The following is a 288,358-nucleotide window of genomic DNA, read 5'->3' as shown; positions in this document are numbered from 1 at the left end:
ACATATTAGATCAGGACAAATGGCTGTAGTATTTGCTACATAATGCAAAAATTATTTCATCTACGTAGTTTCTAAGATCCCTCTTATTTGTCCATGTTAAAATGAAACAAGTATTAATTGTTGAAGCGAGATTTAATCAGGTAATAATAATCTATACTGAATTTAATCAAATAAAGGACAAAAGAAATCTTTAGATTATAGGTCTGGTCACCAAGTGCTAAGACTTCAAAAATTTCATACTCACTGACTAGATTTTAACAATTGGCACCACTGAACAAATCCATCCTTTGTGAAGTCATTGGAGTTTTGCCAGGGACGAAGATAGTCTTCTTTATTTATTTATTTTAACCATGGCCCAGCTGTTTCACAGCATTTACAGTGGGTAAAGGCCAGAGATTGTGTTATTTAGTTTCTTTGAAAACTGAAGCTGCTGATCAGCAGTTTAAGTAATTAGAGGCAAGGAGTGGTACAACAAAGCACAATTGAACTAGCTCTTTCTTTTTAAGTGCTTAGGCAGTGCAATGTCCTAGATAGCTGGCAGAACTTCAAAAAGCTTGCAGCACAGACTGTAAGAGTACTTGTCCTTGAGATCCACTGCTAGATTAATGTGAACTATAAGTAGCTTGCATAACTGCTTGTTCCTGGTATCATCAAAACAAACACCGGATTTCAAATTTGGCACACTGATGAGATAAATAAATCATCTTTTCTTTATCCAGAAGTGACATGTTTGATAGTCTCCTTCCATAAAAAAAAATGGGGGAGGAAAAAAACCCAAAACCCTCAACCTCATCTTTTGATTGAACTGGTGGTCCTGTCCTATCCTGCATCTTCCTTAAATGTTAAGGATGGGAAAATCTATCACATAAAAGAGTGTACTAGTTATTAGCCATAATCACTGTTTATATTATATTGATCACAAGATGCTCTGGCCCAGTCCATTGTGCTATCAGTTAGGCCACACTGCCGAATACCTGCTGTTTGAGAGTAAGTGGGACATGCCCAAGAGGTTCTCTGCACATTGCAGCATCAGACCTTATTTAATGCAGTTTTTCAGGATTCATAAAAAGAGTTTTGCACACATGTAACTAAGCATTATTCCTACAAAGCAAATACACCAATACTAAATATATTTTTAAAACATTAACATTTATACATTACATGACCAATGTAAAAAAATTGTAGCAATGCAACCACCATACAACTGGTTCTAAAATAAGGCCAGAAATAAATGGGAACTATGCATTGTCAGCAGCTCTGAAAAATCAAGGAGCCTACCTGTGAGCAGCTAAGTTTGAACATTTTAGCCTAAATATATAAAAAGACATACCCCAGGAAATTTACCTGTCTTTGAGGGAGTAAATCTGAGGGCCTAAATACCAAGCCTATTCCTTTTAAGGATCAAAGTCTGTTTAAAAAAACATGCACTAAAACAAAACAAAACAAAAAAAATACCCCACAGACAAATATATATGGGATACAAAGCACTGTGGTAAAACTCTCAGACTATACTTATATGTCCCCCATCACACACATCTGTGAGCGCTATCCAAGCACTTAAAAATAAAAATAGCATTTACACAACTGTTACAGACCAGACAAACATACACACCAATGATAACACATCAGCTGAATTGCCATAGTTGGTTAGTAGGACAAACAAAATGAAAATGTTCTATTAGGTTCTTATACCACACCCATCAGTGTCATTAACTTGAATGGGCTTTGGATCAGGCCCTCACAATGCAGTGAGATTGTGCTTGGTATCAGATTTGCTAGAGGAGATGGAACATCAAAAATTAATTTGTGGAAGGAGGCTATTAAGTTAATATGCCTCTAAATGATTTTATACTGCATATAATCCTAGTTTACTGGGAGGCATATGCAAGTATAAAAGTAGATATTACAGGAATAGTATATCATGATGTATGCATTCCTCTGCAATAACAACAGAATAGAAGGGACGATTTAACCTGCATAAAACAGGTAAGCTTAATATAAACACACATTGTTGAGCTCTTGAGCACCCCAGCCCCTACATGAGTCACTGTTCATGGAATGTTGCATAGGATTTAGTTTCTTGTAAAATAGGTACGCTTTGAATCTAAAAATATTAAGTGTCCCTTAAAAATGCAGTTTATTTTTAATCATGTAATGACTGAAATGCCTTCTGACTCTTCAAATTAAAAGCAGTAGAATTTCCTACCATAAACAACCTTTATACACATTTAAAACCACACACACACACACACACACACACACACCCCCACCCACCCATTCACTATAATTGAATGCACAAATTACTATCGCATCACCACCATGTAAATGAAATGGAAGAGAAACATAAGCTTCTTCAGGGTAAAGCAAAATGCCTAAAAGGATTTAGTTACTCTCCTCCATTTATGCTGTTTCTGCAGTTTGCAAAACTGAATTTTTGGCTACTGTGTAGTGCCCTCAATCTCTTGCCACTCCTCTCCAACTTGATTCTGAGACTCTATGGATGCAGATTGTAAACCAAGATTTCAATGGACATGATTCAGGTTTTTCCACATTGTATTACTGCTGTTTAAATGCTGAGCTAAAATGGTTCCCAGCCCGTGTATTTGACCATTGTGTAGCATGAGGGATGTTTTTTTGTGGAGGTGGTTTATCATGTAAAAAATGTGCAGTGTTTTACCCCAGCAAACCTCAGGATTTTTGTTTGTTTTTAAAATCTCAACCCTGACAAAAAAAGTCTACAACAAAAGACACTCCAATTTTGCACATTCAGGAGTGAATTAAAAAGTAGAAAAACAAACTTAAGACCCGACTGGCCATTGAACTAGGGATGTCAAAATTAACCATTTAAACAGTAATCAGCTGTCTAAAGGTTTTAAACAGCTGATTACCATTTAAATTGTGGGGAGGGGAGTGGCACCTGGGCAGCTCTTGCTGGGGAGGGGAAGCAGAGAACCCAGCACCAGGAGGTGAGCCATAGCTGGCCTCAGCTCCCTACAAGGGGTGGTGGGGGAGGCTCAGAGCCCAGCCGGGGGGGGGGTAGCCACCGCTGGGCTCTGCACCTCTTGTTGGTGGGAAACGTGGAGAGGGGTAGGGATTAGCGATAGCTGGGCTCATCTCCCTCTGAGTGGGGAACCCAGCACTAGGGGCAGGGGCCAGGGCAAGGGTAATGGGGGGGTGGGAGGTGTAATTACTTGAGCTGGCTCCCTGCTAGCAAGAGCAGCTGGGCAATCAGTACAAAAAATTTTAAACACTGTCCGTAAACAAACCAAAGTGTCCATGAAACTGGGTAGAAATAAAACATGTTGTTTTTTGACATTGACTGTCATTGTTCAGAATTGTTCTTGTATCTTAAAACTACACTGACCCTGACTTTATCAATTGCCTGTTTTCTATTACTGCACACAGGAGCTGAGTGCAGCACAGCTCCTGCTACTTCCAGCATTTAACCATTTAAATGTTCTCTATTTAGAATGTTTAAACTGATTTTAATTAAACTAATTTTTACATCCCTACATTGAACAAAACCTGGTTTGAACAAAAGTTGGAGTGAGAGATGGGATGTGGCTGTTCTGTTCCCTACCCCTTTGAGGAGGGTCTGAGTTAGTCTGTAAAGTGACACACACAAAACCTCTGTGCTGTTAAACTATAGACACGCAGTAGCTCGCGCCCCTGTGGAGATGAAGCTATCTCAGAGGAGGTTAACACTCTCTCTGGAACGACTCTGCAGAGTTACTGGCAAATCTACTCCTGGAGTCCCAAAACCTGGGTCACTCATGAATTAGGAGAGAGTTGCCACTACTTCTCCCCTGGAAGCATCATTCACATACCACACTGCTCCTCCCTGCACAAAATAGGCACCAACCCCTCAGAGAACAGGGCAATGGAACCAGGCTGGGCTGGAATGGGCCTGCAAATCTGAAAATGGGAGAGAGAATAAAAAGCCAAGCTTTAATGTGACGGCTGTGGAGAAAACTGGCTAAATTACTTAGAACATGAGCAAGAAAAGTAAAGTGCTGTTTGCACCTTGCTGCAATGATTGAGGGCTGAAAACAAGCAGCATAGGCAACACTTCAAATCTGATGCAGAGAAGAGGCAGCTGGTTTCTCTGGCACTTCAAACACAGTTAAACTTTGCCAGCAAAATGCATGCAGTCTTCAAAACACAACCCCCCAGAAAATAAAGCATGCACCCCAAAATACAGCATCTACCATTAACAAGCCACTCAAAAATTATTAATGGACTCACAAATGTATGTACCAATAACCTAAAATCCTGGGAAAGGTGCCTTTTTCTTTTTGTATAAATCTAAATTAACTAATTAATCCAACCCTCAAAAATTAATGCATGCATCTTCTCAAAGGCAGATACCCAATAATAGTGCAGCTACAATCACACACACAGAAAAATAATGCATGTACCCAATCAAAATGGATGCATCCTTCAAAGCAGGTGCCCATCCACCCCCAGAAAATTACATGAATCTCAGAATAACAGATTCAAACGAAGCAAACCTTTGCTCCCTGCAAAAATTCATGCACCAATTAGGCATCATACACTAAACATTATTTACTGAGCTGCAAAACAACCCATATTATGCAATGATAATCCTTGCATTATCAAAAAATTGTGTTGTCAGGGCTGGGCATTGCCTATGGATGTTACAATACATCCCTATCCTTATCCCTTGCTCCCCTCCACTGAGCTGCTTTTTGCCTCACCTAGAAGCAGACTCCCCTCTTACCTGAAGAGTCGATGATGATAGCAACTAATTAGCTTTGCCCAGGGCAGAGATACAGCACTTATGTGCTCAACCCCCTTAGTACTGCCCTGCAGCTCCAGTTATAGTCCAGGCCACACAAAAGAGGCTGCACTTTGCTTTCCTCATTGGACCAGACTTGAAATGACATCAGCTCTCAAAGCTTCTCCCTCAGCAGCCACTTGGCTTCTGTGTGCTAAGCTGAGACTGTCAGAACAGCAAAGCTAAAACAGCTTGGTCACAGGAGTTGGATGCAGAGAGCAGCTGCTAATTACTAGCCATGCTTTGTGTCCCTTTCAAAGGCTGCACTAGAACAAGTCCCATGGATGCCCAGAGGGGACAATGGCAATATATCTTGCAAACAGGTGTGGACTATTCCTTTGAGAGTAGCAAATTGGAGAGTTCTGTGAATGTTCAGTGGAACAACTCCCAAGGGATGCTCAGAGGACTAGGAGGTTGGCATATGCCTATTGCTAACTTACACAGAGAGAGCGAGGCCTGTGGAGGCCTGGAAGTTTAGTGCTTGTGTTGCCAGAGGCTGGTGGTTTCAGGGAGCTGATCGACAGCAGGCATAGACAGGACTTCCTTGTGCTAAGGGCAGGTGTTGGGGAGGTGCCTCACAACCTGGGTACCTCTGAAGCATCATCCTTTACCTAACCTCCGTCCACCTGCTTGTCTGTCTTTAGACTCTGAGTTTCTCAGGGCCACAATTATCCCATCTTCAGTGTCTGGAAAACACTTAGGGCATCATGGATGCTACCACAGATAAATCGTAAATACACAGCAATCAATATACTGAGAGTGCCAGGGCTTCATTTTCAATGTTTTGCTCACCCCAGCATTTCCAGATAGTCATTCTCCATGATGCTTTTAAGAGTCTGAGCTGCAGGATGCTGCGCATATCCTGAAAGGTCCTAAGTACCCTCAGATCCCACTGAAGTCAGGATCCTCAGCACTTCACAGGTTTGGGCCTGAATTTTAAAGGCCATTTTTAACCTAGATTTTTATGTGACCACATACTATTTTTTCCTCAGGATCACTGCCTTATTCACTACACAGGATGAACAGTGCTCTCTAAATGGGTATTCAGTTGATATTCCTTTTTATCCTCATCATACAGTGTGTGACCCCCCCAGGCCTTATTTACTGTACACCATCCAAATCCTGCATTGAATAAAAAATTAATAATTTTGTTGCGGGCTTGTTTTTTGGAGCTCATCACGGTACTATATGAGTGCTTCACAAATGTTAATGAATGTATCTACACATTACTGTATGATTTACAGCTGGGAAGCACAGAATGATTAAGGAGAGATTGTTAAAAGCTGTTATTAATTTTAGGTGCCCACTTTGAGAGAGAGTACATGGCATTTCATATATTCAGGCACAGCTCCCATTGACTTCAGTTGTAGCTGTAAGCGCTCAGCATGTCTGCAAATAATACCCAGGAGTCTCAAGCTGGGCACTAGGAAAAATAGAAACATACTGTTAGCAATCGCCTATGAAAAATGTGGTTTAAATGACTTGCCCAGCATCACTCTGAAACTCTGTGGCAGAAGCAGGGATAGAATCCAATTCTATAGGTTGGTATTCAGTTACTTAAACCATATGATCATCCTTTCTCTGTGGTATTGGGGACTGTGCCTTTAAGGGCTGAGTTTCCCAGATGGACTCTGGGCAGGGTGCTCTGAAGCTCTTATTGTCAACCACAGCCTGCTGGAACTGGGAACTGAATAAACCAGATGTCCTGCAAGCACCTTCAGTGCTGACTGATCACTGAACAGTACATGGTACAAGGAGTAAAAGGAAATTAAGAAAATACTGAGTGGAAGAATGGAACAGTTAAAAGCTCTACTGAAGCTGAAACTCTCTGGGAATGTGGAAGACAATTGGAGGAAAAGGGCTCTAGGGAAAAAATAGTGTATGATCATGAAATTAAAGATCATGTCATAATGCATTTGCACAAAAAGGCTGGATAACAGTGGCACAAGCAACCTTCATGCTAGTATTTCCTAACTTCTGAGTGCTTTACTCTGCAATCTTAACTATTTTTAACATAGTTTGTGTGTATGTGTGTGTGTAATTTCCTAGATTTTTAAAAGAGCAAACAAAAAAAATCCATCGTGTGGAATCATAATGACCCCCAGCATAGGTTATCAGCAGGGCTCAAACCTTTACATCCACAGGACAGGCTTCTTCCACTTTAGCTAATGGAGAAACTGGTAAGAGCAGTCAGCCGTTAGACCAGCCACTGGAGCAATGTGACACATTTTGTCAGTGAGTTTCATGGCTATTTTCTGACAGTAGAGCACTGTTGAGACTCAGAAGTCCTAGGTTCTAGTCTAAACTCTGGAGGGCACTGTGGTTTAGTAATTATAAACCCTTCTTTGTCTTTCTCTTCCACCTTTCCAGTTCTGCCCGTCTTCTAGCATGTTGCCTCTGTACCCTGTCTTCCCCACCTCTCTCTGTTCCACCTCTGCTCCCCATGAAGGAAGTAATTGGTAATAGTAGAAGGCTGTTATTTTCTATGTGGCCCTGCCACCACAAGAGGATGAGAGAGGTTTTTTTTGCTAGGAGTTTTCCCAGCTAGTTACCAAATAGCCAGTTTTCCCAGCTAGTTACCAGACAGCAAGGTTAACACTAATGAGTTCTATTCCAAGTGCTGGAGAGGACTGTGCTCCTCTTCCCCTCCAGCCTCTCCCTGTCCCCTTCTGTTCCCTTCCTAGTTCCCACCACTCTCTATTTCCTTGCCCTGCTGCTACCCTTTGGCTCCTGCCCACTCTCATCCACCTGATTCCTACTCTCATCCTCTCCACACCAGCTCTTGCCCATGTTCTCCTCCTTCAACCAACTCCTTCCCCCAATTAATCAGACTGGTGTGCAACCACCCTCCATCAATGAGTGCACCAACTTTAAATTATAACATGAATAATTCCAGAGGGGTAGCGGTGTTAGTCTGTATACAGCAAAAACAACGGGAGTCCTGTAGCACTTTAAAGACTAACACATTTAATTTCTGCAGGCATAAGCTTTTGTGGGCTGCAACCCACTTCGTCAGATGCAAACATGAATAATGATTAACAATCACCCTAAAGCCAACATTTAAAAAACTTCCGGTTACACCGCATCTATAATGCAGGACATGGGAAACTGACATGCCAGGGCTGATGCAACAAATCCTGCATCTTGGCAGGGGGTTAGATGAGATGAGATGACCCATGTGGCCCCTTCTAGCCCAGTGGTTCTATGATTCTAAGGGGTGGGGACAAAGCCTGCTGAAGATTTGGTAGGTGATCTGATAATGCTGAGGCAAGCAGGGGTTGAGTCAATGAGGACGAAAAATGGGGGTGATAAATGGGGGCTGGGTGAGAGAGCAGAAGAAAGACCCTTACAATACATGGATGGAGGCAATCTAGTGTGTTAGAGCTGAGCCATCTGCAGATGGCTGTGAAGGGTAGGTCAGTCTGACAGCAGGGGAAGAGGGCAGACCTGCATGCAGCACCTATGTGACAAGGGTCTGACATACTGGTAGTGGAGCCTAAAGAGTACATGGGATGCTGTGGGGGGACAGGGTCTACAAAGCACATGGGGGCACACTATGTGCTAGAACTAGGTGGCTTGAAGTGGTTTCCATTATATGCAGGGTTTCCTGTTTGGTTCAATGGCTCTGAGCACCCCCACTATACACATCGTTCCAGCACCCCGGGGGCATGTGAGGTGCTGCAGCTGCTTGTGGACAGGCCCAGAGTCCGTAAGTGCTGAGGGTGCCTGAGAGGTGCAGATGGAGCCTGGGCCCAGCACATGGGAAAAGGGAGGCAGGCCTGGGGCTGTTGGAGCACTTGGGGGTTCTGGCCAGCTGGGACTGGGTGGCAGGGTCCTGCCAAGCAGGCGGAGCGAGGCCCTGCTAGGGCGGAAGGCACAGAGCTGGGGGAAGGGGCCTGATGAAGATAAGCTGGGCTGGGCATCGCAGCCACGCTGGGGACATGCCGTGCACTTTGCCCTTAGTCACCACAGGCAAGGTGGGGTGGAGATCCGGCCTGCTGGGGGCGAGGGGGGTGCGGCACTGGGATGGGCAAGGCTGGGGCTGGCCTGCTGGGAGCTGGTTTTCCGCGCACGTAGGAGGGGGAAGAGAGGGCCTGGCCTGTTCGATCCGAGGCAGAGCTGGGCTGGGCTCCCGCGCACGTGGGGGGAGGGTCTGACCTGGGCGCGCGGAGCCGGAGCGCGCCTGCTAGGCCCGCCTGGGCTGGGGCGGGGTTACTTACGGGGCCGGGCGGCAACGACGCGCGCGGCCGCTCTCGCAGCGCCCCCTGGCGTCCCGTTGTGGACGCACCGCGGCCTGCTGCTGGCGCTGCCGGGGAGCCGCGAGCCCGTCAGGTCTTGTGTGTAGAGGCTCAGGGAGGCGGGAAAGCGCGGGGAGCCGCCGGCGAGGTGGCCTCGCACGCTCACCTCGAGAGCGCCCCGGTCACTTTGGCCGGGCGGGCGGCCCTGGCTACCGGCCTGAGAGCCTACGGTGAGCTAGCGGCAGCGTCCTCTCCCCCCGGGCCCAGGTCGAAGGAGCAGTCGAGGGGGAGGGGGGGCCGGGCCGGGCCGGGCCGGGGGTGACCGTGAGGAGAGGCCCGGGGGTGTCCGGGGGGGAGGGCCGGGAGGCAGTGTGAGCGGTTTGGGGGTGACTGGGGAGTTGGAAGCAGCAGTGTGCTGGGGATGGGAGCCAGGGAGCCGGAACTCGGGGTGCAGGGAGTGTGCACGAGGAAGGGGCTGCCTCTGTCTCTCTCGGGGGGTTTAATTTCTCTGTTGAACTATTTCTCCCGCAGGTCATAACCTTGGAAGGAAGGTGGACGGAAAAATGTGACTCCTCCGGAAAATGAAACCAAGTACTATGAAGATTAGCAACAAAGGACAAATTACGTGTAAGTGATGTGCTTTCCCCCATGTGGTCCTAAACTCTTATGGGAAGGCGTTCAAAGTGATTGTAAATCTCATTCAGTTACTGTAAAGAATTTTTGTAACAAGTTAGTTTAGGTAAACTGCTTATTGGGAGCTGCTTTTCTCAAGCCCTTCAAGAGGGCTCCATTTAATTAGTACCTATGACCCGGGCCCCTATCTAGTATTTTGCCTCATTGTGGCTTCAGGGGTCTAGGAACTTGGCACTAGTTCTAGGATTGGAGTCTAAAACACCATTTGCTACAAATGGGTAAACACATTTAATTTTATTTGTTTGGGTAGTCCCATTGAAGTAAGATTGTTCATAAAAACTCAAATGCAAAATGGATACATAAATATCTCTGCTATCTTTGCAAACACCACATTCCAGTAATTGAAAATCCCTAAGTCAAGAAAGCTGAAATGCAGACGTTTTTTAAAACCTCTCTATTGCTGGAAGCTCAATACTGCTTTATGCTGCTACATGAGAACAAAAAGTGAAACTAGAAATAGGTGAAGCTGATGAGGGTGTTCTCCTTGTACAAGCTGTCTGAAGTGCTAAAAGTAAGCAATTAGTAGATAGGCCTAATTCACTCTTCACATTTGGTCCTGTAAACTGCTCCATACAGGGCAAGACATTCCACTTCCCCCATTGACACCATTGGGCCTGAGGGCAGGTGTAGGGGTCCATCCTTACAGAGAAGCTGGCAGGAATGTGGCCTTGTGTATTAAAAATGTATTTTTGTTGTTAGTTTTTTGGTATTAAAGTAACCTAGATGAAATAATTAATATACCTTACTTTAGTTACCTTGCATTTTCCCTTTAAAGCTCCACTCTTGTAAACTGATTCATGCAGGATAAGGTCTTTTGCAGTCAGTGGGACTCTATACAGGTGCATGGGTCTGCCTTTGCTAATGCGAGAGAACTTGTGTGAATCATCTTGGATCAGAACCTTTGTGTGGTTGCAAGATAAAGTCAATCTCCCACTTTTGAAGGAGTCTGTTTTGTTTTTTAGTTATATGCTATGCTGGAAATGTGGGGTTTCATGGTTTGAATTTTTTTGCAATTGGTGACATAGGTTAATTTATGGATATCTGTCAGACTACTCATGTGAAGAAGAAACCAATCACAGGTTTGAATTCAGTGTGTCTAATCACTTGAGTAAAGCTATTCACTTGCATATTTAAGGGCTAAATCTTGCAATTCTATTTTTCTGGGTGGATCTATTGGGCCTCACAGAGGTCCACCTGCACAGATACAGTTGAAATGCTGCAATAGTATTGTGGCTTGTTTTAGGCGTATGTTAAATTGCTTGCTCTTCAAGGGGGAAAGCTATTTTTGTTGTCTGGAAAATTTTTGTTACAACTAATACTGTGATTTAAACCTATTGTGACTAATCAAGTGCATAAAGTTAAACTTATGCGTTGATTGGGATATCACACATGAGTTTCCTGAAGGTGCTACCATAATACTATTACTGTAACTTTGTTTAATCATATTATAATAGCACCTAGAGGCCTCCACTCAGGTCGGAATCCCATTGTGCTCAGGACTGTAAGTACCTATAACAAGGGAAAAAACATGTCACAAGGATTTTACAATCTAAACAGAAATGACAGAGCAGAAAAAAATACTTTATTCTAAAAACTTATTTAGGTATTTTTAATCTAGCATGTTTGCAAAAATTTAATCTAAAGTCCTGTGGAAATAGTTCTTTCATGAATAATTGCAATATGACTCCTCTGAATTTTTTCTTCTGTGAGATATTGCCTTAAAATTCTTTTGCTGTCTAGAAAACTGGAATTATTGGTTGTTTAGATCCAAATTCTGTCCTGATTTAGGACCCTATCCAACTCTCAGTGATTTAAATGGGAGTTGGATTGGGTGGTTCTGCCTGTTTAACAAACCTGAAGTCAAGTGACAGAGCAGAAACAAGTCTTTAATCTTCTTTTTTGGTATTTTGTTTGCCTTTAAATATTTGTTTTACAGGTAGCATGCCAAAATGCAGTGTTGCTACTTCAGGAGAATAGTAAAGAGAGGTATTTTCTGTTCCCAGAGCATTTTATGTCTTGATACTAATAATTTTCTAGTGGAGCATCATTACAAACACAACATAATATTTGGCAAATTGGGCGGAGAGAAAAGAGGACATGACAGTTGATTTTCTTTTTCCAATAGCAGTATAAAGGAGGATTTTAACAGAAGAACTGTAGGGATCTGATACAATATCCACTGAATTCACTGGAAATCTTTCTATGGTCTTCAGGGGGTTTTGGATCAGGTCCTAAGAGACCAATTTGAATGAATTAGACCCCACACTTGCAACTACTTATATGCATGTTTAACTTTAAGTATGTGAGTAACCCAGCTGGAGTCATTGAGAATACTTGCATGCTTAAAGTTAAGGATATGCATAAGTGTTTGCAGGATTGGGGCCTTCATTGTTTGCTCCCCTTTAATATTAGTGTCACTATTTTTAAGTGATTTTGGATAGACATCAAAATGTCTTCTGAAAAATGAAATAATGAACAAAACTCTAATATTGTATTATATTAAAGCAAGGTGCCCTATTATTTTTAAGGGTCTATTCTTTCTAGTATGCTTTAAGGTCACAGTTCAACAAAAATATGTCCTGCTCATGCAGAAGCTTGGCTTACCCTTCCCATCCTCTCCTTACTTGAATCTGGGCTTAAAGAGGGAAATGTACATACTTTGTGTTTACCAAAATACAATATAATCCTATTCAAATTCTCTACCTTTTTTGACAGCAGGTGGTGCACAAGGAAAAACAGAAAAAAACAGAACTCTGAAAACTGTGAAAAAAGATACTGCAAAGACAGAGAAATCTAAATATAAGTCACTTACTGGGAAGGTGTTTTACCTTGATATTCCATCTAATGTGATCTCTGAAAAATTAGAAAAGGACCTTAAGGAGCTAGGAGGGGTAAGTTAAAAAACATATATGTTTACAAAGTGGGGGAAAATATTATGCAAGTTCTTGTTGTTTTCACCTACAATATGATCTGTATATGCATGGTTAAAAACGAATAATTTTAAAATACATTATCAAGTAATTTTATTTTCTTTGTTTTTCTCATTATTTATAATGAACCCTTATCTTAACACTGAAAATTATTTTCTTATTTAGTGATTTTTTTCCATTATAAATATAGGCTGTGCTACCAGTTCCAATGTTACGGTTATCTAACGCTTTAAGACCTTGTTTTCAGTTGCTTATAACGTTGTCTAACTCTAACCGTTTTGGCTGAAATTTTCTATGCTGGGTGTTTGCCTCATATTGAGAGAGTGAGATGCAAGAACTGGGCCATTGGGGGGGGTTGGATAGGAACAGAGAGGGGAGCGGGCAGGAGCCCAGGGATGGAATGGAAGAGGGGGACACAAAAATAGGATGGGGGCACAGGAGTAGAATGGCTTATGGCACCATAGTACGCTCCCATACATAACTTAAAATTGAACCCAGGAATTTTGTGTCTACTTTCAAAGCTGTCAAAGAACTGTGAAGCCCACTGGCAACGTGTGTCTGAGCCATTTTCTAGTGTCTGGTTTATATAGATGATAATAGCCTTGCTACTGTTACCAGTTATTCTGCTATTTTAAGTGGTAGTCTTTGTTTTGGATCTAAAGGTCCAGATTCTGCTGATGACCCAAGGTGTCGTCATGGTTCCACTGGACAGAATTTCTTTTTAATTTCCTGCCCCCCAAAAAACTACATTAAAAGAATATTAAGGTTGCAAAGTCAAGCTTTCAAAAGTTAGGAAATGCCAGAATTAACATTTCCCTTGCAATCTTAAATACAACCCCCTTGCACATATGCATTATTATGCAGTCTTTAATGACCCAACCATACAAACTAGGTATGTGCCTATGGCCCAAATTTGTGGAGTGGGGGCCAAAATGGGGGGTGGTTGTTTTTTTTTTGTTTTTTAAACCTTGACATGGATTTGCATGCACACTGAAAGAGCTTCACTCACTTGAGTGAGTGGCATTGCAAAGTGGCACACAAGGTTATAGCACCACTCCGGTTTATCCCAGCTGCCTCTCTGTTATGATGAGTAGCACCTTGAGCAGCAGCAGGATGAGCGACCGTTCCCGGTGGATTCACAACATGGTCAGCCTGGTTGCAGTAAATATACTGTATGGCTATGTTATTGTTGTTGTTTATATTAGAAGGTAGGGATCTGGAAATGTATATTTGCATAGGTCCCAGTGATGGGTTAATCCAGCCCATGCACTTTTTTTTTAATCACAGGATCCCACTTTATACAATTCCCAGGCTGGGACAGTGATCTGGGAATGAATCAAAGTTGTATAGTGAATGATGTTGTCTGTAGGATGCCAGAAGTTTTGTAACAAGAAGTTGAAATGTGTATAGAAGGAGGTAGGGGATTGCAGAAAGCAAAGGGATGGCTTTATTCTGAAATTGAATTCTGGAGATCTGGATTCTATCCCTGCCTCTGCCAGAGAGCTCTGTAAGATTTGAGGCAAGTCACTTTCACCAAAATTTTGAGTTGACCACTAATTGTGTGTCCCTCATTTTCTGAGTTCCCAAAATGAAACACCTGGGACCAGATTTGCAGAAATGCTGAATGTTCATAACTGAAATCAATTGGAACTATGTTTTCAGTGTAGTGTTATAAAAGTGCTAAGTACACTGAAAAATCAAGCCCTAGGTGTCTCAAATTGGGTGCTTACAGTTAGTGGACTTTTCTGACATTTTGGACCTTAATGTTTCTAATGCCACCAATCATACAAGGATGTTGTGAAGATAAATTAATTTAATATCTGTGACGTATTCAGATCCTATGGCGAGAGCACCATAGAAAAGTCAAGGAAATGAATAATTTTGTATTCGGTGCCGATTTTGGATGATGTACATTAAATAAGACCTGTGGCCACACAGTGAATGAAGAGTATAAAATAAAAATATTGAATAACTGCTCATTCAGTAATAAGGCAGGATCCCATGGAAAAGTAGAATGTGATGATGCAATTAAAGACTACTGGGAGTGGATTAAATGATCATTGAATCTCATGAATAATTACATGTACTTTACAAAAACAGACAAACTACACCAGCTACCACCAAGAGGAGTGGGGCTAGGTTTACCAGGCCTGAAAGTGTCTTAAAGTTTGACTGTCTCAGAAAATAGTGTTTTAGGGTCTAGGAATTTACTCTGAATGAGTGCCACAAAATATTTGTTTAAAATGTAGTGTAACATCTCCTAGTTAACCTTAATAAAATAGACAAAAGAATTGAATTTTAAACCAAACCATGGTGGATAAAAGTAATGTTTTTTAAATTAAAAATAAGGTTTAAAAACAAAACGTAAATAATGTACAGTATTTTATTTACATGTTGCTAATTCCTTACTTTATTCCCATTTTATAGTCTGTGATTAAGTGGCTGTTCAGTACTTGTTTCTTTAATTGGTTTTCTAATAGTAGAACTTCTGATTTTACATTAAAGAATTCTATTAAGAAGTTTCCTCCTTACAGTTTTAATTTATGTTGCAAAAGACAAGTCCAGGACCTCTTTAACATCATTGCTAAAAGAGCAAAAGAAACTCAAACATATCTGCAAACACTACTACCCTCCAATATGTTGAAAATCCACAAGTCAAGAAAACTGAAATGCTTTGACCAGGTTACATTCTTCCATGTTTGAAGTCATTGGGATTTGTACTCCTAAATCACAGATAGATATACTTTTGAAAATCCCACTCATAAGTATCTAAAGAGTGGGCTTGTTAAGTTCCTGTTTTTGAAAATTTTGTCCTGCATGTATAAAAAAAGTTCACAATCACTTTAATGGATTGAAAAACTAGGTAGTTTTTCATTTTTAACACTGAAGCAATTTAGTTTTGAAGTGAGATATTTTAACTAAGAAAAAAATTTCTAATAAAAATACAATTTTAACCTGTGATACTGGGTACACTTAGGTGCGTAGTGGAAATCAATGGGACCATTTATGTGAGTAAATTTATGAACTCACTTAAGTGACAGTTTACAGTTTAATTTAGTGACAGCTGCGGTGGCCATGGCGGCTCAGAGCTGCAGGACCCCCAAGGCACAGGGCTGAAGTGGAAGTGGAAAGTGTCACAGAGGTCTCGGAAAGTTATGGAATCCATGACAAAATCATATCATTAGTAATAGCACAGATGCAGTCTTGATAACTTTTGCAAGATTCTTTTGATTTTTGTGGGATGTGTTCTCAAATCTCCAGAAAAGGAAAAACATGGGATTCATGCAATCCCTTATCTAAAAAACCACCCCCAAAAACCCCGCTATGTTCAGCTGAATTTCTTCCAGCTCTTCTCTACATTTTTCAATATCTATCTTCTCTTCAGCTTCCTTTTCTCTCTTCATATTTTTTCCCTTTAGTCTAGCTCAGCAGTCCATGCAGAATTCTTGTTTCTTCAACTGGCTTTGTTCAATTGTAGTTGGTTCCAAATTGCTACAGGAGTAAGGCAAGATCATGCTAGCTGCAAATTCTGCAGGTTTCTACAGCTGGATGGGTCTGTATCAAGTTAGAAAGTGCACTGTGACATCCTTGCTGTCTTTTGCTGTCTCCATTCCCTCCCTCCTTCCATTGTGTCTATCTCTTCATGTCCTGTTCTTACTCCTATAAGCAATACTTCTTCCTTGCCTCCCTCTCTTGAACTCCCACAAGCATGCACCAAAATACAAAATTACTTTGTTGTTTAGGCTGCAGTCCTGCAAAGCTTTATGTGTGTGTTTAACTTTATGCACTAATAATCATTAATTTCAGAGGAACTACTTGTATGTGAAGTTAAGCATATTTGCAGGATTTGGGCCTTCCTTTAGCTCATAATTTACAATTTAAAAAAAATGGAACCATTATGATGTAATTCAGATAATCACATTAACTTCTGCTCAACACTGTTCTTCCCTGCTCTTCCTCCCACCCTCACGCTAATCCTCTTATCGTTGCTGTTCCATTCTTAACATCATATCTAAACAGTGGGGCCAAATTCTGCTCTCAGTTATTACATATGTAAGAATTTGGAGTGACTCAGTGACATCAGTGGACTGCATCAGATTTACAACGGTGTATCTGAGAGCAGAATTTGGCCCTCACATCATAAACTATTCAGATCAGGGACTGCCTTCTTTCTGTCTGTGAAGCACTGTGCACAGCTATGGCACTGTAAAAATTATTACATTTGTATCTAGTCATATGCATTTTGCCTGTTTTACTAAAACATCTGTAAAGTTACTTCTGGAAAGTCAAAGTTAGTTAGCACTTTTGGGAAATTAATATAGCAATTATTTGATCAAGCGACTGCATTGTTGTGGGATCCAGACTTCAACCTTTTGGAATTTGATCGAAATATATTGTATTTTTTGGGAAAGACATTTATTTAATTAAATATTTACAAATATTCTATTGAGTTCTCAGTTAATTATTCTACATCCTGTGAAATCCTACTAAATCTTTTTTTAATCCTCTTACATTTTTGGTGTGAAGAAACAATTTGCTCCAAGCTCAACACAGGATGTAGCTTTCACATAGAAAGCTGTCGAACTGCACGGTCCACATAAAAGTTAGATTATTTTCAGAAAGTTATATTGGCTGCACTTGTATGAACTAGTAGGAGCTTACTGGGACACCGTTAACTTTAATTGTGTTCTATTGGCTATTGCAAGCTTAAGTATTATATGAAAATATTAGGGATGAAATTTCACAGCAGTATGATTTCAACTTGGTGTCCCTTTGGATTTAACATTATAATCTTTTTCTCTTCTTTCTTGTCCTTCTTTCCAACCCAGAACTTTAGAAATTCTTTTATGGGAAGGATAAGTGCACAAGCAAGAGAAAGAAATGGGCATTATTTCTGTACTGTCATTCTTGAGAAAGTAGCATGGTTCCAAGTTTGTGAGATGCTTAGTGCTCTCAACTCCAGTTGACAGGTGTGATTCTTTGCTACTGCCTGTGGGTGTGCACTCAGTGCACAGTCCACTCTGATCCCAACTGCCAAAGAGAATGTTTGCCGCAATAGTGGAGGATCGTGTCTCTGTGTCTGCTGTTTCTGCACATTTTGCTTTTTCAACAAGAGTAACAGGAGGGTAAAAGTATTGAGTTCCATGAGCTGACCAAAAAAAAAGTTCCTACCCCAAGCAGCTTACAGACTAAGTTGATACGCAGTATAGCAAGTGATAATAAAAGATTAAAGGGGGAAATGGAAAAATAGAGCTAACGACGAATGATCGTTACAAGAATAAACATGATTATATATCTTGTACATGTAGTATCCTTGGCTTGCTATGCATGCATTTTGTTGCCTCAATTTTTTAAAGAGATTTTCATAAATTTTGTCTCTGGCTATTTAAATTCATTTTGCTATACTTGCTTGAGGAATTATAAATAATGGCAGGACTTTAAACCTTCTGGTAACTGTCCTGACACTTTTAATTATTTCCATTTGTGCTAGGATGTCTGAAAAATTTACAACTACCAGTTTTGATTGCATACACACCCCTGGGAATAATTTTTGGTTGAAATCCTCTTCGTGCAACTTCTGTTACAATTATGTATACTCATTTTCTTTAAACTTCTCAAATTGCAATTCTGTAACCTCGTTTGGTAGTAATTTGGATTCTTTTATTCAGAAAGAATTACAGGTAGGCAGTTATACATTGTACTTGGGTGGTTTTTTTTACAATTATTAAGGATAAGATTTTGTCACAGAGGTCATGAATTCCATGACTTTGAGATCACTGTGACAGTCTTCAGCTTCAGAACTGAAGTGGTGGGGGCCTGGGAGCAGTCAGTCCCCTTGCGGTGGTCAGTCCCCATTTCTCTCCCCCCCTTCCTTCCTTCTATTCCTCTCCCCCTTCCTGTTATTTTTTGTGAAAGTTGCAGGCAGGTCATGGGCTTCGATGAATTTTTGTTTATTACCCGCAACCTGTCCATAACTTTTAAAATCTTTTAAACTTAACTTTTAAAATTAATCATGACAAAATCTTAACTGTAACAATTATACACACAAACCCTACATTTAAAGAGCATTATTAAGGTTACAAAGTCAAGCACTCTAAAGTTAGAAAATGAAAGAAGTAATGTTGCCTGTGCAAACTTAATTTAGCCTGCTTGCGCATAGGCATTATGATAGTCTTTAATTATGTGATCATAATTTTTCTACTGGACCACTGCATCATTCAGTGCACAAGATGAGCGGTTCTCACTTAATGAGCAGCCACTCAGTGATTTGTTTTATCCTTATATTTCAGTGTATGGCTCCAACCCTTATTTACTGCACAGTATTCAAACCCTGCTCTAAAGACAGAATTATTAATTTCTTATGGACTTTTGAATGGTACTTATCACTCCAGTACCTGAGTGATTCATACTCATTAATTAATTCATCTTCACAACACCCCTGTGAGATGAGGGGCCATTATTACCCCTATTTCAAAGATGGGAAGTGAGGCACAAAGAGATGAAGGTCACTAAGTTTTGGTGCCCAATTGGAGACACCTAAGACCTGATTTTTCAAGGTATTTGGCATTATATAGCACTTTGTATGTTCAGACCACAACTCCAACTGACTTCATTTGCAGCTATGAATGCTCAGCACTTGAGACTCTGACCCCAGAGTCTCAAGGCAGGCATTCAAATCCCTTAACTGTAAGACCATCCTTCCTCTTTCTACATTCTGCTGTCATTCATTACACACCTTCCACTTCTGCAACAAATGAAGCAGAGGTGCTACAGTCAACAGTTTCCTTCATTGTACAATCCAGATTCATATCCAGAGCACATGCATCTTGTGCATTGAATGAGTCAGTGTTTCTGTGGAAACAGTCTTTAATCAGATATTACGTGCTATTATTATAATTCATATGTGCATTCCACCTTAATTCTGGCATTTCTTAACTTTTTAGTGCTTGACTTTGCAACCTTAATAATATTCCTTTAATGCAGGAGAGGTTGTGTGTAATTTCATAATTTTTTAGAAAAGCAGACTGATAAAATAGAAATTCCCTTTATGTGGCATGGTGTTGACACCCACATAGATCATCAGCAGGGTTGAAACTTTTAGATCTATCACACAGACCTCTGCCACTTGAGATAAAAGAGTAACAACAGTAGTTGTCATCCTCTGTGGATCAGTACTAGAGGGGGATGAGACACACAATCCTCATCCCAGTCCTCCCCCCAAAACCCTAATTCCTCATCAGATCAGTCTCTCCTTCCCCATCCCCAGTGGTTCTCCGTCTTTGTACCCAGACTCTTTTATCAATCTCAGGCCTGGTCTATACTGACACTGGAGGTCGATGTAACGTATGTCAACCCCCTAAAGTATGCATCTCCACTGGCATGTAAGTTCCATTGATTTAATGCGTGGTAAAAGTTGACCTAATGAAACCACCTCTGCAAGTGGCATAGTGCTGAATTCGAATTCCATGGGTCGAATTTGCATCAGCGTAGGCAGAGCTTAATGTAAATCAATGCCATTGGCTTCCAGGAGGTATCCCATAATGCCCCCTTGTGACCACTCTGGACATTCACGCTCTGCTGTAACGTGGCCACATAAATAGGAAATAGCTTCTCCACTCAAACCCTGGGAAATTTTGAATTTCCATTTCCAGTTTAGACTGTGTGGAGAGAGCTTTGTAGCTGGACTGCTCATGGCGACTGCACGGCCCAAACGCGCTCCAGCTTGGAGTCGACCAAAGGTCTTGGATCTCATCGGTCTGTGGAGCGAAGAGTCTGTTCTGGCTCAGCTCTGAGCCAGCAAAAGAAATTTAGATATCTACGAGAAGATATCTCGCAACTTGATGGAGAAGGAGCACAACAGGGACGCGCAGCAGTGCTGCGTTAAGATCAAAGAGCTGAGGCAGGCTTATCAGAAAACTAGGAAGGCTAACAGCTGTTCTGGCTCCTCGCCCAAAACATGCTGCTTTTATGAGCAGCTGCATGCAATTCTCGGTGGTGACCCCACCACTGTGCCACCATGCAGCATCGATACCTCCGAAGAATCCCAGTCCAGGATGAATGAGGAGGACTCTGCGGACAAGGAGGATGAGGAGAACAGGATATCCATTCTCCCTAAGAGCCAGGACCTGTTCATTACCCTAGAGCAGCGGTTCTCAACCTTTTTTTCCCCGAGTACCACTCGGGTCAGGTACAGTCAGGTCAAGTACCACTGTACCTGACCCGAGTACCGCTTGGGGAAAAAAGGCAGGGGGGACTTTCGGCGGCGGTGGGGTTACATGCGGGGAACAATGCCCTCCACCGAAACCCTGCCGCCGTTTGCCACTTTTCGGCAGCAGGGTTTCGCGGGGGTGGGAGGGACTTTCGGCAGCGGCGAGGTGCTTGCACAGTAACACTTTAAAATGTTAAGTTATCCTCCTTTCCCCTCATTAAAACGGGTCACAAATAAAACTTTGTAGCGTTAAAAAACATCTGTCTTTATTCATTCATAGCTTGAGTGGGAGAGAAGGGGAGGGGGCCGCTGGGGCGAGTGTGGAGAATCGGAAATAAAGGCACAGCACAGACATAGATTACTGCAGTTCATTGAAAAAACAGTTTTTCAATGCTTCCTGGAGGCGAAGTGCTCTGCTGTTGGCTCTGAGCATAGCGCTGGAATCAGGCTGGCTACAAATTTTGAGCAGCCAATCAGCCTCCACGGCCTAACCCTGGGGGAACTTTTCCCCCTTTATTTCACACAAATTATGGAGCACTCAGCATGCAGATATAACTAATGTGATGTTCTTTTCACTGATGTCAAGCCTAATAAGCAGACATCTCCATCTGGCTTTTAAACGCACCACCATTCTGCACTTGCTGAGCCTGTTATTGAAACGCTCCTTCTTGCTGTCCAGGTGCCTGGTATAGGGCTTAATTAGCCAAGGGAGCAAGGGGCAGGCAGGATCCACCAGGATCACTATTGGCATTTCCACATCCTCAATGTTTTGGCTTTTTTTTTGTCAAGGAAGAAAGTGCCCGCCTGCATCTTATTGAACAGACCTGAGTTCCTAAAGATGTGCGTGTCATGCACCTTTCCAGACCACCCCACGTTGATGTTGGTGAAACGTCCTGTAGTCCACAAGGGCCTGCAACACCATTGAGAAGTATCCCTTCTGGTTTATGTACTCTGTGTCAAGGTGGTCAGGTGCTGGGATATGCGTGCCATCTGTTGTCTCACCCCCGTCCCCTCCACCCCATGGTTTAGGAACTCCATTGCGGCAAATCGTCCACTATGTTCTGTACGTTTCCCAAAGTCATTACCCTTCTTAGCAGAAGCCTATTGATAGCCCTACACACTTGAATCACAACAGCTCCGAAGGTGGATTTACCGACTCCAAATTGATTCCCAACTGACCAGTAGCATCTGGGATTGCCAGCTTCCACAGAGTGATGGGCACTTGCTTCTCCATGGTCACAGCTGGTCTCAAGCGAATAGTCATGAGTTTCAGGACTGGGGATAGCACCGCGCAAAGTTCAAAGAAAGTGGCCTTTCACATACAAAAGTCCTGCAGCCACTGCTCATCATCCCACACCTTCATAATGATGCGATTCCCACCAATCTGTGCTTGTTTCCTGGGATCAGAACTGGCGCTCCACGGACTGAAGATGATGTGTGACAGCCTGCAGCAAACGAGAATTGTTCCGCTCTATGGCTTGTAGCAGGCCAGCCTCAGTAACATTGCTATTTTCCTTGCTGCAGCTCCTCTCTCACCTTTGAAAATACTGCAGAATAAGCCGTGAGGTATTTGTGATGCTCACAGTGATAGTGGAGAGTTGAGCAGGCTCCATGTCTCTCCGGCAATGACGTGCGCGCGGCATAGAAAAACCACACAAAAAAGGTTTGCAGCTTTTTTGGGACAAGAAGGGAGGGGGGAAGGGAGCACATTGCATCGTGTGAGGATGACAAGCTTCCCACAAGCCTCTGCAGCTAGTTGCACTGTGGGATAGCTACCCACAGTGCACTGCTTTGAATGTCAACCTAAGCCTGGCGAGTGGGGGGCACGAGCCTGGTGCAAGGAGCGTGGTGTGATCACGCTCCTGCGACTTCTAAAATTCAGTGGGTGCAAGTTAATTTAAAGTAAATCAACTTCAGTCTGCAGTGTAGACATACCCTCAGTCTCTTCCCCAGTTGTCTTCCCAGCCCATTTCCTTCTCTGGCTCCCATTCCCAGCTACCCCAACCAGGTTCCCAGTCTCCTTGCCCAGCTGGTCTCCATTTCCTCCAACTCAACTCCCAGTCCCAATTTCCCAATCATCTTCTCCTGCCAGCCTCCAATCACAATCTCTCCACCACCTTTCAGGCTGTTTGCCTCAATCTCCAGTTAAACACACCACCAGTCAGGTTTTTGTCCTCTCTGTATTCGAATAAGGCAACTTTTTCCTCCGTGTTGCCTGGGTGTTAATAGGGAGGACATTTAGGGTCCAGGAAAGGCAGGATCCTTCATTTCTAGGCCATAGTAGTCCAGAGCTGCAATTGCAGGGATAGTCCTATTCCAGCCCCCTGCAGCACTGGGCTCTACAGTATGCTTATTGTGGACAGAATCTTCAGGGAATTTAGCGCCAAAGTTCTGCTAAGTTTCTACTGAGTGTGTGTGAACTATGATTTTTTTCAAAGGCTTAGAATTTAGCTAATTTGGGCAGATTTTCATGGGGATGGTAAAATGCACATACCAGACACACAAGGCACCCCGGCTAAATTTCAAGTCCCTGCTCCAAAGCAAGGGGGCACTAGAAGTACTCAAAGAAAAGGTTGCATGGGCAAAACGTATTTTCGAACTTGCTGAGTAATGTTAGCTGAATTTTTCTTTAAAAGTTCAGCCTGAAACAAACAGTTTAGTAAATTTTCAACCTGAATGGTTAAAGTTTGGTAAAGTTATAAGCAACTGAAAACAGTGTTTTATAATGGGGAGGATCATCAACCTTAATTATTGACAGTGCTACCCACTCCACCTGTAATTATTGTCTTCAGTGTTTAGAAAATACCATGATTTCACTATTGTCAAAGCAGCATTTTCTAAACTGCAGTTAAGAAATGTAAGGATATTTTATTGCTGCTTGGTTGGTGTAAATAAATCAAAGAACATATGATTGTGATAATTATTCCCTTTTTTCTTTTAAATTTAGAGAGTAGAGGGATTTCTTAGCAAGGATATCAGCTATCTAATTTCTACTAAAAAGGAAGCAAAATTTGCTCAGGCTCTTGGACAGATTTCTCCAGTCCCAAGCCCAGGCTCTGCACATAACGGAGGAAATAGTTCACCTCATCCCAGTAGCAGAAAAGATCGACATGATGGAAATTCATTTAAGATGGTGGATACAGTAAGTTTCTTGGCAAAAATTTTGCAAATCAAGTACATCTTATCACACCTGCTCATGCAGTCTTCGCTTATTTTGTTTTCTAAAGGCTCTGTAAACCATGGGGCTGAAACTGAATTGGTTCACCATAATGAACATCTGAACCAGCTTAAAACTAACTTTTAGTTAAATATGGCTTAACCTGCCTAAGCTAGCATGTATGTCTCAAAAATACAGTTCAAGCACTTTTCCATTCTGAAGCCAACCACTTTTAAACCAATTTTTTGGAAACTTTTCTAGCATAGGATGGCCAAACTATGTTTAAACAGTGATATCATTAGCAACTTTAAAACAGGGTAATTTAAAATGGTTCAGGACACAATTTGATCCCTAATGTGAACAGCACCTGCAATGGCATTTGCCATTGCCAAATTCTTTAGAAACCCAGGAATTACAGGTATATATGTAGAGTCTTTTTAACCTCATTCGATGTGATTTTGCTAGTGGAAAGAATTTGTGTAATACAATCAACCCTCTTTCACTATCTTATCAATGGTAGGATACAGAAGATTTTTGTAGCTGTATTGGTATCTAGGATTAAGACATGCACAAATCAAATATTGTAAGCCTGTATTCAGTGGTCATCTGGTTTTTTTGCTACACAATGACTTTAATAGTCCCCAGGCTTTTTCCCTGAGCACCTGAATCTGCACTGATTTGTACTGATTTGACTGAGCAAGTCTTGTGTCCACATGTGACATAATTAGAAACTATGTGGGCATACCATGTCTGACCCCTGTTTAGGAATAAGTTTATGACTAGAGATGGGTGAAAAACTGAGTTTTCTGGTTACAGGCAGTTAGTTGTGAAATATGTGAAAAAGAAATTAACAAACCAAATCCTAAAAATTCCAGAAAACGTCACTGAATTGAAAAAATTGACAACAATTTTATTTCAAATTGTACAAAATGTTTTGTTTGACCCAAAATGAACCATTTTGTTTCTGGGCACATTTTCACATATAAGCAAATGAAATTAAGGTCTAGATTAACAATATGGAGGTGCCTACCTCCTAATGTTTAGTCCAGTGGTTAGTGCACTTACCTGGGATGGGAAAGACCTGGCTTCAGTTCCACCCACCTGAGGTGGAAAAGGGGTTTGAACTTGGGTCTCTCATGTTGCAGGAGAGTGCTATAACCGCAGGGCTATATGGTAGGGTGCAGTGGGTCTTTCTCATTGTCTCCTGTTGGAGTTATTCCACTTTGGATAAAGTACTTGAATGGTCATTGGGACAGTGAGAATGAATCTCTAAGCTGGTGGTTCGGGCACTTGCCTGTGTGGTGGGAGACCCAAGTTCAAATCCCTGCTCCAATGCCTTGTTTTGTTTTTGGCTGTAAGTATTTGGGAAATTCATATCAAATTCACAAATAGTTTCAGATCAACTGAAACTGCATTTTTCAATAAATAAACTATTAGTCCAGAAAAGTTCACCCGGCTCTAGTTAAGATACACAAACTAGGCTTCAGTATTTTCTAATATGGTCATTTGGTGTAGGTGGGACCACTTAATCTTGTGTGTATAAAAGATTATCCAGAATCCCTACCTTCTTAAGGCCATGTCTATACTGACGGCGGCAAATTTGCCGCCGTCAGATTGATCTTTGTGGATCGATTGAGCAGTCAGTGTAGACCCGCTCAATCGATCAGGAAATCGACGCTGGTAAACCACCCCATCAAGTAGCGTAGCGCTGCGTCGATGGGAACGGCACAACACAGTATAGACAGCGTGCAGAAGGGAAGTGGAGCAGTCGACGTGAGTTACGCAAGCTACTCTGCGTAGTTTGCATAACTCCCGTCGACTGCCGCCGAATCTCCAGGTAAGTGTAGACCAGGGCTGAGTCTCTGTTAATTACTAAGGGTATGTCTACTTTGCTGCTGTCAGATCAATCTTTCTGGATCGATCGAGTGGTCAGTGTAGACCCGCTCGATCGATCAGGAAGTCGACGCTGCTAATCCACCTCCTCAAGTGGCATAGGAGGAACACAGTTCCCGTTGGTACAGTGCAGTGAAGATGGCGCTCAGAAGGGAAGCACAGCAGTCGACGGGAGTTAACGCAAGCTACATAGTTTGCGTTAACTCCCATCGACTGCCACCGAATTTCCAGGTAAGTGTAGACCAGGGCTAAGAAATGTGGTTATACAGGAGGAGTGTAGGAGGTGGGCTTGTAATGGGAGAGCTCAGGGTAGGTGTGGGACTTGACAGCTAAGGAGGATTCTAACATGAAAAGCTCTGGAAAATAAAGCTCTGGAAAAAAAGGAGTGGCAGAGTTGGCCATTTGACAGCTGCCTGAGGGAACACTTTTTCTCTGTGTTTAGCTTTTAATAGGTATTTGAAATGTCTTATGCCCATAGCTGAATTTCAATGATTAACTATTGGAGCATACCCTTTCCTGGGCAGCCACACATTGATACACATTGTAAAATCTGTCTTTGCAGTAAGCAGTACCAGAAGTTTAGGCAAAGACTATATTAAATTTTGCTGGCTCTAATAGAGGACCTTAAAACTTGTGTAACAATGACTTAACCATATCGTTGTGTTTTCAGTATTTGTTAGTTATTTTCTTTAATCAATAGTCCCAAAATAAACACTGGAAAAATACCAGAAATCAACAACTTTTCACCATCCTAACACTAAGCAACTGTGGCCATGAAAACATTAATAAATTCAGTATTTTATAAATAATATTTGACCTTTAGAATCAGGTTAATCCTTTGCTATGTGTTCCTCCTGCTTGGAGGTGACTAAGAAAGTTTGGAAACTGAAATATATGGGCGTTCGTAAAGTGATATCAATCCTTGCCACTACAGGGCTAATATGGCACTGCCTTCTCTAGAATTTCATCCAGGCTGTTAAAATGGAACTGTACCAAAATTCTGTTCCTCAGAAACATATTGCAAGTAACACTCAAGGAAGTACTTTCAATATTGCAAACTAATAACAGTGAAAATACTGAGCTTTCAGCTACATAGATCCCTTCAGCACTCTACAAAAGGGTGCTGATTTTCAGCATCTGATTGAATGAAAATTTATGAAAATTGGTAGCATGTTAAATAATGCAGATTAACACATGATGGCTATAATATACCATATTTTGTTGGTTTAATAGAGGTATTTGACACACAACCTTTAACTTCAATTTGTACAAAAAGCAATTTTCAACATAAAAAGATAACTCACCATGTTTTTCACTGTCTGAAATGAGCTAAATGTGTTGCATATAATAAACCATGTTTCTCTTTTAATTTAGGTACGTATGAGTAGAGGAAAATCTTTAGTTGAAAAAGCTATCAAAGAACAGGTAAGCCAAGCAGTCCACAGATTTGGATTTAGTAAAGAATATTACTCTCATTATTCTGAACAGTAATGAACATCAGCAGAAGTGGAGTAGTAGTGATCTAAGGGAAAACACCCTGATGGAAAGTGCAGCCAGATGTGCTGTGCTGCTTCTCACCAGCACACCGTACCTTCGGGACTTGTTGCAAGACACGCTAGTTTTTCCATTTATTTCCTGGAAAATTGGGAAAGGAGAGAAAAGATCTGTTTTTAAAGTTTGACTAATACTTGATGTTTTATCAACGTCTGTGCATTTCCTGTAGTTAATACACCTATAGAATTTGAGATATGTATATGAAATCAAAATTAGATGTATAAATACATTCAGCAGCTTCAGGGTTCCGAGTTGATCTAATCATATAGCAATGTGAGCAACATTGTTTTTATGGAAGTCAAATATCTTCTGGATGGAAAGATGCTGAGACATGAAGATTGTGAAAAATGTTGCGGCAAGTGAAAGTCATCCTTCTATTTTGGCAGGAGGCTATGCAGGAAAAGACCATGTCTTGACCTCAGTTTTTCTTATGTCTTGTTTTACATCAAACCTTTAAATGTGTTGCTTTTATTAAATATTAATAAAGCTTACTGTTTGCAGGAATTAATCCCTTCGGGTAGTATACTATCCAATGCCTTGAGTTGGGGAGTGAAAATACTGCATGTTGATGGTAAATATATTTGTTTTATAAATTTTAAGTCAAAACTTGTACAATTCATTTTAATTAAATCGCTAACAAGATTTGTTCTTTTTCAAAAATATTAAAAACAGCAGATAACTTCAAGCATACAAAAAAAGCAGGTTGGCTAAATATAAATTATCTTCTTTTTTGAAAGATATAAAAAATTATCTTGAGCAAAAGAAAAAGGAGCTCTACCTGATCAAGAAAGCAAGCACTTCAATCAAAGATGTGGTGAGGCTTTTCTAACTTAATGAAATAATTATTAGCAATGACAAATGTAGGCAAGTTAAATATTTCCTTCCAAGATGTTGGTTGGTTTTATTTAAATAAATTCTTACTCATGAGTTTATGTATTAATTTTCTGATCACTAGTATGTCTTGTGGGCCCTCAGTAATTAAAAAAAAAAAAATCAGTTTAAAAATCAGAAGGGAAATGCTTGCTATATGTTTGGCAAGCATCATTTTTAAGATACATTTCTAATATTCTTAATCTCTTTAATAATATCCTTAGTCTTTCTAAATCTCCACTTTGAAAAGGTGAGCCAGTAGCAGTGAACTTTCTGAAAGGGCCATTCCCTCCATACCAAACGAGAGTAGACTGGGGACTGCTCTAACTTACTCTGTTTACTAAGGGCCCCATAAGCCAGAAAACCATGGTATCATCATGCCTTAAGGTTATCCCAACCATGGCCCTCTTTTTCTTGTTATTCATGTGTAAGATTCTCTACTTCTTTGCAACTGAAGGATCCCAGGATCACTTGGGTGATATTTCCAGAGCTGGTAAGTGGGCTTGAGGACCAGATATGCCAGCAATTCAGATCAAAGTGAAGACCCTTCATAGAAAATTTTGGCCTATAGAGTGTGACTTGTCTGGATCACACAGCAAAAATTTCCTGATTCTCAATCTTTTCACTGGAGTATGATGTCTTCAGGCTACTCCCAAGTGTGGTGTGGAACCAGCACGTAACTTTTTATTGGTCCCTCCAGGTCCTGGTTTATGATGTGCCTGGGCACAGCTCTATTTAGGCTACTATTGTTTGTCTGATAGCTTTATGTTTTTAATTAAGGCAGTGAATTTTTATGGATGACCAGTCCACCTGATCTGTAGTATGTAAATAGCAGACAATACTGTATATGCTGCCCTGGAATTCAATATAAATTAACTTTTTGGAGCCACTTGCAAGCCTTTCCAGAATCTCATGTGTATCAATTTTCCTTTCCAGGTCTTGTAATGGCCTGATTTTTTTCAGTAATACTGACTCAACACTACATTTTGTATCTTGCCACACTCCAGGCAGTTTTAATTAGAGCTATAACTTGAGGATGTTTGGGGTTAGGGAATGTGAGTATTTGGCTTTTAACTAATAGAGGTAAGGACTTAATATTTTGGAATTTGAAAATATTTCCTGTACTACAGACTTAATTTGCTAAAATGACATGGAATAACTACAACTCACTTTTAATCACATAAATTAAAATTAGTAACATTTTTATGCAGGGAGCCATAAATGTTATGTAACCAATAATGTTGCCTCCTACAATTTTTAACAGCATTTTTACCTGTTATCTCCATTTTATAATATAACAGTATTGCAAAAATACCATGAATATCGATCAGCCAATTTTCACACGAGTCTTTACCATCATGGTTATTAGGAAAAACAGACTGAAATTTTATTCACTTGTTTAAAAAAATTACTCTTGTTGAGCAGAATTTTGCAAAGCTGCAATATTTCTTTAGGAAATAGACAAGACAGATTTTCAGAATATTCATTTACCTAATTTTCACATCTGTTAATCATGATTTCACACAAATATGCACACTCAGCTTTAGAAATCTGCCACTAAATGCTGAGGTTAAATAGAAACAATATTCAATTTTTTTTTTTCTTTTAACTAGGGGAAACGATGTGGTAGTCAGAAATCAAAAAGTAAGTATTTTGACACCTGTAGAGGTTTCTTTGTTGTCTTGTTTTCTTGCATTATTTGTCTGAGGGAGCATCTTTGGCATACTCTTAATTTAGTTGGCTTGAGAAAAATGTACAAAAATATTTCATGGTAATGATGAGTTTGTGCACAGATTTAAAAAAAAAAATCAGCTGGATGTCTGCCTAGTCAAATGCCAGTATACATTTATTGTTGGGTGAGGAAAAATATTTTTATTTTTTATTTTTTTTCTGCTAAGCAGGTCGACTGAAAAATCCATTTGTGAAGGTGGAAGACAGAAGCTGGTAAGTGCTATTTATGGATGGGAGGACTTGTTGTTTTAATCCCTAATATGCTGAACAAACTGTATCATCTGAAAACACGTGATAGTCTTTCTGGACAACTGATTGGATTACTGCTCCTTAGACTTGCTGACTTCAGAGAAGATGCTGTTGCAATATAATCAACCTCCTGGAGAACCCAAAGTCTTTGATTGGAGACACACGTTTTATTCACTGAACTAGTGATAATGCATTACAGGCTGTATCTACACTACAAAGTTTGCTCAATATAAGTTACGTCACCTTACCTTCACCAATTTTTCTTTTTGCTCGGCTTTTTGCAAACCTGGCTGTTTGCATCGTCACCACGCATCCTCACCCCAAGTGGTTGCATCAATGGTAAATGAGGTTTACCCCTAGTAGATATCCCATTATCCTGTGCCACCATCCAGCTCAATGCCTTGTGGGGCATTTTCACTGTGCTTTTTTGAATACTAGCAATTTTGTCCAGGGATTTCTGGAAACTAAGGATCAAGTTCCCCCAATGCCACTTTTATCATCCCATAATTTTTGCGTGTTTTTAAAATGTTCAAAATCCTGCATGCCCTTTTCAGTCTTCACCATCTCTCTGGCAGAAGCCTGGACCCTGCACAGCTCAGCACAATTCTAACTTGCTAATAGAAGATGCACAATTCTTTTGTATTTGTGGAACTTCAGTGAGTATTACTATAACTGCCAGTATGTTGAGGAAGAGGAAATATTCAAGGATGATGATGGACGCAGAATAAAAATATCAAGTTGCTGCTGGCATTCATGGAGCAACTCCACCTGGTGAATGGTGCTTCTGGGCTTGAGAGATGAGCACTCAGTGGTGGGATCGCATCATAATACAGGTTTGGGATAATGAGAAATAGGTGCAGAACTTTCTGATGCAGTAGGCCATATTCCTGGATCTTTGTGCTGCACTTGCCTCATCCCTCTGGTGCAAAGACCTGTTGGCATATACCTAGTTCTCAACAAGAAAATGTGAGCTTAGTCAAGTCTGAAAACATAAATGTAATTGTGCCATAATTTATTTCTCATCTCAGTTCATTATTAGCTTTCATTTTATACTGGTCCTTGCTAACTTCAGGATCAGTGGGCAGTCACACATCTGAATTCTGAAGAATTTTTCTGAACCCTCATAATTTTATAGTGTGCATCAGAAGGTTCCCAGCATAGTTATGGTAGGGATTTGGCACTAGTGACAGGAGGTTTTTGACATGAATTAGGTATATAAACATGCCATGGATTGGCAAATAGACAAGGTTATTAGATGCAGCAGAAGAACCTGAATAGAAGAGGAAAGGAAAAGGACAAATTGGCATAGATTTGTTGTTTAGACTGCTGTTTTTGGGGCACTGACCTTACCTTTGTGTAAAGTACCTAATACGCTTCTGGGTGTTTACATAATTTACAAATAACTGCTCATAAAGAGAACGGGAGACCAAGCAGCTGAACTGGGCATGCTGCAGATAGCTGAGTGGGGGAGGGTGATGGCTTTCTTCCTTTGGCTTTTCATAAAGTAGGAAAATTGAGTTAAAGCCAAATATTAGAATTTCAGCCAGACAGCTATTTAATGCAGAACTTCAGTACTCCTTTATTTTAAACATATTTGAATGTACTTGTAGATTAGGCAACCTTTCTAGATTCATTAGCTTCATGGGTACAGATCTGTGCAGCTGTAATTCCCTTCAGTTTTTTAAAGTATTTTGCATACGTACATGTTCACTCACATTTCTCCTTCCTTGGAGTTGATTTTTTTCTAGTTAATAAAACTGCAAAAGATATAAAATTGATGGGTTTATGTTAGGAAGTGCTATCTCTGCTCTTCAGGAGCATGGACACACTACTTACCTGAGCAGTTCTTAGCTTTGCACTCTATTCTAGCCAGCTTCCAGGTTGCATGCAGAAAAGGGACAAAATCCATCAATGTGATAGTCTGCGTAATACAGCTATAGGCACTGTCAGCAAATCTTATGATTTGAAAAAAGCAGCAAGTTAGAGGGAGGGAAGGAAGAAAGAAAATGTTTTATACTCTTGTCTGATAGCAACTGCTTGATATTCATGGTAGGCAATACTAAATTATATGTATATGAGCTACAAGAAAGAATGCTTTTTTGATTCTGAATACAAATGTAGTTAATTTGATCTAAATAGATGTTTAATCTTCTGTATTTCAGGTTTGATCATTCTAATACAATTATTTTCTTGTCTATTACAGCCGTTACAGACCATTTTATCTGCAGTTATCCAGCTTTCCTGTTCTCAACTATTCTGCTCCAAAACCTTATAGTCCATTTGATGTAGATAAGAAAAATGCTAGTGGCCAAAAGCAAACTCAGTCTAAACCAAGGTTTGTTGAAAACATAGTTTTAGGGGGAAGAATGGAAATTCCTGCTTCAGTCGCTAAGAAATGGACCCTCTTAATTTTAGTTTACATGGGACACTATACCAATACCAGTGTCTCATTTGTTGAATTAACTGTACTGGTAATTTTGTCAGTCTCTCTCTCTACCTCCTTTATCCTTTCTTTATGTCCTTTTTTGGATGTACAGATGCAGGCACCATAAACATATTACTGTGGGTCAGTTCAGGCTGTGACACACTTCTTCTCTTTCCTCCTTTCCACTGCTGATACCTTACCTCTATCCTCCTCCTAGATGCCCTTCAGTAAGTACAGGAAAAAATTAATTATCTTGGCTCCAGGGCTGTTAATTTTAACTTGTTAGTAAAAAGCTAAAGATTAACTAAGTTTTTTTTTTTTTTTAAACTATCATCTAAGTCATGGTGCCTAAACTAGATGATGAAGGATGTATTTAATTTACATGTAAAATGAATTTTCTCTAAATAACAAAAAACGTTCTGTACCCTAATGTTGCTTGAACTTGTATCTTCCTTAAGGGTAATTGGTGAATGTGTACTGTATGAGTACACAGGCAGTAAGAATATGCAATTGATCAGCTTTGTTCTTACCCTGCACTTAAGTAGTCATGTGCTATATTTGGTGCTCATGGTGCACTTTGAGTACTGTTGTTCAAAGTTACGCTTTTTGGCAAATTACATGAGGGATTTTTATCTAATTAAGTGTCTAATGGGATGATTTCTGAAGTATCGGGCTCTACTTCTGACCCTGAACTTCTTCCAACCAGTCATTTAGTCCTTTGGAACTGCTTTAGGGCATTGGCTTCTAAAATTGATGTTTACAGTATTGATGTAGTGAATTCTAAAGATAGTGGGTTGAGATGGCAACTTCATTCTAAAGCTCTTTTTTCTGTTTCTCATAACTTTCTCACTTTGTCCTTTTGAGCTGAAATTTATTGAGTGCACCTGTTCCTACCTGTTGTAAAATTTAGAGCACAGTCAAAAATCACCTAAATTGACAGTTATATTTATTATTTTAATAAGTAATAGTTTCTGCACTGCCCCAGTCCTTTACAGTACTCTCAGTGGTACACTGCTAGTGGTTCTTTGTTTATGCTGCAGTGGTCAGACTCTTGCCTCCTATCTGCTTTGATTGCAGTGCATATGGCTTTGTGAATAAATGAGGCACATGCAACACAGCAGAAACTTTCAGGGCATTGTAGGGATTTCTGGTAGTGCTCCTATCAACTAAGTTAGCACTAAGAGTATAGAGGTGGTTGGAAGGCACCCTCTTTGATTTATTTATTTTGTCTGGAATTGGGATGTGCGAGGGAGGCATTCTCTGGTAGTTAAAAATCTCAGGAATTATGCTCTTCTACCTAATTGTGACTTGGTCTACACTTGGAACTTACATCTGTATAGCTACATCACTCAGGAATGTAGAAAATCCACACCCCTGAATGCTGTAGTTATACTGACCTCACTGCCAGTGTAGACAGTGCTATGTCAACAGGAGAGCTTCTCCCATCAACATAACTACCGCCTGTTGGTGAGGTGAAGTATCTATGCCGACAGGAGAAGGTCTCCCATTGTGTTGATGGCGTCTTCACTATGTGCTGCACTGGTGCAGCACTATTTATTTGGCCCATGTCCCATCTGCGTTCCTAATAGATGGTTATTTCTAATTTAATTATTTATCTCCCTTCCCAGAATAAAGGAGAAATAGTTTGATGGGTTGGGTGTTTGATTTTTTTTAAATCTGGAAGAGAAAAATTAGTTGAGGGAAAGTTGTCAGAACACTTAGTTCTGAATGCAGTGAGGCCTGTGCTCATTCTTCTTTCTTCAAAAATTGAGTTCTTCTTCAAGTGCTTGCTCATGTCAATTTCAAACAGGTGTGTGCGTTCCACGTGCACAGTCGCTGGAAGGTTTTTCCCCTAGTGGTACCTGTTGGGTCAGTGCAGGCGCTCCCTGGAGTGGCGCCTCTATGGTGCTGTATATAGGGCCCTGCTGACCTGCCGCCTCTCCAGTTCCTTCTTACCACCATGACGGTTGTTGGAGCTTCAGTTGTCTTGCTTCTGCAAGAATTCTTCCCGTGTCGTTTTATGTGGTTCCTGTAAATAGTTAGACGTAGTTAGAATTAGTGGTTCTCTAGTTTAAGCAGTTTTATAGATAAGTGTTAAGAGTTAGTTAAGGGGGTTCCCCCATTTTTGGGACTGCCTTCCCCAGGCTACCGGGGCATGCCTCGGGCCAAGGCTTCAAGCCCTGTGCATAAGCCTATGCCGAAAGACGATTCACACGACTCAAACTTAAAGCGTTTAGGGAGTCGCACCACATAGATCGCTGCAGGATCTGCAAGGGTTTCCGCTTGAGGAGCAGAAAGAAGAGGAGTGTCTGCCTCAAGCAGATACTCATGGAGGCAGCTCTCCTACCACAACTTCCAGACCTGGCACCTAGCACATAGGTGTGCAGTGCTCCGGCATCCGTCAAAGACTCAGCGACACCAAAGAAGAGCTCGGCGCTGAAGGAATGCCGTCATCGACACTCGTTGGCACAGAAGCCAGAACAGCACCATTCTCATTTGCCAGTGCCCGGCAAAAAGTAGAGGTCTGATAGAGGACGCTCACCCACGGTGAGATCTATAGGAAAAGACGCTGATTCATCATGTCCCCGGTGCCGGGGTTTCCGGGGACGTCCACTTCAGCTCCGCAGAGGGCACCCGTGAGTCCGCCACACATGGAATCCCCGGCAAAAGAGAGCAAGGTGGAAGAGTTGGATCTCCCCTCCACACTGGACACATTCAAGGTGGCAAGGGACCTGATTGCCATGATGGCTCAACAGTCCCCTGTCTCAGTTTAGAGGACATAGGACCTAAGATCTCTGGCACTGCAGGTTGCTGTGCTGTCTAGAGGCAAGTCCGCAATGATGTGGTGCAGCTCGCTCTTGCCCAGGCACCGATCCATCTCGCCTCGGCACGAATCAGTCTTGCCTTGGCACTGGTTGTCTGCGCCTCTGCACCAGTCATCCGCACCCTGTCACCAATCTATGTTCCCATCTAGCTCGGCACCACCATGGTCTTTGCAGTCAAAGTCCCAATCATTGGACTCGGAGGCAGAATCCTATGTCTCTAAGCAGAGTAGGCATAGATCGGGAAGGCGTCACTGTAGAGAGGAGAAGGGACAGGCCCCTCATGGGAACCGTGGCCTATGCAGTAGCAGATGCCCCAGCAATGGCCGTTCTGGGGTATCATCAGGCTCCAGGGTCATAACTTAGAGGTCCCTACTCAGTTGCTTCAGAGAGCCAAGCGGACTGCACCCTGGAGCATAGAATCTTGCCACGCAGCACCGAGGTCGGCACATGAAGCGGGGCAGAGCCATCGGTGGCAGCCAGCGTGGGGCACGGTACTGAGGAGGACCTTGGCACTGAGGCAAACCCTAGCATCTCTTCCCCCCCACAGCCAAGGGGATAGAGAGAAGGTATTTTCCTCCAGCCAAGGGTTATGAGTACCTTTTTTACTCATCCACAACCCAGTTTGCTGGATATCTGCAGTGAATGAGAAGGAGAGGCAGGACTGGCAGAGCCCAACACCCAGGTCAAAGGAGCTCAAAAGACTGGATCTATTCGGGAGGAAGATGTATTCCACTGGCGATCTTCAGCTGCGTATCACCAACCAGCAGGCTATTCTCAGCAGGTACAGCTTCAATTTGTGGGAAGTGATGCTGAAGTTTAAAGATCTTCTTCTGACTGACTCCAGGACAGAGTTTGGGGCCATGGTGGAAGAGGGCAAAGCAATTGCCAGAACATGGCTACAAGCCACGTTAGATGCAGTGGACTCTGCAACAAGGACTATGGCTTCAGGACTTCATTGCTATGAGAAGAAGCTCCTGGCTGCAGGTGTCAGTCTTCCTGCCAGAGGTTCAGTCCACCATCCAAGACCTGCCCTGCGGGGCTGTTTTTGGAGCAAACAGACTCCAAGCTTCACAGCTTCAAGGACTCCAGGGCAACTTTAAAATCTTTGGGGCTCCATATGCCTTCCACTCAGAGGAAGCATTGTAAGCTGCAGTCCAGCCAGAGGTTCTACCCATCTCAACCAAGGCAGGATTTTTCCAGAAAGGGATAGAATGCCCCAACCATACAACCCTGGCAGAGGCTCAGGCAAACAGCTGCCAGGGCCAAAGCAAAATTGTTGAGGGTGTGCCCAAGGGGAATACTCCAGGACAGTTATTGGATCCTGGTCCCCCTTTCCAAAACTGTTTATCTTTTTTCTACCGTGCTTGGGCCCAAATAACATCGGACAGATGGGTTTTGCGCACGGTAGAAGTGGGATACTCGCTCCAGTTTTATTCTGCCCCACCCTCCCACTCCCCTTCCCCGTCCCTCTTCAGGGACCCCTCTCATGAGCAACTTCTTATACAAGAGATGCAGCAACTGCTCTGGGCCGGAGCAGTAGAGAAGATTCCTCAGGAACTAAGAGGATAGGGGTTTTTCTCCAGATATTTCCTCATCCCAAAGGCAAAAGTGGGGCTCAGACCCATCCTCGATCTGCAGAATCTCAACAGAGTCATAAAAAAACTAAAATTCCGCATGGTCTCCGTAGCCTCAATTATTCCCTCTCTGGATCCGGGGACTAATATGCTGCCCACAACCTAAAAGACACCTATTTTCTTATTTCAATAATACTTTCCCACAGGAGATTTCTCAAGTTTGTGATAGGACACACTCATCATCAATTTGCAGTCCTCCCTTTCAGCCTCTTGGCAGTGCCAAGAGTTTTCACCAAATGTATGGCCGTCGTTGCTGCCTTTCTAAGGAGACATTATGTTCAAGTGCATCCGTATCTGGATGATTGGCTGGTCAAGGGCCGCTCCAGAGCACAGGTAGACGCTCCCAGAACGAGCTGCTGGACCATCTCAGTTGCTCCTTCATCACCTACGCATGGTCTCTCTGTTTGGACATTGTGAGAAACATTTTCCAAAGGTAGCGTTTCCCCAAGTAGACCTCTTCACAACGTGGTCCAACAGGATATGTCACCAATTCTGTTCCTACTGAAACACAATCCAGGAACACTGGCAGATGCATTCCTCCTTCCCTGAGTTTCACCACTTGTACTATGCTTTCCTACCGTTTCCTCTCATTCACAAAGTCCTCCTGAAAATCAGGAGAGACAGGGCCTCGGTCATACTCATTACCCCAGCCTGGCCCAGACAACACTAGTACACAACGCTGCTTCAGCTATCTATAGACATCCCGATCACCCTGCTGTTGGTTCCGTACCTGATCACACAGAACCACAGCCATTTGCATCACCCCAACCTAGGGTCACTGCATCTCCTGGCTTGGAAGCTCCATGGCTGAATCCTAGGGAAGCGAAGTGCTCAAAACAAGTACAGGAGGTCCTCCTTGGTAGTAGTAAGCCTTCCACCAGGGCAGCGTACTTAGCTAAATGGAAAAGATTCTCTGTGTGGTCGACACAGAGGGGCACTTCCCCGATGCAAAGTTCACTGCCTCTTACTTTGGACTACCTGCTGCATTTGAAGCAGCTAGGTCTAGCAGTGTCATCCGTAAAGGTGCATTCGGCAGCAATCTCCACTTTCCACCTGGAGGAAGAAAGTCGTTCTGTATTTGCCAGTCCTATGGTGTCCTGCTTCCTCAAGGGCTTAGAAAGGCTTTACACTCCCCCTCCCCCCCCGTACGTCACCCAATTTCATTTTAGGATCTTAATCTGGTACTCAAACTAATGGGACCTCCATTTGAGCCCTTAGCAACATGCTCACTCTTATACCTCTTGTGGAAGGTAGCCTTCCTTGTTGCAATTACCTCAGCAAGGAGAGTATCTGAACTCAGTGTTAACATCAGACCCTCCATATACAGTGTTCCACAGAGATAAGGTACAGCTGCGTCCCCACCCGGCTTTCCTCCCCAAGGTAGTTTCCACACGTCAGGAAATCTTACCACTGTTCTTTCCAAAGCCACATGTCACCTGTAAGGAGCGCAGTCTCCATTCCCTGGATGTCAGACAGGCATTGACTTTCCATATAGAACGAACTAGACCTTTTCGTAAGTCGAATCAGCTCTTCATCACCGTAGCAAACAGGATGAAGGGTCTCCCAGTGTCATCCCAGAGGATTTTGTCATGGATTACCTCCTATATCAGGACCTGCTATGACCTGGCCAAGGTGCCAGCCCCGGCTCTGACAACACATTCTACAAGGGCGCAGGCTTCCTCAGCGGCATTTTTGGCACAAATCCCCATGCAGGAGATCTGCAGTGCTGCAACGTGGTCTTCCATCAACACATTTACATCACATTATGCCATTACCCAACATGCCAGAGATGATGCAGCATTTGGCAGAGCAGTGCTCCAGTCAGCAATTTCGTGAGCTCTGACCCGTCTTCCTATGGTCTGCTTGGGAGTCACCTACTTGGAATCAACATGAGCAAGCACTCGAAGAAAAAACAGTTACCTGCCTTTTGTAACTGCTGTTCTTCAAGATGTGTTGCTCATGTCCATTCCAAGACCCATCCGCCTTCCCCTCTTGTTGGAGCCGATCAGTAAGAAAGAACTGGAGAGGCGGCTGGTCAGCAAGTCCCTATATACAGCACCATGGAGACACCACTCCACAGCCTGCACTGACCTGCGGGTACCGCTAGGGGAAAAACCTTCCAGTGACTGTGCACGCAGCGCTCACATACCTGCTTGGAAGGGACATGAGCAACACATCTCGAAGAACAACAGTTACGAAAGGTTAGGTAACCGTTTTTTCCACAGTCTTGGTCCAGGTCATATGAAAGTTGTTTCCCATATTCACAAACTTTCTCCAGTTAATTGACAATTTCATGGTTCCACTGGAACATAGATATGGTAAAAAGATCAAGATTTTAGAGAAAATACCTTTGGTAGCTAGATTCAGTCCTGTGGAAGTGGAACATTGGGACAGAGACATTGAATTGCACTCTATATTCAGTGGAGAATCAATGCAGAAAGTAGAGTTCTGAGGTTACTCGTGGCAAGCAGTTACTGTTGTGCTAAGCAGAAGTACTTCTATGTTTTGTACCATTTGGAGCTTTTTTGGGACATGTGGTTTCATTCTTTCCTATAATGAGTTGCTGAAATCAAGTCTAGAGATCATGTGTGGATTATTGTGGCCAAATCTGAGTCAATAGGAAGATGCAGATTTTGGCTAGGCAGGGAGATGGTACTGCCCATTTGATGTAAAGCAGATGTGGGGCCGGGTGCCATCGACATACTGCTGGTATGGCATTTTTGTCTCACCTGCTTCCCAACAAGTTCAGAGAGTTATTGAAGACTGTGGAGTAGAGAACTATGCTTTGTGGGATTCCACAGGTGAGAGCTCTGAAAATGGTAGAACAGTTGCTGAAAACAACCCTCTGGATTTAATATGAGAGATCAGGGCATTTCATACCTTCAACCTTTTGAAAGCAGGACAGTTGTAGTATTTGATCAACAGAATCAGGCTACAGGGATATATCCAGCAGTATGCTTGGAGATGCGCTTGGCTTGCTTTCATCCAGGAGGCAGTTATTCATCAAAATAAGTGCTGTATATACCTTGTTGTGGCCTGAAATCTGACCAAGAGGGCTCTAGAATGCTGACAGGAGACAGGTGAAGTAAGAGACTGATTTTTTGCTGGTTTGTGGATTAGCTTGCCTAGAAAAGGAGGCTAGATACTTTGTTCATTAATATCCAGACACTTAGAACAGATGTGATGTGACTTGTGATGGTAGGAAATATTTTGAGTATTTCTGCATCAATAGTTCTGAGCCACACAGTGGTGGATCTATAATAGGATAAAATAAAAATTCAGTTCACACTTTCTAATTGTTCCCTTGGTTCTGCTTATCTCCTAGTTGTAAATTATGTGCTCCTGTTTTTTAAATAACTCTAGTGCTTCTAATATGTTTCACTTGCCTATAAAATATATCAGCTCTGTTTTTGTTGTTTGTTGTTTGTTGGTTAATACCTACCTCTTATATAGCAGTCTTCAGTAGATCTCAAAGTGCTTTACAAAGAGAGGTAAGTATCATTCCTCACTTTACAGAATGGGAAACTGAGGCACAGGGAAGCAAAGTGACTTGTCCAAGGTACTACGCAGGCCAGTGCCAGAGCCTGGAATAGAACCCAGGCTTCCTGACTTCTAGTACAGTACTCTGTCCTCTGAAATGAATCTTTTTTCATTCTGATTTGATGGATGTTCTAAAATATTTGGTTCTCTTAACATTTTTACCATTTTGTAGTTACCGAGTTTAAGGCCCAACTTCATATGGACAGATAACTGACTCTTTACATACAACATTTTTGCTAACAGAAACAAAACAAATAGCGACAAAGACTGTGGTAGTCCAGTTCAACTTCCTCTAAAGGATAAGAAGAAGAAAGGGTATTGTGAATGTTGTATGAAGAAATATGAAGATCTGCAAATTGTAAGTGTAACATAGAGACTGTGCACTCAACTTATACTGTGCTTAAGAATGTGGCATCAACAAAAGTTTTTAAAAAAAAAAAAAAAAAACAGAAGTCTTCTCTCTAGTGGAACCTAGCACTGGCTTGCTGGCTACATGAAGGGCAGCTAAGGTTACTTATATTTATGTATTAGAAACACTGCCAATAAGAGTTTAGCAATACTTGCTCTTTGAATGGCCCTTTTACGCACATTGTGATTTTGAAACAACGTTATTTTTGCCAGGATGGGAGATGAATGAATGCCTTTGCACCAAATGTTATATTAATATCTAGACTGACCTGCAGAATTCATAGTAAGAAACAGAGTATCAAGGATGTGCTTTTTCCAAAGATGCTGTTCTGCATAATTGTAAACTTTGCTGGTCTAGAATAGGAGTCTAGGATCCGTATGACCTTGTATTTTCATCTTGCTCCTCTTGCAATGCTAAACTCTGTTTGTGTTTGCTGTATAAACTAAATATTGGAGTATTTTCCTGTAGCAGTATACTTCTTGTTTCAGAAAAAAGCCAGTTTTATTTTCAGTGGAGGCATTTTATCTCTGTGTGGATGTCTGCGGTACAAGATGTCGCTCATGAATTTTTTAAATTTCAGCATCTTGAAAGTGAACAGCACCGAAACTTTGCAAAAAGCACCCATTATCAAGTTGTGGATGATATAATTTCCAAGTTTGTTTATGACTTTGTGGATTACAGTGATGATGCAGAAAAAATGAAAAGGTAATTCACATTTTTTAACTTTAAAAGTTCCTGTAAATGAGTTAGCCAGCCAAAGATTTAAAGATATTGTAGCTTTGGGAGTATTTATCTGGTAAAGAACTAATTAATAGTTTTCAGTCTTAAATAGGTCACTGAAACTTATTGATGTTACACACAAGAGACCTGGTTTTAAAAGAAAAAGTATGTCTGGTATACTTCAACTGTGTTACTTCACAGGATTTATTTGCCAAGTATTCGAGAAAAGAGAGAACTGTTAGTGTGGTACATGTTAGCATAGATTATAATGAAGGTTGTTAACAGTTTATCCATCATATTTATGTATTTTATTTAGATTTATAATTATACAAAAAAGCACCTACCTGTTACTCTATTTTCTTCAACAGATATGTAGAAAAATACAGCTAAAATCAGCAGCTAACCCATAATAACCCTCCAAAAAGATCAACACTCAAAATCCTCTTCTCCATCTGCCCAGCCGCTCCTCCCCATCCCCAAAGTCGCTCCCCTCACAACCTCCCTTAGCCAAAGTCTGACTGAAGAGGTAGGATGTATAGTGTGTATTAGACTTTCAGACCAAGAGTTGGAATAAGTTCCAAATCTGAGTGTCTTTCAGAAAATGTTTGTCCAATAGCACACAGTTTTAAAATAAAAGGACTCCAGCTCACATGGCTTCACTGATTACAACTGTGGCAGTAATACAGATTGCTCTGTTGTGTTTTCTCAAGGATTCAGGAGATGTGCAAACCCTCTTCCCTTTTTTCTGTTCTTCCTAAAAATATAATAGAGAAGAATGACTTGAGGAAACCAGGCTTCTCCCAGTTGAAGTCAGTGGCAAAACATTGATTTCAACAATAGTAGGATCAAACCATTAATGTTTTTCCTTTCCTTGTTCCTTTTGTGTTTTGGAAATCCTTATTAAGGGTGAAAAGCTAAATCTGATGAAACTGAAAAATTACACAATATTTAAGTGCTTTAAGAGCAGAGTCATTTTACATCACATTTCTTAACATGGTCATTATTTTTATATATGCTGATTACCATTTGTGAATTTGGTAAACCCAAAGCCGTTTACATTGGGTATTTTAAAAACCATTTAAGAGGCTACAGAAATCATTCTGAATATATTAAAGTTTGTATATGGTATCTTCTGATCCTTTGGAAATAAAAGCATTTACTACAGCAAATAAGTTTGTTATAAGAATAAACATAGTTTTGTCAATCTTATTTGCCTAGATACATTTAACAGATTGTTTTGTTAAAGTAATCTGATATCTTTATATTTCCTTCTTCTGCATTTTAATGTTGTAAACTGTTTAATTTTAGGACAAAATGTAGTATGGGATATTTTAGTCCTATTATTGGAAACATAACTAAAGCAGATGAGCTGAAAGAACGACTAAAAAGACAACATATTTCATTCAAGAGTTATTCTTGGAAAGATACTACAATGCAGGCACAGAAACAAGACCATCAACATACAAAAATATCCCAGAGTTTGGTACAAAAACTTAACTCCATTTCTGAACCTGTATGTTCTATTCTTTCTTGCCAGCCATCATTTCCTTCCAAAGTAGTAAGTAAATTTAGAAGTAATGCTGAAAATGATAAAACAGAAGGCTCCTCTGCTGTAAATCTAAATGAGACTGTTTTATCACCAAACTTCATACAGCTACTTCCTCAGAAAGACGACAAAATATACGTTGAGAACTTAACTGAATTTTATGGGCATTGCAGTAATGAAGTATTTGAACCTGAAGTAAATTTGAATAGAAAGAATTTACAAGGAGTGCAGACAAAGTTATATTCTCATGGTCCAGTCACTGATAGTAGTGAAAAGGACAAAAATGCATCACAGCCAAAACGAAAACTAAATAATTCATTTGTTCAACCAGCAAAATATTTAAAGAAAACAGATGCCAATTCAGCATTTAACAAAAAACAATTAAATTTTGGCGTGGATAATGATCCACAGAGAGAGAATCATATAGTTCTGGACACTGAGAAGCTACCACATTGTCTTGCTACATACAAAGCAACTAATGAATTAGCTGTCAATAGTGAACCCAGTTCACCTTCTGGAAAGCTGCACAGAAAAGTAAAACTTTCTTTAAGAAGAAATAAAAGAGGAAACTGGAAACAGAATATGGAGTTATGTGTAAAGCAAACTGATGAGTTATCTGCTACCGAAGAAAAGAAAAATGTATGTAGCTCACCAATGCAGACTCTGGTGGAATTATTTCAGACAAGTGAAGTAAATTCAGATTTTATGGGTTTTACAAGTTATCCTGAGAACAAAGATTCAAGTTGCATGACCGATATTTGGGAAGGACAGAATGCAAATGCTCTGTGGTCATTATTTTCCTCTTCCTCCTCATCCCCATTTATTGGATTTTAATGCTGCTTTATTTAAAACAATGACTTCTGAATAAATTTGCAAACTGATGAGGATTTTATTCATGGAAATTAATTCTTGTATTATAAATTATGTATAGATGGTTTTGTGTTCAATTTTTGGTATATCAAATATACATGCAAAAACACAGGTATGTGTAAATCTGAAGAATAAAGATAATCCTGATGTGCTTTTTTAAAAAAACACTTATTTTATCACAACTAATAAAAGATTATGGCCTAGAAACAGGGGATTTAACTCAGCTGCTAGGCAAGATCTATAAGCATCATGTAGCTTACTGTGAATTTCAGACAATAAAAAAACAATTTATTTGTAAATTACACACACACACACACAGAGTATATTTTACTTTTTTAACAAAGTAGTTGATTTCTGATTGTTTTGAAGTTCTTGCTGTGTTTAAGAGTTTTTTTTTTCTCTGCTCAGTAAATAGCCATCCAGCACTCATACTAGCTGGCATAGATTAGAGGGAGCCTGGTTTTAGGGTTCAAGTACAGAACTGGCAGTCACGAGGTCTGTTTTTTTTATTCTTGACTCCGCTACAGACTTTGTCTGACCTTGCACAAAGCTCTGTGTTTGTTTTGATACGTATAAGATGGATCTAATGCAGCAATACTTATTTACAGCTTCACCGGGGATCATTGCAAGGCTTAATTAATTAATATGTCCATCCCCTGCTCCTTCATGCAAGTGTCCTATGCTATCTTTTTCATAGCTTGTTAGCTTGCCATCATTTAAGATTCTGAGAATGGAACTGTAAAGAGAAATTTTACTTCAAGGCACATAACTTTGTTTTATTTGCATTGTGGTACCTGTTTTGCTGATGGAGAACTGATGTGGTCCCGGAGAACTGGTGTGGTTCCAGAGCTACTGTGTGTGGCCTTCTCCAGTCCTATCATTAAAAAGGGGGAGAATTTAGCTTAACTTTGATACCTGAAAAGATACTGTAACTAATTATTCTTTTCCTAGTAGTGTCCGAATGTGTGTTCCACTTCAGGTGTGCATGTGCCTCTTGAGCCCTTGATCAGAGATTTTTCATTACCAATGTCTGTTTTGGCACACACTTGCTCTACATAACCTCATTCCAAGGGTATATAGGGCTTCACAGGCAAACTGCCCTTAATTCCTTCCCTACTGCCTTGGCCTGAGACAGAGCTATAGCATGTCTGCCTCATGCTTGCCTCAAGAGGAGGCCTAGGTTGCTTCTTCTTTCTCCTTCCTTGGACAAAAGGCCTGTTACACATTCCCTCCAACTTCACTAATTCTAAGAGTAATGAACAAGATCAGACCAGAACAAGGCCATAGTACCGACCTAGCCGAGGCAAGCCCTGTATCATCTGATTCACCTGTGTGTTTAACTGGTTCTCAAGTTTCTGATGGTCCCTCATCTCCACTCCCAGGATGTGGGTCATGTGCTTCACCCCAACCTAGGTGCCCTCCATCTTCAAGCATGGATCCTAGATGGTTCATAGGATTATAATCTACCTGCTCAATAGGAATACAACAAGTATTTCTAAACAGCAGACGGGATTCAATTCAAATTACCTTCAGAAATGGAAGACGTTCAGCTGCTGGTGTCACCTTCACTTTCTTGTGCCTGAGTCTTCTCTGCTCCCAGCCATCTTGGATTAGGTGCTGGATTTTAAAAAATCATGTTTATAAATTAGCTCTCAAGGTTCATCTCGCTGCAATATCAGCATTTCATTCCCCCCTAGAGAGTTTTCTATTTTTGATCACCCTGTGTCCTCAAGATTTGTTAAGGGTCTGGGGAAATCTTTACCACCAGGTTAAGAATCCTACTCTGATTTGGGATTTCAATCCAGTACTTAGATAATTTATGGAGCCTCTGTTTGAACTGATGGCAACCTGATCCTTACTTTTCTTATCTATGAAGACAGCCTTTCTAGTAGCTATCACATCAGCCCACAGGATTGGAAAAATTCGAGCCTTGATGGCAGACCCCCATTTATAATGCTTTTCAAGGACAGTGTCTCCCTATGACCACACTCAAAGTTCTTTCTTAAAGTGCTGTCGGATTTCCACCTTTAACCAGTCTATTCATCTACCAGTATGTTTTCCTAAACCGTATAAATCCCAGTGGGAGACTTCCCTTCATATGGTAGATGTATGCCAGATATTGGCCTTTTATCTGGATAGGACCAAGCAATTTTGGATATCGCCTAGACTCATTGTCTCCATCGCAGATAGATCAGAGGGGTCCACAATCTCTACACAGAGACTATCGAGATGGATCTCTGCATGTACTACTACTTGCTGTGATGCAGCTGGTCCTTTGTCTCCCCAAAGGATTACAGCGCCACTCAAAAACATTCCAGTGTCTGAGATATGCAGAGCTGTTCCATGGGTTTCAGTACATTCCTTTTCTAAACACTATGCCTTGGTCCATGCCGTCAGATCTGATGTGGCACTTGATTCTGCTGTACTGTCTTCAATCTTGGACTTGATTCTGAAGCTCCCTTCTCCGTGTGAGGATACTGCTCGGCAGTCACCTGAAGTGGAATATTCAGAGACACTACTCGAAAAGGTTACTCACCTATGTGTAGTAACTGTGGTTCTTCGAGATGTGTCCCCCTATGGATGCTTCACTACCCACCCTCCTTTCCGAATGGACTCTACTAACAGAAAATCTCTAATCAATGGCTCAAGACACACATGCACAGCTGAAGTGGAACACCTCTAGGGACACACACCTTGAATACTACTGCACAAGATGATAATTTTTTCTTAAACAATCAATTTGTAAGCACCTAGTGGTTTATAAAGAATAGCCCACATGAATTTGTCAAGAATTAATCATGCCAAGCCAACTTAATTTTCTTCTCTGACAGGGTTACTGGCCTAGTGAATGGGGGAAGCAGTAGATGTGATCTCTTGATTTTAGTAAGGCTTTTCACACAGTCCCATGTGATATTCTCATAAGTAAGATTAAGATTGTCATGGATATTTTTAGTAAAATTCAGGAGCAGCTTACGTGCAATAAACAAAAATTCACAGAAGCCCGCAACCTGTCCCAGACTTTTCTTCTTCTTAAAAAAAAAAAAAAAACAAAAAAAAAAACAAAAAACCTTGGGGAATGGGAGATAAACAGAGCTGCCTGGGCTTGCAGCTGCTCCAGCTCTGCCACTGCTCCTGTGGCAGCGGCTGATCGCTGCTGCTTCAGCCCCAGGGGGGCTGACCCAACCCCAGCCACTGCCCCAGCAAGCCAGGGACTGCTGCTCCAGAAGCCCCGAGGCTGACAGCTGCTCTAACTCTGCCCCAGAAGAAGTCATGAAGGTCCCAGAAAGTCACCTTGTCCACTGAAGGTGGTAGGACAAGAAGTAATGGGCTTAATTTTCAGCAAGGGAAATTTAGGTTAGATATTAGAAATATCTTTCTTCTAATTATAATGGTAGTTAAATTCTGGAATGGGCTTCCAAGGGAGGTTGTGGAACAGGTTAGACCAACACCTGTTAATAGACCAGTTATTCCGATTTTATAGGGACAGTTCCGATATTTACGGCTTTTTCTTATATAGGCACCTCGTATCCCCTACCCTCATCCTGATTTTTCACACTTGCTTCTGGTTACCCTACCTGTAAGTGATAGTCTAGGTTTATTTGGTCCTGCCAATTTTTCTCAATTGGCAAGGTCTGATGGTGACTTCATTGGTGCCACAGGGCAAACTGCTTGTGTGCTGCTTTGCCAAGTGGTATTGGATCTTCTCTTGCCACTGTGGAGAGTACTGAGCAGGGCTTCTCTAGCTCTGCCTAGTTCCAGAGCGTGGAAGCCATGTTCTAAACATCCTGACCTGAAACCTGCAAGGGAATCACTGGGGAGAAGAAGTCCCACAGACCCATCTGCAATTATCATAGTTTATGTTGTTGTGAACCTGCTAACAGGCAATCAGGCAGGGTATGAAAAAAGAGTCAGCTGGTCCCTCCTGTATGTGTAAAGATGGAGGAGAGAAAGGAGAGATGATGTAATTTATAAATCAATGAACCTTGAAGGCATAGTGGAAAGAGAGGAGATGCCAAGGTGTCAAGCCCTTCTCACCCAAGCTGCTACAATGCAGATGTATTTTATCAATACTTAATTCTGTAGGACATTTAAACTTCTTCAGCAAAGAAAAAGATAGGAAGATCATTACATTATTAAACTAAATAGTACACATTACCCCTACCTTTAAACAGTCTGATTCTGCCCTCAGGTCAGAACTGTTTCTCTCCTTGTCCTCATACTGTTGACTTTCCCCACTTAAGATTATTGTGATCCAATTGCACTCGTCTTAAAAGCAAATGTTATGGCAAATCACAGAAATAGAAAAGAAGAAAACTGGAAATAAATGCTAGTAAGGTAACTATCAAAAACATTCATGTATTTACATAGATACTATATAAATATATTTGACACCACAATATATATCATATTTCCATATATAGCTATCTGCTACAAGTTTATATATATATAAAAAAGAGATTGTGCGTGCTACCAAATAGACATGGCCTTAATTATATGAGGATGAATACTGAGTGCCTTGGCTATCAATAGGGAAAGGGGCAAGCTAAGTGGGAGTTTATAACTCATCAAATCACATCCTTCCACAAGTTTTCTCAGTTGTAGATTCAGGTGGCAATTTTTTCCCAGACCAGCTTCTTTTGGTGTATGCATGATGAGACCATAAAGCTCACCAGAGTATTTTCTAATAAAGTTGAAACTGTCTTCAGTGAGCAGGCTCAACATCCCATAAGGAGAAATTTGGAGGGATATCACTCATCTTGCTATACTTTCTACAAAGATCACTACCTAGCTTCTGATGTTCAATAAGATGTTCGCTTTAGAAACTGCAGATGTCCACAGTCTCTTTTGTGAATGTATGCTCTCTGAGTATAGCCGTGTAGTTCCCAAAAAGTTAGGATTTGGGGGATCTTCAGAGCTAAGGTCATGATGCGCATCATAGTGCATATGCCAAATAGTATAAGTGTCCAATGGAAGGCATGTGCACATACTACAGATTTCTGGAAGATTTACATCTTGCTGATTTATCTTCAAAAGCACCTTTTTGTAGAGGACATGCCCATATGGAGAACTCTAGTTAGTTGGGGAAAATATATAAACAACAAGCTTAATCTTGTATTATGGTGTAATAGAGCTAAAATATTAATTCTGGAATTTTACAGCCAGCTGAATAATGAAAATTTAATTCTTTTGGCGTTCTAGGTGAAATAAACTACTGGAGTGAAATCTGAGCAGTTTTTTTCATGCTGTCAGACTTTATAGGAATTGCATATTGGATCAGACCTGTGATCCATCTAATCCAGTATTGTGTCTCCAACAGTGGTCACCATCAGATGCTTCAGAGGACAGAGCAAGAAATCTCACTGGAGTAAGGGCTTGTCCACCCAAAGACTTAATGCGGGCAAGCCAGGGTATGAATGTTTCAAACAGCAGTATGTCACAGCTCGCTATAGAACTTTTAGTGCCCGGTAGCAGGGTCCACACAGCGGCTGAGTGTGCTGTAGATTTACAGCACAGTTTGCCATGCACTAAGGCTCCAGATAGACAAGTTGTTAGATATAGAATAATTTCCCTCCTTCCCCCCTGAAGATCTCATCTGAATCCAGAGCCCAGCCTCATCCCTTCCCCATCTCAGACAAAGTGACACAATGCTCTCCAGCTACCCGAGGGGACCTTCTACATCGTTACTTTCACAGCATTTTCCAAGGGGGTGTGTGTATCCTTGTCCACCTGCTACTCACTTATGACTCACCACACCCCTCTTCTGCATCATAACATCTGTCCTCCTGCTTTCTCCTTTCCCCTTCCTTCCCCCCATTCTTCTTCTGCCATCACCTCCTCATCTGATATTTGCTCCAAACCTGGCCCTCTCTCTCCATCTCCACATCTCACTCATGTCCCCATCATCACTTCAACCCCTCTAATGCCACCATTCCTAACCTCATGCCCATCCCCCTCTTCCCTCCTCTTGCTCTCTCTAGAATACCCATTCCATCTCTTCACAATCACAGTCATCCATAAACTCTTCATATCTCATTTCCTCTCCTGGCTCTCCCAGGGACCTGGATCCCTTCAGTCTGACAATGCCTCTACAGCCACCCTCTCCTACAGAGTCCTCTCTTCTCACACTCCCCACCCAGGATCAGACCATGGGGGTGTTGGGCTTCTTCCCCTATTTCTGCCATTTCCCGGCTCCCTCTTTCCTCTTTTGAACAGCAGTGCATCTGTCTTTCCTCTCCCTTCATGTTGCTGTCATTTACTAGCTCCTCCCCATCAGCCTAATACACTGATTTCAGTTCCTGGCTGTCACTCAATTTCTCTCTTCACAATCTCCCTCACTCATCTTTGGTGATTTCAGCTTCCATGTTGATGACCCATCCAACCCTTAACTGCCCTCACCTCTTCATTCGACCTGCAGCCCTAGTTCAAGTCTCCCATTCACTAAAAGGGCCATATTCTTGACTTGTCGTTCACCAAGCACTGCTCTCTCTGAATGCGCAGTTGCTGAGTTTCCCTTCTTGGACCATCACCTGGTGTCTCCTTCAGTATTGCCCATTAGCTGTCCTCACCCTCATCTCACAGTCCCACCAATCTTTACACTATTTTTGAGTGACTCAACCTCTCTCCTGCCTCCTGCCTCAGCTTCTCTCTCTGCACAGAATCTTGACAATTTCTTTCAAGAGAAAATTGAAAAAATATTATGTGACTTACAACTTCTCCCCCAATTACAGACACAGAAGTTTCTTGTCTGCTCCGCTAAGTCCTCCACTTGTCCCAGTGACACCATTCTATCCCATCTCCTTATCTCCCTTGTGCCCATCCTCATCCCCTCCCTTACTGTTCTCCTTAACCTCTCACACTCCTTTGGCTCTTTCCCCTGACAACACAAACATACTTCAGTCTTTCTCATCTTAAAAAAACCCACCCTTGACTGCACTTCCCTCTCCATCTACTGTTCTTTCTTTTCACTTCTAAGCTCATTGATGGCACTGTTTATTCACTGTCTGAAGTTCCTCTCCTCCAAGTCCATTATAAACCTCCTCCAATCTCGCTCCCTTCTGGTAGTCAACTGAAACCAGTGTCACAGAAGTCTCTAATGACTTTTTCCTAGCCAAAGCTCAGAACTAGTGCTCCATCCTCATCCTCCTTGACCTATCAGCTACCTTTGACACAGTTGGCCATGCTGGCCTTGAAATCTTGTCCTTTCTTGGCTTCCATGACTCTGACCTCTCCTGGTTCTCCTCCTACCCTCATTTTTCCCTCAGCATGTCCTTTGGAGAATCCACATCCTCCTCTCCTCCCCCCCCCGAACTCTGTCTGTGAGTCCTCTACAGGGCTCTGTCCTTGGTCCCCTTCTCTTCTCCCTCTACACCTTCTCTCTGGGTAATCTCATCTGCAAACATAAACTCAACTATCATCTCTATGCGGACAAAGATCAACCTCTCTATTCTATACCTGTCTCCTTTTGTCCAAACTACAATTTCAGGCCGTCTCTCCGACATCACGTGAATGTCTAATTCTCAGTTCAAGCTCAACATCATTAACATCTTAATCTTTTCCCCCAACCCCTCCCCACTATCTCCTTTCCCAATCACCGTGAACAACAACATCACCATCTTGCCTATCAGTCTGGGCTGTAAGCTGGGTATCATCTTTGACTCAGAACGCTCCCTAGGTCCTTACATCCATTATCTAACTCTTACAGATTCTTTCTGCATAACATCTCTAAGATACAATCTTTCTTATCCATCCACATAGCTAAAACTCTCGTCTAGGCTCTCATTATTTCGCATCTCTTTTGCAATATCCTCCTTTCTGGCCTAGACAAATACAGTCTTGCTCCACTCGTATCCATTCAGAATGCTGCTACTGCTGGACATATCATTTTCCTAGCCAGTTGCTTTGACCATGTCACCTTTTCTTTGCATACCTCCACTTGTTTCCTCTTCTGTATTGTATCAAACATAAGCTACTTCTCTTCACTTTCAAGGCCCTTCGCAGCCTATCCCCATCATCTCCTTCAGAACTGAAAGGTCAACTCTTGACTCTGATCAGCCCATGATGCCAGCCTCCATTGCCCATATGTTACATTTTCAAACAAGCATCTTTGTACTTTCTTCCATGCTTCCCCCTATGCTTCCACGTAGGCAAGGTATTCCCCATAAGTATCCAAAAAGCAACTGAATTGTTCTTCTTGAGATCCCTTTTTAAAACTCTGCTTTGCCATGATGACAAAAAACTTGACAGTGGTTAAGCTGCTGGTGTGCTGAGTACACTGTCTATCATGCTGATGAATATTGTCTCATTGTTTCTTTGTACTCCAACTGGTCCGTCTGTATCCATCTGTTGTGGCTTGTATTAGATTGCAAGCTCTTTGGGGCTATCTTTTTGTTCTGTGTTTGTGCAGTGCCTGGAATGACTGGGGCTCCTAGGGACTATGATAGTACAAATAATAAATAATACTAAAGTCCTCTTATTGTGCTCTGAGACAGGGAGAACAGCAGTTCCCAATCGACCTTATCTGTATCATTCATTATTTTATATTCTTATACCATGTCTAATGGTAAACAGTCACTGTCCTTTCAGTTTCTCTTCATGTGCCAATTTTTCCAAGTCCCGAATTATTTTCATCTGAATCCTCTCTAATTCTTCATTACCCATCATGAGATCCATTACTGCACACAACATTCCAGATGAAGCTGCATCTTTGATTTAACTTCAGAATGGATTCCTTGCGTAATTTGCTCTATATTTAGATGACAATTTCAGGATGCATCCTGCTGGAGGTAATAGCTATATCCTGGGCTAAATAACTTCTGAGGTCAAAGTCTGAGATGTATGTTAGCCAAAAAACACCCTCCATTTATATTTATAAGTTAAGCTATGCATTTACTGGATATTATTGATATGACATTACTGACCACCAAATAAAGCTTTGTGTGTCCAGAATTTCAATGTTTCATAATATTTAGTTATAATTACTTTAGTCAAAAATATACAGAGTGCTGTACTTGTAATGTTAGTAGCTATCAAAATGAATAGGAAAAACACAGTGAAAATTCAGAACAACCACACAGCTAAAATTCTATGTTATACCAGGAAAGAGCCTTAATAGATTTTTTAATTTACTGAATAAATCATGATTTAATATTGATTGCTTGAAACGTGTGTTTGTTTGTTAAATGCGCATTAGACTTGCATTACAATCCATTATATTTAAGTAAAAAAAAGTCAGTATTTTTTCCTGTTTATATATGATATATTGCTATAATGTTCTGTAATTGAACTATATGTTACAATTTATTTTTCTATAGTGTCCTTAAATAGAGTACCACAAAATACTTTAGACACAGCAAAGCTGGAATGTTTCTGGCCATCTGATGTTGATTTGTCTAAGGCAGCTGTTTATAAAAACTTTGACTTTAGATAAAGTTTTGGTAGGTCTCTCAAGTTTCAGTACCATACAGTAAAACAGATTTTACTGTGGTGTTAAATTCTTGAAATTTAATTCAGAGGGCAAGGTTTCTGTGTCTCCGGGTCAGCTTTAGAGTTGTGAAGACTTGTCTGGTTTTCACTATTCCAGCTTTAATGTCTTCATTTCTTCCACCTATTTTGTTTACAATGGCTACTAAGTGAAAGGGTTGGTCTCTTCTTTGTCAATGTTATTGGTGTTTCTTGTTGTGCTTTGTTTCTCATGGGTTTAGTTTTTCCTCAGTATTATTTTTAGCCCTACTAACTATGCATAGGACTGGAGATTATTTGTTTTAGTTTGCATATCTCTGTGGGTATGGGACAACAGGTTGATGTTATCAGCAACGTTCAGGTCTTGTAGCTTCTTTCTGGAAGACCACTGTATACCCCTTGGCTGTTCTGTGGTCTCTCTCATTACCCACTCAGTTACAATAGGAAGATCATGGGTGACATAAGGCATCCTTGTGGTCTTAGTCAGTGTAAGCGACTGGGGCATAGGTGGCCTTCCTAGTGGTTGGAGCAGGACCTTGCCTGGTGATTGTGGTGGCAGTTTGGGTAATGACCAGGGAATATCCAGGGATCAGGCACTGGTCAAAGATAGAAGCTAGAGTCAGGGTCAAGAGGGCCAAGATGATTGTCAGAACCGGAGTCAAATCCCAGGATAAGGGTAAGTCATAGTCAGAATCAGAGTCATATCCAAGAAGACAGAGCTGGGAATCAAAGTCTAAGCCAAAGGGTAAAACAGAGTTATAGTCAGGGACGCAGCCAAGAGTCAGAGCCAGGAGTCAGAAAGCAGAATGGTGCCGAGAGGATGGGGCTGGGAGCAAGGATTGGAAGCAGGAAGCAGCAGTGAGAGCAAAGTAAGCAAGCTGTGGGCATGGTACACATTGAGCAGCCACTGTGCTACTGCTGCAAGGCTCAAGTAGCAGACAGCTGGCTCTTCTTCCCAATCAGAAAGTGCAACCATTGTGGGGGGGCTTATTGGGCCCAGCTGAGCTTGCTGGGTTGCCTAGCGACCAGACTGGGAGCCAGCTTGCCATAGGGGCTGTTGGGCCTGGTTTGTCTTGGTGATGTCAATAGAATTCTTGTAACAGGCAGAGGCATAGATTTTTTGGGGGGCTCCCAGGATCTCTCCTCTGGCCTGTATCCCTTCCAATCCACAAGGTCCTAAAGCTTACCCCTTACCCATCAGGAATCAAGCTTTGGTGGACCTCATACTCTTCCTGTCCCTGGATCACAGTGGATGGCAAGGGTGGATCTATCCACCCATGAAGGGGGTTACTGACAAATGGCTTGAGAAGGGAGACATGGAAGACAAAGTGGATTTTGAAGTACTCCCGGATCTGGAGCTTGAAGGCCACTAGATTTATCTTCTGTTTGAACTGGAAGGGGCTGAGGCACTTGTGGTAGAGCTTGGCAGAGAGATAGATTGATTTCATATTCTGAGTGGACAGACACACTTTATCATCTACGTTGAAGTCTGGGGCAGCTTGCCGCTGTCAACCGAGATGGAGGATTAAGTCTTTGGCTGTCAGAATGGAGGAATTTTCTGATAGTTGCAGGTGAAACTAGAGGTGAAAAATGAAATTTGCGAAGAACTGGCTGAGTTGGGTGGAGATATGGGTTGTATTAGGGTAGGCAAATTCAGTCATCTCGGTGAAAATTCCAGAAACAGTGGAGGTACTGTTCCAATGTCTGGTTGACCATTTTGGTCTGGCTGTCAGTCTGAGGATGGTAGGCAGTTGAAATGAAGGGCTTGGTGCCAGTACAGGAGAGGAATTCCTGCCAGAACCAGTAGATGTCCTGGGGGCCTCTGTCACACTGTCTGGAGTGGTTCATGACTCTGGAATACCAATCTCAGGGCAGACACCCCAAACTGGTGGTGTGTTTTATGATTAGATTTCACCATCCCAGTAACAAGTGTGAACTCCTGGATCACTGTAACAGTCTTACTGTGGAGTCACAGACATTCCCCTTGGGCACTCCAGTCTATCTTGCAACCCAGGAAAGGTTGACATGATAAATGGTCACTTACACCAAAAATCATAAAATATTCAGGTTGCTTCTAGCCCCAAGAAACTAGTCACTTACCCCAGATTGATTTGTACCTTAGATCTCACAGAAAGACAACACTGGTAACCAATCTATAGTAAATTAAGGATTTATTAACTAGGAGAAAAATGAGAGATATTTACAGGTTAAAGCAGGCAACATATAAGCACAAATGAGTCACAGTCCATGATTCCAAAAGGTGATCAAGTTATAGTAATCTGGCCACTGAATGTCTTTCAGGACTAACCCATGTTGACTCTGGAGATCTCTGCTTTTTGTTTCTTAGCTCCAGCCCTTTTAAGAGGCCAAACAGCAAAGAGAGATCCAATTTCCTCGTCAGGGATTTTTATCCCCTCCACTCCAGAGTCCAAGCTGATGGAAACAGTTCATGTATAGGTCTCTCCCTTCCTGGACAGAGTTAGGAATGCAAACAACAGAGCTTCTCTTCTTTGATGTTACACAATACTCCCATTTGCCTTCAATGGGCCATTTTGTACACAGGATGAGCCCTTTACCTTAAATAATGCTTCTTTTCCTGTTTGGTCAGTTACACAATTACAGATGCTTACAATGCAAACATTCCATATAATTTTAAACCATGGGCTAGCGAGGTTATAAGTGAGCTCAATGCATGCAGAATCCTACAAGTATTTGATAAAGCCTGCACACATTCTTATCGACTTAACATCTAATATCTATTTTGATAGTGCTAACACACAGGTAAGTTTGGTTTCCAGCTGTACATTTGTAAGTGTTCAGTGACGCCTGAGGTCTTGACATAAGCTGGCACCTGGTCTGCCAGCATCATTGCCTTGATCAGAAACTGTATTCTGGTATAACAGAATTGGTATTGCCACACGTTTCACAAAAAGCAAGGCCATTTCAAGGGCTGATGGGAAAGTATGATGTGGTGAAATGGGCCATTTTTGTCAGGCAGTCCAGGACCACTCCAGGTCAAGCTCACACAGTGCCATTGGGAGTGGGGAAGCTCCACAATGAAGTCAAGTGAGAGGATGGAGCAAGGATGTGGGGACTGTTGTCAGTTGTTGGCTGCGTGTGTGTTCTCCCAGTGTGTATGCTGTCCCAGTTCTGCTTATATAACTGGGACACCAAACCATGATTGGATTATCCAATAAAACCACAAATCCATTTCAGTTACAAAGGCACCGGGCCAGGTTTATTTTCAATTGAGCATGGTAAAAAGCGCCCTATATGTGCTACAAGTACACTTAATAATGTATGCCTGTGACAATGGGCCAGCTCAGTAAATTGCAGGACTTTCTGTTCCTCATTCAGCCAGACAAAGACACTCCCTTTGAGACCCTTTTATACACTGATGCAAACAAGTTGCGTATTGTCACTCTGATGTGTGTAATTGCCATCCTCTGATGTGGTAAGATACCACCCTTTACCTTGTACCAGATGCCCTCGTTATCTTTGCGGTATTAGGATGTTCTGGTACCTTTCTGGAATGTGCTTGTGTGAGTGTTCTGTACCTAGTGCTTCTTTAGGAATGTGTGTGTTTGTTTGCAATGCCAGCTCTGTTCTTGCCAGTTACTGTGAGCCTGCCATCATTCACCACCTGACTTCTGCTAACTTTGCTTTCTAACAGCAGGGCTTGATTACAACTTTAGCTCAGGCCTCATACTTGACCTGTTATACAAGGCCTCATGTCTCAGGCTCTCACTTTCTACTACAGGCATGTGGAGGGGGGCTGAAGAAGGTCCACTGGTCTCATGGGCAGCCTTTTAGTGGAAGCGCAGAGACACACATCCTAACATTAGTCTTTAATGTCTTTTCGTAAGGTTGCCACCAGAACTACCTGGAAATCAGATTCCCAGTCTTAAACTGGCCAAAATGTCCTGCCATGAGGTAATCGTGCAACCTCAGTACTTGGAGTTGGGGCTCTCCTTCAAGAGTGTAATGGTGCTCCCCCTTGGTAGAGCAGGCCTTGTTGTAGATGGAAGTTTGAGCGGGGGGAGACCTATGGTTTTCCAGGGACTGGCAGATTGGCACCACAAATGGGTCTCTGAGGAGCAGAGAGTGGATAGCGGTCATCAGAGGGATAATGCCCATCCCTCTGATGAAATGGATACAAACTTCCTTCTCAGTGTTGTCTTGTTTATCCTTGTGTGACAAAGCATCTACCTTCCCATTTTTTGATAGGTGATAGGTGACTGTAAAATTGAATCTGAATTTTTAAAAAGTGCCCAATGGCTCCAGTGTTAGTTTAACTCTTGGGTTGTCTGTAGATGCTCTGTTTTATTTTGTGATCTGTCCAAACTTGGACAGGGACATAGTCCCCTTCAAGGAGGTGCTGCCACTCCTCAAAGGTAAAAAATTCCTTACACCAAATATCATAGATCAGTTGCCGAGAAAAAAAGGCACATGGTGGAGAAGCTGGTGGGATCCTGTGACTTGAGAAATGACTGCACCTACAGCAAAGTCCAAGGCATCAATTTAGATGATGAAATCCCAAGAACAGTCTGGGTGGGTTAGGATGGGAGCAGCCTGCATGTCAGCAGACCAGGCAATTTTGGTCCCTTTCTTGAGAAAGGATATTAAGGGGGTGACCAGATTAGAAAACCCTTTAATGCATCACCTGTAAAAATTTGCAAAGCCTGGGAATTAGTGTACCCCTTGCACACTTGAGGCTGCTTTCCATTCTGTGATTGCCACTACCTTGCAGAAGTCCATGGTGAGATCTGCCAGGGGTATGACATAACCCAGAAACTCCACCATGTCCGTGTCAAATTTGCAGGCTTAGGCTTAGTCAAAACCAACTCTAAGCCTTCTAGAACAATATGTACATGGTGGTCATGGAGCTCTTGATTTTCAGAGAAGATGAGAATCATCTGAATTACCGTGAACTGATCAAGGATATCCCTAAAGACATCATGCATAAAATGCTGGAAGGTGACAGGAGCATTACAGAGGCCAAACGGCCAAATATTCAGAATAGTCATATCTAGATTAGAATGCTGTGTACCACTCATCCCCTGGCCAGATTCTGACTAAGTTGTACACTTCATGCAAGTCTAATTTCATGAAGGTCTGGGCTGAGTGGAGTCTCTCCAGAAGCTCATTAATAAGGAAAAGGGGATATCAGATGCATGCCATGATTTGATTTAGTGTTTGGTAATCAACGCAGGGTAAAGACAGTCATCCTTCTTGGCTATGAAGAACATAGAAATACCAGCTGCAGAGGTGGTGGGACAAAAATCTCCTCTACATACATTCCTGAAGGGCTTGTAGCTTTGGTTCAGAGAGAGCATTCCTTCAAATGCAAACCTCCATTCCTGGACGGAGTTCAATAGGGCACTCATAACTGTAGTGAAGTGGTAGGATGTTTGCCTTCTGTTTTTTGAATACCCTGGTGAATTTCAGGTATTGGATAGGAATCTTAGGTGTGGCTGGGCCTACTGCTTGCTTCTCCAGGAGTCTCAGGGGCTGGACAGCTCAAATTGTAAACTGTTGGGGCTAGGCAGCCTACTTAGTGGGTGGAGCCACGACGTTGCCTGGTCATTGTGGTGGCAGTTCAGGTAATGACAAGCAAAGACCCAGGGATCAGGCACTGGTCCAAAGGTGAAGCTGGAGTCAGGTTTGAGGGGCCAAGCTGAAGGTCAGCACTGGAGTCAGAAGCCAAAGCCTAAGCTGGAGTTGTAGACAGGGACAAAGCCAAGAGTTGGAGCCAGGAGTCAGAAACTAGAACAGAGCAGGTACAGGAGCAAGGCAGGCTGGGCTAGGCACAAGGAAGCGGGCTGGAGCAGGGTAAGCACAGCTGTGGGCATAGTACACACTGAGTAATGGCTGTGCTAGTACTGCAGGGCTCAAGTAACAGACTGCTGGGTGGTATGCCCAATCAGGAAGTGCAACTATTTGGAGGGGTCTCATTGGACCTGCTTGAGTTTGCTGAGTTGCCTAGCAACCAGGCTGGGAGCCAGATGTGCCTCTGACATTCATTTGCTGTTACGAATTATTTGGCATGTCATATTTACATAGAAATTCTGAGTAATATTTACTCATTTCTGGGAGATTCCATAGTGGGGTTGCAACATCTGTAAGACTTTTCTAGCTACCGTGTCAAAGGCTTTTTCGAAATCCATGAAACTCACGTAGAGTGTGACTGCCATTCGATTGACAATTCTATGATGATATGTATGGTTACTATTTATCTATACATGATTTATCCTGTCTGAATCCTGCTTGTTCTTGCAGTAGATTAAAAACTACAGCTTTAATTAGTCTAGGATAATGCATGTAAGTATTTTACTTGGGATGAACAGTTGAATAATCTTCCAGTTTTTGCACTTAAGTCTCCTTTCTTTGGCAGCGTCACAACCTGCCCATTTTCCCCACTCATCTGAGATTTTTTCTTCTTCCCATATCATTTGTAGTGGCTGTGGTACTGCTGCAGGGCTCAAGTAACATGAATGTCTGCTACTGTGTTCTTTGAATCCTCCTTAAGGAGTTCCAGCATATTTCATATTTAATGTTTTCTACTGTGTTAGTTATTTTGCTAGCCAGAAATAGTAACTTTGATCTCATTTTAGGTTTTCTGCTTTTGGGAGTTTTGCTGTTGACTTCAGTGGGAGCAGAATTGTGATCCCACAATCCATTAATTAAAGGGGCTTGAATTTATTTGCTACCAACATTTATTACTAGCATTAAACAGTCAGTGCAAAGATTATGCAATTATATATTCAAATGGTTTACAGAGTTGAGATTGCTTGCTGTTCAGTTCAACACCAGTAAACTGTATACCACAAAAGATTCTATCAGAAATCATATATCTTAGAAGATGTCAATACATTTAATCATTTTTAGGGTTTTTTTCTACTTCATGTTGTTTGGATTATGTGATTTTCATATTTTTTGTGGAGAGAAGTAATAAAAGAACCTTAACAGGATATCTGGAAAATGTTGAAATTAACCATTTCTTGTCCATTTCATTCTAATTTCAAAACAACCTTCTCATTATCTGGATAAATCAATGGCCACTTATATTTTAAAAATCACATTGTTTACCTCTTGTAGATTCCCCCGTCGACCAGTGATAGCGCCAAACATTTTTAACTTTCATATCTCTTGTGTATAGATAGTGTTGTATGTGTTCTTATTGTCTCAGGAGCTATGGAGATGTTGCATTTTGGGAAAGCATGTAGTAATACATGCTTATATAAATATGGATTGGGATGAACTGTACAACCTCGTAAAGAAAAAAAACCCAAGTTTGTGTACACTTGGCCAGCAGGATAATGGATAAAATACTAAGAATCAGCCTAACAAAGCTTGCTAAAATAGCTTTTGTGTGAGAGGACCTTTAACTTGACACCTCCCTTCTCTTCACTGAGAGAAATCCAGATCAGTGTTCAGCTATGAGATACAATCACTATTGTTTGCTCAGATGTGAAAAGGTTTCACACATACTTTTGAACAGCTTCAAAGAACCTCAGCAACCAAGGGAGTAACACAGGTAAATAAACATGGGAAATGTTTCCGGGCAGACTTCACAAATGAACCAGGGGCATATCTGTAAAGAGCCACAATAGAGAGAAAGAGTTCTTTTTTGGAGGATGAAGTCTGTCATGTCTTCCACTTTATACACCAGAAAAAGGAAGAGTGCACATGTGCAGATGAGAGTTCTGCAGTTCCTTCAGGGACAGAATACGATTTAAAAGGTTTCTTTAGCTTGTTTAAATTTCTACTGTTAGAATTCATGCTGAGATAGAAATCTAATGTGTTATGCACTTCTGTTAAACACATTTTTATAAGTATTCCTCTTTCCATTATGTTTGTATCTCCAAATACTAAATATTATTCTTAAAGAGATTGTGGTTCAACCTATGGGACCTAAATTAAAGCTAAGGTCATAGTTATGGGACTAAAGCTAAGACCATAAAGCTAAGACTAAAGCTAAAGGGATTGTTGTGTGTGTATTCAACTGCCCCTGCCTCACCACAATCCTTTGACCTTTCTCTGACAGAAACTAGAACAATGGGTTTGTAGTAGTCACTATAAATGTTACAGGCTTTGTGCTGGTGCTGGCTTGGTGAACCTATGGTATCTGATGTCAATTTACCTAGCACACAACCTGAATAAAATGTCATACCTCAGGGTATTTGTGGTATCACTTAAACCTATGACTTTGTGTGTTTAATAAACTTGTTTGACTATTACTATAAACCACTGCAGTGCTGTGATTGAAGTAAGTGTTTGTCAACCTGCCCGTTAAATTAATGAGCTGCGGTCTATTGTCTCTTTAAAAGAGCAACAAATGTAATAACTTCTGTAAGTTTTCAGTAAGAGGGCTGGACGCTGCAGGGTGACAGTGTTGGAGAAGTTCAGGACTGGAAAGATGTTGGGGTCACTTCTCAACAAGTAACTGGGTGGTGGAAGCCAAGGTGTGACCTGCATGCTTGTAGGCTGGCTATTGGCATCAGGGCTGTGAGCCCCAGCAGCATTGTGTTTGAAGGCAGCCAGAGTTGTGTCACTGCCTGCCCTGTCCTTTATTGGTCTGGGTGGAATCCTAAAACTTTAGTTAGTCAATGCAATTTCATCTGTCACAGTGTTGCTCAGTCACGTAGCTTAGTTAGGTCCTAGTTCCTCAGTCTTCTCTTGACTAATCTCAATTTTGTGTCAATTTAAGGGTACCCCACTGTCAGCCTTTTGCTAAATTGGAAAGTGTGGTTTTCTTTTGCTCATGCAGTTTCTAATTCTGTCAAGTCAAGCTCTGAAAAAATGGATCCATTGAAAACTGTCAAATCATTTTGCAATAATTTAATTCTGCCATACAATTCCTAGTAGGTGGGAACTTAGAATATGAGTCACACATGTAGAGGCTGCTCTGCTGAGGAAAGATGCCTTCCTAGTTACACCAGGATTACAACAGGAGGAATTTCTTAAACCATTCAGTCTCACCTTTGCCCTGAGGTCGCTTACACCACATTTTAATGTGAATGGTATTGTTCTGTATGCAATTTTAAAAATTCTCTGTGGGTGTTCTGCAGGAGGGGGAGTCAGCAGGGAGGAAGAGAGAGCAAACTAAAAGGGAGAAAGGGGGCAGAACAGGAGGAAACAGGCATACTGGGAAGGGGAAAAATGCAGGGGAGAAGTAACAGACACTTGTGGATGGGGGAGAAGCAAAATGGAAAAAGTGGAGACAGTGAACCAGCAGGGGGATCACGGAGGTCCACTAAATTCTGCATTCCTACACAAAAAGGGTCGCCCATTCTTTACCTGTTTACTGAGTACAGTTTATGGTGTCTGTTTTCTTCTGATTGAGGAATATCAGAAACAGACACATTTTAAACAAAATGCAAAGTGGCAGGTCAGTAATAATACCAGTATTATGGAAAACAGAGGTACAAAAAAAACTACTAAAATTATTGAGTGCACCCCTGCTGGGGCAAGTTTGTGCCTTATACTTTTTCCTCTGATGCTCTGACCAGCATAGATTTAAAGTCCTTAGTGCAGGACTTCATAACTACATTTCCCAGCTAACCTCACTCACTCATCTTCCCTGTCCAAAGCCGTGTAGAGCGATTTTGCAGGAAGCCTCGCTGGCTATTGATACAGTCTCTCTACGCCAGGGTTCTGAATGTGGGTGAGGAGAGATGGGAGGAGCGTGAATTCACTTAAGCTACAGCAAACCACCCAATGCAGTAAAAGATCCTGAAGTCTAACGGAAGCCACTAAAATACAATGCAGCACTGAGGGAGCAGAGGCAGCAGCAATGCACGGCTGGCCATAGAGCACACAGGGCAGAGGAGAGGGCAAAGCTGCTCAATATTGCACCATGCAGACCGGTCTCTGATCGTTTCTGAGACGGGTGGGCGGGGAGGGGAGGGGGAACGGAAAGACACAGCCATGCAGCCTGCTGCTTACCTGCTCTCCTTGACGCTCTGTGCCTTGGGGATCTTCTCCCTGGTTCATCCCAGGCAGGCAGGTAAGTTACCGCCGTTTATGACTGCAGCATGCAATGACCTTTCCTTAGGAGCCCACCCTTTGCAATGGTACCGCGGTGTGTCTGGCAGGTGCATGGCAGGGACCGCACCGGTGCAATCAGCACATCACGCAGCTGCCGGCGAGCACCAGCTCCATCGCATGTCGGTGTGTTTGGAGGCGCGGGGGGAGGGAATATGTAAGGGTACATTAAAAAAAAAACAAAAAACGAAAGCCTTTAAAGGCCCCTTTAAGATGGAGATCTTCCCCCACCCCATCGCTTTCCGTGCCGTGGGAGCAGTAGCATGCCTCGGGCATTATTCCCCCCACCCCCCAGAGACGGGGGGTTATTATATGTGGACTTAAACCGAATTAAAGCGAGCACAGCTTAGCGCGGCTTGGGCGTTTGGCCCGTGGGGTGATCGTGTGCACTTTATTTCTCCCTCCCCGAGGAGCCGCCTTGTTGACTGAGATGGAGAGAAGGGAGGGAGCCCGGTTTGTGGAGAGGCAGGATATCGTACCCCTCCGTCTGATCCCCCGCACGCAGGACGGCCCCCAGCCGGGGCCCGGGGTGCTGAACACTCGCGTCCGGAGCCGCGCGGATCGGAAACAGGTCAGGAGGCTGCTTTGCTTTCTCGCGGCTGGGTCGGGCTTTCGAAGTGGTGGGAGCCTGCAGCCGAGTATTTGGTGTCAGGTTGCCCCGGAGACCTGTCTGTGGTGAAACGGGCTCTTTCTAAATGCGAGTCATGTATGATGCTGCGCCATGCATAGAAATCACAGCTGAGTGGGAGGGGGCTTTGCCTGCAACCCACCAATGAGCTGCACTATCAACATTGCACTGAGTGGGCATCACAAAACCCTCCTGCTGCCGAGAGTGACCCTCGGACGCTGCTTTAGGCAAGCCGAGTGGCACAGTAGCAAGAAGGGGTGACTCTGGGTTAGCTCAGGTTATTTTAGGTGTGAGCCGGGTTTCATAGCGACGTAACCCCGGGCCTGAGCTAAAGGCAATTGCAATAGATCAAATGATCCTTTACTGCAGGATTTCCTGAGTGTGGCTGATCTATGAATGCCAGGAAGATGTGCTTCCGTCAATTTCCTGAATCAGTGTCTTCTTAGACAGACTGGCGTTAGGTAGATCCATTTGCTTTTAAAAATATGGATGCATTTAACTCAGATTTTAAAAATAGGAAAGCTTTGTTTTACTTTGGGCGCCACTGAGTGTTAGGTCAGTATTTTTGTATGAACAGAACAGAGATAATCCCTTTCACAGAAAAAGTTACTTTGTAAGAAATTGTGTTTAGAAAGGTGTTTGTAATCTGGACAGAGAAATGTGCCACAAGGGTACTTAAGTACATCAGATAAAAGCAATATTTATTTTATAATGTTTTCTCACTGAGATGCACATCTCATTTCTTGAGGGTCCTGGGGGACAGTAATCCTACTGCAGTGCTATTCAGATGAGTCCAGAAATTGAAGGGCTAGTTCCATTGCCTTTTTTATTTCTCTTCACTTAAAATGGTCCCTAAATGCTTTTTGAAGATGATTTCTAGCTTTTCTAATCTAGTTGAGGATTTGTCTAGAAAGGCTGTTTTTGTTTGTTTTTTTAAATTCACCGAGAGAAAGAATGAAATTTATTTGCAACAAGTACTACTGAAAAATACTCACAGCAGTAAATTAATGCAATGTCAGTTTTTGAATAAATTGTGTGCATTATGATTGTGTTTAATTGGCATGAAAATACTTTTTCATATCAAAGAAACAAAAATACAGTAATTCATCATATAAGAAGGTGAATTGAATGCAAATGTTCCTTGTTTAGGTATTAATTTGCAACCAATTATAAATACACATGATTAGTTTTTAATAAGTGATAACCATAGCAATTTACTATCGCTACAAGCCATACAAATGGCAGTAATTTTAGTCAATGTAATCCAATCAAATATACTACGTGTTTTGATATGTTTTTTTTACCTAAAGTTACAAAAGGTTTCTCAGAACATGTTGCTATATCCTGAAATCATGAAATCATCAATCCAAGATCAGTAATAGGCTTAATTTATCATCCAAAAATATCCATTTTAAAAAATTTTTACATTCTCCGATTTCTTCTGACAAACTTTGAGGGAAGTTCTGGCAATTCATGTTCTCTTTGTATGATTCACTAATACATTGTTTCTTCACAGCACATTCAGTTACTTATATACATAATTTATTTTCATCCTATGTGAATTTGCTGGTGCTGAGATGATATTTATGACATGATACAATAGAACGTTTACAGCAATTATAAATGATTTCAAAATGTGTGTAATTGTAAAAATCAAATAAATTGTCTCAGCATTTCAAAATCACTTGAGGACCCCTGAAGCTTTTGAACCATTCACATATTGTAAAAGCATATGCCACATCTGCTACAAATATCTAAAGTTGTAGTAAAGTACAACATTGCAATTTAAAATATTGGCATGGATCTCTGCATAAACTGGAGACTAACATGCCCTCCCTAGTTTCTTGAATAGTCTTTGCTTTTCCATACATCTCAGATATTTTATTTACCAATCCTGATGCTCCTGAAAAATCTGAAGTTGCATTTCGTCTATTTTTAACAAAATCATTATGTAATGTTAAACTCATCCCTTTCACTCAAAAGAGAAATATTTGTTGACTTAAAATTTAACTTTTTATGAATTCAGTTAAAACATCTGTGTGCAACTAGAAGCTTTCCTCCTTTATAATACATTCATAGTCCCCTCTAGGGTATAGTAGATGACTGTTGCCCTATTGAAGGAATCTGTAATTAGTAGTGATTGAAGGGAATTGTAGAATATAAACAGACTAAAAACAATGGGTCTGCACTGATTTTATGTATTTTTCTTATAGAAAGATGGGTGCTTTTTTATTGAAAATGGCATTGTACTGCCTCATCCTGGAGTTCTGAGTCGGCTTGACAACAAATGGTTTGCAGTACTGTTATATTTGCTTAAAGAAAGCTCTGAGAAGCTGCATCTTAGGAAGGTATTTTTGCAGTAGTGTAATGTCTGAAAGTGTATTGCTGCAGTTGGATAATTGAATATGTTGGCTACACAGTGCAACACCACACAATAAAACTTTACATTACTGCTGCCAGAATACCTACGGAAACTGCAGCTAATAGAGTTAACTTTTGAATTCACTTCTATCTACTGGCTCAGCAAAATTTATACGTACCTTAAAAAAATCACATTATACATTTATTATTGAATTATTAGTTGTATTGTGGTAGGGCCTACAGTATGCTAGATATTGTCCACACCCACATACAGTCCCTGCCTGAAAGTGTTTATAGTCTATGAAGACAAGTAACATATAAAGGGTGGGAGAACAAGAACACAATCAAATAAATACACTTTGTGTATATATACTTTAACAATTATTATTAGGTACATATTACTTATCTCTGACTATTCTTCATTCTATCCATTACTAGTGGGCCAGTTTCTTGCAGGAATTATGGAGGAGAATGAGTCATGAGTAGAGACTTGAAGGAGAGGATTATTTATGGATTAGGTTCAGAAAGGACGTTCCATGCAAAATGGTTGTAAGAGAAGCAGTCAAGGCTAGCATCCTTGGCTGAGCAGTAGTAATGGGAACAGGGCAACATGATAAGAGATGAGCAGATATGTATGGAGGACAGAGTTGTGTAAGGCCTTGAAGGGTGGGACAAGAAGTTTGTACTGGATGTAGTGGGAAAGGAAAATGGGGAGCCAGAGGAGGGGCTATGGATGGGGGGTGACATGGTCACAGAACAATGGAAAAGAAGGATGATCTTAGCAGCTGCGATTGAATAGACCAAAGACAGCAGGGATAGGGAAATATGGGTATCAGAGAAGCTGGAGAGGAGGAAGTTACACTAATCAAGATGGGATATGATTGAGGCCTGACTGAGAGTTTTACCTGTGTGAAAAGAAGGAAGAGGTTAAATCTCAGGCACAGAGCTGAGTACAAAGCTGCAAGATCTGGACCTAGTTTGAATGTGCGGGCTAAGGGATAGGGAAGAGTGAAAGATGACGCCAAGGTTATGGGCTTGTGTGACAGAGAGGTTGGTGGAATTATTGACAGTAACAAAATGGAGGAAGGGGGAAGGGTATAGGAGTAAATATGAAGAGTTTATTTTTGGCCATGTTGTTAAAGTGGTGATTGAGAGGTCCGGCAGGAGATGTCAGAAGTCTAGTGGAGATTTGGAATTGGATTGAGGGAGACAGTTCAGGAGCGGAAAGATAGATTTACACATCATTGGCATAAAGATGGTAGCTGAAATCATGTGAGAGAATGAGGTCACTCAACAAAAGGATATAAAGGGAAAAGAGAAGGGGATTAAAACCTCAGAGATTCCTACAGAGTGGGACATCCTCTCTTTTCCTACAGAAAGAGAGGCTGAAGGTGTTAGGAGATCAAGGAGAGGATGAAGATACAGAAGTCCAAGGAGGACAAGTTGTTAAGGAGGGTATGATTGGCAGGCTCACATGTCAAGGGGGATGAGGATGAAGTCCAGGTTCTGATATATAGCCATGAAGAGGTCCTTAATGACCTTACAACAGTTTCAGTCAAGAGGAGACGTCAGAAGCTGCAGTTTGGAGGCACAGGAAAGGAGAGAATGGAGGAAGTTGAGAGGCAGATGAAGAAAAGAGATGGCCTTTTGAGGCTGAGGGAACTACAGCATGCTGTATTGTGTGAGGACGGAGCCAGAGGAAAATGATAGGTCCAGACGAAGGGTGAGAGAAGGGATGAGTGAGGGCAAAGCCACCCTGGAGGGGATGGATTTGTAGTTTCAGTTTTGTCCAAGTTTCTAAAAACCTAGTTTCTGCAGCTAATTAAACGTCATAGTTATGTTCAGTTCACCAGGGCTTCTTTGACTCTGGGCCTTAGTGTGATGTGCACAATCTGTATACACAAAAATAAAAATAGAAATAAAAAAATCACTGTACTCATATAGCCACTCTTTGGAAACCCCTAGACTTGAGCTCTTAAGGAGTGGAAACAGAGTGTCCTCAGTGGAGGATTGTCAAAGGCTGGCTAGCCCTTTAAGGCAAGCTGGGCTCAGCCTTGCCTGTGATTTAGCAGCTACCCCTCAGCCTCCTTGGTGATCTAAAAACCAGTGATCCAACTGCGTATGATGGAGCTTAATGACAGATCCCAGCTGTGGGGGATCAGGGACAGGACTCCTTAAATAGAGTTGTGAACTCAGTCGAGGGGGACACCCGAGAGAGAGGAGCAAGGAGAGCTCCTGGGAAGGTCCTGGGGAAGATAGGCTGGAAGACCTGCAGGGAGCAGGGCAGGATCCCATGAGAGCCCTGAGCTAGAGTCTACAAGGAACAGAGAGATCCCTGAGATAAGCTCCAGAATTCCCAGGCAGGAGTGATGCGGAACCTGCTAGGATGAAGTAGCATAGGAGAAGCTCTGTAGAGCCCAGGGGTAGGGACTAAGAAGCAGAGAACTTCAGTGTAGCCCAAGAGAAGCAGACAAATTATCATTTGGACTTTTTATTACTCTGGAAGGGGGCTGAACTGAACAGGTGACCTGGCTGGAGGGCGAGGCCACCGAAAACTTGGAGGGAGACCGGCTATCACGGGGCTGAGGTCAACAAGGAGCCCAAGAGAGACAAAGTCTCCTGCAACATAGTCCCTGATGCCCGGGCCACTATGGTGGCAAGAGTAATCTCGTGCATGGACCCATGTATCTCTAATTGCAATGCACAAGGTGGTTGGCCTTCAGAGCACAGTGCATGACAAATATTTGTCAAAATGTTTCCTTCATCCTGTGAAATCTCTGGAGGCTTCATTCCAGGTTATGGGCAGGTAGTGAAGATTTGCACTGCCCATTCTGGGTAGCCATATGTAGATGTTGGTAATATTTTGATCTACAGTATGGAATGGGGTCAGATGTAAAAGGCGCAGGATTGGGTGCCAAGAAGATTGGGTTCTGTTTCTGATTCTATCATTGCAAGAATTCATTTCTCTGTACTCTGATTTCCCTATCAACAAAATAGGTTCTACCATATGTAACTACTCTGTCATGCTTAATTTATTTCTCTTTCTAAAGTACTCTGGGACCTTTGGATAAAAGATACAAGAAAGGGTGCCAGGTATCATCCTCAGTACACCTTGATACTATAGCAATGGGCACTTAATAAATGACTAATTAAATAACTATGTTAAGAGTTTTGTTCTTCCTGAATTAGCAGGACCTCATTGTGTGAATAAAGTCTGCACAAGGCCAGAAGTCTGCATGAGGCCAGATATTTTATTTAAAATAAAACCCCAAAACAAAATACTAATACAATATCTTCTAACAGAAAGTAGAAAGGACCTTATATTTGACATGACAATCCTGATAATATGATGGGAGGCTCAAGGGGAATCCTGAGCTTCTTGATACTTTTCTGTGGTCAACATTGTATTGTGTTCCACATAAAAATATGGAGTTAACAAAGACATAACAATTCCTCTCCTCCCCCATTTGTTCTGCACAGACTCTAGAAGGTAAACCATATTGCACAAAATGCCAGCGTTTAGGAATGAGAATTTACTAAAGCCTACAAGAGAATTAAAACACTACTTCTTAGTAATCTTTTTAATCTGTACAAAGGGCATTTGACCTAAAACAACAAACAGAGCATGCTATTGGTGTCTGAGAGAATTTTAACTGCAGCAGTGACTTGACAAATAGTCCTGCTGCTCAATAATAAAATAAACAGTTAAAAGTTCAAGCTGAAATTCACTCCACCCACAGAGAGCCTGAATATTTGGGTTCCATGTGGATGGAGTGCTGTGGTTTGAGAGGTGAATTTCACTTCTTAGCCTGAGACTGGAGATCTGGGCTACTAAGTTTCTTCTCTTACAGCTGCTAGCCTAATTTGTGGGCTGAGATAGTGGCTGCAGCCCCTCTGCATCAGGAGTTTTAAGGGCTACAAGATCTCTATGAACCCAGATTCCCATTGTGACCTTCCACACTGACCTATGTGGCAGAGACTCTCTGTGGCACATATGGGGAGTACACAGAATACCCTGTGGGTCAGGTACCTTTGCAGTTTCCCCAGTGCACTTCCTTCTTGTGTCTTCTGTTGTGTGAAGGGCCTTGTGCTGGCTCCAAAACCATGGGAGAATTTCACCTCCACGTCATTCAAAAAGGAAGTTGAGATCAGTCAATGCAGAAGATATATCTAAATGATGATACCAACAGTTGCTTATCCAACCATTGGTTTTATATCATAGTAGCTCTCAAAAAGTAAAATCTGAGAGATGATAAACTGTCTAGATTTTAAAACTATTCTAAATCTTCTGTAGAATTTCTGTTTCTGGTAACTGCTGTCTGTTTAGGGCTTGATCTTGTACTACTAATGTCTGAGAGCTTTCTGCCTATTGTAGATACATTAATAAATTACTGCCTGCTATACACAATGTGCTCGTTTTAGTTACCTTGTCCTCTCTATCCTTGTTTGTCTGTTTCACCAATCTGCTGCATCTTGTCATAAAGCTAGATTGGGAGATCTCTGGGGGACAAGGTATGTCATCTTAGGGCTTATTTATTATAATGGGGTCCTGATGGTTGATTGGGATCTCTAGATACTGCTATATAATACACATAATAAATATTAATCCTACTAAATAATAATACTAAATACACATACTAATCACATATAATTGACGTCAAGTGAAGAATTTGCAACAAAAAATGTATTTGTCTCCCCTTCTGTTTTCCATTGTGATATTGGCAGATATGTCTGTTTTGTCATTTTTCATGTTAAGTAGTTCAAACAGTAACTAATAGTTAGTAATTAACTGAGCTCTGACTGTAAAGTGGGCTAAAGAAGAAGTGCAAGATTCTGGGATTGACAAGGTGATGACTGCTAGAAAGAGACACATGATGAAAAATAGTCCTATTTCTCCACTTTCTTTTGTCCCTTTCAGTGTACTGGCCAGTAACTGATGGGCTCTGATAGAAATGCAGACACAGTTTGCAATAAATCCATCATGATAGTTAGGGGAAAACAAAGGCTAAGTCTGGACTGAGACCATAGCAGCTAAGAAACGTGTCCACTCAGTTTGCTGCCAGGTTCAGCCTCCTTTCCCAACAATAAAACAAAGTTGAATGGTTTATTGGCCAAATATGTGCAGTACTATTTACTGTTTCTCCTTAACATACACATATGAACAGCATACTCCCAGCAGCCTTCTCTCTTCACGAATACATGAATGATATTAATTTAATTAAAATGTCAATATCAAATTGAGGTGCAAGTTCTGCCCTCAAGAAGGGAAAAAAGTGCTGAAACTATGACTGTCAATTGATTAAAAAAAAAAAATCGCTGTTGATCATGAGATTAAAAAATAGTCCCGATTAATTGCAGTTTTAATTGCACTGTTAAACAATAATAGAATACCAATTTAAATTCATTATAAATATTTTTGGATGTTTTTCAAATCTATTGATTTCAATTACAACACAGAATATAAAGTCTACAGTGCTCACTTTATATTATTATTTTGATTACAAATATTTGCACTCTGAAAAAGATAAACAAAAGAAAACAGTATTTTTCAATTCATCTCATACAAATTTTGTTGTGCAATCTCTTTATCATGAAAGTGCAATTTACAAGTGTAGATTTTTTTTTTTTACATAACTGCACTCAATAACAAAACAATGTAAAACTTTAGCGCCTACATGTCGAAAAATGAAGGGGATATGAAAGTTTAGTATGTCTGACACGTAAATACCTTGCAGCATCAGCTACAACAGTGCCATGCAAACACCTGTTCTCACATTCACTTGACATTGTAAATAAGAAGCGGGCAGCATTATCTCCTATAAATCTAAACAAACTTGTTTCTCTTAGCAATTGGCTGAACAAGAAATAGGACTGAGGAGACTTGTATGAGGTAAATTGAAAAATACTGTTTCTTTTATTTATCTTTTTTAGAGTGCAAATATTTGTAATAAAAATAATAATATGAAGTGAGCGCTCTACACTTTATAATCTGTGTCGTAATTGAAATCATTAGATTTGAAAAACATCCAAAGATTTTTATAATACATTTAAATTGGTATTTTATTATCATTTAATAGTGCGATTAAAGCTGCGATGAAGCACAACTATTTTTTTAATATAGTTCATTTGTTTTGCGTTAATCATATGCGTTAACTGTGATTAATTGGCAGCACGAGCTGAAACCAAACCTGACTGTAGATCTCAGCCTGCAGCAAGGGCAGCACAACTTCAGTGGGATTCTGCCCTTTGATTTCTGATGTTCGGATGTCAGGGCTGCCAGATGTGCACTTCTGCCAATTAAAGTTGACTTTCAAGTCATGTGTTTGGCATATTATTGATATGGCATATTTATATTTGAAAGTCTAATTCTGGCCATCTCAATATACATGTTCTTTCTATGCAAACTTCTTTCAAGAGAATTCCCTCCTAGCTCATCAGATTCACTACTAAGAACAGATTAATTTAATTAAAAACAGTATCCCAAAAATTAAGTTCATTTCATATCATGAAAATTACTATCCTAGAACACACATTCCTGTAACATTGAATATTAGGCCTGGGATTTTCAAAGGTACCTAAGGGATTTAGATGTGCAAATCCCAATGAAATCTGTGCATTGCGAGATTCTCATCACTTTACTGCAGGTGCAGGAAAAGAAGTATTGACTCCAGAAACAATCCCTTAATTCCATAAAGGATGCACACATATGCAGCAGGTAGGTCCTTCAGAGGATTAGAGATCAGTAAGCTTTATAGGAAATGATGAGTCTTTTCCCAATCTTCGCTTGTTCTACCATGTGCATCATAATAATCATATACATTATCAGATTTAAGCCTGGTTGGCAGTGAGGCCAGCTCTGACTTTAGTAGAATTATTCATGATTGACACTGGTGTCAGTAAGTTCAGACTCAAACCCAACATTTCTCTTCCACTTCTTATTTCACATAACATACGTACACAGTCCATACTACAGATATTTTCTTATTACACTACATTCATGCTGCTTAGAGGTGACTTGCATTATAGGTATTATCATAGTTACGATATGTGTTATTAACATGTACCTGCATTATTAGCCTTCGTTGTTGACCTTACATATCTCAATCCAAAATGCCATCCAAAGACACTGAAGAAAGGGTTGCAATCAGGTCTTGCCTGATCTGTCACTGGACCCTGCCACTGCCTCAGTTTCACATTCTTGCACCCAGCCTTCATGTGAGTGAAATAGCCACTCCTTCAGGGGCTCTAGTTTATTTCAAGAACATCACAGTTCAAATCTCAACTTAAGTTAAAGCAAGTATTTCTCTAATTTCCCAGGTTCTTCAGCCTCTTGTTGGGCTTAACCTTTTTTTTTTTTTTTCCTTCCTTTTTTTGAAAATGCAGGTCCTGCTGCCTGGCATTTCTTCAAGTCTCTTCCCTTTTCAGACTATTGCTCCTTTAAGGCTTATGCTCCTTTCCCTCTGCAGGTAGCTCTTGTCAGGCCTTTCCCTCTGGCTGATATGCAGAGCTCCTTCCCCTGTCCTCTCTGAACCTAGGTCCCCTCGGGATACAAAGCAGAAGCCTCCTTTTCCTCATAGATACAGCAGGCTCCTGCTTATAGGAAGTTCCCTTCTCCTCCTCCCCAAGCTACTATCAGGTGATCCTTGACACCATCTCTAACCACTGGCACAAACCCAAATCCATCATCTGGGGACAGATAAGTAGGCACTGGTAGGGCTAAGCCAAACTATCTAAAAAGGACCTGCCTTTTTAGACAGTGACAGTAGACTATGGATATTGCCAATCTTGAATTTGCTGCTCTCATCCTTCTGCTGAAATGGGTTATTTTTTTGGTCCCTGAATAAACTTTTCCTGCATTTTATTTCCTACAAACTGCAAACACTGGGCCAACAGAGATTGTGAGTGTGTGTGTGTGTGTGTGTGTGTGTGTATCCTCTCAACAAAAACAACACAAAGGAGATCTAACAAGCATGCATGTAATGGATATGACATCTAAAGCTTGTCAAGCCATGAGCTAACAACTAAATCTTCATTTTAGCTATAAGAGTGCAATGACCCTTTCTGGACATCTTTCAATTGGGTATGATCTCTTCTGTTTTTCAGTCTCAACATCTTCCTCTCCTTCAAACATAACATCAATTTGCCAGTTATGCAGATGCAAAGCTTCCAAACAGGGATGCAGTTTTGTCCGTTTTTTCCCTTGGTTTTCTCAGTGTCTTCTGGGATGGCTTGTAGAACTGTTGGGCAACAGTGCGGAGCATGCAAAGAGGACACAGAGGCAGATGGGGTATGAGGCTTTGTTTTTTATGGTCATAGCTGCTCCTTGCTGGGCACGCTGAAATCTCCATGGGTCTGAGGAAAGGGAATCACTGGGGGCTGTGTGGAGAACTTGGTGCTTTTTAAAGGAAGTGAGAGAGCATCACGAGCCCGAATGAGACTAGAGTCGCTCCTTTGAGACCAAGACTCACTGAAGTGGGGATTTTTATAACAGGAAGACTGAGGCCTGCACAATCTTTTTGATCCTCCAGTAGAAGGACTCATCTGAGGGGAAACTAACTTTCTGCAGAAACAGTTGAACAAAAGAGAAGGAAAAAGTAGCCAAGCGACATTCTGTCCAAGCAAACAGACCACACTGGGCCTTTTCAAACCATATTGTGTGCTTGTACAATTTGCATTCACTGCCACCTTCTAAAATGTTTTCTGGAACAATAGCTCGAAAAGAAAGTTCTGAAAAAGTCACTCTTGTACTGGAAATTGAAGTTAAAACCATGTCTACTAAAATTAATGAAGTATATAAGCATGTGACAAAAGGTATGCAGAAAACAAGGAAAACAGCCAATTAGTGATAGAGCAATTTGACTAATAGAGCAAACAACAGAGCATCTTGAAAACTGGATCCAGTCAAGGAAAGTTAGTACATTAGGCATAGCTGCTCAAAATGAGCAATTGACAGTGCCTTTTGGTGACCTTTACAATAGTTTTACTGGATCTGTTTTCCTACTCACCTGCAACAAGTGATTTGACTCTGAAGATGGACCCTATTATGCCATCCTTATTCATGCTGAGTTGGGCCTTATTTCAATGGGACTATTTGCAGAGTAAGGCATTACTCAATCAGGAGCTAGCCCAAGAGTTGACAACACGTTCAGTAAGAAGGTGCTTTGAAAGTCGCTTTTACCTTAAAGTGACGAATTCTCCATTGAGATTAAGTACAAGTCCCTTAACTTTTTCTTTTAACTCTGATTCATTAAGAACAAGAACAAATGGATATAAACTGGCCATCAACAAGTTTAAGCTTGAAATTAAATGAAGGTTTCTAACTGTCAGAGGAGTGAAGTACTGAAACAGCCTTCCAAGGGGAGTAGAGGGGGCAAACAAACCTAATATATTCCAAGACTGAGCTTGATAAATTTATGGAGGGGATGGTTAAGGGGATGATAAGGTTGCCTATCATGGCATATAGCCCATCCATGCCTGCTATTAGCAATATGTCTAAAGACTGGTGTAGGAAGGTGCAGTGGCCTTCCTTCAAGCCTGGGCCTGAGGAAGGGCCACAACACCCACAGCAGGCAGAAAAAGGGCTTGCCATCCAGTCTGCCTGGCAACCGGGGAGCTGGTCAGTGATAGGTCCTGCTGGCCAGCCAATCCAACAATGGAGGGGCGGAGCCTCCGCCGGGGCTGAGAGTATAAAATGCAGGCCCCGCAGCTCAGTGAGACACAGGCTGCCACTGGAGACAGATGTGTTGTTTTGTCGGCTGCAGCCAAGGCCGGAACCCAGCCAGGCTGCTACCCCAAGCGAGCGCCTCGCAAAGCTTCGGACCCGGGGATGGCCCCAGCGACCAAGCCCCAAGGGTTGGATAGGGCCTCCGGGCCCCCTAAACTGGCCTAGGCCTACCGGCTCCCAGGACTGGGCTAGGCCCCTGGGCCCCAGTAATTGGACCGAGTTCCCTAAGCCTGCGGGCTGGGGGATCCCCCCGAGGCCAGACCTGACCTGGAGGAGCTGCCAGAGGCTGAGCCATCCCCTGAGACGGGCCAGGACCTGGAGGAGCTGCCGGAGGCTGAGCCATCCCCTGCGACCTGGAGGAGCTGCCCCTTGCCAAGGAGCTCCCCATCCTGCCACCAGTGATGCAGAGGGACTGACAAGCCTGCTGTGGGCTGTGTACCCCTGTGACACCGAAGATCCCACCGGTACAGGTACCTGGGAATACGGGAAGGAAGTGGCCCAGGGACAGCCATATCTATGGCTGAGACAGGGGCAAGCCCCGTTGGCATGTTGCAGTGGGAGCCCCGCCAACTTAGTGGTAACGCCTTTGCCACTACTAGGGCCCTGGGCTGGGATGCAGTGGAATTGAGTGGGCCTGCGTCCCCCTTCCGTCCCCCCTTATCCTTGCAACCCAATGAAGGAGTACCATCCCCGGCTTTCCTGACTCCAGGAAACTGCTGGCTCGCCCGCGCTGCCTGAGGCGCGGGGCGGTAGACTGCTGGCTCGCCCGCCCTGCCTGAGGCGCGGGGCGGTAGACTGCTGGCTCGCCCGCCCTGCCTGAGGCGCGGGGCGGTAGACTGCTGGCTCGCCCGCCCTGCCTGAGGCGCGGGGCGGTAGTAGCCCGCCCTGCCTGAGGCGCGGGGCGGTAGACTGCTGGCTCGCCCGCCCTGCCTGAGGGCCTGGACGGCAAAGTATCCAGGCGCTAACGTCCCCCTTTTTGGAAGGTGCAGTGGCCTTCCTCCGAGCCTGGGCCTGAGGAAGGGCCACAACGACAGGGCCCAACAAGTCCCCATGCTACAGCTGGTGATGGGACACTAGATAGGGAGGGCTCTGAGTTACTACAGAGAATTCTTTCCCAGGTGTCTGTCTGGTGGGTCTTGCCCACATGTTCAGGGTCTGACTGATTGCCATATTTTGGGTCAGGAAGGAATTTTTCCCCAGGTCAGATTGGCAGAGACCCTGCGGTTTTTCATTTTTCTCTGCAGCATTCGGCACAGGTGACTTGCTGGTCTGAACTAGAGTAAACGGTGGATTTTCTGTAACTTGAAGTCTTTAAATCAAGATTTGAGGACTGCAGTAACTCGCCAGAGGTTATGGATCTATTACAGGAGTGTCTGGGGGAGGTTCTATGGTCCGTGATGTGGAGGAGGTCAAACTAGATGATCATGATGGTCCCTTCTGGCCTTAAAGTCTTTGAGTTTGAGTCATTAGACCTGATGTCTTCCTTCTTGCCAGCCCTATGCTGCATTCTCCCCTAGACAATAATACGCTTTCTGCAGCAGAGCAACACAATACACCAAATGGGATTAAATTCAGGTGCTATCTACAGGAACTGCATTGCCTCTTTTGTTTTTTGTTCTGTCCCTCTGTGAATTCCACAGTTTTTTGTTTGTGTCTTCTACTGTAACTGTGCAGGCAGCTGATTTGAATCGTTTGTCCATACTAAACGTCTAAACATTCACTGAAGTGGTGTCCTGGATGAAGGCCAATATTTAGCAGATATTCCCTTAGAGTTATGCCTTGCTCTCAGACTTCACATTTCTCTACACTGAAACAGATTTACACTATTTGCACAATCAGATTCTTCAGAATCTGCTTGCATTGTTCTTCATCATGTGTCTGGTCCTGAGAGGAGCTTAACACCCACAACTACCATGAAAGTGAATGGCAACTGAGAGTGTCAGCCCCTCACAGATCAGGGCCCGTCTGCTCTGTCTCTAGTTTCACTGTCTTAGAAGCCTTATCTTCAATAGTAGCCAAAATCGTTTTGTATTAATATAATTATGACAATAACTAGAAGCTCTAAAATTGACCCTGGGTTAATCCTCTTGTAACATATTTCTATCTTGAAAAGTTTTCATCCAGAGCTTTTCTTCATTCCCTACTCTTAATCTAGTACTTTATTCATCACACCATATTATCTTCTGTTTCATGATTCTTTACTTTAGCCCTTAATCTCTGATGTGGAACCTTGTCAAATGCACTTTGAAAAACCTAAGGGTACAACATCCACTGAATTTCTCTTATCTGTCATGGCAGTGATATATTCAAAGACATCGAGCAGATTAGTTAAGCACGACTGCTCTCATACCTGAATCCTTGCCTGCTCTCCTTATAAAAGAGTTTGTTTTTCCAGAAGTTCTCCCAACAAGTCCCTTGAAGAGTTTTTCCACAACAAAACTTAAACTAATTGATCTCAGAGGGAGATGAAAATTATAACTAAATAAAAAAAAAAAAAAACCCTCTAAAAATGAACTAAAATAGCTTTTCTAGACATAAAGCTGACATGAATATAAAGTCCAATATCTCAGGATTTTCCAGAGCTAGAAACAAGTGCTGGGTGTCTCATTAGGAAGTGGAGACTTGACCATTTCAGTTGTATAAAGCTGCTTTTTAACTCTGGAGGATCATGAGAAATCTAAAATTAAACCTGTCACTGGTGCAGGACTGAATATTGCCTGCTTCTAGCCCCGGGGCCACATTAATTTAGGGTCAGGGAGGAAAGATTTCACATTTTTGGGGGTAAAAAGAAGAACTTTTCTGGTGGTTTATTTATTTATTATAAACGGTGACTCTTAAAATCTACTCAGAAATCTGGAATGTAAGAAGTAGTCCTGGAGAAGATGGATGAGTAGGCAGAGTTTAGGTGAAGTGATCAGAGTGGTATGACTCTACAATTTATTAGAAAATGTCACCACCGCCACTTAGATGTTGCCCATGTGGTAGTGATGTCCATGTGATAAACAGCATTGATCATGCGATTATGGCTGCTTCGTCAGCTCTCTGTCCACTCATCTGTCTCCCCCAGGACTCATTATTTCATCCCACTGAACAGGTTCAAGCAGCCTCTAATTTAATAACCACAACAATTAAAAAACCTTTTTACTATTGGAAAGAATAGATTCCTGGCTTTCTAATGGGACATGCAGCCTTTGCTTCTAGCACTGACGGTTTGTTGGTATCGTGATATTTGTATGGAGAAAAGCCATTTTAGAGCTCAGGATCCGATCTTCCGCTGATGTAAATTGGCAAAGCTCTGCTGAAGCCAGTAGAGCTATGTCAATTTTCCATTAGCTGAGGATCTGGCTGGTAGCCTAAAAGCCTAAGCCTAAAAGGTGTAGAGAAACAAAAACACAGTCCAGGATTAGCAAAGCAAAGAAATGGGAAAAAAAAAATCTTTTAAATAACCTTGCTAATTTCTAGTTTTTCTGCAAAGTGTGTGGCATGTTTGCCACTCAGAAGTCAGAGCATACGTACGCTGGCAAAATCTTTACACAGCACTATAACAGTCTCTTTCTGCATTTTTGTATGGAGAAATCACCATATGTATCTAGATATAGTTATAGGTGTGGACAAAGAGAGAGAATGACTAAGGATGTGGTAAATAATTGTCTGCAAGTATTTCAAGAGATATTTTCTAAGGAGAGTGGGCACAAGATGGAGCTTTGGCAGTTCCCTCATATGATATATGTGAATCCAATGATTTTACTAGATGCAGTTTTGTATGGTTCTAAGCATTTTAATGAATATTCGGTACTTAAAGTGGCCACCACCTCCACCTGTCCTAGGGAACTACAGTTGCTCCTCATTCCGTTTATATGTTTTGTGTTGTAAGTCTCTTAAAAGACTCATTCTTTTGTTCTGAGATTTTTCTATTGCTGAAATAGGCATGTCTCTGAAGGCAGACCACTTGTGTAAAGTTTCAGAAGAGATGAAAGGATGAATATGTTGGACCAAATTCTGGTCTCAGTTGCACCAATTAAATCAGTGGATCTATTCTGGATTCATTATGATACTTGGTCCTGCCTCAGGGCAGAGGGCTGGAGTAGATGATCTCCTGAGATCCCTTCCAGCCCTATATTTCTGTGATTCTATGATGTAACTAGGACCAGGAGTTGGCTCAAACATAGAGTACTATGTACAGTAAGGGCTTCTCGATACAAGCACTTAGTTCGGGACAAGCTGGGGTGTAAATCTACACGGTGCTAGTCTGCCGTGCACTATTTGTCAGTGTGGGCCTGCTGTAGCACATTAACAGCTCCCCTAATGCGTTGTGATCCACACCCATTTCAAAGCAGGATAGAGCAGTGTTTCTCAACCTTTTAAGCAGCAAGTACCCCCTAACTTCTGAAAATTTTAATAAGTACCCCAACGCTCAGTTTTCCTTGGGATTTTATATTTACAGACTAATGTGAGCCATATGATGGAAGAAGGCCTGAGTATATAAGGCCCTGATATGACAGATGTCAGATCTAGTGTGGGTAGGGTTACCACCTTTACACCAGGGTACGTGACTCAAGTATGTACCTGGGCTAGAGGTGATGTTGGCCAAAGCTAGGCTTTGAGCGGCATGCCAGTGCTGGGGAATATAAAGTGCCAGGCCAAATTTTGTGCCATAGATTTGAGAGGAGGAAGGGGTGAAAGAGAGACAGGGAATTTGTCAATTTCACTGCTCAGCTAGAGCAGTGAAATTGACAAGTTTTCTGAGCACTGGGCTTTGAGCCAGGGAGGGGAGCTGCCAGCTGGCTGCCAGCCCGGGAGGTGGGCGACTGCCACCCAATCCGAGCTGGGGCAGAGGAGGCTTCCGCGCCGATTGGGACCCAGGGATGTGGGCAGGAGGCAGCTGCCCATCTTCAAACCCGGGCACTGGAGGCTGTCCCTTGGGTTGGAACTGGGGCGTGGGTGGCTGCCACCCACTGCGAGGCCAGCTCGCAAGACGCAGGAGGCTGCCACCGGGCTCCCACCTGGGAGCTGGGACCCAGTGGGAAGCGGGAGGCTGCTGCCTGCCTCCTCCAGAAGCTAGTGGCTGCTGCCCGCCTCCCAGCTGGGAGATGTGACCAGGCGGGAAGCATGGGGCTGCTGCTCGCTTCCCAGCTGGGAACTGTGACAGGGCGGGAAGTGGCTGGCTGCAGCCCGGCATCCTGGGACTGTGGCGGCTGCCGCCCGCCTCCCAGCTGGGAGCTGTGACTGGGCAGGAAGCGGGAGGCTGCCACCTGCCTTTCCCAGAAGTCGGGGGCTGCCACACGCCTCCCATCTGGGAGCTGGGCCTGGGTGGGAAGCGGGCTGCTGCCGCCCAGCTTCCCCAGAAGTTGGCAGCTGCCGCTCGCCTCCCCTTCACTCTGTTTTTCCCCGGGTACCTCCTGCCTGTGTCTCGCGTACCCCCGGGGGTACGTGTACCATAGGTTGAGAAACTATGGGGTAGATCAAAGCCCAATAGGGAACTGTTGAGTATAGGGTAGCAGGACCCACACTGACAATTAGGGCATGGCAGACTAGTGCAGGGTAGATATACACCCTAGCTTACCCTGAACTAAAAATTCATGTAAACAAGCCCAAAGATACTTTTTTAGCACTTTATTCTATTGATTGTGCACCAGCCTGAATCTAATTTAGACCCTTCCATTTAATATCACTTTAATGTCAAAACTTCCTGCAATATTTCACATCTGAGTGTTGTTTGAACTTCACAATCTTTCATAAAGTCAATTGTTAAGTACTCCATCCTAGCTGTGTACGGTACTCAGTACTATCTAGAGAGGAGCCGCTCAGGATCTCCGTGTTATGCACTCAAGGAAATTTGATAACGTTCTTTGGGGTATATGGTACTGCAATCATCCTAGTTTAGAGATAGATTAGTAATACTGTCTTCCTTGTATTTAACTGCATGCAAGCTGTTAGCATCGTGGTTCTGTAACTTGTAGATTGTTCTAGAGCTGGAAGCACTATGCTTTTTTCATTATAACAGTGTAGTTCTTCTATTTCTGTCTCATGTTTGTATGCTGCATAGTATGCTTCTTCCTTGTGTCAGTGGAGCTCCAGTTTTATGATTCAGTTGTCACATGTTGATGTGTCACATCTATGATTGTTGAAAATGTTTCAGTTTTCTGGGGAAGTTGCTTGGTTTGAGAACTGAATGACATAATTGATTATCTTGCTTCAGGGGTTGAGAAGAACCCTTGCAGGTGCCATTCCTGTTACTACTACTAGAGTTAGATGGAATAAAAGAACCCATTGATTTCCTTCCCTTTGGTTCTTGTGTTGTCATGTGTCCAGGAATCTGAGGTTCATTTTCTGTTAGGTATTTTACCTATTCTCTGAGCACTTCAGATTGTCAAGATATGATTGTTAGCTCAGTCTTGTTTAAAAATAATGTAGAAACAAGTTTTTTTATTCCATGAATTTTGCAAAAATATGCAGTATTATTCTGAACCTGGGAAATATATTGAATAGAGCTGGGCGAGAAATGGTTTTCCTGTCCCATGAAAATTTGAGATTTTGAAAGTTTTTCCCATTGTGCATCAGGATGGAACAGAGACTTTCGGGGGGAGGGGGAGGGCGGGGAGAGAGAGAGAGAAAGTGTGTGTGTGTGTGTGACTGAAGTATCCCAGAATAGCCAATAGTCTAGTGATTAGGGCACTTGCCTGGGATATGGGAAACACTGGTTTAATTCCTGGCCTGAATAGGATAGAGCAGGGACTCCCACAGCCCTCACTACTGGGCTACTGCCTATTCTGGGGTGTGTGTCTCTCTCAAAATGGACTCAAAATCCATCCTGAACTTGAGAATTCTTTTTTGACAAAGTTTTGTGGCACCCTACACATTCCTGCAAAAGGTTTAGCTTTAGATGACATTCTGATGAAAAATTCCTGACTAGGTCTAGTACTTAATTGATTTTACTTCAAATGGTCAGATGATGGACTGAGGATTTTTCTCTGTCCATTTCAGCTCATTGATAATTTGGAGTGTTGCATATTCCTTGTTTTATTACAGCAAACTGTTTCCTAAGGGATGTCCCTTTTAAGGGAGGCCTCTTTACTTCTAATCTGTTGGAAGCAGGACTCCTCTCTGAATCCTGTGCTTGACCAATTTACAGGGACCAGCCTCTAGTTACAGCTATGCCCACTGAAATATCTTTTTTCTGTTGGGTCTCTTAGAGCTCATCAATATTTCTTCTAACAAAAAGGATTTTGGTCCAAAATGTCCTTTTTTAAAAAAACAACCAGCTGTTGCCAAAAAGTTTACTTTTTTGATATGTTTCATATTGCACAGTATTGTTAACAAAAATGTTATCAAAATGGTTATTGAAACTCTGCGTTACCATGTTTCAATATGTTTGGATTTCTTTTAAGTTTAGCTCTAACTATGAATTTTGAATAATTGCAACATCCAGATAGTATTTTACTTTACTGATACCTAATCTCACCTTTAACATCATTTTAACAGTTTTTGTCTGGGAATAATAGTGGTCCAGGGTGAGCTCCAGTATCCAGTAGCATAGTAATTGCACATCTCAGATACATGTTTGGTGGAGGAAATTTTCCAGACTAGATCAATATGGTACAACATACTTAATAATTAAAAAAACAAAACAAAGCAAACAACAAACCCTCATGCCTCTCACAGTTGCACTTTCATTACTATGAAATTAGCCATTGGTGATGTAATTGTCTAATGACATACGGAATAATCAGTTATGTCATGTGCACAGTTCCTAACAATTGTGAAAGTTTGCACGTTGTTAAGAATTTGAAATATGCTCTAGAATGCTCTTTGAATTTAATAATATAGTAATGAACAGCTAATAGGGTAGATCTTTGTGCAGCAGTTGCTGGTATTTAAACAGGTACAAAAAGACTGTCTGATTTGCTTAAGTGAGAGGTTACCATGGAACAATAAACTAAACAAAAAAGATGAGGAACATTTTTGGCCTCTAGTAGATAAATAGGAGGTTCTTGCACTATTATCTTCTGGTGAAGGAACTGCCAAAAGCATGGCAAAATCTAACTGGAGAAGGGGAAATTTGGAACCCAAATCAGGAGCACGCACTGCTGCCTGAGAGCTGAAAAATGAATGCCAGTTTGTTGATTTGCTACATATAATTTTGATCCTGTAGAGGGTGCTAGTAATTGCAATGGCAAGGAAGAGATGGACATGGTCCCATATCTGGGCTTCTCTAAACTCCTTCGAACTCTTGGGGACCACAGATGTAAATGGTGGAATCTTCAGTTGAACATAAAATGCAAACTGGGGATTACTGAAAGGCATGAATAGAAACCCCACTGCATGGCACTGGAAAATGGAGAATATGGGCACATCAGATTCACCTAAAAATAATGTCACTGCTTCAGTTCTGTTGCCCCCCAAAGAGAGAACTGAAGGGGTTTTGAACAATTTTGCTATAGGCAGATTCAGTGAAGGCTTCAGAATAACTCTAAATATGCTGAAAACCCTATAATTTTAACGTTTCGAAAGAGCTCCCACTCTCCTGATACTGACTCATTTTACATGAAAGGGATTATTATTAAAATTGTAGCACTTCACATTTTATTTTTTAAAGGATGTAACATGACAACTAAGTCATAACATGAAGAGTGTGATTATTATACATAATGTATACATACGTACATTTGTGTGTAGTTTGTGTGTAAAAATATGCATGCAGTGCCTGGAATCTCATAACTAGACAAATTTAGACTAGAAATAAGATACACATTTTTAACCGTGAGGGTAATTAACCATTGGAACAATTTAACCAGGGTTGAGATGAGTTCTCTGTCATCTGAAGTCTTTAAATCAAGATTACATGTGTTTCTAAAAGATCTGCTCTGGCTCAATGAGAAATATCAGGCTTGATGGAGGAATCACCTCATGAAATTCTATGGCCTGTGTTATGCAGAAGGTCAGACTAAATGATCATAATGGTCTTGTGTCTTTTGCCTTAAAATCTATGAATATGTGCTGTGACCTCTACCAGGTGTAATGCCTCTCTGCATTCCAAAGTCAAGGAGTAGGCAAGGCAACAGGGCCTTCACCCCCCCCTTAATCCTACAAGAACCTTCTTGTAAATAATGTTGGTCTCCTGAGAGGGAGGTTCAAGGGCAGTAGCCATAGCTCTGGTCCTCTCCTCTTCCTCCAGCTGAGCTTCCCTTGCTGCTCCTCATCTGCTGTGCAGATAGAGATGTTTTTCCGGTTCCCTGGGAGCAGCTACCAGTGGGGGAGCTGCCATTTCTTCCCCACCAACTCCCTTCTAAGGGCAGCAGCCAGCATGAGTTTTTGTTCCCAGTGCAATCAGCGCTGCTCTGACCTTGCTGATTATATCATTAGCAACTCTCAGCCGTGAGGAGAGCTTCTCCCTGGGAAAGAGGATGGGCCCTTGGGAACCCCTGAATAAACTAAACTAACCTTCCTCTGCTTAAGCCAATGACCTTTTCTCAACAAATGACCTCGTAGCGTGTATGCAGCACTCACTGTGCCCAATAGAGCTGCCTGGACATTTCTGTTTTGGTGCTATCCTCATAGGCCCATTTATAGAAGTGACATGCCTCTGTGCTTAGCAGAATGGAGTGACACGTGTTACAGCTAAATATCCTAATATCTCAGCCCCCATTTATGAAATGTAAAAACTTACTGGCCCAATTCTTGGATTTGCTCTGGCTACTTTGTTCTGCAAATGTAATGCTGACAGACACTGGTCATTGAGTGCTGGGATCAAACCTGGGACTTTTGGAATTCATTGTATGAGTCTGTACTGCATGGGCTAAAAGCCATATCCCCTTTAGTGAAGGCTGTGGCAGACTCATCAATTTCTAACTGGTCTAGCCACCACTAAAGGGGGACAGAGCACCACACCAAGCAGGCATGGGTTACACAAAGTAGCGGCAAAGCTGGCTTATCTGCCTCTGAGGATTCCACATGTATGAGAGGGATCCCTGGGTGGCACAGATATGGTATCTGTCCCTAGGCCACAACACCTCCTATCACCCCAGGCACAGGGATGTTTTGAGGGAAAGAGTGTGTGACCGGGACATCATTATTCCCCAGCAATCTCCAGGTTCTGAAAGGGCCCCCTGAGTCAATGGGCAGATGGCCATAAATTAGGACAAACTTGAGGCTTCTGTAAATTACTCTGTGGACTGCACCATCCCCAGTATTGAGAAGCTTGAGAAAATGGCCTTTGTTTCCACACCTGTGGAGTGAGTTGTGCAGGCCATCACAACTGACTGCTAGTAAATTCTTGATAACATCTACATTATCCCATATTACATTTGTTTACAGAAATGTACTATAGAGGTTTTTAAAGTAAAAATAGTTCCTTTTTTTTTTTAAAATCCCTCTGCCTATAAAGCCAGGTGCCTTATTTCAGAGGGAAAGTAGAATTGTAAGTAATTTAAAACTCCTCCAAAGTGACCTAAAAACGGCCTTTTTATTAAAACAAAAATCAGTTTTGAAGTATAGTTTCTGGGGACTTTCCAGGACTAGAAGGAAGTGCTCTGTGTCCCATTGGAAATCCGGGAATTTTCCGTTTCTAACTGGGAGGGAGGAGATCCCATTTCTAGCCCTGCAGGTGGTGAGACATCAGACCTTATACATGTCATTGGGTAGGACTAAATATTGGGCTAGTGTAATCTTGGTGGTAATGAAGGAAGGATACATTTGGCTAGGAGAGAAGGAAAGAGACACGTTGTTTGTGTAGGTTTTTTTAAATGGCAGCTCTTTGTAGCTGCTCAGAGGTTTGGAATGTTGGAAATTGTTGTGGCAGAGATGGATTAGTGGGTAGAATGTAAGTGAGGCGGCCAAAAGCTTCATGATAAATGCAGCTGACCGTGTGGTTTAACAATTTATCATGTTGCTATCACTCCTATATATGTGTTTAGGAGAAAGAAAATCAAAAAGATCAAGGGTTTGATCCTGCAAGGTGCTGAGTACCTTTCACCTCCATGTAATTTCAATGAGGGTTGAGGGTGTTTAGAAAGCTTTATTGTGGTCTGGTCTTGGGACTATCTAACCAAGTTAGTGTACTTCATAGTAGCAGCTATCAAGCTATTCTCCACAGCTCTGTCTCCAGATCCAGGTGCAGATTGTTAGCCAGGGAAGGTTGGCTTGTTGTGTTTTACCTTTTAACCTTTCTGTTGAGAATATGAGTTCTAAAGAAAGGAATTGTGTCCTTCAGTTCCTGTGGATCAACAGTGATGTGATGTGAGAGAGACCACACACCAATTCAAGGTGCTGCATAGAGAACTCCTATCTTCAGAGATGCTAAATTTGACAACATGTTGTAATGGTAGAAATTTATGAAAGGAAATATTGCCTCTCTTTATTTTGAGTTTATTATCTTGCTACTTCTACATCTTAAATAAGATAAGATAGCTTTTTTTAAAAAAGAAAACAAATCCATTATTCAACATATTTGCACACTAACTAGTAAGAATTTTTCCTGGGTTAATGACATATTGATGGTTAGTACTTTTATTTCATTTTTGTCTGTTATGTTCACAAATCTACATGGTGCATTTTGGTGTAGCAGACTGCTAATTCATTTAAATCTTTTTAATGTTGCAGTCCACCCATGTTGCCCGAGCCAGCTTTCAGGTTGATGCATTTGGGTCATCATTCATTCTCGATGTAATGCTAAACCAGTAAGTATTGACTGTCTTTTATTCTGCATTTGTAAAGTGCCTAGGACAATGGGAAACCTATTTTGGTCCCCATGTGCTATTATAATACCAATAATAAATATTATTTGTATTATTACAATGGATTATCATTACTAATGGATTTGAAATAGAATGCTTTTTTTTCTTTTCATCAAATATCTCTGTATATTTTGTTATATTTTCAAATATTGCTATTTACTAAGAACCTGATTGTAAAATGTTTGATAAGACATAAATATTATTATTTAATCCTACAATCCTGCAGTTGATAGTGTGCAGGCAAATTGCTGTGCCCCATTGAATAAGGAGCTACTGAAAATTGGTAGCTACTTGCTTTTTAATTCCTGCATATTTTGTGTTAGAGATCTACTAATAACACTTACCACTAGTTGTTGAAAGCCTAAGGTGATTCGTGGGAATGATGTTTCTGCAGATAAGTTCCTTATATTTTGAGAAAAGAGAAGCATTAGAAGACATTAGCATGGTGAATTTCAGGGTATGTACACACTGACAGTGGCAAATTCACCACCGTCAAATTGATTTATCCGGATCAATTGAGTGGAAGTGAAAACCCTCTCAATCGATCAATAATAATAAAACCACCTCCCCAAAAAGCGTAGTGTAGCGCTGCGTCGATGGGTATGCATTTTCCGTTGGTGCAGTGTAGTGGAAACGGCACGCAGAAGAGGATTTAGGAAGTGGACGTAAGTTATGCAAGTTACTCCACATAGCTTGCGTAACTCCCATCGACTGCCACCGAATTTCACCGTAAGTATAAACCAAGCCATAGGCTAAAGAGAGCAATTGAATAGCAAACTTATAAGTGAAACCTAATACTTAATTTTTTATCAATCACATTTCAAAATAAGGAAACCAAAATATCCCTTGCTGTGCCTAGTTAAGCCATTTTTATATATGAACTGCTCTTACTTTTCTTGCTCTGAAATAAAGAGAAAACTTACAATAAATCTAAATGACTTGTTAAAATATTTCAGTTTTCAATTACTGAACTTGTTTTTGGCTGGTTTAGAGTAAAGGGCAAGATCTTTAATTAGTGTAGATTGGCCTAGTTCCACTGAGTCAATGAAGCTAGGCTGACTTATGCTAGTTTAGAGATTGTCCCTGAAAAGAGATCTAAATGTTTCAATTGAACATCTGAAGAACGTGCAAAAGGTGAGTAGAATTCAGCTAGTTAAAGTAGCCAGTTTAATGTTTTTCACATTTAACTATGTTAAACTGGTGATTAACAATTTCCTGATAACTAGGAACAGGTCTGGAATTAATGTATGTATGTATTGTTGCTGGTTACAGCAGTTATGCACTAGTGAGAGACATTGACTTAGACACACAATTCTACAGCAAGAGCTGGTTGAAAATTTTCTGATGCAACAGATTTCTTTTGGAAAATTCTCATCTGACAAAATTGAAATGTTTCACATGAATGTATCAATATAGTAGAAATTTAACAAAAATTGATACATTTAATTTAGATAAGGTTGAAGAACTTCATTTAGACTTTTATATTCTATCAGATGACTTGGGGTTTGCAGAAAGTTAGTTGTTTAAAAGCTATACAATGCATGAAGATCACCTTTCTACAGAAAAGTAGTAGCATATAGTAAGTGTGGGAGGGTGGGTGGGTACATATGTATGTACATACATTGGTGTACACGTTCAGATAGGGTGAAATCTTTGCTCCATTGAAGCCAATGGCAAAATTCCCATTGATTTTGGTAGGCTCGGGATATCAGCGTAGTGTCAGCCCTGGTTTAATAAGAAGAAATCAAAGGACACTATTTTAATATGAACTTCTTCGGTAGTCGTTCTGTGAAAGTTATGTTTTTACTCCTTATGGAAATATGCTGTACATTTAAATAATTAATCAGTTTAACATGAAACTTGTTTTGGGATAGGATCCATTTTTTTTCCCTGAAGGGGTCAGATTGTGTACCTTCTTTCCTTAAATGACATTCGGTGAGCACTGGAACTGGCCTAATGTGAGTAATGGTGCCAGAATCCAGCCCGAAGAGAAGAACTGCAATTTTTTTTCAAAATCTAAAAATCTGGTAGTTCTCAAATAAATAATATAATGTAAACTAAATTCTGTCCCTGGTTTCCCACATGTAGTGATAAAAATGAAAGGCTGTAATGTAAATGAAGGTGCTGTTTGGCCTGTAATGACATTTTATGCCAAGTTTTCAAAAGGGCTTCTGAAATTGCATTTCCTCATGCACAGATCTTATCAAATAAAAGAGAGGACCAAGGATGCCAGAACAATATAGCAAATGAATTTTTAATGTACAGTAGAACCTCAGAATTACGAATTGACCAATAAACCAGACACCTCATTTGGAACTGGAAGTATGCAATCAGGCAGCAGCAGACACACACACACACACACACACACACACACAGAAAAAAAATACAGCACAGTACTGTGTTAAATGTAAACTGTTAAAAAATAAAGGAAAGTTTAAAACAAAGATTTGACAAGGTACGGAAACTGTTTCGGTGCTTGATTCATTTAAATTAAGATGGTTAAAAGCAGCATTTTTCTGCTGCATAGTAAAGTTTCAAGGCTATATTGTAAATTGTATATTTTAAATGTTAAGTTGTAAACTTTTGTTCAGAGTTATGAACATTTCAGAATTATGAACTAACTCTGTTCCCGAGGTGTTCATAACCCTGAGGTTCTACTGTATGTTGCCGTGAACAGATGTTACATTCAAAATGATATATATTTTGTCCTTACTATAATTAGAGTGAATTCTTGCTTTTATTTCCAAACTTGTATATTACATTTCTATGGCAGCATCAGACCTTTATTTATAAAAAATAAAGCTTTCTCGAGAGGTTTGGGGGAGGAATGTCAATTTTTGTGTATGCAGAAACAGAAGTGTATGCAAAATTTGTGGATGCAGTTTTGGAAGCCAGTTTGCAAACTTGGCCATCTCTATCACAATATATTTGAAAATCAGTTAGTCACTTACCTGACAAGACCAATGCTTAAGATTCTGTTTCCTCTGCAAATATTGATGTTGGCACTAATACCTAAAACTGTGCTGATGCCGGTACATGTTGGTGATATCATCAGCCCTTGCTGCAAGCCTTAGTATTTTGGGGAGTGTTAAGGAGATGATTCTTTGTCTCTTCTGAGCCCCAAAAAACTTTTGGGGTGACATTCAGTTGAAATAAATAGATGGTGGGAAGGGGGCAATTTTTCAGGCTTCTTTCAATCTCCTCTGTTCCAGAAAACATGGATCTTATCTGCTTTTGCTTGGATGCCTTGATGTTGGGAGCAGCATAATACAAGTCTGTATGATATGATAAGTCTGTGCATAGCAACCATCATTTGAAAATTGTTTCAGGAGACAATTCTCTAATTAAGCCGGAGGTCTTGGGGCTACAGCTCTGTTGTTACTCAAGGGCTTAGTATGTATTTTGGTGACTTTATGGTTATAAACTATTTTCTTCTCTAGTTAGTTAACTGTAGATAATGTGTGGTAGCCAGTAGTAGAAATATGTGTTCACAATTGTGAATCCATTCTATCAGAGATAAGAGGTCATTGAAGAAATAAAATAAAGGAACATAAATTGATTTGATAAAATTCACTAGCTTAACAGTTGTTTGCGCTTTTTCTTGCCTTTTCCTCCCCTTCTCTCATTTTTCATCCTTTGCTGTTTCTCTGTCTCTCTCCAGATTCATTCTATACGTCTTCATATTGTTTTCTCATTTTTGACAAGTGTTTTCTCTTTTTTAATTACTATCTTTCCTTTCTCCTTTATTTGTCTGTCTCTTTATTTGAAAATCACCATTCTCTTTTCTCTGTTTATATTTGCCCCATTCCTTCTCATCCATACCCTGATACCCTCTCTCCTATGACACTGGGTCTTCCCCTTGCTCTCCATTGTCTCTTCGCGTTTCAGCATCTTTATCCCTCCCCCTCCTTCTCTTGAAGGCTCCCATATTTCTCTCTCTCTCTCCCCTCTTTCCCCCATGACAGTCTGCCTCTTCCTCCTCACCCCCAATGTTTGCACACTAAATATCCCTCACTTTTCTGGTGTCTGCATTTGTTGACTCCTGACAACCTCTCCTCTCACAGGTGTTCACCAACAGAGGGGCTAATACTGCCAAGAATTTGAAGCTTGTTTTCCCTCCTTCTTCCCTCTGCATTTCCTATGATCCTCTGTATTGCTTCTGCACCCCTCCCAGAGTGGCTGCCACTGCTGAATCTGGGAGTAAGGGAAAGCAGGACCTCCTGTTCCTTTGCCACCCCACACATAATTTGCCAGTAACCACAGGAGGAGATAGCTTCTCCACTGAGCTGCCCCTTGTAGCTGGAAGCCATTTTGGTAGCTTCTCCACTGAGCTGCCCCTTGTAGCTGGAAGCCATTTTGGTAGCTCAGGAGAATGTAGAATTCAGTTTGGATTCCTTCCTTTCCACCAAAAAATAGGAACTGATGGCCATGGGTTTCAAAAGCCCCAGTCCTCAGTCTTACTCAGTCAACTGTCAACCATGGAGCTTGCTTTACATTTTGAAGGTGATCTCAGCAAGAAAAAGGGCTAGAACTAGAATTAAAAAAAAAAAAAAACAAAAAAAAAACAGATGGGTAATGACGTCTGAAGGGTTGCTAAAAATTGAGCATGTGAGTGTCTTGATCAGTCCTTTTAGCAGGAAAGTGAAAGAGGAAATAATTTCCCAGTATTTTGTTATAAAATGTTCATTTATTTTCAAATTTAAATCTGTGTATATGGTGTTTGTGGTGAATCTGAAGCAGTTTTAAAATGCATATTTGTTCATATTTAATAAATGTACCTTTACACATGGAATAAATTGAATGTTACAAATAGGAGTTTGGGGGCTGAAAAGCATACATTTGATGTGGGTTCCTAGGCAGTCAATGTTTTTTCCAGTGTATGCTCTTATTGGGCTTTTTTTTAGTTGCAGTAATATCTTTACAGTAAGCTTTAATAAAACACAGCGTCTGTTTCAAGTTTGTCTGTTTAATTGACTAAAGCATTTATGAAGAAGCTTTCAGGGTAAACTAGCTGTGTTTTTAAAAGGTTCAATCCCTCAGGCAAGAGTTAGGAATGCATTAGTGGCATCAGTGTTTTACGATACTGTTGCCTCCTATGCATTCATGACTTTGTATGATGGAGTCACATTTTCCATGGTCGTCTTCATTGTTTTTTCAGTGTGATCAAATCTCAGAATTCACGATTAGCTTTGGTGTCACAGTGCTGCTCCAGGCTTCCCTACTTTACAGCACATCGAAATCTGGCAATCAACCCAGAATCCTGTGTGAGATGCATAACAATTAAGGGTGCTTGTTTTTTTATTCCTTCCCCTTCAAGTTTGTGAAGCGCCATTGGCATCTGTGAAAGTGGGTATTCCTTAATTTATGCAGAATATTTCTGTTAAAATGGTTAATGTGACCATTTATACTTCAAGTAGGTTTGTAATTATAGCATTAAATAAGAAATTGGATGGGAAATTCAACCTATTTGAGTCTGAGGCATTTCTAGTCCTGTGAAGCAGGGTGTAAAGTGCTTTGGGGGGCAGCCATCCCGACCTTGGTTTTTCCCCCTCCCTCTGCCTGACTTTTAGGCATCTAAAGAGTCTACATGCATGCTAACAAGCTTACCAGAGCTCATCCCAGCTCTTACATGGGCTCTGGCAAGTGCAGTCTCTTAATACCGCACCGTAGGGGCATCCTTGTGGTTACAAGTTCATGAGAGCTTCAGCTCAGAACAAGCACCCCATCTTATAGAGACTCAGTAGGCCAAGTCCTGGCAATCCTTCTCCAAGAATTGGGACCCTCAATGGACCAGAGGTTCTGTCCATTTGCTGGATCAGAAAGTAGGTGTCAGTAGTATCCAAAGCCTGAGAGAATCCAGTTTGAACTAGAATATGCATGCCTACCTAGTCTGATAACTGAGGACGTTCAGTACCATCCTCCTTCTAGAGAGGGTGCATACAATTCCACAATAACACAGACACCATTGCATGTTTAATACAATGTATCTCAGAGGTGTTAACCCTAATTTAATAAGGTTTAACTTAACTCAGTAAAGTTTATTTTCATTCCATAAGGTTTGTTCAGTATATTACAGAGCATTGTCCGTCTGTCACAATAAATACCTAGGATAGATACATAAAGTACCAATAGTGCTGTAAGAGATGGTGATGACTGGAACAAGAAAGATGTTTTGAAACAAGGCTCAAAGTAAGCCTTGTAATATGTAGAGTATAAAATGAAACTACATTACTAGAAATCAACAACAATAAAAATGTGGTATGTGGAGCGCTGAACAAGTATATTGTCACGAAATGTCTTTTTCTTTTAATTTATCACCAAGAATGCGAAATCATAGCAGCCTTCACTAAATAACAATTAAAAAGACGTTTGGAATCTTGCATGTTTAGCTTCAGTTATTGTTAACAGCACTTAGTTGCTGTGTTGTTATTTACCTTCTAAATACCCATCCAAACCACCACACACATTTTTGTAATCTGTGATGAGAGAGACAGACAAATATTCCACATTCCTAGTGGGAATATTTCTTATGGGAACATATTTCAACCAAGATTTTGCAATCCTATGTCGGATCATAAGCTTCATTACAAATCAAAACAAAATGAGAGAATTTAAAAACCAAAACCCAGGTTTTTTCCAATGAGAAGACAGGCTGCTAAAACCTTCTTGTGATTTTTATTGGCAAATAGACTCTAACATTATTATAAATGTGTCATGTAAACTGTAAATGAGAAATTTCTAAGAATGCCTTGAATCAAAAACATTTACACACATGCAACTCAAATGGATATGGATGCTGACATGTGCAAAGGTATACCAATTCTCTACAGGTAAGTCTTTCTATTATGTCCTCACTCTTGAGTCTTCACCTAAAGCACTGGTGAAGCAGTTAAATGATTTCAGACTGTGTGCTATAGTTCGTTCCTGGATGCCTCACATAGGACCACAAGACTGTCTGTTCTGGTGTAAGTACTGGGTCAAATTCAGTGTAAATCCAAGTAAATCCAAGTACTGTTGCTAGGACAGCTCCTCCCGTGTGGGGGAGTTGTGCTCAGTACAAGACTAGAGGAGGCACATGGTGGGGCAAAGTTGGCTTCAAACCATCTTTGCTGTCCCCTGATCCTGGGTCTACTTGGAAGCCAGTTCAGTCCCTTAAAAGCCCATTTAACCTATGCCTGGCTGCACATGGTTCTAGCAGCTGGGGCTCAATGAGTCGAAGAGGCATCAAGGTATGCCTCTTTCCCATGCTCCCTGCCCCAGGCATTGGCTCTACACCACCTAAGAATTCCTGTGTGCAGGGGGAATTACCAGGGGTCAGATCCTGCAGCATCACAGCTGTTTTGAACTGATGGGAAGGGGTGAGGATCTGGCCCCACTGTATCTAGTAGACTTACACTTTGGGTAGAATACTCCTGTACAGCAAGGGGCCTTTGTGCCAGTCTTACTGTGTAAAGTGGCATGAAAGTCTGTGTACTGTAATTCACACACACTTTAAGGTTCAGTTTAATGCAAAGAGGCCTTAGTGTAAATGAGAAGTAGGCTCTTCAAGTGTGATTTGGTCTAAACTGGTTTGCGATATTTTTGTAACCATTTGCTCATGATTCCCAATCCAAGCAGTTTTACCAGACACTTGCAGAGTCAAAACCTGAGCTGGCCAGTTTGAATTGTCTTTTCATAATGCCATTTTGTAAAGCAATTCATCCCACCCTCATTTCTAGAGGTAAACTAATACGACACCCACGTGTAAACGGGTCTAACCAAATTCTTCCTTCCTCTCATCATTGCTTTAAAGATTGATGTTCACTAGGGTTAATTATTCTACACCCCAACTTACCTTAGCAAGGCTTGGAAATTATATTGTACTTTTTTGGATAAACTGGCTTTGAGTGGCTTAATTTTTATTTTAAAAGTTTTTATCATGAAAAAGTCCACTGCGCAGAAATGTGATTACTGGTGCTAATTCTTCTTAGTGTAGGGAAAGACCAAATCTAAGGTTTTACTTGTGAACTCATAGAGATTCTAAAGCCTAATGGGACCATTGTGATCATCTAGTCTAACCTCCTGTATAACACAGGCCCTAGGTCTTCCTTGAATTCCTTCTGGACTAGAGCATATATTTTAGAAAAAACATCCAATCTTGATTTAAAAAGTTGCCAGTGATGGAGAATCCATCACAATCCTTGGTACGCTGTTCCAATGATTAATTACCCTCACTGTTAAAAAGTTGTTGGCTTATTTCTAGTCTGAGTTTGTCTAGCTTCAGCTTCCAGCTATATCCAACTTCCATTGGATCTTGTTATACACTTGTCTGCTAGATTGAAAAGCCCTCTTATCAAATTTCTGTTCTCCATGTAGCTGCTTATAGACTGTGTTCAGTCACCCCTTAACCTTCTGTTTGTGTCTTTCTCTACAAGGCATATTTTACTCATTCTTGTGGTTCTTCTATGAACTTTCTCCAATTTATCAACATCCTTTTTGGAGTGTGGACAGCAGAACTGGACACAGAATTCCAGTAGCAGTCACACCAGTGTTAAATAGAGAAGTAATATAACATCCTTACTCCTTAATATTCTCCTGTTTTATTCATCTAAGGATGTCATTAGCCTTTTTGACCACAGCACTGCACTGCGAGTTCACTTTCAACTAATTATCCACCATGACCCCAAAGTCCTTTTCAGAGTCACTGCTCAAGATAGAATTCCTCATCCTGTATGTATGGCCTGAATTCTTTGTTCATAGAAGTATGATTTCATCTTTGGCCATATTAAAATGCATATTATTTGCTTGCTCCCAGTTACCAAGCAATCCAGATTGCTCTGTATCAGTGACCTGTCCTCTTTATTATTTACCACTCCAATCTCTGTATTATCTGTGATGATTTTATATATTTTCCAGGTCACTGATAAAAATTTTAAATACCATAGGTCTAAAACCTGATCCCTGTGGGATCAATAGATCAGTAGAAATACACCCATTTAATGATTATTTCCATTTGCAAGAATATTTTGTGACCTGTAAGCCAGTTTTTAATCCGTTTAATGTGTTACAGGTTGGTCTTGTATGTGTTGATCAAGTTTTAGTCAAAATGTCACGTGGCACCAAGTCAAATGCCTTACAGAGCTTAAGTATGTTATATCAGCCCTACTACCTTAATCCACCATACTTCTTGTCTCATCAAAAGAAGCGATCAAATTAGTTTGATGAAATTTATGTTCCATAAATCCATGTTGGCTGGTCTTAGTTATATTACCCTCCTTTACTTATACTGTGTAATGTTCCAGTTTCTTCCAGGTTTTAAAAAGGTGAATTGCTCAAGATAACTGTATTAATGTAATACGGTGGCCGACGCCCAAGCACCATCTTGTGGCCAAAGGTTGTTCTGTGTCTGTTTTCCCCCCTCTTCACTGTGCACCAAAGATCTACTTCATTCTCCCTTTCTGTCAGGGACTGCTCAAAGTGCCTATGTTCTCCAGCATATGGGACATGGCAAGGCTTCTCCCCATCCTAACAAGCACTCACTGCTAGGCCCATTCTCCTTGAAGCAGATTTATTTGTCAAACATATAAGCACATAATGGTCAAAAACAATTCTTCAGTTCATCCTTTGTCCTAGGGAGTCATGGCCTCTTCTCCCAAGGGTCTGTGGTAATCTTCCTTCTTGCAGCTTCCAAGTTCCAGCCAGCTTCCATTCTCACAGCCAGTTCTCATTCAGCCAAATCTGTTCCCTTCTGGAACACCGGGGCTACCTCCCTGAGTACCTGACCCCTTGTTCCAAGGATCCACCACCGGAGTTAGCACCACTCCTCTATGGTTCTTTTCCCCAGGCACAGTCTGCCCCAGTAATTTCTCCTCTTCCTACCCTCAGCAGACCTCTAGTCATTTAACTGGCTCACCTGGGCTCACCTCTGGATGACCAGCTGGATCTGTTCTACTTATAGGGACCAGTTACTCTCTGACAACTAAACTTTAGGTTTTGAATGTTATAATTTAGTCTTAGATGATCAGATTTATGTTGTAATTTTTCTCTTTATTAATGGCAGTACCGTCATTCATATTTTTGCCAGGCTCTGTGTTTTAAAAAAATCTGCGGGATTTAAACACAGCAGTATTTTACATTTTCAGAATCACAACTGAAAGAATTGTGGATAAGATTCATAGGATTTATTTCCTTGATCCTGCCCACAAATTGCACTTAGATATGGATGGCTCTTACGATGACATAAATCACAAGAGTGAAGCATTAGTGTTTTTAGTTTTAGAATTTTATGATATCTCTGTGTTTGGAGAGCAGTTGGAATGCATTGGAATCATCTGTTTGTTTTGTTTACATCCAAATTTCAAGTATTGCTTTCAGTGAAGTTAATAGAAGATCAAAACATAAGTCTTAGAGTGAAAAACACAACATAATGGGATTCATTTGTACTTTGCAAGTATTCATGTGAAATGTAATAGTGGTTGAAGGGAGAACCTTTTGTTTGTTAATCCCAAATGAATGTCCATTTATAAAAATCCTTGTTGCTAGTATGACATTGTTACAACACTACATTAAAGCCTGAACTCAATGAAGTGTATAGGAATCTTTCCATTGACTTTGACGGGAAGTGGATCAGACCCTTACTTATTCAATAAATAGTAGATTCTTGGCCTCTTGAAGTTGATGAGAGTTTTACCTGGATGTTGCTCGACATGATTCTAAACAGAAATTTAGGCTACGGCTACTCTAGAGAGCTGACAGTGGTGCAGCTGGATTGATACAGCTGTGCCGCTGTCAGCTCTCTAGTGCAGCCTCTCCAAGACAACGGGAGAATTGTCTCCCATTGGCTTAATTACTTCAGCCCCCGTGAGCGGCAGTAGCTATGTCGGTGGGAGAAGCTCTCCTGCTGACATAGCGCTGTCCACACCGACGCTTAAATCAGCATAAGTTACGTTGCTCATGGGTGAGGCTCCTTCATCCTGCTCGACTTAAGCTGTAGTGTAGTCATAGCCTAAGATCTTGCATTTTTGAGCAGTTGCTGATTTGAGGGTCGTCTCCTAGTCCCATTGAGATCAATGGCAAAATTTCTATTGACTTCATTGGGCCCAGGATTTGTCCTATATTGCTGCTTGTTCGATAGTACAGGAAAGTTTAACTATTGCCTACAGAAACGGTTGAAAGTGCTTATTTGGCATACTTGATGAACTGAAAAAGGAAGCAATTTCATTCACTTTTATAATGTATCCTAATTATTTTGTGTGTCAGTGGATCTCTGTAAGACAGTCCTGAGTACCTGCATAAGAATTCCCCTAAGGCATCTGAAATACCACTTAAAGCTTAATGGTCCTTAACTTCCCATATGAAACATTTTAACATTTATGTGGGTATATAAAAATCCATATGGCCTCTTTCTGGTGATAATTTACTAAACCATAAACAAAAATATTGTTTGCTCAAAAGTTCAAACCATTAAGCAAAAAAAATATATTGCATGCTTTACTGCTTTTAGATGATTGCATAGATTGAAAGTAGTATGTGTTGGTTTATAGTGCAGTGATTAAAACATATGTTGGAGATAGAATTATCAGCACCAGGTGAATTGCACCTCCAAGGTGCTAAATGATTTCAATAAGAAAACTAGTTAAAGGAAAACTAAATATTTCACTTTAAAACATTCATCACAAAAAGTTTATCATCACTCTGAAGACATCTTGGGCATTTGACTACAATAATGACAGTGACCAGACTTACTCTGGCTTCACTTTTTTCTGTCACCTGGGAGATATGTATTGTTAATTCATACAGTTAAATCATGTATTACATTTATGATCTCTTTAAATATGGCTTTTGGGCTTAGGGACCAGTCCAGCTGATTGATGTATATTTTTGCCCACTCCTGCAAAGTTCTGAGCATCTCTAAATTCTATTGACTACTGCAGCAACAAAAGTTGCTGGTAGTGTGGTAGATATTTTTTTAATTATTTTTTTAGATTTAACTAGCGTATTGACATTTGGATTTGACAGGCAGAATTTTTTCCCCTGAACTTATCCCTAAAAATGGAGTTATACCCACTTATACTAATAGTAAATTTAAGCCACAAGAGTCCCTGCTCATAACACTCCTTAGCTATCGATAATTCCATAAATCCTCTATTGTGAATTTTTGACTGTTTACTGTTCAGTGTGGAATTCTGAAAACACCCTGGTAATCATAAAAGACACACCAGGTGATATCAGAACACTATGCCTTATTCGCAGTTCCTAACTTATATTCTGTGTATTGTAATTTATAGAGCTCTTATTCCATAGATCAGCAGGTCTCCTTTCCTGCTGACATAATTATTCCCTTGATAGGCCTTTTCTTCTGCTGCTGTCACCCAACAATCCTGTTTTCTACCTCCTCCATGGGAACTGCTTTAGCATCATTACTTTTTCTCCTGTTCCCCAGTCTTCCCCGAAGCGCCTCTCCTCCTGCTCTTTTCCTTTAAAATCTTTTCTGCTCCAGTCCCTCAGGATCCTCCCTTTTAAAGCTTGCTGTCTCTTTTGCCTCATCTCTGAAATAGTTCTCCCAAGGTACTTACTGCTTACTCCAAACCACAGCACTTTTCTAAAAATTTTCAGCCATGGCTTTTATTTTCGCTGCTCAATTTAAGAAACCTGAGGCATGTTTTTTTCGGAGATGCTGAACCCTGAGTGCTTGTTTCCATTAGAGATTTTTGAACTAGTGTAAAGCACCATTTGAAACTGAGGTAAATCACATCAGTGCAATGCATATACACTGCATATTTTAATTGGTGTAGCTGTAACGGTGCAAAAATCCCTAAAAATCCCTAAACAAGCCCTAAGAGTTCTTGGTGTGCTCATCACCTCCAAAAATCACATTTCTGAAGTAGGAAACCAAAATCAGAGACAGTCACTCTTATGCCTTGTAGTTTTCATTTAAAAATATAATCAGAAATGATGAAAACCTTCTACAGCTTTTTACATAAAAGCCAAAGGCTCCTGTGACAAATGTCATTTAATCCAGTGAATACTCAAGCACTCTTGTGTAATAAACAATTTTCTTTAACTGATTACACATGGACATGAATTAAAAGAGCAAAAGCATTCACTGAAGTCACGGTGGCTTTCACCATTTAATTTTTCATTTAAAATAGCTTGTTCCAGAGCATCGAAATCTCAAATAAGCTTTGACATGAAATAAGTGTTCATATCCGTTGTGGATAAGTGTTTTGAATAACCATAGCCAATATGTATTTCATAGAATCATAGAAGATTAGGGTTTGAAGGAACCTCAGGAGGTCATCTAGTTCAACCCCCTGCTCAAAGCAGAAACAACCACAACTAAATCATCCCAGCCAGGGCTTTGTCAAGTCGAGCCTTAAAAACCTGAAGATGGAGATTCCATCACCTCCCTAGGTAACCCATTCCAGTGCTTCACCACCTAGTGAAAAAGTTTTTCCTAATATCCAACCTAGACCTCCCCTGCTGCAACTTGAGACCATTGCTCCTTGTTCTGTCATCTGCCACCACTGAGAACAGCTCCATCCTAGCTCCATCCTCTTTGGAACCCCCTGTCAGGTAGTTGAAGGCTGCTATCAAATCCCCCCTCACTCTTCTGTTCTGCAGACTAAATAAGCCCAGTTTCCTCAACCTCTCCTCATAAGTCATGTGCTACAATCCTCTAATCATTTTTGTTGCCCTCCGCTAGACTCTTTCCAATTTGTCTGCATCCTTTCTGTAACGGGGGGCCCAAAACTGGAAACAGTACTCCAGATGTGGCCTCACCAGTGCAAAATAGAGGGGAATAATCACTTCCTTTGATCTGCAGACAGTGCTCCTACTAATGCAGCCTAATATGCTGTTAGCCTTCTTGGCAATAAGGGCACACTGTTGACTTATATCCAGATTTTTGTCCACTGTAACCCCCAGGTCTTTTTCTGCCAAACTGATGCCTAGCCAGTCGGTCCCCAGTCTGTAGTAGTGCATGGGATTCTTCTGTCCTAAGTGCAGGACTCTGCACTTGTCCTTGTTGAACCTCATCAGATTTATTTTGACCCAATCCTCCAATTTGTGTAGGTCATCCTGTGTCCTATCCCTACCCTCCAGTGTATCTACCACTCCCCGCCCCAGTTTAATGTCATCCACAAACTTGCTGAGGGTGCAATCCATCCCATCATCCATATTATTAATGAAAATGATTAACAAAACCAGCCCAAGGACCGACCTCATGGGCACTTTGCTTGATACCAGCTGCCAACTAGACAGTTAGCTGTTGATCACTACCCATTGAGCCCAAAAATCCAGCTAGCTTTCTATCCACCTTATAGTCCATTTATCCAACCTATACTTCTTTAACTTGCTGGCAAGAATACTGTGGGAGACCATATCAAAAGCTTTGCTAAAGTTAATGTATATCATGTCCACTGCTTTCCCCACATCCACAGAGCCAGTCATTTAATCATAAAAGCCATCAGGTTGGTCAGACATGACTTGCCCTTAGTGAATCCATGCTGACTGTTCCTGATCAACTTCTTGTCTTCCAAGTGCTTCAAAATGGATTCCCTGAGGAGCTGCTCCATGATTTTTCCAGGGACTGAGGTGAGGCTGACTGGTCTGTAGTTCCCCTGATCCTCCTCCTTCCCTTTTTTAAAGATGGACACTATATTTGCCTTTTTCCAGTCGTCCAGGACCTCTCCTAAGCACCACAAGTTTTCAAAGATAATAGCCAATGGCTCTGCAATCACATCATGCAACTCCCTCAGCACCCTCGGATGCACTGCATCTGGCCACATGGACTTCTGCATATCCAGCCTTTCTAAATAGTCCTGAATTTGTTCTTTCACCACTGAGGGATGTTCACCTTCTCCCCATTCTGTGCTGCCCAGAACAGTAGTCTGGAAGCTGACCTTGTCTCTGAAGACAGAGGCAAAAAAAGCATTGAGTACTTCAGCTTTTTCCATGTCATCTGTCACTAGGTTGCCTCCCCCATTCAATAAAGGGCCCACACTTTCCCTGACCACCTTCTTGTTGCTAACATACCTATAGAAACCCTTTTTTTATCCTTCACGTCCCTTGGTAGCTGCAACTCCAGTTGTGCTCTGACCTTCCTGATTTCACCCCTGCATGCTCGAACAATATTTTTATACTCCTTCCTACTGGACATTATGGGCCAATTTTTTTGAACCAGCCTCTATATCTATCTATATGTTCAAAAACGCTCCATATGTCAACTTGTGTGTGCAAAATCTGCATTTGGGAACATGAATAGACATTCATATATGCAAATTAGGTTGATATCTAATTAGTTTTGCAAATACATGCAAATGAGTCACAGAATAGGAGGAAAAGGAGAACAGTTAACACATTTTATTTAGACTTTCAAAAAGTTTTTGACAAACTAGGCTAGTCAAGACTAATGGAAACTGTGAGGAATTTCAAGGGGACTTAACAAAGCTAGCTGAATAGCCAGCACACTGCAAATGAAATTTAGTGTTGAGAAATGTAAGGTAGTGCCAATTGAAAGGAATAATTTGAATTATATGTACACATTAATGAGTTCTAAATTAATGCCACCATTCAGGAAAATGACCTGTGTGTCACTATGGATAGTCAGGAGAAAACCTCTGCCCTCATCATGCAGCAGTAGCCAAAATAGCCAACAAAATGCGGAAGGAATGGGATACATTCATTATTTTCTAAGATCATGCTCTTTTAAAAAACAATAGTTCTTTGGAATGCTGTGTAGAGTTCCAGTCACTCCAGGTCAGAAGAGATCGAACAGGTGACAAATATGATTCTAGGAGGTACTGAGTGCCCTCAGTTCCCATTTAATCAGTTAACTTTAATGGGAGGGAAATGTTCTGCACTTTGTAGCATCAGGCCCAAATTTTGCACTTAAGTAATGTCGTCAGATGAGCCATGGGGTTGATGTGAAGGGACTCTTGTCAAGCCCTGTCTGTTGGAGGGAGAATCACTGAAATGCAGGATCTCTAGTGGGGAGTGGAAGTGAGAGAGAATGAAAATAGTGGGCATCCACAGGGAAAACTTTGGGAATTAATATATGAAGATAATTTCTGATGTAAAGTTGTTTGCGTTATAATTGAAAATTGTTTTCTGAGGATATGAACAAGAACAATATGAAATGCATTTTTATTCTGCAAGATTGCAAATCAACATACAGTGTTAAAATCTTACTTTGACAGCATATAATACGTCAGCTGGCATATAGCGATGCGAGACTGTGCACACATTCATTGTCTTATCAAAACAATAGATTCTATTGCTTTCATTACAATTTCTATGACAAAGATAAAGAGCTATTCATAAATTATACAGAGATTTGGTTCTGTGACAATGTGAAATTTGTAATCTTTTTAGGTTCTTTTGCCATTGATGGTCAGTACCAATGACTTGAAAGTTTTACATATTTTCTTTGTGTGTGATTTCCCATTTGCCACGCTGCGTATAAACTACATAAAATATTTGTGTTTTATAATTGCTTTCATTTGGCTAGGACCAGGTTGCAGATGAAATCTGGATCTTAAACAATTTAATTTTCACAATAAATTGTACTTCTGACTTTAAAAAACAAAACCTTGAGCTTAAAGGATTTTGCACATATCAGACGAACTGAATCACTTTCTATTTATATTAGCAACACAAATATCTTCAACATGACATCATCCTGCCCGCTGTTTGCTGGAAGACCCCTCCTCCCACTCCCAAGCACAGAAACAAGACCAAATCCCAGGTGATGGCGCATACAGGCACACACCAGGAAACTCTCAGCCAGCAGTGAGAGCACTGGGCTGAAGGTGGCTACGCCATTTGTGAGCTATGTCTACCCATCCCCCATGCTTGGTTTCTTCAGAGCCCAAAGAGGAAGTCTACGCTACTATTTTTAGCCCCAGAGCTCAAGCCTGAGGCAGTCCACCTGGGCTCTGAGACCTGCTGCCATGGTTTTTTGTTGTTGTTGTTGGTTTTTTTTGCAGTGTAGACGTAACCTCACACTTCACAGAGATGGTGTTGCCAAGGGATCTGAGAGTGTTGCTCGCATGTTAGTGTTTGTATCCTGTGGCTGCTATGCACAATATTTCCATGCATATTATTCCTTCTCCTCATAAAAAGTGTCCCATAAGTGTAAATATTAGTTTTGACTAGAATATAGGTGCACACTAGGGTTGCTTTTGTAACATATGTATGTATGCACTTGTTTGGCAGGTGGTTGCACTGTTACTATGTGACTGTCGTATATCCCATGTAAACCCTTGGCTTCCTGCAAAAAATTAACAATAAAGCTTTCATTTTTATATACTTTTCTGATTTGAGCAACTCAGGATACACTTTATATCTTTCTCTAAATTATTTTAAAATATTTCTTTGTTTTCTATTTTGGTTTCACTTGCTTATTTTCTGTGCTCTTATTAAATGGTGGTAAATGAACCAAAGAATCAAGCATTGAAAATGAAAGTGGTATATTTACGGTGCACTTTGAATAAGGCATTAAGCCACATGCCAGAAGCCACTGACATATATAAGTGAAATGCCAAACAATTTGCATTGCATGAATCATCAAAACCTTAGTTGTTCAGTGAAATATGCCATCATATTAATCCTTAATAGCAAACTGTTTTAGGTACATTATTGAAGAGAACTATATTTTTAATGTCCTATTTTCCCTACTCCAGCATACAAGTAACTAACTACATGTGGGGAGAAAAGAGCCTCATAGCAACTAAATAAAATACTGTCACATGCTAATAGCTCTGTATTGTTTAGAAAAATGAATGTCAAAAAGTTAGAAGGTATTTATCTTGTGCCCTCATTCTGTTCCATTTAATTTATTTCTTCCATGCCAAAGAAAGCAGAGTGCTGTCATTTGGTTTGATGCAGTCTGATGAGGGAAGAGGTTCACTTTGTACTTTTATTAAAGATGATCTACAAAAGGGTTTGTTTTGATTTTTTTTTAATTGAACTTTGTGCCCATGTTTATGATGTACAAAGAGGGCCTGAAAAGAAACCCCTGCCTCCCACCCTTTCTCCTCCCAAAAGTTTCTTTTTCTTTTTCTTTCTTTCTTTTCCTGCTTGTTTTTCTTTACCTTAGAAATGTCAAAAATGTCAACTCTGGTCTTTCCTGTATTTGGCCTCAGACCTGTTGGAGGAGTGCATGTGTGTGTATGTGCGCGCGCACGCTGTGGGGTGAGGTGTGTGTGTCCCAAAGTGTGTGTATTGTGAACACTCTTTGTGCATTGTAAAAAAGGGCACAAAGTCCAATTTAACTCAGCTCACGTCTGCTGTAATGACATTGTAACCTTCTGTGCTGATACAATATACTCTTCTAAATAATACCCTTTATGCTTTTCAAGTTGCTTTTACAATTCATATTAGTCCATCAGTGTAAAACTCTGATTGAAGTAGATATTTAAAAAATATTTAAGGTTAGCCTAAAAAACAAAGATAAGGATTTACTTCAGCACAAACCAGTGATAGACTTTCAAATGCAAGGGGCACAACAGATGTTAAGCCTTTAGTTAGGTGCCACTGAGTATTCTGCGTTGTAGGACCTCAGATCCTGGATTAGTGTATTAAGAAGTCAAGGGTTTACTTATATATATGGGTCCAGATAATTTAAAACCGTCTAAAAAATTCACATTTGAATCTTTGTATGAAGAATGTGTATTTCTGGTCATTAGTATCCTGGTGAGGTCATCCAGGTCCCTCCACCCCCCTTACTCCAAAGTTCATCCTTAGGATTGTTCCTCTACAAAGTAATTCAGTTTAAGCAAAATTGTGTGTGCAAATTCATAGACTCACTTCAGAGCCCCATTAAAAATGTGGATGTTTATACTCATTGCACTACCCACTCAAACTACTTTTCTCAAAGATAGCCTTTGTGGTGGCAATAAAATCATAATTATAACTCTGCTGGCTAATGTTATTCTAATGTCTCTTCCTTTTCAGTATGTCTGTCAGGAAAGGCTATTTGCTCATGATAGTAGTCGATGAAATTGTGCCAGGACAGAAGAAAGGAAACCACAAGCGTGGTTTCAGATTTCTTGAACTACGCTTGCCCATTTTTGGGGCCAAGAAATTCCAGATTACATAAATGGCAACTCCTCAGAGGCTATATCAATTTCTAACCATCACTGAGAAAAATCCTTAATTTTATTCTGATCTTTAGAGTCTTCTGTGCGCCACATGGACTGAAATCGTGGCCCCATTGAAATCAATGGCAAAACTCCCATTAACTTCAAGGGGGCCAGGACTGCACCCCAAACCTTTAGAATATCAATGCAACTCTAGCTATGTAGAGTGCCACTTTTGTCTTTGAGGAAACTTCACTGAAGTTAACCCAGGGATAAATTGGGCCTATTTATCTTGGCTGTTTATATAGCTCCTGTTAATGCAGTATCTGAGCACCTAACAATCTTTAATGCATTTATCTTCACAACAACCCTGTGAGGTAGGGAAGTGCTTTTGTTCCCATTTTACAGATGGGGAACTGAGGCTAAGTGACTAGCCCAAGGCCATACAGGATCTGTGGCAGAGTAGTCCTAGGCTTCATGCCAACCTATTAATAATAAACAGAAATCACAAAATAAGATGCTTGTAGAGAACTAGCTGATATACAATATAGCAAAAGAAATTAATATAAAATAGCTTCCACTGTTAATGAGACAATGTGACTAGAGATCTTTAGTTGTATTTTCACTGCTTTTGCTTTGGAACGAAGTGTAAAGGCCTTTTTTTTTTTTTTCCCTTAGTTGCAAGAATTGTTTGATAAACCTTACATTACAATATATTTTCTGAGAAAGTTGATAGATCTTTTGCCTGTACATATCCATAATCATTCTTTGATCTCCAGTTCTTTTATGATATAAGATGATGTATTCTTCTTCAGCGGCTTGCTAGAAAATCACTGTTAATGGATTTCTGGCATGCTTGTGATTTTACATTTGGAACAAGTACAGCAGTGTTCAAATGCTTTTGTAGATATAGAGATGTGTTTTGCTACTTAAGCTTGGCACTTTTAATCATGCATTGCTCTTCCCTTTGCTGGACTTCTTGGATATGACATTGGAGTCAGAGAGACTCAGTTCATCACTGTTATTGAATGTATTTTCCTTATTTGGTGGTGTGACCAGGATAGTTTTGCAGATGAAAATCTGTAGGACAAAGGGCTGATAATGCATTTTTGCCATTCCCTTGATGATCAAGTAGATGGATTCATCTATCCTTACATCTGAACGTCATATGAAGTTACGTTTTTTCAGTCTTGTGGTATCTAAGAGTAGTAGAGATGAAATACTTAGTACTCAAATTCCCAAATTATGCTGACTGCTGATACTTGTAACCTTCCCATGAAAGTCTGATTTGGGCTGGTTAGTGAGGATTTAAACTTATTTCATCAAAGCCCTCCCAGTCTCTGATGGATTGGGTGTTGGATTTCACGCAAGTAGGATCCTTTGTTAGTAATAATGTTTAGTCTCTTTATCACTAAAATTGCGACATTTTCATACCCAGTTGCTTCACCAATATGAAAAAATGAAGCATGACCTGTGGGTTTGCTCCTTTTCCCCAAGAGACGAAGGATGGGCATCTCTGTTGTAATGATGGATTGGTGAGGATGAGTGACAAACTATGGCACTTGGAAGTGGATATACTGAAATACAAAAATTAAATGGATGAACACTTGCCTATAACAGACAAAATCCTGTTTTGATCAAACCTTCAAAAGACCTCTCTACGTGATTGCCCTTTTCTCTCTAGTAACATCATATCTTATTCCTACATTTCTGACCTAGATAAACTTGATAGGACTTATAATGAATGGGATGACAAAACTGACCATGCCGAACTTTCAGTTGGTTTCAAGGTGTTTTGAAAAATTGCCCCAGCAAACCCTACCTTTGATCATGCAAATCAGTTAGTGAGATTTATAGGTACCAGAGAAGGACAGTCTTATGATTAAGGCACTGGACTGGCACTAGGGAGCGACAGATTCATTTTCTGCTTCTGCCACAGACTTCTTTGGTGTCCTTTTAAAAGTCTGGTTTACCTCTCAGATTTGAAAAAAAAATGCTTTTAAGCTAATACGTTATGATCTATTGATTGTTTGCTTTTCTCAAGTTTGCCATTTGTGTACACTGCTGGGGGATATATTAAAACTGATTTCAATAAAAACGATCTGATTTCTTTACAGATTAATTATCTTAACTTGTTAAATTTAATCATCTTCTCTGGAAATGTGTACTCTCAAAACCACTTGGGGAAGGTTAGGAAATAGCCATTTTGTGAAGGCTTCTTGGACAGTTTATGTATCAAATTTCAGTATAACTAAATTGTCATTAACTGTTTAATTTTTTTTTATCCAGGCTACATCTTTTCCTTAAACTTCCACATACACAATCTTTGAAACGACAAAAACGTTTTTTCATATAAGCACAAAGAAGGGGAGCAAATCTCATTGAATGTCGCAGAATTTTAATGAATTTCTGCACAATATAGTCAAATGATCAAATGCATTATAAGGATCTGAGAGGTACAGAGTACGCACAGATTCCACTGACTTTCATGAGAGTTATGAGTATTCAGCACTTATTAGACCTTATGGAAATCTAATTTCTTAGGAAAGATAAAATTTAAATCAAACTTTATATATTTAATTGATTACATTTGTTCATTTCATAATCCATGTGAAAGTCTTGACTTTAACCAATTCCATAAGACCAATCAAAGTGAACCCTTGCAATCAAACTATTGGTTAATTGTTTAATTCAGTTGGATATAGCCAAGCCTTGTCCAGAGAATCTAAACAAGCCATGTATTATAATCTGATACTGTTATTCAAGATGATTTACATCAGGGGTTCTGAAACCATATTATCCTTCTTGACAACTACCAAACTGATAATGTATCTAACTTCCTACTGGAAACATTTTCATTTACATTTTTATGTTGTCTTTCTCTCTCTCTGGCCTTGTCTACAGTAAAGATTTTAGGCAATTTCCCGTCAAGTTCTTTCACTGCACTGGAAGCAACAGCAGAAGACAAATATTTAGCACCAAATCATCTAAACCTTGTCTGAACATGGTGGAAATATGGTGGTACGAATACTTGGAGTGGGTCTGACCTAGCACTTTCACAGTCATGGACACTGCAGGAGTACTAGAGCACTCGCTAGGAGAATTCTTTAAAATCTCCCAGTGTCATCCTCTCTCTCCTACCTCCCAATAAAGAAACATCCAAAGTATATCATCTCGGCCTTCACTAGAAAATTTAAGGATACTGTCTTTTTGCAGATCCTTTATTGCTGCCCTTTAGCAAATTTTCTGTATTATTTCAGCCTCAGTATTTACACCTTTGTGCCACAGACTTTTATTATGGAATCTTCAGGGGTGTTTGTTTCTACTTAATCTGCATTCTACTTAATCATGCAAGTAATTTTTGAGAGCAGCTAATATTACTTATGAGACTGGAATACTCATGTACCAGGGAGAAATAGGGCAATTACTATTTTGTCCTTGTGTGGAGAGTTGGGATGAACTACTTAAATTGAAGAGAAGCCATAATGGGGATCTTTCATTAGCTCTGAGCCTCAAGCTATTGTGGGGAAATGAAGTGGGTTACATGCAGATAGGATAATACTTAATTATGGCAACAGGAGAGAAAAGGCCCTTGAAGTTGACTTTCAAAGGAGGATATATGGACATCTGTACTATTTTGCTTTGTGGAGAATAGAGGTGGCCCAAAGGGGGCACAAGTGAAATGTTTTTAAAATCTTTAATGGGTCACTTTTAATTCAATGAAAGGGCAACATTTCCTCACCATTTGGCACCAGAGGGGTGGATCCCAAGTTGCCAGAGTGATCCTCCTAGGGTGGATTTTTCTCCCGCCTGCATGGAAGTAGGGAATACCACATGAGCACTACCATCTCTTCCAGCTCCTACCAGTGATCCTTCTCTGGAAAAAGGCTCTGTGCGAATTAGCTCTTCTTCACACTGTTGCTCCAAACAGTATACCATATTTCTTCATTAAAACCTGGTTCATACAATTTAAAGATAATTAACGGCCTCTAAGTGCATTCTTGGTAACCCAGCTAAGGAAGGAGCTGTGCTGCCCAGGGGAAGAAGGTGGCCACTAGAAGTCTATAGATGGACTCTGAAGGCTTTTTGTCTCTGCAGCACCAGGGGCTTCCTTCCTCATACATCCCCAGGATATGCAAGGGTGGGAGCCACTCAGGGGGAGCCACAGGAGGGGTTAAGGAGATGCTGTGCAGGAAACTGCCAGGTCAACCTCATTGAGTTTTCTTGTCTCTCTGTCCCCCTTCCATAAGGCTTGTCTGTAGGAGGGGACATTCTGGCCCAAGGTGAGGTAACTCAACGGTCGGGGGAGCCTGACAAAATGGTATCTGATTTGGATGATGTGTCTCATAGAACAGAAGGTGTCAAGGACTCCATGATCTTTCTCTGTTACTGTGTGTAGATGTTTTAGAGATGAAGAGAGTAGACTATATATTTTATTATTCTTGTCTATACATTTGCCTGTTTCATCTAAACCTAAAAGCTTGTTTTTAGTCATGGAATTCATATTTTTTCTATTCTATTTCAGACTTTTGAAAAGTGGAAAGTAAATTTCAAAGAGAAAATGGAATAATCCATCTCAAAGTTTATTGGGCTAGTAACATTTTAGGGTGAAATTTGCTCATGTGCAGAGTGCCGGCACAAGGTTTATGGGATTAAGTGGTGCATAAATGCTGTACTGATCTTTGCATTGGGGTAAATATCATCCCTAATAATCCTGTGCTTTCCACAATGTCAATTATACAGTTTTTAAAACAAACAACAAAGTCACTGTGAAAACCCTTTTTTACCATAATTTAAAAGTGAGATTTAAATTTTCTAAAGCAGCCTCCAACATTTGGGGCACAAAACTGCAGGTGCAATTATTTGTTGCAATAATTTCACCCATTTAAGCACTGATACTACAGTAAGATGCATGTAGACAGAGATCTGAATTCAGTAGGTGCGGGATCCATATGAGTGCATCTTCCTGCAGGATTAGGGTTTTAGGAGCCTACCCAATTGCACTGATAAATCAAGTAGTTAGTTGTCTAGCAGGGTGCAATATTAGAGGCTGGGTTGAGACACAACGCAAAATCAGGAATTAAGACATCCAAGTTTCAGCCATGCCTTTTCCATCCTTAACTCTAATCGGCAAAGTTTTATTTAGATTCAATAAACTTGTTACCTAGTGGACATGAGTCCATTAGGCCTTTAGTTCTAAATGATCTTTGATCTTTGATCTTGTGGTTAAAAGCATGGGTTTGGTTTCCCACTGCTGTGCTTGAAGTTCACAAATTTACTTTGCACCTAAACTCATGGAAAATTTTGATCAATTTTCCATGTTCTGAGTTGGGCATACACTTTTTGATATGACAAACTTTTCCTTCCTTCAGTGCAGGGAAAAAAACCAAAGCAAGAAAAAATTGTATTCATAGGCTTGATTCCCTAACAACTTTGAAAACAGTCTGCATTTTGACAGCAGTTAAATTAATATCATAACCATGGCTAGAAATGTGTCACATATCAGAGTGAATTACTGTCTTTCCAAACTCAAGTATGGAGTATTATCTGAGTTATCTTCTTGCATAATGTAGTCAAAATAATGCTGGAAAATAAACTAACCTTAAAAGAATATGCAACTACAATAATATCCAAAAGTCTGGTGATTGTTTACCTTTCCTCAAAATGTTCCATATGTCTTTTAATTAAAAACAGGACTGTTCTGCCTGCCAAATGAAGGACTGTAACCTCCTTAAGCGTAAGCTCTTTTTTCAGCTAGGTTACTGCAACTAAGCTTTTCAAAAAGCGACTAATGGTTTTGGGAATCTCAATTTTGGGTGCCCAGCTTGAGACATTTTAAACAGACCTGCTTTCTAGAGAGTGGATTCTTAGTATTTTTTGTAATTTAGACCCCCTTGAGGTATCTGAGGTCAAGACACCTGGAACCACTAGCCACTTTTGAAAATCTTCTTTTCTCTTTGCTCTAGTCAGTGACCCAGGCCTAGACCAAAAAGAATCTTGTCCTCAGCTGAATCTTCCACGGCACTTAAGAAAGAACTGTTTCACAATGACAAATAGGTGTGACTCTCTGCCAGGTATTGCGGGCAGGAACAAGGGCTGTGTTCAATATGTCTGGGGGACCCTTTCTGAAATAATGAGGTGTATGACTCAAGACTGCACCCAGAGCCATACTCCCACTTTTGGCAGTAGGCAGTAACATTCCTACTCACCTTTCCAGGTATTTTCTTCCTCCTCACAAGTCCTCTATAATGTAAAACTTCAAAACGTTTTGTTTGGGAAAGCACAACCATATGGTCACAAAAAATAAAATTAGTAAAACCTAAACTTCTATGAGAGACATGGCTCATCCCAAAGTCCCAGTTAATTTGCCCCACTAGTTGAAGGCCAAGAATTCAATTCCCACCCACATAAACCTAACTCCACTGGTGATCAAGTGACCATTAGGATTTAGTTCTCCCCTGCCTGTCGGTTTGAGTGCAGCACAGCCACAACACCAAATCCTGTTTTACTCTGCTTTGCCCCCACTGGTCTGGTTCCACAGAATCGTATCTACTGCACTGCTACTGGTCTGCTCCTACAGAGTCAAGTCTGTGCTACCTCCAGTCCCACCGTGCAGAATCCACTCTGCCATTACTGATCAGGCCCTACAGCATGGGCTCTCCACGTGGTTCCAAATCCAAACACCTGGTTTCTCAAAGAGTCTGTCAGATCTCTGTCCCACCTTGAATTTTGGTTCTGTACCTAGAGCCCCACCACCTTTAGCTGAGGGTTACCCACCTTCCTCAGCTATCATTTCACAGTTTCTCTCTTTCCTTACAATAACTACACTTATAGGCATCATTTAATATAGATTACAAAAACTCCAAATAATACATCATACATACGTACAACACCCCAGAAATGCACTGGGATGAATTTAAAATATGTAAACTCAGCCTGATGGAGCTAGCTTTCCCCTTTACTCCTATAGGGAGAAACAGAGTCTGTCCTTTTAGGCCTTCAAGCTCTAGAACTAACCCAGCTATTAGAAAAATTCTTGCCTCTTTGTTTCTGTTTTGGAGCCAAGTACCAGGATTCCTGATCATTACACACAAGATTGTTACCTACATCCAGGTTCAACAGTTTTCAGGTTTCAATTTACCAACAAAATCAACTGAGTTAGGTTCCTTCCTGATTCCAGATTATTCCCAGAATCCTTTTATTTTATATTCTTCTCAAGGATTTGTCACTTTCCATTCTTGTCAGTTTTTTCCTTATGCTTCTGAGGAAGGTTGTGTGCTCAGACGAACATTTAGTTGTATGTGAAGTGTGCATTTATCATGCAAACGTATCCCCATCTTTACTTCCTCTACTTCAGACTCAGCATCTTCTTTACAGTCCTCATAACCTGAAAGTGCAGATGTTTTTGAATGGTTTGCTTTGCTGTCCAAAGGAAAAGAAGCATGCTCCAGTGGTTAGAGAGCAAGCTGGAGACTCATTCAATTCCCTGCTCTTCCACAGACTTCTTATGTGACCTTGGGCAAGTCACTTAGTCTCTCTTTACCTCAGTTGCCCGTAGGTAAATGGGGATAATAGCACTTTCCTTCCTCATACAGGTGTTGTGAGGAGAAATACATTAAAAATTCTGAGGTGCTCAGAGGCTGTGATAATAGGGGCCATATAAGTACTTAACAGAGATACTAAATTGAAGAGGAAGTGGAAGAAATCGGTGAGGTGTCTCATGCTGCAATAGTCTGTAAAAGAAACGTAGTGGGCTCAGCACACTTTCCATTTTCCCATTGCAAAATAGAGCTATTTTTAACCTCTATCTTTTTAATAATGCACAAGTTAACAATAGATACTTACAGTACTGCAAAAGCATGCAGAAGCCTAAGGAATAGAAAATCTTGTCCAAAGTGTTTCAGGGAGGGGCTTTGATGGAAGCAGGAAACGTGTCTATTTATACAGTTTCCAGGCTTTTGTCCCCAGGCTTATATTTTATAGCTAACCCTTTGTTTTAAAATTGATATTTTCATTTATAATGTGCCTTCCTAAACAACATCCTTGGAAACCACTGAATAAATAAATACAGTGGTCAGAGAAGTATATGACCTTTTGTACCATATATGTTAAGAGAAAACAGCATGAGTTAAAGAAGACTGGGTTTGTGTGGGAGGTAAAAATGGCAGGAGGTAAAAATTACTAACGTGATTTTAGTTCTCATTATGGGTGAACCTCAGTGTGTTCTCCCCCAGATCTGGATGGTTATGCCACTATGCACTTAAGAAGTGTGTTCTTCAGCTTTCTCATAGTTTGTTTTAGAGATGGAGCAGCGTTGGAAAGTTCAGAAGTGTGCTGACCAGGTGTTTTGGTTCTGGCCCATTTCTCACAGTAAACGGATCTCATGTTCTACTGGAACATCCCAACCAACAGAAAGGCAAAGCTACTATTTTTAATTGTCATTATTAGCTGAAATTTACTAAAAAGTAAACTTGTAGGCCCTATATTGCTTCTAGGTTTGGTGAGGGTGTGGTGAAAAGAGAGAGGAGCACAACTGCACAATTTTTAGAAATATAATAATCAATCATACAATCCTCTTCCTTATTCCTTTTGCCAAAGACTTTTATACTCTAATCCAGACAGTAATATTAAATATTCATGCAGACTGAAAGATAAAGCTAGCACATTTTGTTTTGTTTTACTAGCACATTTGGAAATAATTTCTACTCTGGTTTTGTGACTAATTATAGTTCTTAGCTATTTTTTTACACATACATTTATTTTAATATTTCACATTTTATATTTTGTGTAACATTTGGGTGAAAAACAAGGTTACTTACCAGTAACTGCTGTTCTTCGAGATGTGTTGCTCATGTCCATTCCACTATAGGTGTGTGCACACCTCCATGTACGGTTACCTGGAACTTTTTTCCCCTTAGCAGATCCCGTAGGGCCGGCTCCGGTCCCCCCTTGGAACCCCACGCACATGCTGCAGTATATGAGGTGCTGCTGGCCCTACACCCCCTCAGTCCCTTCTTTTGCCAACTCCAGCAGCGGAGATGGGGGGTGGGTTGTGGAATGTACATGAGCAACACATCTCGAAGAACATCAATTACTGGTAAGGAACCTTGTTTTCTTCTTTGAGTGCTTGCTCATGTCCATTCCACTATAGGTGACTAACAAGCAATACCTTTGGAGGTGGGTTGGAGTTACCGGTGGGCTGCCCTCAGTACTGTTCTGTCAAATCCTCTCTTGCCTGCTGGACGATGGCATAGTGGGACGTGAAGGTATGCACCAACGACCAGGTAGCGGCTTTGCAGATGTCCTGCAGGGGCACTTTCTCCAGGAAGGCCGTAGATGAAGCTTGAGCTCTGGTTGAGTGCGCTGTGATGGTTCCCGGAAGCAGCACCCTCACCTACTCGTAGCAGAACTTGATGCATGATGTAATCCACAAGGAGATGTGCTGAGTGGAGACAGGTGAGCCTTTCATCCGGTCAGCCACTCTGACGAAGAGCTGCGTTGATTTCCGGAATGGCTTTGTACGCTTGATGTAGAAGGTCAGGGTTCATCTCATGTCCAGCGAGTGCCATCTCCTCTCCTCCTCCAAACCGTGAAGTTTGGGGAAAAAACACAGGGAGAAAAATATCCTGATTACAATGAAATTGGGAAACCACCTTGGGCAGGAAGGTCAGATGCGGCCTCAACTGTACCTTGTCCTTATAGAAGACTGTATAAGGGGGCTCCGAGGTCAAGGCCCTAATCTCGGAGACCCTCCTAGCTCAGGTAATGGCCACCAAGAAGGCTACCTTCCATGAAAGCATGAGCAGAGGGCATGAAGCCATGGGTTCGAAGGGAGGCCTTGTGAGTCTTGAGAGGACCAAGTTGAGATCCCAGGGAGGCACCAGGTCACAGACCTGCGGATAAAGCCTCTCCACCCTCTTGAGGAACCTGACCAACATGGGATGAGAGAACAGGGATCTCCCTTCTAGCGGCTGATGGAAGGCCGAAATGGCTGCCAGGTGAACCTTCAACAAGGCCAGTGCAGGACCCTGGAGCTTTAGCTGGAGCAGGTACTCCAGAATCACCTGTATAGGCGAGAGGGTGGGCGGGATACCCCAGGACTCCGCTCAATAGGTAAACCACCTCCACTTAGCCGGATACACAACCTGTGTAGAAGGCTTCCTGCTGCTAAGCAGGACTTGCTGGACCTGCACCGAGCACGCTTTCTCTCCCTCCGTCAGCCACAGAGCCTCCAGGCCGTGAGGTGCAGGGATTCCAGGTCCGGGTGCAACAGGCAACCATGATCCTGGGATAGAAGGTAGTGCCACCTCGGGAGCTCCGGGGGTGGGGTGATATAAAGGTCCAGCAGCATGCTGAACCAGTGCTGCCCCCACCAGGATGGAGCGATCAGTATAACATCCTCTCCGTCCCTCTTTATTTTCAGCAGGACCCTGAGCAGGAGTGGAATGGGCGGGAACGCGTACATGAGGTTCCCCGTCCAGTCCATGAGGAATGCGTGGGAAATCGACCCGGTCTCTCGACCCCAGAGAGAGCAGAACCTCGGACACTTCTTGTTCCAGGCCGACGTGAAGAGGTCCACTTGGAGAACACCCCACTTCTGGAAGATCATAGATGCCACCTCTAGGTGTAGCAACCAGTCGTGGTGGGGTAGAAACAACCTGCTGAGGTGATCCGCCTCATCAGTCCTTCCAAACAAGGGGAATAGTACTTGGTGTGAGCAAGGCTAGTTCCAGCAACAGTCACAGGTGGAAAGAAGGAATTGAGGGGGTGTAGGGCTGGCAGCGCCTCATATACCGCAGCATGTGCACGGGGCTCTAGGGGGTGCCGGAGCCGGCCCTACGGGATCTGTTAAGGGGAAAAAAGTTCTGGGTAACCATTCACGGAGGCATGCACACACCTATAGTGGAATGGAAATGAGCAACCACTTGAAGAAGAACAATTAGTTAATTGAAAATGTAAAAAAATTGTAATTGTTTTGGTAAGGATGATTTTTTCTCTGTCTAAATTTCCAAGAATCCTCAATAGAGAAATAGAGAAAATTTTCTCATTTCCTTTGCTGCAGATTAAGCCAATTACTTTTTGTCCTACTTTCAGTGGACGTGAAGAACAATTGATCACATCCTCTTTAGAACAACGCTTAACATATTTGAAGACTAGTTAGTGTCTTATTCAGTTAGCTAGTATATAATGAAACTATGCTATTCTTCTTCAAAGCTAGTGTCTTATTCAGGGTGTTTGGCTGGTGAGTCTTGCCCACATGCTCAGGGTTTAGCTGAACACCATATTTGGGGTTGGGAAGGCATTTTTCCCCATGGCAGATTGGCAGAGGCCCTGGGGGTTTCTCACCTTCCTGTATAGCACGGGGCACAGGTCACTTGCTGGTGGATTCTCTGTACCTTGAAGTCTTTAAATCATTATTTGAGGACTTTGATAATTCAGTCTTAGGTCAGGGGTCTATTACAGAAGTGGGTGGGTGAAGTTCTGTGGCCTGCATTGTGCAGGAGGTCAGACTAGATGATCATAATGGTCCCTTCTGATCTTATAGTCTGAGAGTCTATAAGAGATGGTGTAATTCTAGTTCTGCCATGTAGCTATTTGTAACAGATTTGTAGGAACTGTAGGAGCAGCCTTCTGCAGTGGCAAAATGTAAAAGTTAGGTAAAAGATGTTGCGAAACTTTTGAAATATGGTCTTTTAAAAAACATTGACCCAAAAATGTTTTTGAAAGTTTTGAAAATTTTCCCAATTCTCCTTTGCTGCCCCTATATCTCAACCATATCTAGGAGGTTGTGTGTATATAAGCACATATTTATAAACTTTTTGTCATTACTCTGTTAATTTTTTTCTAAAAGCTATATTATATTTTTTTTTGTTTGCTATATTTTGTACATTATTAGATGTACCCATTAACGTCCATTTGAGACTTATAAGCTGGATTCTTTTCAGTTACTTTGCAGGGTTGCTCATTGCAAATATGTTCCACAGCTCTAGCTGACTTGAATTTGAGATAAGGACTTTATTGTGTTGTGTCGGAAAGGAATAATTATTTACTGGTCTATGGTAGTAAAACATAGAATTGTTCCATATCCTTTCATAAATAAATTTCAGTAAGACAGATAAAATATGAATTTGTATCCTGGCTAAAATATAACTTAGTACTAGGGCTAAAGTGGTTGAACAGCAAACAATAATTGCCTGTTTTGAATTGTCTCCTGATGCTTTTCAACAAGTTATTTGTTCAGGCAAAATGACTAAGACACTATTTTGGTGAGTCTCTCTTATTTATGTGCCTTTGAAGACTTAGAAAATAGAATTGCTTGGGGGGGAACCCATTTCAGAAGAAAAGTCAATATGGTCTTTCTAGTTTGAATAAGGGGACTGATATTTGTACTTTGAATTAGGGCAAAACTAGTGAATTAAAACTGTACAGATGTAAGTGTAAAGTATGTGTACTAATGGTCCATTTCTTTCATGACAACGATGTTTATGAAATATAACTATGTGAGCCTTGGGAACTATTGACTTTACAGGACTTATGGTACTGAGTGATGCTTAGAAATATAGTCTGAAAAAGTTATATCAATAGATTGTGGGCAAAACCCCTTACATCCCAGAGTTATGCTGAGAGTGGATGGTGTTTATACTGGCACTTAGTGATCAGTGTGGATACCAGTGAGACACAATACACCCGATTTGCAGATCAATAAGGTTTAATGTGCAAGGTTTTTGATAGATATACTAGTTGAATACAAAACCTAAAATTAACTACAATATATCATACTCACTAAGCGTGGAGAGCTAAGCAGTTACTCAGAAGGCTGTATACAGGAATGGCTTCCTTCAGAGGTCCTGCCAGGGAGTCAGTGGCCTCTGGCCCGACTGACAGCACCTCCCATGGAGTTAGGTGTTGATGGAGTGTGCCCCTTTATCTAAATAGAAACTTCTTATACCCTTTCATAAGCAGCTTTCACCAAATTACCTCTCTACTCATTATCATATATTGTAATTACCTACATTGGGTTTTCACCCTTAACTACATTCCATTCTCACCATGATAATTGGGGTTGTCAAAACAACATCTGATGATAGGAGGGGCGGTGTAAAAGTATGCCCCATGGCAATTAAACAGTGTACACCCAGGCATTCAAGGATAACTTCTTGTTCCCATCACTGTTATCTGTGTTCAGCTAAAAGCAATACATGTTATGTATTTTGTCTTATGTGCCGTAATATGCAGAAACTGAGATATCTACAAGGTTACTTAGTAGTCCTATTCATCTCTGTCAACTGGAAGATGTCATGCTACAGGGGTCAGAATAGCCAAGCAAGCAATTGAAGCTATGCTAGGCCTGTAGGACTGTGCTCAAGCAACTCAAACTGTGCTGGGTCTCCAACAGATGGTAGAATGAAGAGTGCCAGTGAAATAGCTGCTAATTCTCCTAGTTTGTCTGAATCAGCAGGAGGATTTCAGAGTAGAGGGCTCATTTAGAAAGGAGCAGCGTGTGTGTGTCCCCTCAGCACATTGGTGGACCTGCCTATGCTGCCAAGGCAGCATCTTATACCCTCTTGAGGCCATGGTGTGCGCATATAGGCAGCCAGTAGCCAGCCCTTCAGTTTAGCGTTCTGTTGAGCACTGAACTGGAATCTTGCTTGCTGCTGAATGTGTGGCTCTGATATCATTTTGCCCACTAGTGCACCCAAGTAGCAAATCCCTGGTTTCCGTGTAAATGTCATCTTTAGTTTTGTTTGTTTTTCTGGAATGAGAATAAAAGGCATGCACGGTGTTAGGATCGTTTAAGGACACCGACCATACACACAATCTTAAATTGAACTGGTATGAGTGGTTTCTGTGTTTATCTCAAAGGGCTTGAGATTCTCCAAGGTGCTGAGTGCCCTCAACTTCTGCTGACTGACATGGGAGTTGAGACAGTCGATATCTTGGAGGATTGAAGTCTAAATTCTGTTCCTCTACAGTCTCTCCATCCTTGGTACAGCTCCTGCTTCTGGAGCAGCCTTTCTTCATCTCCGGCCTCTGACTCACATCGTTTCAAGTTGAAAATATGTTTCTTGTCGTGCTGTTGTCCTTAATGCCTCATTCATGGTGCTATTATATATTATTTAAGTCTGCAAATGTATTATTTAACTCTATAGAGCACTTCAGGTTTCTGAGTGGAAAGAAAGACGCAGTAGAAATCAGTGGGTAGCTTTGACGTCACTGCGAGTAGGATCAACCTCAGAGATGTATTTTTATTCTTAAAAAACAAAACAAAATATATTTTTTTCCCCACTACTTGGACATCTGGAATAAGATCTTCTGAGGCAAATGCACTGCAAAATCTGAGCAGTTTGCAAGTATTCCTGCAGTTAAATTTAGACTCCATTTAAAGAAGATACCAAATAAAAAAATGTTTGGACAATTTGTATGTCATTTTTCATTACTTCACCAAGGAAGGCTGCAGTACGCCTTTTTTCAAAGTGAAATTTGCTTTAAAAAATTTAAGTACATTACTTTGATCATGTGGGTGTAGACATTTTTCATCTATACATCAGAGAGATTGTGCCCTTAAATAAGGAGGAAGCCAGATGTGTTTTTTAAAAAAGGCTCTCTTAATCTTAGCTCTTTAAAATACTTAAAAAAAAAAAAAAAAGGAAAGCAAAGTAGTTCAGTATGTTGAATGAGGACAGGGATAACTACCAGGGCTGCTGGAACAATTTTTATAGTAGGGGTGCTGAGAACCATTGGACCAAACTGTAAACCCTGTATACAGTGGAAACTGCTTCAAGCCAGGGGGTGCAGTAGCACCCCTTGCACTCCTAATTCCAGCACCTATGACAACCACAGGGTCCTTTAGCAGGAAAAAGAGCAGAATTTTGCTCTATAGCTAAGTGCTGTAATTCTCAACGAGCATACAGAGCCTGGGTTTTAGGGGAACAGTACAGTAATATAGTAAGACACTAAATCTATCCACCATGCAATGTGTGTACCATCTGTCCAGTCAATCTGTGTCTCCTATGCACTCCCACCGAATGGGCTCCCATGAAGCTCATTTGTCTCTGCTGGGTTCTTCTCCACAACTGGACACATGTCCCAGTTTTGAACTTTGCACGTTTTGGATCTTTCCCATAATGCACTTTGGCCAAAATTTTCAAACTCAAGTGCATAACATTAGGCACCCGACATCCATATTTAGGCTCATAAATAAGAGAGGCTTGATTTCCAGAGCTGCTGCGCATTTAGAATATATGTTGTGGCAAAAACAACGAAAGTCCTGTAGCACTCTAAAGACTAACAAATTTAATTTCTGCAGGCATAAGCTTTCGTGGGCTGTAACCCATTTTGTCAGATGTAAGGAATAGAAATCAGATAGGAGGTATATATATACATATCCCACGCTGAATCAGTCTTTTACCTCTCCCCTCAGCATCTCTGTTCTAGAGTGTTCTGAGTGGGCCTTGGTTTGGGCCTGAAGAAAGTCCCTCTGATTCCCGGGGAGGCAGTGCACTGGTCAGTCGATAACTCCCAAAGCCTGGGGAAGAATCTTTTCTCAGGCTCCTTTGGTGGGGCTGTAAATGTGGTGATGTCACGCTGCAGGGTCAGTTCCATATCCACCCTTCCCCCAAGCTGGTGCCCGGGCTTTTTTTCTTTGCTGTTCTCCTTCTGGGGAGAATCTCTATCTCCTATCTTGGGGGAGTCTCTCCTACTGCTGCTGCTATAAGCCTTCTGGCAGCTTGTCTCTCTCTCCCCCCAGTCCCTAGTAGAGGCGGGGTTTTAATAGACCTGGAGTAGCCTTTGATTAGGCTCAGGTGCCTCTAATTTCCCTGCAGTAACCTCCCCCCTATCTGCAGGGAAAAGGGCCTTTAGCATTCTAGGGCTGACATACCTGCCCTCAAAACCCTTTTGTAGCCTTCCAGCCTGACTTTACCACAATGTTAATTACCTATGCTAAACAATCTGCTTCATCTTGCATTAACTAATAACTCCTGGTCAAGTCAATGAACACAATGAGTGCTCAGCACCTCTGGAAATCCCGACATCTTATTTTGGTATCCAAGTTGGCATTTTCATTCCTATCTGCAAGCACCTGAGTTTGAATACATCAGCTTTGGTCTCTTGGGAGAAGATGGCAAGATGCCAGTTGGGAATCTAGAGAGCATATCCTTCAGAACACATTCTTAGGGCATCTGAGGTGTCCCAGGCATCACGTTATCTGTTCTTATGCTCTACTTCCCTAGCAGTCATCTTCATCTCATCATAACATTGATCTGCAACCCACACAGCTGGAAAAAGGAAAAGATTTTTATTCCCAGTAAGGCTTTTGTTAGATTTAATGTCTTCAAACAGCTATTTGCTATCAGCAGAATAAAAGCAGTTTTAGATGACCCGGCCCCTTCCCACGCATTGTTAACTGTGTGCAGTTGTTATGGGGAAATTCAGTAGACTGCTGGGGAAATGTGCACCAATTCACATTTTTATGAATTAAAATACAGCTACATTCATTTTCATGTTGGTTCTGACCACCCAATACTAAGGCAAAATCCTGAAAGCTTTAGAAACATGGGTAAACTTTACTCATGGGAGCACATCCAGTTCCTGCAATGGCAGGTTTGAGCCATTTGAGCCAACTGTAAGTGTGGTTCTCTTTATTTTATTTTAATTTTAATTTTTTTTTTTTTTTTTTTTTTTTTTGTGAATGAGAATAAAATGGGCATTCTCGTTAGGTATGTATCTAACCCAAGGAGGAAACTATTATCTTCATGCTTTTTTCTCCCTTTCATTTTAAAAAAATTAAATCAAAATCATTAGCATCACTGGAGTTTGTGTTATTTTAATTTTACAGTTCAGCTTAGCATCAAATTCTTATAAATAATGTACAGCTTTTTGAAGGTCTTTCCTTGTTCTGAAAGTCGCAATCGTCTCTCCTGTGCTTGACTGTCAACTGTGTTACACTACAGAACCACTACATCCAGATTAGTTCAATTTTTTTATTATAAATTGTAGCACATGGTAAATTAGAAGGGATTATTTTTAGAAACATAAATCCTTTAGAAATATTGAGGGAGATTCCAAATATATGTAGTAATGAGAATATGTGTGATACAGTTACATGGTGAAGAGGATAATAAAATGTTCAAGGACTTGTGCTCTTGTCAAGTTGTAAATAATTGGGGAGTAAATTGCAGTTAATTGCAGGAATTAATGTTTGCGTAAACAACTCTCACCCGCCCTTAGAACTGATTAGCAGTGATGTGCTAGAGAAGACCTTTAGGGGTTCCAAGGCGAGCCCTTTGTTTAAATTCTGTCACCAAAATGAGGGAAGAGGTGGGATGATTTCCTTACCTCTAACAGATTGCCTTCCCATCTCTCCGCCACACATGTACCCCTGGGACACATGGTTTATCACAGGGTAAAGGCAAGGTAAGGAATCTGTGGGGCTTCCTTGTTAAAACTCAGGCAGCACATCCGATTCAATGCAAAGAAATCTGAAAATCTGAAGTTAAGTTTCTTGTTAGAAACCTTGGGTCATATTCTGGAGTTCATACTCAGCACTCACTGAAGCACAGCTTTAACATCAACTGTACAGTCTGTGATCAGATATCAGTCACACCCATAACTGTCTGCATTTGGTCAGAACCCTTATAGATTCATTTATATTGCAGATGTCCATTGTTCCAATATCAGACTTTGTCATCCAGCTGGTTTTCCAACTCCTGGTCAACATATGCTTCTGGACAGGGAGCTTCCATGGGCAGATTGCACTGTGGCTAGGTGAAAGGGGTGTGATGCCAGAAATGAAGTGGTATTTTGTTCCCAGCACACCGTCTCTTTCACCTAGACATGGTGGCACATTGCACCTACAGAAGTCCCTGTGCAGAGCTGCAGCGCAAATGGAGCTATACAGAAATTAAAAGGAGAGGATTGTGAGAAGTAGTACTTGATGCTGTCAGTGATACCATCATTCCCTCCCCACAGACTCATATAGCGGCACAATATAATGCAAAAGCAGCTGTGTCCTTTGCCCACCGTTTGATGTGCATGTAGAGTATTTTTTTTATTAATGGATATATGGTGCATGAATGATCATGTAATGAAAGACTCTGTTGTAATGTTTATGAACAAGGAGGCAGCTATGAGGCTGCTGTGGAAAAATTAGCTCTAAGCAGAGTTATCTGAGGAGAATTTAGTTCTCAGTTACTTAGAAGAAATACCCACTTGTGCCTTCCGAGAGTAAAATGAAGCATATTGCCAAACTCCAGGATTTGTTGATAGAGGATGATAGGACACATTAAGAATCAAACCAAATCCTACATATTCAATTTTGGAGGTGGTTGCATCTTTTAACTCTTTTCCTACAAGATAAATTGTGTAATGTCATTGGAAATGAGATAGTGCTGAAGGAAATGGAATGGTAGTAAATTCTGAGTGAAAATGCACTTTTGAGAAATGATGACCAGAAGTAGTGGGCTGAAGCATGGAGGAAGATCCTTTTATATGTTGAAGAGGAATACTGGATTGTGTCTTGAAAACCAAATTTGAATGTAGACAGTGATTATGAGGAATAAGGACAGACTATGAATGCTAATTCCAATGAATTGTTTTATGATGAAAAGAAAATCTTAATCTATTACAGAATTGAGCCACAGTTGCCTGCAAAAGACACTATTTCACCTACAGATTGAGACATTCCTGGGAGGAAAATGGAGGTGCCTATTCAGATTCTAGGGAATATGAAAATTAAGCACCATGGAAAGAATAATGTACTTTGCAGTCCAATGGCAATCAACTTTGACTCCCATAATTTTTTTAACCTAGGATACACTTCAGTGCTCCTGCTATATCAATATTTGAGTTTGTAATGCCTTGCGTTTTAAAATATAAACTAGTGCTCATGTAGATAAGTTGAAAAATTACAGATGCTTATTGTGGAATAGGGCTGAATAAGATGTACTAAATTCTGTAAATATGTATTCGAACAATTGTACATTGAAGTAAATACATGTGTAACATTCAGGAAAATGCAGCTCAGTACACCTTTCTGAGTCAAGGAAGATAATGTTCCACACATACTGGTATACGGGCCCCTATTTTCTAATCTTGAGAATTCTACAAAATAGAGTTCTTCAAACAAGGCAATGGGTTAGTTCTAATTTAGGACTACATTCAGTACATGCCAAGAAAACATGAATGTGATAAAGGAAATACTAAACAGAATGGAGGAAATAGAGAGATGAATGATGGAGAAAATGAAAGTCGGGAATAAAAGAGTGTAAAAGACACGAGCTGTGGAAGCAAGAAAAGACATACAATTGTGTTTTATTTATTCATTTGTATATGTTTTATAGCATTTCTCAGGCAAATGCCCCTCAGGGGTGTGTGTGGGAGGGGGGAGTGGATTTCAACAGCATGGCTTCAGTCACATCAGAGTCCCCATCAGAGCTATTTCAGTGGGCCAGCAACAAGGCCGAAGATTTTGTGTGCTACCTTCTCTGCCCCAAACTCTGTGCCATGTTAACTGGGTTTCTGAAAAAAAAGCTAACATGCCCAGACCAGTGATCAAATTCTGCCCTCCTTTGTACTGCTCTAAACACCAAGTAACCCCAGAGAAGTCAGTAGTACTCTTACGTATGGCAGTGTAAACAAGTGCAGAATTCGGCTCTGCTCTGAGTCTTATTTTGGGAGTGAAGAATCATAAGGCTAGCGGATATAGATGGCCTTTTAATCTGAAGGTTAGGGAGAAGACCTGTAATGTTCTCCAGCTATAACCAAGATAAAAGGGGGATACATTCTAATTCCCCACGGATTTGAGTTGTTTTCACCACTAAACCTTGTGAGCGTCAAATCAGCTCAAACTTTAACCCATGCGGGAATGGAGAATAAGTAATAAATACTGTATTTGTACTGGTAGATCCTCTTGACATGTGGGCTACCAGTGGAGCATTGTTAGAACTGTTTTATGGAGATTGCTTTTAGGCATATGTGATTTGGTTAATGAGCCATGTATTTTTTTAAAAATTATGTGCCACAATAAAAGGTAATTGTTTTCTCAGTGACTGACTTAGGTTAAAATGAAAACTTTTAAAATACCAAATAAAAATATTCAGGGTACCCTAAAAGGGGAAAAAAAAGGTGACAGTGATTAGTACCTATCTGCCAGCAGTAAACCCATAGGGAGACTAGCAAATCTGCCAGTCGCCTAGAATGTCAAACTATTTGCCCGTTCGGTAAGCCATCCAGATTCCAAACAGTACAAAAAAGACCAAGGAGTCATAATTTTCTGGCATTTGTCCTTTTGGATGCTAGCTATTTTGGTGTACGTGCTATGTGTTAAATCAAGATTGATAGCTTTATACTGGGGCACTGTGGTTATATTCTGGATTCTGTGGTTAAATAATTAGTGTTCTCTGTTTCTAGCTCCTTTGGATTATAGGTTAAACAACTGGTATCCCTGTCAGTTTGCTCATTCATTTTTAAGATCGGCTATGGCCTTTTATTTCTTCTTTCAGTTTTTTAAATAATTTTGTGATATCTCTAAACCGGAGATTCTGTGACAGTTTCTGGCTGCACTCTGCTGTGGTTTGCTCCTTCAAGCAACACCCTTTCCCATCTGTCTTATGCATGTTTTAAGTTGAACAAGTTGAGGGTTTGTTTGCACTGTGGCAGACTCCCCTGACAAATACCATGTGTAGGAACAACAACTTCGTCCTGAAAGAACGCACTACAGTGTTACAACAGATGCACTTTGCTTCAGTTTGTTTCGTAAGTAGTGTTCCCCTCCTTTCTTGTCCAATGTTGCATACATTTTGCTTTATATGAATATTTTTTCTCCACAAGGATGACAGTACTTATAAGTCCATTTGTTTCATCTCATTTCTGAACACTTCTAATATTCACCTGGAAAAAATACTTTTATTAGGTTGACATTAGTAATGATAAGTGTCTGAATAACTGGAATGATTATATAGTTTTTCAATTCATGTATGTCAAGAACAACAATTTTTTATTTGAAGAATACACAATGTCCAAGAAAATACATGGTAATTTTTTTCTTTGACTTCATGGTGATTAGTGCATAGGATCTAGTATGGTATGTATTTTAGCTGGCAGTGCTGTTAAGAGCACCTAAAACTTTCCATTATAAGACCCTGTTTTCCAGGGTGGTTTATAATATATCCAAACTTTAACTGTTCAGGCTGAATTTTTCCATGCTGGGTTTTTGTCTCAGGCTGAATTATTTTGGAAAAGTTTGAGCTAAAACAATCGAGCTGTTTCTGAGAATGAGATGAGGGGAAAATAAATTGTTTTACTCATTTACAAAATGTTTTACAATAGTTTTGTTGAGAAGATCTATAGCAGAGGTTCCCAAGCTGTGGGGTGAGGCCTCCCTAGGAGGGCGTGGAGGAATGATGGGGGGCAGTAGCTCTATGGTGTGGGGGTTGGAAAGGAGCAGAGAACGAAGGAGCCAGGGGGAGGATGAATAGTAACAGAGCAGGAGAGGGGCAAGAGCCGGGAGATTGGGAGTGGATAGGAGGAGAAGGGGATAGAGACAGAACTGAGATGCAGGGGGTTAGAGCGGGACAGAGTCATGCTCATGGCCTGGAGACAGAAGGGTTTATAACCACTGTGAAACCTTAATTCATCCCCCTTGTGTGTATGCATTATGATGCTATCTTTAATGACTTGATCACATGCTAGTTTTTCCATAGGAGGGACAGAACTCTGAGAATGAGTCAGGGTCATGTAGGGAATGAGGCTGATGTCTGTAGAACTCCATCTCATTTGTTGTGGAAGTTGGAAGGTGTGTAGCGAATGAGCAGAGGATTGCAGGAAGAGAAAAGACGGTCTTGTGGTTGAGGCAGTTGGATGTTGCCCTGGAGAACCGGATTACTTCTGTCTCTGCCACAGAGTTCCTGTATGTTGGTGGGCAAGCCACACAAACCAAAACGTGCAGTTTGCCACTAATTGTGTGTTCCTCATTATCTGGGTGCTCAGTGTGAGTGAGTGAGACACCTAGAGTCTGATTTGCAAAAGTGCTGAGCACTAACAGCTGCAACTGAAGTCAATAGGAGCTGTACTTTGAACATACAAACTGCTATATAATGCTAAATACTCTGACAAATCAGGCCCTAGGTATCTGAAGTGGGGCACCCAAAATTAGTGCACATTTGACATTTTTGGCTTTAATCTGTCTGTGCCTCAGTCTCTATCTGTGATGATAATAATACCACTTACTCTTACATAGATGTTGTGTAGATCAATTTGTTAATATTTGTGAAGTTCTCAGATCTGATCGGGAGAGCACCATAGAAATGCCAGGGGAAATGAATAATTTTGTATTCAGTACTGGGTTTGTATAGTGTGTAATTAAAAAAGGTCTGTGGCCACACATTGTATGAAGAAGATGAAAAGAAATATTGAATTACTACCCATTTACTGAGTGAGGCAGGGGTTTGGCGGTAAACAGAGTGTGTGATCATTTAATTAAAGGTTGCATCATCATGGATATGCACAAGGGGGCCAAATGAAGGTTGCTTGTGCAACCTTGAGTCTGGCGTTTCCTAACTTTTAAGTGTTTGACTTTGCAACCTTAATGATCTTTTAACATAGTGTTTTTGGATGTGATTTCATATACAGCAGTTTGGTACAGTACCTTAATCTGAAATTATTTTGATTCATGAGAGGCAATTGGCACCAAATGTTGACAAGTGCTACTGTACTAAAGTAGATAAATATACAACCATTTTAACAATGGAGATTTGGGTTTAAAAGTGCCGTAGGTCACAGCTGAAATAAGCTTGATTCAGGAAAATGTTTTCCACACCACAAAACCATAAGAAGACTGGTAGCTACTACTATCATAAGAAAAGGCATATTAAAGGCTAGGATTGTGCTGCATTAGGAAAGCTGTGTGGGAAACATGTCTAGCATCTGCCTGCTTGCTGCTTTCCTCCCACCAGTATTTTTAATTTGCCATTTTCTCAAATACTAAAATTAATTATATTCACCCAAACTTTAAAGGAAACCCCCCCAACATTGACACGTGGATAGAATGGCATTGATAAAGCTGTCTTCACTTTGTAGTTGAGGTGCAAATACAGTCTAAAAATATCTGCTCATTTTAATAGGCTTTCTTCAGAAATTTTGGTAGAAAATGAAAATGCATGAAGTTATACTTGTGTAAATTATTCATAAACAAAAAAAGCATGAAGCTTTATTGATGCTTGTGTTGCCATTGCTACTGTACTGCAAATTAGGAGAAAGGCAACAACAGAGTACATGTACTTTACCCAGGCTGTTTTAATCTTTCTAGAGCTTGTCTACATGGTAAGTTACTATTTGGCAAACCAGGGCCTGAATCTACAGTGCATCCCCTGTGGACATTGCTCCAGCACAGTGAAAGTCCTAGGTGTTGTATAGTAAGCTGCACCCCAGAACTTTCACTGTGCTGTAGCAGAGTCTACAGAGAACGTTACTGAGTGTGCGGCAAGTTGGCGCAATGTGGATTCACACCCTGGGTTGCTAGGGAGTAACTTTGCCATGTAGTCAAGTCCTTAGTCTTTGGATCATGAAAGTTAGAGCATGAAAAATCCTATTTCATCACCTTTCCAATGAAGGTTGATACCTAAAAGCATCTTCAGCCCTTTATTTTTATTCTAGTTTCTAAAGTATTTGTATTCCAGTTTGAGAGCATCCCCAGCAGCAGTGCCTTCTGTTGGTTACTGCAAAGACTCTGCACGAGATGATGCAGATCCATTGTGTTGGAAGTAGATGGAGTCTGTTATGGTATGAAGGAGGCTGTAGTTCCAATCCTTGTGTCAGCAGAAAAAATAACTACTGTATTGTGTTTGTGCAACTTGCAGCATTGATTCCACAAAGGATCTTTCTAGTATAAGTATCATTTGAAATGGTTAATAACACTTTAAGCAGCTTTGAAACCATTATTCTTGCTTTTATTGTGTTGGAAACTATATTTAGATTTCATAAAAGCCAATAGTTAAAATAAAAATGGTGAGTATATTAAAGCCAGTCAATGACTAGATCTTTTCTCTCTGTACCTACAGTACATGATGCATCTGAACAGCAGACAAGTGTTTACAAAACAGCTGGGCACCGCGTGTGAACAGTCAGGCTTGAACTTGAACTCAGAGCTGTTTTTTGATGGAGCATTGAAAGTGCTGCTACTTTTGTGTATGCTTTTCTTGCTGCTTTTGCAAAATGAAGAGGCGAGGGAGTACTTGGGATTACCTTCCCTTTTCCCCTATCCAAAAAAGGTTTGCTTTTAGTAGCAGAAGCAGAAAGAAGCAGGACCAGAGTATTTGGAAAGAGAAGAGCAGTTTTAAGTTCTACGTGTGTGAACGTACAGGTAATTTTCAGACTGCCTTTACATTCCTCTCACAATGGCACTGTACACATCTCCAAGAGATGCCTCAAAACAGTAGTGCTCCCCCTACAGCCCTGTCCTGCACTTCCTGCTACCTCAGTGAAGTAGAACTGTTTCTTCTTTCAGGCTAATCTCCCTAGATGCCCATTTGGCTAAATGAATAGCTATATCCATTAAATTAAGTCGCAACTGAAAAAACAAATTTAGTAATTGTGAAGAGGGGATATGGAGAAAACTTTACAGGTATAAAGTGATAAATAGATGTTCTCACTGGAGTTTGGAGTTAGCTAATCCTTCCTGAACAGCAGGGAGGAATGAGGGATGAGGGGCAAGCGGAAGATTGGGTGGGTGGGCTTATAAAATGAGCATAAGGATGAATGCTCCAGCCAGTCAGATGCAGGAATTTGCCATCTAAGTGGCTTTTCAGAAGCAGTCATTCTGCAAATCACTGGTTTTTATTGATTCATGGCTGATACCGAAACCACACTAACACAGCAGACCTGCAAATCAGTAACTGTATCATCCTTGTGTTCTGATTGTCTGGGATGGTTTAATTTCAGATTTCTCATAGAGAAAAACTTCGATTGCTCTTCCCTCTTGCTTTGTCTCCCCATATTGGGCCCTTGAGTCAAGGCAATAATCAACCCACCTTTTCACTGTTATCTTTCCTGATGCCCTGAATCTCTGCACCCTGAGCCCTTCTCAGAAAATCATCCCCTATATACATTCCTTCAGTAGCCGTAGGAAAATTACTTTTTAATCACCTCTTCCAGAGCACACCCCTACTTATTATTGGCATGCTGCCTGTTTCACAGTGCTGAAAATGCCTTTTTACAATAATCTTCTCCTGTTGGAAACAGACTCTCTCTTATGTTCCTCATTTTTTTTGAACTCAGTCGTCTTTGATACAATTGATTATGATTGCGGCCTTCTTGATTACCCGGTACAGTTAGATGGAATCACAACCATTTTTTTCACTAAGTTACATGTTTACTTTTTTATTCACTGCTTTTTGTGACAGGCAGTATACACTCCTCTTGCATAAACCTTTCCACTATGGTGTTCTGAAGGGTTCAGTCCTCAAACCAATCTCTTCACTTTGGATTATCATTACCATGCAGGTGATACTGAAGTCTTTATCTCTTTCATTCTTTTGGATCTTTCATCATTTTCTCCTTGGCTGAACATTCTCAACATCTATTTTTTTGTAACTTAACTCGAATCCAACATGTCCAGATAGCTATCTATTAATCTGGTATGAAGAGTATTTCAACCAAAACTCCACCACCTTCCTTTTAATAAAGCTGCTCAGTTCAAATCTCCTATCTGATCCTGTTGTCAGGAATGTGTTTGACTTCAAGCTAAACTCTCATGAAAGTATTTCACTGAATTTTTAGGAACACATAGTGGAGGACTGTGGAAAGGGATGAACCTTAAGAAAGACAGAGAAAAGACAGAAGAAAAAGTGATGAGACAGAAGAAAAAATTAACAAAAATGTTCCACAAGGTACAGTGGAAAAGGGCAACAATATCAGATACAGTAAATTCAATCATTCTCATCTATAACATTGATGCATCACATGCAGACACAATACTGCATTTTAGGATTATGATTCTGAGCTCAATTTTGCTTCCCACATCACTGAGGTTTGGAATTCTGTATAGTTGTCCTATGTAGAAACAATCTATACTCTCATAATTTTTGTTCATGCATTCAGGTCCAGTCATCTGGAATGCTGTAATTCCATTGTTTATGTTCTCCCTAAATCTCAACTCCTCAGGCTTCAGTTTGTTCAAAATCCAGTTTTCTACTGCACCTGGAAAAGGAAACACATCTCTTCCACCCTCAGAAATATTCCCTGCCTTCTTATCCATTCTAGAACCAAGTACAAATCTCCCTCTTAGTCTTCAAGATCTATGGATTTATTTCCTCTTCTTTCCAGTCTGATTGTTTTATATTCTCCTTTCTTTTCTCTATGATCTTCATTCCAAACTTAGTTCTGACCCACCTCCTTCTCTACAGCAGATTCTTCTCCCTTGTACTCTGCACCCACTTTATATCCAATTCATTGACTGTTTTATTTTTCACATCCCAACTATTCTCTGTGGACTCCTATTCCTTGGCTCAATTCAGAAAAGCCATGTATGCACATGCTTACGCCCATACCTATTCAAGACAGCTCTGAAGCACATTCTTATGTGCTGTCCTGAATAAGGGCACTTTCTTGAATTGGGATCCCTCTCTAGCACTCAAATCTCATTCCCTGAGCTTTCTAGTTTCCTTGCGTTCTATCACTGGGATTTCTCGACTAGGGAGGGTAGCAGAAATCTGACCTCTTAATGCTGCAAACTGTTCAGGGCAGGGACTCCATCTGTGTTTTGTAAAACACCATACCAATTTCTTGGTCCATATGGGACCACTGATATGGCTTGAAGTTAAAATAGTGCTAAAAGATGGTGGTATTGTAAACAGATGGTGGTTAGACTGTTCTATTTGAGTACATTTTTAAAATGACCATTTTCCCTTCTTGTAGTTTTTATTAGAAACAGAGACTCCAAAAACAGATTTGTTGGCATTATTGTAATTGCTTTCTCATTGTCAAAGTCATAGTTCACATGTGTTTTTTGTGAAGCATTTTTTTTTGGCACTTAACATATGGCAATTTTTGCTCACTCCTTTTCGAGGAGTTTATCTCACTGATTGAGCTTATAGTTCTGAACACATTATATCCCAGCCTGTTCAGTTTATGCCCATAGGTGTTTTGTCCTGATGATTTTCTCTCTCCTTAGCAAATGTGAGATTTTTTTATTGTCTGTTGTTGCATTTCAGAGGCAGGTTTTCTTTTATAACAGCTGTATGGTTAACAAATATTTAAACCAGCAGAAATGGATTTTAAGGGGTGGGGGTGTCTCTCAACCAAACTGTTTCTATTGCAACACTACTGTATAGATAAAGGACAATGTGATTTATTCCTGCTGAAATGCAAATTATTTTATTGCCAATTGCTCATTACCATATGCTGCCTAGGCAATTATTAATTTCATTGGCATTGCCTAGGAATTTACACTGTATGTTTTTTGACATAACTATTTTATTTTAGCAAAAGCTATATACGTCACTGGGATTGAAGGTGAAATTAGAACTCCGTCTGTTGGTGTTTTGTGATATTTTCCATGAACTGTGCTATAATTAACAATAAAGATATTATCATAAGGCATTCTTTGTGGGGAATTATGTTTATAAACAAAACACTCATGCACGTAATTAAGAGATTTATTATAGTGGTACAATTAGGAGGCAGGCAAGTCATGTTGATGTCTTCTGTAAAGGCCACAATACTCTTGTCAGTTTAAAAATAATAATACTGTCACCGCCCACTATCACTCCCCCTTCTCCTCCCAGAAAGCTTCCCACACATCCTCCAATTTATAACATTGCTTGCTCTCAGCATGTTTTTTGTTATCTGCCTACTTAGACTATACACTCTGTGGGGAAAGGACCGTATCATGTTCTGAATGTCGTGCAGCACACAGCTCTCTGGGGACTTCAGTAACGCTGATACAATTGTAACTTCAGTGGAGTTGCACAGGAGTAATTGAGGGTAGAGTTTGTGCTCTTGATTATGGTGATTCTTTTAGTAACACAGTGAAAGGATAAACTATTGCTAGACAAAACAGCCTGCAAGTGGTGAGAAATACTATATATTACTTTAGCAGGGCATGGATTATAAACGTATCTTAAAAGAGACCATTTCTCCCAAAAGATTCGAATCAAGAAGGGATGTAGTCAGAAACCATCATCTAGGCCTTAGAACTTTCCACAGGTGGCTGATTTGCATGCATAAAATCATGACAAGGTGGCAGACGGCTGGGATCAAGAAAGCAAGAGACCTTGTAAAGAGGCAACTCCATAGGGGGCTCCTGGATCCTAGGTCACTCGTGAGGTACTAAGTGCACTATCTGACTCTTACTCCAATGTCTGCTTTGTATTTGTGTTTATGTTCTTTAATCTACTGAGCACTGTGCAATAATTAGAAGTTAATGGCAAAATTCCCATTGACTAGGCCAGCATTTCTCCCTTGAAATTTTGCTTAGCAATGTCCCTACGGACATTTGGCTCAATCATATGGAGAAAAGCCTTAGAACTCCTGGAGAAAGTGAGCGTGAATAAATGGCTCAGAGAGAGATCCACCACAAAGGTCTGAGGCTGAGGGCTTGTCTACACTTACCTCGGATATTCGGCGGCAGTTGACCAGAGTTACGCAAACTACGCAAAAAACTTGCGTAACTCCCGTCGACTTCTCTGCTTCTGTTCTTCACTGCACTGACTTTGCTGCCGTCAGTGTAGACATAGCTTGACACTCTGTCAGCTACCAACACATCAGTATAAAAGCATGGTCTATCTCAGTGGAATCACCAAAGGCAGCCAGGATAGCCGGACCTTATCCTGGCTGGAATCCCCTGTGCATTATAAACTTACCCACTGCTTTAGACTGATCCTGAGTTCAGCTTTATGGTGCACATAGGTATTATGAGTTTTTTTTTCTTGGCACTGCACCATTACTTTTTTAGGGGTCTGCTGAAGGCAGATGCCATTTTTTGTTCAATTCAAAAGCAATCTGTAATAGAGGTATCTTGTAGGGTGTTCTTTAAAGGAGGGCTTGCTTTTGTTCTTTAGTTTTTTCATGATGTAAACTAGAAAAATCAATCAGATTTGAAAGTATATGCCCTTTATATATGGAAAAATGTAATAACCTTTACATGTCAGTTTTGCCTATTCACTCTTAGACATCAACAGTTTCCCTGGTCTTTCTGTCATCAGTGACTAGTTTCTGAAGCATTGAATCAAAAAATTGCCTAGCCTGTGTTACCTTTTAGTATTAGAAAATAAATCTGTTACACACAGTATGCAACTCCACTGCTGTAATTCTTTCAGTGAGTTTTGGGAGCACGTCAGGGAAGTTATCCTGCAGTTTTTGTGCTTTTCAAATGTAAATGTTTAATCAACCCTAGCTGAGATGTAGTGCAAAAGTGCAAGTACTCTATGCTCATGGTTTCTTTTCTGTTGTTGCAGTGATCTGCTGTCTTCAGACTATCTCGAGAGGCATATCGAGCATGGAGGAAAGACGGTGGAAGTTAAAGTAAGAGTTTGTTTGGGGTTATGAAGCTTTCCCCCGAGTTTTTAAATGTTCTCTTTTAATATTTAATGAATGTTCCCTGATTTCCCTGTAACCAGTGAATTCTGATTTTAAGGTGCATCATTCCGAAGAGTCAGACAAGTTTTGTATCATCTAATTTTTAAGCTTTTTTTAAAAATTTCACATTACATAAATATTTGTGAAAAAATTCTATGCATGAGAAATATATATGCTATAGTTCTTTCTACTTTCCTTTGTTCTAATAGGGATGGGCTGAAGAAAGTGCTGCCTTATGGTATACATTACATAAGCTTACTAAAAGGCCAGGATTGCTGTTTTTATGGGTTTCCTCATATATTTGAGGGTAGTAAGTTATATTGGATGGTAGTTCCAAATATCTAGCCATCTTGAAATAGCAGGTTCCATTTGTAGAAGGTTTGCTGAGATGCCTATGAAATGTTAACTGTTATAGTTGTCTCCTAAGAAACATGTCATTGTGGGTCCTTTTTGCAGAATGTTAGTTTCTGTTCTGTCTCTCAGTGTTTATATTCATTCAGTGAAAGTCAGCCTGATGTTCCACTCTGTCTCTCTGATTACACCAGCTGTATTTGCAAAATATTCTTGTCCACTGATGGTATGTATGTTTGTACTTAACATGAGATTTTACAAAACCATCTATAATTTCAGAAAGAATAAAGTTAAATCGTTATTCAGATACATTTTCTCCGACTTGCTGTGAAAGTGTCTTCTGGCTGCATAGACATCATCTCATAGAAGTATGGCAATAAAATCAATGCAGGCCATACACAGCATGTATCGCATTGGGAGTGGCTTACAATAGTAGCTCTTTTTAAAGGACACTGTCAAGTCAAATGTGGCCCAAAATTTAGGTTTTGTAAAAAAACAAACTCTGAACTGGAGATTACTTAAATCCACAAACAATTAAATGTTCCCTTACATTGACAGGAAAAGCAGGAATGGGAAAAGCAAAAATTTGATCAATTGAACGCACAAAAAGTTATTTGTGTTCTTCAGCTACTTAATAATCAGCTTATAACTGCCTAGAATTTGCAAATGTACTATATACTTTTGGTTCCAGAGTTTATACTTGTGCATTGCCAAATTGAATGAACACACACACGCAAGTTCATTTACATTGTAAAGATCATTTTCACAGTGAGCCTGTGCTATACTGTACAGTCAAGAAATCTGACTCAAATCCAGATTTTGACTCAAAGCAGAAATAGATGGTAACAGCTGTAGTTAATAAGAAAAAAATGTTAATGCATTTCTCTGTGTTAGGAAATATATACAAACTGGCAAACTTAAACATTTTTTGGCTGCCAATAAGGCCTGCTTTACCAAATTAGGGATCAGTTCTGCATCCCCCTCTCATGAGCAATCTTTCCTCAAGTGAGTAGTATCTTTGAAGTCAATGGGACTACTCAGGCAAATAAGGACTTCTTGCATGAGCAAGAGGTAGCAGGATTGGGCCTGTAAGGCAGGGTTACTAATTTTTTTCGTACTGTGGACAGCATCCTAACAGAGAGCATCTCATGAGCCACCCCTCCCATTTGTGATCATACGGATTGCTTCCCTTCCATTTGCAACTGCGCACCATCTCTGCAGCATCTTCAGCAATTGTTTTCCATGGGCTAGATTGGCACCTTGAAATCTGCTCTGAGTGGGGAGCAGCACATTGTTGCAATATCCCAGGAGCAGAGAACAGACTGGTTGTGAATCAGAGAATCACAGTTTTGTCCCTTCTTCCCCCTTGGTGAGTGTATGGAAAAATAACCTGCACCAGCCCTTTTCTTGGTGTGTCCTACTTCCCTTTCCACCTCTTGCCATGTCCCACACCCCTCCACTCCCGACCGGGGGAGTAATTGCCTTGGGGATGCTGCTCTTCACTCCGTATTGTGACCTGTAGTGTGGCTCATGATGACACCCACTGAAAAGTAATAGGAACATTTTAAATGACGTTTTTTAGCTTGTTTTACTACTGTTTAATATCTGGAAGCAAGGGGGAGACCCCATCTGATGGCCACACATTTCAAAAGAGCTCATCATCCACAATTCGTGCCAGAGTCTCAAAAAAACAACTCAGCTCCCATTTAGGCATCAAAATAAGTGGCTAGATTTTCAGGATGTCAGTGCTTAGCACTCTTCAAAATCTGGCTGTCGTTTCAGTGCCTCAATAGGAACCAAGCACTTCTGAAAAAATGTGGCCCCAATTTGGTGTGCTGAGCACTTGAAAATCTGATTGTTGCCTCTTGCAAAAATCTGGCCCCACATAACCAGCAAGCTGTTGGTTCATAAATCACAGTTTGTGAAACACTTCCTTAAAATACTGAAAGAGCAAGAAGCAAAGAAAAAGTCCAGAAATGTTTATTATGCATATGAGAATCTGGGCTTTGTTTGTAGTTCAAACAGACTCCTTACAGGATGATGATTCAATACCTTAAAATTGTGTGCTTATTGTTTTACTGTGTCATAAAATCCTCTTACCTGGGTGCCTGTTCTAAGAATAAACCAGTCAAAACATGGACAACAACAGACATAAAGGATCATACAAACTACTTAAATACTTGGTAAAAAAAATAAAAAGTTACTGAAAAGGCCAGCCTTGCAACAAAAATAAATTACATAACAAAGAGCACATTGCTACGTGCCATTTCCTAAACTACCCAGCTCCATTTCTGAGAGCTGTCAGTTACATAATGAGGAGACTAAGTCTGGAGTACATTAAAGGCCAAATCCTGCTTTCCTGCTGTAAATGTGGAAGGCCCGGAGCACATCAAAGCTGCCATGGTCTGACTGTGTGAGAGGAGGGGGCATGCTGTGGAGCTCCTACTCCTCTTGGGGAAAACACTGCTAGTTGGTGGAGCCAATAGCAGTGCCAGAAGGGAGAAGAATAGATATTTCAGGAAGGAGACCCCATCTGTTCCTTCTACAGGAAGCTCTATCTCTATCATTGGTTCCCCTTCCCCTGTGATGAGAGAGGATAGAGGAGATTCCCCCCGCACCACCTCTTTTCTGACTAGGAGGGGGTGACAGGGAAAAAAAATACCTCACTCTTCATTGTCAGCTCCCTCCCATTGCTGGGGCAGTTGGATGAGAAAACAGAGGTCTAGCCAGATTGCAAAGGCAACAAAATGGCCCTGTCAACTTCCTCTCCGTACCTGGCTCTCCACAATGTAGTGAGGATAGTCCTGTTTTAAAATATTTTAAAAAATGTTTTTTATTAACACTGAAGTGCTTTTTCTAGCTTCGTCTTTCCCCTACATCACATAGCACAGTGTAAGTAGCAGATATTGCCACTGCTGTCATCATCAATATGGGAAACAGATGGACGCACTAATGCACTATGGGAATGCAGCTGTCTACACAGTCATTGTTTAACAATGTTACAAACACGGACATGCCAAGGGAGTGGACAGGTGCTTGCTTTAGCTCATGTTTGCTGTAGAATTGGTCAGAACAGCTATGATCCCTCAACCAAAATTTCCTTTTCTGAAGAAAATATTCTGGTTTTCTGTCATTGCTTACAATGTTTTGGAAATGGGGGTGGGAGTGAGGGGAAAGAAACATCTATAGTTCAAGGATCCAGTTGCTAAGAAATGAAGGGCTTTTTAATGACAGGCACCTCCATTTAACACATCCTTTTGTAATAAGAGAGGGTTAATTCTAATTTAATTGTTGGACAATTAATTAGTATTTGTGGAGCACTTTGAAGATGAGCAGCACTATACTCTGTAATTGAGAAGTGCCAGAATGTCACTCTATGAGGCAGGCAAGCACACCTCCTTGTGATCTGCGGCTACTGCTTTGACAAACTCTAGGTGTGCAGGACCTTCAATGTTGTTGTAATAGAAGTCAGCAATGTGAAATATATATATAAAAAGAAACAAATTGTTAAGTTGGTTTTTGTTTTTTGTGGGTTTTTTTGTTTTGCCTGCATGTTAGATCAGATTTCCTTACCGGCAGCAAAATTTCACTATCATCCTGAACTCCGTAGAGAGGCAAAGAGAATAATCAGTTAACAAGAAGCAAAAAAACCCCCTCATGCGTTACCTTTTCCTGCTTGTGTCAGTTCAGATCCTTCCAAGTTGCAAGCACACAAATGCTCAACTTGCATACCCTTTACATCACTGCAGTATATATCTCTGTGTCCTTTTATCTCTTTTTAGGTTATCATTGTGTCATTGAGGCTGTCACTAAGATGAAAGGCAAAGTACAGCTTGCAGTGCTGAGTAATCTACGCCATGGGATTTTTCTTCCTTAGACTGAACAGTTTATAGCTATTCAGTGACATTTTCTTTTATCAAATATTTTCATTTTTTCTCATTTCTCCACATTAGAGCCATATGCATTCTTCTCATCATTCTAACAGAACTATCATGTGGATCTCCAAAAGTTCTTGGATAATAGTTCTGAGTCAATTAAGCACAGATATAGTGTCCAAATTAGAGATATTATATAGGTAGATTATATGTACATTTTTAGATAGAATGATTAATTGTAACCACAGGGCAGTTTCTGTTTATTTCTCAGATAATCCGGTACACCACAACATAAGCAAGTTGTAAACATGGTGTACATATCTTATACAAAACCAACCAACCCACTAAGCCACCCTGTGGCCAGTGTTTGAACTGATATCTAAAGCCATATTTAGGCACTTAATTAAGGACTTGATCCTACACCATTGAAGTCAGTGGGAGCTTTGCCACTAAGGCTATATCTACACAGCAAAGAAAAACTTAGCAGTGCCAGCTGACCTGGGTTCGTGGGGCTCAGGCTGTGTGACTGTTTCATTTCTGTATTGACTTCCAGGCTTAGGCTAATGCCCAACTTTCTGGGACCCTCCCACCTCGCAGGCCCTAGAGCCCAGGCTTCAGCCCAAGCTCCAAGGCAAAGTCAGCTGGCACAGGCAAGCCGCATGTGTCTAGTTGCCATGTAGACAGACCCTTAATTGTTCAGGATCATGTTCTGTCTCTTAAAATAGCTTGATTTGCAAAGGTTGCTAAGTACCTGTAGCTCCCATTGACTTCAGTGGGATCTGGGGGCAGTCAGCACCTCTCAAATACGCCTGGTCTACACTACATAGGTTGATGTAAGTTGTGCACGCGTCTACACTTAAATTTGTCTTCCACCCATGTAAGCTCTCTATTACCCCAACAAAATAATACCACTCCCCCAGCAGCGTTGAGCTATGGTTGATGTAATGAGGTCAACACAGCGTGAATGTAAACACTGCATTAGGTATGTTGACCCTAATGATCCTCCAGCAGCTGTCCCACAATCCCAACACTGACTGCTCTGGTCACAGTTGTGAACTCCATTGCCCAAGGCTCATGGAGACTAGAAGGCCCTCATCTGCCTTTTCAAGCTCTGTGAATTTCTGAAATGCCTTTTCCTGATTGTCATGCTTGGCAAACACACCTTGCAGCTCCCATTGTTGTGTGCAACTGCCCAACTGACCATGTTGTCTACATGCTCCAGACATGCTCTGGTTGGGAGTAGATAGGAGATATTGGATCTCCTGGGGCTGGTGGGAGAAGAAGCTATGCAAGCACAGCTACAGACCAGCCCTAGAAACATGGACACCTACGAGCAGATTGCATGGCAGATGCAGTAGAAGGGATATGACAGGGATCAGCAGCAGCTGTGTGAAAGGAAAAGAACTGCAGCAGGCATATCAGAAGGTGAGGGAAGCCAACAGTTGATCTGGTGCCCAGCTGCAGAACTGCCACTTTTACAAAGTGGTGCATGCCATACTTGGCAGAGAACCCACCCCCACCTCCACACAACATCCTGGATGCCTCAGAGGAGCCCGAGTCAAGGCTCTTGCTGTGAACAGCAAGGACAAGGTGGCGGAAGTGGAGGAAGATGGGGGATATACAAGGGGAGGGTCCAGCTATGCCATGAGCCAGAACCTGTTTGAGACTCCATTGCAGTCCAGTCAGTCCCGGCAATCGAGCATGGATCAGCCGAATGCAGGGGAAGCAAATTTGGGTAAGTTTATTTCTCATTACAGTGGTGCCCCCAACTTAGCAGACAGTTATCAACTTTTCATTAATTTATTAGTACTAGAAGAGATAGCAGTACAACAAAGAGAGGTAGCAATATTATCTGCTTTTCATACTCCTATAGAGTTAGATGGGATGGGCCCTGTGGAGCTGTTTGTTTATGTACACAAGGACATCCCTTGAATTCTTCCAAGACATCGCGATGAAGCTTTCATAGAGGTACTCTGCAGCCCTCTCCTGAAGGTTTCTAGGGATGGCAGCCTCATTTCTTTCTCCACAGCAGGACACTTTTCCATGCCAGTTGGCAATAACTTTGGCAGGCTCCATTGCAGTAAACAGAATAGCAGCATATGCTCTCTGTGCCTTTGTTTGCCTCAGAAGTGAAATATCAGCTAAAATCACCACCATCTGTGCCAGTATTCAGTGCCATTACTCAGTGTTTCATGCAACTGAGCAATTCCCTCCTCATTTCCCTCACCTTTGGTGGCCCATATACACCATGGCTGGAGCTGTCAGGGGTGCTGTGCACAAGCACTCCAACGCAGAAGTGTCAATAAGTGTGTCTTGTTTAACACTTTAGGGGAACAAGGGAGGGGAGTGCTCAATCTTAACTTTCACTTTCTGTTGTGAGTAACTGACAACAGTACCTCTGTGTGTTTTATCTGTAGCTGCTGACATTATGGCCTGTAGGGATTCCCCCTCCACACCCGTGGAAAAACTGAGTCTGATAAGGAGGAGAAAGATGGGGACTCGGAATGACATATTCAGTGGATCCTGCAAGCCGGTGCTGCATCAGACCGTGAACAGAGGGCTTGGAGCATGAATATTGTCGACTCTATGGAGAAAGAAAGAACAGACAGGAGAAAAACCAAGGAGTCAGAGAGGGAGATGCACCAGGACATAATGGGACTTGTCCGGCAACAAACACAGATGCTGCAATCTCTTGTGGACCTACAGGTTCAACAATCCTGGGCTCACCTCCATGGAGAAGTCCAGTATAGCCCTTCCCTACAGACCATCCTCAAAATTACATGTGGCATCAGGAGCTGCATCCCTACCCCTGCTTCTCCACACTGGGGGATATTAAGGACAACCACAGTTTCACATAGAATCATAGAAGTGTAGGACTGGAAGGGACCTCGAGAGATTATCTAATCCAATGCCCTGCACTTATGGCAAGACCAAGCATTATCTAGACCATCCCTGACAGGTGTTTATCTAACCTGCTTTTAACAACCTCCTGTGATGGAGATTCCACAGCTTCCCCAAGCAATTTATTCCAGTGCTTAACTACCCTGACATTCAGGAAGTTTTTCCAAATGTCCAATTTAAACCACCCTTGCTGCTATGCTCAGTCTTCTCTTCTCCAGACTAAACAAACCCAGTTTTTTCACTCTTCCCTCATAGGTCATGTTTTCTAGACCTTTAATCGTTTTTGTTGCTCTTCTCTGGACTTTCTCCAATTTGTCCACATCTTTCCTGAAATGTGGCTCCCAGAACTGGACACGATATTCCAGTTAAGGCCTAAACACTATGGAGTAGAGCGGAAGAATTACTTCTTGTCTCTAGTTATAACACTTCAGTTAATACATCCCAGAATGATGTTTGCTTATTTTTGCAACAAGGTTACACTGTTGACTCATATTTAGCTTGTGACCCCCAGACCCTTTTCTGCAGTGCTTGTTCTTAGTCAGTCATTTCCCATTTTGTACAACTGATTGTTCCTTCCTAAGCAGAATACTTTGCATGTGTCTTTACTGAATTTCATCCTGTTTACTTCAGACTATTTCTCCAGATCATTTTGAATTTTAATCCTATCCTCTAAAGCACTTGTAACCCCTCCGAGCTTAATGTCATTCACAAATTTTTATAAGTGTACTCTCTATGCCATTATCTAAATAATTGATGAAGATATTGAACAGAACTGGACCCAGAACTGATGCCTGCGGGACCCTCCCTCCCCCAGCACTCACTATGCCCTTCCAACTTGACTGTGAACCACTGATAACTATTCTCTGGGAATGGTTTTCCAGCCAGTTATGCACCCAGTGTATAGCAGCTCCATCTAGGTAGTTTGTTTATGAGAAGCTCATGTGAAACAGTATCAAAAGTCTTATTAAAGTCAAGCTATACAACATCTACTATTCCCCTCCATCCACAAGGCTTGTTACCCTGTCAAAGAAAACTATCAGGTTGGTCTGACATGATTTGTTCTTGAAAAATCCATGATGACTGTTACTTATCACCTTCTTATCTTCTACTATTTGCAAATTGATTGCTTAATTATTTGCTCCATTATTTTTTCGGATACTGAAGTTAAGCTGACTGGCCTCAATTCCCCAGGTTGTCTTTATTTCCCTTTTTATAGATTGGCACTATATTTGCCCTTTTCCAGTCCTCTGGGATTTCCCCCATCTTCCATGACTTTTCAAAGATAATTGCTAATGTCACAGATCTCCTCTGTCAGCTCTTTGACTGTTCTAGGATGTATTTCATCAGGCCCTTGAAGACAGCTAATTGTCTAAGTAATTTTTAACTTGTTCTTTCCCTATTTTAGCCTCACATCCTATCTCATTTTCACTGGCATTCACGATGTTAGATGTCCAATCGCTATTAACCTTTTAGGTGAAAACAAACAAAAATCATTTAGCACTTCTGCCATTTCCATATTTTCTATTATTCTCTCCCTGCTCCCCCCCCCAATTGAGTAATGATCCTACCCTGGCCTTGGTCTTTCTCTTGCTTCATTTGCAGAATGTTTTCATGTTACCCTTTATGTCTCTAGCTAGTTTAATCTCATTTTGTGCCTTGGCCTTTCTAATATTGTCCCTACATACTTGTGTTATTTATTTATATTCATCCTTTGTAATTTGACCTACTTTCCACTTTTTGTAGGACTCTTTTTTTAGTTTCAGATCATTGACGACCTTCTGATTAAGCCAGGGTGGTCTCTGTCTTTCCTACACAGTGAGATAGTTTGCTCTTGTGCCCTTAATAATGTCTCTGAAAAACTGCCAACTCTCTTGAACTGTTTTTCTCCTTACACTTGCTTCCCATAGGATCTTACCTACCAACTCCCTTGGTTTGCCAGATTCTGCCTTCTTGAAATCCATTGTCTTTATTGTGCTTTTTTCCCTCCTACAATTTGTTAGAATCATGAACTCTACCATTTCAAGATCACTTTCATCCAAGCTGTATTCCACTTTCAAATTCTCAACCAGTTCCTCCTTATTTGTCCAAATCAAATCTAGAAGAGCCTCTTCCCTTGTAGCTTTCTCCACTTTCTGAAATAAAAAATTGTCTCCAATACATTCCAAGAACTTGTTGGATAATTTGTGCCCTGCCGTGTTATTAACCAAAAAGATGTCTGGGTAGTTGAAGTCTCCCATCACTACCAAGTCCTGTGCTTTGGATGATTTTGTTAGTTGTTTAAAAAAAGCCTCATCCACCTCTTCTTCCTGGTTAGGTGGTCTTGTACTGGACCCCTGACATCACCCTTGTTTTTTACCCCCTTTTTCCTTACCCAGAGACTTTCAACAAGTCTGTCTCTTATTTCTATCTCAACCTCAGTCCAAGTATATGCATTTTTAATATGTAAAGAAACACCTCCTCCCTTTTTTCCCTGTCTGTCCTTCCCGAGCAAGCTGTACCCTTCTATACCAATATTCCAGTCATGCATATTATCCCACTAAGTCTCCGTGATACCAACTATGTCATAGTTGTGTTTATTAACTAGCATTTCAAGTTCTTCCTGATTATTTCCCATACTTCCAGCATTAGTATACAAATATCTAAGACACTGATTTGATTTCCCTCGATATGTTCTCTCTTGTCTCTCCTTTATCCCAGCTATAATGGCCTATGTGCTCCCCACTCACTCTGAATCTTCTTCCAGGTCTCCATGTTTTTGACTTATCTGTGTGCTTTTGTCACCTGCCCCTATCAAACCTAGTTTAAAGTCTTCCTCACTAGGTTACTCAGTCTGTATCCAAAGATGCTCTTCCCCTTCCTTTATAGGTGAGCCCCATCTCTGCTTAGCAGTCCTCCTTCCTGCAACTGCATCCCATGGTCATCCCAAAGTCCTCTTGGCAACACCATCCTCGCAGTCAGGCATTCACCTCCAGAATGCATCTGTCTCTGCCTGGGCCCCTATCTTGATTGGAAGGATCGAAGAGAACACCACCTGCACCCCCAACTCTTTCACCCTTACTCCTAGGGCCTTGTAGTCACTTCTGATCTGCTCAGGGTCATACCTCACAGTATCATTAGTACCCACATGGATGAGTAGCATGGGGTAGTAGTCAGAGGGCCAAGTGATCCTCGACAATCCATCTGTAACATCTTGGATATGGGCCCCTGGCAGGGCGCATACCTCCCAGGATGCCATGTCAGGCTGATAGATGGGTTGCTTCATCTCCCTCAAGAGAGAGTCACCAATCACCACTACCCTACATTGTCTCCTAGGAGTGGTGGCTGTGATGCTCCCAGCATTGGGGGTACATGGCTTCTCCTTCTCCACCTGCGGGGGTGATTCCTCGTCACTCGTTGCCAGGGCAGCATAATGGTTCTTCATCACTATGGTGGGTGAGCTGGGAGTGAAGTGGAGCCCCTCCTGTTGCCAGAAGTAACTCGCAGCCAGTGCCCTCGCTGTGACAGAGCCATATCCTCCTCTCCCAGTGGCATGACAGCAATCCTCTCTAGCTGGATAGCTTCCTCAGCCTTGGACATCTCCTTATGAATACCCTCAGTGAATCCCATGCACTGACCTGTGAGAGCCAAGGTTGATGTATGTGTAGCTAAAATGGACAATAATGTTCCTTCTGCTTTAAGCTCTGTTTTAAAAAAATTTATTAAGGTTTTAATATAATTGCTTTTAACTTGCACAATTTTTGAAGTGTTTTTGTTACTCAGTGAAACTCTTATTGTTTGGAAAATAATTAATCTTTATTAGTTACCAACATAGGCTGCAGAATGCCTAGTGAGAGTGAAAGCACCCACTTACTTGTTACTGTACAGACAGAAATCATAGGCTCAGTGACAAACAGTGTAATAATTATAAATGTATAGCAAGCACTACAAAATGAATAGGTGCTTTGTCAGTGTTATATTCATAGATGTGCACCAAGCACCACACAGTTCCTAAAAGGCCTCCAAATTGCAGAGCCAGGTAGAGGCCAGTACACCACAATGCATTACTGTGTCTCACTGTTAAAGTGCTTGTCCAAAGCCTTCCTGAGCCATATAGCTCCATGTTGGGCCCTTCTGTTAGCTCTTGTATCTGGCTGGTCAAATTCAGCAGACCGCCCCTCCACTCCACACTGGTGGCAACTTTTTCTACTTCGCTTCCCAGATATTATGCAGGATACTGCAGGCAACTATAACCATTGAGATATTTTTCAGACTGAGGTCCAATCCTGTGAGTAAACAATGCCAGCACCTCTTCAATCTACCAAAAGCACATTCAACTGACATTCTTCACCTGCTGATCTGGAAGTTGACTCTTTCCTTGGTGCTGTTAAGGTGGAGCAAGAAAGGGGTAGGCTTGGTCCCACAGGATCATTATTGGCATTTCAACATCACCAATGGTAATCCACCAGCTGGGAAAGACAATCCCTGCTTGTAGCTTTCTGAACAGTCCTGTGCTCTTAAAGATGCAAGTATCATGCACCTTCCCAGCCAACATTGATGTGGGTGGAATGTCCCCAGTGATCCACCTGCACTTGCCATAGAAAAATAGCTCTTTCTGTTGATGTACTCATGGCAAGGTGGTCTGGTGCCAAAAAAGGGACATGAATGCCATCTAGTGCTGCAAATTTATCCATTGTCCTGCATGTTGTCAAGAGTCACAGTCCTCTGTAGCAGGAGATGATTAATAGCACTGCACACTTGCATGAGAATGGCTCCCACAGTGGATTTTCCAGCTCCAAAGTGATTTCCCACTAACTGATATAATTGGACGTTGGAAGTTTCCACAGTATGATCACCACTTTCTTCTCCACTGTCAGTGCAGCTCTTGTTCTCGTGGCCCTGCATTGGAGGGCTGGGTTGAGCTCAGCACACAGATCCAAGAATGTGGCCTTGTGCATCCAAGTTTTGCAGCTACTGCTCATTACCCAAGCCTGCATTACAATGCGATCTCACCATTCAGTGCTTGTTTCTTGAGACCAGAAGGGAATCCACCATTTGCAGTTGCTTCATGAATGCCACCAACAACATTGAGCTGGTTCTCACCGTGTCCCACAGCAATCTGCCTTCTAGAAAATCATCATGTTCCCTGCAGCTCTTCTTTCAGTTCTGCAAATACTGGCGGATCATGCATCCGGTGCTTGCAATGCTCATGACAATAGCACAGAGCTGTGCAGGCTCCATGCTGCCATCAGAGGTGGCAGACAGCAACAAGTCCCTCATGGCTTCCTGGGATTTTCAAAATAGGTGTGAAAATTATGGGCTAGCGATGGCATTAAAGGGTGGAGAAAGTTGCATGAAGAGAACTTGACCCTGCAGTCCCAGTCACTGTGTGCAACTTGTTTCTGCCTCACCATGCATTGCCAAATGTCTCTAAAGACAGAACTCTGGCTGGTGGTGAGTTGCACAGTGAAATAGCTACATATTGGTGCACCGCAATATGCATCAGAACAAGCACTCTTAGTGAGTATGTGCAGTGCTGACACAAGGATCCAAGTATGTACGTGCACAAGTGATATACTAACTGTGGCAGCTTTCTGCTGACATAACTTGAGTTGGTAAAAGTTGGTAGTGTAGATATGTTAAGTACCTAAGGGTGACTTTAGGTACCTAACTTTAGGCCTTTAGGCATTTAAATACTTAAATGCCTGTTAATGCATTTGGAAGGTTGAGATTTTAATTGCATAAAACTCAGAAAGCAACTTTAACTCTCCCTTCTTATTCTTATGTGTATTATAAAAGTTTTTTGTTACAGTGCCAGACAACATATAGGAAGATGAAATGTTCAGCCTATGCATGTGTCTAAAGTTTACAGAAATAATTACAATTCCTTTTTATTATACTGTGATTTTAGCTAAATATTATGTACATCACCTAGAGTATGTTGTCATAATTTAAGACTGTTTTAATGCATATGGGCAAGTGGAAAGAGTACCGGGCTGGGAAAACTTTAATTTTGTTCCTGCCTTTTATATGATTAAAATCTCAGCCTTAAAATGCCAGTATCGTAGTTTTGGGGGGAGCTGAGGGTATAAATAAAATATTCTTTTTTTTTTAGAAAAACAACTCATAAGTGAACATAAAATATTAAAAAGCCCAAAAAAGACTGGGGTGACTGGATGGCTGAGGAGACTGATAATGAGCTAGGTAGCCTTTCCCCTCAAGGTTGCTGCTTCAGATCTGCCCCAGGTTAGCAGTGACTAAAAGTCATTACCACATAGTGGCTGAAATCCAGCATAATATCAATTCCATCGCCTCACTTATTGTTTTCATATTGAAGTCCTGATTAATGTTGAGACATCCCATGGTGGGATCACAGCTTTATAATACTTCAAGATATAACTGAAAAACAATTTTTCATGGATTGCATCAATCCTGCTTTATCACAGATCAAGTGATGTGCTGCCAATATTTAGCAAGAGCTCCCACAGTCCCCCATTTAGAATACAATTACTCTGTCTACCTGAGGTGTATCTGCTTACTAGGAAGACTGTAGAATAGCAGAATGCAGTCATGCCTCTTCCCATTTCAATAAAAACACTTTCTCATAACTGGGAGGGAAGCAATACAACTTGGCACACAAGCATATATTAAGTGCACTTTGCTGGAAGTGTTTATACTTTGTTCCTGAAAAATACATTTAGGGCATTGATAGGTTCGCTGTATTCAGCTCGTATAACATGGAAGGGAGGAGAGGGAGGAAGTAGGCGCTGTGAGATGAAGGGTGTCCAGGGGTATCCTCCCTCAGGTCATTGTTTTTTTAAAACATCTGACACCTGACGGTGCCATCCATACGCCAAAAAGTATGCTCATGTTAAGTAATTTGAGCCCTAGTGTCAATCTTTTCTGCCAGGGTGAATTTTTGCAGCATCCACGGAGGAGGTTACTCTGTTAGAACTAGGAAAGTCACAGCAACCCTGCTGTGATGAGACCGAGAAACATCACACCAGCATGAAAAGGGTTAAATCAGGGATTCTCAAGCTGTGGGTCGGGACCTAAAATTGGGTCATCAGAATGTTTCGAAGGGCCGCCTGGCAGCTCCTTTGGCTCCTGTCCCAGAGGGCTGGCTGGGCTCACCTCCCTGCTCCAGGCACTGCAGCCTCTGGGGTCCCAGCACCACGTGATGACAGGAGCCTGGATAGGCCAAATTTGAGTGAGTGACACGGCAAGTCCATGAGCCAGGTCACAATTCCACTCACACAGATGTGGTCCAGTAAGGGGGGTTGAGCCAAACCTGAGCAGTGCTGCAACCTCTGAGGTTGCAATGCCAGAGTGGAGAGAGAAGTCAGCCAGCCCCACAGCACAGGAGCTGCAGGAGCTGCCGTTGTGGGGTGAGTGCCAGGCAGGACCCAACTCTCCCTGGTTGAGGGGGGAGCAGGATCTGACTGAAACCACCTCAAGGCCTCCACCCCCTGACTATTTACTGGGTCGCTACAGGCGATAAACATTTACAAATGCGTCCTGAGCCCAAAAAGGTTGAGAACCACTGGGTTAAAGAGACCCATAGCTCAGCCAGGCCCACCCACGGTACCTGCAGCCAATGCCAGGCCTGGAGGGAGAAGAAAAGGAGAGAACCTGGCTTAGTTCAGGGATGGCTGGCGAAGAGGCAGGAGCTAGCTGCCTCCCTACCTGAGGGGAGCGTCATTAGGAGCCTGACAGCTGGGGCAGCCCCCAGGCCTGGGGAAGAAGCAGTGCATCCCTGACTGAGGGAGACTGCTGAGGAGACCAAGGAGCCCCCACCTGTGAGTGAACTGTGAGACTGAACCATAGAAACGTTGTGGGGTTAGGTCCCTCCAATCTTGCATATGCTCCACCCAATGGCACCTCAGGCTGCAGCAGGATGCCAAATGAGGTCGCTATTCGAGTTGAGTCACTACAGACTGTTTGGACTATAGGATCCATGCCCCAAACCGAGGTAGGAAGTAGCCCAGGGCAGTGGATTTACACACCCTGCCATGAGGATCCTTCTGTCATTGCTTCACAAAGGGCCCTGGGCTGGGACCCAGTGGCGAGGAAGGACTCGGGTCTCCGTACCACACCTCCTTAAGGACTGGAATTCAGGCACCCCAGCCACGAGGCGTCTGGTCCTCTGAGCACCCTGATTCCTGCAAATTTCCCCAAAGCCCCACTCCAGCACTTATACAGTCCCAGGGCCCTCACCCATAAATATAATATACAAGCATTTTTCTACAGAACTTCCTGTAGCTGCATTTGTTTTATCTGAAGCTCACTGCACTGTAGAACTCAATTTATGTTGCAGGTGCTGACGGAACTTTAAAATGTCTGCATACTTTCAGTTTCTCTGAAAATCTTTTGTTTAGACTTGCTATTCTACCGTCTTACAATCAATAGGATTTGCAGAAGGACTAAGGTTTCCTGTTTTAATTTAGGTTTACATTATAGAGATAGTTCCTTTTGAGTTTAAATAAAATTTATTCTCTGTGGGCCACACGGGACTAGTGTAGCTCAGTCATGCTGTATATTTCATCTTCTCTACCTAGTTCTTCAAGATTGTAGGTGATCTTAAACATAGGACTTGGGAAGAAAAAAAAGCTGATTAATTATTACTAGTTTACAGTCTATGTGCATCCTGCTATGGGAAAATGAAAAATTAAACACAGCAGCAGTTGTCAGCAGGAGTCTTTTTCTGAGCTGCATTTTTTAACATATTTGACTAGGAAGACTCTTGAATCATGACTCATGTAGGATCATGTGGGTTTAATTACCTTGTCCTCCCTCTTTTAATTATTGCTCTTTTACCAAAACCTGATGTTACAGGGTGTTCTTCTGACTGCTGGGTGGCTACCCCTTCTGGAGAGTCTGGGGATTAGCACCATCAGGTTCTGTGCCCCCTTTCTTCTCCTCCACCATTGCAGCTCTCCTCCTGCTCACAGAGTTGCAATGCTGCTGCTTCGTGACTCGACCCTCTGGCCAGGTCACACTGTGATTCCGCTTCCAGAGGAGTCTTTCAAAGTCTCTCTGCCAAAGCAGCATTGATGGTACTCCTCATGCCTGCTGCCCTGACTATGTCACTTCTGCATTGACTCAGGCAGTCTTCCTGTTCACTGCACCAAGCGTTGTGTCAGATGGTGGGGGACCCAGTCCCACTTTAGACTGGATTCCAGTCCAGGGCCATATAGCGAGCAGTTAAGATCTGGGCCTTCATCCACCCTACTGCTCTCTTCCTTGGATTACTTCCGACCATGCTTCAAGCTTCTCCTTCATCAGCTTTCCTAGTCAAACCCCTCTCTCTCTTAGGCCTGCTAAGTAAACCCTTCCTCATGGGTTCCTATCATCCTTACCTCAGAAATAGCGACTGTAGGCTTCACTGCTGTCAGCCTCCTCACTTTACAGAAGCCCCACTTGTTCCCTCACAGGGGAGCTTCCTCCTAACTAGCGCCCTGCACACAGCTTAAATCTCCCATGTTCGAAACTTAATTGGCTGGTTAGGGACTCCTGGCCAAAATTCAACTTTTTCAGGGCCAATGTGAGGAGTATTCTTCATCACGCCTAGCATTGTTTCATTAAGAGGACATTTTTTCTCACGGTTTATACAGTAAGGGCTGAAAAGATAAGAGAGGGCACAGTGGGGAAAGTGTAAGGCAGTGAAAGGTGTGAAGAGTTTAAAATGTATTCTAGCACACTGAGGGTGGAATCCTAGCCCTATTGAAGTCAATGGGAGTTTTGCCAATTACTTCACTAGGATTAGGGTTTCACCTTTAAGGTTAGTCACTTCACGCTGGTCCTTCCCCCCTACTCCAGCTGCCTGAAGCAGTGGGACCATTCCAATGATATTTCCATGGTATATGTGTCATCCATAGTAGTGGTGAAATGGTGCAATGCAACCCATGTTTTGTTATCTTGGTTTCTTGGAGCCACTGAACCAGCATATTATTATTTCATGTGGGGACTTAAAATTTCTTTTCCCTCTTTTGGTTTTTAAATGTCTATATAAGTGCATGCCTACAGGGTGCCTTCTGAGTGAGTTGCACATTATGTACATCCCTGCATGGAAAGAGAAAAAAGCTAGTTTCTGAAGGCCTAGACTACATTTACCATTGGTGGTGGGGTGTAGAGCCCGTGTAGCTACACACTGCAGTGAAAAGCAAGCTGTGTCCACATGACAATGAAAGGCTCTGGCGGGATGTGGAGGCAGTGGGGAAAGGTTCAACAGCAGGGAGCTGCTGAAGCTTTTCACTGCAGTGAGGAAAGGCTCTGGCAGGGGGGAAGCAGTGGGGAAAACTACCTTTCCCCTCTAGCTTCCTCCCCTGCCAGAGCCTTTCCCCACTGCCAGAGTCTTTCCCTGTTGTGGGGAAGGGCTCCAGCAGCTGCGAGGCAACAGGACCCTGCACTGCTAAAAATAGCATTGTAGATGGGGAGGCACAGATTGGGTGAATAGAGAGCCATGTAGGGTATATAGTTGGTAGTTGCCTTTACTCACCTAAGCCATGCCTCACAGTCTACATTGTTGTTTACACCTGTGCTAGGAAGGCTATCTGTGCATGTACTCTATACACTGTGGAAAGAAATGTGGAGTGTAGGTGTACCATTATGGGTTGGGCCTGACTATTGTGCTGGGGCACAAGAGTCATGAAGGGAGGCACAAAGTTTCTCTCACCTGTGCCTTGAAGTGCTCATCCCTTTCTTCTGACCTTCAGAGGCACAGGAACCTGACACAGGGTGATGGCCCTTGTGAAAACACAAGTGCAGGGACTCTGTGAAGCAAGCACTGTCTATGGCACTAGCCACCCCACAGATGATAGGGTAAGAAGGAGGCTGTAACAGCTCTGTTCTCCTCTGCCCAGTCTGCTTTAGGAAGGTGCTACTTAAAACTATTTTCTCTGACATTGAATGACAGTGAGTCAAGAGGCTGCTTCCCCACCAGATGTTAGTGCAGATGGCAGTGAGCTGACAGAGGATTAGCCCTTCATACCCTCAAGCTGAATACACACTGCATCATATCTGTAGCTTTTGGCCAGTGAACACAAGACCTCTTTTGAACTCATAGATCTAGTCCAATAGCAAATGCCTACTGTTGAGAACATCTATCATAAACCACGTACAATATGGCGTTTGGTGCAACTGTGTGTTTTGTATGCACTTTTAAAAGAATGCTGCCAACAGCCTTGAAATATTTTCACAGGGAGAGCTTCAGTAGCGATAATGATGATGCTGTATCTTTAATGGTGCTAAAACTCTGTCCTAAAGTCACTCACTGCTGCATTTTGACTTCAGATTATATTGAGACCTTTGATAATTCCCTCATTTTATATAAGGACAGTTATTTAAACCATCAAAATGCATAGCTTGCAGGAGCCTTGTTTGAAATGTCCAGAACCTATTTTGAAAAAATAAAATTTCCTGGAACTGTTTTTCAGTTTTACAAGATTCTAATCTGTGCCTTTGTTCATGGCCAATATTGATTTTCCCCATCCACTTGTAACAGTTTAAACAATTGGTAGCTGTGTAGATATCTGAAAGGTGCATTACTTTGCAGCTGGTGTTGGATTAAATTTTGTGGAAGCCTCAAGAATTTGTAAATTGAACTAGCTACTTACTGGAGGGCAATCATTGTAAACCCAATGTTCCTGCAATGGCTAGCTCTTTAAAAAGGCTAATCATTAGCTAGCTGTTCACAGATAACAGCATGGTTGTTAGCTGGTCGTTTAGGAGCTCTCCTCTTTAAAGAAAGGGGCACTCTACTACTAGCAACTGAGATAGGGAACTGTCTCTTCTCCCTGGGACTATGGAGTATTAAAATACTAGTACACAGGAACTCAAGAGAGGGAGATTATTCGTTTCTGGGACAGTAGTGCTGTGTATTAATGCCTGTACCTCTCTTAGTTGCAGGGAAAGGTTTTGGTACTGCTTGCTGGGATTCTGTAAATGGGAGCTGTTGCAAACAGATGAGTGGGAATCCTTAGCTTCCTAGGATCTCTGAAGGAGGTAAAAATAGCAGAGAACTCCTGTAAATAATCTCTCCATTGAGGCTGTGGAGGGAAAGCTAAATTGATTACTGAGGATTAGCTTCTTGAGAAGAGTGGTTGTCCAATTCTTATTCTTTACTTATTTTTCCCTCTTTGTGAGTGTTGATTAATGTGTTTCTCATGTTCCTTTTTATATTTATTTTTCCTCCAAGATTTTTTCCAGTTTACTTTCACTGTTAGTACTATTTCTACTTGTTTTCCAACAGCTGTTGCCACTCTAGCTGTTGGTAGGCCACAGAGCTATGACTGCCAAAAACAAAGACCTGAAGAAGAGCTCTGTGTAAGCTTGAAAGCTTGTCTCTCTTGGACCAACAGAAGTTGGTCCAATAAAAGATATCACCTCACCCACCTTGTCTCTCTAAAAACAGAATATATGAGTGGCATGAAGCTAAGAGGTTGGCAAGGATGTAGCAAGCTGGCTTGCCATGGGCCTAGCTGGCAGTAGTTCAGAATTCTGTGAGCAATACCTGACCAAAGGTAATAGCAGATTATGCGTAAAGGCTGACATTTGGGCATCACCTCACTCCTGTCCGGGTGGGTGACCTGTCTCAATGGATCCTGCCATTCCATCATTCTAATGGCTTTTGGAGAATATTATGGCAGCCTTTAGTTACCAACATCAATTGACTGCCGGAACCACTCCTGCTGCAATGTCCATGGTATGTCAGCACAAAAGACCTGAATCTGACTGAAGCAGCAAAGGAGGAGAACAGAGTGTCACGAGCTAAATTCCATGCTGATTTACCTGCTGATGTTGATCTTGATACGTTGGGAGAGCTGCAACACCTGTGAGCTAGAGCCTTCTTCAACCTAGTTGATGAAGACCAGTGTAGAAGTTTGGTTTATTGATGAGGATTACTAATGTTTCCCTTTGAGAGAGCAGGCTGGTATTGTAGGTGCCTTTAAACAGGAAGCAGTTGGACCTTTGGTTAAAAAAATGATCTGTTGCTCCTGCTTATTGAACTGTAATTGGTAGAGCTGCTAATTTTTCCTTTTTGAAAAAGCTTAATGATCAAATGGCACTGGAACTTCATGAATTTCCTCAGCAGGCATTTGCTCGCTATGGACTTTCAGGTGCAGAGTGCCACAGGGTTCCATTTTGCCATCATCTCTGCCTTTCTGTCTGTCTGACTAGGTGAGATTATGACAGGCACCAAGACCCTGGTTTAAGAGAGTCCTTAAGGCAAGATGTGCAGTTCACAAAAAGAGATATTTTTAATGCGCCAGAGACACACAGACAACAAATATTTCCAGAAACACATGTAGATCTGCCTTGACTTCTTTTGACCTGTTAGATTGTCTCAGAGAGGAAGAAGCAAGCCCATAATAAAGTTGCACCCCACAAGTCAACATGTAAGTGAGAATATTCCATAGAGGTAAAAATATGGGCCTGGGAGTGAAGAGATCTGGGTTTTGTTCTTGGCTCTGCCAGAATTTGTGGGATCGTGGGTAAATCACAAAATTAACTGATTTAATTTAATTAAATAGAGTAGAATCTCCAAGGTATGTTCTCTCCAGACAACACCTTTAATTCTGTTTGTTTCTGTCTTTTCCAGAGTTGTAGACAGAAAACTTATTTTTTCCACAGATTTGTCATGGGATAATTTAACTGAAAAACTATGAAAAATCTGGGAGTGCTATCATGGGATATTTATTTGATTCTCATTAAGGAGCTCAAAAACCCCTTTTGAGCCACATGCTTCATGCTGGCTCAGAGTTTTTGCATGAAAAATGTTCTTCCTGGTTACACAGTTTTCATCTTGTGGAATAAGAATAACACTACATTTTATGAAGATAAACTAGTCTTGACAAATTACCCAAAATTCCTTCCAGAAGTAGTTAAAATTCCATTTGACTCCATCAGTTATCTTTCTAATATTATTCTCACACCCACACACCTGTTCCTGTAATACCTTGTTACAAAAATGATAGAGTAAAAGATTTTTGAAGTCTTTTATATGCCTTAGGATACAGTCTTTAGAAAATCCATCTAGTCGATCATTTCTTTTGACATTAACTCCTCAGGATAATTTTTGTTACGTGTGTTATGTGCCTAGAGGCCCAAATCAAGATGGGGATCGGGGCCCCATTGTGCTAAGCACTGAAACAGACAAAGGAAAAGATGATTCCTGCCCCAAAGAGCTTGCTGCCCCTAATTAAAAAGAGATGCAACAAGTGAGCGGCTGTAATAAATAGTTAGAAGGAGTAGGGCAGAGAGAATGAGGCAAACGATAAAATGAGCATATGTTTACATAGGCCAGACATGTGCATACCTAGATGGTTTTGAGTCAGATAAATTTTATTCTTATAATAAACTATAAGAGATAAACAAGCAAATATGGTAGGTATCAGCAGTCCCTCCTGACCATGTATCTAACTATAATCAGTTGTCAGTTTCCTGTAGACATATTGGTATCCTGGCGAGGGATTTGTTGGGGACAGGGTACTGGCTTTACAGATTTATTCAGGGAACATCTGTAAGGGGAGCCTGGAAAAAAACAGAGGTGCTTGTGAGAGGAGTGGACAAGCAGTAGAGGCTGCCAATGTCAGTGCCGTGGAGGGAATGAGAGATGATACAAGAGCAGATAAACAGGCAGGAGATAAAATTGTGAAGCAACTTAAAAATAAGTTATTAATTGAACATTTGCCAGAAGGACTCTTTGTAAAATGAAGCAACAAGCAAGCCAGATATTAATAGGCCTTCAATCTCTCTAATCATATATTAGTTTTTTTCTGTGGCAACAATCCTCATAGTCTCTAAGCGCTATCCTCAGATTCATGGTACAGTACATTTCTAGGTCTACACATGGCATCGAAGTCCCTGTGTCAGCCAACAAAACATTAAAGAGAAGAATTTCAAAAGGGACTAGTGATTTTCGGTGCCCAAGCTCCAGAGACCTGATTTCCAGAATTTGCAGTGCATACACCCTCTGAAAATCAAGCCCCTTTAAGGTGTTTCAAGCTGAGCACCCAAAATCACTAGTCCTTCTTGAAAATCTTAGTCTGTATGATCCTATAGAAAACAAAAGGGGTTTGCCTTGTCACATCCAAAAAGCTACTAACATATTCTGTTTTATTTTTTTAACTTCAGTTAATTTAGTGTTAATGAAACTGCTGTTATAAATATAATTTTGAAGGGCAGAATCTGAGTGCATTTAATTCCACATGTTAAATTTGAACCGCAACTTTGGCTTACAGCTCTGCATCACTATCATCCAAGTGATTGCCAGCTTGCGAAAATTAATAACCATGCTTTCCATCTCAGTAAATACACCTAAATATTTGTATGCCTGGATATGTAGGGGTGGATCAGGCTGTTCTTATAGGGGGGATCCATGTTTGCCACCAGTGTTTAGGATGAGCTCTAGTTTTAAGGCCTCTTTCTTTAAGTAGGCCGTCAACCAACAACAAAACAGAATAATAACCTGGGTGAGTTTGTCCTAGGAAGCAGCAATTAAGTTTGATTCCAATGGGAGTAATGTTTTAATATGGGGTGATGGAAGATGTAGAGGACTCTTTCAGACTGAAATGAGGTCATTCATATTTTGTATACAATGCCTAGATTGTACAGTGATGGGTGTATTGAAGATGCATATGGCTAGATAGACATAAGGTCCAATCCTGCAGTCCTGATTCAGATAAAACTTTCCCTGACTTCAGTGGGAGTTTTGTTGAGTAAAAGACTGCAGGATTTGGCATGTATGGTATATGCACTGCTTACAGGAAAGAAAAGACAAGTGTTAATTATCTTTGCACTCTTTTATCATTTGATTATACACAACGTTTCCTTTAAATTCAGAGCACTTGGAACATTTATGACTAATTCTCTTTGATCTAATTAATAAGCATGTCCTCTGTGGTAGTATACATTCTCTCGACTCTGAATGACTATGAATGTGGGCACCAAGCCTGTAGGCTTGGCAACGTAGTTATGGCACAAACCGTGTTTGCCAGGACATGCATATGATATTGTGGGATACGGTGGATTCACAGTCTCTATTTTCAATTGCAGGGAGGAGAACATTGCTATTACCAGGGCCAAATCCGAGGAAACCTAGAATCATTTGTTGCCTTGTCAACATGCCATGGACTTCAGTAAGTTTCCCCAGATTATTTTTTAATGGGCCATATATAATTTCTTAAAACAAGTACAAGTTTTATAGTAAAAGAATTGCTAATTGTTTTCTTATTAGATTGCAGCAAAATGTTAAACATGTTTCCCCCTAATCGATTTCTGTATCTGAAACTTGCTCTGGGAAAGAACCTTGCTCGTGTCTTAGCATTTTGCTTCCTAATTATTTACAAATTATGGGTTGAATTTGGACCTATAAAGAAATTTTGGATTTTTACAAGTAGTTTACAGAGTGCCTGAGGTGGTGGGTTTTTTGTTTTTAATATCAAGCACATAAACACACTGGTATTGTGTAACAGTCACATTTTTTCAAGTTAAAACTAACTTACAAATAAATAACCAAGGTTGAGAGCAACCCAAAATATTTCTTTTCTAGGGAAAAATATCTAAATATTACTCTTAACTGTTTCAGAATATGCTTTGCTCTTTCCTGATTGCTACAATGAGTGGATGGTATATTTTTGTTCTGTTGTGACCCCATTAACAAAACAAAACTGAGTCAGTGAAGTGGGGTTTTCATCATTTTTCTTTTATTTCACAGAGGCACTGATCTTAGATATTTACCTATTGATCTGCACTTAACATATATGGCAGTATATTTGTAAATCTGAAGAAAAGGAGGAGGTCCTAGATGGCAAATTGAAAACTTTGCATTATTTTAACAGTATGTTGTACTTAATAAGACATTCCATCTGAGGATCTCAAACACCTGTACAATACTCCCATGTAGCCCCACTTTGAGGGTTTGTATCATAGTTTTGGACTGTTTTAAAAAGATTCCTGGCCTGATTTTCAGAGATACTAAGTAACTGAACCTTCAAGTTGACTTCACTGGGAATTACAGGATCTCAGCACCTCTGATATTGAGGTCAGACATTGCTTGAAGGATCATGTGATGAATGGCAAAAAGATAGTCTATAAATAGGTGCACTCAACAATTACCTTATGCTTCTCTCCTCCTTCTTAGCTGAAAGGCAGGCACTTATCGAGTAGGGATTTTCATTGATTCAATCCTTTTCCTTCTCCAATAGTTCTGTAAATTCTGTATCGGACTTATGTGCTTTCAGTTAGTTTCTTTTAGTTAAATTTGTTGGGTTTTGTTTTTATTTTAGCATCATTTCAGTTTTCTATCTGATTGTTCACACCATAATTCTCTTATCTCCTTTGTAATCAAGATTTAGGAGTGAGGAATAATCCAAGGAATCTTCTTCAGATTCTGTGCTGAAGGTGATTCTAAAAATAGTAGCATTTTAGTGCTTTATGCAGTGATTTAACTGCATGACTTTCATTAGTTGTGATCCATTAAGTCTTTGACTGTGGTCTATGACCCCTGTTAACTCTCAGGGGCTAAGGCAGAAAGGGAAAAAGGGACTGTAAACATCCCTTCTGGCCTTTCTCTAGTGCCTTTTCTTCAGAACAAAATCCCCTCACTGGTCTGTATTCTCTCAGTGCTTACTTATCAATATTGGTACCTTCTAAAACAGTTACATGACTATGGTGATGAAGAATGTGGTTATCCTCTCCTTTTTTGTTAAGCCCCCTTAGGTACATCACTTTTTTCCTTTTAGGGAGGAATCTTAAAGTACCTATATGCATATATCAGCAACAAAGATCAATAAACTCCTATTTCATAATAGGCAGGGACAATTTTGAAACAGTATAATAGGCTGGTGTGTTCCAGGACCCTATATGAGAATGCAGCATTTCTCTAATAAACTGTGTTATGCTCAGGTGCTGTGACACTGCATCATCATCATCATAAATAATAGCTAGCTCTTTTATATAGCGCTTTGCATCTGTAGAGCTCAAATACTAAATAAGTACTGCAGATTCCTGCTGGCAATTAGATCTCATTTGCTCCAGCCAGGATTGGGTATATTTCTCTGAAGCAGATGAAACTGGGGGCTGTTACCATCTAATAAGGTCTATAGGGCTGATTCTTTGGTGAACTTTATGAGTTGCACCAGCTGGAGAAGATGCCTGGATATAGAGAACATGCTCCACCAAAGGCAAGTATTAATTCAGGCCTTTTCCTCTGCTTATTACACCCCCCAGGTCCCAGTCTGTAACAACTATATTATTGGTGGGTGGGTGTAGATCAGGTGCTAAGATTGATGCCAGTATTGTTTATTTAACTTTATTTGTGATTTCTTTAGCTGCTAATGCCTGCGTTCTTTTTAGGGATGTCTGTCTCTCATTTGGTAAATTAATAAGGCAGAGGGTAGATGGTGGTTGCGTTGAAGAAGCAATATACTTCTGTGGCCTTAACTCCAGGTTAACCAAGTTTTTTATTTGGGATGTCCAATAGCCCCAGTCTTCAGTGGATTAATGCAGAGATTCAGATGAAAAATACAGCATTTTGAAAAAGCCACACTCATTATTAGGATTTCTTCTGTCCACATTTCTTCTTTAATTTAGCTGCTGGGTTCATTTTCCTTACAGAAGCGTATAGAAATAGATGCAAAATAACTTGCCATTTTCATTTTGTTTTCTTCATTGCAGTCAAGTGATGTAAACATGACTATTACCTGTTAGGAATGTTGGAGTGTAGAAATACGGTATTAAATCTCTTTCAAAGAATGTGCTTAATTTATATATTCTTATTAATCTGTATTTGAATGCATTTTTTATTACAAAACAGTCTCCTTGGAGGAGAACCATGTCTTCCTTTGTATATTGCATAGCATAAAGCACACTGTTCCTTAATAATGTATGATAGATTATTGAGTAATGATCTCGTCTAATGTAACATTTTAAACATTCAGATATATTCTTAGGCCATGATCCTGCAAGCTCCTTCACACAGGCAACCTCCCTTATCACAGTTGAAATAAGTGTGTGGGTACAGGGTCCATCACACACAGCAACTTATAGGACTGTGGTGTGAGTTTGAGAAATATAGACATATTTTGGGAAATGAAAGGGCCTTATCAGAATAGCTATAGACATGCTGTAGTAAGTCTTGATTTAATATAAGAGTTTGAAGGCCTGTAAAATAGATACCAGATAAGTTTTCTTGTTGGATTATGAATTTGCTACCCACTGGTGTAAAATTAAAAATCTGCTCTTTTAAGATCAAATTGATTTAAAAGATGTTTGCTGTTACCGTGTCAAAACCCTAAACGAATATATTGTAAAGATTCAGATTTCAAAAGTGGTCTGTATTTTACTACAATAGAACCTCAGAGTTACGAACACCTTGGGAATGGAAGTTGTTCATAACTCTGAACAAAACGTTATGGCTGTTCTTTCAAAAGTTACAGTTGAACATTGACAATACAGCTTTGAAACTTTACTCTGCAAAAGAAAAATGCTGCTTTTAACCATCTAAATTTAAATGAAACAAGCCCAGAAACACCCTGTCAAATCTTTTTTTTAAAAAACTTTCCCTTTATGTTTTTAGTAGTTTACATTTAACGCAGTACTGTACTGTACAGTATTTGCTTTTTTTTTTTTTTTTTGGGGGGGGGGGGGGGGGGGAATGGCGTCTCTGCTGCCTGATTGCACGTCTGGTTCCAAAGGAGGTGTGTGGTTGACCAGTCAGTTTGTAACTCTGATGTTCATAACTCTGAGGTTTTACTGTACTACTTTGGATCTAATTTTTTAAAATTAGTGTATGATTCAATTATATGGACTACTCTGGTTGAAATCTATTGCAAAACATCCACTGACTGAAGTAGGATTGTCTGTAGTTTGATGGTCAATATATTATTGCCATGTACAATTATTAAAGAGTGGTTTGATCAAATTCTGGCTTGATCTGAGGTCAACCCTGCTGGGTGAAATGATCAAATAGGAGGCCCTTTATTCCAAGAAATGTGAATTAAGTCCTCAAATGCTGACACACTGATCAGTCCTGCAGACCTCACTCTTGTAAAATTGGCCTTGATAGCAAAGGAAGTTTTGCATAATTAAAATCTGCAGGATACATCCCAAATCTCATTTTATTCTTAATATGAAGGCCTTCATCATGCTCTAGAATTTTTATTTTAAACATCATAGAACAAGTTAATTTCTGCAAAATAGGTACTGGTTATCTGCAAAGGGATGGAATAGATTTGAATATTTATTTATAACCACTTTTAATGAGTTATATACTTGGTAATCCAGAATTACTTCTGTGGAGCCATTTGCCTTATCCTGTAAATACACAACATTTAGGCAAATATTAAATAAGTTTGTCCAGGGACCATCTCTGATGAGTATAGTCAGATCAGATCTGATTTTAGTGACAAAAAGATGCAAAAATTAGTTATAAAAATGTTTATAAAATCTGTCCTTTTTGAGTTGCATAAGCCAAAAGCAAGTATCTATTCTGTCACTTAAGAATGTATTGTGGTGGTCTTTTGCTCCCTCCTCCCCCAAACTTTGGAAAACAAAATCTTGCTCCTGTGTAATTAATATATGTCAAGTATGAGCCTACAGCTCATGTTTATAGCTAATCTTAAAAACCTTGAAAGTAGCACCTGAGAAAGGAAATGCAGACACAACTTAATCTCACCAGCACACATATGCTGCTATAATAAAGAGAAAATTGCTAGAAAAGGCTGACTTAGAAAAAGATGAAAAGGAGGTGGGGTAAGAAATGTACCTCTCTAGTATACTGTTAATTAACATTTTCCATATCAGATCATTTTATTTTAGGGTGAAATCCACCCTTGTGCAGAAATTCTGTGCAAGGCTTCAGCATAAACCCCATGTAAACTCAAAAATAGGATTTAAGTTAATTTAAGTGGTGTACAAGCCTTGCGTGAGACCTCTGTGCAGTGATGAGTTTCACCCCTGTTATGTATTTATTTGTAAACAGTAATGCACAACCATGTGATTTAATTACCATGGGTTATCTGCATTCACTTAGGATCTCCTAAAGTTTGAGCCTGTCCTGTGGTTAGAACTGAACCCCATGCCACCATTTGTTATCTTGGAAAATTGATAACTGTTCATATGTGAGCAAGTACAGCAACAGATTTTCCAGGTTGCACAACAAGTATGCATATAGTTGGTCCCTTAAAATTCCTCTGACATTTGGAAGATTTTACTGGTTTGAGAGCTGTTCCCTGTATGTATAATGAGGAATACCACAAGAACTAGTGAAAGCTTTCCAAATGCTAGAATACTTACTGTATGAAAGGGCAACATAGCATGGAAGATTGGCTCTGGGAGTTCATGGAATATTTCTATTGATGTTGTTTTATATAAAATCTAATGAAGTCTTTTCCAAAAATGTTAATAAATTGACGTGAAAGAAAGAAATTGTTCTTGGTTTTTTTTTCAGTTTGTTTATCTTGTTCTTTGGCAGCACTTTGTCTATATTCACTTTGACTGATCCTCATTATTATAGTAATACCAAGAACTCCCAAGGGTCCCCATTATGGTAGGTCTTGTAGGAGCACACAGGCAGACAGACTTATGGTACCAAAAAGCTTAAAATCTAAGAGTCAGTTCAGTTTTATACTTTACTGACTCTTAGATTTTAAGCTTTCTGGTGCCATAAGTCTGTCATTCATGGTTGATAAGCTAGATAAGGCCCATAACTCCATCAAATCAGGCACAGCGGTGGGGCTGGAATTCCTCAAGCACCTTGGACCAAAGGCGTCACAGTGATTTACTAACTTACTAACTTCTACATACAGATCATTAATGAGAAGAAGTTACCACACACTTGGTGTCAAGCAAAGATTATTACCATTTTTAAACCAGGCAAGGACCTCTACAACGTGTCAAGTTACCACCCAATATCCTTGCTGTCAGCGTGTTTGAAGGTGTTTGAGCATTTGATCCTCCAACGAATCACTCTGGATTTGGATGATGTCTTGCAAGTTGAGCAGGCAGAGTTTAGGAAAGGACACATCACCTGTGATCAAGTCCTGGCCATGACCACCTTTATTGAAAAAAGTGGTCAACAAAATCTAAAGATGGGAGCTGTCTTCTTGGATTTGACCGCTGCCTATGACACAGTTTAGCACAGAGGTCTTTTGTTTAAACTCCCTTGAATTGTTCCACATTCAGGTGGCTGAAGTAGGAGAGCTCTTTTTCAAAAACAAGTGGTTTAGAATATACATGGGCAACTACTGTAGCCCTTGGAAGTGTCAGTTCAACAGCCTCCCTCAAAGCTCAGTTCTTTCATCAGTTCTGTTCAACATGTACATCAGTGAACTGCCAGCTACACTCTTGTGCAAATTTATATATGCCAATTACATCTGCTGTAGCTACCAAGCTCAGTCCTTCTCAGAAATTGAAAATGTCTTGAATGAAGATATGAAGCTCATGGCAGACTATTGTAGACGATGGCACCTGCAGCTGAGCTTTTCTAAGACGGTTTCTAGTGTATTCCATCTGCATAATGCAAATGCAAGCCATGAGTTAAACATTTTCCTCAATGGCCAACACCAGCAGCATGATCCAAACCCGGTTTACCTCAGTGTGAAATTGGATAGGTCATTAACATATCGCAACCACTTGAGGAAGACAGCAGCCAAAGTCAGCGCTTGGAACAACCTGCTCAGAAAATTGATCAGTTCAACCATGGGTGCGAGTGCTGGATGCTTAGAACATCATCCCTTGCCCTCTGCTATTCAAGAGCAGAGTATTGTGCTCCTATCTGGTGTCACTTATCTCACAAGAGGCTGCTCGATGTAGGCCTTAACAAAGCTATGCGTATTGTTACTGGGACTTTACGGGCACCCTCATTGCCATGGCTGCCAATATTTAGCAACGTAGCACTGGCCCACATTCACTGTGAGAAGACCTCTGTCACACTGTTGGCCAAGATTCTTGAGAATAGCGATTCACTGTTGTACGCAGACCTCTTCAAACACCCATCACCTTGCCTGTCTTCTAGATGCCCTTTATGGTCATTTTTGCCACCACAAGACATGACAGTGGAATCTGCTTGGTGCAACAAGTGGACAGTGACGACAGTCGTTAATCACTCTCTTGTCACTGACCCAACCATCTGTCCACCAAGTTTTGATCTGTCAAGACATCTGTGGTCACCTCTGAACTGTTTTCAAATAGGACAGGGCAACTATGCAGCCAATCTCTTTAAATAGGGTTTTTCTAATGACGCACGATGCAGCCGCAGTCAACTCCAGATTATGGTGCATATTATTGCCGAGTGACCACTGACTTATTTCGATAGCAGGCTACCGACTCTCCACCTGGCTGATGATGATGCCATTAAATGTCTGGGCACATTGCTCATACGCTGATATATATTGTGGCAAGGTGGGCTTGTTTTGCCCCGTGGGTCTGCGCTCCTTACGGCTATACCGGTGGTGCGGCTGGGTGGGGGGGTGGGGGGGGGGAGGGCATTCCCACCCTCTACCCCAGGCCCCAACCCAGGGACCCTGCGAGGAGTAGCCTCAAACAGCTTAGTCCAAGGGGCTACTACCTTCCCTGGGTCACTCTTCTGTAGCCCCCCCAGCTTGTGGCTCTCCTTGTGGCTCTCCTCCAGTCTCCACACCTTACAGCAGCTCCGCTCCACACCTTGTAGCAGCTCTACTCAACTCCCTCTCAGCTGCCCCCATCTGCCTGACTGGGAGGCTTTTAACTGCTGGGGCAAGTTCCTTGATTGGCCCTTATTGGCCTAATTGTCCTTGATTGGCCCCAGCTGGCCTGATTGGCCTAATTGCCCTGGAGTGGCCGCAGCTGGATCACCCAGGGAACAAAGATTTGCTAAGCCTGGGGCTGATATATATGCCTTCCAGCACCCTCCTGTAGCCATCAGGACTGGCCCCGTCAGAATATATACACATACACTTTATTTTTTGGCATGACAAGCTATGTGTGTTCCCAGAGTGTGTAAAGAGGTCTCTTAAATATCTGTCATAAATAGGTTCAATCTGCTCCAGGGAAGGGGCTTTACACTATGTTTGGGAACTGGGTCAATTAGTCAGTTTCTGCTGCTCTTTGCGTCTAGCTCTTTATCACTATAACAAGGGAGAGGAAAAACATTTTAAAAAAAGGAAAAGTTGGTTGTAAAATCACAAAAATTGTTGTGAGAGCTCAGAAACAGGTATAGTACCTGAAATTGCTATTAACTTTTTTTAAAAAAATGGTTATATTTCAAGTTCACAGCTTTCCCTTCCTAGGTTACTTGTTTAAATTGTTTTAATCTTTTCATAAATGTTTGGTAAAGCTCTACTCAATTTTACCACTTTTCCTGCCTTTAACAGTGGGATGTTCTATGATGGGAATCATACTTATCTTATTGAGCCAGAAGAAAACTACACTTCACAGGTAAATAGAACTTCAGATAACCCAGTATTCAGATACACAAGGGAGGCAGAAAACACAAGAAGCCTCATCCCCAGCCTTGCGTCTTTAGCTTTGGGGCTGGTTACAGTGGGAGTCCCACTTATCCTCCCACTCTCAGTGGCTAGTCCATACATTGCTCTAAATGTGGAAACCAAAGGCAGCATATGGCATCTAGTTTTCTAAATACTGTATCAGGAAAACAGGAGGAGGTTTACAGTTTTTCTCCAATAATGTGTGTCTTAGCAATGGTAAAACTACCTCTTGGTCATTTGCCAGTGCTGAAAATCAGTTAAAACAATATATATACATATCTATTTGCATTTCATATTATTCAACTTCAGAAAATTTAGACCACAATCCAGTAAAGCATTTAAACACGTGCTTAAGTTTAAGTGTGTGATTAGGCCTGTTGACTTTAATGGACCTACTTGCATTTTTAAAGTGAAATACATGCTGAAGTGCTTTGCTGAATCAGGACCTTAATGATCACAACATAATTGGGAGAGGAGGAGAAGAATCTACAGTTTGGATAAAGATCCTGGAGGTTAATAACCTGCAGTGTTCCATTACTTCCCCCAACATATTAGTTTGGTACCTAATGCAAAAGGGATCCTGTCTCCCTAATATTCATGGGATAGTTCATTTTATCTTGGCTTAATGCAATCAACTGTTTACTATTTCAGGAGGATTTCCATTTCCACTCTGTTTACAAATCCAGATTATTTGAATTTCCTTTGGATGACCTGCCATCTGGTATGATTGTTTTTAATACTTTCTTCTTTTAATGTGTCTTATTTTTCCAAACTTGTTTGTCATATTTGGTTGCTAGTCTTCTTTGGGTTTTACTCTTTTGTTTATGTGAGTCTTCCTTTTTCTGTTTAAGTAAAAATACATATTTTGGGGGAAAAAGAAACTTAACAATTAACTCAAACCTAATCTCAAACTTCATATTGTTATGTGCTTCTTTTAAGAAACTTTGAAGAATTGAATGCTTTATATGCCATTACACTTACAATACAATACAATACAATACACATACAATAGATAAAAGATCATGGAAGTCTAAAGGCTGATGACAATAATCCTGTAGTTGCCAGGGGTTGATCAGCTTCAGTGGTTTTCCCCACTGTGAGATATAGGAATGGTCTACTAGTTGAATATAGGACTAGGACACTGGATTTTCCAGGTTTTATTCTAGTCCTGACTCTTAACATTTCTGCTTCAGTCTTTCCATATAAAATGACATTGGGGTATCATGAGTTTTACTTATTTAATTATAAACAACTCTGAAGATGGGAAAGAGTTGCATAGTATCCCCATATTATGTATGGAGTTAGATGAGTTTTAAAAAAAACACACTTTGATTGTGAGAAGTCAGCTTGTTAGCCAAAGCTGAAAATACAAACATTTCTAAGGGATATCCCCATTCTGTTTAAGGATTAATCAGTTTACAAAAGTAGTTTCCTAAATATATGGCTTATATAGAAGAACAAGACCTGTACTAAATTGATGATTTTGTCAAGAAAATTACAGATGTCTAGTTTATAGTATGGTAGTGCTCACTTTTAAGGCCATGTTGCGCTGAATATGGAATATGAGACCTCATAATGAAGTACACATTGTGTGGGATGCACTTGGGAGGATGTCCTTTGAAAGAGAGACCGGGCGTGTGACTACTGGGTTTGCAGGTTGTCTTTTGAAATGGGTTAGTAAAGGATGAGATGTGTTGGGACTAGAATTGTGTGTCTTGTAGGCAAAGGAATTTACTAGTGGTGAAACATGTTTTCACAGACATTGGGGAAAATAATTGAGTGCAATTTTGAAATTTTTATGACTCTGAAAAGCATTTTTTGCAAGCAGCAATCTATCATTTCACTTCCCCCAAAAGCCCTTTGACCTTCAAAATATGTCAAATTTTTTTAGCAAAAATTGAGACTTTCCACTTTGGCAGTTTCAGAAAAATCCAGTTTTGCTGGTTTTCCCACCAAAACTCTCTGTGTTGGCTGAAATGGGGAAATATTGCCATTTGATCAAATTGTGGAATGCTAATGAAAATAACTTATAATAAGTATATGACTACTGATGAAGTGGAGCAGCTGCATATGGCATTAATCTTGTGTGACTGCATGGTAGGATAATTGGCAAGTTTCATAACAACATGTTATAGACTTTGCCTATCCCATTGATTGCTCCCTCCCATGTTCACTTACATGGTTATAAACCTGCCTTCAGTTTCAGGTTTGTAATGAAAGTTTTAGCAACCGCAGCAGGTTCTATATTCCTGAAAAACTAATTTTTCATTATTTGTTTATTTAGGTTTCTTTGCATTTAGTCTTCAGTTTTCATTGTGTGTGTGTAGTTCCCATTATGTGATATACATATATTGAGTTTAGATATAAACCATTTAACATGAAATCCCGATCTCACTGAAGTCAATGGCAAAACTCCTATTCACTTGAATGGGGCCAGGAGGACTTTACTCTGGGTTTTCACTGATTTATATGGTATCATAACTGGGAGTAGGGGCTTTACAGCATTTAAACTTTTCTGTCTCTATTTCCTTTAACAGCTATGATACATTTGCAATTGCTAGCTTGTAGTATTTTTACTTACTTCAGCTGGAATATTTAGCTAATCCTGTCCTATAAGGACAGTTGTTATAACAAACAGTACTTTGCCATGTGCTTTATACCACCAATATTTCCCTTCTTCTGTATTCCCACACCTTTTTTTTGTGGACTTACATGCCTTAAGAAACTTTTAATTTGATGCCAGGATTATTTATTCTTATCCTTAGTAGGCTCTGTGCATAACTGAAGATTTCCAGTCAGTGCTACATTATGCATGTAGCTTGATGTACCACAAGCCGTTTATATTGATGGTGGAAAGGCAAAAATTAACAGATGGGGTGACTTCATAACAGTAGTAACAGAAACAAATGGCATATCTCATCAGTAGCAAGATAGCTTTTTATATTCTTCTGTTCCATGGGAATTAAAAATATTATTATTAGAGAATAAATTATACTCTGCTGTGTGATGGTCAGTAGATATACCATTTTATGTTATGCACCTGTCAAATTTCACTGGCTATGGAGAATTAGGACGTTGAAGGGAGAAAATCAGGGTTCTTCAAGATGCTGGTGATTCAGTAGGTAGTACGCTTTCTTCAGAGTCTATACTAAACCAGTCAGTGCTCTGGCATGATGATAGAGGACACTATGCTATCAGAGGTGCTGTTCTTCAGATGAGTTAAAGTAGGTGTCCTGAGTTTCAATGATCATTAAAGTTCTCATTGCACTTTTTCAAAAAAGGAGTGATCAAATTCCAAATTGGTTTCTTACATCCTGTCTCCATTTCCTATGTGATTTCAATTGGTCATTCTATTTTTCCTGAGATATTTTGGGCTGGGAAAGCACTATGCATGTCCTCATTATTATCATTCACTTGCAAAATGTTGAGAAGTATTACTGTGTGCTGTTTCACAGCTGCTACATTCCACCCCAGAAGTGGCTTCATTTTTATGGTAGGTGAAATGATCCATAAATAGTTTGTAAATTATTAAAGTAGTTTTGAGAAGTTATATAATTGTAGGATATTCATATTATTATTATTTATTATTTCACTGATAAAAAGTTGTCCATTTCTCTTTTGGTGGCCCTACAGATCCTTAAATCAAAAGTTAAGCGTTGGTGGCATGACTCCAAAACATGGACTGGATCTACGATATATGTATAGTCAGGATATATAAAAGCACTCACAAAAACCAGACATGTACCAGAAAATTTGAAAGCTGTTAGTTTTCAGTCATAGTGAGATCTGGATCCTGAATGGTGGGGTGCCTCTAAGGGATAAAAGGAGCCCCTGTCAGCTGACCATGGCTGTGATTTAATTAGTCTGATCTTCTTCCTTTTAGTCTCTCATTCCACTTAGAATTACACTTAGAATTTCAGTTATTGTACTGCAGCAAAATGTCTTCAAAAGACTTACATTTGCTATTCTATAAGAAGCTTTATAAGAGAAATGTTTAAAAGATTAAAAAAAAAAGGTGGAATACAGACTGAGGACCCGCCCCGGCAAACCTTTATGCACGTGAATAACTTCACTCAGATGAGTAATACCATTTAGCTCAAAGGAACTACTTTCATGAGTGAAGTTACTCATGTGCGTACATTTTTTGCAGATTGGATCTTAAGTGAGTATCAGATACTGTCTGATGAGAAAGTTGATAATAAGAAGAGCTGAGCAAAATTTTTTGGGATGAATAGTTCATTTGCCAAAAATGAAGTTTTAGAAAGAGAAAGTATTCATGAATTTGAATCAGATTTAGCAAATAATTTTGCCCAGGAAGAAAAGAACATTTCTTTAAAAATGTCTAAATGAAATGACATTTTGTTTAAAAATTTAACTAGATTTGTTTTTTGTTTAAAAACAAACCAATGAAACAACAACAGACAAGAATTTCATTCTGAGTTGAACAAAATGTATTTTTTCACTGAAAACAAAATACCTACAGTATTTGGTGAAATGTAGTCTCTGAACATCACTTACACCTTCTGAGGATAAAGCCCACAGAATGGCTATATCAGCATTATATATGCATTATTAATAGCTGAGCTTTTATAATTTCTCTGTCATTGGGAAAAGTAGTTGTAATGTTGCCTCCTTTCTAGATGAAGAACTGAAAAATGGAATCATTATCAGATCCGATTCACAGAAATGAACATTTCTGTATTGTGGTCATGCTGCCCCACGGTTACGGAGTGAAGTGATATTCATTTTTTGTGAATATTAGATTTATTTGTCTTTGTTTTCCACTTAGAATTCTGGCAAATGAACACCACATCACAGAAGTTTGTTGTAAAGCCGAGACACAAAAGGAGTAAAAGGCAGGTACGTGCCAATACAATTTCTAAAGCATGTGCCACCAGGCTTTATTTCCAGCTAATAAAGGAGTCTCTCAAGACAAAGTACTATTGCTCATGCTGTTTTAGCATGAGACCTACATAAATACATAAAAACATTTGCAAAAGGCAGTATCTAACATCTGGGTAACATTGCTGGAACCTGCCTTCTTAGGACCAGGAGCTACTGGAAATACAATTTCAAGAGAACTAACAGATATCCCAAATCATGCTGATGTTGTCATGCTTTGTCATCCCTTTCCCTCTTGCAAACCTCAGTAACAGTTCCTCTCCTCAGCTCCATTTATTCTGCCTTCACTGGTTTGCCAAACCACAACATCTGAGGATTATGACGTTGTTGTTGCTTATAGTATGAAATGATCTTTTTTTTTTTTTACTGTAGTTAGAAATACTGTACCAATTTGAAATATAGTGTTTGGTTCCTTCAGTCAAAAGGAAGTTGCATTTAATAAAGTGGCTGCAAGTCACGTAGATATATGAAAGGAAAAAAGGACAAGTTAAAAAGAACTATTCTAAACTGAGCACTATTTTTGTTTGTTATGATGAGAGGTCATTAATTGTAGACATTTATCTTAAGTATGAAAATATAATATTGATCCTTTACATTTGGGATGAGTGTTATGACCAAGTAAAAAGCCAACTATTTATTCCACAAGATTTACTAACGTTCCAATTTTAAATGTGCTCTCAGTAGATGCTCCTTATAGCATTTTTAAAAAAAGTAAATCTCCCACATCACAATGATGTTCCAGACTGAGTCTGATTGTCTATACTGCAGTTAAACAGCACCATAACCCAAGACCCATGAGCCTGAGTCAGCTGACACAGGCGAGCTGTGGGTGTTTAATTGCAGTGTAGACATACTCTAAGTGTTATTGAAACATTTTTGATACTGGCAGGGATAGACAGAGTTGCTGTTGTTCTTTTCTCTTGGGAGGACTTTTAAAGAATAAAGTATACTTGGGTGGCTGCTCATTTTCCTCAGGAATCTTTTCCTTTAGGATATTATAGTGGTTTAGCCTGTCACCCTTCTATGCGTACATCAACCTGCTAAAGTAAATAGTGAAATGATGTTGGTTACAGTGCTATCGGTTTTCTTTCCTCTGTTGGACTTAGATGGCTCATTCATTAAGTTTCCTAGAATTTGAACACAATTAAGTGAGGGGTAGTTTAACAAAGCTCATTCTGGATAAGTCTCAGGTGATGATGTTGGATTCAGGGAATAGCAGTAAGAATACCTGGTCTATCGATTGAGGTGGGTGTTCTTGTTTTTTGTAACTTAAATATTCATTTTGGATTGACATACGAAAAGCATGGTCCCTACGTAAAAGAGCTTGCAATCTAAATTAGTCACAGACAACACATCATATGTACAGCTTAGTGTACCAGTATAACAGGTGACGGTAAAATCTAGAAGTGGTAGAGATATTTAGGAGACATCAGGAACATTTTCAAAAATGCCTGAGTGACTTCATAGCCACGTCTCATTGAAAATTAATGGCACTTAGGCTCCTAAGCACACGAGTCACTTTTGAAAATGAGAATTAGGCTCTTTAAGACCCTTAAGTGCTTTTGAAAATGTTACTCATCATCATTAAAAGACTTCACAAGAAATATACGCCAGGGAAAGCAGTGAAGGGATGTCAAAAGGGAGTGTGACATACAAAGGGTACAATCTGGCAGCTGTGTCACTGCTACCCTATAACCTGGGGTGCCCTTTACAATGCTTTACTGTTGTAGCCTTCAGTCTGGACTGCTCACAAAAAGCCTCCAGCATGCAAGTCACTCTCAGCTATGTCTGTGTGTGCTGCATCCAGACAGCCACACCTTGGCTCTAATCAGCCTTGGTTTTACTGCAGGATGACCCCAACATGTTAGCAGACTTAGATTTTCCCCAGAAATGTATGTCCTGTACTGCCCAGCCCTCTCCTGGACAATACAAGTTTATATAAAACCCATTATTTCTTTAATAGAAATAATATGCCCACAACTTGCCACCCCAAATGGTGTCTGCCAAACACTTCAATTTAAACACACTGGATTAGATAAAACAATAAAACAAGTGTATTAACTACAAAAAGAGAAATTTTAAGTGAATACAAGTAATTAGGTATAAAAGTCAGAAATGGCTACAAGAAAATAAAATTAAAATGCTCCTGCTGCCTAATTGAACAGACTATATCAGTTCAAGCAAAGTATCTCACCCTATGCTTTCAGCAGTCTTTCTGACCGAACCCTCTAGGTCAGGATCCTTTCTCCCAGAATCCAATGAAGGCTTCCTTTGTTGCTTCAGCTGTAGAGAAAGCAATGGGCAGGGAGAGAGAGATGGGGTCTCTTGGAGTGTTTGCCCCTCCTTTTTATAGTTTTAGTCTGCCTTTTGAAAAATATTTCCAGCTGGGTACCAGGAAGCAAAATGTCTACATGGAAGGATGTTCCCTGCTTCTTCTCCTCAGTTGTTTGAGCTTCCTTTGTCTCCCCTTCCTGCTTGATGACACTGTTTGCTGCTTAAATGCAAATTAAGCAGAGCTCACATTCCTTTGTTTGAGACAGACCTGTTTGCCAACCTCCTTTTTAGAACATGTATTAGTAACACCACACAATAGAATTTTATAACTTCACATACAATGTTGCCACCTATTTTATCCGGACAATACTGATCAGCAAATTATGAATTTTCAAATGATACCTTACAAGACATACATTGTACAAAGATTATTACAACAGTATGTAGGATGTGGATGCAGGGGTACATTCTGTCACAGAATGAGAAGGTGAGAGCAGCAGGAGAGGAAGATGATTTCAGCAGCAGTTATTTGAAAGAAGATGAGAAGTGAGGAGGAGATGGCATTATATGGCTTTTTATGAGCACTAAATTCACTTAGAAATATATACTTGTATTGATACTGTGCTGTTATGATTATCTCCAAGAGCATGATATGAGCACAAACACATCCCAGAAAAGAAGCAGGGATTGAATGAAAAACAAGACTAAATGGCTCAAAGAAATGATAAGCACACATTCAGTGCTGTGAAAGAAAACAGGCAAATGAAAAAAAATGGGTCACGTAAATAACTTTTGTGAAATTCACTTTCTATCAAATAGTGCTAGAGAGATTGTCTGCCTTTTCATAAACAAGAAGCAGTTACTCTAGATTTACAGCAGCAATAATAACATAATTCTGCTGGGAACACCAGGGAAAATAAAGGCATAATTTATAAACATAGCTGTGAATATCTGTAAACTGGAAGGAAATGTGACACTTAATAGACTGTCTATTAACAATAGCTGATTGACTGATTTAGAATTTGAATAAGTAGTAAGGCCCCTACAAAAGGCTTTTTGACAAAGAAGTAAATCGTGCCATTCTGAGAGTTTGTAGCAATGCTGTGTGTTTATAAACTGGCACCAAAAAGTTTGTAAAGATGTAGACGTTGTTTAGGCTCTCTCTCGAAAATCTAGGTTTCTTTTAGAAAGGTCTAAAGTTTATTTTGTAGGATTTATAGCTGTTCTGCAGGGAGTGGGGGTTGAGGGCACACTATATTTTAATATATAAATGTGTAGCGTGTGTATATATTGTGAAGGGGTCAGCCCTGACGGCTATAGGAGAGTGCTGGAAGGCATATATATCAGCCCCAGGCTTAGCAAATCCCTGTTCCCTGGGTAATTCAACTGGGGCTACTCCAGGGTAATTAGGCCAATTAGGCCAGCTGAGGCCAATCAAGGAGCTTGCCCCAGCAGTTAAAAGCCTCCCAGTCAGGCAGATGGGGGCAGCTGAGAGGGAGTTGAGTGGAGGAGCTGAGCTGAGCTGAGCTGAGCTGAGCTGCGCTGCGCTGCGCTGCGCTGCTACAAGGCGTTGAGTCAGTGGAGGAGCGGAGTAGAGCGGAACAGAGCTGCTGCAAGGTGTGGAGCTGGTGGAGGAGCTAGTGTGGGTGTGGTGAGAGCACCCAGCCACAGGAGGTAAGAAGGAGCCTGTACAGGCAAGACCAGAGGACGCTGGCCCCAAAAAGACTGAAGAAGGACCACAAGCCGGGGGGGGAGGGGGCTACAGATGAGCGACCCAGGGAAGGTAGTAGCCCCTGGACTAAGCTGTTTGAGGCTACTCCTTGCAGGGTCCCTGGGTCGTAGGGAGTGCAGACCCACGGGGCCAAACAGGCCCACCTCACCACAATATATAATGTAGGGTGCCCTCTATATATACAATAATTTTCCTATTGACCCTCCAAAAATAATCTCCTGACCAGATGTGGAATTAAAAGATATGTTCCTATTTATAGTTTGGAAACACAGGCAGATATGACATGCATACACTTATACAATTGTTTTAAATAGTGCTACAGTTAGTTTTTTAAACTAAATAATATGGTGGAATGATGGCAACATTCCTAATAAACGGGAACACAGTTAGGGAAATGAATTACTCTTATTGATGTGGCAAATTAAGACTTGTTTCTAGTCGTCATTTAATCAGCTATTGCATGTTAATCTTTCTCCAGATTCATCAGACTCCACGTAAAGTTGAGAAGGAAACAAAATACATTGAGTTAATGATTGTAAATGATCATCTAATGGTAAGACTTGCATACTTCGCTTTTTGAAATTCATCAGTAATTTATTTTTGTCTTACGTGCCTTCGAGGCATAAACAATAAAGGGCACCAATGACCTTATAAATACAGTTTATATCTAAAGAAAGGAGGCGTGATTCTGATCTCATTTGTATCATTGTGTGAGTCCTGTGAAATTACTCCTGATTTTCACCAACCTAACTGAGAACAGAATTAGGCCCCAAAAATATACAGAACAAAAATATGACACAGAGCGACCTAAAGTATGTCTGACTCCAACCCAGCTGATGATATTTGTTCCTTACTCTCTTGAACATTACGTTTATTTATAATCACTAAACAATCCATAGTGTTAGCCTGCAGTTTTATAATGACTGTGCGCAGAATCACTGGGTTTTTCTTAAATGAGAGTACACCTCACTTACTTCCCTAAGGTACTAACGGGCTCTTTAACCTTGCAGAGATAGGCATAACAAGAATCAACAGCTGGAAGTTAAAGCCAGACAATTCTTAATTAGAAATAAGGCACAATGTTTAACAGTGATGGTCATTAACCATTGGAAAAAATTACAAAGGGGAGTTATGGATTCTCCATCTCTTAAAATCTTCAGATCAAGACTGAATGTATTTCTGGAAGCAATAGGTTAGCAAAATGCAAATTATAGGGCTCAATACAGGAATAATTAGATGAAATTCTATGGCACATTATACAGGAGGTCAGATTAAATGATCTAATAGTCCCTTGTGGCCTTAAAATCTATAGATCTATAACTGTTATGCTTCCGGCCTTTTTCAGTTATCAATAGCTTCTCCCAAGCAATGCCCAAATTTGCAAAGATACCCATCAAATTCTAGAGGGAACACACTGCCATCCTTAAGTAATTTAAATGACAGATCTTTATTCCTTTGACCCCCGTTTTGGGTGAGCATAGCAATAATCTCCAGGGTGACAGTGATTTCTAAGTGACAACAGAAAATAGTGGTTGGTGTTCAGAATTTTCTTCATTGTAGTGGTTGTGTTTGAGCCAGAAGAGCAGGAGTCATTGCCTGCTATATGATATACCTGTCTGAATGCAGCTGTTTCCTGTTTAAAGTTTTGCACATTAATTTTCTTGCAGGAGTAAAATCTTTTGGTAAAATGTCTGTGCATTGACTAAACACTTAGTGATTATTTCATTTGCCTACTGTATGAACCTGGGTGCCTGTTAGAAAGAGGTAGTCACTATATTTTAGGCTGTACACTTTGCGTTAATCCTCTTGCATTTACAACACTCTGAGCACATAGTCTTTTCAAGAGTCATATATTATGTTGCTGAATGTCCAAACAATTAAAATTAGAGGATATTCCAGCAAATATATCTGTTTAACTTACCTTTTTCCTGTTTTTGCTGAGTCCACAAAAAGCAGTGCCTTATAACTGCTGAATTCCTGCCACGCTGTGCGCGTACTGTGTTATGCCATGTCTATGCTACAGTGGCATAGACATGGCATATGTTACGTCTATGCTACAGTGGCATGTGTTATGCCATGTCTATGTTGTCAGCTATGCTGCTGTAGTGTAGGTGCTTCCTACAGCAAGGGGGTTTTCTGTCACTGTCGGTAATCCATCTCTCTTATGGTAGCTGGAAAAAACAGTAATATACAACATGCTTACTGTCTGGTCGTTTAGACCCAAACTTTGCCTTTCTGTAAATTTTGTATAGCCTGATAATGCATAAAAATAGTTTAATTCCTCTATGATGGAGAAATGGATCTAAATTAAAAACAAATGAAAACAAAAAACCCCCAATACAATCTCCCCTCTTAGGTAATCATCTAAAAATAAAGAGTAAGTGTCCAGTGCAGAATCTTCAGCAGCAATTACTTCTGGAGATGTGCTCACATGACTGGGTCACAAACAAGGAAGTAAACCAAATGTCTCCAGGAGAAATTCTGGTGGAAAAATATTGGTGTTTGCTGAAAAGGACAAAAATGGGTTGAAAATTCATTTTATTTCCAATATTTTACTAATGATTCTGAATAATAGCATGTGTATAGAAGATTTCAAATCCATTTGTAAAGATGGGTAAACATCATTATCTTAATTTCAAAGATAGATAAATAGAGGTATAGGGAGATTCAGGGCCTGATTTTCAGAAGAGGCTAAGCACCATCAGAGTCTTTTATTTCTGTTGGGCTTGTGGAAGCTCAGCACTCCTTGAAAATGAAGCTGTATCTGATTTGCCCAAGCTCACTCAGTAAATCAGTAGCAGAGCTGAGACCAGAACCTTTGTCCTATCCTCTTCTCTAAGAAAATATTGTAAACAGTGATAAATTAAAAACAAAAGTGAAAATGTAGATGACAATGTCCAGTGTTTTTGAAAAACTTTTCAAAACATAATAGAAAAAAATGTTTAAATAATCATCATATTTGTGAGAGAAGGTAGGTGAAGTAATATCTTTTATTGGACCAACTTCCATTGATGAAAGAGACAAGCTTCTGATCTTACACAGAAGTTGGTCCAATAAAAGATATTACCTCACCCACTTTGTCTCTCTAATAACCTTGGACCAATATGGCTACAATAACACTGCAAACAACAAGGGAAGATACCGTAGTGGTAACATTTTTGTAATATTTCTGCATGTCCAATGCATGGTAACAAATTAGCTTCAGTTAAGGTAAAATATTTCTTTTAAAAAGCTCTTCTGTAGCGCAACTACCAGTGCTGAGATTTTTGTTTAAGGGGACCTGTAACCTGTCAAAATCTAAGGTGTGCAAAAATGTTTCCACTGAAATGTGCTTAATGGACAAACTGTATTAGGGCTCCAGGTGAGGTCATCTTGATGTCACATTTAAATAGGGAAATGACAGTTGGTAATTTAATACACTAAAAAAAGTTTTAAAAAAACCATTATTAATGAATGAAGTTTGAGGTAGTGTGATTTTACATTTGGAATACATGCTTTTTTAAGAATAAAGTTTTTTCTAAAGGTTTTTTTTTTTTAAAATGTTCTAAGTTCAGAAAATATAACTTTAAAAATACAATATAAGGTCACAGGCCTGGTCACAGTTGTTGCCTCCTCCCTCATAGCAGGAGAAGGCTAATCTGCTGCACCCTCTGAGCTTGAGGACTAATTAGGGGGAAAGTGCCTGCTGAAGGAGAAGCTGGCTTTGGTCCAATAGCTGGCCTAAATTACAGCCCCAGCTCCCAGAAGGAGAGCTAGGGGGACTCCCATCTTAAGGAGAGAGAGAGTGACTACCTAAATTACATCCCTAAGACTTCTTCCTTTCCAACGTCTGTGGTGACTGTCTTGTTCCAGTTGCTGGATGCCTTAACAAAGAGAGAGAGAGAGAGAGAGAGAGAGAGAGCTAGTCCTCCTACAGTTGTTGCTGGACCTCCATATGCAGATTTGTGGGAGTAAATGGCTCTCAGTGGTTTGTTTGTACTCTGCTGTTCAGCTTTCCCTCCTTGAGAGGAGGGGGCCTCACATCCAACTTCTGGTACCGAATGTCATGGTGTGACTGCCTTCAGAGCATCCCCTTGTGTCCCTGCAAGTACACTGCTCACAGCGCCCACTTAGACTCTTCCGCTCAATTACATAGACCATATTAGATCAAAGCACTCACCTGCTTTGTAGGTTTATTAACCGTTCCTTCAGAATAAAACTCACTTCAGTTGCTCAAGTTCATGCCCACTCTGGGTCCGTATAAAAGTCCTGGTAGGTTTTTCTCCCGCCTCCCCTGCCCCCCTCAATTTAGGAGACCCCTCAGCCTCCTTCCTGAAGCTGGGATTAGACTTCAGATGGTCACTGTCTCTCAAGTTAGGAGACTCCAGCTCTGCTCCTTGGAGTTGGGTTGTAACTTAGGCCAGCTGCAGGGCCTTAGCCACCTTCTCTTTTCCCCAGATAGTCCTAAGGCTCAGAGGGTTCAGCAGGCAGCCTTACCCTACTGTGAGGGAAGAGGCAACTTGTATGCTGGTCCCCTTCCTAAAGCTCATCCATCTGGCTGGGGGAAAGGGGAGCCTTTTCTTGCCCATTCTGCAAGGCTCCTGGTCCTTGGCCCTTAAAGAAACAGGAATAGGATTTCCTTCCAAACACTACTTATTCCTGGGATCACTTGCACTCTACCAATATCACCTAGGTTCTTCTATATATCAGACTTCCCAAAATCTTAGAGGGACCACTAGGCACCACTACCTGTACGCGGAAAGATTGCCTCGTCACACTGTGTTCTTTTCTGTATTCTCCTTGTGCCTGTCTACCTCCTCCTTTCTGTCAGTGCCCTCATTAATAGCTGTCTCACTCTGTTCTGTTTTGTTACATACTGCTTCCCAATTTTTCACCTTTTTTTCTCAGCCCTTCCTAAAAGTGTCTTTCTTTTCCACCTCTCTCCCCCAGATTTTTACAGTAATACCCTGGTCTCCTGTGCCACCCACCCAGCTCTGAACACTCCAGTTCCTTAGCTTAGTTACCTTTTCTGCCTCCTGGTCATAGAAACAGTCTTTGCTCTTTCCTGGCAGACATATGAAGCTTGGAGCCTTCCAATTGCAGATGCTCCCCAGATTTTGTTATGCCAGCTGCTGATAGATACTTCAAAGAACACCACAGCAGCTGGGCTACAGGATTCTGAGAATATGTGCAGTCTGGAGGCTCCCAGTTTTGCATGACTGAGTGGAAGGAATGTAGATAATTTCTAATAGTCCTTGCAGGCTTATAGTTTCCTGAAATCTTGGGGAATTTTTTGATGTCAGCTGCATGTATTTTTTTTCAAGGCATGAGAGCAAGAGATAATTTTGGCAGACCTAATGACTACTGTAGACAGGCAGAATATAAAAACTGAAAACCATCCAATCAAGACCCTTCCTTGGGATTCTGGGGCCAGACTGTTGGCAGGACTGGAGCTTGGGCAGCCAACAAGAACATAAGGGATCATTTCAGAGCTTCAGTGATTGCTTCTTCCAGTCACTCTGACTGGTTTTTCAGAGTTGTTGAATGGATCTCAGGGAGGATGTTTTTAAAGCCGCAGTTGAATAGTTCTTGATATTATGTCTGGCAATACTATTTTCAAAAGTGATTAGTAATTTTGGGTGTCCAGCTTGATACAGTAAGTATGGGCCTGACTTTCAGAAGGTCCTGAGCATCTTCTGTTAGAAAAGCAGGCCGTAGGCATCTCAAGTTGGGCCACAAGATCATTAGATTATTTTGAAAAACTTGGCCTAAACATCTATAGGTTTTTCTAAGGCACTTGTCACTGTGGTAGCTAAGTGCCAAAACACATAAAGTGATGGTATATATAAGGGCTATAGTACAGGTAGGAGAACTTGGGAAGATTGCTATGCTAGGTAGGAAGAAACTATCTTTGTAGAGTAATACTACAGTATTCTGCAGTAATGGCCCCATTGGTGTATCGTTACTGAAGTGTATGAGACTATTGCTATAGAATAATATATTTCTGTAATGGAAGACAGATAAGGACTAGAGGCATAGAATAACTGCAAGAAAATATTTTTGGATAAGTGAAGCTGCAGGTATGTGTATTAATGGGATAGCATCTGTGAAGCAATTTCAGTTGACTGTATTGCAATTGTGCTTTCAAGTCCTGTAGGTATTTGAATATTAACGGTTTAATAATAAAAATAAATAATAATGGTAATAACAATACTTTGTATTTCTGTAGCACCTATCACCAAGGATCTTAAAGCACTTTCTAAACATTAATTAATGAATCTTCACAAAACCATTGTGAGGTGGGTAGGTAATATGCATATCTGAACAATTTGCTTGACACAATTTAACATTCCAGTCAGCACAAAAGATAAGCAGCTTGAGTATAGCTTCTACTGTTTATAGGTTCATCTTTTGCTTTGTTTTTCAGTCAAAATTATTTTTCAGAACTATGTTTGTAACTGGTCTGTGTTTGTTTTTCAGTGTAAAAAACATAGACTATCTGTAGGCCATACGAACAGCTATGCTAAATCAGTGGTGAACATGGCAGATTTAGTAAGTATTTATCAGCTAAATGCTTTTCTAAATGTGTTGTGAATCATGTGGTCATAGTGCTGATAATTGTAGGAAATGTTATTTCACAGATATGCATGATATTAATTTATGTGAAGATTGCAGATATTTATTTAGGCCCCAGAATAGCAAAGTACTTAAAGCATGTGCCTAACTTTAATTAATTCCCATGACTTCACATGCTTAAGTACTTTGCTGAATTGAGGCCTGACTGAGTTTTTAAAGCATATCTTATATAGAAAACTGGCCAGTAAGGGTTACTACAGCTGCAACCAGGAAGGTGTCTACAACTATAAGGCACTCAAATATACGGAGAAATTGTATGTTTTATTCAGGATTTGAGACATTGGAGTTCATGCTGTTTTATATGGGAGAGGGGAATATAGGTAGTTGGAGATACAAATCACACAGCAGATGGTTACTGTACTCAGAAACATTTCCAGGATGTGCAAATGAAAAATACATTCCCACTATTGAAATTCTTTGGTCTGGGACATCGTGGCTCCTGATAAGTCACTTGGTCTGAAGATAGACACTGCTGAAGAATTCTGTAGCAGTGGAAGTGGTCATGTCTCCCTTGTACAGATACCTGTTTTATATATCTGTTGAGTAGTATAGAGCACTGTTGTGTCAGTAAGGTATGTTGGACACTATAAAATACAGATAAACCCTGATTTTTCTGAACCTAAATCTTTGAGTTATTCAGAATTCTTGTGGTCCTTTAGAGATTTGTATCAAATCTCTCACTTAATTCTTACAAAGATCTCTGGGACTCGAAAACCTTTGTAAGGCTCAGATCCTTCCAGGAGCAATTTGCTGGTGGACTGCTGTGGTCATACAGAACTGCTTGCAGGTGTGGGGCCTAACATCTGGATTTTTAGCTGTACTACTTGCTGTTTAAAAAAGAAAGTAGGTGAGCCTCAGGGAATAAAATGTTCATTATTACTGTCTAAATATTTTATTACCTCAAAATATAAGTTGTTATAAAAAGGGGAGAAGAAGCAACTATATTCTCTGATATAATATATTTGTTCATTTTGTTAATGTACTAGATATATAAAGAACAACTTAACACCAGGATAGTATTGGTTGCCATGGAAACCTGGGCTACCGATAACAAGTTCACCATCTCTGAAAACCCATTGGTGACCCTACGTGAGTTTATGAAATATAGGAGAGATTTTATCAGAGAGAAAAGTGATGCAGTTCACCTTTTTTCGTACGTAACTTCGTATGCCATTTTATTACTATTTTTTCATTCCATGGGGAGTGCTTTATTATTAGTGGCTGACACATCTCTTTACTATTATATTATGCCATGTACAGTAATCCTGCCAATAGTGCGTAGGGACATGGAGGTGGGAGGGAGGTTTGAACAGTGCACAATACACTAAGCACAAGCTGCATGTGCTGTGAACTCATGTTGTCTTGTGTAATTACCTACCATGCCAACAGAGCTGCCCCGATTGATAGTGCATGGTACCATGTTGCATAGAAAGTTCTAAAAGCTGGCTAGCAATCTTGTTCTTGATGGCAAAACCAACCCCATGAATACGCCTCTCTTCAGATGGCTTTCCTTTCCAAAAGAAGGTATAGTCAACTCCATCTTATTTCAATGGACCGTCATCTGCCTGATGGGTCTCATTTAGGGGCAGGATCTGTCTCTTACTGTGTGGACGTAGAACACTTAATCCAGTGGGCCCCCAATCTTGTTTGGAGCCTCTAGGTGCTGCTATAATAATAATAATAATTAATAATATTTGAGAACATTAAATTTCTAGATCATCTAGAAATATCAAATCTTTCAATTACATCTTTTTAGAAGGGATACAAATAGTGGAATTGGGGGATCGGGCTGGATGGTTGTGTGATGGTCCCGTCTGGTCTTGGAATCTATGAATCCCACTGTTCATCCCTTTCTGTCATGGCCAGGGGGAAACGGGTTTGCCTGCAGAGCCCTCTGCATGCTCACATTTGCAGCTCTGTATTAAGATAATAACTATAATGAAATCTTGTGCATTTGGGCATCAGCCAGTCATCTGCAGGGACAAGGAAGGATTTTTTTCCCCAGATGCATAATTGACCTGATGTATTGTGGATTGGTTTTGTTTTTTTCCACCTTCCTCTGAAGAATTAGTGGTCAGCCATAGCTGAAGATGGGACACTGGACAGGGTGGACCAGTGCTCTGAGGGGATACAAAGAATCCTTTTTGCTGTTGATGCCTGGCTGGTGTGTTTTGCTCACATGCTTAGGGTCATTCAGAAAGGAATTTCCTCCCAGGTCAGATTGGCAGGGACGTTGTGGGGGTTTGTGGGGGTTCCTCTGTAGTATGGGACATGGTTTGCCTTCCAGGATCATCCAGGCATGTCTCATCTAATCAGTTCTCTGCCATTGCAGGGGCCTTGGGCATTGGTGGCACCTTGGTCTTTGCACATGACAGCTTAGTCTTCTAAAGAATGAAATGCTTTGGTCTAATTAAAGTGATTGGGCTTTATATAGGGGTAGTTGGTTGAAATTTAATACGGGAAGTCAGGCTAGCTGAGCTAATAGCCCCTTCTGGTCTTAAACTTTATGAAAATATGAAGCTATTTTACAGGGGAGTTTCTCCCTCAAAGAATTTGCCTGTGCATGAGAACAGATGCTATTCTATGTGTGTCTGTTTTGGGAAAGGTTTCCACGAAAGAATTATGAAAGATTCTTTGGTTTTCACAGCTCTGCATTCTGTTTGTGTGCTGTGAACAGCACTGTAATTGCAGCTGGCATTTGGAAATAAGAAATGTAAATAGAGGGATTGGCTAACGTAAAAAGTAAACTTTCTCATTTTGTTTTGTTTTTTAAAGGGGGAGTCAATTTCAAAGCAGTCGGAGTGGTGCAGCCTACATTGGTGGAATTTGTTCACTTTTGAAAGGTGGAGGTGTGAATGAAGTAGGTGTGAATATTCATACTAGCACAAACAGATGTGGTAGCCACAGTGTCTGTGTCTGCACAAACATTTTTCTCAAAATTGTTCCCCTGTTGCATGACCAATACAGAACATTAATGCAGTCCCATGAAAGAAAATTCAAATAAAGGGTAATGCTACAAGGCAAACAGAGTAAGTTTGGTTTGGGTTCAGTTGAACATCCAAACTAGAATCTGCAGTTTTCCATCCTTCATACTTGAAGCTACTCTGTTAAGAAAATAATCTTACCTGGCCTATTCTTGAGTATGTTTTGTCTTCATTGCTGATCCATTAACCAGCTGCAGTTAAATGAGTCTTCACTGAAGTAAGAGTCATAAAATCGTTGGTCTGCTTTTGCCTTAAAAAAAATTCTTGTTTTAAAATGTATAAAAGGTTTATTTGTGTTTTAAGATTCTTCTGTCAAAATGATTATTGTTCCCATCCTGTTTGGTTTCTTTCAGTTTGGAAAGCCAGACTTACTGGCAGTGACACTGGCGCAGTCTTTAGCCCACAATCTTGGCATTTTCTCAGATAAAAGAAAATTACTAACTGGTAAGTTTGTTTATTTGTTTTCTCCCTTTTTCAAGTGAGGATCTTTATAGGGTGGAGGAGTTTCTTCCTGATTCTACTGGAAAACAAGAATTCTACAATGAAAAGCAAGACATTTTTTCTAAGATTGTCAAGATTACATAGTAACATATGTGGTTTTATGGAAGAAAGTTTGGCAATTGTGTACACATAAATGTGAGTCCAGTGCATAGTGGAAAAAGTAAATGTTTTTCTTTCCATATTGGATTTAGAGGAAATTAGGAATACAGTGTCTTAAATGTTCTTTTTAAGATGAGAAACATAATATATACTATGCAGTGATTTTAAAATTGCCAGACTCAGAGTGTGAATTTTACTTTTTTTGTTGTTGTTAGGTGAGTGTAAATGTGAGGACACATGGTCTGGATGTATAATGGGAGACACTGGGTAAGATATTTCTATATAGGAACTTCCATGTAACAACATAAAGCAAATGAATCAACAAATATATCTTTCATGGTTGAGCTAAACATCTGCTATGAAAAAGTTGTACATGATTTAGGGCATCGACTCTAGCCACACACACATGGAGAAAGTACTTACAGAGAAAAATACACACATTTCAGACAGGCATGGAATTATTTTAATGACTACTGCTTTAATATATGAAGAATTGTACAGTATCACAGAAGATCTTGTATAGCAATTTATTTATCTATGTGTAAGGACAAATGTGATTTACCTTCTATCTTCTCCAGTGAGCTTGGAGTTGAGTCACTGAAACAATTAATAACATTCCCAAATTGTTGTAGTGTTTATGTTCAGAGTTCTTACACCTGCCTTATTTCAACTGATATGCCAGGATGTTTCACATATGTTTTAATTTTTCATTGACCTGGTCATGGACTATACTGAATGAAAAGTTAGTGTTATTATTTTGATAGATATTCTAATACAGTACATGGGCATACTCTTTAGTATTCTTCAGTCAGTAAAACCTGAATATTTTAAAAAAATTAATATTTAAAATGTGAGACTATTAAAACATCTGAACACAAGAGGGATTTTACATATAGAATATTATGCTATTAATGAAGCAGCATGGATTCTCCATTGGAGTAGGGCCTAAATTCCCTAGTATTATAGAACTGTTACTTCAGGTGAATTTGCATTAAACTTTGATTTATTCTAGTTCTAGATTGTGATGATTTGGGAATCTGTCTGTACAATTTATGAATTCTATGTGAGATTATGGACTCTGCATATGTCGTATCCTTACCAAACTGCAAACTCAATTTTGAGTGTGCTTCTTGTTAACCTGTCGGTTGTTCTTTGCTTCCATGTTGGGCATAAATTCCAACATGTAGAGATACTGTGGACTTAGAAACCCTATTCCTATACAAACACCTGGGAACAATGGGTGAGCTCAAGCCTTGAACGTCCAGTTTAGTTTACCCCCTATGATGAGAGGTGGGGATGTAGGAGCTGTAGAAACTTACCACGGGCAGAACGAATGAGGCCAGGTGACCAATAGTGGTATAAATAAACACACAGAAACAGAGACAGATAGGGAAAGGAAACGTAGGGCAGGAGAGAGCAAGGTCACTCAAACTGGGAAAGGATCTCCAAGAGGGAGGGAGATCACTCAGCATGTAACAACCTGCATGAGGCAGGGGACACCCTATCTGCCTGTTTCCTGAACATTGATATTCCTCTGGACAACCCCAGGGAATCTGACCCCAATCCAAAGAATGCCCTGGAGTGGTGAGGAATCTGAGTCAGGGACATGCATGTAATGTTTATTGTTTCGCATGATCTGTACTCTATTATGCTTTATATGTTTAAGTAAAAGAGCAAATGTGTTAATCTTGAGTCAAGTGTTTCTTTGTGTTAAATGATTCACAGCTACTACATTGGCCCTGGAGAAGGTTAAACAGTAAACCAGAAGCTTCACATCTTTTGCGTTGCATTCTGGGAGAGGGTGTGTTTTAAGTATAAGGGAGTTTGAAGAGTCACCATTATGCCCAGGAGCTGGGCAGCTAGACAGCAGGTTCCAGACCTCAGAAGAGTCTGTGTCCTGACAGTGTGCATAGAGATCCCAAAACTGGGGCAGTGGCTGGAATTCATTCAGGCTCTGTAAGCTTAAACTACTTGCAGGATCCACAGACACAAAGACTTACGGTGTGTCTACACTGTGGGCTCCACAGTGATCGATGAAGCAGGATTGATTGAGTGGGTCATGAAGACCTGCTTAATTGATGGGAGATGGGGTCTCCAGTCGATTCCAGTAGTCCACCTCCCTGAAAGGAGTAAGGCTGCGTCGGCAGGAGGGCGTCTTCCGTCGACACAGCGCCGTGAAGACACCGCGCTATGTGAACATAAGTACGTCGATGGGAGATATGCAAGCTACATTACGTTACGATATGTAGCTTGTGTATCTCCTGTCAACTACTGCCGCCAGTGTAGACCAGCCCTTAGATTCCCCTCACAGCAGTCTAGTAGGTGGGTGGAAGGGAGCGCCTGCCCTGATCTGTGACATGGATGAATGCTGTGTACCAAATGAGATTTCTACCTAGCCTGGATATTTGCCCTCCTAATTTTGTGATCAAAATAATCTGAGCATAAACATGCAGTTGTAGGCACAAAGCTGTTTGCAGGTGCAAATTTATGCCTTTTTTAACAAAAACAAACAAAACAAAACAAAACTGGACCTGGCTCCCTAAATGCTACCATATATGGTATAGTACCTATCTACAATCTTTATTGTTCTTCATAATCATTTCAGCAGATGAAATGTCAAGCATAGATCTAAATTTCTTGATTTAGTTTTTAAGCAAATTCATTTCCACGTTCTGCTAATAAGGTTTCAGAAGGTAGGGGGTAATATTAAATAACTGAAACATGCTGATGTACTAAAAACTAAATGTCAAAGTTTTTTTGTTTGTTTTGTTTTTCTAGAGTCTCTAGCTATCTTCAGTAGAACAGCGAGAGTCCTGTGGCACCTCAAAGACTAACAAATTTATTTGGGCATCAGCTTTCATGGGCAGAAACCCACTTTGTTTTCAGTAGAGTTTTTTAAAAAAAAAAACCAGTGCAGTGAGTGTACTTGTAAATTGTACAAACTGGTTTCTTAGCTAGGAAACTTGAAATATTTTCTTTAAAGTCCCAAACAATTATTAAAAATAACTAACATATACATAGCATCTTTCACCCTGATAAATTCCCAGATGCTCTGTAATCTTTATAAATGGAATCATAAATGCTACAGATGGAAAATAACTTATTATGGTTTTTATGTCATCACCCCTGCCACCGCAGGATTATTTTTATAACACTTTTGCTAGTGTTTTTATCCAGTGATATATAAGCAATGGCCCTGAATCAGGAAAGCACTTAAGCATGTGCAATGTCACAATAAAGTGAGTAAGTGCTTTTGTGAATCCAGGCCTAAATAAAGCGATCTCTTAAGTCACTTTAGGGAAAATAAATACTTCTATAGGGGATTTGTGCTAGCTGTTCTGCACCACTTAAGCCATGTGTTCCTGTGGCCTGTGTTATACAGGAAGTAAGACTAGATGATCACAGTGTCCCTTCTGGCCTTGGAATATGTGTATCTATTACATCTTGATTGGTGCATAGGACTTTACATAGACTCTCTGTACTGGGGTGATTTATCCTCTATCAGCATAAACTAACTAATGTTTGTTAAAAGTACACAGTGAGATGGTACTGTAAAGTATGTAAAATCATGTGTGCCAGAAAAGCTCTTTCCATCTTTAGAGAGTGCCCATAGTACCCAGCTATGAATAGTTTTCAAAAGACCCTGTTGATTGCAGGCCTGATCTTGTGTCCTGAACTATTTAGGACTGCAAACAAAGATCCTGGTCCCACAAACACGTCTGATGGAACCTTCATATTAATAAGCACTACCTTTCGTAGCAAGTGTTTGCAGCATTTGGTCTAGATTCTGTAACTGAAATTTTTAATCTCTCATCTATTGAATATGTTCCTCTTCTCACTGTTGAAAGGGTGCTTAATATTGCAAAAAGGCTTACAAGCTGGAATGGGAGTGCTGGTTTGCAAGTAGATATTTTCACCACATGGCTCCGAACCAAGGACCTTAGCAACCCCTTTCCCAGAATATGTCCATGTGTTTCCCCCATATTTTGGAAGCAGACAAAATATTGTGTAATGGTCCAAAGTGACTTGAGAAATAAATAACCAACTACCCTATTTCTTTGTAGTTATTATCTTCCAAGCAAGTTCTCCAAGTGTGACATAGAGGAGTATCATGAATTTTTAAACAACGGAGGTGGCGCATGCCTCTTCAATAAACCGTCCAAGGTAATTAACAGGTTATTATTGAGAAAGTGAACGCTGGTCAAATTTTACTTCTCACCTTTCCATAATCTTATAAATATAATTTTGCAGACAAAATCTTGGAAGAAGGAAGCTGCTCTTTCTGGTCAAGGCTTAGAGGTGAAATTCGCCCTGTGCTAAAGGGTCAACACAAGATACACACATCATGTAATCCTTATGATTTAACAAAATCTTGTACAGATTCTTCCAGCATTTTAGATCTTTTCTTTCAGAACAAAGCTCTTTCTCACATATACCAGAATAAATCTTCAGTGTGACACAGAATAATAATTTTGGAGCCTGCATTTTTGGAACAAATGGTTTTGAGTTGCTTTTTGTTTTGTTCTTTTTGCCATGCTGAAGTAGCTGGAATCTGTTGGATGGCCACAGAAGATCAGGGAACACTTTCAATCAACATTATTGGTTTGGTTCAATACTAATCACTTATTTTGGTAAAGCCATTTTGGAATCAATATAACTAAAAATATTCTTAAACCCACTTTGGGGTTACTGCTCTGGACAGTCAGGAACTGGGTGGGAGAAGATTGTGCCTTGTTTATATAGTACACACCTACTGAAGCTAGAGGATGTGTTCTACAGTTCAATAAAGTAATCCTCAAGAGCTTTTTCAGCTTTAATTGAATTGAACTGATAACTTTTTCAAAACTTGAGAAGTGTAAGGATACATTAGAACAAATGATCTTCTTGCACTTTCCCATTCAGGTAGGACACAAAATGATGATAAAGAAATACCACAAGGAAAGTTGTTCCTCTGGTATTTCTGATCCAGTTGAAACAGGACGAGCTTGGTCATATCATGAGAAAATTTGGGATTGTTAGGTTTCCAGCCCACTCTCCATTCCAGATTTTTCAATTACAGCTGGCTGAAAATTGGTGATTTTATTTCATCAGGGTTTGAGGAAATATTTTAAGTGGTATTTATACACATGGGTTCATTCTCCCCACACATCGCCTAGCATTTGCTTGAGTGGCTCAGACCCCAAAACTCATTGTGAAACCAAAACATTTCACCAGGTCTTGACACAAAACCATCAGTCACCCAGTTCTGCTCTAAAGGTTTGCATGGACTGAGTTTGGCATTTGAAATGGAACATGATACCAAATTTACGGAGGTTTTGGGTTTCTTTGCAAGCATTCTGCACAACTGTAGTTCTGCTTCACTTTGGACTAATGTCTGTCAATGTGGATCTCTGAAAACCTTAAGTAACATTGCTTTTGTTCCACCTCCACCCCTGCAATTGAGACTTAGCTTCTAGAGCCAATCTGGAGGATTGATACCTGTGCAGCAAGCTGCTATGCAGACACCAGGGACTAGTAGTGTCTAGGGGTGTAAGCTCATTCCTGGAAACAGAGAAGATAACATGTTTGGTCCCAAAGGGAAGATTAACTATGACTTTGTCATCAGTCCTCAAAGGGACTGCTTCCCTGTCCACCTACTATTTTGCAACAAGTCATTTTGCAGCTATAACTTTTTAAAATAGTGTTTGGAAAATAGAAGTGTCTTTCCAAATGCTTAAAGAGACAGAGCAGAAGAAGGACCAAGAGGATGGAGGGTCAGCATTCAGTAGATCAAATTCCTCTATGGAGTAACTTCAGTGATCTGTGGAAGTTGAGTTGTCATGGCTGCCACTGCCTATCCAGTCTCCAACCAGTGGAGACTTCAGACTACAAAGAAGGAAAGATGCTAAATTCATGCTGAGAGGTTCAGCGTTAACATTTCTACTCTGGCTCTGATTTAGTATGTAAGTGTTTGCATAGCGTTAAGCAGCTGTGTAGTCAAGACTGTCCATCTGCTTAAAGTTGCGCATATGCTTAAGTACCTTGCTGAACTGAGGCCCCTTAAGCTTGAGGGAGGGCAAAAAAGATAGTGGCACAGGGAGCAATCCATGCATCTGACCCACCCTCTCCAAATGGAGAGTAGGAACTGCTTGGAGTCCCCATAAAGGAGTGTCTGTACAGTTGGTACATTACCCTTGCGATGTCAACCTTCCTTTCTGCGTTTCATCCTTCTACCAGTGGAAGCAGATGGGGTAATCTTCGGTCACTAAAAACCTAAATTCAGGTGAAAAATACAAATGATATGATATAGAAACATATATTTGCAGCTAGAAATTTAAGAGAAAATCAATATAAATTAGAGCTAAAGAAACCACTAGCAAAAGATCCAGCACCTTTAGGATGGTGGCTTCTGCAATAGGTTGGTTGGTGAACACCTGCTTCATTTATTACAGCAGCAGTCAAAACTCAAGGTAGTCAGGATGGGGAGCTTGAATCCTTTGTTTATAATTGAAGTTATCATCTACCATGCTAATCCTTGGACTAGTGGGGAAATATGTGGACAGGCTACATTGTCATCTTAGAGTGCTATAAATGTAAAAGAAAGGGATTTCCAAAGTGGAGGAATAGAGTAAATTTTATGATCAATTACACAGCTGCAGGATTGCAGTAAACACTAGAGGGAGGCATTGTTCTTCACTTGAATCGTTTATGGTTGCAGGGTTGAAGATTTTTCATTATGAAATAACTGCTTTTATCAAGTAAACAAGATTGAATTTGCTTTTTCTCTCAGCACCAAGTGAAAATCATCTCATGAGGCTCAGTTATTAAATGCGGTCTTCTCATTTGCCTTGATTATAAAAGGAGTACATCTGCTTATATCTGCAAAGTATTGTATGTTTCTTTTAACAGATGTACTTACTGATATAAGGGAGAGTCAGCTCTGTTTATTTTGTTGATAGGATGTAATGGTTTCTTGTTTTTGAACACCTGTATCCTTCATTTTGCAGGTCTAGTTTTTCATATCTCATGACAGATGATGAGAAATTTTGATAGTTAAATCCCTCCATTGAGTGGATTATTTTTTGTAACAAAGTGATTTTTAATAGAATATATATTCTCCATGGCTTTGTTTACTAGTTATGCTAATTCACAAAAATATTTCAATAGAAATGTTTTTGTATCCCTCATCACAACTGAGGTTAGCAGCATTTAGATTTTTCTTTTATAGGATATGAAAATGTGAAAGAAAGAAGTGGAAGCCAGAGTGATCAAGTTGCGATTTAAAACATTGTATCCAAAATCTTTCACTCTAATTTTTTTTAAGTAAAATGATTTTTTTAAATGAATGTTTATTTAATTCACAAGTCATTCAGAGACACATGCTTCCTTCTAGCAAGGAAGGGGAAATGTTTCAGGGTGCATTGTCCTACAACACTCCATTGGATATTAACATCAAGATCAGCCTATTAAGATCCCGCCACCCCGAAAGTTGAAAATGTCACCTTGTGATTAATTTAGTTTATTTAAAGTCCTGTTGTACAAATTGTCCATAGTGAAAAGTTGAGAATTTCACTTGGGATCTTGGGAAAGATTTGTAGCATTTTGTTTTTCTTAATTTTTGCACTGCAGCTTCTAGATCCTCCAGAATGCGGCAATGGTTTTGTTGAAGTTGGAGAAGAGTGTGACTGTGGTACTATTGCAGTAAGTACAAAGTATTTTGGATCAATAACTACAGCCTCAGGTATCAATCCAGGAGTCATTGCCACACATAATCCCCATTGACATTAATGAGAGGAGTGCACACAAAGTGTAAGATCTTTGGGGAAGTGACTATTATTTATTATGCCTTTATATAGTGCCTACTGCAGTGGGCCCAACGTGGTGATGGCTTTTTTGGTTCCACCCCTCTATATGTATGTTAAATAATAATCATAATTAAGGCTGCAAAATCAAGGCCTGAAAGATTATTTTTTAATATTTGGGAAACAGTAATAGTACATCAAGAGTTTCTTACCATTAAAGTTGTCAACTTTTAGCAACAGATGCCTCCTAGTTATTACAATTATGTCATATTTTATACAGGGAAGCTGTGGTATCTCAGACTCCACTATGGGGAAATCCTGATGTGTTAGTGGCATGCATATAGGACATATTCAGCTGCACACTGAGCCTGGTTAAAATCTACTCAAGTTTAAAAGCACCTGGTGGCACTAATGGAGCTTTTGGAGAAATAGGCTTTTCTCTGTAATATTTTACACGTGTGTCTGTTCCCCAGGAGTGTGCCATTGAAGGAGAAGATTGCTGTCATTCGTGCACCCTGACTGCAGGCTCACAGTGCAGCAATGGGCTTTGCTGTAGAAAGTGTCAGGTAAGTATGATGCATTTAAAGTGACTTGTGCTTTCATTTATGGGGAGTTAGAGTTTTGGTGATGATAGGCACAATTACACATGCATGTTTGCTCTGAGGCTTTGGGCCTCCTTTTCTGAAGGTTTGGCCCTTAAAACTCATCAGAGACAGGTTAATCTAGCTAAATCTTTGTCTTTTAGATTATAAAATACGTGGAGCAGGAAGTGTGGATCAAAATCAGAGGGGAGTGTAAGTCTAGACTAATTTATGCTGTCTTCCAACCCCAAATCAGTCCAAATCAGTTTGGACTCCTGCCGGCCTCCTTTAGATTTACATGGTCAGATGCACACACATTTATCAACATGTAATTTACACATCACTTCTGAATTTGCCTTTTTGAATCGGAGGGAATCTGCGCTGGGGAAAATTATAGATCAGAGAGTCACAGAGAAGAATGTAGTAAGAAGAGCAATTAGCAGTAAGGTGTAAGGATGCGTTAGTTAAAGGAGGCCTGCTGTTACTTTAATTTATGCCTTCTCCTGGTTCCTTGGGACTTGATTCAAAGCCTATTATATACAATGGAAATCTTTTCATTTAATTCACTGGGCTTTGGATCAGGCCCTATGTAAATTACATCAGCTTAAACTCCTCTAAGGCCTGGTCTACACTAAAAAGTCAGGTTGACCCATCTATGTCGCTCAGGGGTGTGAAAAATCCACCCCCTGAGCAACGTAGTTACACTGACCTACCCCTCCAATGCAGACCACACTCGGGTTCCTTCCGTCAATCTAGTTCCTGCCTCTCAGGAAGGTGGATTAAGTACTGTGATGAGAGAGCCCCTCCCATCACTGCAGTGAGTGTCTACACGGAGGCGCTACAGCTGTGCTACTGCAGAGGTTTAATGTAGACATAGCCTTAGACTCACATCAATCAATAGGTAGAAGTAGGTCCAGGTATCTCTTTGTGAGGAAGTGCAGCTAAATATACCTCTGATTTTCACCTTTTGTCTTCAAGCTTGGACACTGTTCTAATAAAGGTCACTACTCATCTAATAAATACTAATGTTATCAATGCAATGTACTTACAGGTGATAATGTTATCTTGATCTGCGGGTATTTATGCATATGACTCCTGCAGGAGAAGAGTTAGTAATAGCTCTGTGCTACGTTCTGCCTTGACTTTGGGTTTATCATTAAATGCAAAAAAAAAAAAAAGGCGCAAATTATGCTATACTAGGCCTCATTTTTCTAAGCACGTTTCTTTTTAAATGCAATTTTTTAAAAACCCAGAAGATGTCTATGAATAAAATTTTCAAAAGCACCTAAATGATGTAGGAGCCAAGTCCCACTGACTTTCAATGAGACTTAGGTACTTTTGGAAATGGAACTAAGGGCTTTCTGCACATAGAATTGTGAAAGTGGATGAAACTAAACAGGAACAAGGCAATGTAAAAGGATATGCCTGCCCTCTGTGCATGCCCCTTGCTGGCCACGTGTGGCTCTGTAGCACCCTTGCCTCAGTTTCCTCACAAGTTATGGCTTCCATATAATAATCACACTAGGATTATCTGTGCGTATGCCCGGCTCAGATTTCTTTATTGGTACAATGTCAGCTTAAGACACTCACACCCATCTCCACAAACAGGAGGATTCAGTTTGTTCTAAAACCCTATTGTCCAGAAACAACTATTTCTCCTTCCTTATGCAATTATTCCAGTTCACACATTACTAGGGGCTCCTCTTCCTAGAGCCCTCTTCAACCACAATGCTCAATGATTAAACATTCTGCCACCCCTTGGCAGGTGGTATCTCTCCAGGCTCTCCCTCTAGAGGTAAACTTCTGTAAGCATATTATGTATCCTGACACCCTTCCCCATGTTGTGCCTTCTCAGGGCTCTCTTCTGGAGACCAATTTTTTCTCTAGCCCAGGACCTGGTGCCTCTTACCAGGATCAACATCATTCTTTTCTCCTCCCTGTTTCCTGTCAAGGGTGCCCATAGTAAGGCCCACGTGCCTTCCCTTAAGCCTAACTGAACAGCAGGTAAACAGTCACCAGTGCGCTGGTCCTCATTTTCTCTGAAAGGGCCAGTCATCCTGTGACAGGCACTCTTATATTGGAGTAAGTGTGTCCACATGTGGAGTTAATCAGAAATGGCTCCTTGTGTACACAAGCCCTTAGACTCCATAAACCATTTAGGCACTTCTGAACATTTTAATCTAATCTAATCTAATCTGAATCTGTTTTTTCCCCACAGCTGGTCAGGGAGAAAAAAACCAGGCCAGGTGTCAGAAAAAAGTTCGTACTGGTGTTAATCAGTTTAGCTCCATTGAAATGAATGAAGCTACACTGACTCCACCAGCTGAGAGTCTAGCCCTCTTATATGTCAAGTCATAAACCAAATCTTTGTGCAGAAAGAGAGCACACATTAAAAAAGCGAAGGGGAGTGCACAGATTAACAGACTGGTCAGGAAAAACTGAGGGCTCTGTGGTGTCAGTAACTGGTTATGTGACTGAGTCAGAAGTAGTGATGCTTGATTGGCAAACAGGGCGTGCAGCACTGACAGTCCCCACAGGTAGGATATTTTGCCATTTCTTCAGGTCATGAGATTTTAGCAATGGTGCAGAAATGTATATTCATACATTCTGTCACTGCTAAAGTTCTCAGCCTTACATGTCTGGATACTTTAGACATGGGTGTCAAATTATGTGGAATCCAACAATGTTTATGACCAATTTCTGCCCTGATTTACACTGTTATAATGGAGTTACATAGATGTAAGTGACCCAATGTTCTCTTACTAATGACCTGGGGTAGCTGTGCTGGAGGAAGTGAACATTATAAAAGAGAAGAAGGATAATCCAGTGGTTAGGTGCTAGCCTCAGGCTCAGAAGGCTCAGTTTCAATTCCCTTTTCCTCCACAGACATCCTGCATGATTTTGGGCAATTCATGAGTCTCACTGTGCCTCAGTTCCCTCTCTGTAAAATGGGGGTAAAGCATTTTTCTATCTCATAGGGGTCTTGTGAGAATAAACATTAAAGACTGAGGTTCTCAGGTGCTACAGTGTTGGGGGACATGTAAGTATTTTAGGTAGATTAATAGAAACAAGAGCAAAATTTGGCCCTTGCACTTGTTACTGAAAATATGATTTTTTTCTTAATCCTGATGACGTACATGGCATCTAAAATGAGTCAAAACAGCTTCCCAAAAACAGCTGAAAATTTCTCATAGTTTGATTTTGGTTAATATTGTTGAAAAGGTTGTTGCATGAAAAAGCTGGTTATGAAGATACTAAGAAACCAATTTTTCAAACTCATTTTAGTTTGAATCTAAAGGAGTTGTGTGCCGAGACGCAGTAAATGATTGTGATATTCCAGAAAACTGCACGGGAAACTCCAGTCAGGTAATATTTTAAAACTTTTTCACAAAAAGTGAACAAGTGCAAAATATGCACAATTTCAGTCAATATGAGAGTTATTGGAGTTGTATCCTAAGTTATTTACATGTTGTATACAAATTACTTTAAGTTTAGAAAAGAAGTGAATTTTTTTTGAAATGCCACTAATTACCTTAGATGTATCAAATTGTTTTTATAGACTGCTTGCTATCTGGATTATCTAGTAGTTATTTTATTTTTCTATAGTGTTCTCCCAACATTCACAAAATGGATGGATATTCATGTGATAACAAACAGGTAATTTTAATTTTGATTTATATTTTTATTTTACAGCTGGGAAAACATATGCATATAGGTTCTGATCTGAGATCCTTTGAAGTCAGTAGGACTTCAATGAGATTTGGATCTAGGCTCACAAATTATTTTCAATTAGAAAGTAGAACCACATTATGTGTTAATTAGTGTTTCCATCACATATTGTAAAATAAATTGAATAATACTTGTTTGCCTGATTTGAAAGTGTATTTGACCCAATTGTGAAAAGGTGAGAAAACATTGTTTTGTTTCTCTTTAGGGTATTTGTTTTGGAGGAAGATGTAAAACAAGGGATCGGCAATGCAAATACATCTGGGGTGAAAGTGAGTAAACATTATTGTTTCTAAGTTGGCTTCATTGATATAGCTCTAAAGATTTGAATATCTGGGAATAATTGCAGACATACTCCTAGCTAAAATCCATTAAAATCAATCAAAACTTAGTTGGGACTTTGCTTCTGTCCCTAGCTATTGAAGACCCTTCAGCATCACAGCCATGTCTCTAGCCAATGAGTGCTTGGCTTGGCACTCTTCAAAGACGATCACTGCATTACTTGGAGGAGGTCACTCAAGATTTTTTTCTTTCTGTGAACTGAGCACATTGCTTCTGCTGTGTCCTGGTCCTTGCTGACCCTGGGAACTTAGAACAAGTCCTGAACCTCCCTATTAAGCTGCCACTAGACTGCCAGGGTGATCAGTTTCTTCACATTGCTTGGTGTACTTATATTTAATTAGCAGTTAGGAACATGTTTGAAACCATAGCTAGAAAAAATAAGTGGTTGCCAGAGGTCTTTGTTCATGTCTGATTTAGAGCTTATCACTTTGGTTGAACCTCTGCAATTTTGTGTGTGGACACTCTTCTGTCAGTTTTAACCTGGCTTATCTCTGTTTAACTTGCACCTGAAATTTACCAATAGAAGAGTCTCAGCACATAGAGCTGCACCCTCCAGTTTAAGTAAATTTGTTTAAAATCATGTTTAGTTAAAATGATGCAACTTTGTGGGGTGAACATGACAGTGTGTAGAAAACAAGATTCAGCTTAGACTGTAAGCTCTTTGGGGCAGGGACTCTATCTGTTATGTGTTTGTACAGTACCTAGCACAATGGGGTCATGGTGTCTGACTGAGGCTCCTAGGCACTGTAAAACCAATACTACTACTACTAATACAAGTTGTGGGAAATGTCTTCAACAGGTCAGTCACAGACCAGCACTCGCTGTGCCTGCAATGTCTTGGATAAGGTTATTCACCCTGCTCTTAGCTCCTAGCTTGCTGTTCTAGTATGAATGAAAGGTGCTTTAGCATTGACTGTCTCAACTAGTTCAGCATTGACTCTGCCACTCTCAGGACTGGCAGAAGCTAAATGGTTTCTGCCAGAGCTTCAGCTTTCTTTGGAGACGAAGAAAAACAATATAAATTGTAACGGATGAACCACAACAATTGAGAGTTTAAGTTTGGTTTAGATTCTTACTCAGAAAGTTCAGATGTTTTTATAAAGCTTATCCAAAGAATGTGTTGGGTCTGAATAATTGGGCTGGAAGTCTCCTGAGAGCAGCCATCTCATAAGCTATTTAGTACCTTCTCCTGCTTGGGACAGAACAAAAGAGAACCGTTTGTCTTGTATTTCAGGCACTTAAGTTACTGGTCTCTGACAGAAGCTGGAAATACTTTGGCACATTAAAAGGAAAAATAATTGAGGCAAAGATGAGAAATTAGCTGTAATTTTTTAAAAGATAGATTTGAGTCTTAGGCCAAGACTTTGGTGTTGTGATTGTCTAAATGGGTTCTTCCATCATTTAAAATAAGTAGAGAGATCCAGGGTTCCTGGCAAGTATCTAATTTTTAATCTAGGGCTGTTATAACTCAAAGTTTTCCCCAAATGCTTAATTGTCTCAAACTGGCCACAATCAAAAACATTTTTCCTTGAAAACTGATCTTGACTTGTAAACAAGGTCTGGAATGAAGAAATCCTTGGAGAGATAATAAGAGCCAATATCTTTGAAAAAAAAGTAGAGGATAATTTGTGATTTACTTGATCTACAACCTGATTTCTAACATTAAATTTGCATCAGGCTTTTAAAAATTTGCATAATCTTATTAGAAGAAAATTGTTTCTGTTTTTTAGAAGTGACAGCTGCTGACAGATACTGCTATGAGAAACTGAATATTGAAGGGACTGAGAAAGGTAACTGTGGAAGGGGCAAGGACACTTGGATACAGTGCAACAAACAGTAAGTTCATCTACTCTGGAAAACAGCTTGTGTGAGATTCACCTTTCATAAACAGGATCTAAAAGCCTTGCGTCTGGCTGGTGCAGAATTTCTCTGGTGCAAGAACTGAGGAAGACAGCCATCTTCTGAGGACCACCTACAACTTAAGCCCCAGCATAGAGGTGTGTCAGGGATGGGGCCAGAGGTTGGAGGAGAGCCCCGTAGTCTGCATCAGCTTCATGGATTCTTAACTGCTACCGACTGTGGAGCAGCCTATTAAAAGGCTGAGGAAGGTGCTGTATCAGAACAGCTCTCAGATCTGCCAAATTTACACCGGGGCCACTTTGGTCACCACAGCAGCCCAAAAGCCAGGAGGTGTTAAGGTGGCATAGAGCCACTGTCTGCCTCCCTCACTGCTCCAAGGTTCTGGAATGCAGCACTAATATCACTCCTTCACTTTGCTCCAAGAGAACATCTACACTGCCACTGGGAGATGGGATTCTCTTTGTGGGTAGACACACTCGCACTAACTCAACTGGAGTAAGTGTGCTAAAAATAGTAGCGTGGACATTGCAGCACCAGTGGCAGCTTGGGCTAGCTACTTGAGTCCATGCCCACTCAACCATCTGGGTCTGAGTTGGAGTGGCTAGCCCAAGCTGCTACCGGTGTCACAATGTTCACGCTGCTATTTTTAATGTGCTAGCTTGAACTAGCACAAATCTGAAGCTAGCACAAATCTGTCCCCCCACACTGGAAATCACAGCTCCCCACTGCAGTGGTAGACATACCCTTAATGCAAGACTGGGCCTGATTCTCCACAGCTTGGTACTTTGAGAGGTCATTTACATCTATGAATAATTGGTGTAAAATGCCACCATTCTGATTTTGTAACTTATGCACCCACTTTGCATGGTATAAGTGGCTTCTCAAAGTGCCAGGACATGGAGAATCAGGCCCACTATATGGAGTATAAATGTTTTTGAAATGAAGATCCAAATTATGGACCCCAGAGAAGACAGTACATAGCAGATATGGTCTCAGACCAGAAATTTGGATCCAAATACCACCAGAATTTTGGGAAAGCTCGGATCTGAGTCCACATTCTTCTCTCCTACAAATAAAATCCTCAAACGGAGAAAATGGTGACTGGAGGTTTTGTGTACTGTATCATAAAGTTTCACCAGCTCTCACAAACACTTGAATTAGATACTGCCGAGTCTTGTTGGTGAAGAAATACACAGATTCCTGGCATCTCTGATATACAGGTATATTATACTGGTCTAGGTTATTCCCCTTCCTGTATGGGAATAGCTAACAGTATAAGCACTTTTATGTCAGTATAACTGCACGCACATTAGGGGATTTATTGGTATAATTAAAGTGGTAAAATGTTTATATGTAGACAAGGCTTCGGGCTCAAAGAGTCTGGAGGCTTGACACTGAGGTAGTTGAAGCAATAACAGGGAAAGATAACAGGAAAATATGTAAGGCAGGTAAGCAGAGAACATTTTCTGTAGGATGGGAACATAGTGTGTCTGTGATGCTGGATTTGGGCACTTACATAAGTGAAAGAGAAATAAGTGGTGGTCTGCCATACTGATGGGCTGTGTACCAGTTACCAGCACATGTGAAAAAACAAAAGACCTATCAACCAGTCTGATTTGTTTTTTAAGTTTAAACTATTTGTATTGGATTTTTTTTTCTGAGTGAATGTCTATTTAACCTCTCAATATAGGGATGTGCTTTGCGGATATCTTCTATGCTCCAATATCTCTAATGTCCCAAGACTTGGAGAACTTGATGGTGAAATCACATCTTCAGTCATACAGCTGGGGAAATTCTACAACTGCAGGTAATTCTTAAAACCCAATTAAATGAAACAGAGATGATACTGCTTTCCATATTCATCCGCTGTGGAAATGTCAGCTAGGTCCTTCCTAAGTGAGAAACAACTGCTGCCATTAAAAACAAAACAAAAATCTACATAAATTGAACTTCCATCTGACCCTATCAGTGCTTCTTCTAGATTAGGCGTGAGACACATTATAATGGCATTTTGGGGAAGCTTGCCCTGCTGCTTCATGCATTTATTCTGTAGCCAAATAGAGAACATCATCCTTCAGGAAATATTTATGTTTAATCTCAGTATTTTAAAGGGTACTGTGCAGAGAATATGTCTAAAGTAAAAATGCAGTATCTTAGTTTGTTTTATATTAGGCTCACTGACAAAAACCCCTCCTATCCTCCCCAGTATTTTTTATGGATCCTGCCTGGTTTCTGCACATTATAATGACACAAACAAAAATGAATGTGACACCCAAGAGTCCAATTTATTGAATAGTCTTATGTCGAAAGCAATGCACAAATATATTGTGGATCTTTGTTTGTTTTGAAGCGGTGGCCATGTTAAGCTAGATGAAGAGACAGACCTTGGCTATGTGGAGGATGGAACACCATGTGGCCCAAATATGATGTGTTTGGAGCGCAGATGTCTACCCACTGATTCCTTCAACTTCAGCATCTGCCCGGGCACTACAGATGACAAAATTTGTTCAGGACATGGAGTATGTTTTCTTGTTTTTAGTCTTGACTTTCACATTGCTGCTGCTTTTACTGAATGCATCCAAATTTATGCATTTAGTAAAAATCATCTACCTAGTTAAATAAAGGGAACCTAAATTGTTGGCGGTACACGTTCATTTTCTAGATACGCTTTTAAAGATTGTGTGTGAAATATACAGGTAGTGAATACATCAGAGTCAAGACATTTGGAGCTATGTGTTACAGTAAGCATATATACTATTACAAACATTATATAAATGATTTATTTTTCATCACTTCCTCCAACTTACTTTCTTTCCTCGGATACTTCACATGTGCATTTAAAGGGCTTAATACCATTCTCTGGGAAACTTTAAAGTATATAGGTCCAGATTCGATTCTCTGTCATATCCTGGACCATTTGTGCTGTGGGTAGCAGAAACGGTCCATAAAGCAACTGGATCTTTTCAGATGAGAATTCCCCCAGTGTGGGGAGTTCTCGTCTGGGTCACAGCTACTGTATTTGGCTCCTGTGCTGGGTCAGAGACCGGGGTTGCTGGAGTGCCCTGAGTTCTAGCTGTTCCAAGATGGCATAGAGTCCCTTTGTCCCTGTCATGGTTTAAAGCAATTCCCAGACTTCACAAGTCTGTCCTGCATTAGGGAAGCCATAACATACTTCTTGATAGCTCCTATCTCTCCTGTGCTCCTGTGCTTTGCAGAAACTCAGTTGTTGATGTGAAATCATCAATTTAATCTATTTTAAAAGAAAACTGAAATCTGTGGGACACAGTCTCCCAAAAGGAAACAGTAAAAATATTATACATAATTTTATGGGCAATTTTTATTTTACCAGTTCCACTCAACTCTACATAATTTGTATTCTAAATAGCAGGAAAAAAGTTCATTTTGTGATTTGTGTTTTGACCTGCAGGTTTGCAGCAATGAAATAAAGTGTGTCTGTGATCGATTCTGGGGAGGAGATGACTGCAGCACTCCGTACAAAGTTGCTCCAATTTTTGAGGAAGATATGGCAGGCAAAGGTGTGTAACGCATATATTGGTGGTAATACTTTCATAGGAAAAAAATTATAGGCTAATCTTTGGTTTTGGGGAAGGTCCAATAAGTGAAGCTAGATCAGCTACTCTCTCACTTAGCATACAGCAGTACGCTAGGCATCCTGACCTCTCCTTTTCAGAAACACAAATGCTCTAAAAATGCCTTATTCCTACAACTGGATCTGCACAGCTTGACTCTTATAGAATTCATAAGGGCACTACATGGGTTGTAGAAGTGAATCGAGGTGCACCTTGCTTGCTTCACTCATGTGAATGAACCTATTAAAATAAATGGAACTATTCTTGATTAAGATTAGCAGAATTTTACCAATACAATACAATACACCCCATTACACCCCATACACCCAATACACCCCATTACTAAATGAAATAAACAATGTTTAATGATCTTATTCTCCAGGCCCAACTCTTTAAAACATGGCCTCTTTTTGCACATATACACATCTAATGAACATGTAATATCTGTGCATAACATGCATGCACATAACAGAATGTACACTTTCAGATTTCCTAAGTGATTTATATAAACACATTTTTATTTAATCTCTGAAGAGGCCTACATGAGAAAGTTATATTGGTATAAGATAAAATGTGAATTTAAACCTTTAAAAGTACATCATATTAACTACCCAGGTGGCCACTCTTAATCTGAAATAAGAGCGACGTTTTCAATGTCGCTTAAATCCCTTCCTAAGCAATATAAACTGAAGTGAAAAATCCACTTTTACTCCCAAATGAGTGTCCACAAGGGGAATTATAATACTAAGAGTATAGCGGTGTAATTATACTGGTAAAACTGTTAAAACTTTCCCTTGTAGACAAGCCCTCTGTCAAGGGGAACAGTCAGATAGATCAATATTTTGTCTACAAATATTATTTTGTATAGTAAAAGTTTGTTTTTATTGTGTATGTATATTTTAAGTATAATATAAATAATGAAAATTTATGGCATAATATAATAAGAATGCATAAATCTCATATAGGAATCCCTGCAGCTTTTAAAGTAAATTTATCATTTGCCTCTATCAAAAGACACACACTCCTTCACACCTCACTTTTTATTTGTGCATTAAGAGATCTCTTAATATAGACTTAATTGTACATATTACAGCATAATGGATGATTTTAAAAAATGCTGTTCATTTATTATTTTAAAATAACCAAGAAAATATGCATAGGGGGCAACTTTTATATCTTTATATGGCACTTGGAGGCTACTCCATTTGTATTTGGACATCACTGTTTGAAAAGATAAGCATTGAGTTACATAATCATAATGAAAAACAGGACGTCTTAATCTCTAAATCAGGAACAAGAAACCTTCTATCCTGAATAAAAAGAACCTCAAAGTATTGTATAAATGTTATACAGAGTATGAACATATCTGTATTTTTAATTTAAATTGAACATTTTAAAATGAATTAGTAAGTCTTTTTGTCCTCTTCTCCTGCCCCTCCTGTAATGGTACAAAGACAATTTCTCTTATTACAGATCCTATTTCATTGGATGAAGCATCCCCCATGTAAATTTAGAAGACTAAGGATGTCTAGCCCATTGAGTGATCTAATTTGACTGAACACCAGTGTTTTAATCAGATTTAATGCTAATATATTTACACACAGACTCATACATATGGTTCCATAGACCTTCCAGGTCTTTCTAGTAGCTTTTTATTTTTTTAATGAAACATTTATGAATAATTAATTTACTTCCTGTAGTTATAGCTTGATTTTGGAATCAATTAATTCAATTCATTTACTGTTACATGGTCAAACTACAATGGCTCCTACTTGTAAAGTCCCTTGTTAAACATATTAATATTATTTACAGGAATCTAGCACTATTTCACATTATTCAGCACAGATCTAATGGCCTAAACAATTTTCTAGAACACTTTGTATATTTGCTGCTTTGTATACTTTTATTTTTAAATTTCTGTATATTTTGTTTTTTGTCTTTCACTTTTCCCCAGGTGTTGTTAGTACAAATATAATAATAGGGGCTATTGCTGGCACCATTTTAGTGTTGGCTCTCGTTTTAGGAATAACTGGATGGGGTTACAAGTAAGTATAATTTGCAATTTGTAATAAATTTGAAAATATGCATATATGTTCAGCAAATAACTGTTTACAATATGAAGTAATAAAGCAACAATATTGAAAATTATACAAATTTAGGTGGCTGATCAAATAAAAACTGAATTATATCATTCAGGCAAACTTTTATTGGCAAAAATGTTTTCCAAATGGTTTTTACATGGATAAATATTTTTGGTTTTATATATCTTGATCCGATTCTGGTGTACATTTCTCAATTAGTAATGTGCTTAAGTGGTTTGTTGAATGGGGGTGGGCTTGAAGCATACGATTAAGATTCAGATCCTCAGCTGGTATCCAGTTTATATTAACTGAGGATCTTGCCTGAAGTGTTTTGCTGAATCAGGGCCAAAATGGCCAAGTCCATTTTTTTCCAATATTCATGTTCTTTTTTTCAGTTTTGTTTCTGTGCTGAAGTTCTTCTGTAAACAAAACAGTTTGGTGGTTTTGCAGATATTAAATCAAGATTCAATGCATGTGCTTTTAGAAAAAAAGTCAGCAGCATTTGAATTTAAATGGAAGAATGGCTGCAACCCCTTCTGTGTGGAATATTGACAAAGCAAACCAAGCTCAGCTATTCCAAACACCATTATTTGGGTGCTGGCAAAGTCATTCAGAATATTGGGCCAATGCTGTTCTTAGTTATACTGTGTATTCCCACTGATGCCAATATGATTAAATGCATGACTTAAGTATTTGGAATGCCCAGAATCTAAATGCAAGAACACGTCTGAAGGTTATACCCTATCTTGGATGAGAATCTGGCCACAATGAGGTACACATGGTCCAGCAGTTTTTTGTAGTTTTGGCCCCCTGTAGCCATTCAAAGTTAGTGTAAATTAGAATGGGTTGAGAGCTGCTCTTGTACAGTGCAAGGAGAAAGGCATGCACAAGATACTATGAGTATTAAATTAATAAAAGGACAGCTTTAAGCCATCTTTGCATACCACCTACTGATTTTGTCAGTACCGGAAGAACCCCTATTTGAAATAGAGCTTCAAAACTTAATGCATGTTTTGGGGTATGATTAGGCAGGAATTTTAGTGAATTTTCCTAGTAATACAGAAATATGTGTTGAAAAACAGAACTAAGATTCCCAAATGTTCCCAGACTTAATAAGCCTGTTTCAAATACTGGTAAAACATTGCAGTGCATATTCTAGAGACACTTAACAGTCCAGGATGATTATATTCCTACAGCTTTGTTTATTTGAACTAATATGTTTGTTCACTTTTTTCCAAAAGTTATTTATTTAGGAATCATTTGAAAATCAAAATTTCACTTCTGCTTAAATTGCTTTTATGTTTAATTGTTGTTTATGCTGTTATGAATACAGCCACATTCTCTCTCTAATATATACACATTGGTAACTCATTATTATTTCTTTCTCTTCTTTTCTATGGAAAGAAACTATCGGAGACAGAGGTATGTGATAAAAATAATGTGAATACATCCTCTAGAAAGGCTTTAAATGACGATTATTTCTGTATTTATTCCATTTTTGTGATGTGAATTTTGTAGAGAGTACATATGGATAATGAATTGTCATATTTCAATATGTTTTTCCTTAAATCAGTGGTTTTCAACCTGTGGTCTGCAGACCCCTGGGGATCCAAAGAGTATGTCTAAGATTTACAAAGGGGTCCGCACCTCCATTTGAAATTTTTTAGGGGTCCACAAATGAAAAAAGGTTGAAAACCACTGCCTTAAATTATATATATGATTTTATAAAAGAGTACTTACCCGAAATATCTAACAATGCTGTGAACTCTGCAAATGCAATGGCTAAAGTCCTGGCCCCATTGAATTCAATGGCAAAACACCTATTAACTTAATGGAGGCCAATATTTCACCCAACAAGAAAAGGAAAATATAGAAAAAATAATTAAAGATAAAAGCAGAGAAAACCCAAATATGCTTTTAGAGATTAAAATGTTCCTGAGGTCCAAGAGGAGTGAGGAGTAATATGAAACTGATGTACATTAAATTCTCTGGACCAAATTAATTCCTGGAGTTACACATTTAAATTTAAATACATTTTAGTTAAATTAAATTCACAGACAAATTTGAAGAAAGAATTTCAATAATAAAGTCCATGTCACTGTTATAAATCAAGTAGTCTCATATATATCCTGTGTGTTTATATTTGATTTATGTTTTATATACGACAAGGAACTCAGGATAACACACCTCAGAATGAAGAGGATTCATAGAATTGGATTTAGATCAAAATGGTTTAATATACACAAGAATATAGCAATATGAGAATACAATTCCAGGACTAGTTCACACTGGTATAAATCAGAAACAACTCTATGGAAGTCACTGGTGTTACACCACTGTAAAAGTAGTGTGAGATCAGAATCACCAGGGAGGATGTGTGAGCAGTTTGGAAAAAAGTGACTCAATCTGAATCTTGTCCTGCACTATCTAAACCATATGCTGATCTGTTCAAAGATTCACATTGGTTCAGATAAGCAATGTAAAACTAATTGAATCACTCTTTCCACTAACCAAGATCCCACTATTGATTCCAGGAAGAACCCATTCCTTCCCTCAAACTATGCTTCCTTCCACCTACCCAGCTGTTCTATCCCTACCTAACTACAAGCCAGACTCTTTTCTGTAAGGGCCTGATCCTGCACTCGTTCAAGTCAAAGGCCAAACTCACACTGGCTAAAGTGGTACAGGATTGGACCCTAAGAGACAGTTGCTCACTGATTATTCTGCTTCCCTTCCCTCGCCATCCCCTCCTGACTTCTGCAGTTATTACACTGTCTTGGTCCAAGCTGCTGCTATATCTGCTGCAGCCATCTGCTGAGCCTGCACTCCATGCCCTCTATCTTTATAATGCTTTCTCTGTCATTTGGAGACAGAGTGCTTTCTTGGCATGTAGCAGAAAGGCCCTGCCAAGTGCTGACTCATTTAGTTGATGTACAACAGGCACTGACAGCTGATGGGAACTGTAATTGGGATAAAGGCAGAGAGATTAAAGTCAGGCCTCAGGGAAGGATTTGCAGATAGGGGATATCATTTGAGCAGAGGGCCAATGGAAGACTGGTTTGTGGGAGTACTGTCTCTCGGATGAAAGGATCATAAGACCATAAGAAAGGCCATACTGGGTCAGACCAGTGGTCCAGCTAGACCAGTATTCTGTCTCTGACAGTGGTCAGTGCCAGATGCTTCTAGCAGGTGGAAGTTTAGGAATGTGGAGCATGGGGTTGTATCCCTGACCACCTTGGCTAAGAGCCATTAATGGACCTATCCTCCATGAACTTATTTAGTTCTTTTTTGAACCCAGTTATACTTCTGGCTTTCACAAAACCCCGGCACAAGTTCCACAGGTTGACTGTGTGTTGTGTGAAGTACTTCCTTATTTTTGTTTTAAACCTGCTGTCTATTAATTTAATCAGGTAACCCTTTGTTCTTATGTTATGTGAAGGGGTAAATAACACTTACCTATTCACTTTCTCCTTACCACTCATGATTTTAGACTTAATAACTATCTGACTTTATCATGTCCCCCCTTAGTAGTCTCTTTTTTAAAATGAACAGTACCAGTCTTCTTAATCTCTCCTCAGAAGGAAGCTGTTCCATATCCCTAATAAATGTTGTTGTCCTTCTCTGCACCTTTTCCAGTTCTAATATATCCTTTTGAAAAGGGTCAACCAGAACTCTATACAGTGATTTGTACACTGGCATTAAGATATTTTCTGTTTTATTATCTTTCCCTTTTCTAATGGTTCCTAATATTCTGTTAGCTTTTTGACTGCTGCTGCACACTGAGTGGATATTTTCAGGGAACTATCCCCAATGACTCCAGATCTCTTTCTTGAGTGATAACATCTAGTTCAGACCCAAACATTTTGTATGTATAGCTGAGATTATGTTTCTCAATGTGCATTACTTTGCATTTATCAGCATTGAATTTTATCTGTCATTTTGGTGTCCAATCACACAGTTTTGTGAGATCCCTTTGTAATTCTTCACAGTCAGCTTTGGACTTAACTATCTTGAGTAATTTTCTATCGTCTGCAAATTTTGCTACCTAACTGTTCACCCACTTTTCCAGATCATTTATGAATATGTTGAACAGCACAGGTCCCATTACAGCTCCTTGTGAGACTCCACTATTTACCTTTATCTATTGTGAAAACTGACCATTTATTCCTACCCTTTCTTTCCTATCTTTTAACCAGTTACTGATTCATGTGAGGACCTTCCCTCTTATCCCATGACTGCTTACTTTACTTAAGAGCCTTTGGTGAAGGACCTTGTCAATGGCTTTCGGAAAGACCAAGTATACTATATTGACCTATGTCCCCATGCTTGTTGACTCCCTCAAAGAATTCCAGTAGATTGGTGAGGCATGATTTCCCTGTACAAAAGCCAACTCTTTTCCTACATATCTACTTACATGCAAAATGAGTTGTCCTTAAAGCCATTTGACTGGAGACACAACTACATTGACGGAGGATAGGGCAACTTGAATCTTGAAAATATCAAATGAAACCGAGCCAACATCAATTGCAAAATTAGCATGAGAGGATTGAGAGAATGTAAAATATCAATTTTAATGTATTCTTGGTTAGGTTTTATATTCCATTGTTCAATAAGTTTATTAGGTGAGATGGAAAGCTATGAATGTGGACTCAGTCATTCAGTGTCTATGGCAAGGATCAGGATGGAAACCAGTATGGGCAAAGACTTTTTGGAGATGATGGAAAACCAGTGGTGCCTAGCAACCAAACTCATTAATGTAGGAAGAGGAAATCCTATAGTCTGATATCTGAAGAAATAGTTATGAAAATATATAAGCAAAGATTCAGTAGATGAAAAAAGTACAAAAGAGTTAACTGAAATGCCCTCATTAAAATTAGTTAGTGTTAGCTCTTAAACCAAAATGAAAACAAATCAGCATGTGTGCCAATATTACATAAAGATTAATATTTGATGGAGCAAAGCAACTGAAACAAGTAAATTGTAAAAAACTGAAAGGACTAAAATGTCAATCGTTCTATCAACTGAGATAGCCTGAAATGCACAAAGATGTGGAAAAAAGCATTAGTTTGGCCAAAGAGTGACAATTTGTTAAGTGGTGGACTGAGAAACCAAATCACAGTAAATTTATGCCTGAAATATTCCTGAGGTGTATGAGGATTGAGACTACAACTGGGACTCAATATGGAATGAAAGAGACCAGAAGGATTGTGGTGTACTGGCTGTGAGTCTTTTGGCATATGATTATATATTTTAAACATATGAGGATCTTATGAAATTTAAATATGGAAGTGAAGGAAATTTTAACTGAGGAGTCAAGTTCTGTAGGAGGTCATTGTTTGTAAAACTGAAGTGAAAGTGACTCAACCTTCTGGCTAATGCGCATTTTTATTAATGGTGACAAACAGAAACAAACACCTTGGGAAGTACAGTGTTGTATAGATAACTGAGCATGTTTTGTTAACAGTTAAAGCAACAGACAAGTTATTCATTTAAATTAAAGAGACATTTTCAACCAACTAGAATTACCTCCAAAGGACTGTGAAAACCGATGGCTATAAATTCACTGAGAGGAAAAGTGGGATAGGTTTTTAATAAACTGGAGGATTTTCTCAAACCAAGGCTAAAGGAATGAGCAGGATATGAATTATGTATTTTGATAAATTGGTTTGTTTCAGAAACATGGAACATTTTCATCTCTTTAAAAATAATTTGCCTCTAATTACAAACATTGAAAAGATTGTTTAATCCGAACAGAAACAAGTCTTGGATGAATGAGGGAGGGGACACAGACGAGAAGGCCTGATCTAAAAGGGTGAAGAGAAAATAGTAAACCCTATAATACATCTGGGCTAGCAGCTTGTTGTTGTCTTTCCTTTCACTCTTCTGCTTCACGCAATCTCATGAGTAATACCTACTCACAGACTGATTGTTGACAAAATGGATAAGAATTAAAAGTTAAAATTTGAGCCTAAAGGGAACATTATAGTAATTATTTACATTTTAAATAAGGCTTTCAGATGCATATTTCAACTTAGTGACTTGATACTGTAGCCAAGAAACACTGTCGTTAAAAAATCTCAACTTGCACACAGTAGCTCAGACAAAAATAAGTTCTGCTGCTGGAGTCCAAAATTACCCTTACGTAAACTTCTGACACAGTGAACTGTAAAGATGCAACAGCTCCAGAGGATAACTTGAAACTAGGAAATCCTTAAAACTAGTAAATCATTAAAACCAGAACCTGTGGCAAAGTGGGAGTCGGTGCAAATTAAAGGAAGTCAGCATCATGTTGTTGTCTTTCTTTCAGAGGCAAAAAATGTGCATTTTAAACCCACTTGGAAATCCAGTAGTAAATCCAACTAAAACTGAGCTGCCATAGTTAACTCTGTATCTGACCAAACAAACATAATCCCTTTCACAAATTCACTGCATAAATTTAGTTCTTAAAAATATATACATGTATTCTTGACTTGCAGTTTATAGTTCTAGAGTGCTTTAAAGTGAATCTTGTTTGAGATGAAGGCCAAGATTTTCAAACTGAACAGTGATTTTGGGTGTCCTTATTCGAGACACCTTAACGAGGGCTGTTTTTCAGAGAACAGGTATGCAGACTGATGGTCAGTTTCACCAGCTAGGGAATAGAAATAAAACTTCGAGAACTTTTAAGACCCTTTCTTCAGGGCTTGTTCATTCATTTGATTCAAAACCAAAAGAAAATCAGCTGAAAAACATTGGGCAATAATTCCCCAGAGGCTTTCCCTGTGTTAGTTAGCCAGGAAGGGAGAACACACAACCCTTTCCTTTTGCTCCCTTTTGACTCAGCTTCTACTTTCTTTTAGTCTCTGCCCTGAATAGCCATATGATCAGTTGGTGACTAATCTTTGCAGGTTGCAGCACCTGTACCTTGTCATACAGTCTGTCACTTCCTGATACCCAGGCCTCTTGGAGACATCTGAAATTGGTCTCAGAAACTGAGACACCCAAAACTAATTAGTCACTTCTGAAAATTAGTCACTTTTGAAAATCTCGGCCAGATTTTTTCAGGTAAAAAGCAGGTTTCTCTGAATTAAATCTCTAACACTGCATTTCTGAATTCTCAAAAATACGAAGGACTTCTCTTTCAAGTCTGAGGTATTTATTAATATTCTTAGTGTGTGGTGTAACAGAGTTTCCTCAGATTATTATCCCTACCTCTTTATCCTAAACTAATATTTGTGTGTGCATGTCTTCTTTTCTAACTTTAAAATGTTTATTATGCTTTAGACAAATACCGCAGGGAGATTATGTAAAAAGCCTGGCGAGGCCGACTCTTTTTATAGCGACATGCCTCCTGGAGTCAGCACAAATTCTGCATCTAGTTCTAAGAAGAGGTCTGCTTTTCTGTCGCATTTTCAGATTTCTACCTGTTCCATCACCCATTATTCCATTAGTCAGAACATTTCATTGTTTTGCAGCAGGTTTGATTCCTTCTTCCTTCTTTGTGGAATGTTAAAAATGGTATCTCTCATTCTTTGATTAGTGATTTTTTTCACCACTACATAAAGTGCCAACTGTTGATTATTAAAAATCAGAGCAGAATAAATATTATTTACATTGCTGTCCAAGATTTGTATAATCTAATTTTCAGCATCTCTCTGCTTGGAAATTGCTTTCCAAGAAGAATGTAGAGCTCTTGATAGGTTCAAAAACAAAACAAAAGAATAAATAAAGAACCTTGTGAATTTTATATCATGATCACATAATCAAAGAGAAGAGATACGGTCATGCTTCAGTAACAGTTATGAAAATAAACTGGTTAATGTGAATGTTATTTTTATATCTTTATTTGTAAATGTTATCAACTCGTATTTGTAGTTGACGTACTGAAAGGTATTTTTATTCTTGCTGTCTTACAGAAATGAATGTGGTGCTCACAGGGTATATACATGATATTTCTAGCCTAATATACTAAACTTTCAATCAAGAGTTAATCTAGGTCTTGATCCTGCAAATATTTGTGGCTTATGCTTATTATTGTGTGCAGTCCCTCAGGGCAGTAGATTGTACCATTGTTAAGTACTAATGCAAAAAGATACATTATTCATTTGTTAGAGTTTGCTAATATGTTGTTGCTCTGACTGCTCAAAAAAGAGATCAACATCATTTTCATTGCAAAACTTTAACAGCTCATTAGTGGTTGATAAGATCACTGTGCTCTGCCATCATTTTGCAATCAGAGATACTTTAATTATGAAACTCCTTTTCAACTGGCACTTCAAAATTATTTACAAAGAGCAGTGTAAATAGGAAAACAGTCCTGTACTGCCTCATAGAAGAACTGAATTTTTTTGAGACTTCCTATTTCTTGTCCCTTTAGATATTTTATAACTGAGCAATTGAAAAAAAACCACAAAAATTTTCAGCCCATTTAAAGTTGCTAGATGTAGCAAGTGTGTGCAACTGTATATACCATGTGGGCCTCACATTCCATTTTCTTTAAATCTGTGACTATGACAAATGTACCCTTCAAAGGTCTAGCACTCAAGATGTAATTAACTAATGACACTCACCTTTTTGGCTAACGCTTTTATATTTGTGGGGAGGGGAAAAATAATTTATTTCCAGGGAGTGAAAGTTAATCTTAAAATGATGTAGTGTCTTCAGTTGCAAAGTCATTTTTCAGTTGACGAAGTTCTAATCAAATCTTGGGAAAGCAAGTTTCCATAGGCCTTGTATTCAGCAATGAAGCAGGTTTGCATTCCAGTGAAGAAACAATTGATTTGACTTTTTAAAATGAATGTTATGTAACTCTTCTCTTTCTTATGTCTTTGTTTCTCCTCATACTTTCATTTCCTTCATGTGGCTATCACTTGTTTATTGTTTACTGCACAATGCTAAGGTCTGTTTATGCTAGAGAAACTGAACATTGACACTTGACCAGTTCAGGTACTGTTGAGCAAGTTTGGATAATGCCTCTTTCATACTGCGGCAGGACTAATGTGGACAGAAAACAAGGCACTGAAACCATCCCAGTGTTAATTGATCATTTCAGTTCAGTCCCCATAATGTTATACCCACCTATCAGGCAAATTGCTGTCAGTGAACTCTGTCCATAATACACACATCTCTGGGCAAACCCAAGAGCAGCTGAGGCTTTACTCATTTAGTCTCATCTATGCTGCAAAACACTGTGAATGGTTAGTTGGAGACAATTCAGCATATCATTCAAATATTAACAGCCAACTTTATAATAAAACTCCAGTATAAAACAGTAAACACCAAGCACAGTAAGCAGCGGGGGCCACTTGTCACACCTGTAAAAGAAACTCGTAGGAGAAAAATTATTAAATAATGTATCAGTTTTAAGAAATTTAACACTATCAATAGGCTTGAATCAATACATACTGGTGTGATAAATAAATGCTTTAGGGTGACTTGTGATTGGCCTGAGCTCTTGGGAATTGTCTAAGCAGTGTCTATCAAATACTCACCCTCCAAAGGAGAAAAGAGATGGGAGAACATTAGTATATTCACACATACAGTTAAAATATACAAACACACTCATTAGGCAAAGTGTCTCTCAAGTAAACAATTAATCCAAAAAACACTATTTTGCCTTGTCATGAGTCTCCAGGCAGCATTTGTCTACTTCCATCTCCTTTTATAGACCTAACAATGGTCCTGGGTTGCCACCACCACATGTGGTAAAAGGGATGGAGAGCAGAACTAGTTGTGTTGCAGGGAGTCTTCTCCAAGAATCTGCTCTCCCTGGATAAAGGCCTGAGCTAATACACTTCTGGACTATAGAGGAAAACATGAGAGGAAAGAAAAACATTAGTTCATCTTTTAGGACTCGCATCTACAGACCCCACTCAGCCATGACTTTGGCCTGTAGGTGCACACTGCAATCTCCAGCTCACAAGAAGAATAAAACATCCATTTATATAGCTGGAAAGGAGCTCTTTATCTCCTAGAGCACCACCACGTTGGTGTCTGGGTGCTCAGCGTGATAATCCTGGACTTCTAGGGTGAGAAGTAGCAGAGGAAACACAGTGACAAAGTCTCCCAACCACCTTCTGTCATCACGTTTCCCTTCAGTTGTGTGAGCACTTATCATGCATTCCTTAGACAGGGTGGAATTAATGATTGGAGGCATGCTCCCCCTAGGAACAGATAGATAGAAAGATGTCTTAGGAAGCTTGCAGTGCACTGATATAGCAACAGTTGGATGAAGTGCTATGAGTGGACGCACTGAACCAGTTTACAGAAGCCAGGCTAGTGAATGTGAACACACTGAACTACTGCAGGAATGGACAGTGCTAGCAAAACTTAACTGCTGTGCTTACCATAAAACAGTGCATTCTGCTAGTGCAGACAGAGCTTTAGGCTTTCTTTTGTGACCCAACCCTGGAAATGCAAATGTTTCTAACTCATCAAACCAATATTTAGTTATTAGACGGTAACCTAACAACAATCACATATGAGCCTTCCTATTCCAGGTCAAATGGATTATCTCATTCCTGGAGTGAAAGGATCCCAGACACAAAGCATATTTCGGACATCTGTGAAAATGGGAGACCTAGAAGTAATTCGTGGCAAGGTAAGGGTGAACTTTTGTGCTGGCTTCAGTCAGAACCCGCTTTGGTGTCACCATCGCTATGCTGACAATTTAATTGTTCTTTGGACAGGAACGTGACTCCCTAAAATTGTGTACATTTTGTTATTAACCTCGGAGTTGGGGTTTAACAGCATAAGACACTAGTACACTGGGGTTATTAACCTCAGAGTTGGGGTTTACCAGCACAAGACACTAGTACACTTTGCATTAGCACTAACAGCGGGAGCTCTAAGTGCCATTCAAGCAGTGCAAAGTGGAATTAGATGGTCCAGAAATAGTCTGTATGGGAAGTTCTCTGGTGGCCCAGAGCTGGCAAAGGGGGCAGAGTTGACTCCAGTACCAGCCACCTCTCTACCCTGGGTAAGGGAGGGGCGAGGTGGCACATAAAAGGTGGGTGGAGGGAGAGACCTTACACCAGTGCTGTGAGTTAGAGCTGCTTCTCATTGGGTCAGGATCAGAGAGTTGGAACTGTTCCCTTGCCAGTGGTGTACTGAAGACGGGGGCAGGGAGGCCAGGCCCCCGGGTGCCGGCCTGCGGGGGGGTGCCAGGCTGGCCTTTCACCGACACACAGGAGGCTCTGAGGGGCGCCCCTCAGCACCTCCTTCCCCCACGTGTCGTGAAGGGCTGGCCCGGCCCGGCCCGGCCCGGCCCAGCCCTCCTCCCAAGGCCGGAGAGTGAGGCTACCTTGTCTGAGCCAATGCCAGGCTACAGGGCTGCAGCGGGAAAGGTGGGCACCACGGGGGGGGATGTGGGGGGCCAGCAGAGCCAAGCCTGCATTTGTGCCCCCCCAAGCCTCAGGCCTCCCCCCACCTCAGGTACAGCTCCCTCTCTCCCCGGGGCAACTGGTGGGTGGTGCTGGGACCCCTCCTGCCCTGTATGGAGGGCACAAATGTAGGCTTGGGCCCCGGGCGCCAGAGACCCTTAGTATGCCACTGTCCCTTGCAGCCTCTCCTCTGCACTGCTGCTGAGCTCATGCAAAGTGGTGAAGAGTCCGGCTCTCGATCCCGTTTTCATTTTTAAGAGGCCTGATCCTGTGCCTAGCTGAGCCGAGGTGCAGATCATTCTCGACTCCCACTCTCTTTAGCAGTCTGCATTTGGTGCTCAGCCCCTCACAGGATTGGGCATGAAAGGTACATCGGTAACTTGAAATGCACAATTCTTCACCTGTTATTGCTGCCTGTATCTACTAAGATTACTGCAATTGGAAGAGATCGGGGCATTTTACTCATTTTGTTTTCAGTGTATTTGCTTCAACAGCATTTTGTGCAGTCAGTTGTGCTGTGTTCTTGATGGTGTATGCCTTTTCACAAGGCCTGCAATAGCCAGTGTTTGTCAGAAACAGAGTCAAAAGTGAAACTAAATAGGTACAAGCAGGGACTGGGAGAAGCAGCGGACCTGAGCATGCATGTGGTGTGCTTAAGCTCACTTAAAAGATCCTTCCAACAGGACAGGGAAGCAGAAAAGCCCTTAACAATTTTTTATTAAAAGAATTTTTAAAAAATTGTAGCTACAATTAAAGTATGTTCTGTTAGCAAACTGCATTGTTTTGAGTCCATTCCAGAAAATTCAAGTTGATAGGGTCCCTTTAAACTAGTGCATTGGACATTTTTTCTAAATATATTAAATATTTTATGAAGAAATCACTATTGCGTAAAGCTGTTGGTGGCATGTTTCATTACGTAGAAATTACATCTTTTTGGTTTCACCCATTGTTCTAACACCAACGTGAGAAGGCATGAAAAATGTGGAGAAATCCACCATGAGTAGCTTAGTGTTTCCAACTAGAGTGACCAAGTATCTCGCAAATCGTAGGACAGTTCCGTAATTGTATCCTTTGTCCATGTCCTGCAACAATGTTCCACAAAATACGGAGTCGAGGGTGGGGGGACTGCCTGGCCAGGTTGCTCTACTCCGCTCTGGGCTCGGAGTTGTGGGGGGAGCTGCTCAGCTGGCCTGCTCTGCTCTGTGTCAGGCTCAAAGGACTGAGGGGGGGGGGGGGCTCAGGGCGGGCTGCCGGGCAAGTACAGAGGGGCACAGAAGGGGCAGGGCCAGGTGGGACGGGGCCTTGGGCAGAAGAGGTGAGAGCCGTCCCTGGGGCAGGGTTGTTTATCTTGCTAGAAAGCTAGCTATATCGATAGGTAGCAGCTAGCTACTGAATGCAGAATTTAGTTAAATGTATCATTTTAGCTGCCTATAGCTTCCCGAAAGGGCTATTTTGCTATGGGGTGAAATTAGTGCTCTTGGTTACATTAAAGGGATTTATTTATTATAATTTTGCTGTGTCCTGCAATGTCCCGCAAATGAGATCATGCTGTTGTGAAATTGGGCTCATGTCAGTTGGTCACCCTATTTCCAACCCTTGTGATTTTATTGTGAGTTTCACAGTATTTAGTGTTTTTCTTAGAACCCCAGCCCTTGGTGGGTTCTGATTGGCTGAGAATTTCAGCTTTTATTTTTTAAAACTATAAGTTTCTAGCTCTCATGGTTGCAGAGAAAAGTTTGAAAATGTGACCCAAGTGCATCCTGTAGACTCAGAAACAAGAAGGCAAATAAATATAATCCAAAATGTATTATTTTTTATAAAAGCTCATGATTTTTTGGGGAGGCCTGACTCACGGTTTTTGAATGGCTGAAGCTGGCAGTACCACTAGCTTGGTGGGGAGGTAATAAACATCAACTATAAACATTTTTCGAATATTGTACATGTAGAATGCAAGGTATTATTTGGTTTGCCTTTATCCTCTGATCTCTTTCAGGTAATATAGGAGGAAACAGAAAGAAAATCAGAGGCAAAAGATATAGGCCACGGTCTAATTCAACTGAGTAAGTCTGACCCTTTAATGACAAAGCAGAAAAGAACAGCTTACAAACTAATGCTACTTTCATTTACATTGAGTATTTTAAAGTAGAAACTACAGATGTCCCCTGTGGCCCACTCAATGTACTGACTGACAGGCTGGTAAATGGTTTAACAAATGTGTTTGTAACCTCTTTTTTCCTTTTTTTAATTCACTATTACTTTTCTTTTTCATGTAGGCTTCTTCACAGTCAGGCCTATAGCAGACCCCACCAGGGGTGACAGCCTGTTCCATCACGACAGGCTTTTGATTACAGTAAACTGCAATTGCTGAGTGTGTTCTGTTTCAGTAGTGAATTTTAGATAACCTATTTTCCTTCCTTTGCCCTCACCCCAGGTGGAAACTCTGCAGAGGACACTGCTCCTGCTGGGGACACAATATCTCTGACTCCCCACCCAGAGGTTTTAGGAAAGAAACCTAGCTGTGCTTTGAGAGCACACCTACAGTTTATTGTTCTAAGCCATCATGTCTGACATAGAATATCTTCTCGAACCACTGGGATCAGAACATGATGAGACTGTCCATGCAAAGTCTTTGAACCAATGCCCACTGAGGTCAGTGGGCGTCTTTTCATTGACTTCAATGGGCTTTGGAACTGGTCCAATAAGGGAAAATAAAGAAATAGGCATGCATATATATATTTAAATATATTAGTAATTAAGCCCATTTGTAAAACTGTCAAACATGTACAAGCTTCACATAGACATTTACAGAATCATTTAGATTTGCTTTCTTGCCTTCTTTATTTTGTTTAATTTATTGAATAGACCCCATATTTGCTATTCTTCTTGCGAGAATACCCCATGTTATTCATGTCTGCTTAGTCAGAGCCCTTATCTGAAAGAATGGTGAATAGCTAGAACCATAACCGCTAGGCTTGTCATGCATTTTCCATTAGCCTTCCCTTATCAGTGTTGTGCCACTTAAGAATTTATACTTCTCTGCCAATGACAGAAATGATTATTCCCTCTCCCCACATCATCAGTACTAATGTATCTCCCACACTGGCAGAAGGGTGTGATACCAGCCCTGCTGGAAGCTAATAATTCTAGCTTTTTTATGGGGTCTGCCTTTTTCAGTGTAAGGATTTTGAGTTTGTTCCATAACTTAAGTATTCCAAGTTCAATATACTATTATTGCATGTGTAGGTGTCCGAAGGTTCACATACACGAACCATTGTTACAAATTACAGAAAGAATAGCTTGAGACATGTAATAGCTGCAACATTGCATGATCAAGAATGGCAATACAGTACCCGTAACATTATTCCTAAATCCCTGGGAGGAGTTTATCTTTCAAGTGACTACAGCACCTCTGTGGTCTGGGTCTTAATGCTGATAAACTCGTATTGGAATGTTGTTTTGGTTGGTTTTCTTTCTTTGCATGAGACAATTTGATAAGCGCAAATTAGCCTATTTGACCACACTGCTCAGAGTGCAGATGAGATTGTAAGTTCTTCTTTAGAAACTTGTTTTGTGCTCTCCTCCATTTCCTGACTTTTATTTCTTAAAACAAGGCTTAAAGACACAGGACCAAATTCAGACCTAGCACAACTCCGTAGAGTCAGCGGAGCTGTGTCTGCTTAACCAGGGCTGAATTTGGCCTATAAAAATAGATAAACTTTTTACTCTAGCATTCACTCAGCCACCTGGGAAGAGAATCATATTTCTAGTAAAGGTTAAAGAGAAGAAGGCATCTTCTCCCCCCCCTTCTCTGATGCTTAGCTTGAATATTTAAAACACCTGAGAACTTCAGGATAATAGGTGCTTTTAAAAAGAAATGAATAAATGAGAATGAATAAATAGCGAGGGTCACAGTTACTTAAAAACCTGTCTTGGTCTGTATCATTTTCTCTTTTGAATGTGACCTATAATTTCTGTCCTATCTAATTCTCTCCTTTCCTCCCTGCTGCTCAGAATAGCGTGAGCAGAAATGGTAACAGTCAAAGGCAGCACCTGATGCTGAAGAGAGAGGCTCAGACAGCTGCTGCAGAGGGCAGAGTAGCAAACTATGAGAGGGGTGGGACAGAGCACCTGTGTTTTTGAAAGATACCAACTCCACTGGGCAGGTTGGGGAGACACCCTTTCCCCTGAAGGTGTCTGCTTTGGGGATGGGTGAGAGAGGTTGGTGATTGCAAGGACACCTTGCTAAGAGACTGTTCTGCAAGGATATCAGCTCTGAGGTGAGCAGATTGCACAGGCTACGAAACTGGATCGTCTCAAGCAACACCTCTGCAGTGAGGAGAGGAGAGAATTGTATGGGGACACACACAGAATATAATTAGAAATATGACATCACGTTGTGAAAAGAACTGGCCAGGAACGATCTGTTATGAACTGTAATCAAAACATTTTGTTGTTGTTTATTCTAACAAAAATGTGATGCTGGCTGCTCTAAGGGTGCCTTGGGTTCATGCAACATTTTCAAGACAAATTCACCTCATTAACGTCTCAAGTAAATATAGAAAAAACTTAATAAAATACATTCTGAGACAACGGATAACGTTTGGAATGCTTCCTATGTGACATCGGGGTGCTGAATAGTGCTTACAGTTAAAAGAAAATAATAAGGTGCCACACTATTGTCTCCCATAAGTAAACAAGAACCACTGTAAACTGTTAGAACATTATAAGCCTGACTTGTGTCATGCTCTGAATGTGTGCAGAATTCAAGTATTTGTGCAGGCAGCTACCAGATGTACATTTACATACACACCTACCTGATTTATGCATGCATTTGCAGTAATTGCATGCACTTAGTAGGTGCACTGTTTTGTGTGTGTTTTGTGTGCACCTGATTGGAAATTAGCCCACAGATTAAACTTTTAGTTTCCTCTAAATTTCTGAAGCTTTAGGTAGGGTGTCAGCCATATGACTCTCATTAGTATTAATGGGAGGTGCATAGCAAGCACCTCATGCAATTCCTGTAAAACATACCAGTCATTATTTTTGTGCATGCCTTCAAATCTAACAGATTGTTTCTTAGTTGATGAAAGGCAGCTGATAAATGTCATAGCTCTACTGAGACATATTCAGCTATTTTTGTCAGTTTTTAATTGCTTCCAGATGAGTCAAAAATCTTTGGGAGATTTTATTTAATGAAGTCAGGTGGTTACTCCATACAAAGAAAATGTTGACTAATAGGCCAGCATGGTCTTTCAAAGTTTCTACAACAGGACTGATTAAGTGGTCTGATAAAGAAATAAGTTTTCTGCTAAAATCAATGAGTATTGTCCAAGAAAGGTAATACAGACTTTCTCAATATCCTGACAATAAAATGAAGAGGTGTTAAAACATATCCTAGTAAGATGTGTGTTGCCAATTAGCAGTACTGGGTCTCTTTGTTAATTCATGTTATCTTTCATCTAAATGTGCATCTTCCTCATTGTTATAATCGATATAAACGTGATTTGGCTTAGATTTTTCTATTATATATTGTGTTTTTGCAGCAGGGTAACCCATGTATCTGAGCCTGGGCTTTCTCCCGCCCACCAAATCCCGACCCAAGGCATAAGCCAAGGGGGTTCTCACCACCCCCAGACAGGGAGTCGGGATCACAGGTCAGTTTCACCTGCTCCTTCATTCTGGGCTGCCATTTTTATCCCCTTGAAAAGTCCCTTTCCCTGAATATTCAGCAGTTTCACTGTCGCAAAACATTTTTGACCGCTTGGAAGCGCTCCTGCTGATGCAGTGCTAGCTAAACCTTCGTCCTTGCCAGCCTGAGGAGTCAGATCACTCGTGAACCTCGGTCTTTTGCATTATTGCATGTTGCGCTACAAGCCAAATCAAGCCATTGGTCTACTTTTAGCCGTAGATTTAAGGACAGATTTAGTCCAAATGAGAATGTATCATTCAGAATAATTTTGGATTTCAATGATGACTGATGCACAGATGACCACAAAGATCAACGTGAGAGCTTTCTCATGATATAATTCAGTGGTCTGCAGTGATGTAATATAACCTTTCTATATGCAGATTGATTGGAAGGAATAGAAGTTCTCTCTGTGTAATTGGGCCTAGGATGCTCACAAACATTATTGTGCAACTGCATGCTTTGTTGCCACATTGCATTTTCTTTTCTAATTAAAGAAGGCAGATCAGAAGTGTTTCATGGTTACCAAAAGACCCCTTCAAATAAAAAGTGCAAGTTAAAAATACTGCAGCTATGGCTTGACTCCCCAGGAAATCTGTAGGCATATCAGCAGTTAAAATTGTAACAGGGGTTTCCTAATGATCCTGGCACCAGCCCATTCCTTTACTAGCACTTCATCTGTGGCTGCACCACAGTTTTTCGCTTTTACTTTTGAAGAAGCCAGGTTGGAAAGCATAAAGCACTACTGATTTCACTTGTTCGTAATTAAGAAAAGCAAGTTAGAGGCAATTGTGGCTGGGGTGAATACTTTTTGAAAGCTGTGGCTGTGCTTATGCGGGGCAGGGAAAAGAAGTTCCAGAACAAAAAAGGAGGTCTAAGGAGTTTTTTTTTTAAACTGTGACAGGTTTTAGACTTTGATATGCTTTGGAATATTGTAGTACCTTTGATTGTATTTTTAAAAATATAAGAAAACTGGCCTGACTTATGCTCATGTGGGAATAGTTCATACACATGAGATCCGTGGGAATGCTCACATGAATAAGAGCTGTGGGCTTAAGAGCTGTGGGCTTAAGAGCTCTGGCCCAAAGGTATTTAAAATAACTTTAAAAAGAATTTGCTTATTTTGTTGTTACATTTCATTTGCCGTTTCAGATTGTGTTGATCCCTGTTACACAAATGCAGTGATAAAAATAACTGTTAGACTGTTGTGATTATTGTACCAGAAATGCAGAATTTAAATTGCACCAAACAAGTTGCTCAGTTTCTTTAGTCCATTTTATTATTAACACTACACAGGGAAAGTTTCAGTACAATTAAATAAACTTTCTGTTGGTGGACAAGGGAAGTTAGTTACAGAACAACTATCTTCACCTGTTGTAATATTACTGTTAACTATGGAATAAAACAACATTTCATAGTTCATGTGTAACATAAACACATACATTTTAAGTGGTTCTTTTGCTAATCAAGGTTTTACTTGATTATCAGATCAAATATCAGATCAACTATGCAGCCCTCTTTGCAATTTCACCAGATCACACAAAATTATTAAAACCAATTTTTGTTAGTATAGGTGTACAGAAATTGCCACCAGAGGTGGCAGAAAGAGAGCATTTTAAATAGTGAGATTGAAATTCATCCCTGTACGTAGGGTCAGCTCAAAGTGTCTGCAACACTTACAGCCTCAATCCTACTCCAGCTGGGCAGACACCTGCCCCTGCATAGAGTAAATTGCAAGACGGGAGCCAAAACCTCATTTTGTCACTATTTTGAGGACGTAAGAGGTGCATAGACCTTGTGCTCATTGCTGGCCCTCTGCATAGGGTGACTTTCACCCTTAGGAAATTAAATGAATAATGCGTCCCTAACAATTTTCAGATTAACTGAACTTGAGCCTTGTTATAGTTCAAATTTTCTCATGCAGATGTACACATTGCCTACTCCTCATCCAACATCCATACTGATTTATTTGCCATACTCACTTGCGTTTTGGGGATGAAGACATCCTTGCTGAGCTTGTGCTGTGTGTTCTCAGATTTTCTATTCTTCTTCTTGTTCTTCTGCCTTCTCTGTTCCTTCCATTGCTTTCTGCAGGTATTTAAACCCATGGTTCAAAAGAGAATATAATGTAGCTAAGTGGGTAGAAGATGTGAATAAAAACACTGAAGGACCATACTTTAGGTATTTTGTAAATTAATTCTATATCATTTGTAAGAGCTGCTCCAGCATATACAAATATGTTGGGACTCCTATCTTGTATATATCAATACAAGTTACTGTAGGTGCAAAAGGCCCCTGTTCATTTGCTGCCTTTTGATGTCTTTTTTTGTTTGTTTGTTTGTTTGTTTGCTTCATGTGCAATTCCAATTCTTTTTCTGAATGTTTTAATGAAGCCATTGAAAGGGGTGTTTGTAGTGCATGCATTCCCTCTATCATTTATAGCTTTCAGTAGCTTTCTCTTCATGGTATGCTAAGTAGTGTTTTATGGGCATGAGATATATTTACCACTAATAAAATAGTTTTAATCTAAATAGAATTTAATTTACTGAAGCAAGTGGTCTCATAATACATTTATTGTACCCACTGTCTATATAGTGCATACTAAAACTTAAATGAAAAGAAAAAGAATAAAAAGTAGTGGAATTTTACCTTAAAAATACAATGGGGATGAATTAATTAACATGACCAGAACTGGAAAAATGAGAAATATGAGACTATATTCTGCACGCTGAAGATCTGATCACCTAGTGTCTCTGTTACAAATGAGTGTTGGGTTCTACTGAAAATACTTCTTTTTAAAGGGAAAGCTATGAATTTAGTAGATGCCAAGTAAACAGAAAAGTCTGCACTAGGGCAGCCTCCCTCTTGCACCTGAATAATGAGACTTTGATTCTTCATACAGTGGGCCCAGTTCTCAGGTTCCCCCATCCCCAAGTTAGGAATGAGGAGAGGGGCAAATGTAGCTTTAAGCCGCTGTTTTGTCTAGTGTATGGAGGAGCCACAGGGTTGTTCTAACTTGTGCTCTGCTTCCCATGTCCCCCTATAGGCTCTGGGAAATAGAGAATAGCACATTGAGCTCTAGCTATGCTCTAGCGCACCCAAAAACACCCCCTATTCTGGGGGCTGGGAGCAGGGCCAGCGTAGCATGCTTACACCAGTTCTATAGACCACGAAGTTCCCTTGCACAGGAGGTAATATCAAGGGGACATTTTTGCTCCCTTTGCACTGCCAGGGTGGCATAAAGGGGCCAAACCTCTTTCTTTACTTGAGAACTAGCTCCTAGTTTTCAACAGTACAATATAAAAGCATGAAGCCGACACAATCTGTGGCAGTGTGAGAGACATTTAATTTGCTAATCTCACAGTGCTTTGGAAAGAGCCATTCTGGTTTGTTAGGCGTGCTGTGTGTCGTTTACATGACTGGACCTCTGCAGTGCCTTAGAAATAAAGTATTAAGCGCATACCATTGATCAAAATTCATGAATAAGAAACTTTTTTAAAAGGCAGGTGAATTCAGAATCCCACAATTATACTTTTAGTATTTTAAATGATAGCTGTAAAATATTTCCATTACATCATCTACACGTTACTCAGAACAGCTGCATTTTGAAAATACAAAAAGCTATTTGTAGAGGAAAAAGATCCATCTGAACTCTCCTACTACATATCTTTTCATTAGGAAAAAAACTGGATGCTCTTAGCAACTTGGTTGCTTTAGAACTTTTATCTTGTAATTATTGTAGCTTCAAACTATAATTAGTTAGATTAAGTGAATCCCTTGGCTAAATTTTGGCTTCAAATACCTGAAGTCTCTTGCAGTTGAATGTGTGTATCTGAGGACAATTTCAAACCCTTTTTCCCAAAAAGTTAGGGACTATTTATATAATTTTAAGAACTACTGAAATGCCTTGGCAGCGAGGCACAAATTAAATGTCACAGATTTTTTCTGCAAAACTTTCCAGTTCAGCCATAGCTCCAGATTAAAATTCCATAGGAAACCATCTAGAAGAAACAGAAGTCTTCTGATTGATGGTGTGCTTATCAAAATGTAATGGCAGCCTGCAACTTTAGCAGACAAAGGCATTGGTTGCACCAGTTTAACTAAAATACTTTATTTAAGTCAGTTTAGTTAAACTGTGCAAACTCCTGCATGGACACTTTCTTTGGTTTTGCATCTGCTTATATTGATTTAGCTTATTGGGGAACTGGTTGATACTGACAAGTTTAAACCCACCTAAGGGTTTGCAACACTAAATCAATTGTAATCAACTATTTTAGTTAAACTGGTGCCTCTGTCTCAGACTTGCGAAAAAAGACATTATTACTACTAAGGACATGTTGTTTAAAAACTTACACAGCAGCTTTCTGAACTCTTAAATATGCAACCTTTTAAAAGCAATTTTTCAACAAAATAACCTTGAAAAACTTCAGAAAAATGACCAAGGACAGTATAAAGTGTAGCCTGGAAAAAAACAAAAAACCTATTGAATGAATTGTTTAAAGGGCTTATTTTATAATCCAAATGGTTAATCAGATTCAAGAAAAATTCCCGTTTATGCTTGCTTTAGAAACCATGATCCAAGAATGGAGATTTACATAGGAGACAGTTAACACAGAATCACGCTTTTTGTTGTTTCATTTTTGCTCTCTTTTAAAGAAAGCTGAAATTAACACAACTGTTTTGTTTACTTCCCTGTTTCTACACTAACATAAGTGATGTCAGCATAGTTCTAGGAATCGTGTGTTGTTAAGTGCCGTTGTTGCAGCTAGCAGAGGGAATATAGACTCTCAAAACATTGCTAACTGCCTAGCCGATGCAGTTGTAGATTTTCAGAAAATAGAGATATTTACCATCTTGAGGACTTCCCCCACCAGGTTTTAAAAATGTTAAGGTAAGTCGAAGTTGGTCCGAGATTACCTGATAGTGGCCTATTTATAATCAGACCTGGCCTTTCTGGTCCCACAAACCCCACAGCTGTGGTTCCCCTAATAGGAGAGACCAAGAACTGTAAAGGAGAATTTCGTCTTTCACTTACAATCTAGCCCTTACACAGATTCTCCACATAAAATAAAAGTAAAGGGCAGCACATTGCCCCAGCAGTGGTCTAGCAAGGACATCTCTTCCTGGCTACTGGCCTTGCTCCAGGGAGAGCAGTCTGCAACTGGTCTTATATTAGAAGCAGACTACATTAGGGGCAGAGCTCAGATCCACTGGCCAACATGTAGGGGTTGCAGAATCAAGGTTCTGCTCATTTCCTGCCCATCCATTCCTCACTCACCTGCGTGGGGGCCAGAGGTGGGGTAGGAAGAGCAGTGGCCACTTTATGTGAGGTGTTCTCATTGGCAACCTGTGATTTGCAATATGGAGAGCAAGGGGACATTTGTACTCACTTAGGACCACGGTCAAGGTTGTAAAGGCAGGTCACCATCGTGCCCCAAGTTTGTAGTCCCCTTCCTGTGAAAGAGAGCATTGGAAATGTAAGTGGATGTAAACATGAATATTCTAAAACAATAAATACTGTAAAATAATCAAGAGTTTTGAAAGGGATATAAACCCTCATACGGCAGGGTACAAGCCAGCCTCTCACTATTGGGAGGGGTCAGAGGAAGCTGTCCAGTGGCTAGTTTGTCCCATAACTGTCTACTGCAGAGTTTCTTGTGCTTTGGTCTTAAGCAGCTGGTATTGGCTATTGTTGGAAAAAGGATACTGGACTAGGTGGACTAGTACAGCAAATGTTGTGTTCCTAATCTAAATAGGGGCTGATTCTCCCTTGCCCTGCAGCCTGTTCAAGGATTCGCAGCTAAAATATTCCCATCTTGGCTTGGTGAGGTTCTGCACTCACTGCAGAGATGTGTATGATGCACAAGGTGCAGGGCAAGAGCGAATCAGGCCCTCAGTTTCCACATCTGCGAAATAGGAATGAGACTACTTGGCTACTTCACAAAGAGCATGTGACAGTTAAGCTGTTTAAGAGCCATATAAGACTTAAAAACTCACCACTGTGTATACAAAACCAGTAGAGCTGTGGACCCTAGACCTACAGCTTATATGCACGATGGTCCCTTGCAAAACTTATAACTGTTAGCAACTGGTCCCCAACATAAACAGCTGAGCCCTAGTGGTGACTAGGGGGAGATGGGTCCTAGGAATCCCAGCAGACACATCTTCTTATAAATTATTTACTTGTATTATGGCAATACAACATTCCAGGTCCTGTCCAGACATCACATGGGGCATAAGTCTTCCTCTGAAGAGCTAGGATGCTAAAGAAGAAACAAAGGGTGGAACACAGGGTTAAAACCTACAATCAACATTTTGGGGAGGGGTTCCTGATAGTAAATATCCTCAATTTGCCTAATTTATTTGAAGGTGGAGAGGGCATTATTCTTGCAGATTAGCTCAGGGAGGACATTCAATGTTTAAGATAGAAGAAAGCACAAACAAAATTTTTTTTGGAGAAGTAACGAAACAAGAGGTCAAGGCTGGTGTCACTGGTGGTGTATAAGGGATGTGGAGATGATAAATGAGAGAGGGACAGAGCCAGTTACCTTTGGGTGTGTACCAAAGAATCCTCCCACTAGCCTTCCCTTACATTCCCAGGCTGGCCCTGAGCAAAGTGGTGTGATGATGGTGGACAGGAGTCCTTTATCCTTAGTGGGAGTGGTTAAAAGCTGTTTGGCCCACTGAAAAATGGCTCTGAAGTGAAGCTCTCCAAGAAATTAACATAAGAACAAATAATCATGCTGAGGAGTAAGAACTTACACAGGAGCTACAGTGTCTTGTGGAAATTATACAGCTGACTTTGTCATTGCGCCTGGAAAAAATCTTAGCCTTATTGGGAAGAACAGGTGACTGCTGGTTTGCCCACGCACCTATGTAGTACTGTGTATTTTCATCACTGTTCCTACTACTGCAGGAAGTAACCTTTTGAAAAGTGATCAAGAACTACCTGAAGGCCTCCCTGAGTCAAGACAGACTCTCAGGAATCGTAATGGTATCATTAGAATGTGAACTGTCAAAGGCCTTAAGTATGACAGTCCCGTACATTAATTCATGCATGAATAATGCAAAGGGTCCCTCTGAGACACTGAGCTGCCTGAGTTTATTACTGCAAATATTTACAGTCATTTAATACTTTGTTTGTATTTAAAAAGAAAAATAGTTTACAGCGAAATGAGACTTTCAAGGTGAAAACCCAAGACCCGAGGGAGGAGAGTCACAGAGTATGGTGTTGGTGATAGTGAGGGGAGAGGAGGTGTTGCAGGAGGGCTGGAGGGGAAGAGAGAGTAGGCTGTCCATTCCCCTCTCATATTTTTCTGCTTTTGTTTGCCTTTTCTGCACTTTCTCCTCTGCTCCTCCTCAGCTGGCCACTTATACCAGCTTTAGCTCTGCTTTGCACCACAAGCTCTAATCCCAGATTTCTACATCACTATCTGTTGCCTTTGTGTGTGAGCCCTTCTCTGACAGGTCATAGTAACAAAGGGCCACTGGGCTAATTTTCTCCATGTTTCGTCTGAGCCAGTCAGATGGTGCTTTTTTAAAATAAATTTTTTTTTTGTTTCTTTCTGCCTGCCTTGTCTCCCCTTTCTTTCAATAGCTTTCTCTCTCTTCCTTTTTACTTTCTGTTCCTCCTTTCTTTTTTCTTGCTGTATTTAATTGCAATTGTTGGAAATTACAAGTAAGCTGTGTACCGCATATTGAAGTAAGTGAGCAGTTTGTAGCTGCTCACATCTTCTCCAGTAATAAGTTCCCACATTGTGGCTCCATGCTGGAGGAAGGCCCGATTCCCACTCTTACAAGGTCTGCCTTTGGGATTTATAGTTCCTATGGAAAAAAACTGTTTAAGAAAGCCATTGTAATGGCGAGAGCCTTTTTCATAGGTAGGTTGACTCCTTTTCATGGAGAGCCTTGAAGACTAGTGCTGAGGGTGAAATCCTGGCCCTGTTTGAAGCCAGTGGCAGAACTCCCATTGACTTCAGTAGAGCCAAGATTTCGCCTTCAGATGCTTAAGATAAATGTGTTTAATAAGCTGCGTGAATCTTGTGCTCTGGGCACATGTAGAATCACTTAGAAACTTCATGCAATACTTAGAATTAATGCCCCGAAGCTGGAGTCCCAGCCTATTCTTGCAGATCCACCCTTAGGACTAAAACTCTCTCTCTACTTCCAAACTTCTATTCAACCCTCTTCTTCCTGCATGCCTGAAAAAATCCCGAGAGGACAAATGGGCCTATTCATGTTTTAAAATATGGCTTAGTCTATACTAGAAAAATATACTGGTTTAATACAATCAGTCTAGTTAAATTTATGCAAACCATCTATTTTAGATACTCTTAAACTGACAATTTACTGATTTAAGCTAAACTAATATAAGCAAGATTTATGCCAGTTTGATTGCATTAGGGGATGTGTGCTGCTTTAACTACATGGTTTTTAAAACTGATTTAGAGTTAAACTGTTTACAAAATGAGGTGATACACAGCATCATTCATTAACAGGAATAAGGGGTTCTCAGCATAGCTGTCTTCCTAATTTTGACAACAGTTATGTTTTAGGCGATCATGTGTCATTTAGGTGTGGGCTAAGTGACACTTATTTCACACCGTCCCTTTTGGCCTCAACATTGTCTAAATGAGAAGTGTTTTGTTTTGAAACCCAATGTGATTACAAAAGTATCTTAGTTTCAGCTTCAAACATAGACACGAAAAATGAGTTGTTAACTCTTCCTTGTTGGTCTCAAACCCCAGAATGAAAATTCTGAGCCCCCCCCACCCCCAATATTAATGGCTTCATTTTGGGTTGCTAATGAAATATGTGATAAAACCTTCCTAACATATAATAATGTGCAGGAGTGAATGAAGCATATGGGTCTTGTATTGTATTTCAGATCTTGCATGTGAGTTCAGATGAAAACAAAACTTGACATGAAACAGATGTGAAACCATGAGAACTGAAACCCATGGTAAAAGCTCAGTGAAGTTCACCTGAACCAAAACTGCAGCATTCTGCCCAGTGCTAACCCTGGCATTACCCGCAAGTATTCCTGTAGCTGGATGCTGCCTTTCTTCCATACTGTAAATGAGAAAGTGCTTACATGGCTCTCTCATTTAAAGTTCATATAAACCTGGGATACACAGCATATAAACAATGGCAGGATAGAGCCTTTAGTGGGATATTTTCAAAATGACAGCATTTTACATGTAAAGTATCAGTGATTGTGCACCTGATTAGGTGCACAACTGTACTTTCAATATGTTCTCACACTTGCCCCAGGTGACACTTACTCAATACCATTAAAAAATGCAGTGTGCCTAAATGAGGAGCAGAAATAAGTGGCCAGGGATTGGAAACAGAGGGCATGTTTATCTATTTTAGTGTGCAACTGCATTTTCAACATATTAGCCCTCTAACTGTGCACCTAAACTTCATAGACATGGGTGCAGCTGGTGCTCCTCAAACACCCTAGGTTTGCATTTGGAGACTGGGATTTGTATGCAAATGAAGTAGTTGTATATGCAGTAATGTGTGCAGACAATGGCTCATGTGCACACGTGGGGTTTTTGTAGGAGCAACGCATTGGCAAACTGTTTCATGGTTGCCCCAGTTTAATCCCAATTTGAAAATGTAGCTGGAGAACTGATTTGTTCAGCAGCATTTTCTGTGGAGATTGTTTGCTATTTCCTATAAGATAAAGCAAATTCATCCTGGGTAATACGCAGCATCTGATTTTGAAATCATTTAAAAAAATTCTTTAAATGCTGTTTCTACAACATTTTTAAGACAAAAATCCCCACTACCATGACAATTACAGAAAATCAAAAGAAAATGAAGCGTAAACATTGTAAATCTGTATTAGGAGATAGGTGGCTGTAAATGAAATCTAACAAAGATAGTTGTGATATAATAAAAATGTTGGAGGATCTGGCCCATTGCTCCAAATTCAGCTCCTCATTATATCTGTGCAACCCCTTTAAGTCCAGGGGCACAGCATGGCTGTGCCTGGGAGTAGAACTGGAAACGTATCTATTTCTGATTCCCCACCCCAACCCAGTGACAAACACAGGGCCAGATTGCACCATTTAAACTTTGGCCCATGGTGCAGAACTGTAGTTTCCATCAGGTGATCTAGGAATCCTCCCCGAGGACCCTGTTGTGGAGAAAGAACGTGCATGCCCCACCATTCCTTGGGCTGCTGCTGCTTGCTGCTGTCTCTCTACAGCTGGCTAGCTGCACAGACTGGCACAGGGGTGGGCAGGACCATAGACTTGTCTCCTCTCCCTCTTGGGGCAGCTTGCATCACCAAGATGAGCAACAGGAGGGAACATAGGGACTGCTATTGTGCCTGATCCTGGAATGTGGGGTGTACTCTTCCCTGATCCCTGTGCATCCAGCCAAGTACCACACACAAAATCTGGCCAGATATTGAGATAAACAACTTATCTCAGCTAGAGACTGCAAAATCCAAAACGAACACTTTCCCGTCTTATCTCCAGCTACTTCATAGTTAAAAAATGAAAGTGAAGGCTTTTTAACCGTTAGGTCTCATTATCAATGTAAAATATGCTCGCCTGGTTTTCTTTATGACTACAGAGCCCATTGTTCCTTTGAATGAAGGAGAAAAATATCATTAAGAAGTTAGAACCATTGTCAGTGCAAATCAGCTCAGCACAAAAGACGAGATGCATTAGTGAGCAAAGGATTGCTGAAAAGTGAGCTGTTCTGAGCCTCTCTCAATTTTTAAAAACAGCCTAATATTTTGCACTGGCAGTTTGGCGTTCAGATAAGTTTGCAATGTTGCACACAAAAATACCTTATTTCAAATGGCAGTAGAGGCTTACAATTGGCTCCTGACAGTATCTGTGTGTGTGCTGTTCTACCCTCAGTGTGTGCTCAAAATGCATTTGCTGAGGACTTATTTTTTAATACCTTAAAGAATTATATCATTATAATCTTGTTCTTTCATAAAATAGTATGGTATTTAAGAGATTACGGTGTGGGACTTTAGGAGTGCAGTACATGTACACTGGTGACATTAATTTTACACCTGTCGCAAGCTACCATGTGATTTCCATTGACACCTTGCTGGTCATGACCACCATCAGCCATAGTGTGTATGGGAAACAAGAGCCTACAGCCATAGGGAATTGCAGACACAATCATGATGATGCACGTGATTAAAAAAAAAGTGTTTAGAAACCCTTTAAATTGAAGTGAGATGTTAAATATAACAGATAGCAAAGTCTGCATCAGACCATTCCAGACACAAGGCGCCCTTGGCTTGTTTCTAATTCTACACTAGTATATAAGGGCCCAACCCTACAAAAAACTTACTACTGGGCATAGTACTGACTACCATCAGTAGTCCTGTTTGACTTTAGCTCCTGATAACAGTGTTGTTAATGTGTCTCACCACTGCAGCCTTTTGCTATGTGTGCAGTGTTTGAGAATGTGCATGCACAAATATTTTCCTTAAGCACAGCCTAGAATTGGAGCATGGAGGCGAAAATGCTCAAAAAGTGTGCGAAGGACATGGCCACATGCAAATGGCAGCCATGTAGGGGCCCCTTGTCAAAGTTTGGCCCTCTGACTGCAAAATGACACTAACGAGCTAGGGTAATTTAGATTTTCTACTTCCAGGGTTTTTCTTTCTTTTCTATTGTCCAGAGATGGAGCCTCATAGGATCCTCTCACTGGATAAAAGTGCAGAATCTCAAAAGGGAAGTGTAAGAGTTTTTCCCATGTGTAAAATTCCAGTCAATAAAGTCCTGCCACCTTATTGACATAAAAAGAATGCCTTTCATGTGATACATTGACTTGCTCCTGCTTACTCTGCTCACCTTGTACAGAAATGCTGATTGCTGTTGACTAATCAGTCCATTTTTGTATAGTCTCATCAGACTCTTTCTTTGGCTGGAACAATATGCACTGTATGATGCTTGCATGTCTAATAATTTGGTGTTAGCACTTTGTATTTGCCTTTGTTTCTTCACAACTAACAGTTTGGCCTCCAAGTGCATGCATTTTATGTAAGTTAATATCTATAAATAGTAGTTTATTTGCTATGTTCATATTTTAGCATCGTAATGTATAAAAGCCATTTAAAAGGCCACTATTTATTGCCATTTATTCACTCATCAGTAGAATATTTGGTTGTGATTATACTAGCATTGTTTATACTTAATGTATATATGTACGTATACTTATTCTTTCTATATTTTAGTTCTCTATTTATTCTATAGGTGACTTTGTTGACTTTATAATGATAAGATATGATACTATGTAATATAGTTAAGAAATTGATTATGATGAGAAACTATACTATTCTAAGTTAAGAAGCAGCCTTAAGTTTTCCTTCCAGTATAAAAGAGCTGTAAACATCTGAGTCATTTTATTTATAATCATTTAATATTTAGAGTACTGATCAATTTTTTTCTAATACTGAGTTCATAATAAAGTACACATTGACATTCTGAATCAAGCTTCAGAGTACTTGCAGTTGCTGTTGAAGTGTTAGTGCCTAAAGACATCATATTTATTTTGTGTGTTTCAACATCTCAGGACTCTGTCTCCTGCAAAGTCTCCATCTTCCTCCACTGGATCTATTGCCTCCAGCAGAAAATACCCATACCCGATGCCCCCACTTCCTGATGAGGAGAAGAAAGCTAACAGACAAAGTGCCAAGGTATGTGTCTCTCCTTATCTATAGTCAGAGAAAAAGTCTTAATTATGGAAGAGTGTAAATGGTGCCCCACTCATGTTGGACATGGGATTGCAGGCCATTTTACCTCTTGCATCCTTTGCTGGCCACTTCCTTAGCTCCACAATGGTCAGTCCCAGCCGGGATCTTCTCCCGACCTCCTCTCTGGGTCTTCTCTGACGTGGCCTTCTGACCAAGTCCCCTAACCGTTCACTCCTCTTCTGGGGTAAGTAAAGTTCAAACAATGTCCATACTTATGGTTCTTCTGTGATTCTCAGACTTGACTGAAATCCTCAGCTTCCCAGCCACTTGACAGATTCACTTGAACCACTTCTTCCCCAGCAGCATTCAATCCTTGCTACTGCCCTTTGCCAGGGACTCCAGCAGTGTACCTCTGAGAATCAACCTGCTCCTCGGAGACCTGATCGCCGAGTTCCCTCACAGGAGCCTACTATGCACCCTGTGGTCTCTTCCTCCTGTTGCAGTCCCTAATGCAAGGCTCCCTCCCACTGGAACCTACTCTGCTCCAAGTGGATCATTCAGCCTGACTTCTTCAGGCTCTTCCCAGAGGGGAACTATTCTTGTTCCTCTTTTCAAGGTCTTCCTTCTTGACAAAAGAAGAATGGTTCTCTAGTCCAGTCTCCTGTCTTCCAACAGTAGCCAATACCAGATGCTTAAGAGGGACCGACCAGAACAGGCAATCATCAAGGGATACATCCCCTGCCATCCACGCCTAGTTCCCTGCTCTGTTTAAGTTGTGCTCTCCCTACTTCACCACTACAGCTGAGTCAGTCCTTCTAATTAAGCCCCATTACACCCAGCTGTGTTAGCTAATTAGCCCTTACATTGCCAGCTCATTAGTGAGGGATAGATGCTAAGTCATGGGTAAGGCTGAGCTCAGCTTGCCTCAAAGGGCCAGCCAGCCAGCCAGCCTGCAACATAGTGACTAAGTTTCTATGAGTCTTTAAAAGAAAACATAGAGACAGATCCCAGATGTGTCAGAGCAGCAGTCAAGGCACCTGGAGAGCTGTGCAGACACAGGTGCTAGTCTTCCTCCTCTGTAAGCCTGGGGGCTGAGCTAGCTTCTAGCACAAGTTAGACCAGCCCCAAGTATTCTTTAACTCCTGCTGGCACATGATCACTCCTAAAAAGCCACTCCCTGGCCAGATTTCTGGACTGTCTTGTGTTCTGGTCCCACCCCCCACTCACCTCTGTGATGGGGCCAGTCCTGACTGCTATAGCAGAGCGCTGGAAGGCATATATATCAACCCCAGGCTTACCAAATCCCTCTTCCCTGGGTAACACAGCCAGGGTTACTCCAGGTTAATTGGGTCACCTGAAGCCAATTAAGGAGCTTGTCACAGCAGGTAAAAGCCTCTGTTTCAGGTAGGCAAGGGCAGCTGAGAGGGAGTTGGGTGGAGGAGGAGCTGTGACGTGACGTGACGTGACGTGACGTGACGTGACGTGACGTGACGTGACGTGAAAGGCTTGGAGTGAGTGTAGGTGTTGTGACAGCACCCAGCCATGGAAGTTAAGGAGAAGCCTGTTCAGGTGAGTCTGGGGGATGCAGGCCCCAAAAGCCTGAAGGAGAACCACAAGCAAGGGGGCCGTGGACAAGTGACCCAGGGAAGGTAGTAGCTCAGAACTAAGCTGTTTGAGGCCCCTCCTCATAGGGTCCCTGGGTCAGGGCCCAGGGTAGAGGGCAGGACCGGGACTGCCACCCCCTGTTCCCACCCAGCCACACCACTGGTGTAGCTAAAGGGAGTGCAGACCCATGGGGCTGAATAGGCCTACCTTGCCACACCCTGTACACCTGGCGATGCCAAGAGCGGTTGGCATATGCCAGTTGTTGATTCTCTTAACTAGAGGAATCCCCAGTTACTGTCAAAAGTTCTCTTTTGTGCTGACCTGGAGTGGGCTAAGAATCTAGCCTGGAGCTGATGCTGAAATAATCAGAAAGTAATTGAAATTTACTTGTAAATTGTTATTTTAGTGCGTGCTTCAGATGCCAGATGAGATTCCCACCCCTGCGCAGTCCCTATTATATTGGGGGTGAGGGAAGGACTGGAGAAGCGTAAAGGGGCCATAAAAGTCTTTGATCCAGCCAGCGATTGTCCTGCTGCTGAGCTGGGCATAGCCATAGGCTGGCCCCCAAGGACTCCCTTGCACGCCCTGTCACATGCGGGCATCCTGTGGGCAGGAGGGGCGTGCTGGGGCAGGGCTGCAACATGTAGCACTGTGGAAACTCTACCGCCCGTCAGTAGCTGGGGACAGACTACTGAAGCAGGGCCCCAGAGCGGTCAGAACATGGGATCTCCTTCAGCTCCTGGAGCAGCCCAGAATCAGCGGGGCTAAAACCACCTTCATGTCCCTATCCCCCTGTGTTGTGAGTGTTGTGTGGCAATAGAAGCACAGTATAGAATCTCACTCACTGAGTTGTGGTCAAGGAGAGCTTGATCCAGCACAGCGCTGGCAGAGGGTACAGAGGCAGTTAGGCCACATTTATGTACCCAGGCATGGGGATGCCTGAGTACCAGTCCAGTCCCCTGGCATAAATTAAAGAAGTTCTGAGCAGGCAAAACGTAGAGGAAAATTTTGTTTTCTTTCTAACATTACTTATGGTAACAATAGTGCATAAAAGCATTCTGACACAAGCTTGATGGTTTAAGTTGACATTGTTTCTTCAGATTCTCTGTGCTCCCAGTCTCCGTCTTTTATTATGCAGATTGCAGCCCTGCTGAAATATTCCCGATTGTGTGATGACTTTGTGATATAAACAGATATCTATTAGGAACTAAGATGAGATCAAATAACATAGCTCATGTGATCTAAACAAATACTTTCTTCCCGAACAAAACTCTAATATAATTTAGTGAATATTATAATAGCATTATAACCTTTGCTAATGTATATGTGCGTTCCTTTTTCCCACTCCAGCTATGGGAGACTTCCATTTAGTTCCACCGTTTACCTGGGTGACATCCGAACTGTTTACTTCAAATTTTATAGAACCTCAGCATCACCGAGTGCACATTCATCTGGTCTTCAGACAATTTGAAAGAACAACGGAGATGCCAGTGATCACGGAGAGAACCTGCTCTCATGTCCAAGGGGAAAAAAACCAACTTTCTTTGCTGTTGATTAGAATTCTATTAAATCTGTAAAGAATAACCAAAATCATAAAAATTAACATGGGATAGAGTGGATATGATAAGATTATTCTGCATGATGACTGATATATGTAGAAATACAACTAAAACTCATGTACAACTCCCAAATAAAAGAGGTTTTTTCCTTGGTTTAATGCAGTCCCAAATAACAAAATTGAATTCAGAATTTTGTATTCTGAAGCATGTGACCAATGTAAGCATTATGCTATGTGCACGAGCCCTCTGTTCTTTACTTTCCACAAGAAAGGGGTAAACAATGTACTGTAGTAGAAATTAGCATGCAGGAGTAAGAAATGTAGGATTTTGCTACAGGATCTTAAGATTTGAGAGGCATAAACGTCAAACAAACAAGAATTATATCTTTTTTACCTTTCATGTTTATAATCTCCATATACAAATTGTATATATGTAAACATTTTAAAATGTCAAAATAGTTGTAACATACCTGTATTTTGCCAAATGCCTAAAGACACAGTCATGACTAACATCATCACCCTTCAAGTGTTCTGAATATTATGAGCAGACAGCTTTGGAAATACAACAGTTAAGGTACTGTTAAAGTGTTTCTCAGCAAACTGGTGTTTGACCAAAATCTACACTGCCCCCCAGTCTTGGAATATATTTGTTATAATCAGTAGAAAAATCAAAGTTCAGTGATACTTTGTCCTAAATCACCACCTAAGGAACCAGCAAAAATAAGTTGCCTAATAGTGGTGATGAGTTTCTCTTTTCTCACACTGGTGTAAACGGGGGGGTAACCCCACTGAAATCAGAGCTGGAGTCTTTAACCAATAGTGAATATAAATTTACCAGATATTTAGGAATATTTCAAAGTGGTCAGTTATGGTGGTGGAAGTGGGGTCTTTATGGCAGATTTGGGGTGTGTGTGTGTGTGTGTGTGTGTGTGTGTGTGTGCGTGCGCGCGCGTGTGTGTGTGTGTGTGTGTGTGTGTGTGCGCGTGCGCGTGTGCGCGCGCACACAAAAAGCACTTCAGACACAATGCTGGACCAACATGGCAGAGTATACAGCTTGGATCATTGTGCTATACAAAAACTGAAAGCTGGGCAACTGGCCAATCCTTTTTTTTTTTTAACGGGTGTCGCTTGTACCGTGTGTTAGAATACTGTGGGGGTGTCCACACTGCCGCTGGCAGTGAGCCTCCCGGCCTGGGTAGACCAGCTCACGCTAGCGAGGCTCTAGCTAGTGTGCTAAAAATAGCTATGTGGACTTTGCAGCTCTGGCGGAGAGACTTGCGCTGGCACACCTGAGCTTAAACCTAGTGGTTGGGTGGGCTTGAGCTCGGTTGGCTAGCCTGAGTCTCTGCCAAGCCACAATGTCCACACAGCTATTTTTAGGTGCTAGCTGAAGCCTCACTAGGGCGAGTCTGTCTATCCTGGGTGGGCAGTTCGCTCCCAGGTGCGGTGTAGAACACCCTACATGTGCAGCAGCAGAGGCCTCCTTTACAGTTAGTGTGGGCCTGGAGCTGAATACAGGTAGATCCAGCGCAATGAAACTGATGATGCAGAAACAGATTCGTTACAAAGGAGACGTGGGGGAAGATGGCATTAACCTGACTGCCAGTTAACTGTATGCTGTGTGCTAAAGGATGTACTGTAGCTATAGTTACAACACCTGAAGAATTACAAAGGGTGTTGTAAAATACCTGGGTATTCAACTGTAAATGTTCTTTAAATAATAAAAATGGCAATTATAAATCAGTTAAAACCCCCTTCCTGTCAGGACCTCTCCAGAAGTGACAAATATACAACTGCCGGTAGTTCTATTGCAGAAAAAAAGTTCTCTTCTAATAAGGAATATTAGATTACATGGCCAACAGTGATATAATCAATCATATACCGTTATGATAGGAATGTAATGTGTGTTTCTGAATTTTCTACCTCTTTCACATAATTCCTTTAATAAATGAACCTACCACTTACAGTCTTTTAATGTAACAGAATTCATATGATCTTTATCAAATTTCTCTCTGAAAAGAGAGAGTCAAATTTAGGATACAGTTAAATTAAGACATTTTTAAAGACGTCAGCAACTGTAAAGTATGTAAGATTTTAGAAGTATTCTATTTTATTTATAAGACAGTGTGCAGGTTTACATCTACACAACACTGGCCATGCAGAGGAACTCATGACCTTCACAGGCAAGAGATTTTGGTAAGGATTGTGATTATGACAAATATGAATGAGAATAGAGCACGTCAGTACAGTTGAAAAGCATTGGCATTTACAGTGGCTTTGGGCAAAGATCCTGCACTTCAGTGCAGATTATAGATTTGTCGATACAGAAGTAGGTAAATGATTTGTTTTGCAACTGACCTGAAGAAGAGCTCTGTGTAGCATGACAGCTTGTCTCTCTCTCGAACAAAAGTTAGCCCAGTAAAAGATATTACCTCATCCGTCTTGTCTCTCTAGTTTTGCAAAGATTTAGTTTGTAGGGCAAAGACAACAGGACAGAAAACTCAAGTCAATGGGAGTCCTGTTGATGTCAAGGAGCTTTGAATCAAGCCCTTAAATATTTCTCCCGAATAAGGAAATTCTTACATTAAAAGGACCGACTCCGTGTTGTTTTACCACAAGGAAGATAACTGCCCCCTACATTACTTTTTTGTTCTCAGAAATTGAACTGTTTATCCATGTGCCTTTTCTGATATTTTGTTTGAATACAAACTAGTGTGTAATTTTGAATAATCTTGTTTATATTTTCTATATATTCATTCATTCCTCCCTTTCTGTTTTCCTATTATTAAGACACGGCAAGATTTGGTGGCCAAAACTGAACGTAACATAGTGGCAGATTACGTAATATTCAGAGCATCTTGTTTTGAATATGAGTAGGTCTCCTAACTGTATTAGCTATGTTGTATTCTGTTCTTGCTGCCTTTTTCTGGTATCATTCATTCATAGGATTTGATGACACAGTTATTTGTGTACAGCGTAATTTAACTGACATGATTGACGTTTGGAAATACGCTGTGATTGGTAATCTAGATGTAAGCACTAAATTTAAATTAATAAATGTTGGCTTTCTTGTTGGTGTTCTAGAGAATAAAAACAGCTGGCACTTACTGTAAAATTTTTACTTTTCCAAATCCATTCTGGAGGAAAATTCTGCACTGAATTAGTGACCTGAACAGTAAATTAAGTAATTGTACAAAAACTGGAACTTGTAGGGTGTGTGAACCTCAAAAGCCAATGAAGACTTATTAGGATAAACCCAGAATAGTTGTTTGGATTTTATATTACATGACTTGCCACTAGTTTAGTTTAGTGCCTCTGAAAGGTGCTAGCCAGATAACCCTGGAGACTGCAGACCTTTCTAACCATCTAAATTGCAGCATAGACAATGGCGGTGTAGGTTGCTAGGCAATATGTCTCCCTGCTCAGGATGGAGCAACTACAGAGTAGAAAAGATACTCAGTTGCCATGGCCCATTCCTTTAATTGAATTTTCTGCCAAGTCCTCCAATAAGGGTGCCAATTAGTGCCAGTTGTGATGCAGACACCTGTTGACTATGGGTACTGAGAAGTCACTAAAGGCCCAGCTTCTCAAAGGTATTTAGGCTCCTAAATCAATGGAAGTTAGGTGCCTAAATACCTTGATGCGTCTTGGCCTGGGCCTAAGTTATTTCAAACATGCCACAGATAGATGTCTGATAATAAGGATTTTTGCTTACTAGTAAAGTGAGCTATATTTAAAGCAGTGGTCTGGGTTTCATACTGTGGGCAAGAATGTTGTATATATAAGATTAATATGTTGAGGACTGAAAAGCAGGTACTGCATCCAGATAGTAACTGTGCACTACGTTTTTGCTCTTCTTTGTATTAAATTCTTCATGCCACAACTCTTAGCTTGAGTCTCAGCAAATCCAGCATCAGTAGGTAAGCTTCCATTCTATCAACAAGGAGGTAACATCATAAGGAATCCATGCTACTGTTTCTGATGAACAAATTCATGCAATGTATCAGAAATATCTGATTGCTAATTTGCACACAAATGTATTATATCCAAACAAATAAGCGCATCTAGTTCTAAAAGGTTCAATTCCTTGATTTTACAGTGTGTCTGTATATAACTATATTGTGAATTTAACCTAAAGTCTTTTACTTACGATATTTTTTTTCTGGACACAAGTACAGATACTTCTAAATGACCTAACAGTTTTCTCCTTGGTGTCATACTTTGAGCTTGCTAGGCTGATGTACTGAAACCCCATGTATATAGTAGCTTTTACTGTCTTGGGTGATCATAAAATAATGAGTCTTGAGAGTGTGGCTACAATTTAAAAAAGAAAGGAATTGTGAAAACAGATATCAAGCCTTTTTCTTCCCTCCCATCTCCACTTGTGTTAAATGAACTCATCTGAGCCTATCCACACCGGTACAACTATCTTCAACATCAGGGCCAGACATAGCTACAATTGCTGGTGCAGGACCTTCTACACTGCAACTTTTAACCAAATATGTAACCAGTTTGCTGCTTGGTTGGCTGAGCGTAGTTTGTGGACAAACGCTCCCTCCCGTATGTAAGTTATAAAAGCTGCAGGACATTTTAACATTCTAACTATGGGCATAACCTGCATGCATTATCCCTTCTTCTGAGCAATATGGGATTGCTGGCCAGATTTTTCCAGAATATAAATATGGCTAAGCAGTATATGTGTGCACAAATTCTTCTCCCAGGTTGGGTGGCCAAAAAAGCTGCCACGTGGATATAATTCAACCATGAGTCTCACAGCAAAGTAAGAAAAAGAGTAAAATGAACTGGTAAAAAAACATAATTGTCCTTATAAAATGGCCCTTACTCTACAAGTTTACTGGAAGCAGGGAATCAGCAAGGTAAATTTATTTGCCCACACTGCTGTGCCCCATCTACCATGCAAAGCTGCCATGCACTGAATATTTTCCATGGTTAATTTATGAAAAACATTTCTGATGATTCATTTGTGGCTGCTGGTGGCAGCCTGTGTAGCTAATAGCATGTAACTTTTAAAAAGTATTTTTCAGGCCCAGGGGCTAGAGTCTGATCTTCCAGAACAGTTTTCAACAACCATTTGGAAAATTCTGCATAGATCACCACAAATGTGTTGCTTAAACCAGGTAACAGGAACAAGTGTTGGCAACCATGTCAGTACATAATTATGTTGTACTGTTTGGGTTTTAAAAGCCCCTCTCACAGTGGGGAAACTTTATACCTGGTTTTAAAACCAATGCAGCTAAGGCAGTCTGGCTTCTTTAACCTCTAAAGCCAGATCTAAACCACAGCTCCCTCCAATTTTAAAGTCACTTTAGCTGAACCAGCTTTAAAACGAGTCAGAAAATTTCTTCAGGCTAAACAGACCCGAATGCCACAGGATTCAGAAAGAAATGAGGATTAGGGGAAATACAAAGAACAAGGTAATTAAAAAGCACTCTACGGGGAGAGAGGGCTGGGCAACTCAGGAGTTGTAGTGTGATATGGATTCAGTTGCTAACATTTTAATGCTTGTTTTAGTTACAGAAGTGCAAAACCATAAACCAATTTACTTCTGTTTTTCTGCATTCTTATGACTAAAAGATATTCAGTTTTCTTTTTAAAAACTTACACAAGGCCTTAAGACCTCATGTATTCAAACTTCAGCATTCTGAGTACTTTTTACAAGCAGGTTAGAAACTCCTGTAAATTTGCCTGACTAACATGGTGGCGCTAGTAAATAAACATACGGTGTAGCAAGGCTGTGATACAGTGCTAATATATCACATTGTAATAGTAGAAGGATTACTACTCACTGCCTGTGTATTTTACGCGATGGGATAGTCCAGTGTTTATTCAAACTATGAATATATGACCTATTTTTTTATGGGTTAAGATATATTGCAGTACTTAGTGTTTTATATAGACTATTGTACTTTTCATTTTTATTATATTTGTTGCATAAGTGCAAAAAGTTATTTTTCCAAAATAGCATATTAGCCTTTTTATTCTGCAGGAGAAAATACTATTTACAATATGATCACTGCTTTCTGAAACGTTTTTGGAGTAGTGTATATCAGTTGAGTTTGCCAGCTTGATTTTGTACTAGTGTATTTATTATGTGTTGCTATAAAAAGGAGATCTATTGATTTCTGAAGCTATCCCCTTTAAGAAAAACATTCATAGTGGACAAGTATTTGGTTTCACCATTGAGGACTGGCTAGAGTTGCATCAAATTTGCATCAAATCATTGTCTTTGCTACATGAAATCCTCCCAATTCTTACACTCTATTGCAGAAACATCAGATTTTGACAAACACCAATAAGAAACGCTGCACATTCTATCATTGCTGTGTTGAGTGTGATATTTTTGACAAACATTACAAGCACTGGGCTGCTTAAGTGAGTGAAACTGGCTTTCCTTTAGCTAAACAAAATGTTGCTTTTTATAAAATAAACTCATTGTAATTTGGGGTTTTAAATTCTTGCAGTTTTATTAACATCATAATATCTACTTCTATGAGAGTATTTAATACAAATGCCTGTGGTTTTCAATGTTACTGATATTGTCACATCAGTAAAGTGACTTTCAATGAATAAGATTGTAGTGTGTATGCGTTTTTAAAAATGAGCATATAGATATCTTTTGTTAAAAGGCCTCTTAAATAAGAACACTCAAAATACAGCAGAGGCACCCATTTTATAGTAGTGGAATCCAAATACACTTAAACAACACTATATATGCAGCTTTGTAAATAGCAAGGCAAGCCTCCCACAAAATGACTTCTGAGCATGCCCCAGTTTTGTGCTGGAAGAACTAATTGAAGAGATGAGCATGTAGTTTTAGTTTTTCTTTCCTTGCTCTGGCTGCAGAAGCTGCTTACTGGAAAGATGTTTCTCCACTAAAAACCAGACCAACCACAACAACTTATTTTATATAAACCAACATGTTATGGACATAAACCATACAACTCAGGAGAAACAGTCATTTTCTTAATGATCTCTATTGACTCTCTTACAACCTAGAGTTGCTCTCATATAGGATTTTTTCCCCTAGCATACCTTTCTGCCATTTAATCTGGCAGAGAGACATAGCTGCAGCTCCATTTCATATCTGACAGCTGCTTGCTATATCTCCCTTGTTTCTAGCTAGTAAGTAATTCTTAACTCACAGTCATCCTATGGCAATCATGTTTAATTACTAACCTAGGATTGATTTAAACCTAGACAGAGGTGAAAAATGCTATATCCTGCCATCTCCTGCATGACCCAGCTCCCTGGGCATCCTGGGGCTTCTGAAACACCAAAAGGGAATATATGTTCTAAAAGCTTTCAGAACCAGGTTTAAAAGGACACAGAAAGCTGGATAACTATTATTGACACCTGTAGAATTCTGGTAAGCTGAACAGGTTTATAAACAAAGTATTTAGTAACACCAAATCATGGGACACACGCAATAAATAGGATTTTCTTTCTTTCTTTCTTTTTAAAGGCTGCTGAATGAAACTTAACTTGAACACACCAAAGGCCAATCCCCTACTCTTGCATTGACTAACTATATTCTTTTCTTGATTGCACAAGGCTTCATTTTACAGATGCAATGGGGTGGAGTCTTCAACAAAATAATTAGGAGTAATGAGAGGCCACGCTTTAGCTCAGCATCAGAGCCTGGAACTTTAGCAGGTAAGAAGAACGCTTGGCATTAAGCACACAGATGACTTACAATAATTTGAGGCCACATTCTACTACTATTTCCTCTGGGGGAGTGACAGGCTGACTTGTCATCTGTTTTGTAAGCTGGGTTTTATGTAGGTGCATTGCTCTTTAAAAGGTAAACTGAGCAAAGAAGTTTGGTGGGCTCTTTCTGCGCTTTTGCAGTATTTTCCAGCCTAACAGCTAGGCCCCACTAAGAACAGAACTAGTCCAAAGGAATGAGGCCTGGGTAGTAAACTCAATGTGGGAGTTACTATGCCCTTCCCACAACTGCTCAGTAACACTCTTTTCTCTGCCCCTTCCCCCAAGTATATTATGCACCTTATTTTTCAAACAATACACTATGTAGTTGCATCTGTTGCTGTGTCATGACTTGTATTTTCATTTCACTGCAGGCACAATTTTGCATACAGCAGATTGAGGCCCTGAAAACCCAGATTGGACTGTTTGATCAATTAAAGGCTGATCATTTGGTTATCTGAAATTCAGGCTGTTAGGTCATGACAAAACCTGCATGGAAATGTTAATTCCCCCCAAGCTACATCCAAACAAAACTGTTCTCTTAATGAACTCAAATATTCCCGTTTCATAAGAAGGTTAAATTCATTAATGTTTATAAAGCAGCTTAAGAGTCCTTTAGTGCAAAAGGATGGAGAATAGTTAAAATGACTGATGTGGAGTCACACTTTTCCAATTAAAGCTTCAGGCAATATTAGGCAAACTACATCTGAATCATTTAAGGCAAAATTTTTTGTCTTGGGTTTCTAGTTTGGGCCTGGTTTTCAGCGTTGCTGGGCACGTACAAGATCCAAATGAAATCAATGTCAGTGCCAGGTGTCTCAAGCTGGGCACCCAGAATCAGTTATTACTCTTGAAAATGTAGTTATGTGACTTAGTTTATAATCTCTTGTGGGTTAAAGCACAGTTCAATGTTTATTGTATTGATAAATATGCACTGTTTTGGAGCTAGCTATCGGGATATGATAAAGTTGGCAAGGTAGCACTATACATCAACAAAGTGGTAAACTGTAAAGAAATAAGTGGCAGTATGGACAAAACAGAAGCTGTTTGGGTCAAAAGAAAACTATTGTCTATCATATGCAGGGCCCAGTTACTCCTGCATATGATAGACACTAGTTTTCTTCTTTAAATTGTCACCAAGAGGTGTTGCAATTTTAGACTTGGTTTTGTTAACTAGTGAGGACATCATAGAAAAGTTGGTTGTAGGAAGTAACCTTGGTTTGAGTGATCGTGACTTGACTCTGTTTAAATTAAATGGAAGGATAATCAAAACGAAGTCATCACCTCTGATATTTTATTTCAAAAGGACAGACTTTGGGAGACTAAGGGAATTAGTTAAAAAAATCATTTGGACTAAACAGCTCAAGCACTTAAACACAGAGGAGGCTTGGAATTTTTTCAAATCAGCTATACAAAAACTGCCTGAAATTTGCATCCCAAGCAAAGGGGAAAAAACAAATAAGGAAAGGCTCCAGGCCCAGCTGGATGAACAGCCACCTCCAAAAGGTGACAGAAGTAAGCAGAGAGCCGATGCTGAATGGAAAAAGGGATTGATCAGCAAAGAAAGCTTCATCATGGAGGTTAGAAAATGTAGGAATAAAATGTGAATTAACTCTTGCCAAGAAATTTAAAATGAATAGTAAGAGTTTTTTAGTTATATATAAGAAAGAGAATAAGGAAGGATATGGTTGAGTTGCAATGCAATGTGAATGGGAAGGAGATTAAAGATCATTTAGTTATAGCCCAAAAACTAAATGAATACATTGCCTTGGTTTTCAGTAAGAATGGTAATCTGGAACATGTGCTTAAAGGCAATATGGCTGATGGAAATGAGCTTAATGTGCTTAAAGTGAGAGGGGCTCGGGCTGGATAACTTCCATCCCAGAATACTGAAAGAACTGGCGTAAAAGTGCTAGTCTGGTAGCAAGGATTTTTAATAAATCTAAATTATGGAATAGGTTTCCAATGGAGGTTGTGGAATCTCTTATCATTGGAGGTCTTTAAAAATAGGTTGGACAAACCCGTCAGGGATGGTTTAGGTGAACTTGGTCCTGCTAAAGGGCAGGGGAATGGATAGGATAACCTCTCAAGGTCCCTTCCAACCCTAAATTTCTACGATTCTGCCTATGGGGGAGTAGTACCTTATTAGTGGAGAACAGCTAATGATACACCAATATTTTAAAGAGGTGGGGGCAAAAGTGATCCTGGCACTTACAGATGTTTCTGTCTGACCTGTGTAGTACGCAAGGCTTTAGAAAAAATTGTGAAGAGTAATTCCATTCATGGAGGTAAACTGCAAAGGGGATGTAATGCAATGTGGGTTTGCCAAAAATAGATCATGCCAGACTAACATGATTTCCTTCTTGGAGAAAATAACTGATTTTGTAGATAAGGAAAGTGCAGTGGATCTAATATATTTGAACTTCAGTAAAGCATTTGACAAGGTACTATATGGGAAATTATTAGTAAACTTAGAGAAGATGGCGATCAGAATAAGAATTGTAAGGAAGATATGGAACTGGCTAAAGGGGAGAAGGCAGTGGGTTGTACTGGAAGGCAAATTAATGGATTGGAGGCCAGTTACTAGTGATGTTGTTTAAGGATGGGTCTTGGGACAGTCTTATTCAATTAGTGGCCTTAGCACAAAATGTATATGTATATTAATGAAATTTGCTTATGATACAAAGTTGGGAGGCATCAAAATAGAGGAGGCTCAGAATAGTGTACAGGAAGAGCTGGCTGACCTTGAAAACTGGAGTGACAGAAATGGGATGGAATTCAATAGTACCAAGTGCAAAGTCATGCACTTGGATCTAATAATTATTTCTGCCAAAAGTTGAGGGTTCATCAGTTGGCAGTGACAGAGAAGAAGAGAGGCCTAAAGTGTGTAGGTCAATCACAGGATGGCTAGGAGCAAGCAATGTGATGCGATTGTAAAAAAGGCAAATACATCCTAGGATGTATCAGGGGAGGCATTTCCAGTAGAAATAGGGAAGTATTAATGCCATTGTACAAGGCACTGGTAAGACCTCACGTGGAATACTGTGTACAATTCTGGTCACCCATGTTCAAGAAAGATTAAATTAAACTGGAAAAGGTGCAGAGATGAGCTAATCACCAATCAGGGGAATGGAAGGCCTGTCTTATGAGAAGCAACTAGAAAAGCTTGGCTTGTTTAGTCTAGCAAAAAAATAGGCAAAGAGGGGATTTGATTGCACTCTATAAATTCATCAGGGGATAAATATCAGGGAGAGTGAAGAGCTATTTAAGGGACAACACTGGCACAAAAACAAATGGGTTTAAAGTGACCACAAACAAATTCAGGCTGGCAATTAGAAGATGGTTTCTAATCATTAGGGGAGTGAGGTTCTGGTACATCCTCCTAATAAGCGTTGTCGGGGAAAACATGATTAGTTTTTTAGGACAAATTTATGAGTACAATTGTATAATGGGATTGCATATGATGAGGGGGATCAGGGGTCAGCAGGAGTCCTGAGGCTCATTTCTGGTTTTCTTTTGGTCACCAGCAGAGGTCAGGAAGGAATTCCCTCTTTCCCTCCCCCAATGTATTCTAGGTTTGAGGTTTTTTGTTTTTTTTTTTAAACCTCCTTCCTATGCAGCATCAGTGATGGTCACAGCTGGAGGTGGGTCAGGGCTCTGAAATGCCCTCAAGCATTCTCTCAAGTGCATGGCTGGCTAGTTCTTGGCTCATATGCTCAGAGGTATCAAAGTTACTGGCAGCAAGGGCCATTTAAAACATTGTTCATTGGGTGGACCATGCTGTAAAAAAAAAAAAAAAATTAAAGGGGAAGCACAATGGCACAGCTTTCACTTACTCACTTTCTATATCAGTTTAATATTCTGGGGGCTGGTAGTGCTCACACGTGCCACGCTAGGGTGCTGCATGGCCGGCAGTGCTCCAGGGGCTGGAGGCACTCAGGGCAGTGATCCTTAAAGTGCACAGACTACAAAATTAACCCTGGGGGCTATATGTTTGATACCCCTGACTAACTAATCACCATGTGAGGTTAGGAAGGATTTTTCCTTTGGGTCAGAGGGGCAGTGACCAGGGGGAGGGAGTTCTCCTTCCTCTGTCGTGGGTGGGTCACTTACCAGGATTATATGGATATATATTTCCATGCCATTGAGAGGGCCTTGGGCCCTGGTACACCTTGGTCTCTCCTGTTCTCAGCCTGAGACATCATAATTTAGGTTGCTGGGGGCTGTAATACTTGAGTCTAATTGGTTAGTGTGCGAATGGTGGAGGGGTGGGTGCTACTAGCCTATGATACACAGGAAATCAGACTAGATCTGATGAGCTGGCCTTGAATTCTGACTCTATCATAGTGGATGGGATCAACTGGATCACTTTTCCAGGTTCTTCACACCAACATGGATCTCCTATATCAAGTATGTTAGGTAAGGTACGTTGATTTAAAAAGTGTTCCTTTATAATAACGCAAAAGACTAAAGTTCTGGTTCCCGATGTGCGATAAACAGATCTAACATGCTGTGTACAATGGCATTATATAAAGAGTACTTGTCACAGCCATGTCAAAATGTATTTACAAAAATTTGTTTTTAACATGTTAAATATTTTAAGTAGAAACACATGACTGTGTTGGGAAAGATAACAGTACATAATCTGCTTTGGCAGGAAAAGTTAGTTTCTTTCTTACCCTGGTAGGATAAAAACAAACTATATTCTAGGCCAAGGGGCAAGCCTTGGCTTGTTTGCTTTTTGAGTGGAAACACAGAATTTCCCCTCTCCTGGGAAACTCTGAAAAATTGTTCTTATTTAGATGAAAAGTGGACATTTCAACACTTCCCACAGAACAGAAATTCTGAAAAAAAACTTCAAGAATTTTTACTAATCAAAATGGTTTAATTGACTTGACTTAGCTTTCACTCTAATTAGAGTAAAACATCTCATTTTCTTGTTAAAAGTGCCTCCTGTTTCAATGAAACAGCTTGGCACTTTTAACAAGAATATTAGATAAGCACTCACTACTAATTGGAGAAGCAGATGTTTTTAATAGCCTTGTATTAGCCTGGAATTTTTTTTTGTTAAAAGCATCAAACTGTTTCATAACAATCAGCCCTTTTGAACATGAAAATATTTGACTACTAATTAGAGTAACAACTGTTTTAATAACAAGTAAAAAAGCCAGGTGAACAATGGAGTCAGCCAGCAGGGTTGCTAGGAAGTTGGGAGCCCTAAGAGCCATTAGGCAGGTGCTTGAGGAGATGGGAGCCTCCTTGGGCTGAAAGACATGTTATAGAAACTGGGTTTTTGCCTCTTATCTTATTTGGCATATAAAGAAGGCCTAAGTTTAGTTTAAGCTGAAAAGCCCTTTAAGATAGGAAACATGAATTTAAGCCTACATAGGCAGAAGTTTATTTGCTTGCAAAGGTGGGAGTTGAAGATACAGTTCTGGGAAAATAAATCTAATTCTGTGAATAACTGTCTACAAATATGTATAGAAAAAAATTGGTTTATATCAAGTGGCACAAGCTGAGCAGTTAGTTTTCTTAAGGCAACAAGAGCAGCCAATTACAAGATCACATATGGGAAAAGAGGTTTTTCAAAGGGCCTCTGCACAAGCATGTGCAACTTGCCATCCATGGCAAAATGGGCCAAGTCCGTCTTGAACCGATTAACCTTAGTTTCCAAATTTTCCATCTTGCTTTCTAGCATGATCACCATTCTATTGTGTTAACTCTTCAGTTTGTACCTTTGTTCAGTGCAGCATTGTTACAGAACAAAAATACCACCCTGGCTCCATGCTACTATGTAGGACAGGAAAAAGGACAAGTGGCACTTTGATGAACGGTTTTTAGTAGCTCATGAGAAGGGGAAGTAAACACACCACAGAAAGTCTTAAGTTTTACAAGATCGTTTAAGTTACATACAACAGGTGATTTACAAGTATATGCAAAATTAAAAAATTGGCTCGTAAGGTTAAGGGTGAGAGCTGATCTTTCATTTTTAAAACAACCATTTGTGTTCATTTGTATTTATCAAAACTAAAAAAAAAAATCACATCTTTATAAAATAAGCAAATACCAATATTTAGTTACATAGCCATGATAACTTTGGGTGCAAAGCAAAACACAAATCGGAATGTTAATCATGCCCATCCACAGCTTCCTTCCTCTTCAGTTAGATGCTCATAACACACTGTATGAACTGAAAGAAAACAGGCATCCATATTAACCCAGAGCAGTGAAACATGATTAGTGCCCCCTGCCTTTCTGTTGATTGAAATGCACTCCCCATGCACCCACTGCCCTCAACTTAATTTTCCACAAACTGTCTTCAGCCAAACAACGAAAGCAACAGTGAAATGGCTGCTTCTCTTCAACGAGGCTAAGCATGATATAACATTAAAGACATCAGTAAGCTAATATTTTACTAAAACAAAGCACTTCATAAAAACTCTAAACTCAGCATTTTCCTGTCACAGTAAAGCACAATCAGGGAGCCCTGCCCAAGGAGGCTACCAGAGCATCACAGTCCCCTTGAAAGGGGAATGGGGATAAGCTAAAAAGCCTACCAGGGCATGAGCTTCACTGAAGGGAAGTCAAGCCTCAGGCGTGAAGCAGAAACTTAGGTATATCTGGATTCCAGCCCAGAAAATACACAGATGATATTCTAAAGATCTATGCAATTTACTGTTTCCTGAGGAAAGTGTCTGAAGAGCAACTCCATGTTTTTTCCCTTCACAATTGGAAAAGAGGAGGAGGGGATGGGAGGGGACAACTTTGTCAATGCCTATTCATTCCTTAGGCTCTCAGCTAAGATAGTAAATAAGGGTGCCAACTCAAATAGTGTTTAGTGAAATGATTTTCTGGTTCCCGTCTTAAGTACTTTTTCTTTAATTACAATTTTCGCTAGTTTGAAGTAAACAGATGTCTTAGGTGCACTTACATCATCATACTGGAAATTCACAACACCCTGCTGGGATGTATCCCTTCTTCGAAAATTGTCTGCAAAAATATATACAAGAATATTGTATTAGTGGAATCAATAGGTATATGGAAGCACAGTATTATCAGAACACTGAATATTTAGATACTATCCTTCTGATTAAAATGGACTCCTCTTTTTATTACTAAACAGCACTTGCAATGAGAATAAAAAAAATCCTGTAGTCTACTTAAATTTTGTTGCTTTTAAGCACTGCCCAATTGGTACAAGATTTTCACATGCCAGTTTGTCCAAAGACTAGTTTTTCTTCTCAGCGAAGACCTGAAGACAGGTTTTGTGAGGTCTCTTGCTGATGCAAAAGTGCTTCCATGCCACCAAAGAACTGATTAGCACTCTGCACCTTCCTACTATGAACACTGACTCAGCACAGTAGGCTGTGGCCCTCTCAAGTGCACTATTCACTACTGGAGGGAATATTATGAGCTGTATTCTTATAGGGCAGAAGGAGGAAGAGCTGAAAAGAGAAAGGGAGAGGGTTTTGATGCAAGGGTGACAGCATGAAGTTAAGGGGAACAATGATAACAGAAGAAACAAAAGAGGTGGAGACACAATAGATGAGCTCAGCCAGGAAGAGAACCATACTACTGTTGAACCATACTACCTAAGAAGGTAATTCCTTAGGACAGGTTCTTAACCTCAGTCTTTCAAAGCAACAGTTTGGAATTTTTCCATGCACTTTTATGGTAATGAAAAGTTGAAGAGATTTCTGGTCTGGCTAACAAACAATCTCTATAACAAATGCTATATTTATGTGATGTCGTATGTAAAATGGTTTCCCTGATTAGTGATTAAGTCCTTTCAGAGGAGGGCAAATGAGAGAAATTTAACAATAATATACAGTACCACTCTGACTGAAAATAGCTAATCTGCTGAAGGAAGAGCCAGCTCCTGAGATTGAGAGGCTGAAGTTTTCTGAGACACCTTAGATTAATCTCATTTCATAAAATAAAAATGTATTACCAGATGCATCTCCATAACATACCAGTGAGAGCTCTGAGTTTTACACAGCAGGCAATGTAATCATCAAATGTAATCTTCCCCTGGGTGCTGTATCGTTTTGCGACTGCAGTCACTGCCTGTGGGCTCAACCTAAATCCTAATTGAAAGAATGGGGGAAAAATAGTGAAATGACAGCCAGGTTACAGAGATCCAAGGCAGTTTTCAGGGGAAGATTTGTTCTGTGCCAGTTAATGCAAAACATTAAGCTGTGTTGGGAGATCCCACCAAGTCAATGTCATGATATTAGAAGCAGGGGAAATTTCAACCATTTACCCATAGTTGTCAAGGCTTTCTGCAGCTCTTGAGGATCCACTGTACCACTTCTGTCACTGTCAAAACTTATGAAGTGTTGTCTCCACCCATTCAACACAGTCCAGAGATCTTTAAATTCATTGAATCCCATTTTGCCAGACATATCCCTCTGAACCACAGCTAAGGAAAAAAACTGTTCAATTTCCAAACAAGTGCCAAATATTTCCCAATGAGAATCTATATTTAGTCATGCAGGGTTAAAATTTATTTACTGAAGTTTGGGAATTTTTCATTGTGCTAGCTTTACCTATCTCTAGAACACAAAACTACCTCAGAGCTCAGGCAGACAGAATGCTTTTGGCCAAAAGTCAGATCAGAAAGCCAAGGGTACTCCAGTCGTCTGAAAAAGAAATACAGCACTTCCTCTCTGCTGCTGTACTGCATTCATGCATTTTATGAACATCGATCTTAGAAAAGATGCATTTTTCATCATTAGTGTGCAGCTGTAGCTTTGTCCAAACATCAGAAAAGCGAACAATAAAATAAAGGCTTGTGCATATACTAGTATTTGATATAATAAAAATAAGATTTGTTTTGCAGGTCAGGTACTAAGGGTAAAACAAATACAGTTCAGGTAGTTACAGCCCTGCAAAACCACAGATATTCATGGAAAATGAAGGGATATTTTTAAGTTGTATGTGTTCTCAATTCTGTGAGTCACAGAAGTGAACTATCAGTATGCTAAATATCAAGTGATTTATCAGTGCAGTGAGTACCAATTAGTCATATCACTGCTGAAAAACTTTATAAATGAATACAGCAGAACCCCTATTTTATCAATTGGGTATTCAGTTCATAATATCAAACATCTCAGAATTACAGTAGGTCTGGTGCATAAGTTAATAGTTCAATGATAGGGTATATAGCAAATATATAAAGTGTGCTTGATTTTTCAGCGAACTGCATATCTTTGCCTCCAAACCATCAGTCTTGTCAAACATGTACAGCCACTTGAATGCTGGCTGAAGGACTGAAGTCACATTCAAAGCAAAAAAAAAAAAATCACCCTGTCTCTCATAAAATCGATGTTCATAAAAGCAGGGGCTTCTACTATAGCTAATCCTCCCAATTCCAGTTCTGTGTTAGACCTATGCTACCTTGGATACTCTTTCTTGTTATTGACATAACTAGCAACTCATTCCGCCAACCATGTAAAGGTTACCAATATGCTTTTAAAAAGCACTTCAAGTCATCAGAGCTTTCTTTCACACTAATGCAATTATAGACAGGGCTGAGACCACCACATATTAAGGTTGCCTGATACTTTCCATTATAAACATCCTGTTTTCAGTTGTTTATACCTATGCTAATCTTTAATCATTTGGGCTGAAATTTTCCAGAACAAAAACCCAGAAAATTTCAGCCAAAATGATTGTTATTTCTGAAAATGAGCCTAGAGAAAAGTACATCATTTTGTCCATTATAAAAATACTGACAATCTTTTCTTTGAACAACTTTAATGTCCCCATGCTTTGAAATAGGGATGTGAAATACGGCAGGTGCATGGCCTTTGTGTCAGAAATATGTTTTTTGGCATCGCAAGTTATTGGCTATTGAAAAGTCACAGTTCACACAAGTTCAGTAGCGATGTCAGACTTTAGCAGCCAAAAATCTCAGGAATCAGTTATCCAATGATGTGGATTCCACAACTTCCCTTGGAAGTCTATTCCAGAGCTTAACTACCCTTATTGTTGGAAAATTTTTCCTAATAGCTAACCTAAACCCATTCGTTGCTGCAGATTAAGCCCATTACTTCTTGTTCTATTTTCAGTGGACATGGAGAACACTATCACCGTTCTCTTTATAACAGCACTTCTCTTACCATATTTGATGATTGGTTCTAGGGTCTCCCCCACTTCCCAGTCTCCTTTTCTCACATGTCCAATTTTTTTAACCTTTCCTCAGAGGAAAGGTTTTCTAAATCTTTCATCATTTTTGTTGCTCTCCTCCAGACTCTCTCCAATTTGTGTGCATCCTTCCTCAAGTGTGGCACACAGAACTAGATACCGTACTCCATCTGAGACCTCACCAGTGCTGAGTAGAGCAGGACAATTACCTCCTGTGTCTTACATACAATACTCCCATTAATAACACCTCAGAACGTTATTAGCCTTTTTCACAACTACATCACATTATTGACTCTCATTCAATTTGTGATCCACTATAACACACCGATCTTTTACAACAGTACTATCACCTAGCCAGTTATTCCCCATTTTGTAGTTGTGCATTTGATTTTTCCTTCCTAAGTATAGTACTTTGCACTTGTCATTACTGAATTTCATCTTGTTGATTTCAGACCAATTCTCCAATTTATCAGTTATTTTGAATTCTAATCCTCTCCTCCAAAGTACTTGCAACCCCTCCCACCTTGGTCACATCTGCAAATTGTATAAGCATATCCAAGTCATTTATGAAAATATTGAATGTACCAGACCCAGGACTGACCCCCTGTGGAATTCCATTAGATACGCCCTCCTGGTTTGACAGTGAATCACTGACAACTATTCTGAGTATGGTCTTTCACTCGTAATACCACATGATGGAATTTCTGTTTTCAGTTTGCTTTTTAAAATATCCAGTAAAGCATGCACAAATTACATTAAAAGAACATTATGAAGGCTGTAAAGTCAAGCACTCAAGTTAGGAAATACCAGAATTAAGGTTACCCTTGCCTCACTCAATGCACAGGATAAAATGTGTTCACCTAGAGTACATCTACACTGCAGTAAGACACCCATGGCTGGCCTGTGCCAGCTGAATTGGGCTCATGGGGCTGTTTAATCATGTTGTAGACATTTGGCTGAAGCCCGAGCTCTGGGGCCCTCCTCCTTACAGGGTCCGGGCTCCAGCCCGAGCCTGAACATCTAAAACACAATTAAACAGCCCCTTAGCCTGAGACCCACAAACTGCAGCCAGCTGGCGGGGGCCAGCCATAGGTTTTAAATTGCAGTGTAGACATACTCTTAATGAACAGCTATTTGATATTTTGTTTTCTCCTCGTTCAGTGTGTGGCTCCGTGCCTTATTTACTGTAAACTATCCAAACCCTGCTCTGAATAAAATATTTTCCTCATGAGCTTTTCTATGGTACTCATCACTACAGTACCCAAGTGCTTCACATTAGTTAATGTATCCTCACAACAGCCCTGTGAAGTGAGGGGTGGTGATATACTCATTTTACAAGTGGGGAACTGAGGCACAGGCACACATTAAGATCAGAAGTATCCACTAATTTTGGATGCCCAATTTGAGACACCTATGACCTCACTTCATATATTCAATTCAGTTTCCATTGACTACCTTTGCATCTGTGAGAGTTCAGCACTTCTGCAAATTCATCCCCAAAGTATCAAGTTGGGCGCCAGAAAATGAGGAACACATGATTAGTGATAATCTGAGAAGAGCTGGTTTAAAGCAACATGCCCAGTACAGAGGAACTTTGTGGTGCAGATTAAAGGAGAGAATTCCTTTTCTCCAAGGCAGCATTGAAGTCCCTTAAACTATAAGACCACCCTTTCTCTTCCTGCAATCCCCTTCCTCATTCACTGCACAACTTCCACCTTCTGCAACAAATAAAGCAGCGTCCACAACATAGCCTCTTTCACTACACAAACCCTGATTTATGCCCAGAGTAGGTCCATCTTGTGTACTGACTGAGAGGTCCACTGGAAAAAAGTATTATCATGGAATTGAAGACTTATCAAAATGCATAAATACAAGGGACAGAATTAAGGTTGCCTGTGCAACCTTAATTCTGGTATTTGTTAATATTTGAGTGCCTGATTTTATAACCTTAATGTTCTTTTAACAGTTTTCTTTTGTAATATTTATATAGTACACACAAAACAAAGGATACATCCAGCATGGAAATCATAAGCCTGCATGTCTCTAGGTTGAAAGCTGTTTAAATGAGAGGGAAAAATAGATTAGTATCAGTAAATACGAACTACTGATTTCTCAGTTTGGTTTCATAATATGTACATCAAGTAAGACATTACTCCACTGGAAAGCTGCATCTTGCAATTAGCTATCTCACTCTGATTCAAACAAACAAACAAAATCTCGTATCATGAGAGTAAGTAAGTATCATATAGGCTTTTGGGTACATCAAAATGGGCAGTCTGACCAGGACAATATTAGCATGAACTCCAGTCTAAGCTGGTAGGGTTTACAAACTGTTGGTCTAGATGTGAAACATTCTGTATCCCATTACTGGTGGCTTGAACAATTCAGTTTCCCCTCACACCACAAATTTAACTCTGCGGACACCATATATCAGGTACTTGGATTATCAAGTCTGCTCATAGCATTATTTGGTGGATATCAATAAATGCATACAGGTGTCACTTTCCTAAATCTGTTAACATTGGACATTTTATATTTAATATATATTTAATATATATTTAATATTTTATAGATATTTGCCAACTAGAAAATCTTGTTTTCCAAGTGATTTATTACAAAACACAAAGGATAAAAATGGAATTATAAAGGCTCTCTCAAATTAATTCTATCTTTTCGTAGAAGTTAAAAACCCAAGATACTTGTGTATCTAGTTTTCATTTTTAACTTCTCAAAAGCTAGACACAGAGCTGTTTTCTTAAAGTCTGGTCACCAGTCTCGAACTATGCTTGTAAATTGCTTTGTTACTGTCAACTCTGCAAAGTGATTTTGTGAAAAATGGCACATTCTTACAAAACAGATATGTCCTCTGTGGATTAAGAGTTATACCTGCTTGCTTGAGAATCTATACTACTCTTTTCATTAGTCTCGCTGCATGTTATATTAGTTAAGTGAAGTTGGTACTTCATTTGGAATTTATGTTCTTAGAGAAATGGAGTTGCACAGGTATAAAAGAGGGGAGAATTTGGCCCACACAAACTTTAATACTGATGATGATGCAAGCAGCAGAAAAAAAAAGACCTTGACTTTCAGACCCCAAGTTAAGTTTTCAAAGCAGGCAGCAAGAAAAATCTTTATCTGTAAGCAAGTTAGAGCTGGAATCACAGAGTAAAATGTGAAATCACTATGCTACTTTTCTAGTAATTTTTCAGAACACAGCTTCACATGAAATTATCTGTGTATTTGTTTTAAAGTTCAGATGTCAGTTGCATGGACGTCAAGATTACGAAGGTGTAAATTTAACCTTACTTCTTTCAGTCTGTAGTGTCTAAAGAACATCAACCCAGACTTGTACTGAGTTGTAGCCTTTGCTCCAAATTCCTTTACTGCTCTGGATACAAATTAAAACTGTGGGATATTCTACAGAAGTTTTGTCATTGTAACCACCTAGTTAGGGTTGCCAACTCTCCAGGAATTAAAGATCAATGTTGAATTACAGATTATGTCATGTGATGAAACCTCCAGGAATATGTCCAACAAAAACTGGCAACCCAATATTCATTTAAATATGCTTAAATGAACACATGGGACTCAATTCAACTGAAGGTATGCCAGCTTCTGCTGTATAAACCCTCTATTATCTTTGTATGAAGACTATCATGCAGATAAAAATCAAGATTAAAAAGGGTTACATTTTAGGTCATCAAATTCCTTTGTTTGACATAGTAAATAATAAAACCTGTATTGCTCAAATGACTGAGAAGTTATATAGAGATGAATTTCTAGTCAAATAGATGTTGCAACTGAGTTGCAGAAGACAACACCTCTGAAACAAACTTTTTACACACTACCATTTAGAATTCACACTTCTAAGCATTAATGATATTTGGAGTGGCTGTTTGGAGAGAATACTTGCCCACATCTGAAACAGACAGACTCTTCTAGACAGTCAAATAGGATGAAAAATTAACAAAATACTTGAAGCCTCGGCATTCTGGGAGAGACTGAATAGAGAAACTGTATCCAAAAAGTCCTTGAACTGATGCTTTGAAAATGTGGTACTAAACACACTCAAGGAGCCATGGGTCTGGGGATGAAAAAAGAACTCATACCTTCTCAACGGAAGGGCCTGTTCCAAGGGGACCTTTTACGCTGGTTTCTAATGGACTCTGTGGAAGGATCTCTCCTTTATTGAATCTGGGTGTCCACAACACCTGGTCCAACCTTAACTGTGCATTGGAATATCACATTTACAAAATTATCTAATTCTAATGTACCTGCTAGCCCAATAGAAAACACAAACTAAATTTGTTGAAACATTAGCAGTTCCAGGTAAGCCAATAGGAAAGTGAGAAGGCAAAACTAAAATCCTTCTCTAGAGAAGTGTTATCAGAACCATGATGTGCATAAATCAGGGTGTATGGCCCTAGGCTGGGCCAACTGTTCTTTATGGCCCTAAATTCTTGCAGCATAGTGCACGTGTCTCTAGAGTGGAATGTATGTGAGCAGTTAGATTACTTTCAAAGCACAACTAATGATTGTCTAATATGAATCAAATATACTTTTCTTAAAATTGTCAACTTACGTTTATACCCTCCTGCAATGCCAGATTGGGATAGACATCTCTGCAGCTCATCAGCATCTATTTGTCCATCCTTTTGAAAACAGAAAAGTAGGCTTGGAAGAGTTAGCTTTTTATTGGTAAATGTTGATAAACTTAAACATCAAGATCCAAGTTTACTGATAAACCTATGTATGGGACATCATACAAAAGACTTGCTCTCCCCAACATACTAATTTCAATCTAACAGAAATTAAATTCACTCCAAATTATTTTATTCATAGAGTTTAGGACCAGAATGGACCACTAGATCATCTAGTTTGACCTCCTGAGTATCACAGACTATTTAAATATAACCAAAATACCTCTATGTTGCACCCAAAGACCTCAATTAAACTAAAACACTTTAATCCTTGGGAAACTGAACTGCTGTATGCCATAGGCAGAGAACAAGAGATACTGAGGTGCCATCAATGCCCAAGGCCTCTGCAGCAGCAGGGAATTCATTAGGTGAAAAGTTCAGATGATCCTACGAGGTGATCCATGACACATCATGCTGCAGAGAAAAACAAAAAACAGCAGGGTCCCAGCCCATCTGACCTGAGGGAAAATTCCTTCCAACCGCAAATCTGACAATCAGTTTGACCCTGAACAAATGAGCAAGACATCAGCAAAGCATCAGAGGATTCACTGTACCACCTCAGAGCACCACTCTATCCCAACTGGCATCCCATCTCTAGTTGTGTCCGATCTGATGCTTCAGAGAAAGGAGAAAAATTACTCTTAAGATTATAGATGTGCATTGTGAGTGTGTGTGGGGTGGGGGGGAGAGACTGCTTCCTGACCCTTGAAACAGGAGATAAGATTAGTTGTTACCATAATATAGAACTACAAGTGTTATGAGCATGTTGAGGACCGCATAGGCAGTTCTGATAGTCTGTGTTCTAGTTTCTATATAGGGACTCTGCAAAACCAAGTAAACAAACTACATCAAATAGAAAACATATATCCCCGTTTCACAATCTACACAGTAGATTGGCAGTTAAAAAAATTGGTTTGAAACAGGGAATCGTTAACAGAGCAAATTAAAACAGGATGTAAAGTATTTTAAAGAAATAAAAACAGAAAAAAACCTGTCTACTCAATTAGGAATACCGTTTCCTTCCAAAGCATCTCTCTCAAGGCCAGTTGGAGATTATGAACAACTGCCAAGTCAGGTAAAGCAATAAGCTGTCAAAAGCGGAGTTGGAATTGCATGTCACAATCCTCACACCCAGAATTAAAGTTCATAAAAAGTTCTAAAGTACAATTTAACCTCATTCTAAGATAAAATGTTTCATTAGATGCAAATTGACTGATTCCAGAAGCATTAAGTACCAAAACAAAAGTTGTTTTATATTTGAAGACTTATCTAATTTGCTTCAGCATTCTCTGGAGAGATATTAACATCTAGTACATATCTAATTTAAGCCTCAAAGGACGATAAACTGCTGAAAAGGAGTAATATAGATGATATCCAGATAACATTATCAGAGAAAGGACACCAGTCCTCAAATTTATAACTATAGGAGAGACCGGGGGGGGGGGGGGGGGGTGTAGGGGAACAACCATACTTCTCTATCCCCTCCAAATATACTTTTCTGAATAAGTTTTGTAAATAGGTGGCTTTTATTCTAGTTAACAGTTGACAAGACCTGACAAAAGACAATTGTACTTTAATTTTATATGCCATTATAAAGACCAATTAAAAATACTGCTCCCCAACTTTCAGTATCTTTGGTCTTCAGGCCAGCTTTAGAAACAGTGCACCATATACACTACAATTATAATACAGGTGTGGTAGAAATGTAGGAAAACTCCAGTATAAGAAATTCAATTACGTCAAATCAGAATAAGTAGCAAATCACATTGCTAATGTTTTAAAATTCTTTAAATTAAGAATCAAAACAGGAAGCCAGTATCTCGATAACCTGAGGATGTGAAGGAGAACTGAAAGAATGATTCCTTACTGCAAAAGATTGGAAATTGGAAACTGTCAGAGCAAGTTCTACGTAAAAAACCTTAACAGTCCAACTTTACAGTAGACAGGGCTTACTGACAAGCAGTAATAAAATGAACAACTCCCACTGCTTCCACTGTGGTATGCCATTTAAATGATTCTGCTGTGCTGTTTTATACAAATTCAGAAGTACATCTTAATGGCACAAGTCTCTTTGATTGGGTTTTGAATAATCCCTGTGCTCTTCTAAACATTTTTTATCAGTCTGACTTATGGGAAATCAGAAAGCAAAAGGAGAGCTGTCCAGCAAAACATCTGTTAAACAAGCTTTTCTGTTTTCTTTGGCTGAAACCTTGCATAATGATTATTTTATTTTTCTGAGAAATAATTAGTGTAGTAGTTGTGGAAGCTCATGACATGGCATCAGAATCGATATGCTGCTACTCTTCCAGAGCTTACAGTGTGTTCCTATGGATGAAATAATACATCTAAAATGTATTCATCAATAAGTCACGTGATTCTTTTTTGGTTTGTTTTAGTGACGCCTCTTGATGGTGTCAAAATTCAACTGCAAGCCCAAAGCAATTCATTCTCTAATGGTAAATATACAGGTTTTTAAAGAATTAAGGTATTCTGATATCTTTATAAATACTTTGCATCTTAATAATTTTCCCAAATCTATTTTAAGTATGCTTCTACTCAGAAAAATAACATTGTAAGGTTCTGTGTTTGTCTCAATCACCTTTTTAAGAAAAAGTCATCGTCCCCAGCGCCCATTTCCCCCCTCAAATTTCAGCCCTGCAGACTCAACTGGGACCAGAAAAACCAGCTGGGTATTCTTTCTGACTTGCACATCATCTCTAGTAATAATGTTTTTGAGGTCCAAATTCTGTCCTCAGGTACGACTCTGCAACCCCAGTATTGCTATTTGGGTTGTGCAGATGTAACTAAAGGCAAAACTTGATATTGCAGTTTGAATTTACTTGACAATTCTGTTGATGCTGAGCTGGTGAAGATTCTAGTTCATTCTCCTATAGCTGTGTTGACTCTACAATGTCAATAGGAGTTAAAAATAAAAAAAAAAAAAAATAGCAAAAACTTAGTCAATAACTGTGTGCCCAGGGAGAAGATCTCTTAAGTAAGAAAGTGCCATTTTTATATAATCACTCTTCTGATTGCACCAGTATTTCAACTACAAAGAGCACATTGCAAAACTATATACCGGGGTGGTCAAACTTACTGACCCTCTGAGCCACATACAACAATCTTCAGAAGTTTGAGAGCTGGGGCAGGCCTCTGGGCTTCAGCCCTGTGGTGGTGTGCTGGTAGGGTTCAGGGCACAGTTTCCAAAGCCCCAAGCCCTGGTAGATGCCTCCCACAGGGCTATACAGTAATAGCAATTTAATTAACAGTTTATTCTTTCTCAACTTTAATTATATATAAGCAAATAGCGAGAAAAAAGAAATGAGAAGGTGATCAAGATACGTAAGTCCCTGCTTGACCTTGGGCAAGTTACTGTGCCTCAGTTCACACATTGGTAAAATGGGGATAATAGTACCTACCATACACGATAGATAGTATAAACGACATCTGATTTCACTATATCCAGATCCTTTCCTGTTTTCTCGTTCCTTTAGCAGCCACTAACATGTCACCCTTAGCGCTTAACTCCAGCTCTTAGAGTCTGGGTAAACAATTTGATTTTGTGTGGCAGGATTGTTTTTGGTAGGTGCATTTGCTGCTCCCCTCCCTTTTCTTTCTCAATACTAGCCTTTATTGACTTTCCAAGTTTATTCTGCCCCAGTTGGTCAGACCAGCACATTTGTTGCCTATATATTTGATTTAGAAATGCTGTTGAATGGTAATGATATTGAAGGAATTAACTGTTTCCTTATATGCAACATTTTATTAGAAAAATGTTTTATATACTCCAATGGCCTTATGGATCACATATATGTCTGTGAGAAAGGGAACAGCAAAGCCTGATATAAGAAACCTGGTCATTTCAGAGGGATGTTGATATGAAAGTTATATTTATAATACCAAGTATATTGGGAATGTGTCAAAAATAAACATTGATACCAGAGAGAGAAACTCAATTCACTGAATGGAGATTCTGTACAAAAAGTTAGCGTGGTTTTAAAACAAATCTTAAATATCTAAGATATTAACATTCATATGGTTTTCCTTTAAGATAATTTCCAGTATAAATTATTTGATATAATATTCAAACTGATAATATTGAAGATGTATAAGTTCATCCTCTGATAAATATTTTCAGAACCAGAATAGGTTGCAAGTGAAAAAGGATGGCCAAGCCAGTTTGAGGTTCTATAATAATTTGACTTGAAAACTAATTGGGTTTGGCCTATTAAGTACTTGCACGGATGTCCATGTGATATTACTTTAGTCTTGTTCATTTTATCCATTCAGTGTCACTCTTTGCTTATGGGTTTATGCAACAAAAGCACTACTATAAGTAGATAACAGATTTTCCTTTAGCTCAGTAGGTAATGTTTTTAAAGGTCTCTAGTTTATTTCAGTGAAGAACCAGATTCCTTACAAATAAGGCGAATCCTTAGCTACATATTCATCTGATTGCATTCATATAGTTTGTTATAATATCCTCATTTGTCTTCCAGAATGCATTAGCTGTATATTTTTGCAACCATTACACTTTTAAGTGTTCTGTGGGTTGTAAGAAGTTAGTTATTGAAAGAGAATGGTGAAAAAGGGGCAGACAGCAAAGATTCTCTAGGATTCAACTAATTCATAGTTATATGAATTTCTTGACTTGCACAATTCAGTATTACACGCTTGAAACTGCATTAATGGGTTTTTGCAAGTAAAACAACAGTCAGTCAGACAGACAAGTTGTTTACTGGAGAGCAAGTAGGATTTGTTATACAAAAATGACTAGAAAGATGAAAATAAGTATTTTTTGTCAGAACAATAAAGCTTCTAGCTCAGAGTTTACTTGTTCAAAACAAGAGTTCTTAAAATGGATTAGAAATTGTTACTAACTTACAGGAATATATAGATGTTTGAAGACATGATGTAGAAAATACAAAATTACAGCATACCAAATCCTTCACAGAAATGAATAGGCGATGAAAACCAGGCATAGAAAAATTAAGATGAAAATATCTGATAGAAGCGAACCCTTCTCATATACTCTGTCCAGCAAGTTACTCCAGGTAGCTCATGCCACCAGGTTCTGGTACTCCATGTTCCACACCTAGAGAAGCCGTCCCTTCACACAACTCTTACTAACCTCTCCTGGCTCTTATTGAGGTCATCTACGCAGCTGACATTTCCGGTTGGATTCTTACAATGCAAGCAATGGGCCCTCCCAACCCATGTGCATAGTTTTAAACTGAGTCAGAATGAACTCAAATAGTATTTCATTAAATTAGACTTTATTCCCCAGCTTGTCCTTACACAGTTTCCAATATTCAGATTTTAAATACTGCTCGGAAGTTCTGCTATACATACTCCTCTGTGGCAAACACTGATGTCCAATATTTAAGTTGTAATACATAGAGAGTATTTATTATCTTATGTCATAACTTCAACCAAATAGTTTTTTTGGAGGAAAAAATTAAACGTACCTGCCCAGCTACTGCAGCAAAATAACCATACAAAGGATCTTGAGTCTGCCCATGGAACACTGGTCCTCCTGGAGCAGCTCCATACTTTAAAACAAGAAATAAACAATTAAGATAAAATTAATGCTTTAGTTAACTATGAGATTTGTAATGCTTACATTTCAGCATCAGTTTTGAGTGTCATTTCTTATATGCACCTTGTCAAAATGTATAACTGCTTTAACAGAGAGCACACGACTTTGGTGTATATATTTGCTACAATGTAAAGCAGACTTACATAAAATATTATATTTGGGACAGTCCAGTGATCTAGTAGTAGCACAGAGTGCCTATGTTCTTTGTATATGGCAGGGGTGGCCAAACTTACTGACCCTCCAAGGTGCATATGATAATATTCAGAAGTTTGAGAGCTGGGCGCACCTGCCAGGGCTCGGGGCTTCAGCATGCACCTCTCATGAGACAAAAGGCCCTAGCCCCACAACCCACCCCAGGGCAGAAGCCCCAAGCTTCCCTCCCACCCCACAGTCTGGTAGGCGGAGAATGGTGGGAAAAGAGGGGCTCCGCAAGCTGCACCTGAATTGTAAAAGAGCTGTATGTGGCTCGCGAGCCACGTTTGGCCACCCCTGGTATATAGCATCTCCATTACTGAAGGTTTGCAACTACAGTAGCCCATTCTGTAGAATCCTTTGCTAATCTCTTGATTAACCGTCCTTTTGATCTACTCAGGATACCACATCATCAACCAAGGTCTTTCTTTCCCTTCGAGTGCCTGTAAAACATGCATCACCTGCTGCAAATTGAATCTGTCTTTTCACTAGAATTTGCTGAATTCTCTAGTATGTTTTCATTGGTTATACAGTCAATCCATGATATTTTCAGAATTTTTCTGTAACACCATAATTCAAAGGACTGTAGTTTCTGTTTGAATATCCATATTTCACAGCTGTGCTTTAACATAGACCAAATGTAGGTTTTTAAGAGTCAGAATTTAGTTTTCAGATTTATGTCCCTTCTCATTAGACCCTCTTCCATAATGTCTCTTTCGCTTTTGCTATTCTGGTGCTGACGTCAGTATCTGATCTTCCATCTTCCATAATGACGCTTCCTGAGTAGCAATAATTTCTCACTTGCTGTACGACTGTGTCATTCACTGGAATCTTGAATGTTTTCACAGGATCCTTGCATACCATTATAAGTTTTGTGTTGTCCACATTCAACTATAAACCATATTCATATATAATCTCCACCAACTTCATCAGACCTCCTTCAGAATCAGCCACCAGCACTATGTCAGCTGCATAGCGAATGTGCCTAAATTAGGAAGTCAAATTTATACTCTAGTTTGCGCCATTGTTGGCACAATATGGTGTACCAAAGGGAGTATATCCTCAGGGCTCACCATAGTTTTTTCTCCTCATAAATATTAATAAAAGGAAGGGAACTGATTTGTTCATACTTTTTTGAAGTGCAGTAAGTAATCTTCATTTATTATGCATGGTATGGAGTGAAATAACTGAAGCATGTTGGAATGACAACCATGTTTTTGCATTGCAATATTTATCAAACACTGTAACTAACTTTAGCATAGCACCAATTTACATCCCTGGTTTCAGTCTCCAGAAGCAAAGGACTCGGTGCATGGATGCATAATTACTTTCTCATTTCAGAATATTAAATGTCAAAATAGAAATTAATTCTGAGTGTCTGTGTACACAAAGTGATAAACCCACTCTCCCATAAGCATCTTCAATATACTGGGCCATCAAAGTAGACAGGACTTGGATGATGTAGTAACCCAGAATGCTATTACATTTTCAGTAGTTTATCAGTCCTCCAGATTTTCTCGGTGATCTGAAGCACTACTGTTGGTGATGTCTGGGAGTAAATTTATATGACAGCAGATTACTTTGAGGTTGAAAGAGTGCATGCTTCTTGACAGAGATGACCTCACAAACTATTAGTAGTAGTTTACTTTAGAGCAACACCTAAAAGCCACTACTGAAATGTGGACCCCAGTATACTAGGCACTGTAAAAATACATAGACACAATCCTTGCGTGGAAGAGCTTACAGTCTAACTCTATAAGAAAGACAAAGGTTGGAAAAAATATCACCACCCTTTTCCAGATGGGAAACGGAGGCACAAGGAAGTAAAGAGCCTTGCTAAAGAAAGACTGTCAGAGCTAGAAATTGAACCCAGATCACCTAAGACCTAATCTACCCTTAAGTTTCACTAGGATATCAATACCTATATAGCTATACTGACAAAACCTTCCTACTGTAGACACAGCTGATAGCAGCAACACAAGTGCTTCTGCTGGTATAGTTTATACTGGCTTGGTGACTAAAATAAACTATACCAGCATAAAACTGCTTTAGCCAATATAACTATGTCTCTACTAGAGCTTTTTATTTATGGTATAACTGTCTATAGTAGAGCTTTTGTCATTATAGAAATATCTCTCCAGCCACACACTCCAACCAACACTGCTATACCAGTAAAATTCCCAGCAAAGGCCTGGCCTATGTTCCTGTCTATTGAAACAAGCCCATTCTTCCTTTCAAAGAAGCTGAGCGTTATTTTTACCCACAAAAGGAGTATTTATGTTTTAACCAGAGCTTTGATTCTAGCTAAATTATTTTTGTTTAACAAATGGTAGGTTTAATATGCTATTACCTCTGCTGAGTATGATGAAAGGATATCCTGAACTGGATTTGAAGGAGCAGAAAGGGGATTCTAATAAAGTCATCTTTTCTGTGGTATCAGGCATCTACAAGACTCACTGATTTCAATGGCTTCAATTAACACCAGCATGTTGAAAAAAGTCTTCCCCATTTCTACAGTTCTATTATTTACAGTTGGTTGCCTAAACCAGCAGCTTTTTTTATTGTATGAGGACTGGGAAGCCAGCTTCCGGTCTGCCAAACGCAGCAGCAAAAAGCCCCTTCTGACCCTAACTATAACAGGAAAAGAAAACCATTAACTGCTTCAGCCTTGCTACAGCCATTTACTATTCTGACTCATTCAACCCCCAGCTCCCGCAAGCTTGTAAAACTCATGGGCTCCAAGCAGTGTGCTTATGTTCTGAGAACTGTTTACATCCTGCTAACCAGACAAATGCTTTCGACAGGCCAAAGAACCAGTTCGGTGTGAACGCCTTCAGCACACGTCCGGATGGTACAGGAACCCGCTGCCATCCAGCCGGGCGGCTCTGCACAACCTCCTCGAACCCAGCGCTTGGGGCAAGTGCGGTGGGGTCCGTGGCCCTAGGGACTCAGGGGGCACCGCAACCGAAAGCATCTGGATCAGTGCGGGGGGGGGGGAGAGGGGGGGCAAGCGATCTTAAACTAGGCGGATCCGATCCTCCAGTGAGGACGCGGAGCGAGCGCCGCCGAAGAGCCGCAGGGCCAGCAAACGGCTCAGAGGCGATGGGCTGCAGGGTGGCTCCGCGGAAGAGGGGCCGGGCCGTTGCCGGGGCTGGGGCCGTTGCCATGGCACCTGCCCCCACGGCGCCGTGGCTGGCGCAATGACGCTGCAGCAGGTCAGAGAAACCGAGCCCGCGAGGCCTACAAAAGCGTGTGTGAGCCCCGCAGCGGGGCCGCCTGCGGCCCGGAGGCTGCCACGGCCCCGAGTGAGTTAGCTAGCTAGCAGGCCGCAGCGGGGGGAGGGAATGCCCCCTCTCATCCCTTCCCCTCAGCGCAGCCCCCACTGCGGGGGGGAGGGGCGCCTCCTCTCGCCCCGCAGCACAGGCAGCCGGGCGGGGCGGGCGCTGCTTTGCGCGCGGGCAGGTCCCAGCCTCTGCACGGGCCCGGACCGCACTTACCCCGCTCTGGTAGTAGCCGCCTCCAGCGCCGGGATGCCCAGGATACGCCATGTCCACCGAGCCCGCCACTATCGTCTCCGCCGCCTGCTTTCGCTTCGCTCCCCCCTCCCCTGTTACTGCCCCGCCCCCACTCCGTGCTCCGCCCCCTCCCGGTCGTGGCGGGGCCAGGGGCACAGAGCCTGGGACACACCATCTGCCGGGGGGGGGGCGCCAGAACCAGGGCGTGGTACTTGCAGCGCCGCTTCCACCTTCCCCCAGCGGGGTGTAAGCGACTGCGAATGCCCCGGACGTTGTGCGGTTGATTGTTCTGACAGACACCCAGTTTTGGAAATGATCCCCTTTGTCTCGCTAAGAAGGGAGAGAACACCCCTCCGCTGTAATGGTACAGGCCAACAGCCCGCAGGGGTGGGTTTTTTTGTTTCTTTGCGGGGAAGGACAGTCGAAAACTTTATCAATGCGGAGCGCGGCGAACGCTGCTGCTCATGGCTGTGGAAGGTACCATGGGACGACGCTGTGCAGTGCAGGCTGCAATCTGCCATTAGACCCAATTAAAAAAAACCAACTTTATTGATCATTATGGACAAGATGGGGACGTGTGCGAGCGTGCAAGCAATAATGGGCTGCTGAGTGTTGCCAGCTCTTGAGATTTTATCCAGAGTCTCTTGATGTTTAGTTTTTTCTTAAAGCTCCAGCTCCCGGAGTCATGTTAGAATCTCTGCTGCTGTGTTTTTAAAGGAGATTTCTAGGCCTCATATTTGCAAGAGAAAAATGAGGTAGGATCAGAGGCCAGAATGGGAACGGAACAAATTAAAAATTACTTAAGACAACTTAGGTGTCTTCAGTTCATCAGGGCCTGTTGAAATACATCCTAAAATACTCAAGGAGCTGACTGAGAAGATATCTGAGCTATTAGCAGTTATCTTAAAAAATTCTTGGAAGATGGGAGATTCCAGAAGATTGGAAAAGAGCAAATATAGTGCCAATCTATAAAAAGGACAATAAGGACAACCCGGGAAATTATAGACTAGTCAGCTTAACTTCAGTACCCAGCAAGATAATGGAGCAAAGAATTAAGCAATCAATTTGCAAACACCTAGAAGATTATAAGGTGATAAGTAATAGTCAGAATGGCTTTGTCAAGAACAAATTGTGTCAAACCAACCTGATAGCTTTCTTTGACAGGGCAACAAGTCTTATGGATGGGAGGGAAGCGGTAGATGTTGTATATTTTGACTTTATTAAGGCTGTTGATACTGTCTCACATGAACTTCTCATAAACAAACCAGGAAAATATAACCTAGATGGAGCTACTATATGGTGGGTGCATAACTAGTTGGAAAACAGTTCCCAGAGAGTGGTTATCAGTGGTTTACAGTCAAGCTAGAAGGGCATACCGAGTGGGGTTTCGCAGAGATCAATTCTGGGTCCGGTTATGTTCAATATCTTCATCAAAGATTTTGATAATGGCATAGTACTTTTATAAGGTTTGTGGATGATACCAAACTGGAAGGGTTGCAAGTGCTTTGGAGGATAGGATAAAAATTCAAAATGATTTGGACAACTTAGAGAAATGGTCTGAAGTAAATAGGATGAAATTCAATAAAGACAAATGCAAAGTACTCCATTCAGGAAGGAACAATCAATTGTACACTTACAAAATGGGAAATGACTGCTTAAGAAGGAGTACTACGGAAAGGGATCTGGGGTGGGTCACAGTGGATCACAAGCTAACTCTGAGTCAACAGTGTTAAACTGCAAAAAAAAAGCAAGCATCATTCTGGGATATATTAGCAGGAGTGTTGTAAGCAAGACATGAGAAGTAATTCTTGCACTCTACTCTGCGTTGATTAGGCCTCAACTGGAGTATTGTGCCCAGTTCTGGGCTCCACAGTTTGGGAAAGATGTGGACGAATTGGACGAAGAGTCCAGAGAAGAGCAACAAAAACGATTAAAGGTCTAGAAAACCTGACCAATGAGGGAAGATTGAAAAAATTGGGCTTGTTTAGTCTTGAGAAGAGAAGACTGAGGGGGGACATGATAAGAGCTTTCATGTACATAAAAGGTTGTTACAAGTTGGAGGAAGGTTCTCGTTAACCTTTGAGCATAGGACAAGAAGCAATGGGCTTAAATTTTAGCAAGGGCAGTTTAGGTTGGCCATTAGGAAAACTTTCTGAATGTCAGGGTAGTTAAGAATTGGAATAAATTGCCTAGGGAGATTGTGGAATCTCCATCACAGATTTTTAAGAGCAGGTTAGACAAACACCAGTCGGGGATAGATAAGATAAGACTTAGTCCTGCCTTGAGTACAGAGGATGGGACTAGGAGACCTCTCGAGGTCCCATCCTGTCAAAGAATCATAGGAAGAGTCTTGGCCTACAAAATGAATTAACACTGTTGCCAGTATAATATTCATAGTAACAAGATTTCAAGAAACACCATCCCACTTGTCACCCTTGTTTGCTGTCTCGGTGATGAGAGTGTAAAGGCACATAGCACTGAAGATTTCTGACAATCTTTTCCTTCTTTAGGTTTCATTTTCAGAAGATGGAAACAATGTGGGATAGGGAAGAGGAATGTAGGTTTGGCTGATTTGTTAATAAATCTAAATTAAAAATGTGAATTACACTGATGTGCTGGCAATATTTTAACAAGAGGTTCCTAGAAACATAAACCCTATGTTCAGATGACGTGGCCTTTCAAGGAGCTGAGGCGTTAGGGGAATCTATTCATAATGGTTCCCTCACAAACATTGGCAGGGAAAGTGGCAACACTACTTGGCAGGTAAAATTATATTAATTGCGTTTGCTGGAAATGTTTACACTGTGTTCCTGAAAATTACACTGAATTTCTCACAATATTCATCGTGTATAATTTGATGTGTGGGTGAAGACTTTTTGTGGGCATTTGGAGTATCTTTCAGCAGATTTTTTAAAATGACTTCTGGTACAATCTGGTCCATTCCAAAGGTAAAAAAGTTTGAAGGCCAAGGATAAGCCATTCCTAGCAGGATGATTCAGCAGTACCTAAAAAGGGGAGTAAATTCCATCAGAGGCAAGGACAGAATTTCAAGCTTCCCTGCAGTGTAATGTCAAATTTCTAACAAGGGACTTCTATCCAGCACAGCACTGGATAGAAGTGAAAACAGTGAAACAGTCCATACGAATAAGGAAAGGAAAACCATGAGAAAGAAAAAATGAGAGCAGTTCAAAAAGGTGTATTGATTCCAACATGCAATGAAACAATGAACAATTATGACTGCTTCTAAATTGGCTGTAATGCCAAATGAGATTTCCTTTTCACAAAAAAATGTGAGGTTTTGACATTTGTTTCTGTTCTGATGTGCAATTAAAATGAGAACTTTTGAATTTTTGTAGGGGAAAAAAAGAGGGAAATAGACTCACCCACCCCAGAACAGGCAATAGCTCAGTGTTTAGGGTACTTACTGGGATGGGTGACAGGTTCAAGTTGCTGCTCTGGAACAGGTAGACCAAGTCGCTGAATCTGGGTCTCCCAGGTGAATGCCCTGACTGCCAGTTTTAGAGTCAATATTTCTCATTATGGCCCAATGAATATTTAATTATTTATATGAAGGGGAACAACCCGCAACAGGAGAGCTTGAACATGAGATTGACTCTAGTCCTGTGGTTAGGGCACTCATGGGGTGTGGGAGACCAAGTTCTAATACCCCCCTCTAGCTTGAGTACGAGCAGGAACTTGAATCTGGATTTCTCATGAGTGGTCTGACTATTGGGCTATTTTGAGCTGCGTCTCTCTGTTGAAACAGTCATTTCCATGAAAAATTTCAATCATCAGTTTCCACTGAAAAAATGTTATACTCAAAAAATTCCCAAACAGATTTACTTGCAATATAGTTTGATAGTATCTTCTCATTTAATAATAAGAGGCTGATTTTCATTGTGGTCTGAAAGGAGGACTAGCTTGATAGTTATTAACAATATTAATGTGACTCAGCAGCTAACATTAACCTGTGTGCATTGCTGAAAAATTATGTATATTATAATATTCTTTTGTTTACAAAAAGGAAAAACACTTAATGTACTGTATGTTAAATGTCCATGTTACAAACTGATTTACGTTATAAGGCTGCTACATGAAAATTAATAGCTTGAGGAAATTAGCTGCATTTTCAATTGATCTTGATATAATTAATTAGAAAGTGACTTTTTTATTATGAAGAAAAGAAATAATTATAGTATCCTGGGAAGATGATCCAACATCTATACATGAATATTAAATCATTTTTTTAAAATGAAGCTGGTGTTATCTGCATGTTGACAAGGGAGAAATGCCAGAAATTCCATGAAGTCCACTAGGGACTTCACGTGGAAACTATTCAGATACTACGGTTATGGGTGGCAGTATAGATAGATTGTGAGTCAAAGAATAATCATTCTTGTTTAAATGGTGGCAATACAACACAATGGTGGCATATCACTTTGCATTTTTTTTTCTACACAGTAAAATTGGTAATGTGAATAAAGAAAATAGAAGCTGCCTATAATATTTTATGTATTTTACTTGCTCTATATGTTTGAGTGTTGTGTTATTTGCTATCTGATTATAAGGGGTTATTTCCAACAGAAGGTGATAGCACATACATAGGAAAGTGGACAATAGCTTCAGATAACAATTTTTCCAATACTTAATAAACAATTCAGATGTCATTCACTTTGAAGTTTTACCTCTGACCATGCTGTTTAACAGTCTGGTTTGTAACCCAGGAGGGATTATCCAGGTGGAAAAAACTTCAACAAAGAGCTTTGGAGTGGATACAAAAGATTGAATCCCAGTCTCAGATGTTTGGGATAAGCTAGGCCTACTAAAGCCTTTTGTGGCCTCATGCCACCTGGCCAGTCAATCTGCTTTTTTCCCTTCCTCTCTACCACTTAGTCTGGTACCTGAACACTCTTGGTGTACATTGATGTATTTCAAAGGCAAGCTATTTGTTTTTCAGAAGGATTTTTTGAGCCCCTGGGATGCATCATGTCTAGTAAAGAGGTTTCAGTGGTATCCAGAGAGGAATTTACTTCATCAGACAGAAAATCATCTCAACCCTTCCTTCCATGTGGTGGTGGAATTTTAACAAAGGGCTCCCAAGAGCTTCCCTCCAGCACATCACTGTTTTTATCTTGTTTTTTGAAGAACAGTGTAAGAAAATATGTTCTGTTGGGCTTTTCATAATTAGTAGGGAGAAGCAAACTAAAATAATGATACAATTTTTAAAAGTTAAAAAACAAACAGTCTGATTCATGAACAGCTTATAAATCTTGTATACATGTTATTTGTTAATTTTTGATTTATGATTAATTTTTTAAAAAGCACCTATCATATGATCTAGAGCCTTTTAAAACTTTAGATAATACATCTATAAACTCAGCAGTTTATTTCTTTTCATGCACACACCACAGATACATTAATGTTATCTTAAATATCTCCTTCCCTTTCTTGAACATGCCATCCATTACTCTCTTCCCCCTTCCCTCTCTCCAAAACCCCGAGAAAACAAATGAGCTGCATAATGTGCCCGGAAGGTCAACAAATCCGTATTATTTTGGACCAGAGAAGAAGTGTGAATTACAAAGTCTTGCCAGAATTACAATGGCCTTTCCCAGACAATGTCCTGTCATCAGTCTTTGATCTCTTAAAACAAGGCAGTTCCAGCCTGAGGAATTTAGCTAAGGGTCAGGATGTGGTGCTAGTCTCCACCAGCAATGAACTAAATTCTTTCCCACCAGGCTCTTCCAGCCAGGGGAGACATAGGTTTTGGGCCCTACTCTACTACAAAAAGGATGTGGACAAGTTGGAGAGATTCTAGCGGAGGGCAACAAAAATGATTAGGGGGCTGGAGCACAAGACTTATGAGGAGAGACAGAGGGAACTAGGCTTGTTTAATCTGCAAAAAAATAGAATGAGGGGGGGATTTGATAGCAGCCTTTAAGGGGTTCCAGGGAGGATGGGGCTAGGCTGTTCTCACTGGTAGTAGATGACAGAACTAGGAGCAATGGTCTCAAGTTGCAGTGGGGGAGCTCTAGGTTGACATTAGGAAAAAGTTTTTCACTAGGAGGGTGGTGAAGCACTGGAATGGGTTACCTAGGCAGGTGGTTGAATCTCCATCTTTAGAGGTTTTTAAGATGAGGCTTGACAAAACCCTGGCTGGGATGATTTAGCTGAGGTTAGTCCTGCTTTGAGCAGGGGGTTGGACTAGATTACCTTCTGAGGTCCCTTCCAACTCTAATATTCTATGATTCTAGATTCAAAACCCAGGTTGTAGCATAAACAATTCTCAACACTTCCAGCACCTCAATAAGCAACACTGTCTGAAATTAAAGGCGAGAAGACTTAAAACTTTGTTTCCACCCGCACATGGATACACAGGTTAGTCTGAATTAAACGGATTTTATTTGCAAAGTATCATAGAATTTCCTCATGGTGGGAGGGACTTTAATGACCTACCTCACAGACAGAACTCTAATCAGACTCCCCAGTGCTGAAACAAACCCACAAATCGAGACATACCTGAAGAGAGGATATCGTTTTCTTTTAAGTTCTACAGGTTTTTTTTAACATAATTTCTGAAGAACTCTGTTAAATTTGTATAGAACCCCATTGATTTAATCCCTTTTAATTTCTGCTGGACTTTTCCATTGGGGTTATTCAGCTTTCTTAACAGCTTCCAGGTCATCCTATAAACATGGCTATTGGCCCACATCTCCATGGTGTATTATTCTACCCTCACAGCCCTATCTGGATTAATATTGTTTATGTTGCTAGTAACGGACCTAAGGATTGCTTGTTTATCTTGTGAAGTTTAAGACGGTAGAAAAAGAACAATTCATTATTTAATACCTTCAGCACACAAGCAGTAGCACACCTAAATTACACCATTCCTTTCAAAGTGGCTGGGAAAGAATGTAGTTAGTGTTTCAGGTTTGTTTGGGTTTTTTTTTGCTTCTTGTTGTTATCAAAACATTTATCTAGCTGATAAGAATGTTTGACTAGCATTCATTGATCTCAAAGTATGCAATGGCTGAATAGTTTGATTTACTGAATTTAACTTCTACATACTGTATACATTGCAAGAGGATTTGTGTCAAACCTAGTTAAAGAGCAATAATTGTATATGCAGCACATATTGATTCTATAAGCTTAATTGTGCACTCCATTACAGACTTTTTTTCCGACCTTATTTTTTTATTTGCAAATAAGAATCCAGAGCAGTGGTCATCTTTTTGAAAATCTGCCCCATCATCTGTATATGCTCTAATATTGTCTTCACATGTAGGGTATGTTTCTGTACATGCTACAGTGTAGTGATCACTCTGGTTGCAAATTTCATTGTATAAAAAGGAGTGACTTTTTATTAGTGAAGATGTTTCTCTTATAAAAGTGATAAAAATCAATATATTACATGATTTCAGGAAAACTGGCTATCAGGGTTACAATAGGTGTTATTGGATGCTGAGCTCTTTGGAAAATAAGGTGCTTATTTAGATGCCTAAGTAGTAGTTGAGCCCTTTTGAAAGTCTAGCTCCAATAGTGGGTGTTGAGCAATTGAAAATCTGGCCCTCTGGGTATGAACTGAATTAACTGATCATATCATACTTAACTATGCATCTTAAAGGAAGCCAAGCTTTGTTAATTGTGTGTCTTCATCATTCTCTTGCCCCAAACCAAAATAAATGGTTACATTGGAGCATTAGTGTAATCTTCAGATTACACAAATACCTGTGCTATATAACATATAATCACTGGGTAAAATGTAGTAGCCGAGGAGAAGACAACTCATGAGGCAGATTTCCTTGCAAATATTTGTCATTAAATCAAGTACCTTGAACTCTATGGATGAAAAGTGCTTTATAGGAATGAAGTTGTATTATGAATAATATAGAGCCACAAATGTGCAGAGTGGTATATAACCAAAAAGGATAATGTCCCTCTCCTAAAGAGATTACAATCTAAGGGTCTGATCCTGCAAACACATACTAACGATTGTAATGAGTCCTATGGGACTGTCCCTGGTAATGAACTATATGCCCAGTAGTAAATGTTCACAGAATTGCACTCTCAGTTAGACAATGTATAGACAAAGGAGCTGGGAGGAAGATGTAATAAAGTAATGTAATATTAGATGGATTATTTGTCTGGCAGGCATCTGTTAGCTCCACTGCATTTTGTTATTATAATTTTACATTTATATTATAGGCCTGAGTGGAGGAGGCAGACTGCTCTAGACAGAATGGGGCAGCCTGAGAAATGGCAATGAACCAGTTTACAGCAGCTCGGCATCTGTCCCCATCATGACCCATATTGAAGTGACCTTTCAAAATTACAAATGAGAAACTAATGTTCAAAATATGACAGTAATAAGCTTGTCTAAAACAAATAGCTGCTGATTGTGCAAATTGCAAACAAAAAGGTGTGTGGTCCCTAAAGATGGGAGACTAGAAATGGAGAAAGCCAACAGACTAGAAATGGAGAAGGCCCGTGTTAGAGATTGTACTCTGCTTTGTCTCAAGAGAAGGTCTTCATTAAAATAACTTCTTACCCCAGGAAAAAAAAATATTATTTTACTACATTAATTTTGCTAGGTTCTTCATGAAACATAGGAGAGGAAATTCACTAGTGACTTAGAGGAGTCCCCTACCTTAAGACAGATTCTCTTAAGAAAGGCGCTTTTTTACTGAGAAGCACTATTAGCATCAGACAAATCTTTTTACAAGCTGCATTAATTTTGATTAGCACGATTGCTCACAATTAATCAACATTATTAGTCTTTAAACTTGACATGGGCTCACACACAAACCTTAAAGCCAAACCCCCTGGATTAAAAGCCTTAAATTGCACAATGTTGGTAACTTACTTGACTGTCCTGGGCTGGTGACTGCATGCTAAGGCCTCTAATGGAACTGGCAAGCTGGGTGAGGAATTTGCCCTTCTCAAATCTACAATAGAAGGAGTTGGGGAGCAAGAATAGGAAGGAATTTAGGGATTAAAGGTCAGATCTGCTGACATGCCTACCTAGCATATCTGAGACATTAGATAGCTAGCCATAAAATTTTTACTTGAAAAAAGTTAGCAGATTACTTTTACAATTGCTTCAACTGCTCTCCAGAAAACAAATGACTGGTGGCTTGTGGGTGTGTGTGTAAATATTTATATAGAAAGGGTTACCATGGTGAATAAACTCAAGAGGTGACTTAATGATTCATTTGAAAGGCAAATTCAGTAAGAAGGTTCTAACGTGATTATTAACACACAAAGCTGTAATAAAAGAACATTATTAAGGTTAGGAAGCCAAGCACTCAAAAGTTAGGGCATTCCAGAATTAAGCTTGCTTGTGCAATCTTAATTCACTCCTGCGCGTGCATGCATCACAATATAGTCTTTAATTACATGATCACATACTGCTTTTAACAAAGTTTTCTGTGTGTAATTTCCATCATGTTGACACCCACATGATTCATCAGCAGTCCCAGTCTTTCATCCTAGTACCAGTCTTCGTGTCCTTCCAGTCCCAGCCTCCCTACAACTTCTCATTCCATCTCAGAGTGCCCTGACCAGGCAACTGGCTCCCAGTCTCCCCCATCTGTTTACAGAATCATTCTCCCAGTCCCAGTCTCCGCCATGAGCCCCAATCTCCATGCCCAACCAGACTGTCTTTCCCTCCCCACCAGCTCTGAGTCACTCTTCTTGTCCAGCCACTCCCAGTAATAATTTGTTTGTTGTTCCAATCTACTCTTTTTCTTTCCCTTATCCTATATCAGATGGTTTCCTCCTACAAGCTGCCTGAATGCCAGCAGGGGGGGTCATTGAGAGCACAAGAGAGAGAGGCTCCCTGCTCTCATTTCCGGTGCCTGGCACCAGCCCAACCAGAAGCAGCCATTAGAGGGGAAATTTAGCTTTACCCCTGCAGCCCTGGGCTGGGGCATACTCAATTGCACTGTGGGGATGGTCGATGCACAGTTTGGTCAAAATAGGAACTGTATGGGGGTGGAGCATACTCATTCACGCTGAGAGGATGGCACACAAGCAGACCAGTCAGCACTAGGATCTATGAGAGGCTCAAGGATGCTCAGTGAAGCTGGAATCTTTGGGGCGTTTAGCTGCTAAAATTGAAAGTTTCTACTAATCGTGTGCAATTTTTCAAAGGCCAATAGCTTTGACAAATTTGAGTGCATTTTCATAGAAACAGCAAAAGGCACTTCCTGACACTAAGGCCACGCCCTGCCAAATTTCAAGTCTGGGCTCCAAAGCTTGGGATACTGAGCTGTTCAAAGGAAAGGTCTGCAGAATTGTTTAACATGGGGAAAACAGTGTATTTTCCCCTAGCCTTGCTGTCAGAAATGGCTGAACCATTTTGGCTCAAACTTTCAAAAAAAAAAAAAAGTCACTCTGAAGGAGACACCCAGCATGTACAATTTCACCCTGAACAGCTCATGTTTGGCAAAGTTATAAGCAACTGAAAACAGGGTCTGATCATGGGAATGTTGTGAACCTTGATGATAGGAGGCATACCTAGCCTCCTATATAATGTGGTATTGTATCCCTGGTTGATTTAGGAGCCAGTAGGTACAATCCGCTGTTACTGAAATAATAAAACTTAGCATGTATATTGTACTTTACATGTTCTAAGCACTGTATACATATTAACTATTTTTTCCAACTCCTCTGGGATCAGTGTAACCTTATACAAAGATTACTGAAATAAAGCTAAAGTATTGTGTTTTAGTCACCAGGCAGAAAAGTTAGTTTCTGGGGCCCAGTAAATTTCAGGTTAATGGTTCCAAAGGCTGTTGCACTACATCTTTAAAAAATAAATAAGGAAAATGGAGCGGCTGTACATTTTGGGACAAGACAATTTACACGTCTGCTTATTTTGCACATCACCTACATATGCCTTTTTGGTTTATTTTTCTAGGGGTAACAGAGAATACTTCAATCCATACTGGAAGTTTGTAGGGTTTTAAACAAAATGTTCTTCTTCAAGTGCTTGATCATGTCCATTCCATTATAGGTGTGTGCACGCCTCCATGCATGGCTACCAGAACTTTTTTCTCCTTAGCAGATCCTGTAAGGCCGGCTCTGGCGCCCCCTGGAGTCCCACGCCCATGCCACGTATATGAGGCGCTGCCGGCCCTACGCCCTCTCAGTTCCTTCTTTCCACCCGTGATGGTTACTGGAACTGCCTGCACTTGCATTGCAAGTGCTTAATTCCCCGTGTTTTAAACAGGATTTTTTTGTGTTAATTAGTTAGTTAGATTAATAACTGTTGTAGTGGTAGTTAGAGACTTAGAGATAGTGTAGCTCAGATTTACCAGGAGCAGGTATGCTCCGGTGTCATGGCTTCAAGTCGCGCGCTTTCGGCGGGAAGGCTTTCCCGCTAACTGACCCCCACTGCCTAAAGCGTGAGGGGGAAGCCCTTTGTGAGAAGAGAAAGGCTTTCAGAACCTTGGAAAATCTGCCCGGAAGCCTGGCTCATGGAGGCCTGAGCCAGCTCCGAGCCATCCCGCTTTGCCTTGGTATCCAGCGTGCCGCCGGTTCAGAGGGCACCATTGGCACTGACCTGAAGATGGAGCGTGGATACTCTCCCGCACCATTGGAGCAGGTGGGGTGGAGCACCTACCAGCACTGTCGACTTCGGTGGCTGAAGGGCGGCAAGAGCCTTGTTGGCCTTGCATACGCCCCCACCGCCAATGCATCCACGAGAGAGCGTTACGGGGAAGCCCGCGTTGGGCCCCCCTGAATGGCTCAGGAGATCCCCGGTATGGGGAGGAAGATCTCCTGCAGACTGGTTTCCTAGGGTAGAGCAGGAACGCTCCCTTAGAAGTCATCCCAGGTCAAGGTTGCTGGACTGACCTGCATCAAGGCAGTGAGCGAAGTCGCCCACCCGGCACCGGTCTTGACCCCCTGGCACCAGGTGAGGTCCATCCCACCGCTCTGGCAACAAAGAGTTTGCCCGCAAGGACGCGGCGCCAATCCCAGTCACCGGAGACAGTCTCGGTACCAAGGAGTTCGCCGGGCAGTGCAGAACCCGGAGGCTGGAGACGGACTCGACACTGAGGAGTTCGCCCTGCGCCGAAGCAGCGCTGGATGCTGGAGATGAACTCGGCACCGAGGAATTCGCCCCCTGCACTGAGGCAAGCCGAATGCCCGAGACAGCCTCGGCACCAAGGTTTCCCCCCGGGTACTTAGGCTGCGCCAAACTTGGTAGCCAGAGACAGTCTCGGCACCAAGCAGTTTGCCCAGCACCGAGGACAGGCAGAGTGGGTCGTTGGAGCTTGACTCAGTGCCGAGACACACAGAGCGCAAAAAGTCCTCGATGCAGAGATGATGCTTGGGTCGGCTCAACTTGCCAGAGCGTTGTCTGTATGCCTGCTCCAGCCGCGGCACTCATAACGAACCTGGTAGTCGAGGTCATCGTCGCCGAGGGGTCGCTCTCTGAAGCGATGGTACTGCACAGTAAGAGGCTTTTGGGCAGCCCCAGCAGTAGTCTGTCAACAGTGCCTCGGTGTCCTCTTGGGGATGCAGTACCTGGGGGAGCAACCATCAATGAAAGGTGCCAGAGCCCCAGGCGGATGGCCTCAGAGACAATGGTCACTCCAATGGCTGTATGGGGGCCTAGAGGGTTTCCCGGGGGAGGATGGTACCACGGTCCGTCAACCCCTCAGGGATGCAGTCAGTGCCTCAAGTACAAGGAAAGGGCCACCATGCGCCCTCAGACGACGACTCGGCCCCACGGGCAGGGACTTCTGTGGGGACTGCCTGTCGGCGAGATGAGGGGCTGCAGCCTGCATGGAGGCAAAGGAGCAAAAGGGGCTTCAGACAACTTTTAATATGCTACAGAGGGGCTCCATAGTGTGGTAGCCTTCCTGGCCTACAGAGGGGTGCTCAACATAGTGAGGGTCTCGTGGCAGACCCCCTTTTCCATAGCCTAATGCCTAAATGAGCTGAAAAAGGTATTACACCCAGCCAAGAGGTTTGAATACTGTTCACCACCCCGCCCCGGGTCCCTGATGGTGGTTGCCGCCAGCCACAAGGATGAGCAGAGCAGACAGGCTCTACTCCAAAGAACAAGGATGACTGCAAGCCAGACTTGTTTGGAGAAAACTTTATTCAATAGCACTACCAGCAAGTGGAAAGTGAGCCCTTGGGGGACTCAGTGAGCCACTTTGCTGAGGCTGTGCCTGGCAGCAGGCACTGAACCTGTATGCCATTGCAGAAGAAGGTACCATGGGAGCTAGAGCAGCGCTTCTGGCACCCTCAGTTGCTGCTGATTCGGTGGGCAGAGCCATACCCCCTGCCATCGGCATGCCCAGAGGTTAGCAGCTGCAATCCTGGGCTATCCTGAAAAGGTCCATCTGGGGCCCTTCCGTGGACAGGTCAGCCTTCTCTTCAGTTTGGGTAGAGGTGAAGCTGCATGGTCTCAGGGATTCCTAGACCATGCTCTGTTCCCTGGGCCGCTACACGCCACAGACCTTTAGGTGTCAGGCATGTCTCCAGGGCGGCAGCAGAGGTGCCAGCCACGGCCATCTCACAACCTACGGGCAAGGGGACAGAATCAGGGGGTCTAGGAGACACCATCCGCCCTGGCTGGCTCCTTAGGCCCTCAGTAAGGGTCCTCTCGGCAATAGGGCAATTGGAAAAGACCCTTCTGCTGGTGAACATAAGGGCAGTGCCCTAGCCTATACCCTCCTTCAGGCTTGGGTGAGCCAGAATGCCTTCGGACCACTGGGTCCTTGAGATAGTTCAGTGAGATAGGGCCCCTGGTCATCTCCTCCCCCCGGCCCCTCGATGCTTCCCCCTTCCTTCCTCTCAGTGGCAATTCCACATCCAAGAGGTCGAGGCTGCCTCAGCCAGAGCAGCAGGAGAGATCCCACAGGCAGTGGCGGAAGAGGTCCTACTTGAGGTACTTCCTTGTCCCCTTGGGAAAAAAAAAGGGGGGGGATTTGACAATGGTGACAGACCTATGTCGTCTCACAAATAACGAACAAGGGGCTCAAGCCGCGCATGGTCCCCCCAGCTCCAGTAGTGGAAACTGGAACCCGGTATGCCGCCCTGGATGTCAGAGACGCACATCCTCAGAAGTTCCTTCCCTTCAGAGGGCTTGACTCCCTCTAATGCTTACGGCTTACCCCGCAGGCTGCTATTTGGCCGGCAGTGTTTACTGAAGACCTGGCATGATATCTGCATGCTTGACGGTGCATGATCTGCCCAGGCAGGCCCAGGTCCCAAGCCCAGAGCAGGGTGAGCCGGTGAGGCGTCTCTTGCAGCTGGCGGGTCCTGCTGGTAAACACACAAAGTTCATGTTAACTCAGGTGCAACTTATGGAATGCAACGGCGTGACCAGTTGCCTCCCGGACCAGACCTTATTGCTCCAGCCAAGCTGTGGGACAGAGTCCCTCAGGATGAGCCACATGCATAGAGTCTGAGCAGGCAGCTCCTGTACCGGGAGGCTACGATCCCCCCCAACAGCAGCAAGCCCTAGCCTCCTGAGACGGGTGAACGACTCCTCGGGATGTGTGAAGGGGCGTTCCGTCCTTCAGTTACCCTGATAGTGGCTGCCTTGAGCAGAGGGTACAGTGCCATATAAGCGCTCACCTTGGCTCACAAGATGTCTTGCCCAGGGAGGAGAGGCATTGGCACACCAATGTGAAGGCCCGCGAAACGCTCACAGGGCTTGCGCAATGTCCCTCTGCTTTATCGAGGGCAGGGAGGTACAGGTACTGACAGACAGTATAGCGACCATGTACTACATCGACAGGAGGCGGGAGCCCATTCATCAGCCTTATGAAGGGAACCTATTGGTCCTTAGGACCTGGCGGTGATCACCTCTCGGGGCAAGGAACGACGAGGCGGACCGTGTCAAAGGATCGCTCTTCCTCACCACGAGGGGTTGTGGCACCCACTAAGGGCATCTACGACCGTCAGGAGGGGGTTTTTCCCCAAAGGGAATCCGTCTGTATCGGACTGGAGCACGAGATGTCTGCAGTGCTGCTCTCTCCGTGATCAAGGGGCGAGGGCGCTTGCCAATGCCATTCGGCTGTAGCGGTCAGAGACCTTCATATCACTTTCCCACCTTTCCCCTCCTGCATACAGTCCTGCTCAAAATGAGGAAGGGCTAAACAGATGCCATCTCGATTATTCCAGCTGGGCCACGCCAGCACGGGTTCAGCATGCTGCTGGATTTCTCGATCGCCCGCCTCAGAGACAACGTGATCCCAGCTCCAAGGATCATGGTCACCTATGGTGCCCAGACTTGGACCCTTGACACGTCAGGGAATGATGGTTCGGTGTCTGAGAGGTGATGAGCGAGCCGCTCAGAACAAGCCCAGTGAGTACTGATGGGTAGCAGGAAACCCTCCATGCAGGTCATGTACCGGGTTAAGTGGAAGTGGCTGCTGCCTGCCAGGAGCAGTCCCGGGATACTCTGCCTGGCCTCTCGCCAGTACAGGTGATCAGAGAAATACTTGCTGCAGCTAAAGTTCCAGGGATTGACTGTGGCCTGCCTGAAGGCCCACCTAGCAGCTATATCAGCCTTCTATCAGCCGCTGGAAGGGGGATTGTGGTCCTCCCGTCAGATGGCAGTTCAGTCCCTGAAGGGGGTGGGAGGCTCTATCTGTAGTCCCGCGACCCAGTGCCTCCCTTGGATCTTGACCGGGTCCTTCCCAGCCCGTGGGCCCTCCCCTGAAACCCACGGCATCATGCCCTCTACTCTGGCCTTCTGGGAAGGTGGCCTTCCGGGAAGGTGGCCTTCCTGGGGGTATTTATCTCGGCATGGAAAGTCTCCAGGATCAGAGCTCTGACCTCAGAGCTCCTCCCCCATACTGTAGTCTATAAGATAAGGTTCAGTTGAGACCACACCAGACCTTCCGGTCACCCAGCCTCATTGGACCATTCATATATTCTCTCCAAGTTTCCCCAAACCACACTGTTCGGAGGAGAGCAGAAGGCAGCACTCGCTAAAATGCGAGTGGGGCCCTGGCTTCTACATCAGATGTACAAGGCCGTTCCGGAAAGCGACGCAGCTCTTCCTTGCAGCATCTGGCCGGATGAAAGGTTCACCGGTCTCCGCCTG

The 288,358-nt window shown here is 40.7% G+C and overlaps 3 protein-coding genes across 6 annotated transcripts; 2 read left to right on the top strand and 1 right to left on the bottom strand.

Moving 5' to 3' along the window:
* The first annotated feature begins 9,061 nt into the window (after positions 1-9,061).
* Positions 9,062-44,603, top strand: DBF4 (DBF4-CDC7 kinase regulatory subunit). 4 transcript variants are annotated; one of them, XM_067562254.1, is made up of 13 exons: positions 9,062-9,266; positions 9,568-9,663; positions 12,445-12,620; positions 23,816-24,010; positions 27,293-27,343; positions 27,974-28,043; positions 28,210-28,286; positions 29,956-29,986; positions 30,241-30,286; positions 32,526-32,657; positions 40,990-41,104; positions 41,736-41,860; positions 42,244-42,396. In XM_067562254.1, exons 2-13 carry the CDS (start codon positions 9,618-9,620, stop codon positions 42,263-42,265), a joined length of 1,086 nt encoding a protein of 361 aa, XP_067418355.1. In that variant the 5' UTR covers positions 9,062-9,266; positions 9,568-9,617; the 3' UTR covers positions 42,266-42,396. The 4 variants fall into 4 exon arrangements, with proteins under 4 accessions (XP_067418355.1, XP_067418354.1, XP_067418353.1 ...); XM_067562253.1 differs by lacking the exon at positions 42,244-42,396 and adding an exon at positions 43,184-44,603 and having other exon boundaries at positions 9,088-9,266; positions 12,448-12,620; XM_067562252.1 differs by lacking the exon at positions 42,244-42,396 and adding an exon at positions 43,184-44,603 and having other exon boundaries at positions 9,088-9,266; positions 30,244-30,286.
* A 19,062-nt stretch (positions 44,604-63,665) lies between these two features.
* Positions 63,666-241,272, top strand: ADAM22 (ADAM metallopeptidase domain 22). The gene is given in 34 exon segments (XM_067562250.1): positions 63,666-63,759; positions 64,208-64,368; positions 88,109-88,185; positions 136,754-136,820; positions 160,034-160,116; positions 168,331-168,394; positions 169,096-169,165; positions 173,234-173,304; positions 177,831-177,905; positions 183,812-183,883; positions 184,954-185,120; positions 186,743-186,827; positions 187,305-187,395; positions 187,767-187,818; positions 191,616-191,715; positions 195,160-195,231; positions 195,806-195,898; positions 199,199-199,279; positions 199,520-199,570; positions 199,848-199,911; positions 201,712-201,817; positions 203,532-203,648; positions 204,192-204,360; positions 205,269-205,377; positions 207,386-207,476; positions 208,917-208,934; positions 214,776-214,795; positions 214,798-214,969; positions 217,991-218,091; positions 220,866-220,932; positions 224,416-224,526; positions 226,653-226,739; positions 237,117-237,240; positions 240,193-241,272. Coding segments are annotated over 34 exon segments (2,988 nt in total). The 5' UTR covers positions 63,666-63,680; the 3' UTR covers positions 240,214-241,272.
* Positions 241,273-254,006: 12,734 nt separating this feature from the next.
* On the bottom strand, positions 254,007-272,404 carry SRI (sorcin). Its single transcript, XM_067562249.1, has 8 exons — positions 272,263-272,404; positions 268,443-268,526; positions 262,857-262,926; positions 260,286-260,329; positions 256,389-256,536; positions 256,099-256,212; positions 255,057-255,115; positions 254,007-254,315 (listed from the first exon to the last, which is right to left on the bottom strand). The coding sequence occupies exons 1-8, from the start codon at positions 272,311-272,313 to the stop codon at positions 254,289-254,291; spliced, it is 597 nt and encodes a 198-aa protein (XP_067418350.1). The 5' UTR covers positions 272,314-272,404; the 3' UTR covers positions 254,007-254,288.
* Between the last annotated feature and the right edge of the window lie 15,954 nt (positions 272,405-288,358).

This window comes from Emydura macquarii, unplaced genomic scaffold (assembly GCF_026122565.2).
Source record: "Emydura macquarii macquarii isolate MOO-44397 ecotype Brisbane River unplaced genomic scaffold, CSIRO-AGI_Emac_v2 contig_2422, whole genome shotgun sequence".
Classification (NCBI taxonomy): Eukaryota; Metazoa; Chordata; order Testudines; family Chelidae; genus Emydura; species Emydura macquarii.
Note: the sequence above shows the minus strand (reverse complement) of the source record. Positions and strands in the feature narration are given on the sequence as shown.

What these genes read in the sequence shown, in the direction of transcription:
- DBF4 (XM_067562251.1), top strand. Translation starts at nt 9,618, where the DNA reads ATGAAACCAAGTACTATGAAGATTAGCAACAAAGGACAAATTACGT. An exon ending in GAAAATACTGCATGTTGATG is followed by an intron (nt 28,044 to 28,209) that starts GTAAATATATTT and finishes CTTTTTTGAAAG; the next exon opens with ATATAAAAAATTATCTTGAG. An exon ending in GATGCAGAAAAAATGAAAAG is followed by an intron (nt 41,861 to 43,183) that starts GTAATTCACATT and finishes GTTTAATTTTAG; the next exon opens with GACAAAATGTAGTATGGGAT.
- SRI (XM_067562249.1), bottom strand. Translation starts at nt 272,313, where the DNA reads ATGGCGTATCCTGGGCATCCCGGCGCTGGAGGCGGCTACTACCAGAGC. An exon ending in GCGGCTACTACCAGAGCGGG is followed by an intron (nt 268,527 to 272,262) that starts GTAAGTGCGGTC and finishes CTTGTTTTAAAG; the next exon opens with TATGGAGCTGCTCCAGGAGG. An exon ending in CATTGCAGGAGGGTATAAAC is followed by an intron (nt 260,330 to 262,856) that starts GTAAGTTGACAA and finishes TCATTTAAACAG; the next exon opens with CTTTCAACCTAGAGACATGC.